At 32.3% G+C, this 253767-nt stretch overlaps 28 protein-coding genes and 4 long non-coding RNA genes across 56 annotated transcripts; 16 read left to right on the forward strand and 16 right to left on the reverse strand.

Annotated features, from left to right (window-relative positions):
* The first annotated feature begins 6582 nt into the window (after positions 1 to 6582).
* LOC122525341 (proto-oncogene tyrosine-protein kinase receptor Ret) lies at positions 6583 to 44697 on the forward strand. 3 transcript variants are annotated; one of them, XM_043648069.1, is made up of 21 exons: positions 6583 to 6993; positions 7829 to 8041; positions 29901 to 30122; positions 30240 to 30361; positions 30465 to 30600; positions 30738 to 30994; positions 31785 to 31962; positions 32335 to 32432; positions 35017 to 35291; positions 35721 to 35912; positions 36146 to 36324; positions 36582 to 36839; positions 36898 to 37000; positions 38774 to 38942; positions 41414 to 41718; positions 42605 to 42806; positions 43118 to 43247; positions 43409 to 43610; positions 43821 to 43999; positions 44078 to 44109; positions 44212 to 44697. In XM_043648069.1, exons 2-21 carry the CDS (start codon positions 7957 to 7959, stop codon positions 44476 to 44478), a joined length of 3591 nt encoding a protein of 1196 aa, XP_043504004.1. In that variant the 5' UTR covers positions 6583 to 6993; positions 7829 to 7956; the 3' UTR covers positions 44479 to 44697. The 3 variants fall into 3 exon arrangements, with proteins under 3 accessions (XP_043504004.1, XP_043504002.1, XP_043504003.1); XM_043648067.1 differs by having other exon boundaries at positions 44078 to 44697; XM_043648068.1 differs by having other exon boundaries at positions 7886 to 8041; positions 44078 to 44697.
* Positions 44698 to 45720: 1023 nt separating this feature from the next.
* Positions 45721 to 48549, reverse strand: LOC122525342. The gene is made up of 9 exons (XM_043648070.1): positions 48223 to 48549; positions 48042 to 48099; positions 47809 to 47961; positions 47504 to 47734; positions 47118 to 47423; positions 46937 to 47041; positions 46673 to 46827; positions 46198 to 46597; positions 45721 to 46095 (listed from the first exon to the last, which is right to left on the reverse strand). Exons 1-9 carry the CDS (start codon positions 48316 to 48318, stop codon positions 45914 to 45916), a joined length of 1686 nt encoding a protein of 561 aa, XP_043504005.1. The 5' UTR covers positions 48319 to 48549; the 3' UTR covers positions 45721 to 45913.
* A 164-nt stretch (positions 48550 to 48713) lies between these two features.
* LOC122525494 (homogentisate 1,2-dioxygenase) lies at positions 48714 to 62459 on the reverse strand. Of its 2 annotated transcripts, none has more exons than XM_043648327.1 (7): positions 62323 to 62459; positions 51852 to 51987; positions 51436 to 51762; positions 51193 to 51372; positions 50884 to 51107; positions 50634 to 50760; positions 48714 to 49515 (listed from the first exon to the last, which is right to left on the reverse strand). In XM_043648327.1, the coding sequence occupies exons 1-7, from the start codon at positions 62368 to 62370 to the stop codon at positions 49187 to 49189; spliced, it is 1371 nt and encodes a 456-aa protein (XP_043504262.1). In that variant the 5' UTR covers positions 62371 to 62459; the 3' UTR covers positions 48714 to 49186. The 2 variants fall into 2 exon arrangements, with proteins under 2 accessions (XP_043504262.1, XP_043504263.1); XM_043648328.1 differs by lacking the exon at positions 62323 to 62459 and adding an exon at positions 52082 to 52309.
* LOC122525493 (J domain-containing protein DDB_G0295729) lies at positions 56247 to 69349 on the forward strand. Of its 3 annotated transcripts, XM_043648324.1 has the most exons (14): positions 56402 to 56416; positions 56538 to 56569; positions 56735 to 57122; positions 61957 to 62082; positions 62265 to 62547; positions 63685 to 63889; positions 65326 to 65507; positions 65828 to 65900; positions 66335 to 66489; positions 67705 to 67951; positions 68033 to 68394; positions 68475 to 68650; positions 68740 to 68930; positions 69062 to 69349. In XM_043648324.1, exons 3-14 carry the CDS (start codon positions 57111 to 57113, stop codon positions 69306 to 69308), a joined length of 2259 nt encoding a protein of 752 aa, XP_043504259.1. In that variant the 5' UTR covers positions 56402 to 56416; positions 56538 to 56569; positions 56735 to 57110; the 3' UTR covers positions 69309 to 69349. The 3 variants fall into 3 exon arrangements, with proteins under 3 accessions (XP_043504261.1, XP_043504259.1, XP_043504260.1); XM_043648326.1 differs by lacking the exons at positions 56402 to 56416; positions 56538 to 56569 and adding an exon at positions 56247 to 56286; XM_043648325.1 differs by lacking the exons at positions 56402 to 56416; positions 56538 to 56569 and having other exon boundaries at positions 56700 to 57122.
* Positions 69350 to 70466: 1117 nt separating this feature from the next.
* Positions 70467 to 73092, forward strand: LOC122525534 (popeye domain-containing protein 3-like). The gene is made up of 7 exons (XM_043648388.1): positions 70467 to 70732; positions 70873 to 71007; positions 71111 to 71292; positions 71367 to 71606; positions 71684 to 71836; positions 71914 to 72058; positions 72143 to 73092. Exons 1-7 carry the CDS (start codon positions 70678 to 70680, stop codon positions 72316 to 72318), a joined length of 1086 nt encoding a protein of 361 aa, XP_043504323.1. The 5' UTR covers positions 70467 to 70677; the 3' UTR covers positions 72319 to 73092.
* On the reverse strand, positions 70627 to 71273 carry LOC122525535. Its single transcript, XR_006305818.1, has 2 exons — positions 71104 to 71273; positions 70627 to 71017 (listed from the first exon to the last, which is right to left on the reverse strand). It is a non-coding gene; the product is annotated as an uncharacterized LOC122525535 (long non-coding RNA).
* Positions 73093 to 73252: 160 nt separating the features above from the next.
* On the forward strand, positions 73253 to 76078 carry LOC122525536 (exosome component 10). The gene is made up of 2 exons (XM_043648390.1): positions 73253 to 75430; positions 75496 to 76078. The coding sequence occupies exons 1-2, from the start codon at positions 73553 to 73555 to the stop codon at positions 75982 to 75984; spliced, it is 2367 nt and encodes a 788-aa protein (XP_043504325.1). The 5' UTR covers positions 73253 to 73552; the 3' UTR covers positions 75985 to 76078.
* Positions 76079 to 76350: 272 nt separating this feature from the next.
* On the forward strand, positions 76351 to 78461 carry LOC122525537 (pancreatic triacylglycerol lipase-like). The gene is made up of 6 exons (XM_043648391.1): positions 76351 to 77160; positions 77237 to 77340; positions 77416 to 77708; positions 77790 to 77885; positions 77955 to 78200; positions 78271 to 78461. The coding sequence occupies exons 1-6, from the start codon at positions 76717 to 76719 to the stop codon at positions 78342 to 78344; spliced, it is 1257 nt and encodes a 418-aa protein (XP_043504326.1). The 5' UTR covers positions 76351 to 76716; the 3' UTR covers positions 78345 to 78461.
* Positions 78462 to 78729: 268 nt separating this feature from the next.
* Positions 78730 to 88664, reverse strand: LOC122525538. Of its 2 annotated transcripts, XM_043648392.1 has the most exons (10): positions 87931 to 88664; positions 86930 to 87425; positions 84459 to 86467; positions 81167 to 81255; positions 81024 to 81103; positions 80750 to 80874; positions 80055 to 80519; positions 79618 to 79947; positions 79399 to 79551; positions 78730 to 79308 (listed from the first exon to the last, which is right to left on the reverse strand). In XM_043648392.1, the coding sequence occupies exons 3-10, from the start codon at positions 86124 to 86126 to the stop codon at positions 78889 to 78891; spliced, it is 3330 nt and encodes a 1109-aa protein (XP_043504327.1). In that variant the 5' UTR covers positions 86127 to 86467; positions 86930 to 87425; positions 87931 to 88664; the 3' UTR covers positions 78730 to 78888. The 2 variants fall into 2 exon arrangements, with proteins under 2 accessions (XP_043504327.1, XP_043504328.1); XM_043648393.1 differs by having other exon boundaries at positions 84459 to 87460.
* A 10608-nt stretch (positions 88665 to 99272) lies between these two features.
* Positions 99273 to 101199, forward strand: LOC122525542 (prostaglandin E synthase 3). Its single transcript, XM_043648398.1, has 3 exons — positions 99273 to 99380; positions 100233 to 100614; positions 100726 to 101199. The coding sequence occupies exons 1-3, from the start codon at positions 99364 to 99366 to the stop codon at positions 100843 to 100845; spliced, it is 519 nt and encodes a 172-aa protein (XP_043504333.1). The 5' UTR covers positions 99273 to 99363; the 3' UTR covers positions 100846 to 101199.
* LOC122525544 (INO80 complex subunit C) lies at positions 101195 to 104561 on the reverse strand. Its single transcript, XM_043648400.1, has 4 exons — positions 104417 to 104561; positions 102487 to 102664; positions 102170 to 102237; positions 101195 to 101601 (listed from the first exon to the last, which is right to left on the reverse strand). Exons 2-4 carry the CDS (start codon positions 102662 to 102664, stop codon positions 101470 to 101472), a joined length of 378 nt encoding a protein of 125 aa, XP_043504335.1. The 5' UTR covers positions 104417 to 104561; the 3' UTR covers positions 101195 to 101469.
* LOC122525743 lies at positions 102680 to 104136 on the reverse strand. The gene is made up of 4 exons (XM_043648669.1): positions 103323 to 104136; positions 103023 to 103207; positions 102780 to 102944; positions 102680 to 102695 (listed from the first exon to the last, which is right to left on the reverse strand). The coding sequence occupies exons 1-4, from the start codon at positions 103974 to 103976 to the stop codon at positions 102680 to 102682; spliced, it is 1020 nt and encodes a 339-aa protein (XP_043504604.1). The 5' UTR covers positions 103977 to 104136.
* Positions 104562 to 104686: 125 nt separating the features above from the next.
* On the forward strand, positions 104687 to 106409 carry LOC122525541 (triosephosphate isomerase). Its single transcript, XM_043648397.1, has 3 exons — positions 104687 to 104976; positions 105433 to 105686; positions 105773 to 106409. The coding sequence occupies exons 1-3, from the start codon at positions 104868 to 104870 to the stop codon at positions 106151 to 106153; spliced, it is 744 nt and encodes a 247-aa protein (XP_043504332.1). The 5' UTR covers positions 104687 to 104867; the 3' UTR covers positions 106154 to 106409.
* LOC122525543 (39S ribosomal protein L20, mitochondrial) lies at positions 106087 to 107116 on the reverse strand. The gene is made up of 3 exons (XM_043648399.1): positions 106938 to 107116; positions 106752 to 106862; positions 106087 to 106676 (listed from the first exon to the last, which is right to left on the reverse strand). Exons 1-3 carry the CDS (start codon positions 107022 to 107024, stop codon positions 106428 to 106430), a joined length of 447 nt encoding a protein of 148 aa, XP_043504334.1. The 5' UTR covers positions 107025 to 107116; the 3' UTR covers positions 106087 to 106427.
* Positions 107117 to 107190: 74 nt separating this feature from the next.
* LOC122525540 (something about silencing protein 10) lies at positions 107191 to 109244 on the forward strand. Its single transcript, XM_043648395.1, has 4 exons — positions 107191 to 107318; positions 107568 to 108178; positions 108249 to 108928; positions 109001 to 109244. The coding sequence occupies exons 1-4, from the start codon at positions 107302 to 107304 to the stop codon at positions 109088 to 109090; spliced, it is 1398 nt and encodes a 465-aa protein (XP_043504330.1). The 5' UTR covers positions 107191 to 107301; the 3' UTR covers positions 109091 to 109244.
* Positions 109245 to 109365: 121 nt separating this feature from the next.
* LOC122525545 (10 kDa heat shock protein, mitochondrial) lies at positions 109366 to 110575 on the reverse strand. The gene is made up of 3 exons (XM_043648401.1): positions 110374 to 110575; positions 109655 to 109831; positions 109366 to 109579 (listed from the first exon to the last, which is right to left on the reverse strand). Exons 1-3 carry the CDS (start codon positions 110374 to 110376, stop codon positions 109436 to 109438), a joined length of 324 nt encoding a protein of 107 aa, XP_043504336.1. The 5' UTR covers positions 110377 to 110575; the 3' UTR covers positions 109366 to 109435.
* A 646-nt stretch (positions 110576 to 111221) lies between these two features.
* On the forward strand, positions 111222 to 114353 carry LOC122525539 (heat shock protein 60A-like). The gene is made up of 4 exons (XM_043648394.1): positions 111222 to 111389; positions 111912 to 112329; positions 112425 to 113315; positions 113391 to 114353. The coding sequence occupies exons 2-4, from the start codon at positions 111912 to 111914 to the stop codon at positions 113804 to 113806; spliced, it is 1725 nt and encodes a 574-aa protein (XP_043504329.1). The 5' UTR covers positions 111222 to 111389; the 3' UTR covers positions 113807 to 114353.
* A 488-nt stretch (positions 114354 to 114841) lies between these two features.
* LOC122525495 lies at positions 114842 to 115097 on the forward strand. Its single transcript, XR_006305807.1, has 2 exons — positions 114842 to 114882; positions 115017 to 115097. It is a non-coding gene; the product is annotated as an uncharacterized LOC122525495 (long non-coding RNA).
* Positions 115098 to 117579: 2482 nt separating this feature from the next.
* LOC122525504 (DEAD-box helicase Dbp80) lies at positions 117580 to 120584 on the reverse strand. 2 transcript variants are annotated; one of them, XM_043648337.1, is made up of 9 exons: positions 120345 to 120584; positions 120066 to 120146; positions 119599 to 119825; positions 119398 to 119490; positions 119082 to 119299; positions 118830 to 119007; positions 118484 to 118721; positions 118237 to 118399; positions 117580 to 118164 (listed from the first exon to the last, which is right to left on the reverse strand). In XM_043648337.1, exons 2-9 carry the CDS (start codon positions 120126 to 120128, stop codon positions 117911 to 117913), a joined length of 1434 nt encoding a protein of 477 aa, XP_043504272.1. In that variant the 5' UTR covers positions 120129 to 120146; positions 120345 to 120584; the 3' UTR covers positions 117580 to 117910. The 2 variants fall into 2 exon arrangements, with proteins under 2 accessions (XP_043504272.1, XP_043504271.1); XM_043648336.1 differs by having other exon boundaries at positions 120331 to 120584.
* Positions 120585 to 121077: 493 nt separating this feature from the next.
* On the reverse strand, positions 121078 to 130046 carry LOC122525505 (RNA-binding protein 33-like). Its single transcript, XM_043648338.1, has 11 exons — positions 129459 to 130046; positions 129061 to 129160; positions 125748 to 126313; positions 124767 to 125635; positions 124470 to 124669; positions 124215 to 124394; positions 123806 to 124138; positions 123551 to 123716; positions 123333 to 123466; positions 122058 to 122576; positions 121078 to 121512 (listed from the first exon to the last, which is right to left on the reverse strand). The coding sequence occupies exons 1-11, from the start codon at positions 129467 to 129469 to the stop codon at positions 121339 to 121341; spliced, it is 3252 nt and encodes a 1083-aa protein (XP_043504273.1). The 5' UTR covers positions 129470 to 130046; the 3' UTR covers positions 121078 to 121338.
* Positions 130047 to 130305: 259 nt separating this feature from the next.
* Positions 130306 to 133172, forward strand: LOC122525509 (probable tRNA N6-adenosine threonylcarbamoyltransferase, mitochondrial). Of its 5 annotated transcripts, none has more exons than XM_043648352.1 (7): positions 130306 to 131059; positions 131128 to 131326; positions 131403 to 131661; positions 131737 to 131865; positions 131934 to 132290; positions 132357 to 132667; positions 132936 to 133172. In XM_043648352.1, exons 2-7 carry the CDS (start codon positions 131136 to 131138, stop codon positions 132976 to 132978), a joined length of 1290 nt encoding a protein of 429 aa, XP_043504287.1. In that variant the 5' UTR covers positions 130306 to 131059; positions 131128 to 131135; the 3' UTR covers positions 132979 to 133172. The 5 variants fall into 5 exon arrangements, with proteins under 5 accessions (XP_043504287.1, XP_043504286.1, XP_043504289.1 ...); XM_043648351.1 differs by having other exon boundaries at positions 130306 to 130911; XM_043648354.1 differs by having other exon boundaries at positions 130306 to 130911; positions 131215 to 131326.
* Positions 131310 to 131837, reverse strand: LOC122525512. The gene is made up of 2 exons (XR_006305814.1): positions 131752 to 131837; positions 131310 to 131482 (listed from the first exon to the last, which is right to left on the reverse strand). It is a non-coding gene; the product is annotated as an uncharacterized LOC122525512 (long non-coding RNA).
* Positions 132631 to 134348, reverse strand: LOC122525510 (GTP-binding protein 10 homolog). Its single transcript, XM_043648355.1, has 4 exons — positions 134149 to 134348; positions 133764 to 134067; positions 133461 to 133679; positions 132631 to 133378 (listed from the first exon to the last, which is right to left on the reverse strand). Exons 1-4 carry the CDS (start codon positions 134185 to 134187, stop codon positions 132771 to 132773), a joined length of 1170 nt encoding a protein of 389 aa, XP_043504290.1. The 5' UTR covers positions 134188 to 134348; the 3' UTR covers positions 132631 to 132770.
* A 3-nt stretch (positions 134349 to 134351) lies between these two features.
* LOC122525511 lies at positions 134352 to 135490 on the forward strand. Its single transcript, XR_006305813.1, has 2 exons — positions 134352 to 134456; positions 135246 to 135490. It is a non-coding gene; the product is annotated as an uncharacterized LOC122525511 (long non-coding RNA).
* A 447-nt stretch (positions 135491 to 135937) lies between these two features.
* Positions 135938 to 155565, forward strand: LOC122525507 (solute carrier family 2, facilitated glucose transporter member 1). Of its 9 annotated transcripts, none has more exons than XM_043648343.1 (8): positions 138840 to 139131; positions 142926 to 142960; positions 143056 to 143115; positions 143235 to 143258; positions 150859 to 150957; positions 151134 to 151698; positions 151797 to 152197; positions 152290 to 155565. In XM_043648343.1, the coding sequence occupies exons 2-8, from the start codon at positions 142934 to 142936 to the stop codon at positions 152635 to 152637; spliced, it is 1524 nt and encodes a 507-aa protein (XP_043504278.1). In that variant the 5' UTR covers positions 138840 to 139131; positions 142926 to 142933; the 3' UTR covers positions 152638 to 155565. The 9 variants fall into 9 exon arrangements, with proteins under 9 accessions (XP_043504276.1, XP_043504275.1, XP_043504278.1 ...); XM_043648344.1 differs by lacking the exon at positions 138840 to 139131 and adding an exon at positions 140502 to 140912; XM_043648342.1 differs by lacking the exon at positions 138840 to 139131 and adding an exon at positions 140756 to 140774.
* A 717-nt stretch (positions 155566 to 156282) lies between these two features.
* Positions 156283 to 159720, forward strand: LOC122525506 (serine/threonine-protein kinase pakD-like). Its single transcript, XM_043648339.1, has 4 exons — positions 156283 to 157736; positions 158413 to 159161; positions 159235 to 159453; positions 159529 to 159720. The coding sequence occupies exons 1-4, from the start codon at positions 156441 to 156443 to the stop codon at positions 159617 to 159619; spliced, it is 2355 nt and encodes a 784-aa protein (XP_043504274.1). The 5' UTR covers positions 156283 to 156440; the 3' UTR covers positions 159620 to 159720.
* A 1754-nt stretch (positions 159721 to 161474) lies between these two features.
* LOC122525513 (histone acetyltransferase KAT2A) lies at positions 161475 to 165009 on the reverse strand. The gene is made up of 5 exons (XM_043648356.1): positions 164624 to 165009; positions 163442 to 164421; positions 162803 to 163363; positions 161956 to 162680; positions 161475 to 161876 (listed from the first exon to the last, which is right to left on the reverse strand). The coding sequence occupies exons 2-5, from the start codon at positions 164410 to 164412 to the stop codon at positions 161683 to 161685; spliced, it is 2451 nt and encodes an 816-aa protein (XP_043504291.1). The 5' UTR covers positions 164413 to 164421; positions 164624 to 165009; the 3' UTR covers positions 161475 to 161682.
* A 1220-nt stretch (positions 165010 to 166229) lies between these two features.
* Positions 166230 to 178591, reverse strand: LOC122525514 (protein PF14_0175-like). Of its 3 annotated transcripts, none has more exons than XM_043648359.1 (16): positions 178378 to 178591; positions 176948 to 177643; positions 176617 to 176783; positions 176459 to 176536; positions 174822 to 176378; positions 174481 to 174735; positions 174273 to 174374; positions 173966 to 174070; positions 173448 to 173592; positions 170910 to 173350; positions 170416 to 170826; positions 170082 to 170288; positions 169248 to 169816; positions 168907 to 169150; positions 168718 to 168820; positions 166230 to 168629 (listed from the first exon to the last, which is right to left on the reverse strand). In XM_043648359.1, the coding sequence occupies exons 3-16, from the start codon at positions 176719 to 176721 to the stop codon at positions 167887 to 167889; spliced, it is 7065 nt and encodes a 2354-aa protein (XP_043504294.1). In that variant the 5' UTR covers positions 176722 to 176783; positions 176948 to 177643; positions 178378 to 178591; the 3' UTR covers positions 166230 to 167886. The 3 variants fall into 3 exon arrangements, with proteins under 3 accessions (XP_043504294.1, XP_043504293.1, XP_043504295.1); XM_043648358.1 differs by having other exon boundaries at positions 176617 to 176799; XM_043648360.1 differs by lacking the exon at positions 173966 to 174070 and having other exon boundaries at positions 176617 to 176799.
* Positions 178592 to 179705: 1114 nt separating this feature from the next.
* Positions 179706 to 182599, reverse strand: LOC122525405 (PP2C-like domain-containing protein CG9801). Its single transcript, XM_043648177.1, has 7 exons — positions 182338 to 182599; positions 181682 to 181973; positions 181365 to 181591; positions 181092 to 181292; positions 180702 to 181005; positions 180036 to 180531; positions 179706 to 179941 (listed from the first exon to the last, which is right to left on the reverse strand). The coding sequence occupies exons 2-7, from the start codon at positions 181846 to 181848 to the stop codon at positions 179723 to 179725; spliced, it is 1614 nt and encodes a 537-aa protein (XP_043504112.1). The 5' UTR covers positions 181849 to 181973; positions 182338 to 182599; the 3' UTR covers positions 179706 to 179722.
* Positions 182600 to 182635: 36 nt separating this feature from the next.
* LOC122525404 (protein zyg-11 homolog B-like) lies at positions 182636 to 186918 on the forward strand. Of its 2 annotated transcripts, none has more exons than XM_043648175.1 (10): positions 182636 to 182873; positions 183320 to 183661; positions 183728 to 183953; positions 184048 to 184242; positions 184317 to 184708; positions 184783 to 184928; positions 185055 to 185443; positions 185532 to 185901; positions 185982 to 186321; positions 186407 to 186918. In XM_043648175.1, the coding sequence occupies exons 2-10, from the start codon at positions 183529 to 183531 to the stop codon at positions 186553 to 186555; spliced, it is 2340 nt and encodes a 779-aa protein (XP_043504110.1). In that variant the 5' UTR covers positions 182636 to 182873; positions 183320 to 183528; the 3' UTR covers positions 186556 to 186918. The 2 variants fall into 2 exon arrangements, with proteins under 2 accessions (XP_043504110.1, XP_043504111.1); XM_043648176.1 differs by having other exon boundaries at positions 183345 to 183661.
* Positions 186919 to 190862: 3944 nt separating this feature from the next.
* On the reverse strand, positions 190863 to 193217 carry LOC122525476 (polyadenylate-binding protein 2). 3 transcript variants are annotated; one of them, XM_043648291.1, is made up of 7 exons: positions 193100 to 193217; positions 191946 to 192082; positions 191760 to 191874; positions 191532 to 191599; positions 191204 to 191445; positions 191042 to 191134; positions 190863 to 190936 (listed from the first exon to the last, which is right to left on the reverse strand). In XM_043648291.1, the coding sequence occupies exons 2-7, from the start codon at positions 192078 to 192080 to the stop codon at positions 190903 to 190905; spliced, it is 687 nt and encodes a 228-aa protein (XP_043504226.1). In that variant the 5' UTR covers positions 192081 to 192082; positions 193100 to 193217; the 3' UTR covers positions 190863 to 190902. The 3 variants fall into 3 exon arrangements, with proteins under 3 accessions (XP_043504226.1, XP_043504227.1, XP_043504225.1); XM_043648292.1 differs by having other exon boundaries at positions 190863 to 190933; positions 193094 to 193217; XM_043648290.1 differs by having other exon boundaries at positions 193094 to 193217.
* Positions 193218 to 195927: 2710 nt separating this feature from the next.
* Positions 195928 to 201511, forward strand: LOC122525744 (defective pharyngeal development protein 4-like). Its single transcript, XM_043648670.1, has 2 exons — positions 195928 to 196146; positions 200285 to 201511. The coding sequence occupies exons 1-2, from the start codon at positions 195928 to 195930 to the stop codon at positions 201509 to 201511; spliced, it is 1446 nt and encodes a 481-aa protein (XP_043504605.1).
* The last annotated feature ends 52256 nt before the right edge of the window (positions 201512 to 253767 follow it).

Genomic DNA, 253767 nt, shown 5'->3' on the forward strand with positions numbered 1-253767 from the left:
TTATTTTACAGATAAGACGACGGACTTTCTACCTTATCAAAGATGTGGGATTAATTCTTCGATGGATCATCGATGGATCATCGATGGATCTTCGAGGGATCTTCGATGGATCTTCGATGGATCTTCGATGGATCTTCGATGGATCTTCGGTGGATCTCCTTCAATACCAAATCGAGGAACTCTTTGATCGCCAGACCACAATACTTGCTACGAAGTAGGAGTGTTTTGGAGCCATCGTAGAACTTCTTACGCAGTGAGTTAAAAAATTTAAAGTCCCTCCAGTGCTCAATCATGTCGAGGATGAAAGGTCCTAATCGGCACGAGTTACTGGTTGTAATTATTTAAAAAAATTATTGACGAGCACATGAGTAATTCTTCTTTTGGAGTTACTCATGAAAATTGTATGTTGTAATGTATATTGAATTGTATATTTTATATTAGTTCAGGATAGGTTTTCTTGTCTCACCGGTTAAATTCATTTAATTAACAATGCAATTAATTAATGCACTTTCTTTCTTATTACGTGTTTTGTTCGTGGTTAGTAGTGGTGAAACCGAGCATTAATTCACTCGTTTTCATCCAGAAAAGCATGTAATAAATGTCTTACATGCATTGCTTCGTACTTAGTTTATCTAATCGCGATTAATTTTGATGTATCGATATTTCGATATTATAAATAAATGAGCAAGAAGACAAACTCATTCGCGACGGATAGATTCTAGCAATTAAGTGGTGGCTCAAAGCCCAGTTCTTTTATTAGAACAGCCAACTTAATGAAAGGAGTCGTCCGAGGTTTTTAAATATTTTAAAAGATAATAAAAGATATTAAAAGATATTAAAAGTTAATATTTATCAAATAAATTGTAGAATCATTAGTCGTTTAGATGAATTTATAAAAATGTATTTATGTGTTCATATATATATGTATGTTAATCATGTTTTTTAGATCAGGATTTTCAGCTTCTAATATACTAATCTCCCGTTTCTCCCCCCTATACTTTCTGCGTTCTCATCTATGCGTGTGCCCAGGTGCTACTCGTATGGGTGAGAAATGGTTAGTATAGGTTTAGTTTTAAGTTTTTCCCCTATTAGCGGCTGTCATTGTGCTAGTGATTGCACGATGTACTTTACACCTGTGTGTGCGTATTAGGTAAAGTGTTTTGTACATCGTTTCGCGATATTTTTTAATTAATACATCATTTAATACTTAGAACACTACTTCTACATATCACGTGTGATATGACAAATACGAGAGTGTTTCTATATTTTTATATTTATATTAAATTTTTCTACTTTTTTTTTTGTAATAAAATCGTTTTGAATAGTAGAGTTACCGCATTTATTTGTGGAAACTATGATATACTCGTATATAACTAGTATGCAATATATACTAGTGTATACTTGTATTTTTGCATTAGTCATTTTTGCAATAATCACTAGCCTTGACAGACGATTACAGCATTGGTACGTACTCCCATAAGTTTAGAAAACACGCGTTTGAACTAGGGTGTCGGAGGTGCCCCGGGGCATGCTCTCTAGTTTAGGCTTTTGCACCCTGGTGGTATGTGAGAGAATCGTGGAGTGAGTGGGTGGGTATGCATGTATGTTTGATCTTTTTACATATTGCCATATATAGGCAGATAGCATACTTAGGTGTGAATGTTTATTTAATTTGTAAGTAGGTAGAGACCGGAGAAGTCGCGCGATTGTAATTTCCACTCGGGAGTGGACAATTTCTTCTCCGGATATTATACAAAGTTTCAGCAACCTTTAGATTCATTTATCATTTAAATATTTCTTGTATTTTTTCCATGTATTGCTGATACTCTGTACTGCGAGATATAAATCAGTATCGAACGGTTCAAAAGTCTTTGCATTTTCTTAAAAATTAATTTTTTTTTCGAAAAAGTGAAGATAGCTGAATACGTTGGATACTTACTTAATATTAAGTATATTAACGCTTTGCTCTTTAGTAATTTCTAGTGAGTACTTTATTTGTTATATATGTATAATAAATACAAAGTAGAGTAAAGATAAAAGATAAAAATGGTCGAGTAAAAAAGTAAGACCATAAGATGTATGACAAAGTTACTGCTTTTGTTTGGTATTATTTAATTTTTTAAATGCAAAGTGTTAATAATAGGTTCATCGATTAGATCAAATATCTGTCGAGGCATTCGAGTAAATGTAACTGTATGATTTGTATTGTAAAATGCGCTTAGAAAAAGCCTCACAGCAAAGTTTAGGGCATGAAGAAAGAAGAGGCTAAATGCCGAAGAGGCTTATGCCGAAGAGGCCCCCACTTAATTGTGGATGAAGAGGGCAACTACAGGCTATTTAGTTATTTTCAAAGGTTCAACAGCAAGTTCGAACTTTTTGAGAATAGCTCTCTAGTCATATTTTATATGTTATTATATTACTTTGTTGCTCGTCATTAATTTTTAGTTGTAATTGGAGATGATGGACCATTCCATCTCCTTGTTACGCCAAACTCATCATCAATCGTTCAAAAGATGCACAAGTTTTTTGTTAGTTATTAAAGTCAAAACTGTTAGATTTGCATTTTCTTAGATATGTAATTTAATTAACGTTCGTTAAACATCATAATAATTTCTCTTACCTTTTTTGTCTTTGAAATTTATAACTTTTTTTAAATTTTTTTTTTTGTAAATTACGCGGTATAAAAATAATAAATAATGATTAAAATAGATTTTATTATTTTTTAGTAACGTAATATTTGAAGCTTTTCTATTTCTTAATTATTAGATATTATAATATAAAATCACGCGTTTAAATTTCATTTTATGCAACGTGAAATAGAGATTTGATAAAATTAATTAAGGAATTAAATTTAAAAGTGCATCTGCTAATTTGGCGACTTGTATTTTAGGCTTGTGTTTATTGATTGTATGATTAATACAATTTTATTTCTGTTGCAGGTGATCATCGTTGGATTTAACTTTAACCCTCTTCAATTCTCTTGCATTAGAGTACCTTAAATGGCTACTATTGAAAATACATATATACATGCATTTCTGAAGGCACATACACAAACAAAAAATATAAAATATAATTTTTAAAAATTCTATCAAAATATCAATTAAATATATAATTTTTGAATTTTAGTTGTAGGGTCGGGCGTATAACAAATTAAAATAAAACGCGTATTAGAGTTAGTGTTGTTCGTCGTGTGATCAAATTTCGGTTTCGCGATAAGAAACTCATTTATAGTTTCTTATTTTCGTTAATAACGCGTTATTAGATTCACGCGAGATGCATCACCATGGTGCAATTGAGTTTCATCCAATTGGAATGCATTGTAAGTATTCCATTTTATTCACATTGTATTCGATTTTATTTTATACGATTTTGCATCTTATTGCAGGAATCTTCGATGGATCTTCAGACTGCAATACTACGAAATAGAAGTATTTTAAAGTCATCGCAGAACATCTAATGCTAATTGTTCGTATTTTATATGTTTTTCATTTTAATTTTAAAATGCCACATGTATGTGATATAATAGTTTGTAACGAGTGAGTCAAAAATGTAAACTCCCTCCGGTTACTGGTTGTACTTAAACATTATATTACATACATTACACATTACTAATTGCATTTCGGTACATAGGCACGTAAAGATCGCCGATAATATTATGTAACAAATTATATTTCTTAAAGAAACTCATTGGAAATCTTCAAATTCAAATAATTTCGAATAACACATTTTTTTATACTCTCATTAATAATACAGGCTTCTTGCCTTTTTAAGTTTAGGTCATAGACTCTATAAGACACTAGCATCACCCTGACGAATCGTTCATCCCGTTATTTTTCATATTGCGTGATTAGGGACCTTACAGAGAGTGTCTAGTGACAACAAATAAATTTACCAGCTCGTAACGAGTCTACATGTAACATGAAATTTCACGCAAGGGTCAGCCTTCAGTTTATCTCCATGATTCTTGATAAATAGAACTACACTTTTGGCGAAGTGTAAAATGTGAGGGTCATACGAAATTCATTCTTATTGTCTTTAGTAGTCTCGCGAGTTTTTATTGTTTAAATTTTTATCGAAAATAGTTAACAAACAATTTCTATTTACGCTTGTAAATTAATGTAGATTTGCTTTAATTTAGTTTAAACAATCTTATATTTAGAATTGAGATTTTTATATTTTATATATTTTTGTTTAATTTCATTTAATTACGAAAGTTATATTTATAGAATTTATAAAAATGTAGAGGAAAATCGAAGTTTGGCAAGAAATAATCGTTCAGCTAATCGATTGTCTATACCTAATCGCAACAACCAAGGGTTTCATTGTCCCGGCTCATTGTCGATACACATATATGCATTTATTCGATAGGTATATACACTACAATGTTACGTTCGGACTTCTTTTCTAAAAATATCGCGTTTCGTTATTCAGTGTAAGAAAGGAATTGTAATCCGATATGATCTTCTTGTTACAAACCTTTACAATGCGAAGGGACACTGAAAAGAAAAAATAAGAGTAGGGAAAAAGTAAAAATTAACTAGTCAATACGATTCTTTTAGACTTTATATTATTTCTGACGGAGAAATTTATGTTTATATTTTTATTAGATGCAAGAACCTGATATGTGACAAAAATAATATTTTTCCCAAAAATTTATCATCATACCGTGGCTGCAATTTTTAATCTTGTAAAAATTAAATTACACGTACGCGTTAGGAAATCTTCTAGATATTTTACAATTAAAAATGTTCATCTGTGCATCAGATTCGTGCGTACAAAATTTTATGTTGCATGTAGAGAGATTTCATTTTATTTTATTTTATTTTTTTATATTATATATTATTATATTTTCAATTCGATTAATGTCAGTAATTATAATTATATACGGGATTGAAATAATTCTCGTATAAGAAAAATATGAGAATAAATAGTAATAATACTTACGTTTCGTACACGTGGAAACAAGCATATGCTTTAAGAGGATTATAGAAATTGGTCTCCCTAATCTTTTGGCCGTTTCGTTCTAACGAGGGGGAATAAGCTAAACTATTTGCTCTAAAGAACCAATCAGCTATCCAGCTGGTTATTATCTTATTTTCTCGTGAATCGGATGCATCGTTTTAACATCTAACAGACCAAATTTACCTGTCTAATGATATTTATTAAAAAACGATTCACTTTTGTCTCATTAGGATTCATTTGTTCAATCGACATATTCATTATTTTATAATTTAACGTTACTTCGTTAGGTCGAATTCATAAGTACATTATATCGTGTATATCGGGGATTTTATTTCGTAGAAATGTAATTGTAAAAATGGCAAGAAATGGACAGATAGATAAATGAAATTGTCAGTAAATTAAACTTTAATGATTTTTGTTCAATTTATATTTTATTTTTAATGTATATTTAATACAATTTATTTCATCTAACAAGAAGACTAGAAAGTTTCTTCGAAAATCCAAAGAAAATATATTCCATTGCTAGTAGATGAGAAAAGCAGGTGGTGAAAACACTTCGTCAATGCGTTTTCGTCGATCGGTTGAAAGCTATTCTAAATCATAAATGACAGAGCACCCACGGTGTGCCACGTGAAAAGAATACAAAGCTGGAAAAGCGTATAGAACTACTAAGCCCTTAAATCAAACTATGTCACGTGAGAGTAAGCTTTCTAAAACCCCTCGCCATTAGTATGTTTCGAAAGAAAATAAGAAATAGGAAAGATATAAAGAGAGATAGGAGGAGAAACAAACATTTTCTTCATTTTCAAGATAGAAAGAGACAAGAGTAAAGTGAGATTCGTTTACAAATCGATGCGTTAATCGAATTAGAATAAAAGTATAGAGTGGTAGATAGGAGGTAGTGTTATCGACTTGAAATTGAATACCACCTGTCGGCTACAGGTCAAAGGTGAGAAAACCAGATCGATTCGAGCCTCTAAAGAACTTTGCCAAACCACGCGAATAAAACTTTCCTTTAATTTCCATTCATTCAATAAAAGCTACTTATAAACACGCTTTATCGAGTCGTAACAAACAAAAAAACAATTAAAAATATTGATAAATATGATAATCTCTAGACACTTCATTTTCATTAAATTATTCAATAAATATTGTCTATATATAAATTATAAATATCTGAATGAACAACACACTAGTATTTTTTTTATATACAAAATTCCAACATTACGTATTAGTCAATCCAATATTCAAAATATCGATAATCAAATTAGTTATTTTTCGTGTAATTATATATTAAATTTCTTCTATAACAAATTAATATATAATAAATAATATATAATATATTATATAATTAAATAATATATATATATATATATATTTGTGCAGAATCGTAGAAAAAGCTCTTTGGTTTCATTAGAGGGTATCCTCGACGGGCCAAAACTAAGTTGGCTCGCAATAATTAGAACGTGGCCCGCGTGGAAGGACGTGTAAAAGAGGGGTCGCACCTATTCCCAGAGCAGCAACCATAGGGAGAATATATCCCTTTAGGGCGCACGCGTGTTCACGCGCACGCGCCGAAAATTTCCTCTGATAACGGCGGGCGTCTCGACGTCGTTCAGTGTCGGCTCTGACGCCGTTAAAGCCGCGACGATTTTTAGTCTGAGTCCACGCAGTCCAACTACTATATTTATTCTTCTGTTATTCGTTTTATTTCGTTATTTGGAGAATATCATTTTTCATTGGTTTATCTTTTTCTCTCTCTTCTCTGTTCCCTTTCTTTTTTGTTCTTTGATCGTCAAACATTTCGTCGTCGCATAGAAGGGATAAAGAAAACATGCATCGATTAAGTAGTTGTTGTTGGCAGTATCTTCAAATACGAACGACGTTTTGTTCCTCAAATTCGCGGCGATCGATTTTTCATTAATTAATGTACAACGTGAATTAAAGAAAAAAAAAAACGAAAAAAAAAAGAAGGAGAAATTATATTCATTGATTGTTAATAAAAAGAACATAGTAAGATAACATTTCAAGGTAATATAACAATTCTTATGTTAGAAAGTGTCTCTATTTCCGTTATGTCGTAACAAATTTAATCAATCAACTACGCGCGTTTCTTTTTTTTCTTTTTTTTGTTATAATTGATACTCTCAAGTTAAACTCATTATATATATATATATATGATGTATTTATTTCTAAATTGTCTTGTGTGTCTAAGCACGCTATATATCATGCTATACTTAATCGAGCAAAAATTTAATAAATTTACGGTGTACGATTTTAAATGGCATTAATTATAAAAAATAATTATATCCTGTAAGTTTATTTCATATTAGTCTTATAAAACGATTAATCAATTTTCGAACATTTATTTTTACCTTCAACAAAAATTATCGAAAGGTAGTTCTTTATAATCTTTTTATTTACTCTCTTTCTCCGTCTCTTTCTCTTTATCTCTTTCTATTCAATATCACTTATCGCATCGTTCATCGGGTTCGATTTATGCCCTAATCTTTCTTTTTTTTTTTTTCTTTTATTTTCTATTTCCTCTTTTTCCTTTGCCAAGAAATATTTCTTTTTCTCACTGTATAGGAAAATAAAATAAAAACAAAAAAGAAACTTATTACATTAGAGAAAAGAGACTAGAGACACTTTCACGTTACGACACTTCACGCGATGATCTCTTTACACGCCATCGCACGTATGAATATACCTATGTAACAGCTGCCTTTTACGATCTTTTACATTTTACGATACCTTCGTAATATTTTTTTTTCCCTGTATATTAATTCGTATTAGAGAAATAAGACCTATACGATGAAAATATTCTTCTTCTTTTTTTTTTCATTCGACATTTCCATTTAATCAGATCAAAGAGAGAATGCAATGTGAGACTTTAGAAATGATAAAAGTACATTTTTTATAGTAATAACAGCAACAACAACAACAACATCAATAAAAAAGTGATTATCGTGATTTGAAAAGTGTACCATAGTCATGAAAGATCCAGTGACGCGATTTTTCCCGTTTCTTTTTATTATTTTGTGGATCCTATTGTTAAAGAGGATATCACCTTCTTCAGGTAAGGAAAAAGAAAAAAAAGTGAAATATGAAATGGATATAGGGGAATCTAATCTTCAGAATTATCATATACGATTAGGACTTACACGTAGGAGGGTTCTTTCTATATTTATTTTTTTCGTTTCTCAAAAATGTTTCGTGGAAGAGTCTTTGTAGAACTTGTCAAATGCAACTCAACGTTGAAATAAAACGAGGAACACCTGTGTGTATCCATATACATATATATATAGACGCACGATCGTAATATATATGTATATGTGTTTACTATCGAAGCATTCGTCATCTATTTATCGATATTAACGAGAATCGCGCTAGATGCATGATTAAACGTTTTTCACATCGTGTATTGTATGCAAAATCAGTATTTGTATTGCAAGCCCCTCCTATCCCTCCTCATTCCTCTAGCGAGCTAGACTCTTTTTTTATCTTTCATATATCCAAAGTCGTAAAACGTACTAACCTTGTCGGAGAATTGAATTTGCGTTTGATTAAGTTCTCAGTTTGTTTATTATAGAAAGCAATTTTATTATCACTCCTCGATATAACCAATACATCATTTCGTTTATCTATAACCTTTTCTTATACTTCTTTCTCTAGATGGATTTAGAAATATCATATGGATATATATGTATAAAGATAATGTCATCGATAAAACGCTGACTATAAATGCGCTTTATGGCGCATTTCCTAACATAACATTTCATTTATATTCAGTTCGCTCAATATAAGTTATTAAAGAAGGAGTAAGAGCTTTTATAAAATCGTAGAAACAATTGTTAAACAAAAAGAATATTCGTAAACGATCAAAATCTATGAGAAAAAAAAATATTGGAAAAGCATTTAAAAAGAAGAAAAAAGACTAATGCGTTTGTACATACAATCGTCACGTCGTGGTCCATAATTGGAGGCTGCAACGAGTGGAAATCGTCGGAAGGGGGATGATCTCTCCCTCTCTCTCCTTCTTTCTCTTTTACTTTCTTTCTCTTTTACTTTCTTTCTCTTGTAACGTGTCGATAGGCTTAACCTCTTAGCTTTTCAAGCCGATGAATTCGCACGACGACGACAACACCAGATGCATCATGTTTTCCGAGTATATTATTCCGTAGCCGACTAATCGGATTATCCGTGACAATTAGGATTCCTTTCGATTCCAATAACCGATCGATCGATCCTCTTGCAAAGTCCCTTTCCACAATGATTGCTCCTTTCATTTCCTTCTCTCTCCCTCGTTCTTCCTATTTCTCCTGAGATTAAGCACTTCAATACGTTATACGAAATCCATTCAAGTACAAGTGCGAAACATTTTCTTAAAAAAAAAAAAATTGTGTGTGTACTTATGTACGCACGTAAGAAGTTATACTTCTTTGCCGTACCAAAACGAATATATCATCAAAAACCTCAAAAATATCTTCAAAAAACTAAGTATAATCTTATTTATTTCTACATAAGGAAGAAGAAGGGTTTAATTATAATAAGAAATAAAAAAAATCACACCCCATTACATTTTCTCCAACGCGCAAAAAGAAGTATAACTTCAATATGAAATAAGAAGAAAAAAAATTCATCAAATAATAAACTTTGAGATGTATTTTCTTCGCCAGGTGCAATACGTAAATATTGTTCTTCATCCCACATTAATGTCTTTTGGTACGCAGTAAGACTCTCTTCTAAAGGAATGTGTTCGCTGAAATCATTTTGTTCAACTTTGTCGTGAATTTGATTATCGTGTATATTGTCGCCAGTGGAATGATGTCGTGAATTTGCTCGCCAGTGGAATGATTAATTACTAACTGGTCTGAAGAGATACAATAAGTAGAGGGTACATCTGATTGACGTAATTCCTGATCCATGTTTGTGTCTCGGTTTAAAGAATTGCGTTCTTCATCCGGTACAATGTCTTGATTAGGTAATACATGTATAATCGAAGCGTCAGCTAAATATTGATTTTTTCGTGCTCGAGATCGTGAACTTTAATCCATGTTTGTTAATGTAATGTTGTTTGATGTTATACGATGATAACACGGCATAGAAGAATTTTCCATATGCACATCCGCTTGCACAGTAATATAGTTGTAATAGTCATCTTTTGCAGTAAACAACGATGCATCTTGAAGAAGTAAGTATAAAAAAGAAAAGAAAAATACTTTCAATTGATCGATATATTATATATATAAGAAAGAATAAAAAAGGAATAAAAAAAAAAATAAAATAAAAATATAGATATCAGTCTACACTTAATATAAGAGAGATATATCGAATTACTTCACGCGTCAACAGCCATGGCTTGGTTAGAGCATTAGTTTTCAATCGATCATTTAAGTAAAGCAGCACTGAGTACGATTAGTATTTGGATGGGTGACCCGCTTGAGAAAAAAAGGGGAAGAAGAAGAGAAGACAACTACTTCATGCCGTAAACTTAAAATCGCTCTTTGCCGCGCGTCGTAAATACCGACAAACTTCATGGTGTCATTTTCCCAGACGCTCGGAACCAAATCACTCCCAATTACATTTTCCCCAACGCGCTAAAAGAAGTATAACTTCAAAAAAAAAATTGTTAATCGTGTATATTTTAACGTCTTGTTAGGTACGTGTAAGAAGTATGATGATTTGGTCGAACTGATAAAGGAATCGTTCAGAAGTTTTATCGATGCATATTTTGAATATCTTTTTGGGATATACAACAAGTATGATGAGAGTTAGCATATACTGTAATTGAAAATACTTTTATTTTTATTTATTATTATTTATTCGTAGTAGAAAAATTAGCAGAGATCAATTTTGTACGAATATATGTATTCGTATAATACATTTTACAATGTTTTACAATAGGTATTTGGATTCTTACTTAAAAGTATATACTTTCAGTTCTTAAAACAAATTTCAAGTAAAATCTACAAAATTGTATTTGACCAATCATCAGTGAGCTCAGCAAGTTTTAACGTCTTTACAAATACTCTGTCTTGATCGTCTATCTTAATCACGATTAACTTTCGGGAATAGATTGAAAAATCTTGTTCGTCGATCGATCCAATCGTAGACGACTTTCGTTTATCAACGCCTTCAGCGAAGTGCAGCTCTCGTTATTGATTTTGTAAGAGAGAAAAGAAAAAAAGTGTACAACGTTGGTCGGCAGAAGGGCCAGCCAGGAAAAGGGAGCGTTGATGGCGGTCGCGATAGCGGTCTACGCACATACATACATTCATGCATGCATGCATGCATGCATATATACAGCTAGTATTGCTAACGGTTCAAAACGATGCCACAGAAAGTAAAGTTCTCCGGCTGCACCACCTTCCATTAACCAAGCAACCCCATCCTACACAAACTACAACTTCCCCTCAACCCTCTCCTTCTCTCCTATTATCCATTCTGGAACTGGTCAGCAATAGCAACGGTAGCAACGACTTTAGACCTTCTCGAGGGCAATTTTGCAATAATGCCACGCGAAGGTTGAACCCGTGACATTCGCACTTGACCGTAATCAGAAAACGCGAACGTCGTCCTACACGTTCATGCTAAAGTCGCGTGCTAGAGAAATCCCTCACGTGATTCGGGACACAACCATGATCGATATATAATAGTATTCTTTTTATCGATTTATTTCATCTCTTTTCGTTTAAATTTTAGCGTAATCTACAATTAATCGCGATATTATTACGAAATTTATCGAATATAAAATTAATGGTATTAAAATGTCTTACGAATTATAATAATCTTATTTTTCTAGGAATACAATTTTGATATCGATACTTTCACGCGATTCGGGATTATATACGATCAATATTTTCTTTTCTCATTAGAGTTTGAATAAGATCGATCGATATCAACCGATTGCAGTATTTAATTCAATTTTCAAGCAATGCTTACAAACCGAGACATCATTTTTCTTGATAAAATCTGGAAAAGTAAAAAAATCATTGTTCTATTGCATAATGTTCGTAAGAGTCACGTATCAAGGATTAAAAGTTAATTCCTTATCCGGTTGTTTCGATCGTTGCTCGTACGTACATACGTCAAAGAATAGGAATGGCCAACGAAAAGGGTTGTTGTTTCTTCATAAGGGGTAGTGGTTTCTGCCCTTCCTTTTGCTCGAATACCCCCAATGTCTTATTGGCTCGCGTCACGGCATCAGGCTTATCCATTGAACCGCTCGATGGCCTAGCCAAGCTAGCCTAGCTAACCAGTCAGCTAACTCGGAAATTTCGGCATCGATTTCGCCGTCGTTAGCACTGCCGAGGTTGTTTATTTTGGCTAGCAGCAGCAGCAAGCGAGTGTCGGGTCAGAGCATCTGTTCTGCTAATATATATATATCTGTCCTTGTCAATCTATCACTATATTCAAGCCGTCCGTATTTTTTATTCTAGCACCATTCGTCATTTTTTATCGAATCTCACAATCGCTAAACTAGTCTAGTAGTTCTTTCTCTCTTCCTCTCTTTCTCTTCTATCTCACACAATTTCGATGTAAATTTTCTTACATACTTAATTGCATCATTTTATGTTGTTGAATTAATTAATTGGCACAAAAGTTATTTATATTTAGATAAATGATTAGAAACAAAAGAAGAAGTTTAACTAGCTAGAATTTAAAGGTGGATTCAAGTTTAATAAAGACGATTCCATTTTTCATCGAGTAGGCGGACACCTCTATTAAAGGACTCTCTCGTACTCGTACAAACTTGAACGGTCATACATCTATGTGTAAGAAGATGGAAGAAGAAAAGGAGGTCGATCGTAGTAATAGCCTTCGTTCGAATTATATTGACGGTTTATATTGCCTGATAGCGAGAGAAAATTTTCCGGGAGAATTCGTAGCATGAAAAATCGTATTAGATTTGCCGGATTTCTCTCTCTCTCTCTCTCTCTTTCTCTCTAAACATTTATTCACGAGCGCCGTGCATACATCGTTCTTATATAGGAGAGCTTTATCTTTTGTTTCCACAGAATTGGTGCTGCGTTTCGTGCACGAACGATGCTCGTTACGGTATTGTTCTTGCCCTGTATGTGTATGCTACGTTAACCGTTCCATGTTTTGTCTGTGGCAAATAGATGTATACTAAAAACTGTTCATCGTTATTTTAATTTTTTAACAAAGTATGTGTGTGTGTGTGTGTGTGTGTCTTTATTAAACTTTTTTTCAAAGCAAAGATAGAATCGAATCAAATCTGTAATTAAAAGTGAAAAAGCTTTAATGTAAAAGGATACAAGGTTGATGTAAAATAAATCAGAGCGAAATAAGCTATTCGCGAAAGTGAACAATCGATGAACTTTTATTTTTTCTCTCTTGAAAGACCGCTTGGTAAACTCGAATCGATTCTATTCGTCTAAATTCCCTTATCGTTCTCTGTAACGTAAGTCTATACATACGTATATGTATCTATATATAGATATATATGTATGCTATAAATGTTACTATATATTCTTTGAGGACATTATATTTTTAGGTCGAAGTAAGCCGAATCCATAGAGAGAGGATCGATCGAATCCATAAAATCTGCAACATACAATGGGTGTCTTTGTCGATTCGATAAGACTCCCTTCAAAGAGTCCTTTATTGTAACATCTCACCTGATAGATATACAATATACAGCCAGAATTTTTCGTACTAGGCGAAATACCGTAACAATATATACATATTCACGAAGCATGGTTACGTTCTATTTACACCCGATAGTTGGGAACAAAAAGTATGTAAAATTTCTACTCTCTTGAACAGGATCAAATATTCATAACAAATTCAAGAATTCACAAAAGAAAAGAAGAAAAAAAAAAAGGAAAAGATAACATTTTTGTATTTCCCGAATTAAAAAATGAGAAACATGGTTTACTTTAAAAACTAGAAAATAACGAAGAGAAACGTGTCAAACACAGGTGTGTATTCGCTAAAGTTTAACTCCGTTGATGTCTCTCTTTGAACCCGCATGTTCTCACATTACAAACATACGCCTATATACATATATACCTGTACGTATCCACATATAGAAATATTCTCGCATGCCAGTTACTTGGTCGTAAATAATTAATGCACACCATTTCGCAGTAGCATCGTTTCCGAGCGAGAACAAATATCGGTGATAAACTCGGTTAGCTTTTCGCGGTGATTACTTTTATTTATTTATTTATTTATTTATTTATCTTTTTTCTTTTTTCTCTCTCTCTCTCTCTTTTTATTTGGACAGGATTTCTTAATGCGCGTAATTACAACGACACGTTTAAAATGATTACCAGAGTAAAGAAAATATATAACATCATTTATTCGAGTTAGTTTTGCGGTTAAAATATTTTAGCGATACAACGTGACCAATTTATATTGGAAAGTTAATACTCGTGTTAAAGAGAGACACCGTATCGTGAATAATAATGAGAATTGCGAGAGCAGCGATGTTTCATCGTTGTTTAACGATAGCTATTGCTGCTGCTCCTTTGGTAAACTGGAACCGTTGCTTGTTTCCTTTTACGGAAAATTACTAACTTAACAGTCGTTATCTCGATCGTTGAATTTCACGATAGGTACTTACATTCAAGTTTAACTATTATTTTATATTTTGACTTGTCAACTTATCGTATCGGTTCATAATTATTACGTTGTCATTTGTGTTGGAATGTTCATGTTCATTAGCTTTAGAACATTGACAATATTTAATGATATATGATATAAAACAAGGAACGCATAATTAGGAACATTTATTATTTTTTTAATTTTTATTTTGAGATCATAAAAAATTAATAATAAACGTTGTAGTTTGTTTGAAAAATATAGAAATGATTAAATTTATTTATATACGTTAATGTAAATGCAAAGTACGCGAAAAGATAATTTAGGTTCCAAGGACTTGTATTTCATTGAAAATGAATGGGTTGTAAGTAAATATTAGGTGTTAAATCTGTTCATGTCGATCAAAATTAGTGAAAGAAAATGTACGATCATGTACAATCGTAGAATTAAAGATCGCGTGCGACCACCGAAATCGTTAATCAAGATGGGTCTTAAAAAGCACTCTCATTCCCTCGAGCTCTGCAACTGGCGATTCATAATCAAAAAAAGATCTGGTGCATTATTTAAGTACCTGTATATATATCACGTTGGTTTTATGTATACTATATATAATATAGGATGAATCAATAATTATACTTGTACGTAATTTTATTTACTTTTCCTACGTAAATTCATTTAATTTTTTTTTTTTTTTTTTTTTTTTTAATAGAATCTGTTCATGCTATTTTATTATTTATTATTTTGTAAGCTTCGTTATATAATACTTAACAGAAATACTTAAAAATACGAGAATAGGAAGCATTAGAATTGAACAAACCGAGAATCGATATTTTAGTAGACGTTATTCTGCGGATAGTGGAATCCTAATTAGGTCGAATTTCATGCTTCTCCGAGAAACGATCATAGAGAGAAATTCGAGAGATCCGTAATCTTATAATATAATTTATAAACATAGAGGATTGGTCGCGCAATATTATCTCGCGATATACTAGTTTCTAACAAGTCGCATATAAATTTTCTTTAGTATAAGAGATATTATTTTCTCTCTCGAATTATTACTTCGTTATTTAACATATGCATAATTTTCATATAAAATGTAATGTTCCAAAATTCAAAATATAAATAAAACTAATGAAATTTATTCGCGTAAAATAGAAGTAAGTAACAAAGATAAAATAATTTCAAACGTAAACACGAATAACTTATAAGTATTAGAGAAATGCAGCAAAGAGATCGGTAATTCTTTGATTAGATTATTCAAAAAAAAGAAAAAACAAAGGTCATCCCTTTTTATTTCCATTGTCCGTGAACTTCTTAATTCTCGACGACATCATTTCTTTAAGATCGTATATTTTTCTTTAACGTTAAATCGTTTAAAGGAAAGACTTTTTTCTAGAACGATTCGCATTTTATCGCAACGTTTTCATTTCTTTTTCTGTCCCTTTTATTTCCTTTATCTTTCTCTCTGCCTTATTTCTCTCAGTCCATTCCTTTTTTTGTTTCTTTTTTAATCTTTCTCTTTCTCTTTTCGAGCACATAAATCTCGGGCAAAAAGGGCTCACAGCTAAAAGGGTTTCGCAAAGATTATGCAGGCGCAACTCCGCGATGTATTTTGGTGGATTCCAAGCACCAACTTACCCTACCACTACACACCCACAAACTTCTCTCCTTCTTTTCTTCTTTTTGCGATATATCGATCAGTACTAATTTATTCCTTCCCTCTCTCCCCACCTTATCTCTACTTTGTATTTACCATTGTACAGGAGAAACGTGTATTACTGGCTCATTGCTTCGAAGCATGCGAATCTTCTCTTCTGCCCTTAACCTTCGAGCCAAGTGTTATTGCATCGCCCCCTCCTCGTCTATTTCTTTTTATTTTGAACTTTTGGCAGAGCTTCAGTCAGTGACCCCGAAAAACATCGGTTTATAGTCGTAGCTTCCAGTAAAACTAACAACTCTTCTTCTAGATCTCTTCTTCAAATATCGGAAATATTAATTATGTAGAAAAAGAGAGTAAGATGAAATTATTTTTCTTTTTTTTTTTTTCTTTTTCTTTTTTCAAGGAAAATTTTTATAGGATAACGATTTGCGGTTTTTATCAAGAGAAAGAACTTTATTATTCGCTCGAAAAAATAGCTTACCGTGTTTCCAGTTATTTTTCCTACAGGATACGAGGAAAAAAAATAATAGGAAAGAAAATCGTTCTCGCGGGGAAACAATTATTCGGTTGAAATTATTTTCAAGCCTCGACTATAAATTTATTCTCACAAGTAAAAAGTTCATACTTAATTATAAGCCTAATTACTTCATTTTAAGCTTTGTTTTATTTTTTTTTTTTTTTTCCCAAATAATGGAATTACACTAGTTTCTTCGTAAACGTTATCATATATTATAATCTATGGTATAATATTTAACGACAAAAGGTCAGTTATCTTTTCAATAACTCGAACGAACACGTTAGGTGACGTCTTAAAGGAAGCTCGTGAAATTGAATGCCACGATGAAATAGCTTTTACTCAACCGTAACCATTTCGTCGATAACTATTCTCTTTTAGAAATGTGCCTTGTAAAACGTGCGCCAACGAGAAACCCTCGTAACTCGTTGTGAGTGACGAAGCTTAGGGCTTTTAGATGACGGTACAGGACGAAGAAGGGACAGGAGAAAGAGAAAGAGAAGGAAGAATATTAATGAAAGATTCTCTTCTTCGTTAGTCACTCCTATCAACGGGTTCTCATTAATCTAATAGAATACTAGGGATAAACGACCTTAGAATAACGCCTTGCAATATTCTCTTCATTCGTAATAAACCAAACGATAACGATTGTGTTCTTCACCTCTTATCCCCCCTGCGTGCATTGTACATTTTCTGTTTTACATTGCACATATTTCATATTGCGAAATATCAAAATTCACGATTCACAAGGTGATATGATTAAAATGTTGTAAGATAAGAGCGAAACGCATGTCCTTGTTGTAACTCGTTACGTCAGATCGTAATTTAATCTGATATCATTCGCAAAATGGAAAAGTCAAAGACATACTAGAAAACTATATATATATATACATATAGGTGAAACGCAGACTTGCGACAGTCCCATAGGGCTTTCACAGCCACACCCCATAACCCAAATACTAAAGGTACGAACCTACTAAACGGAGTATAATACAATGTTGTTAACTTGAATACCTTCTAATATACCTTGTAATACATTTACAAAGTTAATTAAATATTTTTTCATCTAACGTTGTAATCGTTATTTGTCATATAATAGCATATATTTTTATGTTATACTTAAGAACACCGCTGGATTGTTACGTTCTTGTTTGCTGGCTCGTGAATTTATGTTGATCGTTAAGAGAATTTTAAGAGAGTTTTGCCTATTAACGTAAGTCTTAGAGAATATAACGATAAACGCATTGTAAAACGGTATAACGGGGTGTCGGGAAAATGAAATTGATTTTCCATGAACGAAAGTTAAGTATAGTGCATACCTCAAATATAAATTTATTTTCAGCTAGTAAGTAGCAGATGGTTAGAATAAAAAAAACAAATATATATATATATTGAATAAATTTTTAAATAAATATAACTTCAATTTGAAATAATATAAACTTTTAAATATATAGAAATATAAATACTTTATAAAATGTATACAGAGAGAAAAAACGTAGAACATCGAAGGTAGTATAAAGATGGTATACACTTGGGTCCATGAAACGGACGATCGAATAACTCATTTAAAAGTCTAAATTCGTCGGTCGGCAAGAAACGACAATGGCGCGTGGTGGTGTAACGTCCCTCTAACGAAAATGTATATTTACAGTTGTATTTTTCAAGCATAAAAGATAAATTGTTCATGCAAATAACCATGAACGTTCCAAGAGAGGCAAACAGTGTATACATCTTGATTATTATTTACTTTTATATTCAACCTAGTCCCTTTCTTAATTCATCTTCATTATCTTCTTTTTCAATTTTTTCTTTTTTTAAAAAAAAATAAAAAAAAAAGTTGTTTGCACGGACAATAATTCATTTACCTTTGTCATTGAATTCCTCATTAAATTCTATGTTAGATTTCCATACTATCCCTACTTACTATCATCCACGCGTACCTACATTACATGATTACGTTTACTCCTCCAAGTGGAAACAATCTCTTTCTGCGGATTCATGCGGGACACGTCGACTATAGTTACATAGATATCCTTTGACGTGACTAGCATTGAAAAATTCGCAGAAATACTCGCAAAAATACTCGCTTGTTGCATTTGCCCAATGAATGCTTTTATTTTTATTTTAAATTTGACCTACGTCACGTTCCAATGCTACTGCACTTTTTTTTTCTTTTTTTCATAGAAGATCGATCGTCTTACTAAGCATAACTAATTTAAGTACTCGATAGATTTTCTTTTACATTTGCATTACACATCGAACGGATTTTACAAATATTTAACATTTTTATAAAACAATTATATTTATTATTATTAAAATCTAATTCTGCTGCTAATCGGATTAAACGCATTTTATATTTTTATTTGAACGTTGACCAATGTAATGCAAATGAAAAGATAAATTGTTTAATTAAAAGATAAAATATCACAACTCGTTCTTCTTTTCTATTTGTGCGCGATTAAAGTTTTCATGAGTATGCTTGTAAAGTCGCTGTCAGAAATTGCGTAGAAAATAACATAGATAGGAAGGAACAAGTGATGGAAGAAACAACACCAGTAACGCGATTATTTATTTATTTTTAATATCCAGAACTCCGTTGGATATATATATATATATGGGAGAGAAAGAGAAAGAGATAGAGATGGAGGTTACTTGTTTTTAGTTCTACCAATGCTTGAGTTGTATCACTAGTTCACATAACTTCAGAGAAGAAATGGTAAAACAAGTATATGCAATATCTACCTAGGTACGTGCATTGCGTTAGATGAAATTTGTTTACACTTAATGAAAAAATTCCTAATGTAAACGTTTACCGCGAATATAGTTCGTTTCAAATTGTAAGAGAAAAAAAAAAAAGAAGAAGATAAATTGTTAAAAATACTTAATAATTAAATACTATAAATATGTACGCGTAGAGATGAATATAAAATGATGTTCCGGTACATCGACCTAGGAAAATAAAATGCGTTTAATAACCGCAAAATTAGTTTTTCATCGTAGACAGGATAATTTCCAGGTATATAGAGACGTGTACGCAACAAATATGGTATCCGCAACATTATCGCGTGGAACATATACTCTGTAAACATTAAACTAGCCATTTGCGTATGTCATCGAACCGCGACATGTGTTACCAAGCCCAGACTAACAGATAATCGATTTTATGCGATCTACTTGTAAGGATATTTAAAAAGAAAACATATTTTACTTCGTTGCAGCCAGCCAGCCAGCCAGCCAGCTAGCTTTTCTAATAATTATTATTATTATCGTCATCGTCGTCGTCATCATCATCATCATCGTCGAATGATGACGACGACGATGTAAGAGACACTTTTAGAAATCGTAGGTGTGTTAAGAACTACACGAACGCTTGCTATGACATGTAAGCATCCTACATAAACGCAATTATACACAAAGACTCGTTTGAAAAATGAGAAACGCGCGTTTACCTACCTAGTTCACTTCGCGTGAAACGTTTCCCTTTCAGCTTTTATTAACGACCCTCATTAAGCTCGTACTTTGTCGTTTCGCGAACGCCTACTTCGTTGTTGTTACCGGACACACGCAGTTGCCTTTTAATTAATAAAGGTGAATTATGTGATAGCTCGATCAGATGTTAAACGATGATAGATAGAAAAAGAAAGAAAAACACGTCGAGGGACATGGTTATATATATATATATATATTTTTATATTTATACATTTTTCGTAGAATTATTACCCGATGTCACAATGTTTCTGATAATCGTTATTAATTATTAGAAGTGCATTTCTCACTTCTATCGTTATTTAATTACTATCTTTAAAGTACAATCGTAGAGAATGATTAAAAGAATGTAACAGGAAAGAAAATTAAAAGGTAAATATGATTAAAAAAAAAAAAAAAAAGAGAGAGAGAAAGGAAAAGAAAAATAGAGAACCTACTTTTAAACGTATTGTATTAACATTTCCTGGATTTCGTATGGTAACTTTTTCTTGAAAAGCATTTACAAAAAAAAAAGAAAAATGAAAAAATGAAAAAAGAGGACTAAGCAATCCATCGTTGATGGAAACGAAAAATAAAATCCGTGTACGCTTCGAAAAGTGCATCGTTCGTTCAAGAGAGAGAGAGAGAGAGAGAGAAAGGATTCAAGTCTAACCAAGTAGAATCTGTGAACATTTATTTCTATTCACGCTTCCAACACGCTCCAAACAGTCTGCGAATGAAAAACGATTCACTATACCGGGGGCTTGTAAATATTTCGTCGATGAAAAGGAAGTACGTTTTAAAGCAGTAGTGTATGTTCGAGAGAGTGAAATGGAAAGCCGCATTACCAGCAGCTTGCTCGTGTAGCAAGTCTTCTCGTTTCTAACGTCGAATAAACTCGTTAACAGACATCTTTCATACTAGTACTCAACGTTCAAAAAAGAAGAGAAGATAGAAGTATCGTCAATGGCGTTTATCCATCAAAAAGTGTAAAACCCAGCGTAGAAATTTTTCTCGACAATGCTCTCCTCATCTCCAACAACTACTACTTTTTTTTTTCTTTTAATTTTATTTGTTTGCTTTTCTTTTTTCATCAAATTTTCCGCAGAAAAATTAAAAAGAACGTATAAATTAACTTCTTCTTCCTCTTTTTCTTTTTCTTTTCGTACTCGTAATATCGAAGAAAGAAATACAAGGACAAAATCAAGGATAAGAAACGAGCAAACGAAATTGGCGAAAGAGATGTGCTTAAAAACTAGGCTATGTTTACCCTGGCTTTGATTAAAGTATCGTCCACCTTACTGGCGATAAAACTACCACGAGACTTGCGCCTGATTTGCGAGCCTTTTGTAAACACTCGTTCGCGTTCCTATGCGAAGACTGAAACGTGACTCAATTAACCGTCCTGTTCCACTTAATTGAGAACACCGATTATTCCTATCCCTTTTTTTCCCCCCTTTTATCCCTTTTTTCTTTCTCGAAGAAAAACGAAAGAAAAGGAAAGGGACAATGATATCTATTCGGACAAGACTATCGTCTGGATTCCTTTCACTTCATTGATCGATTTAATTACTGAATTATTTTCTCTCTCTTTCGTTTTCTTCTTTTTTATCGAAGAAAAAAGTAAAGTCACTAGAACAGAATTATTAGACTTTCTTAAACACTTTGAACCAGCATTATGTAAGTACAAATGATTGTTACCTTATTCAATATGGAACACCTTGTATGTACTTATATTACCTACGTACGTATATTCAAAGTTTATGCTTTAGAATAGTTTATAACTCGGTTAGATCTCACAGAGAGGAAGAACAATAGGAACAAGCATAACGTACTCGTCGCAAAAGAAGGACCGCAAGCTTCCTCGGGTTGTGTCATGTATTCCAGCCTAGGAATAGAAAATTAAGCCACCAGATTCTCTGTCTAATCTAAATAGTTAAATCTAATGAACGGGGTAAGGCCATTTGCTTTGCTTTTAATGGATAACAGTAATATAGGGTCTGACAATGTAATCATCTTTATGGATGCAGTAAGATTTCAAGGAAATTTTGTGTACTTTCAAGTTTAAAGTCGGACGAGTTCTTGTTCCTGACAAATTGCTATGTTTCGTTGCCATCTGTGAACATTTTATTCGGGAGTAAAAATAATTTTGTTCTTTTATCATATTAATATATATTTTCTTTTGTACAATAAAACAAATCAAATAGCGTTTAGTCGTTGAAAAAAGTTCTGCAAAATCTTAACAACCGAAATTGTGTTTCTTTTCTTATTATATAATATACCAAGGATTAATTATTCAACAATGAGAAATATTAATGTATTTCTATGCAAACTTATCGTATATATTATCCTAATTCGTGTCATTTTCATGGCAACTGGGTCACCTTAATTTTAATATAGTTTTTTAATAACCACCTTTCCATAAATTGCTTCTTATCTATAAATAATAGATTCTAAAATTGGCAAAGCAGAAAATGTCGACCTAGATGAGAAGAAAATTTGGTCAAATATACGAATGTAAATTTAGTTAACGGCAGAATTATAAAATTGATCGATACATCGAATTATCAAAGATTTATTCATATTTCCTTAGTTTTCTACGTACATATACATATATATATATATACTTATATTATTTAAAGAATAATTACGTTAACTTGTTATAGGGCGACCTTAACGAGGCCATAAGTTCAACTTTTTCTTTTCTTCATTTTTTTCTTCTTTTTCTTTTTGAACATATATATGTCTTACAATACTTTCTCGCTGTGTCAAAGAGGAGTTAACCTAAATATAGTGAAACTATTTTGGAGTACGTCGTCAGTTTCTCTTTCTATCTTCTATGAAAGTCGACGATCGAAAAAAGGAAAACTTGAAAGAAATATACTCTGGTCTACGTAAAATGTTTATTCTTAACGCGTTAAAATATTTAATAAAAATAATTCAATAATCGTGTATTCTCGCGTTCGTCTAGTAACATTTCTAATACTTTCAATGAGATAAAAACAGCAATATGTAACACTTTTTCTATGGAACACCCTCTATATACATATACATATGTATATATATATATAATAGTGATGAAGTGGTATAATAGTGGGGGAAGTTCGAAGCATTTCGTTATTTACTGTCGCCACATGCAGGCAGGTGTCACGAACGTGATCTATGTCCTCGCACAAGTAAATGTTCTCTAGGAAAAAGAAAGGAAGAAAGAAAAAAAAAAAAGAGGTATGTTAGTGCGTGCACGTATGTTTCTCTGTGTGTGTATGTGTGTGCAAGTGTGTGCAAATGTTTACGTGTGGTACGACAATGGGTAGGCCGACTTTTCACTAGGAAATATTTACACACGTGCGCAGGACTAGTAGTATACCTGAAACGTTCGCGTTCTACACCCACCACCACCACCACCACCACCACCAGTTTTGTTTCGAAAGTCACGATCGATCGTAAATCCTTCCTACTGTCTTTTTATTTTCAATTCGAAATACTCGTTATCGGTAAATAATCGTTCTCCACCGAAAACAATTTTTTTATTCCCTTTTAACAGACACTTTTACTTTCTTTTCTTTCTATCTTTTTCTCTTTTTGTTTTCTTTTTCGATTCAGCATAACACATCTTGAACAAAGAATTAGATTAATTAATTGCTTGATTAATGATCTCTATTGTGGTCGAGAAAATGAGATATTGTTTGGATTATTAGATATATAAAAGAAGTGACGTGAATGAATGAATGAATGAATGAATTAATTTCGTTCAAGAGATACGCGTATGTTTAATATAAATATTAATGATTAGAAAAGGACATACACATATGTACAGAAAAATAATAGATATCTGACAATAATTTCTCATTCGAAGGATAGAACAATCTAATAGAATGTCTCATTCCGTCTTCCATCGACATGACGAATCAATTTACATCGAGTGGGGAGATCCACAGGGGGCGCATAAAGGGTCTAAAGGAAAGGAAAGGAAAGGAAAGGAATGAGACATGTTAGTATAGATAGAGACATTAGAGTAGCACAGTAGAAAGAGAAAGAGAATAATAGAGAAGGAAGAAGTAGACGAGGAGGAGTCTTTGAGAAGATCGGAAAAGGGGCTGCTGATGACGAGTCCGTTGTGGGGCTACGCATATCGTGTTCATAGTGGTCTCTGTTTTCGGGAATTGTAACTCGATGTGAGAGACGCGAATAGAGGGTTTCCAGGTATAGTAAAACAACGATCATGGAAGTCTTGAAAAGAGAGGAAAGATCGAACAGATTCTCGCACCCTTTCTCTTCTTACTCTTTTTCTTCTATCCCTGGTGTGTATTATTCGATACGAAAAGGCAACGCGAACAACGCGCCAAACAACTATTATACCTTCGAGAGTATACACACGTGCTTTTCATTCGGTTCTCTTGGTTTTAAGCAACCACCACCACCACCACCACCACCATTACCTGTGCCCGCTTAGTAATGAACTTCCTAATAGACGTTAGACGAACTTGCTAAAACTGCTTTAATTCGCTTCGTTGCTCCTCGTCGAGTCCGCGTTCGTCGACCAAGTTTAGAACTTTGCCAACGAGAATACGTCGAACCTTTTATTCCTCTTCTTTCCTTTCCTTTTCTTTTCTTCTTCTCTTTTCTTTTCTTTTCTTTTTACCTTGTTTCCTGTATACCTGTATTCCAAATGAGATAACCGGATAACGAGTTGCTGCTGTTACTGCTGCTGCAGCTGCACCTTAACGATCTTTAACTCTTTAAAAATCACTTTTTCGCAGCTTAAATTTCATTTCATTCCCAGATGATGGTATCGCGTATCCAAGTTCTTCACATTTCCATTGTATAATTTGCAAAATTTCTTTCTCAGAAGTTAAAGATTACCCGTTGCAATTTGAGCGATCTTTTCTCGGCGTAGAATTTTAATATCAACGGAACGTTTAATCGATATTAAATTATCAATTAAATTATATCCGATCTCGTATCAGATATAAATTGTTACTTCTCACTTTAAATCTAAAAAGACAAATACGTTAAGTTGCACGTGAATTTTATATAAGACAAAGAAAAATAAATCTGACGGTCGATTTATAATAAAATTATGATGTAGGTAGTTATACTTATTCGAGAATTAAATCGAAATTAAACAAAAAAAAAAGAAAAGGAAAACCTAGGAATTTTCTTAGCTAGATTTACGAGGCAATTCTGTGTCTAGTCTCCTTCTAACGCATCCGACGCTCGAAGATGGATGATTCACACTATTTCGTGAGGCCGAGGAACGGAGCTATAAATTCCACTGGAAGGCATAGGAACAGAGAGAGGAAGAGACGTCGCGTGCTTTTCTGAAAATCGATAAGCGTGACCACTTACGAATAGGAAGAGAAAGATAAAAAAGAAGAGAGACAGAGAGAGAGGAAGAGACTATCAAAATCGATCGTGAAACCATACAATAATATTTTTTCGATAGGCGATTAGAAGTCCTCGTAAAATTATGGAAAACATTAATGGGGGTTACTTTTAACCACCCTACTCTTATACTTGTCTCATGTAAATGCACCCTCGTCTCGCGTGCCACGGTGAATTTCCTAAGCCGACCAACGAAGTCGACAATTTCTCTCTCTCTTTCTCTCTCTCTCTTCTCTTTCTCTCTTCTCTTTCCACCTGGGGTCACGTAAGTGTCGAAAACCTCGAACAGTCATAACGATGTGTTCTCCTTGCTTTTTAAACGTCGACGCTGCTGGTAAAGGCCATTAGCTAAATAATCATGATCGAGAAAAAAACTCTCTCTCTCTCTCTCTCACCTTCTCTATTCATACTAAAATGTCTCGCGAGTTATAATGACTAAACGATATACAAAAATTGGCGATTATATCTTTGAAATGAAATTTCTTTTAAAGAACAAAGAAAATTGTATTAATACTATTATTAGTATTATTAATATTAAATATTACTTCTTTGAATATTTTTTTTTAACTTCATTTTTATTCAAGAGAATCATTACTAGTGAGAAATAATTTTTTATATACACGCGTTATATATAATAACAATTTTTATTCTAGTATCGTTCAGGGAACGATAAAAGTGTTTTAAATAAAGAGAAAAAGTAGAATTGGTTAATAAACTTTGGTTTACCATAACCACAAGCACACCTCAACGTGGAATACACAATTTATAGGAGTTCATAGGGTTTTGTGAGGATTAACGTTCAACGAGACGCCAATAAAGTGGGATCAGTGAAAGCTGTTGTCGAAGACGCGTGGACACAAATATCGTCACTCTTCTTCTTCTCTCTTTTTCTCTTCTGCTTCTTTCTTTCTTTATCACTCCATTAGAATCGCGTCTTTTATTTTCGTTCGTTGAAAAATTATGTTTCGTTTGTCCTATTTTTATCTAGTTCTTTGAAGATATCCTGAAAAATCTACGATTGAAACATTATTTTTATTTTATTCTCATTCCCCCTTATTCATTTTTTTCTTTTTTCTTTTTTTTTTAATTTCACTAGTATTATACATTCTTAACGGGATAGTTTAATTATAGAGTAACAGGGAAGGAAAGAAGAAAAAAAAACACAAGAGATACGAGGTGTTTCGAAGGAAAAGAAGGAGAGAGAGAGAGAGAGAGATAATAAGAGCGTGATCTTGAATATGCAAATGATTCGTACGTTAAACACGCGAAGAATTCAACGTACGATATATTCACTTCTACTATACTAAGCCGACTATAGAGTCGATTATGGTTACGGAGTCTTTCTGGACACTCGCCTACTACGTATTGTTCTTTCGTATTAACATAGCTTTACACGTATTACGTGCGTGCAGATCTTTATTTCTTATATCCGACTTATATATACAGGTGTATGTATATATGTGTGGGTGTACGCGATGCATATGTTTGTCCATAGAAAGAATAGATAGTTGAAAAGTGTGTACGTGTGGCGTGTCGATGGTCAACCAGTTGTACAGGGCTCACCCACAACCACCACCACCACCATCACCCTCCGTTCCTGAGTTTAACTCGAGTTTCGCGTGACCCACCCCTTTCCTGCCGCCTTTTTAAAGCCACCCTTATACTCACTCAGGAAGCATACTGAAACGATGTGCGGCTATATCGTACCTTCGCCAACTTTTATCGCACCATTTGCGAGTCTCATATTATTTATTATTCCCTCGAATAATTTTATTTTATAAACTCCTGTACTGCTGTAACGTCGTGGCATGCCATTTATTTTTTTTCTCTTCTTTTTTTTTTTTTTTTTTTTTAATTCGATTAAAATTATCAAACGATGAATAAATATTTGTTTCAATTTTGATTAGGTAACGACGTCGTTGATATAAACAAACGAAACGTGTGATTTAAAAATCCCTTCTTTTATATTTACTTAAATGAAAATAATGAAATAAAATTCAATACATAGTCAAATATATAATATTATATTATTATATTTTGTTTAACCTATGTAACCGTAAAAAAAATAGCCTGACGTTCGTTTCGTGTTCATGTCCACTTATCTTTGCTTTAATCTACTTTTACGTACTGACACACATAATTGTTTAAAAAAGAAAAAAAAAAGAAAAGAAAAAAGAAAGAAGCTTATAGATCGATGCAAACGTTGTACTTTTTTCCGCTAAGTTAGAACATTACGATATAAATATATCTGTGATAATATATTTTATCCAGGTAAAATCGCGTTAAGATGGCTACTATACGGCGAAGGGGTTAGAAATGTTCGAAGCGAAGGATCGTAAAAACGCTCGTAATCGTTCCGTCTACTGGCACGCACGCAATCCTGGGATTAAAATTAACTGCCCCGTGTATATTGATTAAACGTTCACCTTGACACAAGAAGACCCCGTGGTGATGGTGCTATTGGTGGTTCCTCGTACCAATGAAATACCAAGAGCCAGTGCGGTTATTAAAACACCGCACACAACCTGTTACAAATTTTCTTCCAAGAAAATGTATTATTTCTTTCGTCTAGGAACAACAACAGCATATTGGAAATAAAGGGATTTAAGGGATTGTATAAGAGAACTCCAAAATTCTAAAAATTTTTATTCGAAGAATGCAGTTACGAAGCATTTATTATTTTCTTGGTACAGTTGGATTTAATTGCGAGTAAAACTTTTGGATAAGAAATTGTTCAACAAAATAAAAATACAAAATTATTTATACGTTCAAACGAAAGGTATCGTTGGGTAATCAATGTGAAATTGATTTTTAATTAACATAGAATTCGAATGGGTTAATTGTCAATTACTTTTCTCTACTTTTATCAATAATTTTGTCTAGTTTCGATTGAAACGGTTTTTTTCAAAGGGTTCGGGTCTGAAGAATTTCTTTATACGTTTGTCAACCGAGTAGCTTCTTCTTTTCCCCATATCTTTTCGTGCTCACTACGATGAGAGAAGAGAGGGAACGAATCTTTCGGAATATTTCAAGACATATTTTATTCAACATTTCGATGCCATCGGAGAAACGTACAAAAGATGCATCCGTAAGAAAGAGAGAGAGAGAGAGAAAGTGAAGAAGAAAAAGAAGAGAAAAGAAAAGAAAAGGGGTGGAATATCGTACACTTTGAAAAGTATCGAATCAGATCTTTTTAGTTGCGATTGTGTAGAAAGAATGCATCAGAGCTTTTCTCATCCGACTGCTATTCTGCTTTCGTAACTCTCTCTTTCTCTCTCTCTCTCTCTACCTACCCCTCGAGAAAAAAGGGGGTTAGGAAAGAGAAGAAAATCCGACGATTACGCGAGCTTTTGGTAGAAAAAAAAATATTCTCTCGATTCGATTCCCCTCTTATATTTTGTATCTTTCTCTTTCTCTTAAATAGACAACACACGTAAGTACAAGAGCCATTCTCGTTTCAAGATTCCCTTTAAAAGATCCCACTTTTTTCGAACCGACGATATTCATCCTCCCCCCTCCCCCTACAGCATGTATATTCTATTTCTTGAAAGATTAAAGAAACTTTTCTACCCCTCTCTCCTCTCCCACCCCCCATTTCACTCGACTTATAAAATTTCACTTAAATCTTTTTTCTCTCTCCAACAATGTCATGGGAAAATTTGATTAGAAAAAGGATTTATACGAGACCATAGGAGATATATCTCTTCTCGTTAAATTCGAGTCTATTACTGTAAATTTTTAATTGCATTTGTTTATTACAAAATATATATATAATAGAATAATATTTTACTCGTGATATAACATAAAGTTCGTTAGCTTAATAAATGTTAAAAAAAAAAAGACAAAAGAGATTGGTCTATCAAATGAAACGTTAATTGGAGAAAAAAAATAAAATTTAGAAAAATGATTGAACGTCGAGGGGGAAAAAATTAGGCCTTGCCTGGGTAGTTAGTATAGGTATATTGATGTAATCATCAGTGAAATTTATCGAGCCAAAACGTTATCTAACCTTTCTAGTACTTTCCGGAAATTTGGTCGTATATACAACACCCACGCAGAGAAGCGACAACCAGTTATGTTCGTTTTATCAAGAATTCATGATTATCCTCCGAGTAGTATTGTTCAAGCATTGATGAAAACGCAGCGTTTATTCATTCTCAAAATTCTATTGAAATTTCGTGCCGATCTTTACGTTAGTGTGCCCATCATTCTTCCTCGATTGATATTACTTATCTCATCGTGCTGTCGAAATTGGTGCGAACATTTGCGAGAGATCTCATTTTTTTTTTTAGATCATTTCTTTATCTATTAATGTTATTTATCTTTTCTTTTGTGTTCCAGCACTTTATTTTCCACAGTCAAATTTAGTACTGAGATTGCCTTCCTTGGAAAATAATAGCGCAGACTTTACTTCGAACGTCAAAATACTGACACTCAGAACATTAAGAAACGATTCTACTATACCGAAAAAAGCGAGATATCAGATTTCTACGAGAAATAAAAAAATAGCAACTCTCGAAAAAAATACCAATACAATTTGGTTATCGACTCTACCAGACACGAGTAAGTTTACGAGTATTCCTTGTGTTTTTTTTTTTTGCAATGGGGAGGGTTCTTTTTATCGGCGAGATTGCAGACAAGTTTGTAACATTTTTCCTTTTTGTTTTTGTATTTGTCAAGACGTATCCGATACCATTATCGTTCGAGCGAAGGAAAATGATAGCAACGAAGCAGTTATGGAAATAAAAATACAACCGTTACCAACCAAAGAAAATAAATTAAATTGTGCCGATTATATACAGGTGTATTATTACTTTCAATTTCCGTTTTTAACTTTTCGATAAGAAAATATTATCGTAAAATTGTATTCATCAGATAGAATTGATCTATGTTCGAATTTTATAGGACATGTGTTTTTGGAATTCCTCTCGATACAAAATTTATGAAAATCAACCAAGGACTATGCTCGGTTCACTTGGACCAGAAATTTATAATAACATTTGTCCTTATTTCCGTATTACGGAATATCGATTGTTGAATGGTATATAATTTATTTTTAAAAATACGTAAAACAAATATATAATACGAATGTAAAAAGAAATCCACAAATTGTTGAGTCAATTTATATTCAATGATTAAACGTAATCGTTGTAATCAATTTTCCATTGTTATTTCTAGGCAAAGATTATTTTGAAATAATAAATAATACACTTTATACGAATGCTTCGTTGGATCGTGATACTCTTGAACCAGAAGGTGGTCCTGGACCACGAGCCGATATTTTAGTACAGTGCATCGTCTATGAGGAAACCACTGGGGATCAATTCGCTTTGCTAAATAACTTAACTATCGAAATACTGGATCAGGACGATAATCCTCCTGTAATACAGAAGAATATAACGTCCGTTAATATTACAGTACAAGAATTCACTGCTGTAAGTATATATTACATCCCCGATACAAATCGATAAAAGATTTATTATCATTTCTATGTATTATTTCTTCGAAATTCCTTGCAATTTTGTCAACGTCTTCTCTTCTATCGTGTCTTTAAAAAAAAAATAAAAAAATAAAAAAGGTTAGATTATCTTTTGCAAAAAAAAAGATAAATACATTCGTATGTCTGTAAAAAAAAAAGATTTAACGCGCGAGTCAAAGTTAAAACTTATGATTGAAAATGGAATCCCTACGTAAAACGGGACTTAATCATGGCTGTACATTGTCCGTATAATTATGGCATTGTTTTGGGAAGCACCGTAAAAACGGACGACGAGTATGGTGAGAATGACACAAAAGGAAGGAATGAAGAAAGAAAAAAAGAGAGCGAGCGAGCGAGCAAAGGTGTAAAAAAGAGTGAATAAGTAAGAGAAAAAGAAACCTTGAGGGCTGATCCTGATTAAACTCCTGCCTCTCTTTTTCACGCTCACTTTCCTCTCCCCCTTTTTTTTCCTTCCACATTTTTTCCCCCTCTCGTCCGTTTCTCTTATTTTACATTGGAGGATGAAAGGGATTCGTTTCAAGGCAAGAAGAACATCCATCCAAAAAAAGAAAAAAAAAGAAACGTCATATAGTTCGAATACAAAGAATCAAAAAAGTACATTCCCTTTTTTCCTTTTTTTTTTTTTCTTTTTTGGTACTTTACAAAACTAAAAGGAAAAGAGAAAAAATAAAAGAGTAAAGTAGGAAGGAAGAAAATGTTTGTCAATTTTTGTGCATATTCAACAGGGGGATAGACTGGATGATCATAATATATACATCAAAGATTCCGACGAGGTGGACAGTAATCAATTTACTCTTAGTATTCTCGAAGATATTCACAATGCTCTAAACTTCACATATACCATAGTGCCCATCGAACATCCGGCACATCCGGAACATCCTATGTACACTTTTATTTACACTAGTGAGTAATCCTTCATATCAAATCTATCAACAGGTTTCAAACTCCTTATATTTCTATATATAATTGCTTTAAATATAATAAAATACATTTATCGTTAGATAGTTAATAATTTCACTTTATAAATATAATCAATCGTATTAATCTCTCCATATTGGTAATTATAATTAAATACATTTAAGTATTAGGGTGAACCAAAAGTTCGTGCATTTACTGTGTTATAAATTGTGTAATAAACTGCATAATGGATTGTATTTTTTTTTTTCTTTTGTAAAATTTACTTTGAAAATATTAATTTAAAAACGCACGAACTTTTAATTCATCCTAATATTTGTAAGGGAAAAATTTGATTACTATTTTTTTTTTTCTTTCAAGGATTTCACGCGAAAACTACGCTATTACCGAAGTCACCTTATACAGTTATCCTTCGAGTTAAGGACGAATCTCTTTTGCCAGAATACGGAGAAAATGAGGTGAGTTGTGTTTACTTCGTGTTGACAAAGCTTGCTTTATAAGGATAGATAAGGGAAGGAGAAGAGAAAAAGGGTTGCTTGAGATGAAATGAGACGGAGGTTTAAATTTCGATACTCGTCGAAGCGAAAACGACATTGAACGATATCTCCACGTGGGGGTGCATCGGACAAGAAAAAGAAGAAGACGTTCGATAGTGCACAAAGAACGTCGTTTGGTATACCCGATTCCCAATTACTGGATAAAAGGGAGAGTAGTCCTATCGTCCCAGCCAATTACTGACTGCGAGTCCAAACTCCAAAGGGAATCCTTTTCAAATTGCGTTCGTTTGTAACATCTCGTTAAGGACTTGATTCCTTTTTGTAGATAATTAATCGCTCGTATTTCGATTTTTATTCATTCCCGATTAAAAATAATTCCTTTTATATATATATACTCTTTCACACTTTTACTTAATATATTTCACTTTTTATAGATTTAAACGGTAATAAAAATTCATTAGAAGTTCGTTTTAAACATTTTTACTTTAATATATTTGAGTAGATATGCATATATCGAAGACTTCGTTTACGTTGTCCAATCAACGACAAATAATAATAATAATAATAATAATAATAACAGCAACAACGGTAACCGGAAAGAAAGAATCATTTTGAAGGAAAAGTGGATGCAATTAGTGGCACTTTATGTATCGTACGAAGTAGCCGTAAATTCGCGATATAATCGCGATATAATCGGGACTCATTAAACGATCTGCCAGCAAAACTACGCCGATATATATTCGTTCGGGGTGCGCCATTGATTTTTCACAGACTCGTCTAATCGCGAATTAATAGCAAACTCCGGTGTCTGAGAATCGCGGTTTCCTAAACGCATTAACGTGACTTTTCGGTTCAATCGGCGCCAAACTTTCCCTTTCTAAAATAGTTTTTAATCATCTATAGAATCATTTCAAATTCATTCGCATTTTTTTCCCCATTTTTTCAGCCAGGTTATACGAAAGGAAAATATTTTTTAGTTCGGTATCATTTAATTTGCATTTTCATCGATTACATTCACAATTGATTTTCCTTTTTAATTAAAATTCTATAATATATGTATATATATACGGAAATATATGTATATGCTGTTTTTAGCAACCTACGAAAATGACGTCGATATTATTTATGTCAACGTTATTTCGATTTAAATTCAACTTTATCGTCTAGCATGATTTTAGTATTATTAATCATTGCCATACGGGATAATACATATATTATGTTGAAACTCGTAGGATAGAAATGATTAGTTCCTTAAAACTCATGAAGAGCAGAAATAACAATTAATATTAATACCTAGACGATAATAAATCAAGTGATATATATATATATATATATATATACATAGAGAAGTACATTCGCGTAATAAATTGATTAGGCTATATATATTTCATTGTTAATAATCAAAACGTTAATTGATACCCAATCAATATTTTAAGTAATTTTAAAATATATATTCATTATATATTTTAATATGTGTGTCACAAATTTGACAGGATGCACGTAATAAATGCATAGAGAAATAAAAATCGATAATAGCAAATCACGGTCTGATGTACAAAGACCAACCCTACTTTATTAGCTACATACAGCAATGTTTCAGAAACACCGAGCAAGCTTATCGATAATAAATTTATGTGTTTACGATATCGATCAATTCTCTTTATCTTGCCATTATTACTATTGATAGCACGATTAGATTCTCCGTTTAGTGCATTTCCAATGTGTAATACAAAATTAAATGAATTTATTTCATTAATCTGAACTAGCTATAAATATTTGTAGATAATTTTTTCGGAAACTTTGTCAGAGTTAAAATATTTTATTATTTCACTTCGCGTACATGCATTTATCTGAATTTACCTGAAGAAGATAATGTGAATTAAACTGCTACAAAATAATATGTTCTTTACGTCATCCGTGTATATAGTCAAAATGGTATAAAATTGAATTCGAACGAGAAAATAAATCTTCTACGATAGGAATCAGCTCGTTGCAATCACAACATGTCTCCTCTTTTTATCTCTCTCTTTTTTATTTGGTCTTTTTTTTACTATCTTTCATTCGTTCGTTCTTACTTTTTCTCCCTTTTCGTTTCCATAGTTACTGTCCAGTTCCCAGAAAAAGAAAGAGAGATATAGAAAGAAATAAAGAAAGTATCTCGCAAATTTATATCCTTCCGATAATTTGCAAATTTGTTTCATTAGTTTTATTTGACTTCTTTTTTCCCACCCTCCCTCCCTCCCTCCTTTAATGTAATTACAACGAATTGAGCAAAAAAGAAAAAGTATCGTTAGAAAAATTCGTTCAAATAATCCTACAAATTATAATAACACGGAATACACAATTATTAATCCTTTAACGTTATTAAAATAATGGCTAGTTTGTAATAGGAATTCCGTGAAAAATATACGTAAAATGCATTAATGTATTCTACATAAAATAAAAAAAAGAAGGAGGATTGAGGACAGAAAAATCAAGCGCGAGGATAACTACCGAAATAATTATTTAATTTGTTTGTGTAGAATTTAGAAAAATTTGTTTTCAGGTAAATGTTACGATATCGTTTTACGGGCCAGAGCATCGAAAAATGACTCCGACAGCAGCATCGATTTCTCTAAAACATCCGATCACTTATCCCGAAAACGTTACAATAGCTCGTGCCTCGTCTAGGTACTTTCGTGTTGCACAACCGACAAGTCAAGTCAATCCAAGAATATCTTTCAGTATCCATGGCTCGAAAGCTTTCAATGTTACCGAAAAAGGTGGCATTGTGCACGTGATCGACACGAATCTACTTAAAAATGCACCGTCCATTGTATCGTAAGTTTCATATCAAATTTTCTTTTTATTAACAACTACTATAGATATATATATGTGTGTGTGTATTTAAATAAAACTTTTCTCGGTTATTTAAATTTTTTGTTGTTTTGAAAAGAGATAAGTAGCTTTACCCATTTGCACATTTAACGAGATAAAATACTATGCCGTCCAAAGTTTAAAACCAAATGAATTTTATATACGCTTCGGTAGAGAAGAGACAGTTTCGCTAATGAAAATATTCGAAACATTAAAGAGAATTAATAAAAACATAGATGTAGATAATATATTATATTCTCTCGCATATTATAAAATATACGTTAAACATTTGTAACAATTAAAAAGGGATAAAAGCAAAAAAAGAAACTAAAATGCATCGATGTTATTAAATTTGTCTGTTTGTTTATCCATTTGTTTGTTTGTTGTGTTTAGTTTGAAATTAGAATTGCGAGTAGGTGATCAAGTTAAATCATCCATAACGATAAAGGTTAATTTGATGGACGTGGAACCCACGAAGAGGCAGATTTGCAATGAAATCGAAGGAGGAACCGTTCATTCCTGCGCTAATGCCGAATCTCGTCGAGATTGTGAATCAATCTGTGGCGTTGGCGGTGGTATTCTCAAGTATGTGTCTTTCATTTTCCATCCACGTTTTGACCTTTCAACCTATATCTCTTCCACGATCTTGATAGATGATAAAAATAAAATAATAAAGATGATTTTTCTCTCTCAACGGGATATCGAACAAATATAAAATACCGTTGCTGGAAAAATCTTGTCAAACTTTACACGCGAGACACCATGTATAATAAATGATATCTATATTCTTCAATTTATGTAACTCATGTTTTATGTAGCAACGACACGTATATGGGACATTGCATATGGCGTTTGAACAATAGCAATAGCTTGCCCAACCAAATGTCCGAACGTTATGCAACATGTTCGCCGAATTTAAACTTTTGCCCTGATTACACCTGTGACGAATTGGAACGACTTGATCCTCGTATTTGTCCACAGGACTGTACTATAGAATGTAAGTAATCCTTATTTATTACGTTATAAAAAACTTCTACGAAAAAAAAAAAAAGCAAGCAACAAAATTCGAGATTTATGGAAATAGAGTTCATTATTTTATTCGAACAATTGTACAATTATTTAATTCCATTTTCGTAAAAGATAATGAAAAGTTGCATTGACTGACGATGGGAAAACAAACACGAGCTCTCTCAAAGGGATGCTCGTTTTGATTTTGTATTTTTGATTTTGTATTTTTGATTTTGTATTTTTCAGCCGACGTCCACTTTGCGGAAATGAATAAGGGTGGTCGTGGAATAAGAAGTGGTTTAGGAATATGTTCGTGCAACGATATGTTACAGTGTACTTGTGGTCCCGAATCCATTCGAAAGGATAATGGTGGTGGTGGTGGTGGTGGTGGTGGTCGAGGTAGTCAATTTACGAAACCCAATAAAACTGGGAAAAACGAGGCAAACGGAAAATTACGAAGGGATCGTGACAAAAATGAGGAACCTGTGACCGATGCTAGAAAAGGTTCGATACTTTAAACAATATATTTATTTCTCTTTCTCTACCCTTTACTTGTACACAGCTTCAACAGAATCTTGCGGACCAATATGTATGATGAGCGTAACCGGAGCTGCTATCTTCGTTTTCGTTGTCATCATTGGTTTCTTTGCAACTTTGAGATACAGGTAAAATTGATTTTCCTTTAACTACGAGTATCGAACTTTGACGAGTTTTCAATAAATTATTCTCTCTCGTGTCTAAATACGATAATAAAAAAAAAAAAGAGAGATTAAAAAAATGTAATAGCAGTTAAAAAGTTGAAACTTCGAAAAGAATTTAGATATTTGAGAAAAGATTTTATTGGAAAACTTGAACGCGCGTGCTTCTTTTGTTATATGATCTCTCTCGTCGACAGTTTCATTTTATATCTTCGTTTCTATCCAATATAAAGAAAGAGTTCCCTGGAAAAGTATCGAAAATGCATAACGTAGAAAGTGCACTTGGAGAATATCGATTGGATAGGTAAATCTCGAAAGGGGGAGAGAGAAAAAGAGTGTGAGTGAGCGAGTGAGTGAGCTGATAGTTGTGTCGTATTAGGAACGTTTGCACGAGTCAAGTGGGAATGTGTATTCTCTGACAGATGGATACTTAAGTGCTAAACGAAAGATAAGTTACAATCCATGTTATATTATTATGTGAATAGGATAATCGTCATCCTTTTAGTTTCAACTAATTCTATTGTACAGGACAAAAATTAGCTTTAGAAAATTTCGAAAAAAAGAATAAATTATTAGCTTGTCCCACAAATAAATTAAAAAAAAAGGATGTAATTATTCATTCTTTTTTTTTTTAAGAGTTTTGTGTAATAGTCACGCATTATGAAATTAATAATCGTAGGAAAATAAGATTGTACGATAAATTCTTGTCATCGGATAATACTAAATACGGCGGGTATGGTGGTATAAAATCTAGTTAGGTAACACGCGTATGGTGTGCGCGTGCGATATGAAACTGTTATGATAAAAATACATCGATATTATGTCACGCGTAAAACTAATATCCTATTAAGTTGCATACGATAACGCCATAACATCCCGATTACAATATATATATTTATATCCAGTTACAAATTAACTATTATTTATTACATCGTCAATGCATAATGATACTCGTATTATTTTACCCGAAAGAAAAATTGTCTAACTAATGTAAGTGAGAGAGATAGAGAGAGAGAGAGATAGTCTTATCTCCATACACAATTTGTTATCGAGCATGTAAACGAATATTATTTTACCTTTCTCCTCATTTCTTGTTCTCCCTCTCCCTATCCTTCCTTCTTTTTGAAATCTACTCTAGGTAGGAATAAATGAAAAAAAATATGTCAACGTTTTATCCAACCGGACATCTAACATTTCTCATCTCTCTCTCTCTCTCTCCTTCTTTTTTAATTTTTCTACTCTTTCTTCCCCCTTTCAACTTTTACGACAAAAGAGGACGAGATAATAAAGAACAAAACGAACGGAAAAAGGAAGTAACAGAAAAAAAGAAAGAAGAGTGGTAACGAGAATTTCTTTTTTTTTTTATTTCATACTTTTATGGAATATCTCGTGTTCCGCGATAAAGACGAAAATGAAATAGAAGAAAGAAAAGTTTCGAGGACCTCTAAACCCCTCTCCCCTCCTCTCATCTTTTCTCTCCTTTTTATATCTGCACAACCGTGATTCCGAGATCATAAAAAGTACAATTACTTAAAGGATATGCTGGTGCGAATGAATGCTTCCGAGGGAAAAAGTCGAAATTGCAAAAGTTGTTTTCGGCTAGAAGAAGTTTGTTTAAATGAGAGATATTTTTGTAATTCTTTTTGGATTCTTCTTTTTTTTTTTTTGATCTTTTTGGTTCGTATTATTGCGTTATCATTTAAACAAACTACACGTTATAAAACGTTTCACATTTGACAGGAGAACTAAGAAGGGTACTCGTCGAGAATCCAAACGTAGGGTGAACGGTAGCTCCAATGGTATGGGAATTTTACCATCCGATTACATCGATCGTGGTGGTGATAGTCTTCCTATCAATATTGACACCTTTGCAACTGTCAATCGTCATCTACTTCCTAAAACTTGTCCGGTAAGTTATAATATATTCTGAATTTTATTAATATAATTGCATATATATATATACGTGTTTATCAATATAAATTGTATAAAATAATGTAATTATTGTTGCATCATAAATCGTATAAAATGATTTGACGAAAGGTGGTCGATCGCGAGCTGAATAAGAAACAATTTTAATATAAAACGAGTTAGCAATTGGTAGTTGTGTGTGTGTATGTTTATCATGGATAGAAATTAGAGTAAAATGAGAGAGAGAGAGAGAGAGAGAAAATGAAGTTCTTAGGGGGTTTCCAGTAGCAGCTCGAGTATTTTCTCTTACCCTTCAATTTCTAGATGGTAATAATATTTCAAAGCCAGATATAAAACCTCATCTCCTTAAAGGGGGCACGTGGCAAAGACGACGAGGACTGTCGAGGGCAGCACGTAAAAAAAGAAAAAGAAAAAGAAAAGGGTAAACCCGTTTCCCCCTAACTTCTGAATTTTATCGTTCGTCGCTTAGCTACGCGTTTTCGATCGAGCCATACAAATTGCAAAGTCAGTTGCAGATCATTTCTCTTAAGACTCTTTAAAGTATATGAGATTTTTATCCGCCGGTTGATTTGTAAAATTCGCAAGATAGGCAAAATTTGATTATATAACTTTTTTTTTCCCCCCCTTTTTCTTTTTTACCTCCTTTTCTTCTTCTTCTTAGTTTTTCTTCGAACAAAAAAAAACCAAAAAAAAAATAAAGTTCAATTTTCAGCGTGGAATTTCATTGGCCCAAAAACTTTCAACCGGAAAGTTTCATTCATTGCCTAAGCTTGGTTACTCCTACTCTGACTACCTAAGGAATAATTCAAGTAACATGTAGAAGTTTCCGGAAATTGTCCTGGTCTTATCTACCTTTCTCTCTCTCTCTCTCTCTCTTTCTATCTACGTAAAGTTCATGAGTGGGCGTGTATGGGAAGTAGAGATCCTTACCTGGAGTACTTGGTACGTCCGACCACGAGTTAAATCGATCGAATTTACTACGAGCCCTTAATTTTCTAACGATTAGGTTTTCCAATTGAAATTCTACGATGATTCCGCGTGTAATTACTGTACGAAGGGAAAAGGAAAAAACCTTCACCGATAATTACCTACATTTCAACAAGTATCTATTATATATATATATACTAGATTCCAATTGAATTGAAATAATTTCATTTGTCCGATATCATTTTTATTTTGTTTAATTCGAATAAATTAGTTCCGTCATAGAAGATAAAATCTCGTTGGTCTCGCTTCACGCTATTGGATTAAAATTGATAAGACACTTCCTAAGCCTGCTTAGAAATAGAAATAAATAATGATATTAATAATAATAATAATAATAGCTTCTTCCCTATAGCTTTCGGTTGGAATTAAATAGGACTTTAAATTCGTCTAGCACTATATAACTTACGCTCTAAATACCACGTGACATGGATTAAGTGTTACGGCAAATTAACGTCAGCTACGTGCAATTAAACTTAGTTGTAATTAGTTCTATTATTTGCACTCTATACGTGATGGGACTGTCGAAATACGTATATATATATAATAGATGTCAAACAATTGATATATATTCGGTAAACAAAAAAATTATTATCCAAATTTTGTTCAAGTTGAAATACAAGCGGAAAACGTTATCTGCAATTTTCACGAATCCATCGATTTCAACACATTGTATTTGCATTGGCCATTATTGTCAGAAAAAAAACTGAAACTCGTGTTTTCGTTTTGTTTTATTTTTTATTTTATTAGTCGTACTAACAAGCTATTTTTGCGTTAATCGCATTTTTAATCGTCTCGAAACAATCGTAGCGCGAGTCTAAAGAGAAAAGAAAAAAGAGATAAGGAAATAAATTTGTTGTCGAATAAAAATTTGTCGGCGTATAAATATTACACAGATTCTTGCTAGCAATGAGCTTAGATTAAGACGATATTAAAATGATCGATGCACGCTATATATAATAGTTGATAAAAAGATCACGTGTTCGAAAACCGTATCGCAAAACCGATTCGCGTGGGCGATTTACGTCAACGATGGCAACCGTTCGAGCTTATCGAATTAATCTCGACTGCAACACTTTTTTATTATGCAATTCTCCTTTACTAATTTTTATTAATATTAATTTGTGTCTATAATAAATATGCAATCAATTCGCACAGATAGTTTTGTTCATTAGAAAGTACGCGTTAGTATTTAATTAATATTCAGGCACGTGCAAATAAATTTCAATATGTTCGACGATTTTTTAATGAAATTCCAATAATCTATCTATTTGAAATATGATCACATTTACGTCATAATAATATGTTACGATCAAATTATACATATAATTAAAAGGAAAAAAAAAAAAAGTAGAAATTTCTAATCGATTTTACAATGTTATAATTTTGCGAATGAATTCTAAAAAAGTGATTAAATCGAATGGAACCATTCGAGGGTGAAAAAATGACGTAATTTTGCTTGTTCAGCCGGATCCGAAATGGGAATTTCCACGTACTCGATTAACGATCGAACAAGTCCTAGGAGAAGGCGAATTTGGACGAGTTTTACGAGCCAAAGCTATTGATATCGGTGGTTGGCCTGGACCAACCACTGTAGCTGTAAAAACACTAAAAGAAGATGCCTGTGCTTCCGAGCTGGCCGATCTTCTCTCGGAGTATCAACTTTTAAAAGAAGCTCAACATCCCAACGTTATTCGATTGCTCGGAGCTTGCACTTCGACAGGTGGTCCAGTTTATCTCATCATTGAGTTCGCTGAATTTGGTTCATTAAGGTTAGTCAATCTAAATTCATTCTTTTTACACATTTAATATTCCTTATATATTAAATAAATATTAGATTGGTGCGTATGAAATTTTCAAAAAATAACAAAATTCAACATCTTTGAGAAAATCTTTCATTTCATATACGCACCAATCAAATATTATTCAAATATTTATCCAATATAGTTGTTTGTTCAATTTCAAAACGAATATATTACTATCGTCTACTCTTGAGAAATTATTCCACGTATTCCAAGTACGTGAATTTGTTTTAACCCCCCTAGTGCACTATACATGTAAATTGTCTGATAATAACATAGTAGTCGAAGCGAAAAGATATAAGGAAAATTCCTTCTCTTTCAAGTACCATAGGTATTTTCTATCTAAACTCTCGAAATGTGAATGAGTCGTGAGAAAGAACGTATAAAATAAGTCTTTCTCTCTCTCTCTCTCTCTCTTATTTCTTCGCGAATTATACTCATACGTATGTATGTATGTATATATATATGTATGTACGATTCTATGCGGAAATAATGCAGCAAATTCCGTAAATTGCACTTTCCTTCCCGTTTCTTCTCCTCCTTGGAATTCCATTCTTGAAAATAAAAGCCCACCGTTACATACAATACATCCATGATAGAAGAGTGTCCATACTTGATAATTAAATTTTTCATCTAGTTTTCTATATATTTATTCTCTTTCGACATAGTAGATAGGAAGTAAGATAGGCACATTCTGCACGACTCGACAAAAATTTTTCTAGAACATAATTAAAAATAAATCTTCCTTAAGTTAATCCTCTTTCATATATACACACATTTTCTTTCGACGTAACTCACGTGAAATTATTTTTAATTAAATTTAATTCTTTCTCTTTATTTTTTTCAAATGGGGTAGAAATTATTTAAGACGCAGCCGGCATTTGGAATCCGAAGGAAGAGTTCTTTGCTTGACGTCGATTCTTTCAACATCGCCGAATAATATCAGAGAGGAATTGCAATCGGTCGATACTTTGTCGAATTATACGATAACACCTCGCGACATTCTTTCGTTCGCTTGGCAAATCAGCAAAGGGATGGCATATCTAGCAGATATTAAGGTAACTTTTTTTTTTTTTTAATAATTCCCTATTAAATTTTTTCTCACACGGTGATAGTGGTGGTGGTAGTGGTGGTGGTGGTGGTCGTCGCACACATTTCTTTCGCGAGAATGATTTATTGCCGACATTTTTTTTCCTAATTCAAGAGAGAAATCCCGTCTACGATACAAACGAAGATCTATGGCATTTATAAACGAAACACGTAAATAATATCACTATGACCATGTGAGAAAAAGAAAAGAAAAGGAAAAGGAAAAATTAATTAAATCATTTATTTAATCGATTGTATTTCTTCTGTTTTTATTATTCAGTTGGTACACAGAGATTTGGCTGCTAGAAACGTACTTCTAGCTACAGGAAAAGTTTGTAAAATTTCGGATTTCGGCTTAACTCGCGACGTTTACGAGGATGACGCTTATTTGAAACGAAGCAAAGGTCGAGGTATATGTATAATTCATTTCCTTTCACTGCAAAGTAAAATTTTCATTGATAATTATTCTCTTGGGATTAGTCAAACGCTAAAACCTTTTCTCTCTCTATCTCAATTAAGTTCATTTTCCACTCAATTAATTCCTGGTACTTAAAGATTGTCTTTCACGTAGTACCCGTTAAATGGATGGCACCGGAATCCTTGGCAGATCACGTTTACACCAGCAAATCCGACGTTTGGAGTTTCGGCGTACTTCTATGGGAATTGGTCACTTTAGGTGCATCTCCGTATCCAGGAGTTGACGTTCATAATCTCTACAATCTATTGAGAGCAGGCTATCGTATGGAGAAGCCAGCTAATTGTTCTCAACAATTGTAAGTAAATTTATTTCAAAAATTCCATATTCATCGGATCTAGAAATATAAATATTTCTATCGGAAAATTGGTCGTAAATCAGGTTTCAAAATTAATGGCTCGAAGTTTGATATAAAAGTTTTATTTAGAATTTGTTTCACCCACAACTCCCAACTCTACGAAACATGAAATTTATCAGAGTTACAAAGTTTCATGTTTTACGATTGCAGATATAAATTGATGGTTTCGTGCTGGCACGAGGAACCTGGTATGAGACCATCCTTCAAGGAACTCACCTGTCATTGGGAACGCATGTTAGAGGATGGAGTAGAGTACTTAGATCTGAATCCAAGAACCGTCCACAATCAAGCGTACTTTGCTTCTCTTCATGCTTTGGATAGTCCAACCAGTGAGTTGTAATGATTTTATTTCAAATTCGTTTTCGTATTTTTGCGTTAACTTGTTTAATATATTTGTATTAATTTAGGTTCGGGTGACCAAGGTATAGAAGAGGCTAAGGTAAATATTCTAAGAACAGATACGGTTAACTACCTCAGCAAACCATCTTCGGAACCCGTAACGAAATGCGATAAAGTAGACAAACTTCATGCATTTTGGCAGGAACCAATATGTTCTTTTCCAACTGAAGCAGTTAAATCACCCTACGTGAATGATCGTCCGCCGAGTTTGAACATCAATCATTACGAAAGTCCAATTAAATTAAGGAATACCAGTGTGACCAGTAACAGCGAAAATGATCTGAAAACGCCATCAAATGAACGGCCGCAATCTTACATAGATATGCAAGGAAAGAAGGCAAAAGAAACCGAGGATTTATTGGTCTTCGGTAGCTTAGAAAGCAAAGAAGACAACGATAGTACTAATTGAAGATTTATTTACACTTCAATCTGTCGAGAATTTTGAAAAATTTTATAAACAAGATTTTTTAAATTGATCAGAAAATGATCCGATCAATGATATTGACGAGATGATGGTAAAGAGGTCGATGAAATATGATACAAAACAATGATTTTTCTAGAAAAAATATTCACTCAATGTGACAGAAAAGAGAGTCATAAATCGTAGTTACGATTGTTATACCAAAAAGATAGAAGAAAATTGATCTAGATTTAAATATTTTTGTGTGTATAAAGTATTGTTTTTTTTTTTTCTTGTAATTAAGCGAGACGTCAACTCCTTTTCTTACTATTACTATTACTATTGCTATAATTATTACGATTAACTATTATTATTATTACTTACATACACGGTGAGAGAGATTCTCGATTATAAAGCTTATTTATATAATATAATATATATATATATATATATATATATATATATATACACATATATATATGTATATATATACATCTACATCTATAAATATGTCTACAATATACACGTATATACGATATACATAATATAGTGAACGATTGTATGTACAGGCAAACGTACAAAATTTCACCACGTGCACATTGCTAATCGCATTTGAGAGAAAAAAGTCATTTCTCCTATGAGGCTTGTCAGCAGTGTATTTGAGAGATTTAAATGGCTTCCTGGTTTAAGGATCATTATGTGAATCCTCGTTAATGATCGAAAATCTTATTGTAAGAAAGATGAAAAGATTTTTTTTTACAAATGCACGCACTAGTGACTTCATCGTTTAAAGCTTTTTCAGCGGTGTTGACACAAAAACTGGAAAATGGCAATGATTAAGAGAGACTTTAGTATACGAATATAAAACTTTTTATTGCGGAGAGTAGGTTTTTTATGGGGAAACACACGCTCACATAGAAAAAAAAAAAAACGCTGATACATACAACACATATACGAAGAAGACTGGATTTCCGTACCTTATTCACAAAGTCATTTCTTTTTGAATTTATGTAAAAAATAAAACATTCCATTAGCGTTTAGTTCTCTTTACCTCGTATCGTTGTAAGTGCTGCTTCGTTTATTTTCGTTTTTTAATTTTTTATTTTGTTACTTTTTTTGTTGAATAGTTATTACCAGTGCAATGAATTGCAGTGCCATTATTATTTTATTATAATTAACACGTATGGATATATAAAGAGAGAAAATGATTTGTTTATTAAAGATTGAAATAAAATCCGAAAGAGAGAAAACTGATCATCGTAAACATTTATTAAACATGGTCGTCGTTATAACACGGGGTATAAAAATGTGATAAATTAAAAAAGGTATCGTTGTTAAAACAGCCTTGAGTAATACGAAACAAAACATTCATTGCTTTGTTTATATGTTTTTCTTCTTTTTTCTTGTTTCTTTTTTATTTTCCAATACTAATTGCAAATTTATACTACTGCTCGTCTGAATCCAAGTGGACGGTAATATTTATTCCATCTTCAATTTCGCTATACTTTGTTTTCAACAAATTATGTTCATTCTTTAAAACATTCATAGACGTAGAATTGTTGTCCTCGTTATTTAAATCTTGATTTTTAATATTATTTGGTGATACTACGGATGGTAAAAGATCGTCTGAAAGATAATTAAAGTAATAGTTATTTTGTTAAATACATATTATTAATTGATATATACATTGTAGATATATTTTATATAAATATAGTAATAGAAACGTACCAGTTTCATCGGCACTTTTGTGATCGCTAGTAGTGCCATCGTCTAACATCTCCATTTGAGCTAATTTTATACTTTCCAATAGTTCCTCTTTATTCGATAAACCAAAAAATGTAACGTATTCAACTTGATGAACCGTTCTCACTAATTTTGCTAATTCTTCAGGCATACGAAAACGTTGAAAACGTTGCGCTTCGTCAGGCAAATCTGTTGGCTTACAATATGGCAATTGTAAAATGTAATATCTTTTGTTTCTTTGCCCATAATTTTCTCTAATCAATTGTAATATATAACTGTCTATATTCTCGTATTTAATTGGTATATGTTTATTAGATGGAGGTGATGTCACAATGAGAATAATGTCAGCAGAATTAAATGCGGTTCTACACCAAAGTTCAACGTCCTGAAAAAAGAAAAGTCGGATAGAGATGATCGTGAAAAGTAATGTAGTATTTTTTACGTTGACTTTCTTCATTACCTTTGATACGGTTTCCGAGATATCGAACATATCTATCATAGCATTAATATTACAGCATCTTAAATATTTTGTTAATTCTGTCATTACCGTGATATGTGATTCGCGCGTTGGCGAATAAACTATTAAACAATTTGGTTTCTTTCTGTCCTTCTTTGCTAGATTTTATTTTTAATTCAATGAAATAATATCATTTATTATATATTAATGATTATAAAGACAATAATGAAATTTGATACGATATTAGGGAGAGAAGCATAATCCTACCATTTTTTTTACATAACTTATATATGTGGTAAAGCGCATATAATATCACAGGTGGTATCCATATAATGCTAATTATCATAATGAGTAAACGATGCGATGCTTCTCCTGTAAATTAATATTTAAAGATAATCGTACAATTATTTATAATAAACATAAAAGCAAAAGAGAGAATATTACGTACTTATACTTATGAATGGTGAGGTGGCATTAATACATCCGTATATACTGCAATTAGGATGCATGGCTGCAACTTTGAAATAATAAATTCCATCAAATATGGAAAAATTATATTTTATATGTTCTCCATTTTCTGGCTGAGAAAGGTTTATCTCGTTTGTTATACCAGTACTATTATTTGTCAACCAAATTCTATATCTAGTTACATTAAATTTTGCAGGAACCGGTTGTATATATAACGTGAAGAGCAATGCATCAGAAACATCTATGTAAATGAATGGTAAGTATGTAGTAACGTCATTATTTTCGTCTGAAAATAAAACCTTATTATTCATTGCTATCACCGTATAAAATTTTATTGTATTTTATACTGATAATTCAATTATTTACCAATAGACTCGTGATGGGGAATTATAAAAACAAGCTTTTTACTGTACTCCAATGTTTTTCTACTCACAAAGTACTCCAAACGATAAGGACTACCTTCATAAGATTGATTTGTAAAAGGACACGATAAAAAGAATTTGTTAGGTACTGAATCAGTCGTGTTTCCATAAAACGCAATGTGCGTACACGTTGAAATATTTTCATCCATCAGACTTTGATAACGCGTGGTTAACCCTAGAATAAAAAAAAACATATATATATATTATATAATTAAGAATGATGAAACGAAGTCTATTATAGATATTTACTAAGAAAGTTTATGTCGGTAACTGATAAATTAAATGTAGTTGCTTTTCCCTGAAACGCTCCTGTACGGCTGACATAAGCGGACAATTGAAATAGAGCCGCATACTCCTCCGAAGGTACATGATTCCATCCATCGAATCTAAGTTTAATGCAATCTAAGGAAACAATAAAAAAATAGATAATACATAAATCATGATTATGCATATATCGGTTATTAAATAACTCAAACTCTTACCATCATTTTTGATCGGTTTGAGCAGACATCGAGAACCAGGCATTGGCTCCGTAGTAAACTATATATAAATATATGCATACATGTAATATATATATATATTATTACATAAAATAAAAATAAAAATAAAAATATACATAATTAAATCTGAATTTAATGATAATAAACATAATAAATCACTTACCACATTTTCGCAATAATTTGGATAACAGTACTGAGCATTTACATATTGTGTCACATAATATAATATAATTATGAGTAATTTAAACGCGTTGTACATTTTCAGGTTAAAATACAATGCACGATTTTAACGTAAAGCTTCTAAGAATAGAAGCCTTTGTAATTCTAACATATTTATTCTATTAATATATTTCTTTGTGGGAAGTTAAATCGTAGATTCTTTAGCTGACTCAGTCTATAGATCTTTCTTACATTATCTGAAAAAAATCAAAACAATAGACCAATAAATGACGCGACCCACAAACGCTTGCAATGCACTCGATGCACTCGATGCATTTTTTTTCCGACAGAAGAGCGCTCTGGCGGACGTCGAGGTAACCAAGAAGAGCGCCGATTAATGCAACGCGGGAAAAATTCAAATCTTTTTCAAAAATACCATAGTAAATAATTAATATTTTAATTAACAAAAAAAAAAGCAACAAACTGTCCGTAGCATTAAATTTTTAATCATTGTATTTATTAATGTTAATCTCTTCACAGTATTTCCCCAAGTTTCCAATTAATACAAAATACATTTGCAAATAATATTAAAATATGTACATACCTATGGTATACGTACATCTTAATCGCAATTCGAAGTGCACATAGTCATAAGCATGAATATAATCAAACAAACACGTTCGATAATGCAACCTTGAGTTAAATTAAATCCAACGTCATTGGTTTCAATAATCTAATCAATGTGTAAACATCTCGTTATGTTGAAAAAAAAAAAAAAATGTGTAATCTACTTATTATATCTAATTCTTTACGCCTTTTATACGCCCCATGTGATAAAAGAATCTAAGTAATTGAGTATATATTAATGACTATTTTAATTAGTAATTAAAACTGCATACAAAATTCTTTTTCGAGAATAATAATAATAATAATAATAATAATAAAAAAGGTAAAAAAATATATTTTGATTAGATCTGAGATGAAGATTGATCGTTAAAATTAAAACGTTTCTTCAATCCTTTCCAACACTTGTAATAATCTTCATCCAATTTATTACATAGTTTAGCAGACCATTTCGTGCAAGTCATACTATAAGAAGTTTCAAACATAAATGCCTGAGTACCATCAGCAATACGTTCGGGGATGAGTTTACTGTTCGTAGCACTTTCGAAACATCGAGTATCAGGACCGTGAGGTGTCATTATCGAGTGCAAGGACGCTCCACCAGCTTGGAAACTTTCCTCTTTTGCCTCGTAACTTCCTTTTATCAGTCCCATAAATTCGGCCATGCAATTACCTGTGTCAAACATACATCTCTTTTGTTTCTCTCTTCGTTTTTATTTTTATATACTATAATATATTATAGATCATATTTAATAGACAATGATTTTTCTTTTTATAACAGATGGCTAGCGATTGATATCTACGATAAAAATCTTGCATTTATCGTGCCTCGAAGTGTTCGTTTCATATTTAATGCCGAACGCACCTTGTTAGATTTTCTATGATTTTTATCAGTTAAAAGTTAAAATTAGAGAAAGTTCTTCTTACGAATTTTCAAACATACGCATGCACACACACACACACGCATGCATGCACGTATTGTTCGTACTTCGTTACCAAGCATCTCTAATTAATGAATGCATTAACGAAAGATTTGATCGATCTTCTTTATCTTCATATAAATACTCTTCGATTTTGCATAATAATAAAAAAAAAAAAATAAACATAGAAACGAAAATAAAATTAGAGAAAAAAGACTTTCACGAGGTTTCGTTTCTTTTTTTATAAAAGACAAGTAATATTTAAAAGTATGCAAAGGAAGAAAAAGAAAAAAGAAAATCATTGAAATGATTGACATTTTCGAACGTTGTCAAAGAAAAAGTCTGTGGTTTCTCTCGATATCTAGATTATACAATTTTCGTAAGCGTTCTTCTAGAACGACGATACCACTGTCACCACCACTGCCATCACTATACCGATGAACACAACGTCACTCGACCGAAAGACGTAATTATCGTTCGAAGGAAATGAAATAAAGAAAAAAATAAAAAAGAAAAAAAGAAAATGCATCGAGTATCTATCTCTCTTTCTATGTATATATTTGCGCGTGTATATGCACATAATTATATTCTTCTAGAATAATAGCTAGAAAATTTCTCGTATAGTATTATTAACCTAATCAAAATGAATACTTATATATTTTCTAGGATACAATCCTCCAGGCAATAGGACACAATCTAACGTGTTATATCATTGATTACTACTTCTAATCGAAAATATAAGTATATTACATTTATACAAATATATTTTTTCTCTCTCTCTCTCATTGACAAATTGTTTAATATAATATCGATAAACGTTAATAGAAAACGCAATTTGTTTAGGATCCGATCGAATAAACTTTCTACTTACGATGATAGTAAGGAGGTCGAAAGGTGTGTTCCTGAACCGACCACCTGGGTGGAAAAATGACAAAGTCGGCGGCAGCAGTGCCAGGTTTATTCGAAGGACAAGTAAGTACGGTGAAAATCGAGGGATCCTAGAGAAATTTATTAATCATAGCAATTTCATAGAGAATTCTAACTTTCTTTAAAAGACATTTTAGAAATCAAAGGAGAACTTAAGTATCGATTATCATTAAAAAAATCTATTCGATACTTACACAGTGATCGAAAGAAACCGAGTTGATGACCATAAATCTTTCAAGGTCGTACTTATATGGTACATAATTCCCATGCCAAGCAACGACATCGAATGGACTGTGATCTTGAACGCTGACAAATAATTTACCTTGAAACTTGGCAATTATTTTGTAATCAGTTTCACGATCTTCGAAGCAAGCAACCGGGGTTTGAAAATCTCTTGGGTTGGCTAAACCATTGGCACCTGGATCAAATCAATATTTTAATCATTTATTTGGAAACTTATTATTTTTATATATAAGAGATGAAAATATATTATTTAATTTAACCGATTGGTCCCAAATCTGGAAGTTGGAAGTGATTATCGAAGACCTCGAGAATGTAACCTCTGGATGGACCAAGAACCGTTACGGAGAAACGCATTCCTTGCTGAATAACACATATTTCATTGGGTTCGCATCGGATTTTGCCGAATTCAGTGGTTATCAACAGGACACCTAACTGCGGTACTGTAACGTACAAAATCTATTTGATCGTTTTGATATATTCTAAGTATATCAAATTATACGTACCAATTAAAAAATCACCATCGGCGTTATAAAAAGCTTTATCTTTCATCGATGCGTTGCAGAGATAAACGTGTATTGCGATTCCTTGACGAACGCGACAATCGCCACCTCCACAAATCGTATGAATACCTCGAACGAAATCAATTTGAGGATCTTGTCTCGCGGGTAGATCGAATGGTTTCCATCTCAATTGATTCGGATCAGGTTCCATAGCATTCCAATCGTAATCGAGATGACCAACATCCTTTTCTGTTAATCTTTTAAATGGTTCGTGAACGACGGACGGTCTGATTCGATAGAGCCAAGATCTTTTATTCTGCGAGCGTGGTGCTAATCAAGAAAAATTAAATATTTACAGATAACGCAATTCGATTAGTTTTCATTTTAATATGAAAAATTCGTGAAATAATTTGACTTACCCGTAAAAGCTGTACCAGAAAGTTGTTCGGCGTAGAGTCCGTATGGACATTTTTGTGGATTGTTTTGTCCACGGGGCAAAGATCCAGGACACCGTTCGTCCTCGCTTGAAAATTCACAGCCAAATCCTGACAAATACTACGTGGAAGAAATAAGAAATATTGATTATTATAAATTATATATTATTTTTAAATTATTTTATATATATATATATATGCAAATTTACAAATACCTTCAATTCGTGCTGCATGATCGCTCGGTTTCTTTAATAATAAAAACTGAACACTCCCACAGATATCTCTCATTTTATAGAGATTGCGATATGCAAAATATGTTTATCGGAATAACCGTATCACCCAATAGCGTGCGCGTATGCGAAGGCACGGCCGGGACAAACAGGTTTTCGTTCGATTTCATTGAAAAACAATTTCCAACGTCATTAGAATTGATTAAATAATTAGCCAAGCCTCGCACGGATAGATCGATGCTCAAGTTTTTTCATTTTCTCGAAAGCTTTGTATATTCGCAGTGTTTCATCAATCCTATACTTTTGAAACATTTCAAACTTGAAAAAAGGAAGGAAAAGTACAACGACAACGATAAAAAAAGAAGAAACGAAAAATAGGAAAACGTAAAAAAAAAAGAGACATACCTTTTTCTCGCTTATCTTATCTATCGTGTTTTACGAGAGATTATCGCACGTCACGCGAACTTCATCGAACGCACTAACGATATGAGATTTCTAACGAAATCGATATCTAACGCGTAACGCGGAGGTATGAGGTAAGAGTATTATATTAAACGAAAAAAAAAAGAAAAAAAATTAAGAAAATAAAGGATCATTAAGCACATGAGAAAGAAATTCTCTTTATTCGCAAGATCGCGTGTCATAATCATTATTATCTATTCGTAAGTGAAACTTCTTCTCGAGTTTTTCGTCATTCGCTTTTACTTCTATTCGGTACGTTTCAAACTTCTCGATAATTTTCTAATCATTTTCTTTCTTTATTTATTTCTTTTTTTTTATAAATATCTATCCCGCAATTAATAATTACAAATGATATGAAAAACGAAGATAGGTATAAAAACGTGTAGATAATGCAGTTTTAAACGTATATATTTACGAGAAAGAGAGATATCGATCATGAAAAGCAATCGTTAAAATTGTTCACATTCCTTCGATTAATTCTAGTTATTGTTAGTGAAAACGAAAACGATTTATCCATAGGAGTTCGCGTGTTCGTGTTCGTGCCATAAGATATTTCCTTTTGCGAACACATCTTACTGACCAATCTCTAATCGGTAAAACTCACTAACTCGAGATTTTCACTTCGTTGGAAGAACCATTAGTTACTGTTAGGTGAAACTCATTTGAGTCACGCGAATCGTGTCGTTGTAGGCTTCTGCTCTTATTTTTTCTCTTCTTCTTCTTCTTCTTTTTCTTTTTCTTTTTGTTTATTTATCATCATATTGTTTTTCTCACCACGAAATACTAGAGACGAGTGGAGTTGAAAGAAAAAAGAAATCGAGAGAAACCCCTCCCTGTAATATATATTATATTTATTGAGCCAGCCACGAGCGGTTCAAGGCCAAATGATATTTCATTATACAAGAACGTGCGCGCGATAAAATCGATAAGGAAAGAAGAAGAAGAAGAAGAAAAAAATCGCAAAATTACATGAATGCCGATCGAGAAAAGGCGTTTAAATGAAAATCATGACTCACGAGTATGGTAAATAAAGTTAGTTGCTCTAACGTGTTTATTAAAACACATGTCTCTTATCTTTGTGCAAATGTGATTTATTCATTGATTCCTTGAAATAAACTTCTCTCTTTCGTGATTTTATTTTTTTAGGAGTTTCATATATTTGTGTTCTTTTATCATTACGTTTGAAAATTTCGTTCGATTCGTTTCTTTCTTTCTCTTTTTTTCTTCTTCTTTTATTCTTACGTCATATGACACGATTCGTCGAACAATTAATAATCGTTAATCCCTGATTACGATTCTATAACGAAAGATTAAATGACCAACAGATGGAGAACGCGAGAATCGTAGATCTCAGAAACACAACAACCAACAAAAAGTGGACCTCTCATATTCAGTGATTTCGCAATAACGTAACGACTGGTTTTCCTTCAGAACGATCGAATCAACAACGTTAAAAGTTGTGCTTACAAGTCGGAACGAGAAGAAATTCCTAGATAATGTAAAGACAAAAAATCAGATTGAATTTTTTAAATGTCACGAAAGATTTTTGGTTAAATCCTTACGCCCGTTGCTGCTGTTATATTAATACACGTTCAAGATTTTCTAACCGAACAGGAATTGGGAACGAGATTAGAGAGTTCGATTATATACTTAAAATAAATAAAAAGAAGAACAAATAGAAGAACAAAAATATTCTAGTCAGATTAATGAGGATAAACACGTACGAAATGAAATATCAACTGGAACGTTCTCTAATTACTAAATGATACTATCATATTTACGATCGTTGGTAAATCAATTTACGTATCAATTTGCGTTCCATTTTTTGTCCTCTTTTAAAAAAGAAAAAACTATTATGCAATCCAATAAGGAAAAAGATACTCGAAGTAAAACTTAGGGAATAAACGAAAAAAAAGTGGGGGAGAGAGAGATAAAAATTTACCTACTTTTCACTTTCTTCGTTAACGATATTAATTCGTTTAAAGGTAACGACCATTTCGAGTTAGTATTGCTCGAATGCTTTCAGTTATCGCTATTCGACCAAACTGCCCAGTGAAAGGTAAAACGAATGATGATAGTATATATATACACACCTGTGTGTATGCGAGTGTGTGTGTGTGCTGTTACTCCAAAGAGTTTTACAGTAGGTTTATTAACGTCGCATATGCGTGCACGAAAGTTACGACGAAATAAAAGAATATTCGTGTTATTATGGCGACTTTAACGCCCGAACAAGCGCCAGTTATTGCTACGTTTTCTAGTACCCACCACTGTTACTACTACTACTACTACTACGTAAGTAACTACACACTTCTATATTATTTACGATGCGTTGACATAATCGTTTTATGTGAATTAAATTCTCTTTCGAGTAAAAAAAAAGGCAAACTCGTAAAGATGTCGAAAACTAATCATAACTTCATTCGCCTTTAGATAATTATTGTTAACTTTGTATCTATGGTGTTGTAAGCAATACCTACGGGGGAACAAATGTTTAGATACGTGAAATTGAACTAATCGTATGAGTCGTATCATTCATTTCAATACAAGCACGTACATATATATATATATAAATAAATTAATATACAGTTTACATACGTAAATAATATCCGTGTAAACGCATACACTCGCATCGTTGAAATGCTAAAATAAATGTCTTCGAACTACGGGGGAACGGAGGGGGAGGGGGGGATTATATTTTACAGTTAGAGACGTTCGGAGATTCTTCTCTCTATCTCTTTTAAGGAGTAGAGGAGCTTATAAACCAGAGAAGCATCTTTTCTTCTCTCTTCTTCTTTCCGTGCATCCTGCAACACGAGAGAACTAACGGGAAATGCAGATGCACTTCGCAAAACTCGATCGAGATGCACGTTTTCTAGGTCAAAGTACTTTCCGTTGATTTTTTTTTTCCCCTCTTCGTGTTTCTTTTTTTTTCTTCTTCTTCTTCTTTTTTGTTCGTTGTCGAAATTGAATCTCTCGATTGGAAACGATCGCGGTTACGTCATCGATTATCTATCATTTTCCCAACGATTAAATGCAAATTCTTTCGAATCCTATTTCGATCAATTTGAAATAATCTTGATATACGTTTTTATATATTTTTGTATATTTTTTTTTTCTCTAAAAATTCTCGAACACTGTGTAACTTATTCCAATGATCGATAGTTTTTATCGATTGCAAATTAAATGTTGATTATTCGTATCATCGATCATCTCGATAATTAGGTACTGTATAATAAATAATCGATGGAGATCAAAAAGATTAAGATCATCGATAATTAGAGATTAATCAATCACAATATGTATAAATAAGTAACAACCTTGCAAATTAGTCGAATTATCCTATCGCACATTATCGATATTAGAGATGATCGATGTATATCTTTACGTTCGATGGATTGTAAAATATGATTAGATGTACTAATGATTATCGATGATATTTTTTTCGAATAAATTGTGTTTATTTTTGTTAGTAGAATAAATCAAGGCGAATTAATTCGTGGTAGATGCGCGAAGGAAGAGAATTGTGTGAAACAACAGGGCCGTATCCGGCGAGTCTCTCCCGGACTTGAATAATATCGAGTGAAATAGGAAGAGGAGGAGAAGGAGGGGGAGGAGGGGGAGAAGAAGGTGGAGAAGGTAGAAGAGAAGGTAGAGGAGGAGAAGGTGGTGAGTCAGGTAGCGTGGTGGTAGCAGCCAGCCAGGAGTAGTAGTAATCCCTACCAAAGGTGCTTACAGAATACACCACAACCAGTTGGTCGACTGACGAGCAGGTGGACTCGCAGAGTCCTGGTCTACCGCTTCCTGCATTCGGTTGCCGGTTGCTCGAGTTCGTTGTCCGCGAGATCACCGTTGATCGTAGTAGTCATTGGTGTCGTTTCTTCTTTTTTTTTTCTTTTTTTTTGCCCCCTTTATTTATTTCTTTTCATTTTACCTATTTCACTTTATTTTATTTTATTTAATATTTTTTTTGTACAAGGGGGAATATTAAAAAGAAAGAAAAACAACAAGGTTAATATCCCCCCATACTTTGTAGTTTATTACATTCGTTTCTTTTGATCCTTCTTTTTCTTTCTTTCTTTCTTATTTTGTTCTTTTTATTTGTACATATTTTTTCTCGTCGGACAGTTTTAATATACACGATATGTGTTATAAGTTGAATGTTATTTTTGTTAGGACAGCCGATGATTTCCGAAGTCAAATGACACAGAGGTCCCTGCTCGTGGCAACTCGCGTGTGATTCCGCTACGGGTCACGTAGGTGTGCTTTGTTCTAGAGAAGCCTCGACCGAGCCAGTTCTCGTACGCAGGTTTTATGTGAGAATCTGGTGTACTACAAGAGAGAGAAAAAGAGAGAAAAAGAAAGAAGGAGGAGAGGACGAGTAGTTCGATCGACCTCGATTGGCTCGTTTCTCTCTGATCTGGGACGTTCTAATATCTCTTCCGAGATTAGTTCAAACGAATTAAACAAATCGGACAGTCCGAGGAATTGTTCTCTTTCTATAGAGAGGATTTTTTTTCATTCCATTCCCGATCGAGATATCGATATTTGCATGGGTGTGCACGTAAGTAAATTATATTTTAACGATATTTCACTTTTTTGTTTGTATTGTTAAAAACAAATGTGTTTGCCTTGTAAACACGTTTACGTATACACATTTTAATGATCTCAAATTACGACAGATCATCTCTAATCAGGAATTTTTCAAGCTATCCTATCGTTCTCGTAAACAATTCATATTTTTATCTTAAACGTTTTTGCATGAAATTTAATAATCAAAAAAAAAATAGAAGAAAAAAAGAATATTTTCCGTGACTCGGATACGCTTGATTTTCGAATATCATCATCGTATCGAATAGAAGAGAAGATCATTTCTGTTCCATTTATTTCGATGCCGTGGGAATGTAGCAAAAGCGATAGGAAGTTTTCTAATCGTCCTTGCGCTGGTCAGTAATACCTACGCGAAATTTATTAGATAAACGAGGCCAAACGTAATAAAATGAAAAATACAAAACACCTATCGATATATTTATTCGCCAAGATAAGACTAATCTTTTTCGAAACGACGATAAATCAACGGTAGGAACTTTTTAACGAGCTTGGAAAAGGTGTGTCAAGATCATTTATTCATTTACGTTATGATTAACGATATCAATGAACAATTATTATTATTACTCGAACATATATGTGGGTCAAAAATTATTAGACAATACTTCGAATTGGATTATTTATTTATTCAAAACTTTTGGTCCCCCCCTCCACCACCCACCCACACCGTACGAAATATCCTCGATGAAACGAATATTCTTTCATTTTTAGGTCGTTCAACCCATAGTGTTAAACTTGTTTTTTTTTTCTCCTTTATATATTTGTATTAAGGTTTTAATGAACGCGCGCGTGTGTGTGTGTGTGTACGTACGCCTGCATTAACTAGCCTGATTCACTCATCTAATCATCTAATTGCCTTTACTGTACTCCACAAACGACGAGTCGATGATCGTGATACTTGATCAGCGACTCGTGATTAGCAATGGTTTAGACAGTTTAATTTTCTCTCTCTTAAGGACTCAACTAACGGGTGTACCATTAGATTTCAACTAATCATTTTTCATTTGATTTGTTGCATTTAACTACGAACGAACGCATTAAAGCAACAAACGGACTACCACTTTCTCCTATCTTTTCTTTCTCTTCTCTTCTCTTTCTCCTCGTCTCTTTTTCTCATCTATTTCCAACGTATCAGATTTACTATGTAAGATAAATTCGAGATCGATGCGCTTCTATCTAGTTTAGAGAGTAACTGACGAGTATAACTTCGTATACTTCATATACATATGGCTCATAAATATAAACCACTTTCTAAGTTATCATTTTTTTTTTCTTTCTCTGCTTTTTTTGCTTTTTCTGCTTTTTCTTTTCTTTTTTTTGTTTTTTCTAAATCATATCGTTTACTTAAATTTGTTCAAACGAATACTACCCCCTACCAAACGGTGGGAGGAGGGTGGAGGTGTAATTATTTTTCTTTTGATTTTGATTACTTTTCTTTCCCGCTTTTTTCTTTTACTTTTAAATTCCCGTTGCAATGGAAAATGTAATCCCTCTGTTGGTTTACTTTCGTTTAAAGGCCTACGAGACAGTAAAGCATAGGCAATGTCCTGCATCGGTGCATACGAATTACACACGGACGACACACTCTCTTCATTTTTACTCTTCTTCTTCTTATTATTATTATTATTATTATTATTTTTCTTCTGCTTATTCTTCTCGTCATAAAACATATGAATTCGTCGATCCGTCCTTCACCTAGTTGAGCAAAAAGCATGTCGTTCGTATACATCATGCATACATGAATGTGCATACCTACATGATGCAACAGGATACGCAGGGTACGGAGAAAGGATTCGAATGGACAATATTTTCCGAAGTATCGTTCATACCATTTATACGTAAACGATTATTATACTTCTTTAAATCGTAACGTTTCATTTTTCGATTCTTCTTTTTACCTTCGACAAAAAGAAAGAAAGAAAGAAAGAGAAAGAAAGAGTTCTTACTAATTTTATACTCGTTTATCATTATCATATATAAATAAGTAAGAAGCGTAAGAATTTTTGCATTCAAAACTTTTACCTCAAATCAATTTTCGAAGAGAAATTTATTCTTCCGTTATGTTAAATCGGCCAAGACGAAATATAAAACACAATTAAAAGATACAGTTTTTTTTTTTCTTTTTTTTTTCTTCATCTTTTTCCGAGATATTTCGTTCCGGTAGAATAATTTTGTCATCTTTCATAGATTAACCGATTTGATCATCCAAGAGAAACTATCATCGAAAATTATTTATTAGCTTGTTCAATAAATGACAAGAATACAAATATATAAAGATTATTTATTAATCATGAACGAGAGGAGGAAAGTCAAGAAATTTCAAACGTTCGTGATGATTTCATAGTAATGTAACAATACGAGATTACAATTGGTAGAATAAAAAAAATAAAAAAATAAAAAAAAAGCTCATTCATCGTCGAAGAATACTTACATTTTCTTTTTAATTATTTACCATTCTTCATTATCATTACAATACACGCTACTCGTCATTGTGATTCTAACAAGGTAGAGATATAAGCTTCTTTAACTACGTTTTCTTGCTGATTTTATGTACAGAGTAAACTAAAAGTATACTTACGATAAATTTGAACCATCGATTATTCTATTTTCTAATTTCTCGTGTTAATATTTATTTAACATAATATAAAATGACGATGTGCAAACAACTTTCTCGTAGTTTGAAATAAAAATATTTCGATAATTAATAATAATAACGAGTCACGAGAGAAAAAAGAAAAGAAAAGAAAAAAAAAGAACAAATTGATTGTAATAATCGAGTATGAACTTTTGGCCCATCTTGTACTGTTAGGTGAAGAAAACCTAACTCACGTTGTCGTCGTTAGCCTAACGCAAATGTTTAGCGTGCCAGAGGTTTCTTCTAGTCGTTATATCCTTTAAACTGGCCACACGAGTTTTCATTAGTTTAAAGAACCGCAATTGTAAGAGAATGTATGAAACGATATTCGCGGTGTGTGTTACGCATCGCGTTTATTACCTTTTAAATGTTTAATAGTACTCGTATAGTTCGTCTCAAACGGGACGATAAATCCCAATGTAAATTTCTCTTCTGTCACTAAGATAAAAACTATTTATTAAAACGACCAGTCCAGTCTCTTCTTCCTCGTTCATGCGAGAAGAAGAATACCACTTTCGCGAACTGTGAAATATAATAATAATATCTATCCGTTAATTTTATACGATCAATTTTCTTCTCTCGATTCGTTATTTATTTCAAATTTCAATATTCTACATAAATATTCTATATAAAAATTCAATATTCTACTATTCGACATTTTTCATCTAATTGCAAAGTCTCGCGAGAAATATTTCGATTCTGTAATTTATTTTTATCGTAGATATGCAAAATTATCTGAATTGACCTCTTTCAAAATTTCTATATTAATGGGATTTATTCCGTAATAAATAAAATCGGTATGGTAAAAAACATGATCAAGTAAAAAGATTACACGAACGCGTTCTCGTAATGTATTCTCGAAATGAAATTACAAAAATTAGATATTACGAGATATACGATTTATATATTCATTTAACCAATATTCGCAATAAGACGGTCAGTATTCAAATTTGAATGGTTCTCCTCGTTAATAGAAAGTTCGTAGGAAGGAAACATTGCGAATAATTACTTAAACGCGCGAAAGCGTTCAATTCTCGACACGCGTGTGATATATTTAACGTTGCAAAAAACGATACGTTTCTTTTCGCGTATTAAACAAATTCGATCGAATCAAATTTATTTTTTTCTTGTATCTCGAAAGATTTTCAACACGAATACGTAAATATATAATTCAATATAATATATATATATATTTAATTTAGTTTGAAAATAAAATGTCATCTCGAAGATAACAAAAAAAAAAACCCAATCAAATTCAATCGGAACGGAAAAAATGTTCGTCCTATTTCAGTAAGATATTGTATTTACTTCTCGATAAACTGTAAAACAACGTTGTCGAAACAGTTACGAAGATGACAGTGTAATAACAGTATATGCAGTTTGCTACAGTTATTCGCTAAATCATCGTTTTCGACGTGAGAAACAAATAAGAAAAAAAAGAACAAAAAGAAAAGAAAGGAGAGAAAAGCCGAGGAAAAGAAAAAGGATGGTTTCTTGCGCAAGGATATGGAAGAAAAAAAGAATAATAATAATAATAATAATAGGCACGAATCGAGTAAAACGAGGAAAGAATTAACCGATGTTAGAAAGATGTTAACGATTCGATCGAATTAGATCAAAAAGAGTCAGGTGTCGTTTACGTAACTATGAAATTACGGAAGCAATTTCTTCTTTTCTTCTTTATCGTCATCATCATCATCATCATCATCATCATCATTATTATCATTGTCGTCTTCGTCGTGGTCGTGTTACTTCATCGACTGAGATTCTGTCCACGAAGCATTATTTCGATTACGTGACTTTCAGATCGAGAAGCAAAGTTAATCGTTTGATCTCGCATAAACTGTTTCATAATATATGTTCTATAATCGAAATAGTAATAGGTATATGTTACTGAAAAAAATATTAAACGAGTTGACGAAAATTTGATATTACTATCGTATATCGTTCTCTAATTGAAAATTAATAATCCTAATCGATTGATCGGTTAAATTGAATTCTCATTTTCTACATGTGAGAGATAAAATTGGATTATTTATTTCGACTTCATTTTTCTGTAACTTAATCTTTATATTATTTAAGCCGAATTCATTTTCTTTTAAATTTGATGTTAATGTTACGTTAATATCGTAAAATAAAATAAATGAAATTACAGGAGACCAACAACAAGGGTCGTACCAATGTCTCCAAGAAGATGTCGAGGGATCGATCAGGCTCGGATTATTCGGAAAATGCAAGCGATGTAACAACGTGTAGCTGCATGGCTAGCTCCGTCGAGAAAGTAATTATTCCCAGACAAAAATTGTTAATAACATTCGAAGAGAGAAAACGCGAGATCTTTGGCTGTATTAGCATAATATATCGATAAGATTAATTCATCAATTTTCGAGATATATGAGAAAATAAATAAATGTGAATTCGTTTTTTTTTTTTACTTTGAATATTCGATTGACTTTCACGTAGTGTTCCCTGCGCGGTTGCGGTGGCAACATGTTTCAAGAACCTTTTTTCCTCCACCCACCTGGATCGAGACCGAGAGATGGGATTTATATAAACCCGATGAGCGCATACATAAACGAGCCGCAGAAACCAAAGGACATGGAATCCTTTTATTTGCACAGTCCTCACGATCTCGTCTATACCAGGATTACGCATCTGTTCAACGACGTTGAGAAACCACGGAACGGTGTCTTGGTATCCACCGAACAACAACGTCACGTTGAGAGGAAAGACGAGACTTTAACTGGTAAAGTAGCACGTCCTAGATATCAAAATGTTAACTATGTCTCCAAACGCGTATAATACGTATAGAATATACATATATATACACACATATATATATATAAGCGATTAGATATTTAATTCCTCCAACCCGTAATAAGTATCTTTATACAATTTTTTAATTATTTTTCTAACTTTCCATTAACAGATAATAATCAATCGATATTATCTTTTGTCGATAGATTTAATAAATTCAATATTGATTGTATATATACCTATATATATATATGTATATATATATGGCTCAACAACAACAACGATTACGACATGAACAATTTCACAAAATTATCCACTCTTTGTTGGTAATGTGTTATTAAATCTTTTATAGACTAATATAATCTCTCTCTTTTCTTTCTTCTTTGTAATTGTCGGGCAAAGAGAGGAGAATGCTTGCGTAGGGTCCACATGAAAAAGAGAGATTACGTGGGCAACGACGTGAATATGTGCCGCGGGAAAAACGGTCTATAGAAATGCACGTGATTTGTCTCTCGGAACCCGTTCAACCGTTATAACACTGATGCTTTTGAAGAGACGTTCGCTTTTCTGAACAACCATGAATATATATACGTGTTTACTTGTACTGAGAATACCGGTTGTTAAGTATTTCGATCGTGTTCTTTCAAATTTATTAGCAAAAGATAAGCCTTGAAGTTCTTAAGTAAAATGTAAAACTCTTAGGTGGGCCTTTTTACGATCCCTTTTAGGATCCCTTTTAGATCGGTAATTTCTATCTCTCGAACGCATATTGATTTGATAAAAGGACTACGTTGTTTTTGACGATTAATATCTTATCTCTCTGAAAGATCGTTTAGGTTAACATCAAGATGAACGATGAGGTCAACATCTTCTCGTTCTTTTTCACTCGGAACGTTACACGGTGAAAGTTAAGAACGTTTGTGGTAGTATTTTATACAAGTTGGCTCACGAAACCGCAAAGATTCGCGTGATGCTCGGCTTGTGGAATCTATATAATATTATATATATATATGTAGATAGATAAATATATGTTTAACTATGTTCCTACGTGCACACACAATCATATATATATATATTTATATTATATTTTTATTACATATATCCGTTCCTTTTGGTTTGCTCGCAGTGAAAGTGGACGTGCACATAAACAACGGTGGTAACTTCGGTAAAACTCATCCAGGGAACGGTCATACAGGGGGGAGGCCAGAAATCACGCGAGAAACCCCATCGGAACACGCTTACGAACAAATTTGTTTAAGGCAAGAAGAAACGAGCAGCGTTGGTTCTTCCTCCGGCAATAAAAAAATCATCGATAATGCTTCGGATAGTAGGTGAGTAATACAAATAATCGTTTGAGTTAATTACAAACCTGTGACACGAATTACCTACCTTGTAATTCATTTATTGTTAACTTTACGAGCAATGAATTTTATCTTACGTCTTAATTTCTTTGTTTGAACGAACCAAAGCCTACGTCAACCGACAAAACCTATTATACCTACGCGTTACATGCTTTCGAGAAAGTGCTTGACGTTTTGTTACTCGAACGAAAGTGTAATTAACCTATCGGAATTGTCAGCAAGACGAATTTGCAAACAACTCGGCAGCAAGGAAAGTGTATCCAAGTATTTTTTATTTTCGTTACCATTGTACGTTCATTCTTTTTGCGCATTCGAACGAGTTAATCGGTTTATTTAATCCGATGACTGTGCAAGAGATCACCGAAAGAGAGGAGGAGGAGGAGGAGGAGGGGGTCTTTCAATTCCGTCAACTTTTCTTAACCGATCGAATGTTCTAACAAAAGATCTCGCGATTTCTTTTCATTTTTTATTATTTTTTTCTCCTCCTCCTTCTTCTTCTTCTTCTCCTACTTCTCCTCCTCCTCCTTTTGCAATTGATGCATAATGAATAGTTCCATTTCCTGCTCCATAAATATTATTAGAATGTTCTAAACTTTTCATTTATTTCATTACTTTCTATTTCAAAGGAAAAATCATTTCCACTAGTGGCACGCGTTAAATATTGAAACATTTTCTTATATCTATCTTGGATCGCATTCAGTCAGGAATAAATTGAAACACGTTCATTTCCAGGTTTACGATCATTTTATTCACGTATCTCTCGTCCGTTCGAGCTAATTGTAAACGTTTTGTCGTATAACTGAACGAGTATTTTATTTTTTTATTCGCTTGCCCTAATTCGATATTAATTCAAATAAAAATATCTTTTTTTTTTTTTTATTAAATATTGTTAATCAAAATTATATTAACGTGCAAGTGTTATAATATAATATCGAAGAATATCATAATAATATAACGCGATACATAATCGAGATAAGAGTTTTATAATAAAGAAAATAAAAACATATATAGTACAGGTGTAGTAGCTGTGGTCAGCGTAAACGGTAATCGTCTTTCTCTTTCTCTTTCTCTTTCTCTTTCTCTCTCTCCAAGTTGGCGAGAAGAGATAAGTCGTGATCGCGAAATATAAACGGTCGGAAGGTAGCTCGTCGAGTGAAATCGTCATCGGGGCGTCGTTTAAGCCGGTTGTGAGTTGGTAAAATGTTATCTAATAATATCAAGTGGTACGCTTTGAATTTCGTAAGAATCAAGGTAACGAGAAATATTCGTCGAAGATAGAAAGAGAAAGAAAAGGAAGAGAACAGAAGAGGAAGAGGAGGAGGAGGAAGAGGAAAGAGGGAGAGGATTGGTCGGTTTCGATTTAAGAATCCAAAGATAAAAATATTTCCGTTCATCGAACTTTACAGCCGATCCAGGAAAACCAATCGACGATACAGCAGATCGAGTAGTGCCAGTGAATCTTCGAATATGAGCAGCGAGATACATTGCTTTTCATCAACGACGTCAACACCGTCATTGTCTCGTAACAGTAGCAACGAACGAATCAACAAACCACCCACCAATAAGATCAACGCGGAAGTTTTGCACGGTAAATTATATTTTCGAATTAATTTCTTATTTTTTTTTTCTTATTTTTCTCCTCACCCCTTTTTTTAAATTGTCAACGCTGCATCTTTTTCTTTGTTTTTTTGTTTTCTTTCCTGTTGCTATTGAAAATAAACGAATTGAAATTATTCGCGTCTCTCGTTTTTACGTGTCCAATTTGTTTTATCTAATCTGTTTGGTCAATCCCCCTGCTCCCCCCCACCCCAACCGATCGAACGTAACGTCGTCGTCGACGTTGTCTTCTCTTCAGAGATAATTTTAGAAATAATAATAATATATTAATATTAATTGGAAATTTTGTAGAAAGGAAAGAATCCCCGACGACCCAAGTGGAAAGTGAAAAGGAGATAAGGCCAAGTAATACTAGTGGACCCGGGTAAGTAGGCTAAATCGATGAACATTGAGAGAAAAACGATCGATCGCGAAAGTAGACCGAATCGAGAATCACCTACTTGCACCAATATATTTCTTTCTAAATAATTTTTATTATTATTATTATTATTATTATTATTATATATCCGGTATATTATAATATTATAGGTGTCGATCGATACGACATCCACGAGCCAATGAAACCTATCATCCTGTTAACAAAATCAAATCAAATATAATCGAATCGAAACTAATCGAATAGAAAAACAAAAAGTCAGGGATATCGTGAAACACTTTCATAACAGGATGACAGTAATTGTAAAACTTGAAATTAAATCAACCTATATGCATATATAATAATATATATATATAAGTATACGTGCACAATTTTTCTGATTTTTTTTTAGTAGAAATGTTGTCTTCTTACTTTTTGTCCAGTTTCGCCAAGCCCCCGCCCCCGCCACCACCCCCACCGCCAGACAGAGAAGACGTCGTGGTATTAGTTGTGAATTCAAAGCAAAATGGTGAAAGCAATAACGAGAAGAAGGATGGTGGTAATAGTGACAATTGCGAGGAGAACAAAACTGGAAACGGTAACGTTTTTTTTTCTCTTTTTTTTTCACGTTAATTACGGTCATTATTTCGTCTACTATTTTATTTCACGAATAGGCTAAAAAAAAAGAAAAAAAAAGAAAAAAAGTAAAAAGAATATAATAATGAAATGTATTAAGGAAGTGCATCGATAATGATCGATATTTATCGCGATCCAGAAGATCTCTCACGAGGAAGTGGGATCGTTCGAGCGCAACTCCGTTCGAAAAGAATTTCCGAAGTTTTACATCGAAAGCGCGTCCTCGTGTAAAATATAGATAATTTGGTCGATTCGCTCGAAAGAATCTCTTCATATAAGTGCACGCGTGCGTGTGCATGTGCATGTGCATGTGCATGTGCATGTGCATGTGCATGTGCATACGCACGTGTAATATACTCGCGGACCCCTTTCTTTTCCGCATAGACTTACCAATAACTTTAAACGTCCTTGCAAAGTACGTATATATATTTTCATTTACCATCATATATTATCTGATAAAAAACATAAATGCTGTTTTATATATTACCGTTGTATAAACTCATTTTTGTACTCACTCTTTTAATAGAAGATTATATAGAGAAACTTGTTTGGCAAACATTAAATTTCTTATGTCTTCGGTATAATATCTATATAAACGTTATTTTCTTCAAATGACGAAAGATTAAATTTCTTTCGGTATGATTGCTCAAAGAGAATAAAGACGAGTTGTTTGAACGAGTAATAATAGTGTCGTAAAACCTAATACAGATATATACCGTTGTTACATTCCTTAAAGAAAAAAAAAAAAAAAGAAAAAAAGGACGTTAGCGTGAAAATAATCTGAAGATAGATACTAATTCGCCAATTAATAAAAAGATGATGTGAGTCGAGTAATAGAGACGTTAATTAAAGGCAACAGCAACAGCAACAGCAACAGCAGCAGCAGCAAAATACACCAGTTGGTAATCGGTTGGCACCCAATTTAGGGTGCTTCGTTGGCCTTTTAATTAAAACTGTTAGCGGATCACGAGCACGGACACTTACTAGACCATGTCGATCAACAGGCATATAATATACTTACCTAGATTTCACTTACTTGGTGTACCCAAGTCAATGTCCACATACACATACGCACACATCGATTCAAACATGTAGCGCGTATAGTTTGTAGAGTAAAGTCTCTTAAGCAGAGATATAATGAATCTCCCCTACCACTTTTCTCTCTGTCTCGGAACAGCGACCAACAAGAGCGACGTATCCTGCGGCGAGCATCAACAGCCGGAAGTTCCTCCTGCCAGTCCACCCGCGGACGTCGAAGAAATTAAGACGATTCAGTCGTCTCACTTGATAAACAGACATATGGTGCTACCGTTCATACCACCCAAGTTTGCCAACGCGGCCGATTCGGATACACTTTTGAAACCATCGGAATATCTTAAAAGTATTTGCAAAAACGTCTCGAAGAATACCCTTTCTAAAGCAAGGTCCGTACAATTTGATCATTTACCAATTGTTGTTTCAAACCTTACTGTTAGTATTCCATTACCGAATGATCATTTTTACAGATCTGTCGACAATTTGGATTGTCAGGGAAGGGATACCGAGGAAGAGGAAGAAAGACAACAACAGCAGCAACAACAACAACAACAACAAAAGAACGAAAAAGAAAAAGAATCTCCGCCAGGACCACCACCACCTCCGTTATCCCCGTTGCAAAAACCCCGTGGCATTCCAAACTGTAATAGTACCAACGCAACACCTAGTCCTTCCAACGAATCCGAGAATTCGAAATCACCTCAGCAACAACCATTAGCGACCATTAGTATCCAAGATCTCACGAGTATTCAATTGAGAAGAACGAATACAAAAATGAATGCAACTAAAACGTTTTCCGCTCCGCCACCTCGTAGCGCCTCGATGACAAATGGTACGTTTATAAGGAAAGCTAGTCATCTTGATCGTCTATTTATTATAAACCATTATCATTCGCCTTTTATGTTTTTGCAGTCTCGGAACCGTTCTTCGTCCAGAAAACAGACCTGATAGCTGAATTAAAGAGAACAAAGGATATACCGGGCATAAAAAAACTCAAAGTGGAACGAGCACAGGTTGAAAAGACTCAAGAACAAAATTTAATATCCGAAATTAGCAAGGCTTTTAACGTGTCCAACTTTGTTGACCAAGTAAGTAAAAAAGAAATAAATTATAAATTCATTATAGCCTTGTCGCACAATGTACAGTTACTTCAAATTTCTCTTTTTTCTTTTGCTAGATACCTGAAAAGGATAGTTCGGGGAACGTGATACCAATATGGAAGAGGCAGATGTTGGCGAGGAAGGCCGCGGAAAGAGCTAAAAAGGAATTAGAAGAGCAAATAGCTAGGGAAAACGAGGAAAGGAGACAGAAAGCGATACCACCGTGGAAGAGACAGTTGCTGGCGAAAAAAGACAACGAAGATAAAAAGTAGGAACGATTGATACAAAACGAGTTTTTGTTCCCTCGCATTTCAAATATTACTTTCATTTTACCTTGATATTTAAACAACACAGTGTGGCACATTTCATACGAACATAATTGATTTATTTAATATGCAGGAGTAACAACAATTACGTTCAATCAAACGCAACGAACGTTCCTGCCGTAAAAATAGAAATTGCACCGAAGAGGGACGTTTCCCCGGCCACCACCGGTGGTTGCAACAATCGAAAGGAGGAAAAGAACGAGAACAACACCGATGAAAAGGGAAACGAACCGAGGGATGACGATTCCGATGATGGACAGATAATACCGTGGCGAGCTCAATTGAGAAAAACGAACAGTAAATTGAATATTCTCGATTAGCCGATTTCTACGACGAAATATTAAACAGACGGGATTACGCAAACCTGATTCATTTTAATATTACGAATTGCTTTGCGATTTCCTATTTTTTTTTTTTTTTTCGTCTTTTTATGTTAAGGATTTGCGGTCGTTCGATAGCATAAGGATAATTTCCTTTACCGACGTCCTTTCTTTATCAGGGGTGCTCTCGAATCTTGCAAGATCGACGCAGAGTGATAATCTTTAATGATATTGTTACTATTATAAATTTGAATGATGAAAGTTCGTATGATTGAGAAGCATGATAATTAAATATTGAAGCAAAGTGAAAATACATGTTTCGTTGTTGAAACGTATTTTTAAAAGACACCGTATGAATGATCGAATGAGATTGCGTGTTTTATCAAATCGACTAGTTCAATAGGAAGGTATTTTGTATTTACATAGGGAACTTTTCTTCAACAAGGTGCGCGATACGTCTATGTATATAAAAATAAGTCAAACTTGTCTACCTTATATATATAATATATATATATATCTTAAAATATTTTTCGATCAAAAAAATACTATTATACTTTGTTCAAATTTAATTCAAGTGTGACCTATTTTTTCAGGGCTACTTTAAAGGAGGAGAATTTTTCTTTTCAGACGCGATGATTTCAATACCACATTATGTAAATTATTTTATCGAACATTATCGATTGAATTAAATCGAAGATCGAGTTTTAAAAATATAATTAAATTATTTTCGCCTCATTCGTCGTATACGAAATATGATACATTTTAAAAAAAGCAAACATAAATATTAGACTGAGTAGCATTATATAACGTATCTATCAGGTTTTATAAAAATGAAGGCTAGCCAAGTAAAAAAGATTTTGAGTGAGCCACTATAGTGGCTATGGACCTGGAAAAAATAATCGCAAAAGCCACTATAGTGGCAGGCCGGCTAAGCACCATATCGGTAATTGCAGTGCTCTACCTTTATCTTACTCGCCGTCGGTAACGGTAGTTATCCACTGTCGGTAATAGTAGATTTCTAATTTATTTTACTCTACGTCGATAATACTTTATATTAAGGTTACCGACGATCAATATTATTAAAGTAGTAAACTACGAGATACCGAGTCGGTAATAATATCGTGCTGTAAAAAACTGATGCGGGATATGTTTGAATCGATCCATCTGATCGGAGGAAGAATCGATCCGAAAGGGTTGATACATGCGCATGAAAGATAGACATGCGCTGTATAGCGATTTAGAAATAAGAACGGTGGTAAAACAAAGAATTTTTAACCAAAACAAACATGGACACGCAGTAGTGATAGAAACGTCTTCCTTACTTTCTTACCATATATATTATACCATATATTTTTAAGATCGCACAAAGATGAGCCCTGGACTGGGTCACGACCCTTTGCCTTCCTATAACGTCACGTCAATAGGTCAGTTAAAAAGTATAATTTAATTAGTATCTATTTTTTTTATCTGTATTACAATTGTCTTCATTCTGTCACTTTTCTCTTCGTCTATTATCTTGTCTATTCATCGAGCGAAAATCTCACGATTTCTTTTTCTTTATCAGGTAATACCGCACTGTGCCTATGGCAACAGCCACAACACATATTATTCCAGTTAGCGAATTTCTGCTTTGCACTCTCTTACTCAGCACCGTCCTCGAAGAAGGGTATATTGTTTATGCACTCAGTTTTAATCGTCGGTATGTCTGCCTATTTGCGATACATCTTTTTCTTGTCAATACCGATAAAGAAAGACATATTTAATAAAAATAATAAAAATCAACGTTTATTTTTACTTCATAGGTTTCATGTTGCTGTCCGGATGGGCATGGCACGTGATTTGTGCACCAGATATCTTCTCCTGGAACTTTACTTTCTTGTTGTTAAATATTGGACAGTTGGTTTATATCGTTTATCAAATGAGACCGGTCAGGTTTGATCCTGAATTGGAGGAGGTCTATCACACACTTTTTTATCCTTTTAAAGTAAGTCGCAGTAAGTCACCTTGTTATAGAAAAAAAAGAAAAATAGTTATCACTAGTTAATACGGTTCGTGCAGGTATCAAGAGCGCAATTTAAAAGACTAGTGTCCCCAGAGCTTGCAACGGTGATGTCTCTTCATGCTGGTGAAGCATATGCGATGCAAAACTTAACTAAAACAGACAGACTAGGTCTATTACTCAGTGGTAGAGTCAACGTTCTTAGCGACACCAACTTTTTACATCCAATTCTGCCCTGTGAATTTTTAGACTCGCCAGAATTTGAAAGTTCTAGAGCATCGAGAGATGATAAATTTAAGGTACGATCTATGTACTTTTTCATATGAAATATCGATTAGAATATTTCTTTTTATAGATGTATATTTTCATTTTACAGGTCTCAATAGTTGCTGCTAGTTCTTGTAGATACGTCTACTGGCAAAGATCAGCTTTGGAATATCTTCTTGTTAAAGAAGCCTATCTTGCAACAGTCTTAACAACTTTAGTTGCAAGAGACATTGCTACCAAATTATATGCAATGAACAATAAGGTAACAAGATATAATCATCGATCCTTATCAAGGATATATCCCTAACAGAATCGTATTATTTTTCGACGACTTGTTAGATAGTTACAGAAAAAGGCTCGCATTTGGATATTCGATTGCCTACTATTAACGCTGGAATAGGACTCAGTGGTGATCATAGGAGTCCTCGAACATCTAGGCAAACTTTGATACATAGAAAAGATACAAACCCTACGTCCAACAATGGTAAATCTCTCTGTATATTCTTTGGACAAATTATCGAGAAAAAGTTTCAAATAAAATAGAAACAAAATTGTATTTAACTTTTAGTGGCTGGTGCTAAACCAAAAGAAAGAACGACGAACAATCTAAGTAAAAAGGGTGCACCTAACATGGAACCTCTGCCAGAATTACCGTCCTGTGATGATCTTGCATCGAGTGGTGTAGAAAGTTGGCTAGATTCGTCTAGCAAATATCATAGCTGTGAAATTGTCGATGAGGAGTGACGGTACGCTTATCATGCAAGCTACCATTGTCCAATGGAGGACGAGCAAAAGTGCATCGAACCTAATTGTCTCCTTTACGAGATGATTACGCGAGAAGTTTAACGATTTTAGTCCAATTTGATGATAAGGAGAATTTAAGGAAGATAAATTATAAAATGTAAACATAAAAAATGAGAAAAAGAGAGAGATAGAAGTACGACAGAAGACTGCAAATTTTTTCAATTACCAGGTAGAAGTTAACTTTGTCATGTTGTGTATGAATGCACCAAACTAATTTATAACTTGAGAACGAATACTCAACCAATCGATGATGATTGGAAACGTGATATTATGTTTATAATGAAACTGGAAAATGTAAAAATAATAGGTAATTTAATCGACGGTCGTTGCAATTGTTGCTGTGTGTTTCTAGAGAAATAAAGAAAGAAAAAGTTCGTTATTATATATTATATATATATACATATATCTCCAGAGTTGGGGACAGGCACACAAAAGGAATGGTCAATTTTATGAAAGATACGAGAAAGATAAATTATATATATATATATATATATATATATATATATATATATATATATATATATATATATTACGTATCTATGTGATTAAATTGCACGACGAACAAACTCACCAGTAGCAATAAATAATTAAACAAATTCGTACGGTCTCTCGTGGTTAATATATACCGACCAATCAGTCGGTTCATTTTTTGGTCTACACGGTATAGGATCTAATAATATATCGTTTTGTTGTAATAAACGGTTTAAATAATAATTTCCCAATGAATTTCTCTTATCATTCCTTTTCTATTTGTAATTTTGTTTAATAAAAATATTATGCATTTGTTTTTATAATATAAACGCAAGAATATGACGTATTTAATATAAAAGTTTTTTTTCAAGTTTTAGCAGGTCTGCCACCTATGAAAAAAAAATATCCTATATAGTGTCTTGTGAAACACGTGTTCCTAAAGAGAGTTGTTTGAGTTTATTTCAAAGGAAATTATCGTATTTTTCAATAATATTTATATAAGTATATTTGAGTTCGCTATATACATTTATTGAATAATAAATAATTTATTTCTCCAAGTGATTTATAACAAAAATATAATAATAAAAATTATAATATAGCCACTGGCTAAGCTATATTTAGTATATCCTTTATGTGCAATCTCGAAACTATAACCTCAAAATAATGAACTGCAGTTGTTAATCCGTGTGAATATTTTAGTACAATGGAGCCTAAAGAAAATTGGGATGACAGTAATGAAATAATTGTCATTAAGAGTAAAAAGAAAAGCGAAGAAATTATTCCAGGATTCGCTTCGTTCGATGATTATCTTAAGGAAGCATTTAGTGTTATAAAAGATGGAATCAAAGCATCTAATAATTTTCCCATCGAAGAGAATTATAATTATTATGAATGTTTTCCAAGTTTCAATAAAGCAAAAAATGACGATTCGGAAAGACTATTAAAGATGATGCAAAAAGTAATTAATTTATCAGGAGTAGGTGGCAACTTAGGAAGACGCGACATCGAAGAACAATTTGATCTTTTATTGGAAACGAATGATGTGTATTTAGATAAAGCAGGATTATGCATGGATGAAGAAAGTGGTATTGTAAAAAATCCTGAAATAGAATTAGTTGTATCGCAAACTAGGAAGGATATTACAGCCGGTAGTTGGAATATATCATCAACGTTTAAGAAACCATCATCGGATGCATCTACCAAAGCGCAAGCTGTGCGTTTATTGACTGCACGAAATATACAAAGACCGCAATTAACTTTCAAAGACAAAATTGATAACAGTCTAAAACCTTGGGAACCTAAAATCAAATATAAACCAAATTCTTTAAAGCCTTTAGCTATTTATTTAGAAGAAACCGAAGATGGAGAGGTATTTTGTCATCCTTATGATTTTGAATTGAATAAATTTCAAGCTCCAGAAAATCAATTACAAAAGAGAGAACCTGTTAAGTATAAAGAATTACATGAAACCCCATTGATTATGGTAAACAAGCCGGAAGACATCAAAATGTTATTAGATGATTTAAAGAAATATAATGAGATTGCTGTTGATTTGGAACATCATTCTTACAGAAGTTTTCAAGGTATAACTTGTTTGATGCAAATATCAACTGTAGATACAGACTATATAATTGATACATTGGTATTAAGATCAGAATTACATGAACTCAATGAGATTTTTACCAAACCTACTATTCTAAAAGTGTTTCACGGAGCGGACTTTGATATTCAGTGGCTTCAAAGGGATTTGTCCATATATGTAGTAAACATGTTTGATACTCATCAAGCTGCTAAACAACTTAATTTGCCATATTTAAGTTTAGCTTATCTTTTAAAACAATTTTGTAATGTAGACCCAAACAAACACTTTCAACTTGCTGATTGGCGTATAAGACCTTTACCTGACGAACTTTTAAAATATGCAAGAGAAGATACACACTATTTATTGCATATAAAAGATGTTTTGAGAAATGCATTAATTGATTCTTCAAATGGGAAGACTAACATTTTAAAGGCTGTATATGATAGAAGTACAGAGTTATGTAAGACAACTTACATAAAACCAATATGGACAGAAGAAAGTTACATGGATATGTATAGAAAAAGTCAAAAAATATTTAACAATAAGCAAATTTATGCTTTAAAGGAATTACATAAGTGGAGAGACATGACAGCTAGAGAGGAAGATGATAGCACTGGTTACGTTTTACCAAATCATATGCTTTTAAACATAGCTGAGACATTACCACGTGAAATGCAAGGCATTTTGGCTTGTTGCAATCCAATTCCACCTTTGCTTCGGCAGAACCTATTAAAACTTCATAAAATTATACTCAAAGCACGAGATCAACCTCTGATAAAACCAGTGGAAGAAACAGATGTTAGATCACGATTTGTTCAAAGAAACCATGCTGTAAACTCAGATGCTTGGACATACTCTCCTCATGACATACCAAGCGATGCAGAAGCTAGAGCCGATTTACCTTGTCTCTTAGATCAATGCAAAATAACAGAAAAATTATATAGCAATAATAATGTAAAACATACCATTACAGTATTCGATAGTTCAGAATCATCTGAGGTAATTATTAATATATAAATCATATTTTATTTATAAATAAAAATATTATCTTTTTAATTTTCTAGGATGAACAATCGACTTCTGATAAAGCGAATCAAAATAGAAACAAAAAATTCATATTCATTAGTCCCTATGAAAGATACAAACGTGTAATACCTGTGGTAGCTGAACAAGAAGAAAAAGATAGACAAAAACAAGACAAAGAAGAGGAAGAAAGATTAAATGAAATGAGGAACAAAGATGAAGAACCTTCGACATCTGTTTCTGATGAAAAAACTTCATCAGATCAAAGTCCGAAACGTAACAAAAGGAAAATATGTATTCCTTTAAAAGAAATGCCTGATAGAAAAAGAAAGAAAAATCTGTCTATGAAAGATACATCCGAAGAATGGTCTAAAAGTAATATGTTTACGCCAATTCCTTCCTTGAATAAAAAGATAAAGCAGGATGTAAGGAGAGAATTTATATCGACCAAAGACACAAGGAATGAAAAAAATAAACAAATAATTGTACAAACCGTTCCTTCTGATGATATTGTCAAACCTTTGAGGTAAAAATTTAGACTCAATTAAATCCATTTAAGAAAAGCTAATTATAATTCTAATATATTTCTTTTATTTGTAGGGAACGTAAGAAAGGAGATAAAAAGATGAATGAAAAGGAATTAATACAGAAAGGAATGCTTCCTGTAGAAAAGTTTGATTATAAATCTGTTGATTTTAATAACGTTTTCCAAGGTGGTAGTACCACAAATGAAACACGTCGGACGAACTTTGTGCAGCCTAAAGTAAAAATAAATGTAAAGATAATTATATATATATATATATATATATATTATATCAATGCATAAAATGTATTAATAATTGACTTTTTTTCTCTTTACAGCAACGTAAGAAGAAAAATAAAAAAGGAAAGAAAAATAACAAAATTAAAATCTAACTACACAAATATACATATTTTTTTTTACTACTTATTGCTTAAAAGAAAATATATCATTACGTGACAAATTGACAAGCCATTCATTTGTATATAATATATATAAATATATATAATACCTAATAGCGTTATCAGTAAATAAATATTTCAATATACGAATCGATTAAACGATAAGTTTAGAATAGCCGAGAAAAAAAAAGTGTTTTTAGATTATATTATATTTACATTTATATGCCTTATCATTAGTTTATGATAGCTTGTGAAAATATTGGAAGCAAAAGGTTATCTGCTTCAATAAGTTTAATATCAATTGGTGTATGGTTTAGTGTATTCCTTAAGTGTTCAATATCATGATGTTATTATATATAGTATTAACGATTATGTTAAATAATGTTTTAATTGTGAATTGCAAATCTTTGCACAACAAAATTAATTCGTTAAATGAAAGATTATCCAATTTTACTTATACACGGGTAAACAAAACTCATGCTGATTTAGTAGATTTTGCGTCTCGTAACGAACAAGTAGATTGTCTTGGTTTAGGAATAACTCTTGCGACCACTTTATCATGGTTTTTTGCTGATAAAGCTAATGGAACAAATGCATTAGATGTTAAATTTCTTTTATCATCGAGAAATCAACCAAACAGAGTACAAGTGTATATTGGCAAACAGTTTGGTTTAGAATGGACAGATTTTAAAATTGAACGTAGAACTATTGTAATAGTACATGGATTTTTATCTCACAGTGATGAAGAATGGATTGCCGAAATGGAGAAAGCATTTCTCCAATGGGTATACAAAATTAATTGTTTCATTAATAACACATATTTCGTTTCATATATATTTATCTTGTTTTTATATTTAATAGAACGACGTTAATGTAGTAGTTGTTGATTGGAGCGCAGGAGGTAATACGTGGAATTATTATAAAGCTGCCGTCAATACTAAAATAGTTGGATATCAAATTTCAAAGTATGTTGTACATGAGTAGACTTACTTCTGATATATGTTATAATTCAATATATAATGCTATTCATGTCTGTAAAGATTTTTAGAACATATTACAAATACGACAACAGTTGCATCTAATTGGGGTACTATACATTTAATTGGTCATAGTCTTGGAGCACACATTTGTGGCTTTGCTGCAAAAGAATTTAAAAAGAGACAAAGTAATTGGATCATACATAGAATTACTGGTCTAGATCCAGCGCAGCCATGTTTCAGAAATACATATTCTTCTATTCATTTAGATAAAATGGATGCACCATTTGTCGACATAATACATACTAATGGAAAATTACTGTCCAATCTAGGTTTAGGTTTACCAGAGCCTATTGGTTTGTTCGTTAATATTATATTATATATCTGTTTGTTTTTTATTAGCAATATTGTAATGCATTAATGAATAATATATCCAGGTCATGTAGATTTCTATCCTAATGGTGGAAAAAGTCAGCCAGGTTGTATTGAATCAAACAAAACATATTTTGGCTATTTACCTATTCCTCATACATGTAAGATCACATAAGTTTTTTTAAATAATTTAGAGTAACCTGAATATTAAAGAATTGATTTATTTTTAGATATTCAGCAAGCAATATGCAATCATGGTCGCTCTTATTTATATCTTACCGAATCTCTGCTATTAACTTCTACGAACAATTGTAGTTTCTGGGCACATTATTGGGACTTGACATATAAAAATATAGAAAAAATAATATCCGAGCCATGTAACAACGATGTTTGCATTGAAATGGGTATTAAAGCAGAGAATTATCCTCATCGTGGGACTTTTTTTCTGTTTACTAATAAAAGTTCACCATATTGCGGTAGATACTATTCTAAATTACTGATCAAATAAACTTTAAACACACGATCATGTGAATGTGATTATTTCAGTAAATGAAACAGAATTACCAGAAGAAGTGAAGAAACAATTAAAGATCGATTACAATGATGAGCTTCACGATTAAGAGAAAGGGAAATACATTATTTTATTATATATACCAGCGCTGTTCAACAGGGTTAAACGGCGCTGATACATACAGATATTATTTACATAAATAAATGCATTCTTTTTATCTTAAAAATACTATTTATATATATAGAGCATTTATATTAATACGCATCGCATTTAAATTACATTTTGACTAATATTTACAATTGGCAACATTTATATACAATTTCTAATGACAAAATATTTAACCAGTTAGCTCATAGCGTTATAAAATCATTTAAGTTAAATGGTAATAAATGTAAAAAGAACAAATTACATATATAAGGACATCGATATTTGTTACTGCACAAGTACCTGTTATATTCCTATAACATGGTTGGTAACATTAATTAAATTGTAAGTTTAGAGCTAATTATGGTTTAATCACGTATTTTGTGCGTTTATATCGTCGTTTTAATTTGTAATCATTGGCACTTTGTTCCTTGGTATTTGATAAATAATAATTATATGTGTGTTTACAGAAAAATGATAAAAATACATTGTGTGATGAAGAACATCTTTTAATGTATTACTTGGACATATGTGGCAGGGAAGATTCCAGTTCGTCCTCTGCATTCACCTATCCACCAACCATCTGCCTGTTTTCGATGAACAGTTATTAAATCACCAGGATTCAGGCTCAATTCGTCATTGAGATTTGCAGCATAATGATATATTGCCCTGCATTGTTCTGTTCTATCTGATTTAGCTGTTTCATCCGTAACATCAACGTCTTGATTATTATTGTCTTCCGAATGACTACTGAATTCGTCAAAATCGCTGAAGTCTTCTTCATCTGGTGGATTTTCAGAATTACCATCACCAGCCGTTCTATCTGTCCAGTCTCGATTCTCAGTTTCATGTCCCTTTACTAAATGTACTTCTATTTCATCATCGATATCTTGTATCTCAAAAGATTCATTCCTTGCCCAAGAAGGAATCTTTAAAAATGATTAATGGTCGATTATTGCATCACATATTTATTCGCTAAATATTCCTATTATAACTGTAAAGATACTTATATTATTTACCTTGAGAACACTTTGCTGAAGTCCTTGTTTATCTCTAGAGACTAATATGTGTTCTGCTAATGGGTGCTTATTTCTTTTGCTACCTTCAACTTCTGCTAACGTTCCACCAACCTTATATCTTGCTGCTTCCAAATATAATAACATGGAACGCATCTATAAAACAATAATTCATTATAAAATATGATGTACCACCTACGTGGATTCCTTTTTTCTACCTACATGATGCAATTTGTCCGTAACATTTTGTGTACTTTCATCAGCTGCAAACGCAGGTGTCTTGATAAAAGCTCTATGCAAAGTTTCCAATCCTTCCCTTCCACGCCTTTCTCTTTCTAAATCTTGTCTTATTAAATGCAGAATTCTAACTAACGATTGTTTCCTTCGTTCTCTGTTCATCGCTAACGTTATATGTTCTGCATAAAAATCTGGAAGTAATTGTTCCGCGTTGACCGTATCATTACTTTCAGTTCTACGTATAAGATTCTTCAAAATTTCCACGTCTTGAGATACGTTACAATTTCTAACAGGCGTCGATACGCGATCGGCACTCTAAAAACAATAAATAATTAATTAATAATAAAATTCTTATTTCTCCAACAAACCAAGAGAGTTTCTAAAAGATAAAATAATGAATAAAAGATAAATAATTTGTTTACCTGTTGCAAACGAGGAGCAAGAGCCTGCAGGTGGGCCAAATAAACATTGGCAAGATCTTTCAAAGCGCTCAAACGTTCCTCTTCGAGGAGTTCCATTTGTTTAGATCCTTTTCTCACAGTATTTTCATATTCCAATCTAGCTCTTTCGGCTCTTACGCTCACCGTGTAAAATTCGGTATCAGCTCTACGAGAAGAGTCTTCGGCTTTCCTCCTCCTAGCTTCTAATTTATTCGCTTCTTTTTCCGTCATATGATGATTAGACGATTTATTGTTATTTTGTTGGCTTTGACTGATCGATTGGAGCCTCGCCAAATCCTGCAGCCTTTCGTTCTCTCTCGCACAAGCAAAACTTTGTTTCTTGGTCTTCGATGCAATGTTACGCCATTCCTGTAGAGACTTTAATGCCTTGTCAACGGAATTTTCAATGGATTTTCTCGAACGACCTTGTGCCTCTGCAACGCCCACCTAAATATTTATTAAAAATAAATATATCATTTTTTAAAAAAAGAGTAAGGAAAATAAATAAATTGTAGGCGAATTTCTGAAATGAAATGTCGTAATCGTCGTAAAACAAGATAGAGGATTTAATGTAGATGGTGATGTCATTCAACACCTACATTTATATCTCACAATCAACGATATTTCACCATAGAATAATTATATTATATCTACGTGTATATATATATATAACTTACTCTCAAAGGTTTAGCTAGTTGTTCACCTAACGCAATACCCCATACTCTATGGGCTTCAGCGGCAGCTTCCATTTCTTCTCCGACGCATCTCCATGCCTCGTTCACACCTCCATTACTGTTTCCACCTGTGCAAATAAAATTAATAGTAAATATAAACGCAAGTTAACGCATATACACGAGAGAAAGAAAAAAGTTATAACGATAATTATTCTCGAGTTCCTCTTAATACTTATATCTGAGAGAAAGATATAATAATAGAAATGTTGAGACTTACTTTGATCTTTGGAACAAGCCTTCGTTAATTTACCGCTCAATTTACTTAACCCTTTAGCATACGTTGCTTCCAGTTCAGCCCTAACGAAGACAAATATTTATGTTACATTTTAAACATATTTTTATTGTAAATAATTATTATACCTTTCGTGAAGAATCGAGGCCAACTCTTTGCAAAAATCTCCACCTTGTTTAACATATCTCCGAATATCTTCGAATCCACTTTGACCTCCCTTGACAAACAAACAAAAAAACAGTCGTAAAATATTAATCGTCTCATTAAAGAATCAAACAAAATGTCAAAGGGGACAATTATAAGAAAAAAAAAAGAAAAGATAGATAAATATAAACCAAGGAGATATTTTAAATTTGATTGATTAAATTGACTTTTGCAATACGATTAAACTGGACTTCTAAAAGAAATTAACAAAAAAAAAAAAAAAACGAAAAAATGATTAATAAGAATTTAGTTCTTAATCGTTAGATAAGTTTCCACGGTCGAGTTAGAATCTAAGAAGGTCAAAACCGGCTCAGTAATACGCTTCTAACACGCTTGCGTAAAGATGTGAGTATAGGTAAAAAAATTTAAAAAAAGTATGCGCGTATTCAGTGACGTGAAAAAGGGAAAAATTGAAGAAAAAAAAAAAGAAGTAAAACCACGCATAATCGAAATGGTGAACGGAAATTAATGAAATGTCAAGGAAACTGGATCAAAGGCACGCGTACGTTCGTTCGTTCGTTCGTTCTTTAATAACAAAAAATATAGAATACAATTTTATTTTATTATCTTTGTTTCCTCGTTTAAGTAAACGAATACTATTGAAATCTTTTTTGTCTCGTCGTTTTATATATTTTTAAAATACTATTATATTTTTCTTTTCTTAATAGTCCTGCTTTCGTTTTTAACATCCTCGTATCAATTTTATATTGCAATGAAATTACGTGTTGTTTTAAAATTCTATTTTTGGATTCTACGAATATATTAGAAAATCATGTCACCGTGTTTCTTCCCTTCTAACTTTTTTTTTTTTCGATTATTTTATTAAAGTGAGAATAAATAGAAATGGGGAGGGGGGAAGATGAAGGAGGAGGGAGAGTGGAAATCGCAGAAAGTACTTTCTTAAGCATTTAGTTTCACACAATTCCATACGAAATACATACATATCAATTTCTCTCGCACACATTTATCCACAAAGCGGTACACAAATATATGCATAAGCTGATATGTGTGTTAAAGTGAGTGAGAGAGAGAGAGAGAAATAGCAAAATCGTTTTTCTTTCTCTTCGGTTCACTAAGAAAAGTTACAATTCTACGTGATTTAATATTCTGCGAGATATCTTGGTACAGCCAATTCGAAAAACATATATTTGAATATATACGAATTTATCATAAATTTAAATAAACTTCATTTATATTAAAAGTAAAAGTAAAAGTGAATAAATTTTCTTACGATTTCAAGAGTTATACGATTTGATGTAATAAAAAAAAAATATATATATATATATATGTGTGTGTATGCATGTATCGAAAGAAATGCGGATTTATTATAAATCGTTTCGATCTTTGAAACTTAAGATTTATTCGCGTTAATTATCTGCGATTAAGTATTCGACATGACCCCCATGTGGAATAGAGCGAGCCTCATTAACGAACACGTTCCTGTTTCTGTGTTGTAATACGTGATCAAAGTTTTATAAATCGGAACAGTGGCCTTCTCGGACGCTGTCTCCTTTCGATAGCAATTTCTTTTTATTTTTTTATTTTTTGTTTCCATCATTTTATATTATACAATAAAGTAAAAATATTCATATCGAAGAATAGGGTAGTTTCTAATTTCTTCGTTCTTAAACAAAAGTATATAATTATTTTATTTGAATAGAAAAAGGAGAAGAACATACGTGAACAATGTAAAAGCACAGGGAAGAGAATTTTCTCTAATCAAATGATCGTAAATACGCACGGCTGGTTTTGTAAACGCGTGCGCACGATTAAAACAAAGTCGGTTATTTTCTCCAAGCACAACTTTCCCACACTTTCCATGTACATACACTGGCGCACTTGCCATCGTAAGTTTGCTGACTTTGCTTAGAGAGACCTCGGCACTTTTAGATTTATGTATGTTACTATCATTTCTCTTGGATCGAGCAGGAAAAGATGGTAGTGGCCTCTCTTCGAATAATCCTGTCAATAATCCTACGACGACAAACTTAGAAATCGACACTTGTGTTGGATTTCAAAAATAAAACAAAAAGAAATGATCTTAATCGTAATGTAGACCGTGTCGAGTCGAGAGACAACATAGAAAATCAGTAAGGATTCATTCAATTTTACTATCGTTATGATTTAGTATAATTATACAACACAAATCCGGCACGTTGTGAACTCATTGAAAAAAAAGTATATAATAATATAATAAAATGATCTCGGAAGTAGAGAATAATGGCACGTATAATGTCATTGGAACGAGATAAAAGCGATAAAATTTCGCTTATTAAATCTAAACAGAACAATAATATGTATTCTCACCGGAAAGGAAGGAAGGAAGGAAGGAAGGATCGAAAGGAAAGAATAAAAAAAAAGAGGGGAGGAAGCAGTTTTGTGAATAATACCATAAGATATCCATTTTGCAATACGATCACACGGACTTTCGTAAAAGTGAAAGGTTCGATAGCACTTCGCGGAAAAAGCGAAAGGCCATTTCGCTTATTTACACTTTGCCATAGATTTATCGATGGTTCATCGTTTTCTGGACAATATAACAAAATGATTGGACCATTTTTCTTCTCTCCTATCGATAATACCATTACTTATTATTTATTTCTTTTCATATTTCCAATGACATTGAATGCAGTTTAAGAATAAACTGTGATAATCGATTAAAATAAGAAATCGATAGAAAAAAATGTATGAGAAGTAGAAAGTAAATGGAAGTAAATTGAAGAAAATGATTTCTTTTATGGTGTTTACGTATGCACAACGCTGTGCATACATAGGATCGTCCATGCGACGTCGAGTTAAACGGTGTCTGATTGTAATTGGGGGAGGGAACAAGAGTATCCCGTCACTTATAACTCTATACGCGAGTTAGAGAGTTATCGTGGCTTCTAGCGGATATAGTGAATCATAGTATCTGCATACATTCGTACGATTAAAAGACAGGATAATGATCGAACGTGTATAGTGCAATAGCTAATAGTAAAAATTACGTAGGGGTATTGATTCAAGGATACCTGACGTATACCGTATTTTCTAACAGGTTGTTGTTCCAGATACAATGTGAATTACGAGCTAATTGTTCGTCTATGAAAATGTTTTCTTCTCTTACATTAGAGAAAAAAAATCTCTTCAATTATTATGATTATTATTATTATTATCATTATATATATATATGTATATATTTGTATATGTAGATTGAAAAAGAAGATACTATTGTACCTCTTCGTGAATATCGTTGGTCTGTAGGAGATGAGTTGAGGCCATTAACCCCCTGATTGACCCCAACATTCTCTTCTTAATCATGCCGCCTTTCCCAGCGCGATCCCTTGTCGTTTCGAGCTCGGTGCTACGAGCACTAGTCTCATCGTTTTCCGTATCAGAACATAGTTTGTCCATGCTGAAGGAGACCGGTAGAAGCGGACTCCTCTTTCCATTACCAACAATATCATCGGAGCTAGCAGTTTTAGAGAATACCTTTCTTCTGTCGGTCGTTGGCGAATCCTCTTCCGGATTCGCGTCATCGATAAAAACTCTCCCAGAATCCGGGGAGGCCGAATTCGAACGTATATTCGCGTTGGACGAATTTTCACGATCTTCTTCGTTGGTTTCCACTTTCGTTATCGAAGATAAACCAAATTCCTCGACCCTCGTGATAGAACCCAATTGTTGGGTTCGAGCTTTGGTTAAATCGTAAGAAGCGTGTCTCGTGCTTTTGCTCAACTTGCTGTCCTTGAAAGATAAATCGTGATCGTCGTTAGGGTCATTGATCATCGCACCGACGTTCTGCATTCGAGCGTGTCGCTGAATAACTTCGCTGAATTTACTCTTCTCGTCTTTCAACCAATTCCTCATTTTTCCCCAAGCTTTACCCAATTTACGTTTCTCCAATCTCAGGCGTCCACGCGATGCGTTAGACGCAGTATCGTTGGAACATTCGGGATCCGAGTAACAACCGGACGTCGATGAAGTTATTCCCATATTATTTTCCGAATTTTTACGACTCTTTCTCCATTTCAACGATCTAACGGAAGATCCGTGCAAGGTATTCGCAGTTCGTATGAATTTTCTTTCGGTGATAGCGATCTCCTTGTCGGTCGTCAAATCGTTATCTTCCTTTCGCGAAAGTTCGAATAATTTTTGACTCGACAATGTTTTAGGTTTGTCGTATAACTCGCCGGAGATGACGTCATCGGAATTTTCATCGATACGACGACGTTCCTTATCATTGTCATTGGAAGACTTTTTAGGAAAATCGTACAATCTATCCAGAACCGAATCTTCCGCAATATCATTTTTCTTATCATCCATCTTGATCTCATCTATTTGATGGTGGGGGGTATTACTTTCGAGTAATTCATCACCTTGAAGAAAGCTGAAACTAATCGTTGGCATACCGTGCTCGTCGGTTTTCACCATAGTAGTTGCCATTAATTCGACGCTATTACTGTGCTTCTTATTCTTATCTTCCAATGAAACTTGTTCCTCGTTCGTTTTAGAATCGTTCGAGATAATCTTCAATAATCTCGATTCATCTTGAATATCTTTCGTATTACTATTACTATTACTATTCTCCTGTCTTGCTATATCTAGATTATTCTCGTATAATGCTTCTTCAACGTGAATTTCATTTTTCGAAGACACAACGCGCACAGTTTTTTTATCATTATCTTCTTCTCGACACTTTTGATCTTCCATTTTGTTGTCATCAATCATTTCAACTTCGTTCTCGCGAAAATCACGACAGTGTATTATTATCGGTGCCGGTATGTCGTACCAAGTAGAAGTCGAGGCTCGATTGCTATTACCTTCGTTACTCATAGTAGAATTTAATGTCGAACTTCTCGATGACGATCGTAAGCTCGTCCAGACATGACGCACCTCGTTCATTTCAATTTCAAAGAAAATCCAATTATCCGAGCGGAAAACAAAGAGATCTTTCACAAAGTATCTTTTTATTCCATTTCAACTTATCACTTTTTAAAATGCGCGATATATTTGAAGTTCCATTATCGAATAACTTAAATCAAATCAAATCAAATCAATTATTTTCACTTATTTTTAATTATAAATATATAAATATATATATATATATATTTATCTTATTGATCATGAAAAATATTTCCGAACAGATTCGTGAAACTTTTCTCTCTGAGCAAACGTTTTCTCTTCGACATCGGAGAGAATCCTTTCATGGGAATGTTACGCTCTAGCGAAGTTCGTGTTTCGATCTAGAACACAATGTTTAGAGTTCTTCTCGACGCATCCTTTTTTTTTTCCTTTTTTTCATTTGGAATAAAATCCTCCTATCCGTTTCCGTTTTCTTTTATTTATTTTATTTTTTTTTTTTTTTTTTTATCTTTTTTCCGCGAGAGAACAACGCACACCGCGGTGTGTGCAATGCGTTTTATTTGCTATCGATACACACGACGAGACACATAGAAGAGAAATTTTCAAGGTTCCTCGGATAATAAACACACTAATAATTTTTACCTCGAGAGATGATTTTACTATCTAATCGTATTAATCAAATATATTCTTATTATTTAACGACTAGATAACACAATAAATATAAAATCTAGTTTTCCCTTTTGACGTGTGTCAAAGACTCGAAATCGTTTTAGTATCGATTATTATTATTAATTATTATTATTATTATTATTATTATTATTGATCGTCTAATGTTTAGTTACCTAGTTAACAGAATGTAAATAAAATTTACTGCGTAAACACAGTCTCGCGCACGATCGTTTGGTTCATTCGCAAAACGATAGACTCGATAGAAACACAGAACAAATAACAAGAAGGTAATAACTAATAAAGGCAATTTGAAATATTGCAAACTCGTAAAAAACTCGTCTTAAGAACAACAAGAGAGAGAGAGAGAGAGAGAGAGAAAGAAAGAGTATTCGATGTTAAACCGAAGATGATGACGTCCAATCGTTCGACCAAACGATTCGCGAACCACTTTTTCTTCTTCCTCCTCTTTCGTCATACTTTTTCTTCGTCTTTTTTCTTTTTTTTTTTTCCTTTTCTTTTTTACATCTAAACACGATGAAACATCGATTATCTATTCTACACTACCGTCACAGTCACCACAAGAAACAAGTTCTATACCACAGTTGTTTAATTATGTAAACCACAGAGAAGGAGGAGCAGACACACGACCAGTTTCAAACGCGCGTTCCACTTAACACAAATTTATTGTTCTTCCGACAATTTGCCTATGGAGGGAGAGAAAAAGAGAGAGAGAGAGAAAGAGAGACACAAACTTAACTTATCTTTGCGAATCGTATTTTACGTCTTTTCCTTATCTTTTTACGATCTCTTTGCATCAATCAAACTATATTAAAAATTAAGAACAAGAAACTAGATATCATTTTGTAATTTGTAAATTCAATTAATTGCAGATCAAAAATAACTTTTCGTCCATGCAATCCAACGATGAATCTCTAAACATTTTGACCGATTAACTAAAAAAAAAATAGAACGAGTACAAAAATGAATATTAATCGTTAATGTTATAAATATGAGACACTCGTTAGATATTTTAACGCGATAATGTATCTACTTAGTTTTTTAATTATAATTTCAAAAAAGAGATAAAAGAAGCGGACAAAAATTAGATAAAAACAAAGAAAAAGAAGAAGAAGAAGATGGGGAAAAATAAATATAATTTATCACGACGACTCACAACGAATGTGGCAAAATGTCGAGAAGAAGTAACACTTTTATGTTAGCATGGCATCGGAACGACGTTCCGGCAATGACTGGATCCACATTCGAAGCCGTATTATACAATCGTGTTGAACAATTATATCCGTATTACGTCGCGTGTACGCGCGTCGCGGTTGCACAACTTCCATGCGGACGCTGCACGCTGTATTTCTTCTATGTAGAAACGCATACTAATGTACTACGATACTTAACATATATTTTTAAACACTTTAGTTGCATTAGATTAAAACCTTTTCAAAGCTTTTCACCGCCATATTGGTACAACCCACAATCGATTAATTTTCCCCCATGTATTTAAGAAAAACGACAAGTGCACGGAAATTTTTTTTTTTTAAATGCGTACTCGTTACTTCATAGGAAAGTGTTAAAATAAACATAATTGCATAATCGAATTGAAACGTGCATCGAACGTGCACCTGGAATCTTGTATTTATCGAGAATACTAACGAGCAATTGTAAAGACATATAGGACAAGTATTATTTCGAATTTTTATTACTCAAGGTTTATCGTCAATTAGATGTTACATCCTTCGCTATGAATTAGCCATAATCCTTCGTAAAGTAGTATATATCCTACACACAATTTTCTTTGTCCATAGATCTTGTTAAAATGATATCACTTTATACTTCCAACCTTGATAAGTATTTTGACACTGTATATAGAAAAGTTGAATAATTCATTACAAATTTGTCTAATTAGATTTTAATTTGTTGTTCTCGATGTGTTATCTATAATAATAATAATAATAATATTATAAATCATTCTCGACCGTAATTTATTCGAGAGAAAAGAAATTCGCATCTTTGTCAAATACTTTCTCATCAAAAAAATAACCACAGATACGGTTACGCAAAAAGAAGCAAGCAAAATTGAAAAAAAAAAAAAAAAAGGAGAGAGAGAGAGAGAGAAGAGAAAAAAAAACGTTTCTCTTGCACGAAGCACGTCATCCGAGTAATCGAATAAAGCTGACCCTCTTCTTCTCGTTCGTGCCACGAACGGGCTTCGTTTTACGTTCGAAATTACCAACTGGTCTTCTTCGTGCGGTCTTTCATCCCGATGATAGCATCCATCGAACAAAAGAAAAGAAAATAATTCAATAAGTGTAATAACATCGAACGTAATATTTCACAATTTCAAATTTCCCCCTGTTCCACCCCACCTCGCCCCCCATCGATCGTTAACCCACACTTCTTAATCACTCAAACTGACTTGCGTTAAACGCAAAAGAAAAGAACAAAACACCACCACCACCACTACCACCACTTATAAAAACTTCGATAAAATCGGATTTAATGAAGATACGTTCGAAGAGATTTTGAATTTCCCGCCGATCGCGGTCGTTTTGTCACGTGACGAAGATATCGCCGATTCGATTCGATTCGATTGTATTGACGTGTGGCACGCGTTTGAATTCCAAAAAAGGAATCGATATCGAATGAACCGATTATTTCTTATTGTACAAAATGAAAAAGATAAAATAGAAAAGATAATTAGAAAAATAACTCATAGAGAGAAACGAAACAAAAATAATCACACTAAGTGAACGAACGTAGAGAGGATTAAGAGTTGCAACGAGCGAAGCGAGTAAACGAATGGTAAGAACGACGGATAGTTTAAAGGCAGCCAAAGCAAGCGACCGTCTAGGCGGGGGATCTCGCCTTTTCTGCTCTCCCAGTGTATATTTAGCTTTCTTCTCTCTCTTTTCTTCTCTCCTTTCGTCGTCTATGTACTTCGTTATCTTTCGCGTGTATAGTATTCATTTTTCTCTTATTGCCGACGAAAATGTTTGCACGTGCGTTTTCACAAAATTAAACTTCGCGACATTATTTCGATCTTCTCTAAAAGATAAATTGTAAGATTTCGTTGGGATCGTTTGGGCTTTAAAAAAAAAAGAAAATAATATGCGCGAAAATTATTTTACGATAGAAAATTAATCGTGATAGAATTTAATCGATCGACGATAGAAAAACAATCTTGAGTTATTAAACGAACCCCCTCCCCCCTTGCTCACCCAGGTGTTCGGTAGTTAGACCAGCTACCTCGAACAACTTTCGGATAAAACTTACGTCACTGTTAACTGAGAAAATCTTGAAGGATTGAATTTAAAAACGTATTGTAAAAAAATTTGTCAAGTTTCCGGCGATCGATTGCATACATAGAAACACATAAGAGTTCAACATACTCCAGCCAAAGCAACCAGTTTCTCTTCCTGCTCTTTCGTGGGAGACCGATAGCACATATAGTTCGAGGGGGGATTTGAAATGTCATTCGTCCAGAATATTTTTTTTCTCTTATCAAATTTAAATATTCACATTTATATGTGCATGTTATTAAAACAGACACAGCGTCGTGATATAACATCAAATCTAGACCCTGTTTCTAAATTACATATATATATATTATATATTCGATAAATCGATAGAAAGCAATCAACTAACTAATTAACTAACTGTCGTAAAATATTAATTACCAATATGGCGTCTCCAAATACATTCCAGGTGGTGTACCAACTTGTTTGAACGATAAATATCAAAAGTATAAATTATTTATTAACAGATTTGTAAATACCAAATAATCGAACAAACCGATTGATGCAAAATTAACAATATATAGAAAGAAAATACGCGTATAACAATTATTAATTATAAATAACGAAAAAGCCATAAGCCCTTAATTACAAGTCTGACCACCTTAACCCCGTCCAACTGCAAAGCCATTTTTTTTATCAAGTGTCCACGAACTTTAAACACATGGCAGGCATCCGGTTAGACCAACAACATCAATATTATATACAGGCATTGTAACGAAGATGAAACTTTTTGCGAAGACTTACGTAGATGTCGAGGGGGAGTTGTTTAGCTTGCATGCAAGATGCAAACCAATGACGTGTAACCGGAAACATTTCTTTCCACTTTTCTTCTTGCACATATACACATGCATATATCCATATACATACAAATATATATACGTAAACGAATTTAAGTGAAAAATTCGAGTGAAAATAAAAGGAATTATTTTTCGTACACCTTTTCACGTTGAAGATATTAATGTTATAAACACAGACGGTTTCGTTATTGCTTCTTCTTTCTTTCTTTCTTTTTTTTTCTTTTTTATCTCTATCAGGTCGAACGATAAGAAAATCCAAAAAATATGTGCAACGTAGTAAACAATGTAGTTGACGCGTTAACGTGGTTTTCTTCTTTCTTTTTTGACACGTTAAAAAACTTCAATGAAATATTCCTGACTAAAAAAACGTACGTTGACGATATTATATTTATAACGTCTCTAACACACACTGACGAAAAACAATCACGCTTATAGTAAGCACTTGTTCGAACGGAAAGTGAGTGTAGATAAAACGATAATTCGATGGTTAACGCATTTGCACGAGCTTATCGCAAGGTACTATCCGATGCGTTTGACGAATCTTCGTTGAAACAATCGGGACTTTTTCTTTCACACGTGTTTTATATCTGATGCATATGTATGTATGTATGTATGTATTATACGAAAATGATTTGTACATTTCTTTTTCTTTTTTTTATCATATTCTTTTATTCGATTTAAGAATTGTCCAAAATTCCAACGGAAATGTACGATAAGTTAAAAAAAAAAAAGTAACAAGTAAATTTAATTGTAAGGGGACAACTTTTAAACATTAGATAACGCGTACACTATTTTAATCATTATATTTATAATGTGCCCGACATCGTAATCTAACAGATGTTATCTTCGTAACGATTAAAAACCGCTGACCAATGAGCGTAAAAATATATTTTACGAATATTCCATCCATTTTTATTTGACGTAATAATTTTTGACAATACGTCACCCAGTTCTTATTTTTTTTTTTTATAAATCCCTTTTGTTACTTTAGGATCGTTCTTAAATAATGAAAAATCATGGTTCGGAACAAAACGACAGAAATAGAATTCTTTCTTTAATAAAGGAGACAACATTAAACTAATGTTTCTTTCACCTCTCTCACCTACTTTCTAAAAATTCAATTAAAATGATGACTCTTAGAACCCCAGTACTACTTTTAAACATAGCGCAATGACTTTTACGAGTGAAAGAACAGTTTATGTTGTTGTAGTAGTAGAGTTGTTTTATTGTTTCCTTTTACTCACCACTGATAATGGTATGGAAGACTATAATACTATCTAACGGTAATATTTTACTCTCTTTTAAATATGATATAGGTAAGAGAAAATAATAATATTTTGTCGAACGAAAACAAAAAGTTGCTAAGGAAAATTGTTCGATCTATTACGAATTATAAATACGCATGTATGTATACTCATAAAAATGTGCAAAATTCCTAGCATAAATCTCATCATAAATGTTTCGATGTGTGTGTGTGTGTACTTCTATTTTATTATTTTTATTATAATTGTACCTTACTCGACACACGATATAGCGGTACTGTATAAAACAACCGGAAGAACGCTCCGTCCACCGGAACTAACTCCTTTCACGATCCACTCGAGTCATGACAAAGAATAAAGTGGGGAGGGCAAAAAAGAGAAGAAGATTAAAAAAAAAACTACAAGAGATACGTAATATGCACGCGTTAACAGCATTTTTTAAAAAGACACGCAACTCGAAAGTTACGTAAATACGTTTCTGTAAGTATTTGATTTTGTATTTTAAATGTCATTTTTCAATTTGATTTAATTATTCGTCCGCGAAACAATTGCAACGTATACACCTATTGGTTCATATTTCAGCGTCAATTTTTTAGGAAGTATGTATAAGTTATATTTACAGTTAGTTACGGTGTGTTAGTAGTAGTTATACTAATTACTATACTAACGATGAGTTATGTTTTAAGTTGCACATTATGTAATTTGCTTATTTTCCTTTCTTCTTTTTTAGAACAACAAAAATAATCAAATTACACCAAGTGTGTTAGGATTATTATTACAGATACTTTACTTCTTTCATTTCCAAATTGAAAATTTAACATTGATTAATTAGAAAATGAATCTAATTGTCTATTGTAAATGAAAGCGTAAAAGAAGAAGAAAATTTATAATAAGACTATTAAAACTGTTAGCCAAGCGTATAAATATGTATAGACGAGGTATATACGGTTAAACACAATCGATTGACCTTTAACGAGTAAAACGTAGAGAATAAAGTTTTTCCAAGTCCATCGAACTCTCCTCCCGGTTGTATTTTTCTTTCTCTGATGGATCATTTTCTCACACTTGAACAGGAGTGTGACCGTGGTGGGTAAGTTGGTAGAACAAGAGGAATACGGACATTCCAGTCTTGTCACCGCGAATCGACCTAACCTGGGACTTCGTTAAAAGACCAAGAAGAAAAAGATGTGGTTTACGCGTGCAGATTTACCGTTCGTTTGGTCGCCCCTCAAAGGCGCCAAAGGAATGTTGCCACCGACATTACTTCTTGTCGTCTATCTGCCATTACTTGTCATTGCATCCACCACTATTCTTAAACTATCATTCCCATTTTCCCCGTTATAAATCTTACTGCAATTTACAAAATAATTCTTTCGTCAAAATCTGATTGAAATTTATAAATTTCCTCAGGTTTCTAATACATTTCAATAGCAATGATTTAAATTCTTATTGTTATATGTATTACTTGTCATTGCATCCCACCACTATTATTAATTTATCATTCCCATTTCGTTATAAATGTTATTGCAATTTAAAAAATAATTCTTTCGTGAAAATCAGATTGGAACTTATAAATTATTATTACTATACTATATACTATATTATTACTATTCTTAAACTATCATTTCCATTTCGTTATAAATCTTATTGCAATTTAAAAAATAATTCTTTCGTGAAAATCAGATTAAAACTTATAAATTTCTTTTGGTTTCTAATAACACATTCCAATAGCAATGATTAAAAGTTTTATTGTTATAATATGCTTTCGCTTTCCATTGAAATTCTTCGATATGCGATTGCGTATATATTGGAAACGTAAGAGCGTAGCTTTCAACCTCTCGCCTGGCTATCCTCTTTGCCACCTTGGAAAGAATGAAAACTGGGTCGAAAGAGACTTTCAGAACTCGGAGATCGAAAGAAGACAGGCGCTCGTCCTTGTTTGTGAGTTTTGCGTCAGGGTTGCAACGCGAAACAGGTTTCAGGGGCAAAAAAGAAATAAGATGAGTATATCTTCGTTATTATTGTCGGATAACCTTATCGGGTAAAGATCGTTCGTTTCGTTTGAAATCTTAACAGGTATTTTACTATCGCTGTGTGTACCACTATCCTCTTCGATAGAATCTCGTAATAAAGCAAGGACTTCTCTCCTCGACTTCTCTTCTACGTACTTTCCGTGGGAGCGAAACCAGTTTTGCGTTGAGTTGTGTTATAGAGTAATATAACCAAACAGTATTTCTTGCTACGTATATACGTACATACGTAATAAGATACATGTCTCTGACATAAGACTTTCACCCCTGAGGCTCCTCCCTTCCATCAATGGGGGTCCTTGTGAAAAAACCCAATTCATTTAAACACATATACGTGTAATAATTAATGGATTATGAAAATGATCTAACCATAAGTCAAAATTGTACAAAAAAATAATCAGTTAGTTCATCAGTTACTTCACATCACATTATTTTCAAGTAAATTCATTCAACGTAATTTTCTCACGATATATCGTCTAAAAATGAACCGTCAGATAGTGTTCGTTATTTCAATGTTATATAGAATTCATTTAGTATTCAAATGTAATCCTTTTTTTTTGAATATTTTGAAACAAGAGATACATAACTTTAGACAAGTTTCATAATTACGGGTACATGTATATTTCATACTTTATTTTTCCTACTTCATAATCTAGTGAATCTTGCGAACGATACCCAAACCAATATTCGGACGACGATCGAATCGGCTGACAATATCGATAATGATTCTGTTTATAACTTTTGATATCTTCGAAACTCTCTCCCTTTCACCTCCCTCTCGGATTTTATTATCCAATAATTATATAATCAAATAAAACGAGGTATAAGAATATATCGTCGTTGAACTTTACGTATACGATACGAGGAGTAAAAGTTCTTTGAACGAACTAACTTGATGCTTAGAATGTTGAGAGGGGAAGGGGGAGGAAGGGGAGTATTGCATTTAACCCGAAGGAGAAGATACCATTAAGAAAATCAAACGCATTTGGTTCTCTTCCACCGACGACTTACGTAAAATCTTTGCGTTGTTCTATTACATTGCGCGGCATAATCGCAACGCACGCGGAAAAACATTTTAGATTTGATTTATAATACGATCCCAATAAAACACCTTTCTCCAGAGAAATTTACAAAGATTTGCCTGCATTATAATGGCAGAGGTTTACAAGATCGATATTGTTCGTATAAAGTATTGTTGGCAGACTCGTTGTAATCAGCCGTTATGTTTGTACATCTGATAAAACAACTTCTCTTATTGCAAATTCTAACTCGTTGTTGTATGCAACGGTACATGTTATCTTTAGACTAGATCTTTCAATCAGTTTCAATTCTATAATATATATATATATATATATGTATTATGTGTGTAAAAGAAATACTACAAAGAATGATTGTTCGTTATTAGAAAATATTAATAAGTATATTACAATATATATATTTCTTTTTTGTATAAAAAGAGGAAGAAGAAAGAGAAAAAGTTTGAGTTCATATGTTGACTCATTTCCGTATCTTACGTCCTTATGTATAATGCGTATTGATGCGTATCAATACATACCTGTATATATATATATGATGGAAGTCACTCGCGATAAATTTAAAAAAAAAAAAAGGAAGATAAATAAAAGATAAAGTATAAAGATTAAGAAAAGAATTCGAAATCATTAAAAGGTATTACAAATGAAGTGGGTGTGTCCATATTCTTTTGTCCTCGAACATATATATTTTTTTTGTCTTTGCTTTTACAATTAGATTAGATATAATATATGATTACAATTTGTACGAAGTTATTCCCATTTTGATGAAAATTCAAATCAATGATGAAACAATAATAATATATATCAAATCCAAGATTTTATAAAACAATCGTGTAATATACAAAAGATTTAAAGAAAATATATATCGAAAAATATAAAGTTAGTTGAGTATTCGACAAAAGCGTATTCAAGTAAAGGCACACGCACCCACGCGTGATATCTACGCCGTTAACAAAATGCTAAAATAGTTAGGAATATTCGCAGAGAATAATAACCTTGCTAAAGATGCGTTTAAAAGATATAACAATCTCCTCTTTTTTTTTTCTTTTTATTTTTCTTTCGATTGTTCCTAAACCTCGTAACACATTTACTTTAAAAGTTATCATAGTTCGATTCGTCAAACTCCCCTCCCTCCCCACCCACCCACGTTCTTTGCAACGCGACACGAAAAGAATATTTCGTCATGTGTAGAAGTAGAAGAAAACAACAACGGGAATTATATTTACATCGAGTTTTAACCTAACGGGATCATTATTGTGTTATAATCGGTACGTTAATCAAGGTTCATTTTCATTCGCATTTAAAATACTGGTGATAATAGATGACACTACGATAGTAATATTACAGCATATATCCTTCTTTGTCCCGTGATATCGATTAAATATTTATTTGCAAGATGTATAAGGAATATTTTCAAAGGAATATCCAACAATATTTTACGAATACGTTTTAGAAATTCTATTAGAAACGATTTGAATTTATAATACCACATTTCCTTTTCGACGTTATATAATTTAAAGAAACGATAAGAATATTTTCTAATAATAACAACGATAACCCGAGTATACTCTGGGCTAAGAATATTTATCATTTTCTAATCAAATTTTTTTCCCTAAAAATATAACATCAACCATAGCAAGCAATAAAAACAAGAAGAAGAAGAATAAGAAAAAAGAGACGTAATTTAAAAAGTAATCGAGACAAAACAATTCATCGATATAAACAACTGGAATCGATATTTCAACGAAAATGCGTCATTCTTGATCGTGACTATCTTTTACATGCTTAAGATATGATGATCGTTTTATTTTTACACATTTAACGTTATATCCTAAGAATATCTATTTAACTCGATTATACATTTCCTTTGTTTTTTTTTTTATTTGCCATTAGAACAATATCATCGTAGAATAAGTTTACATAATAACCAATAAGTTTGATTACATACCTATACCTATTCATCTATATATCATCTATATATATATAATATAAGAATCTAACTCGTTTTATAGATAGAAGTTAACCTGGATCTTATAACAAGACACGTTTACCACCGATATTCAATACTTGGTTTGCTTGGATGAAGAGAGAAACGTAAGGCGAGTCAATCTCTCGGTTTCTCTTCGAACCAAGCAAGCCATCGTGATTTCTAATTTATTTCTTTATTTATTTTCCTTTTATTTTTATTCTTCTTTTTCCTCTAAATTTAAATGTATAAAATTAGCGAAAATTGACGAGCGGACGGATCTCTCATTCGAATTCGATGCGAGATCGAACATGCGAGATACACGACACGTACAAACATAACTTACAAACATACAAACAAAACTTTCAAATCTTTCCGCGTGCTCCCATGGTGCTTTCTCATTACAACGTAAATCAACCTATACCACCACGTTGATGAAGAAAAAAAAAAAAAGCTAACTTTCTAATCATACGATTCTCGTTTCCCGAACCCCCAACGTGGAAGAATATTTTATTAGACGCCTTAGACAATACTTTGACTAGATAAAACAATATTATATTCGTGTATATATCTAAACATAGTGTATAGAAAACGTTAGATTTCTTTTAGAAAGAAAAACAAATGAAAGAAAGATAGTAATAAGTAACAAAAGAGAAATTCACTCACCGGATATTTGTCCTTGTAAAAAAGCGAGCTCGTTGACATGTCGAAAAACTCGATTATGTAATATATACATATATCGATTATTTTAATTAAAACATAACATTATCCTTTTCACTGATTTATCTTCTTTTTTTCTGATAAACAAAAAATCGCGCGATTACTTCGGTTAAATCACGTTTTAGTTGCATGTGCGCAAACGATAAACTTACTTCTTTTCTTTCTTTTTCTTTTTTTTTCTTTTTTTTTGATCGATACGTAAAACAGATTAAATAATAAACAAGAAATAAATAATAAATAAAATAAAATAAATAAATAAAATAAAATAAAATGAAATATCACACTCTCCGATTACATCCCTCTTTTTGTTAAATTATATTTATTTCTTTAATTAATTATGTGAGATAGGGCGCAGTCAGACGCAGGTAGACGCAGGTAAGCGCAGGCGCAACACCAACAGAAGCACGTTTTATCACCTGAAACGAAGCTACGAAGGAAATAAACTGGCGGAGCGTCTCCGCGTTGTCCAGTTTGTTAGCGGACTACAACGAGCCAGAAGGAAAACCCCTCCATTACCGCCCAATGACCTACAATCTAAACCCACCTGCCCCCCTCTCCTTTCTCTTACACTCTATAAACATGATCCTCTCTTAACACATCCTCTCTTTTTCTCTCCTACTCCTTTTTACACCACTCTCTCTCCCTCTCTTTCTCTCGCTCTCGCTCTCTCTTCCTCTTTCTTTCTCTTTCTATTTATCTATATCTTTTTATTTATTTATTTCTTCATAAGATACACCTTTATTTCTATACTTTAAATCATATCTTTCTATCGTTATTTTATATATTTCAAAATTCGAAAGAGAATTCATTTATCGTATTGATTTTTTCGTGTCTTTTATTTCATATTCCAATAACTTTATCACAATACATAAATTTATAAGACTATTAAAAATTGCATACTGTAAAAGACTTATATTATCTATATATTATAAATTGTTTTCAATTTTTATATATTTTTGTCATCTATTTATTTCTAATATTAATCTAATGCATATATATATATATACGTTTTTCTTCTGGTTCAATTTTTAAAATCGATTAATTTGATAATCATCAATAGATTTTTGAATTTTTCCCGCTTAAACACCTTCATATGTTATCAAAAGAAAATCGGAGCTATTTAATATTCATTATTCATCTGCCATTTTGGTATAATTTCAAATGAATATTTATTTGACGTATTGTTTTATTCTTTTATTTATTATTAGAAAAAGGAATAACATTCGTTAGTGAGAAAAGATAAATATTTCTTTGTTTGAAAACAGGACGAATACTCAATAAATGTTGAGAATAAGGTTTGAAGTTAAAATACCGGAAGAGGCTTTTTAAAGTTCGATATCTCGAAATTCGAGATACACTGGCGAGAACCAATTAGAATGTCTGGTTGAATCGATAGATTATATCTCGAAATATACTCGAATCAGATCTGCGGATGCGAACGTTAGTTTGCTGCTTGTTTCTTTAGTGAACTTGTAAAGCCTTCGGAAAAAATGACTCAGGAAGGACAGTAAGTATAGCCAAATCCCTTCCATTTCTTAATACCAAATTTAGAAGTCTTCTTCGCGATCTTCTAAATTATCTTAAAAACATTGATATCGTGAAAAATTTAATGCAAGATAAGATATAATTGCCGCCCCGTGGCTTTCGAAAGGCCGCCATATTGTATTAGGATGATTTTATTGATTCTCGAAGATTCTAGAAAACAGACTTAATTCGTTACATTTAAGCGTCTATTTTATTTTCTAAATTAATATTTATTTAGTTGAAATAATAATCAGAATATTATATGCTATTTAATTAGCATACATTATCGATGTATCAATTTTGATAAAGACGCTGAACACGCGAGGCATTCCCCCGGTGACCAAGCGTAATATCTTCCCCCCTATATCATAAGCCTTTTCTTCAGATTATTTATGCTCTTTTCTAAATGATATAATACACGTTTCTTTATAGAATAAAAAAGGAACGATTATATATATATCCACATCTATCTTCTATCCTCGTGACTACTATTTTTGTCCCATCATTTCCTATACAATTATTTACTATGCCGTAATGACCAGCGATTTTTATCGATAAGAATTTTATTACTCTAACCTATAAGAATAATTTAAAAATTTAAATTTCGACATAGGATCAAAGTATAACTTTGTTATACAAACCGATTCGATTTAGAAATGATTTTAATTAAATCAATTTTTAAATAGGATTTATATTTGAATACTAATATTTTACTTTACTTGATATATTTTATTTGTAGAGACCGGAATTTAATAATTACGCGCAATTTATTCTAATGAATTTTTATTTTAGATACTTATTATTCAATGATGTCTGAATTTGTAACGTGTTTCAGATTACCTCCTCCCCCTGTTATGTGGGCCCAAAGGAGGGATATTCTCTTCCTTACTATATGCTTAGAGGATTGCAAAGATCCCGTTTTAAAGATCGAGCCAGAAATGTTACATTTCAAAGGTATGGGTGGGACAGAAAATAAGATGCACGAGGTTACAATAAATTTATTCAAAGAGATCAATCCTGACAAAACGCTAAAGAATTTAGGGGGCAGAACTATAGAATTAGTGCTTATTAAAAAAGAAGAAGGCCCATACTGGCCAAGATTAACCAAGGAAAAAACAAAGGCCCATTGGTTGAAAAGTGATTTCAACAAGTGGAAGGACGAAGATGATAGCGACGAGGAGGGAGACTTCGAGGGTGGAAACCATGACTTGGAAGAAGTAGATTTTTCTTTCGATTAAAATAATATACATTAATTCGTGAAATTATTTGTCCATTTTCATTGAGAGTCAGTGCATAGTAAATTGATATGATTTTTGTGTGATTCGTAGATGATGCGACACATGGGTGGCTTAGGAGGATCGGGCGATAGTAAGCCTAATTTCGATGATCTTGGAGACGAAATGGATGAAATTGATAGTGATGATGAAGAAATACCTGATTTGGAATGAAGAACTTTTTAATAATACAGCAAATTAATCCTCTCAAAAGAAATGACCTATGGATAGTGCACCGTCGAAAGATACTTCAGTAGGCCATGTGCTGTTTGTATTTTCGATTACAAATAATTTTCACAAATTTGTTGATGGCCGAATGTAGTAGCAAACAACCAAGTTGTGCGGTGTGCTAAACAAATTTCAATGGTAATTGCAGAAGTTGTCTCATATGAACAGTAAAACACAGTTTCAAAGGATTCTTAATCCCTTTTTAGTCTGTAGTTCATACAATAAGTTAATGGACAAGCTTTTTTAACGAATTGTGTAAAATATCGACAAGGTAAAATAATGATAACTACTTAAATTGTCTGGAGAATTGTTTATTTCCGTACAGCCCATTAATAAATCACAACGCTAAATAATTATTAAAAAGTAAATAAATAAATGATAAATAATCGAATAGAAAGCAGGTTTCCTTTTTCTTAAATTCATACAACTACATTTCTATATATGTATAAATCTGTAGAATTAGATGATGTTGAAATTATGTAAAATATTTTCTGTCTGATTAAAAAGGGAGATTGAAACATGCAATTAAGAAATGTACGATATATATTTCTTGCAATTTAATGAAAATACTTAACCAACGATACTAGAAGCACCACGTAACGCTAAATATCCGGCAGTTATATCCATTGGCAGGCTACGAACTGTTGCAAATTCTTCAGCAGTTGCATAATATAATTTAGTTTGTGGATCTGTATATCGTGCCTGTGCAAATAAATGTGATTAACATCTGTGTTCTCATCTTAATAATATAACTTAACACATATTATGAAACTGACTTCTCTCAAATATTCGTTTTTTAACACGTTGAATGCAGAAGCCGTTTTTATTATACTTTTTGATCAGGCAGTTTCATTGTCCGTTTAGGCTATAGTCATAATACAGATTATGCAAAAGTATATCATGTATAAATAAAAGATAAAATAAGATAGAAAAATACTAGAATGTCCACCACCAACAAAAAAAATCAGTTAGAATAAAGAAACGAAAGACTGAAGACCATTCTGGCAGACGAAATTATAATTCATTGCTTCTCTATGTAATATTCAAAGTTGTGTTTTACAAAGTAAAACATCCAAAAACCATATCTTTGTTTAGAATGTTATAATAAACTTCATTCAAATAATAAATTTATTTACTAATCTTATACTGTCAGTCCCCCAGGAACCAATGTAGCACTCAACGTGTTAAATAACGCATTAGCAGATGAAATATTTCATTAGACATAATATTTCGAAAAAAAAAAATACATTACTATTCGTATATTACTTACAGGCAGGCCAGATATATCAGAATACTTCTTTGCAGGTTTAAAACTTGGTGGTGCATTGATAGCACTATCTGGAATTTACAATTAAATGTAAAATTAATAACATTGATAATCTAGCCAGTGGTAAAAATTTATTCCATTTATAATAATATGGTTTATACGTTCCAATATAAATTTGCATTGTTTTTATAAAAAGTAATTTGCGCTCGCTAGAGAATATTAATAAAATCGTTTACTCTTGACATTGACTAATCTATTTTCACACACACTACTGTACTTTTATTTTAATTTTAAATATAAATTAAAATCAAAACTCATACAATGTACTACTTCAGCAGACCATGGTAAACTACGTTCCTGTGCCAGAACCTGCTTAAGAGATCTCCAAGTTCTTTTCTTCCCAGTATTACTTATTGGCCGAAATTGATCGTGAAAAGTTGGGCTTTTAAATACAGGTTGAGTCTTCTTATTACCTTCCACTACTTCTTCATTCACCATCTAAAAATCCAGATGTTAGAAATTAAAGCACCTTTTATAATTATGATTTCTATGATGCTCATCTTAGAATTTTACATTTGATAACAAATTATTTGTATCCTATAAATATATATACCTTTTCGATAAAGGATCTTTCGGGTAGGTTAAAATTAATATTTGATTTATTTCGCAACCAAGTATAGCACAGATCATATGAATCATAGTTATATTTTGATGCTTTACCAAAACTTTTGCCCAATGACTTATAATCAATAAAGCTTTATAGTACTCTATAGAATCACTAAGGACAGTTTATATAATTAAAACTTATGGGTAGCAAATTTTAATAGACTTACTACATATGTAGATATCAAAATACCTTGTAGATTCAAAATGATATCTACATCCTTGCGATAAATGTTTCTGTATAATACCAGACAAATTATTTGTACAAAGTACATAAGCTTTTTCGCTTGGTTCAATCAAACACAATATTGCCTGCTTGCATAGCAAAACTTTTTGTTGATATTTTCTATCTATCTTTTCAAAATTGGAGCAATCGATCTTCTACATGTACAATTATTATAATTAACAAACTAAATTATTCTATACATATGTTTTATGTTATCAAGTAAATATATATCATATATTTCTATAAATTCATACTACTATAGTTTACCTCTGTTGCTATATATAATGATATATGTATATATTTCCTGATAAATTCTTCATCTTTCGTATATAGTTCTAATAATTTAGTATTTAATTCACTTTCATATTCCATATACTGCATTATATTATTCGTTAAATTGCATGCGATATTATTATGTTTCTTTTTATTTTGTTGCGGACAGTTCACAAGAGAATTATTTTTTTTCAAAGTTGTATTTTTTAATGTGTGCTTATTATATTTACCATCCAAAATTCCTTGATACTTCTTAACGCGAGAATTTTTCTTATACGAATTTAATAATTTATGTTTACCTTCCATAACATTTCTTTGTACTTTTATTTTATTAATTGTTTGAATAATTGTAGTATTAATATTTTTCAAATGAGATGAGAGAACCGGAATGTTTTTTGAATAAACAGATTTATCAAGGATGTTTGTATGATTTTCTATGAAATGTTGTATGTCGTAAGGATTCGAAAAATCAAGATTACTTTGATAAACATCTTTCATTTTCTCGCAAATATTAAATTTTTTATTTGGTATCTTATATGTCTTGTCCATGTAGGTTAAAAAATGTTTTTTATCCGATCTCCCATAGCCCAAGCTTTGCATAAGCGAATGTGCTAATTTATCCAAGTTAAATGCCGGTGTGTAAAGCATACTTATTTCAAAATGATTATAGTTTACTGCATTTAAATGTATCACTCATTCGTACACAGCAAAAGAGCTTTAGGATATGCAACATAAATGTGATAGCATTTGTCTCTTTTATTCTTTTTTTTTAATTACATAAAAATATCGCATACAAAGTATATATATCTTAAATATTAGTTAAGTATTATTATAATATAATATAATTATGAAAATATGAGGCATTCCACACTTGCATTTCCTAGGAGAAAATTTTTCAAAATATTCACGTACGTAAATATCGTAAGTGTTATAAATTAATATGATTATTTATGAAAATATTATAATTAAAGAAAGCTGTCATTTATACAAATGTGTCAATATTAGAGGTTAGAAGTTAGAGACCTGATAAATATTCTTATTGCAAATGGTCGATATAACTCTTACAACAATATGCAATATATATTTACCTTTCTTAAAGATTAATCTTTTTTCTTGCGCCTTAAAGATTATTATTAATTAACCTTTAAATAGAATAATAGTCATACATAAAAATTGAATAGTTAAAAGCCTATGTCAAATCCATCTACGCGGTTTGAATGCACAAATCAAATGCATCTGTTGCGTTTGACGTCACAATGGCGGGTTTACCTACAACGAATCAGAAATTTTCTAATGGTTGAATGAATGCGTTCAATGGTAACGTCATATGACCTTGAGTCTTCCACGTATGCGCACTGCAATCCTACCGAGAGATACTGAAATTCGATAGCAGAACAAACCTAACGTGACAAGACTCACCTTCTTACTTTCTTGAAGGTCATAAGGACGAACAGTTGAAAAATTGTCTTTTAGAATCGGTCAGTATCGAAACGGATTTTATTGAATACTTTCATTAGCTGTGACTCTATCAAACCAAACATGGGACGAAAATTCTTTGTCGGTGGAAATTGGAAAATGAATGGAACCAAAAAAGAAATAGACGAAATTGTTGCATTTCTTAAAGCCGGTCCATTGGATCCCAATGTTGGTATGTATTTTTTAAAATATATGTATCGCATAGATGTACAGTACAAGTCAATTTATTTCTGCCACCCCTCTGCTTGTTTTAACATTATACAAACTTTATAATTAAAAGAATCTATACAAATTTGTCTATGTTTCACTTATAACTTCTTACTTGACATTACATGAAGGAAAAGAAGAAAGATTTCAAAGTTTATTAATTAAAAAAACATTAAAATCGATTTCCAATTCATTGCCTTATATGATTCAGCCTATATATGATAGTCGTTATCAATATCGTTTATCTCTATGTTAATATTCTTTTGATATTTTATATTTATTAATTGCATCGTTTGTTTATTTATTAAAGATAAGTTTTAATTATAATTGAGTAACAATTACTCTTTTGTAATAGTTTTATTATTTATTTTATATAGTACTTATGTAATAGTGCTGTAGTTATTTATATAAATTATTACAGATGTTGTTGTTGGCGTACCAGCTATTTATCTGACATATGCAAAAGGTATTTTGCCTAGCAATGTAGATATTAGCGCTCAAAATGCGTATAAAGTACCTAAGGGAGCTTTTACGGGAGAAATCAGTCCAGCTATGCTTCTTGATAATTCTATCCCATGGGTAATTCTTGGACATTCTGAACGTAGAAACGTTTTTGGAGAAACGGATGAATTGGTTGCGGAAAAAGTTGCCCATTCATTGGAAACTGGATTGAAAGTGAATAATGCTTTTATCAATAAATTTTTATAGTAAAATATCTATGACTCTGATCAAATTCCAACGATTTTATTATTATTTCATAGGTAATAGCTTGTATTGGAGAAAAATTAGAAGAACGCGAGGCTGGGAAAACGGAAGAAGTAGTTTTTCGCCAGACAAAAGCTATTGCAGATAAAATAAAATCGTGGGATAATGTTGTACTTGCATATGAACCTGTTTGGGCAATTGGAACAGGTAAAACTGCCACGCCTCAACAAGCACAAGAAGTCCATGAGAAATTAAGAGAGTGGTTTACTAAGAATGTGAATGCAAACGTTGCTGAAACAGTTCGAATTATTTATGGTGGATCGGTAACAGCGGGAAATGCTAAAGAATTGGCAAAAGAAAAAGACATTGATGGGTTTTTAGTAGGAGGTGCTTCCTTGAAACCTGATTTTGTACAAATTGTAAACGCCAAGCAGTGAACTTAATGCTTTGATGTTTCTTCTCTTTTCCCAATTATATGTTCTAAAGAAATATCATTAGAACATAAAATATATGTTACTTTGTTCAAATTCTAATTCCCAAATTGTAATTACTAAACATCATCTACAAAGCTCAAATTATAATAATAAATATTTTTTCAAACAGCCATAAAATAAGATCAGGTATATATTACATTGTTACTAGAATAATTGTTTAGTGCAGGTACAATAAAAATAACTAAGTATTGTATAAGTATTCTACCTCTCATCTATTTTATTCGATTAAACCATCTGATATAGTGGTAGTCGATTCTAATATCGTATTTCTACTTTTAAGTCCATCTTGTTGTGCTCTTGCACCTGCGATAGCTACTAGAGATTTAAATGTTCTTGGTTCCCAACAAGCTAAATCAGCTAAAGTTTTATAATTTAGTAAAATATTACATCTAGTTAAGCCTTCGGTAAATGTTCTTTGTTCCATATCATGTTCGGCCAAAGCTGCACTGCATCTTGTTAACCAAAGCTGTAATTTTAAATTCAATAATTTACATACTTGGAGCAATGAAACGACTGATATTGTATACTTTGTTAACATTACCTCGCGCATATCTTCCTTTTTTAATTTTCGTCCTTTGGTAGCAAACATTAAGGATCTATGAACACCTCTAATAGCGAGAGAATAACAATTTCTTCTTCTACCTAAAAAATGCTGTGTAAAATATAATTATTAGAAACCTAACTGTGTAAAGTAATCAGAGGAATAGTAGATATAACTATTACTTACAGCAGCAATTGCGAATATTTTACGTTTTCGCCAGAATTCATCTGGTCCTCGAGATCGAACCAATAAATTTAACGATAGAAATACCATGATTTTTCACAGAAATTAATAATTCTATTATAATAATTCTATTTTAATGCAAGGGACCATGTATTTTTTAAAGGTTATTTTTTGCTTTGATATCAATCAACACTGACTGCCATCTAACAGGGAATATCGATACTAAATTTATTTCGATATAACCTTAAAAAAGTCACGTGAAGTGCATTGATGTGCACAGTGCATACGTTCGTTTGATATTGATATTTATATTTATATTTTACCTTTTAAAAATAAATATACATATATATAAATACCTCCGCATAAAATGGCTGGAAAAAAGAAGTAAGTAAACTAATTGTACAAATCTTCAATAGATTATATTATAAATATATCAAGAATGTTAGAAATGCATCTCATTTTTTACAAACACTTTTCACACATAAATAAAAGTCATAATTATTAAGGAATAATAATGTAATAATATAATAATATTCTCTATTTGTATATATAAGATTGTTGCAAAAAATAATAGACTTAAGTCATTTTAATTTTATACATAATTGTATTTCATGATAAACTTTCTTTATTTAGAGGGCGAAATGCATTCAAAGTTGACGACGTAGGAGATGTAGATATGAATGAAATATCGGATTCTGATGACCAATATTCGGAAGAAGATCGTGAGTTACTTAGAAAAGTAAGAATAAAACGAGCACCAGAAAATTTTGATAGCGAAGACGAAGTCTATGGACTGCAAGATGATGAAGAAAACGAAGAGGATGAAATGGAAAACGAAGAGGATGAAATGGAAAATGAAGAAGCAGATTCTATGGAATCTGATATAGAAGAATTGCAAGATGATTTTGATATACCAAATGAGAAAGCATGGGGCAAAAAGAAAAGAACATATTATTCTACGGATTACGTAGATCCTGATTATGCTACTGTTAGTCATAAAAATCAAGTTATAGCAGAAATGGAAGAAAAGGAAGCAATAAGCATTCAAAAGAAATTAGCTGAACGATTGGATGATGCTGATTTTGGTTTAGATTTTATAGAAGTAAAAGATGAGGACACAAAAGTTCATCAAGATGAAGAGGAAACCATCAAAAGAGATTTTACCAAACTTAGTAAAAAACAGAAACGTGAATTAGTTCAGCAAGAAAGTCCAGAATTTCTGGCTCTTGTTGATGATTTTAAAGGTAAGTTTTATATATTATTATCCGTCCTATATTTGTTTCTACATCATCATAAATTATAATTTTTTTACAGAATGCATGAACGAAGCTAAAAATGTACTTTCACCTTTTTTGGAACTTGTTAAAAAAGGCATATGTCCTGATTGTCCTGCATTGGACTTTGTTAAAACTAGGTATCAAATAATATTAAATTATTGCGTTAATATTTCCTTTTATTTAATGCTAAAAGCCAAAAGATTACCTATCAACTCGCATCCTGTTATCAAACGTTTGGCTCAATATCGCCAACTTCTTAATGAAATGCGTTCCGGAGAAGGAAATTTATTAGAGAAAATTGAAGAAATATTAAAAGTTAAAAAAGATGGTGGACCTCTTTATAATATATCAGGTGAATCGGTGACTTACCTTAACGAGAAGAAAAAAGTTATTGCTGAAGTAAAAGACAAAAAAGGTCGAAAACGAAAAATAAGCGAGACAAACGAAGAAGACGAAGAGTCTGACAATATCACGGACGATGAATTAAACAAAGAAAATAATTTATCTGAAAATGATGAAGATAAATTGAACGTTGAAGCGGACAACCAAGAAAACAAGATATCGGAAGAAATGCAGGATACGGAAGAAAAAAGAGCAATTACATATCAAATAGCAAAGAACAAAGGTCTTACGCCGCATCGTAAGAAAGAGCAACGAAATCCAAGAGTCAAGCATAGGAATAAGTATCGCAAAGCAAAAATACGTAGGAAAGGAGCTGTGAGTATTAAAATATCTAATTTACTAAATTATAAATATACGCAATTCTACATGCATCTTTTCTTCTTTCAGGTGAGAGAAGTCAGGAAAGAATTAACTCGATATAGAGGAGAAATGTCAGGAATTAATGTTACCGCGAAGAAGAGTATAAAATTGAAATAGTAAATACATGCTTTTAACATTAATATAATTGAACTAATGGAAAATTACTTATTGTATATAATATTTAAATACAAATTTGGCATATATTCGTTATCGCGTATAATTAGAATAGCATTTATTTAACTATGAGAAACAAATAAACAATTTTATTTAATTTTTGTATATGTGCGAAAAAAATAACACTAATCTTAACAATCGTTTTGCAAAGAAGATGTAAATGTTAACAATCTTTCCTCTTATACGTCGTTCGTATTTATTTTACATGTACTCTTAAAGATTTGTCAAATAATTTTTATTGAGAACTTACAAAAAAATTAATTATCTTATTCTGTATTTGGTGAACATTTAAACTTCTAGTTTTGCTAAAATGTCAGATTCACGAAATAGGTGATATTCCTTGTTATCTTCGAGTTCAACTTTAGTTCCTCCATATTCGGGCAGCAATACTGTATCACCGACTTTAATACTCAAGGGAACATGTTCCCCTTTCTGAAAAAAATATAAATTTCATGAATTTCTTTTTTAACATAAATAATAACAAGTATTGAACATTACAATTCATACATTGTTTCGAGAGCCAGGTCCTATAGCCACGACAGTTCCTTGTAAAACTTTAGCCTGTGCTTTTTCAGGAAGAACAATTCCTCCTTTCGTTTTTGTTATAGCTTCTGCTCTTTTTATTAAAACTCTATCGAACAAGGGAATAAGCCTTTTAACGGAACTAACAGCAGCATTGGCGGCCTGTAAATAAAAACTTATTCCTTTAGAATGAATTATAATTATTGTACTAATTATCATTACATTAATTTTTCAAATAATCAATACTTTTAATTGTTGCATTGTTAAGAATTTAAACGAGTCTTTACTATTCACAAATTTGCAATTGATAATTTTTCAACAAGAATAACCACTTCAAATGCAATTGCAATTTATGCACCACTTTTTAATGTAAGACATACAATATACATTTCATATGATACAAAACTTTTCAGTTATATATTATAAACAAATGCCATCGAATCGACCGTTCGCAAACGTTGTCAGGGGAAAAAAAGGAACGAAAAAATAATGTATAACAAAGGAACAATTGTATTTTATACGTAGGAAAATCATTAATAAGTAAGTTTAAAGGTTATCTGAAATAAAATAAGTCACGCCCGATCAATGATAATGTTAAAAAGTGATTCTTAGTGTTAATTAAAAAGAAAGAACAACGTATATACGAAATAGTATCGATCATTTTCAATTGACGATTAAAATGAAACATTTATTTAAATTTTTACCATGTTTAATCGACGAATTATTTCTTTTAGTTCTGGTGTATCTGATTATCTTGTACCGGCAAGCACAGTTGCGCACGTTGTGTAACCTCCTCGTGCAAAGAAACGAAGCTTACCCTCTCCTATATTTTCTCGAAAGTTCGTATATTTCATCAGAATTCTAACCCTAGCGCCACGTTCATCGATTTACTCGAAGCTTCTGACTGAGATAACATTCGCGTTACGTAATCATCGTATGCGTTTGTACTCCATCTTGGAAATAAATGTAGATAATATTTCTTTAATTTATAAGTTGTTATCAGCCTCGTAAGCTTTTTAGGACTATGTAATTATAAGATAACAACATTATGTCGCGTTCTATTTTTCTTTTTTTTTTTCTTTTAAAGTTTTCATACATTTCAATGCAAAATTTATCATTAAATTTCAGAATCTATCTTTCATATAAGATTCTTAATAAATATTTCGATATATTAGATTTTATATGTACATTTTAATTTATATTCATTTTAATACGAGAAAACTCGAATTGATATCGAAGAAAATTTAAATCATTTATCGATATACATATACGTACATACATACATCTAGTTTATTCCTGATATATGCAGAAAAAAATGATTGGTCGAGGCAGACATGTTGTTGCATCATCGAAATCTGGGTACATTCTAGAAACATGAAGCTTAATATCGATCGATAAATAAATGTTTTAATGAAATTCGATATCATTTTATTATATATAATCTTAATGTAAAATTTGTCTATTTATATATAAAAGATTTCAGTAACGGAGTCTAAGAATTTTCTAGATTTTTTGAATGAAATGTAAAAGGTTAGGTTAAGGATAGAGTAGGAAAGGGTGGGGGTAGAAGAGACGTGCATGTGATTGCGCCAAGTTCTCTCATATCTTCTCGTTCCATTCGTAAGACAAAGTGCGGTCACGCCGTGCCGATTTTCAATTACTTTTCACAAAGCTTTATCGACGTTTCTACTTAAAAGTCTTTTCCCTTGCGAAATAAAAGGTAAAGAAGTTAACTTAATAATTTCTATTTCATTTATTATATATTATATGTATATATATATGTATAGGAAATTTAATCAATCGATTTAAACCGGCCGGAATTTGGGTAGTATCTATCTTCTTTCTATGAATAAGATTTTGTCTAGAATAGGTTAAATTATTTCATTTAGTCTTAAATAAGTTATATTTTCTCTTGTTAAATGCATAAAAGTTTTTTAATGGCTTAGATAATATTTTTAAATATCTTTAGGAAAGATTACTTATCAGTACACGCGGCATTTACATAACCACAATTCTGCATGAATAAGAATGAATTTATAATTTATTAGAATTCATAGTATGTACATTTATCAAGATTAATTTTATTTTTTCGCGATGCTCTGTCACTTTGGAGCTGAAACATTTCTCAATTCTGTTTTTTTTTATCTCTTTTTTTTTTCCTACTCCGACATTTAAATCTTTCACAATATATATTTATATTGTATTTTATTTAATCTCCTTTGCATTTTGTTTTTATGTTTAGATGTACAGATTACCAAGCATGATGCGCTCCGTAGCTCTGCGCCAAATGCAGTTGCAGGCGAGAACTTATGCCAAGGATGTTAGATTTGGTGCAGAAGTACGAGCACTTATGTTACAAGGTGTAGATATTTTGGCAGACGCAGTAGCTGTAACAATGGGTCCTAAGGGACGTAATGTTATCTTGGAACAAAGTTGGGGCAGTCCCAAAATTACCAAAGATGGTGTTACGGTAGCTAAAGGAATAGAATTAAAAGATAAGTTTCAAAATATTGGAGCTAAATTAGTACAGGATGTTGCCAATAATACCAACGAAGAAGCTGGAGATGGAACTACAACGGCTACTGTTTTAGCAAGAGCAATAGCTAAAGAAGGTTTTGAAAAAATTAGCAAAGGCGCCAATCCTGTTGAAATCAGAAGGGGTAAGAATATCATTGCAATCTTAATATTCATTTTATTATTCATTTTGCGTAATTATAAAATATCTAATTGTATAATATTCTCGATTATATTTTAGGAGTAATGTTAGCTGTAGACAAAATTAAAGAAGAATTAAAGCATTTAAGCAAACCCGTAACAACGCCAGAAGAAATTGCTCAAGTAGCAACTATTTCTGCTAATGGAGATAGCGCTGTTGGAAATTTAATTTCCGACGCCATGAAAAAAGTTGGAAAGGATGGTGTTATTACTGTTAAAGATGGGAAAACCCTTCATGACGAACTTGAAGTAATAGAAGGAATGAAATTTGATAGAGGATATATTTCCCCATATTTTATAAATTCTAGTAAAGGTGCCAAAGTAGAATTTCAAGAAGCATTGTTACTCTTTAGCGAGAAGAAAATATCATCTATACAAAGTGTCATACCTGCACTGGAATTAGCAAACTCTCAGCGTAAGCCGCTTGTTCTAATCGCAGAAGATATAGATGGTGAAGCATTATCAACTTTAGTTGTCAATAGATTGAAAATAGGGCTCCAAGTAGCTGCAGTGAAAGCACCTGGTTTTGGTGATAACAGGAAAGCGACTCTACAAGATATGGCTATTGCCACAGGTGGTATAGTTTTTGGAGATGATGCAAATCTCGTTAAATTGGAAGATGTACAATTAAGTGACTTGGGGCAAGTTGGAGAAGTTGTCATTACGAAGGATGATACGCTCTTTTTGAGAGGTAAAGGAAAGAAGAGTGACATAGACAGAAGAGTAGAACAAATTAGAGATCAAATTGAAAACACCACGTCCGATTATGAGAAGGAAAAATTGCAAGAACGACTTGCGAAGTTAGCATCGGGCGTAGCAGTTTTAAAAGTTGGCGGAAGCAGTGAAGTAGAAGTCAACGAAAAGAAGGATCGTGTTCATGACGCGCTTAATGCTACTAGAGCTGCTGTGGAGGAAGGTATTGTTCCTGGAGGTAAGTTTATTCTATTATTTAATTATATAATTAATTTATATTATTTCAATATTAATTTTATCCATTATTGTTTAGGTGGAACTGCTTTATTAAGATGTGCTCCAGCATTACAACAATTAAAAGCATCCAATAGCGATCAAGCTACAGGTATTAAAATCGTAGCAAACGCCTTGAGAATGCCATGTTTGCAAATCGCACAAAATGCAGGTGTTGATGCAAGTCTCGTAGTTGCAAAAGTCAGCGAAGGAAAATTTGGTTATGACGCATTAAATGACGAGTACGTTGATATGATAGAAAAGGGTATTATCGATCCTACCAAAGTAGTACGCACGGCCCTTACGGATGCAGCAGGAGTTGCATCATTATTAACGACTGCAGAGGCAGTTGTAACTGAATTGCCTAAAGAAGAAACTCAGGGTGGGCCTATGGGTGGTATGGGTGGCATGGGTGGTATGGGTGGAATGGGAGGTATGGGTGGAATGGGTATGTAATTAAAAGACTGAATATCCTACACAATTGCAATTGAAATCCGTAGAATCAGTTCAAATATTAAGTTATCGTTTGAACGATTAAAATAAAGGAGAGGTAAAGATCAATCTCTATGATGACCACGGAGTCATAATAGTACGTTCCATTGTTTTTTTACGCATTTGTAAACGTTACGTCAAATACATACACATATTTCTGAAAAATTACGAAGTTCTCTTTTTGTCAAATAATTTAAATATAATGCAAATAGCATACGTTGTGGATAATATAATTTGTGTATAAAAATATATTACATTGTATGTACCCAATGTCAATGCTCAAAAGATTTGAGTAAAAAATATTTCAAGTATTTTGTGTCTATACTACTTTTGTATTCTATTTGATTATTTTGGTTATATAAATCAAGCGAAGAGAATAAGTTTTTAAGATCTGTTTTAAATAAAAATTGTACAGTATAACATTGAAACACACACTTAACCTCGAGATCAATCATCATCTTGTGCATAAAATTTGTATTTTCATAAATAAGAACAAAAGTGTATGTAATAATTAATGCCTTTAAATAGTTCATAATCTCTGTTTTTTTTGTTAATTCTATTTCTATTTTTTATCTTTTTCAATATCATAGTTTATTTTCACTTTTGTAGTTTCAATAAATACAAAATTATTTTACATGTTTCCTCAATAAATCTTGTTGTTTATATACTATAAAAAAGTTGTCTTACATGTAATACTTAGAGAGTAAGTTAATTTTATTCATTGTACATGCCATGATTTGTAATGCTGTCTAGTCCACTGAAATAGGGCCAGACACCCTAAATTGGGGGCAGGGAAGAGGAAATTGATCTAAGGGTAAGTCGACGACGCTGAATCGAATGGTGTTAATATTTTTGCAATAGGATCCTTCGTTTTTGAGAAAAAGAGTAAAAAAGGGTAAAAAATGGCATTATCTTAGAATCTAGGCATGTAATCGAAAAAAGTTTCAAACAAAAGTTGCAAAGAATTAAAAAATACATACAAAATGTTGTATGGTTTATCTTCGTATTTGCAAAAATAAGAGAGAAATATTGGAAAAAAGGTAATTGGAGAGTGTCTTATTAATATTTTATTAATATTTTTCTTTTTCTTAAATGAAGTTTTTTTTTTCTTTATCTCCCTTTGTAGCATTTATTTCTTCTTGTTTGCTAATCTTTCTATATTTTTCTCTCTTAGGTAAAAAGCTAATAAAACTGACAAAGATTATTCCTGGCATAAGAAGAAGAAGAAAACTGAGAATAAGAAGATAAGGAAACAGAGAAATTTAGTATCGTAATATGGGACCCATTTCTATCTTCTTTCTAAGGCTTCCTGATACTAGAAGGATAATCATAAGACATTCAATGGATCAATAACGTCAGTTTAAGAACAACGTACAACGTTTTTTTAATTAATTATTATAAATTATATCTTATTTATCTTAAAAATCAGATCTACATTAAAGAAATGTAAAAGAAACTTTCTGTACAAGATTGAAATTTATAAAATATACTTAAATTATATCAAATAATTTGTTGAATTATTTATATTACGAAAACACCAATTCCTAATTCCTTTTTTTAAGAAATGAAGATATTTAAAGAACTGAAAAGTATGATTTCAAAAACATAAAGAAAGGATGGCGCGTGCCACTTCCTCGTACATCATGTGATCCTGTTACAAAATTAAATTTTCGACAAAATTTCAGTTTTCTCGAAAATTGAAATTGTTAACAGGATCACATAATGTGCGAGGAGGTATCTCGATTTCGGACTTTTCCAAGAAATGACGTCATCAGAAATTCCAAGAAATGACGTCATTTCCAAGAATTTCGGACTTTTCCAAGAAATGACGTCATTTCCAAGAATTTCAGATGACGTCATTTCTTGGAAAAGTCCGAAATCGAGATACCTCCTTGCACATCATGTGATCCTGTTAACAATCTCAATTTTCGAGAAAACTTTAAAATTTTGTCGAGAAGACTTTGAAATTTTGTCGAAAATTTAATTTTGTAACAGGATCACATGATGTGCGAGGAGGTATCTCGATTTCGGACTTTTCCAAGAAATGACGTCATCAGAAATTCCAAGAAATGACGTCATTTCCAAGAATTTCGGACTTTTCCAAGAAATGACGTCATTTCCAAGAATTTCAGAAATTCCAAGAAATGACGTCATTTCCAAGAATTTCGGATTTTTCCAAGAAATGACGTCATTTCCAAGAATTTCAAATGACGTCATTTCTTGGAAAAGTCCGAAATCGAGATACCTCCTTGCACATCATGTGATCCTGTTAACAATCTCAATTTTCGAGAAAACTTTAAAATTTTGTCGAGAAGACTTTGAAATTTTGTCGAAAATTTAATTTTGTAACAGGATCACATGATGTGCGAGGAGGTATCTCGATTTCGGACTTTTCCAAGAAATGACGTCATCAGAAATTCCAAGAAATGACGTCATTTCCAAGAATTTCGGACTTTTCCAAGAAATGACGTCATTTCCAAGAATTTCGGATTTTTCCAAGAAATGACGTCATTTCCAAGAATTTCGGATTTTTCCAAGAAATGACGTCATTTCCAAGAATTTCAGATGACGTCATTTCTTGGAAAAGTCCGAAATCGAGATACCTCCTTGCACATCATGTGATCCTGTTAACAATCTCAATTTTCGAGAAGACTTTAAAATTTTGTCGAGAAGACTTTGAAATTTTGTCGAAAATTTAATTTTGTAACAGGATCACATGATGTGCGAGGAGGTATCTCGATTTCGGACTTTTCCAAGAAATGACGTCATCAGAAATTCCAAGAAATGACGTCATTTCCAAGAATTTCGGACTTTTCCAAGAAATGACGTCATTTCCAAGAATTTCAGAAATTCCAAGAAATGACGTCATTTCCAAGAATTTCGGATTTTTCCAAGAAATGACGTCATTTCCAAGAATTTCAGATGACGTCATTTCTTGGAAAAGTCCGAAATCGAGATACCTCCTCGCACATCATGTGATCCTGTTAACAATCTCAATTTTCGAGAAAACTTTGAAATTTTGTCGAAAATTTAATTTGAAACAAAGATATTTAAAGAACTGAAAAGTATGATTTAAAAAACATAAAGAAAGGATGGGGCGTGCCACTTCCTCGCACATCATGTGATCCTGTTAACAATTTCAATTTTCGAGAAGACTTTAAAATTTTGTCGAGAAGACTTTGAAATTTTGTCGAAAATTTAATTTTGTAACAGGATCACATGATGTGCGAGGAGGTATCTCGATTTCGGACTTTTCTAAGAAATGACGTCATCTGAAATTCTTGGAAATGACGTCATTTCTTGGAAAAATCCGAAATTCTTGGAAATGACGTCATTTCTTGGAAAAGTCCGAAATTCTTGGAAATGACGTCATTTCTTGGAATTATCTGAAATTCTTGGAAATGACGTCATTTCTTGGAAAAGTCCGAAATTCTTGGAAATGAGATACCGATTCTTAATTTGTTAGTTTTGGAACTCGTATTTATGTTTAAAGTTTAGTAACTAAAAAATAACTTACCTTAACATTGCATTATTCTATATCTTCTTTTTCTGTTCACCTGTTTGGATTTTTTGTTTGGGAATTGTTTTTTCGTAGTATAAATAATTCAACAAATTATTTAATTTAATTTAAGTATATTTTAAAAATTTCAATCTTGTACAGAAAGTTTCTTTTTTACATGGGCATGGAAAAGTAAAAAGTTTGTATTTTAAATATATACAAAGTCGAGGAAAACAAATGAAATTATAACAATCTATTATTACCGGATAAGAATATTTTGTTACAACATATAAAAATATCTTGTGCCTTTCTATAGGAAGTACACCATTGTCATTACATTACATGTTGTAATTTTATTTCTTTATATTTCTTATCCAATTGCCATATCATTAATTAATACATGCTAATAAAAGATGCAGTAAGAACAGTGAAAAAAAAGGCGTCTAAAAGAAGTATGGGCCATTGGAAAAGAAATATATGACATTATTAAAATTTCTTCAATACTTCATATGGACTTAGAAATATCTGGTGGAGAATCGTACATCTAGGCACTCGGTATATCAAATGATTTAAGCACCAATCTTTTCTATTTCATCCGCATCCTCTGCATCGAGGTAATGTATCTTCTTTCCAAAATGTTTTTCTATGTCCTTGCATAATTGCATTGCGTGTGGTGAATCTATTAAATTAATAGCGATTCCAGATTTTCCGAAACGCCCCGTTCTACCAATTCTATGTAAATATGTTTCACAATCAGCTTGACGATCTTGATCCATTGGTAGATCAAAATTCACTACTATAGTTACTTGTTCCACGTCGATACCTAGAAATTTTATGAAATATAAATGGGTGTAAAAATTTATTTCTCGCATCTTTTAATTAAGATTTCACATACCTCTTGCTAATACGTTCGTTGTAATAAGAACTTTTTCCAGGCCAGCTCTAAATCTATCCAATACAGAAATTCTTTGTTCTACGGTTAATTCTCCTGTTAAGAAAGCAACTGCGTGACCATCTTTTGTCATTTTTTCTGCTAACCAACTAGCTGTTTTTTTGGTCTAAAGAAGAAACCATCATTTAATATATATGACCAACTATTATTATAGTTGTATAATCAATAAATATCAAAAATGGAATCATACATGACAAAAAATAATAGCTTGACCAATAGTTATAACACCGTAAATATTCGTAATAGCTGCATATTTGCCATCTTTGTCTTTGCATTTAACGTAATATTGTTTAATATTATCTAAACTTTCTTCTTCTTTCATCAATCTTATTATAAGAGGATTGCTAACTATGATTTCAGCAAACGACATTACTGCACTTTCATATGTTGCTGAGAAAAACATCATCTGGCATGTGCGTGGAAGTAATCTATAAATAAATATAAAACAAGAATTAAATATCTCTCTCTCTCTCTCTCTCTCTCATTTTCTACTTTACAAATGTGCATTATGATATGTAATATATCAAATATGTTACTTGTGAATACGAATACATTGGTCTTGATGGCCTTGTGTTGCTATCATTACATCAGCTTCATCCAGAACAAAAACTGAGATTTTGCTTAAATTAAAGGCTTTAAATTTCACTGCCCAATCTAAAACTTTTCCTGGTGTACCAATAATGATGTGATCTGTGATTTTTGTGCCACGAGGAACTAAAATTACGAAACTCTAATGAGTAAAATTTATATGTTTTAAATGAAAGTTACGTTTAAATGAAGGATATTACTTTCTTCTCCTCTAACGGCATATTTCAACTTAATTTCAGGACAAAAACGAGACATTTTAGCAGCAACTTCTCCAGTTTGTATTGCTAATTCATATGTTGGCGATAAAGCAAGTACTTGCGGATAATCCTTAGTTGTATCTACTCTACTTAACATAGCTAGTACAAATGCCGCAGTTTTGCCAGTTCCAGATTGGGATTGTGCAATCATATTATGGGGCCTAAAAATTTGTAATAATTATTATTTCTTATAGTTGTTGATATACTTTGTATTAGATTTGATTTAACGTTCGTTAATTTATCATATTTTACTACTTACGGATCGGCAAGCAAAGTTGGTAGCGCTGTTTCTTGAATCTTTGATGGTGCATTAAAACCCATCGCATAAACTCCTTTTAATAATGCAGGTTTACTAAAAATAAAATGCTATATATAAGTAATAATATTTTATAAACATTTTACATAGAACTATAATTATGACTTTAGAAGTACATATAAGACGTATTATGAGACAACTCACAGACTAAGCGCTTCAAAAGATTTAACGCTATATAATGGAGATGACGGATCCTTCCTCTGCACCTCTATACCTTTAGTCGTTTCCACCAATCCTTTTCGTATAATTTTTTGTAATAAAGACTTCTCTGCCGGTGAAATCTGTTCGTCTGCACCATCATCGCTCTTAGAATCCTCGTTCGAACTCGTTGGTGTTTCTTTTGACTTTTGATCTAGATTAATATCTGTAACCTGTAAAAAAATATGAATTCTTATAAATAAAAATTTAAAACAACCATATTTAACATTATGCATGCAGATGTATTTTATAAATGCATTTTTAGGAATGCATGTGTAGTAATGTATTAGGTTATTCTAAGCTTTAATATTAACTATAGTTGCAGAAAAATGTTTCATTGTTATACTTAATAAATGGAATAAACAAAAAGAGTATGGTTATACCGGTATTTTATTACATGAGGATGACATTACCTTAGAAGCTAATTCATCTTGTTCTTCAGCAAATTTCCCCCAATCAACTTTGGCAGAAGCCATTTTTGTATGGACACTTTGCTAATATCGAACAATAAAATGAAAACTTTAGAAAAATAAATAATAGACGATTATTATTGTACAGTAATGTTGTGAGCGGCATAAGCTATCAGAAGTCAAGTTTAATCGAATCATTCAAGGAATATTTCAGTCGATACATATGAACTTTCTACTATTACCAACTACTGTTACCAACCGTTCTTACATGTCTGTTCTTACCGAATACCGAATATACTCCAATATATATGTAAATCTATTGTTTAAATTTTCTTATGGAAAGTCACTTGAAAGGTGCTTTTTCATTAATCGATACGATTTGATAAATAACAGAAATGCGCTTTTATTTAATCGCGATCGCGTTCTTATAAATCGGCTATAAAACTATAAAAATATGTCGGCCATTTTTTTCCCTAAAACTTTTGTTCGATCCACGTGCAACGGTGCATCATAGTTATATATGCTAATCATTTATAGGTTAGATACAAAATGAATAAAAATATATGAACATTTATATTTTTTATGCATAAGTATTTAACATTATAATTAATAGAGATTTTATGTATGTAATATAGTCAAATAATTAAAAAAAACAAAAATAACAAAAAATAGAAACTTATATAAAATAAAAATGTACAATAAAATATTCTCTCTCGGAGATTGTACAGACGACATCAAAATTATTTGTTATTATAAATGAAATCAATCAATAATAATCATGTAGAAGTTAAAAAAGTAACTTAAATAATAAATTAAATATATAAAGATATTTTAAATATAAGTTAATCTAATTTTATATATTATATGTGAAATATACATTCTCTTTATATACAAATTCATTAATCACCGCTGAATTATGTGGTGTATCAGTGATTATACAATATAATACATAATTATGTTACAGACTTTGACTTTAAATAATTCAGTCCACAGTGATCTCATTTTTTTTTTAGCCTTTTCTACAATTTCTTATACTCGATATACAATATTTTTTTTCTTATGCGTTTAAAATACTCTTTGACTTATCCTCACACATAATTTGAGTATATATATCAAATGTTTATACATATCTTTGCCTTAAAATGGCAATGCGAGTAATAAATATTGACAATAGATTTATTAAGGTATAATTGTATTATATAGTTAATGTGATTTTATTTATTATACTATAAGCTAAAAAGTGCACTCCATTGAGAGTACTTCTTTGCCATCTTCTTTAAGATTTTTTGCCAATTGTAGTTGTTGCTTTATTTATATTTGTTTGTGGCATAAGACGAACGGTTATCAGCGATAGATCGAGCATTTTACGCTGATATTTTTTGTGAAATACCATGGCAGCGGATTGCGTTTTAAATACGACAGTTGCATTACCCTCGCCCATGTGTATACTCTACAACATGAATAATAAAAAGACCATTATTATTTAACATTAGTGTAATTATTTATTTAAACAAAAAAAAAACAAATGAATTTATAATAAATGAAAGTCATGAAATCATAAAGTTTTCGATTTTTTTACATGTTTTCTAAACAAAAATAAAATACTTATGCCTTTTATAAAAGTTTTGTTTTACAATTGATTACAAGAAAAAAAAAACAAAGAAAAAAGAAATGTATGATCGCAGTATACATAAAGTAATATATCAAATTCATTATATAAATTATTATCTTGCGTTCAAATATAAGGTCGTCTTTTTCCTTATTACAATAAAATCATAAATAAAAAATAAAAGATACAATTATATTGTACTTTAAATTATTATATTATACTTTGTAAATTATAGAATTTAAATCTTTCAACAATATTTTAAACATATCATTAACGAAAATTAATAATTGTAAATGAATGAATGAAATAAACTAAATGTGCAATCTAGAGCACATTACACTACGAGATGATATATTTGCCTTGGAATTACATGCAAAAATAGTCACCTCTATGGTTCCGATTCCTTGACACATACGTCTAATTTGTGCCACTGAAGTACTAGCTGCTAAATTTTCTAATTTAACAGTATTTGTTTTAATTTCCGGCATTTTTTTGGGCGATACCATGACTTTTTGAAGCACAATTCTTTGATTATTTTGAGCGTTTACAACAACTTTTGGAGCGATGCTTCTCTCAATATTACCCATTTTTTGTCCAATTGGTGATTTCCTTGAAATACCAGACTGGGTTTGTACAAGTTTTTGAAGTATATTCGCTCCAGAACCTTGTCCCTTTTGTAAATTTGAGACAGTTTTTTGTATAGTCGTTGCAATTTTTTGCGAGTTAGATGGTTGAATGGATTTTGGTATTACAACTCTTCTAGTGCCACATTGTGGATTAATTTGTCTAATCGTTGAAACTTTATCACTGCTTTGATTATTACTCGTAAGTCCATCCGAAGAATCGTTTGGTTGTATAGTTTGAATAGTTCTAACAATTCGCATGCCAGGTGCTCTTTCAGTTCCCTAAAACAGAAATACATACAATTATGATATTCGTAATAATTATATATCAAAATCAGCTTAAAGTTCATATATTATATTAGTTATTAAATATATATTATATTTCTATTATTTAATATTAATCACAATATTAAATGACATTAGTTATATGATACAAAATATGAAGAAAACTGCCTTATTAAAATTAATATAACTTGTAAAATAATGTAACAAAGCATATGAACATTTGGAGGAAAAGAAAGAAAACAAAATGTATTCTAAAATATATTTATTTAAAAGTGAAAGTAAAAAATACAATAAAAGTTTAAAATTTGTATGTATATATTTCTTTATATATAAGTTTATATATAATTTAAGTATATGAATATTATATATAAACATATATATATGTAATATATGTATAATATTAAAAATATAATCATATCAAATGTCGTATCAAACATCTATCACAGGCATGCTGCGGCATAATATAAATTACGCGTATACTCGCGTTTTTTTCTTGGATATATTATAATAACGCATATATTATAATGCGTGTGAATATATATATATATATATATATATAAAAAGTGATTGATATGATTGATAATAAAAACATGATTCATTCAATTTTTTATTTAAATATTTCTATAGCAAATATAGCAAGTTATTTATATATAATTGATAAGAAATAAAATGTATAAAATTAATTATTCTTCAACTTTTCACTTTTCACATATTTCAAATATATATAAAATATAATGATATTTAGTGCTATACCTCTGTAGCTTGTGTATTGATAACACGCCCGCGTCCCCTACCTACACCAGGTCGACCTTTGTTTGGTGCAGCATCTTTCACAACCCCCATCAGAACTGATACTGGCTTTGTCTCTTGTTGCTTACATTCTGTACCTATTAAATATGGAACAATAATACACTTCTTCTTATATCTCGTATACTTTTATTATATAGAAAAGAACAAAAAATGATATCTACCAACGAAATTCGCCTCTATTTTATTAATTTGCTCATTTTGTTTCTCCATAGCGGCCATTTTTCTTCTATTTTCTTTTTCTCTTAATATTTGTTCTCTCAGACGTTTTTGCTCTTCCATTTTTTTTCTATACTCTCGCATTTCTGGATCTTCTTCCTTATCCTCTTCCTTAAAAGATAATAATAATAGTATTATACATACATTTTATATATTATAACATATAGTGTATTTCATATTTTATTATATAATAATATTACTTTTTTCTCTTCAGCTGCATCACCTAACGTGTCTACGGTTCTTACTTCTTGGAGATTTCTATTATTAGATTTCATCTTTTTTTGGCTTATATCTCCTGAAGCTTCTCTATCGGAAATTTGACATACTCTTTTCTGCTGCAGTTTATTAATCGTTCGTGCAGTATTTATAGGTGGTCTACTATTAGTAGGTTTTTGCATATGATTTTGTTCATAATTTTCATTACGGTATGTAGACGAAGGAAGTGGCCGCTGCGGTTTGTGGATATGATCATTTCTCGTTCGAGATGATAAATCTTGTTCTCGATAATTTAAATGAGATCCTCTGTATTCCGACTAAGATAGAAAATAATTGTTTCAAAGTATATTCATAAATTATTCTCATTCAAATAAAAGCATATAATAAACTTACTTGTTGATAATTATCTCTTTGTTCCCATTGATCATCTGATTTATATTTACTGTTGTCGTTATAATTACTTTCACGCGAATAATTGCTTTCTAATGGATACTGTTGTTTACTTGGACTAATATTTAATGTCTTTTGTGACTTATTCTCTTGCCATACATCAGAAAAATATGCATAAGGATCCTACAAATAAAATATGCTATATATTATTGGATCTGCTAATCATATGATTTATTAGAAGCAGAATACGGTACTTACATCGCTCTTATTCTGTTGATAATTCTGTTGATATTGCAACTGATTTGACTGAGACTGAGATTGAGATTGAGACTGAGACTGAGACTGAGACTGATTATATGGATTTTGATTAGGATATGGCATATTAGTCTGATTAAATTGGACTCCAGTACCTTGGGTTTGAAGTGGCGTTGAATGTTGTGAGTCCCATGCAAGTCTTGCTATTTGTATAATAAGATAACGTAAATTAATAACGTATAGAGATAAAGACGTTATATAGAAAATATTCAGATTTGTATATATATATAATAAACTCACCATCATTGGTTGGTTGTACAGCGCCTCGGAAATGTGGATTGATTAATATTTTATGGCCCGGAGTTAATGTTACATTAGGTAAATTCGAATTAGACTGTTGCGAAACTGGAGGAATTATATTGTTATTAAATTGATTATTCTGTATTTGATCTGGATATGGATGTCTTGAATCATACGTAGATCGATTTTCAAAATGTTGTTCTTGAAAAGGTGCTCTATTCTCAAAAGAAGAACCACTAGACATTTGTGTGCTTGGGGGATTTTGTATAGGTGGTCCCTGATTAGATACCGGTGGACGCGGGTATCCTTGCATCGGTAATATTTGATTTCCTTGGAGTGGTAACGATTGATTGCCATGTAATATTTGTGACGAATTACTAGACAGTATTGCATTTGGATTGCCAAGTAGAGATCCACCAGAATTTCCATGTAATAAAGAAGTTTGGGTATTTGGCAAGTGACGATTTGGATTATCTTGCATAATTGCTCCAGAGTTTTGGAAACCTTGTGGTATTTGTACAAAAGATGTTGGATTTGTTGAGCAATTATAAGGTGGAGCTTGTAACGGTGTTGCAATAGTTCCTCTAGGACCAAACTCCAATCGTGGAGCAATTGCACGTGGACCCATAGAACTTGAAAACTGATTAGGATTAAATGGTGGTCTACTTTCAATAAAATGTGTAGGTCCTTGCAGTGGATTATTTAGAGAAAACTGTTGGAAATTTGGTATCGAAGAATTATTTGGTTGATACATGATCTGTTGATTCTGTATATTATTAGGTACACCAAGAAGAAATGGTGGTCTAGCTTCCAATAGTGGTGGTCTACACATTGGTTGCTGATTATCGAAACCACGTGCATTACCAAACCTGTAAAAAAACAAATCATATGAGACATCGTACAATAAAAAGTGCAGTAAAAAGTGTATAGAATGAGATAGATCATAATAATAATAATAATAATTAAAAAAATGCAACATACCTTGGACTATAATTACCACTAACCGATGGTATAAATCTTCCTACTTTGTTTCCTCTTGTGCATCTTCCTCTTCCTCTACCTCTGAATGATGGTTTGGTTGGTTCGGGCGTTACTACATTTTCTAAAGTATCAGGAATATCGTTATTCATTTTTGGAGAAATCATTGTTCTTTCATTCTGGAATCTATTACGTCTTTCCTTTGCTTCTTCACAATCATCATCTTCAAGTCCTTGTCCATTTCCAATATAAATTTTTTGCATATTTTTCTGCAGCTTCTCTCGTAAATCACCTTTTCCAATAGTTGCAGACATATTAGCACTACTACATCCAGAGTTTGCTTCGTACTGACTGATTTGATCTGTATTATACTCGGTGGTTTTGTCTTGCTTGTAAAATCCTGTATCATTGTCTTGCTGATCTCCATCTTCATAAAAATGATTTTCAATATCAGTCTTTGATCTATTAAATTCTACATTTTCATCTTCCCCTTCTAAGTCATCCAAAGCATCCGTGACTCCTAAGTCCAGTACATCATCTGTTTCCTCTTCTCCCTTATAGCTATTCTGCTGCTCAGGGAATTAAATTGCCAAATATTTGTAATTTAAATACAATGCACTATCGCAAAAATTACATTCTATAAATACTTAAATGTTATAACCATAGTAATGTAATAACTACATAATTATAGTTGGAATGTTATACCTTTTACAATGCAAACCTCAAACCTTCATTACATCTGGTGTTGCATATAAAATCTTAAAAGTTCAATATTTTTTCATTTTCACATCCAACTATTATAGATTATTAAGTGTAAATAATGTATAATACTGTTTTATTATACATATATGTATATGTATATATACACACACACACGCACGTTATCTATTATAATTCATGTATCAATATCTTTTCTTGTTATAAATGTGTAATAATTATGTCATATAAAAAATAAATTTATATGCAACGAATAAAACAAACAAATCAATATTACTTATAAGATTCATTTCTTTTCCATTAATTTCATATTACAATGTGATCCTTGATTTGCACTAGTAAACACATTGCATTTAAATAGACTAACACAGTTGAGATTGTACGATAAATATATAATATAATATATTCATCGTGCATACGCTTAAAGCATAACAGCATACTATATATTTCAATTAGAACAACTTTATATATGAAAACTAATTTTTATCAGATAAATTTAACTAAACGATAGTCACAACCTTTTTTAAAAATATTTCTAAATAGTAATAATAATTTCAGATTATTGAGAAATAATTTAATATAAAAATTTGAAATACAACTAAATACAGAAATATAAATTATGCTTAATATAGAAAACTACAATTTACAATTGTATATTATTACAATGTTGTCTAAATTATTGTTTACTGTTACTTTTTATGCGCATGAATTATAATCTTTGGTTTTGCAATGATGATCATTTAACATCTTAATGCTATTGGTTGACGTTCAACACATTTTTTTCTTACAACATGCACTTTTATCTTTTTTACGATTATAATGTACTCCCTCCATCCCAAATTAGTTGATACACTTGCCTAAACATTTACATATCAAATGCAACAATTAATTTGGACTAGAGGGAGTAATTAACGACCCAAAATGAAAATTTCATTTTTTAAGAATGGCTAGATGTAAATTTCTTTAAAATATTAAAGATGTAGGAAAGCAATAATAAGATATACTAAGATGAATAGAAAGAACTCTTTTTAAATAAAAAATATATATTAGTATGCATTACTAATGTAAGTTATTATTAATAATAACTAATATAAGTCAAAATAAAGTATAATTAATAATTCAATAACACGTAATAGTAAAATCAATTGCAGTTAACAATTATATTCTTACATTAAGCCATTCAGAATCGTTTTTCAATATAATAAATAAATCTGATTGATTTTTGATAAACAAATGAAACGGATGAAATCTTTATAGATTAATTACACTTTAGTTATATATTATAAAATGTATAAATTTTTCAAGTTGTATAAAAAAGCAATGGTTAATTATGTTGCTTTCATTAATAAGTTTGCAATATCTGACATTGTTTAGAACTATTGTATGTTCTTCATTCATTCATAAATTTCAAAACAGCAAAAATATATTGTCCATTGATGTCATTTTTCTTGAAAAAGTAGATATATTTATTCTATGTTATGTCGAAAACATTTGGATCTAAATTCTTCATGTTTCATGATTAAATATATCAAATTTTGACGAATATAGTAAGCAAGCAAAGATAAACACATGTACGTATGTGTGCACATGTTTTTATGCATGTGTATGTGAATTAAGCAAGAAGAAATACATGTATGATTCATTTTACAGATGTTATTAAGAGTACCTATTATTATATCATAATAGTAAAAAACAAGCAAGAATTTTTTCATAATAAAAGTGACATTTTGCTGATAGTGGTGGTATCATTTAGAACTCGGGTTTTTTTTTCTCTTTTTTACATATATCGTATGTTTCCAGAAATGTAAAAAATATATTTCAAATGGATGGTCTAACTTACATTCAAATTTATCCAACTTATCTTCTTTTATATTTAGAATCTTGTTATACGTGCAAAAAAATGAAGTATACTTTAAAAAGAATTGCTATATTTTTTAAATGATAATGACTAACTTTGATAATTTTGTAACTCATTACAATAGACTTTTTACATTTCTTACTTAGCGATAATTAGGCTTATATTACATTATGTTACATATTTATATTCTTTGAAATACTGTTAGAGTGAAAAAGATCGTAGAATTTTCATACTCGATACAATATAAATTTATTTCATTCAAATATGTAATCGTTGAAAACATTCAATTATTAAATATAATCTCTATTTGTTTTTTTTTTCTTTCTATAAAAAGCAAAGGATTAAAAAGATTCTTTTAACATATTAAGGTCTTGCTCTTGTAACTGATTTTTCAAAAATTGTAAAATATTAATCAAATCATTTCATTGCAGAACAGTTACATTACAACTAGAACGATAAAATTACTTTGCGGTAAATATTCATACACATACTTATGATAATAAGAGTGCTTTTGGATTAAAAAATTTATAAAAATACTCAAATCAAATGAAATTATTTCATACGAAATAGTAAGATTATTTTTAAATGTATAGACAAAAGAAAAATCTTGAATCAACAACAAATTAATGATTATTTAAATGTTGACAGAACTCATATATTATCTTCTATTATTTTATATCAGCTGAGAAGAAAAAAAGAATTTTATTTAACAAGGATATAATGGGTAAACATTATGCTTACCCTGTCTAATTCATAGTCATCAGCTAGGAGGGCTTCTTCCTCATCATTGCCCAAATCATATTCTTCATCTCCAAGATCTTCGTCAAGTAATGTATCGTCACTGAAAATGTTATTTCTGTAATAACTATTAGAAATGAACATACATAAATATATTTAAATAATTGATTAATGATTACACTTGATATATATATAATTGTTTGAATCATTGTTACACTTGTATTCGAAAACCCTAACCTCCGTATATTAAAGAAAAAAAAAAACATAAAAATTCACAACATTATAAAGAAATGATGAAATATAAGAATCGTAAATAATAAAATAGATTTATTATTATCGAAATTTAGATTTGAAAAAAGTATTAAAATAAAATACAAATCAATGGAAGAAAAATAACTTACTGTTCCGACATAGTACGTCCTATCTTCTTCGCATCAAAAGAATACCTGTGATGGCTTCGTTCTGTTACATCGATCGATGCCGTCAATATCGTCTCTATATCGTTCGATATATCGAAGTCTACTGTATCGATATTAGCTCTTTATTTCAACCAATGAAATTTAAGCTACATTTACTTTCGACTTCACGCGGCCAGTTAAATATGTTTACGTACTTTCCCTAGATCATCATTTTTTAAATTCTTATTTATAATATTTCTTTTATTTATATATAATGGCAGCATTAATTAAAAATTAAATTAAATTTATTTTAGTTGTAGACACTCATGAGGCCAATTAGGGCCAAATTGAACCTAATCACTCCATTGTTGAACGACCAATGCTACAACGGGCTAATACTCTTTGTTATTAATTACAATCCTGGTATTGTTAACTATTTATTACGCGAAATAAACAGAAAAAAAGAGTCACGTACACCATAAATATGTTTAACTAATCGTAAGATTCCACATACAGTCAGAATGGCCATAAGAACGTGTTCTTTCATGTAAATAAAAACCAGAGACTCGATACTAAAGAGAAATGAAACTTTGTTTAAATAAAGTATGCTAACCTTCTCTAAAACGATGTCGCGACGTTCTATTTCTTAGTCTAGATAAAAACCTAGAACCAAAGAATAAAAAAGTACATATAGAAGTTCGCAAGTACCCTTTTTTATCTACCTAGTTGCATTTTAGTTACTACCACGACGACCAGTGGGCGAAAGTAGTTACTTAATACGATAACAGTACAATACTATCAAAAAATTTTCCTGCAATATAAGTAGAGTGCATTAGTGCATTGAAATAATTATTAATTAATCGATGCAAGTGTCTATTATTGTCTAAAAGCTCGGAGAATATGATCTATGTACTGTCCTGTTCGAAATGTACCGTTGAACTGAGTCATTGTTCTCTGTAAAAGTTCTTTTATTAAATGTTGTTTATAAGACTTTCCGAACGTTACGCATGTGTATAACACAATTAATACTCGAAATAAATAGAATTTCCTTTTATGGAAAGTCATATAAACAACATTCAACAAAAGAACTTGTAACGAGGACATTGACCTAATTCAACGATGGATTTCGAGGAGGAGGGATAACAGAACATATACTCCAAACTTTTAGACAACAATAGACACTTGCATCGATTAATTAACAATTATTTCAATGCACTAATGCACTCTGCTTATAGAATACAGTATTTTTTGATAGTATTGTACTATCCTCGCGTTAAGTAACTACTTTCGCCCACTGGTCGTCGTGGTAGTAACTAAAATGCAACTAGGTAGATAAAAAAGGGGACTTGTGAACTTCTATGTACTTTTTTATTCTTTGCTAGAACCTTGTAATTTCATTATTACCTGAGAAGTGGTACTACTGTTGTGTTACCAACTATTAAGTCCTTAATGTACGGTGTGTTTCTAATGCACTCCTGTTTGTATGAAGTATATATGCTGCTGTTTAAATATATGTACATGAGAAAACGATGCTAACCTTTTTGAAATAAAAAAATATCAAATTTTATTTATTTACAATATTGTATATATTTAAGTATTTTTAGGTAAATTTGTAATTATATTAATTTGTTTTCAACTTTGTTCGTTATTCTTATTCTTATTTTTGATTTAGAAAAGAATATGATATCCCGATTGAAATTTCTATATCCTCGACTCAGTAAGTTTAAAAGTTTAAATAAATTTTTTAATCGAAAACCAGCTATAATCCTAGGAATTGAAAGTAGCTGCGATGATACTGGTTGCGGAATTGTGGATAGCTATGGAAATATTTTGGGTGAAGCAATTAACTCGCAATATTTATTACACTTGAAGTAATTTAAACATGTTAACAATATAATGATTGTTAGTTTAAAAACAGTTGCATTCATTTAGACAATGTACTTGTAGGTATGGAGGTATAATACCTCCAATTGCTCGGGAAATGCATAGGCAACATATCACAGAGGTATGCGAGAATGCATTGAGATCTGCAAATTTAAAATTAAGAGACATAGACGCTATTGCAACTACTGTAAAGCCAGGTCTTCCAATGTCACTTCAAATTGGCCAAAGGTTTGGAAAATATCTAGCACTTGTTGGTAATAAACCGTTTATACCCATACATCATATGCAAGCCCATGCATTAACAGTTCGATTAACAGAGAAGGTTTCAAATAAAGAATTTTTTCTATTCTTCATATAAAATTAGACATAAAGAATAATATTTGATATTACTTTCTAGGTAGATTTTCCTTACCTTGTTCTTTTAATATCAGGTGGTCACTGTATGCTTGTAGTTGTTCAAAATGCAGAGGAATTTATTCTACTTGGCTCGACTGTAAGCAATGCACCAGGAGAAATTATAGATAAGGTACGTTATTATGATAATATCGTACTACCAATGTAGCTGCAAAAATAAAATATACAGGTATATTATAGGTTGCTCGCAGACTTAAACTAAATTATATAAAAGAATTTAGTAATATGAGTGGAGGTCAGGCAATAGAAGCAGCGGCAAGTAGGGCATCTAACATAGATCAATTTATTTTTGGTGAATCTATGAGGTTTCATAAGGACTGTCAATTTAGTTTCTCTGGAATAGTATCAAAATGTATGAAGCATATTACTGATCAAGAGAAAAAATATGATATCACAGCTGATATGCTTATTCCTGATATTTATAATTTATGCGCTAGTTTTCAATTTGCAATTACAAAACATCTCTGCAAGAAAACGCAAATAGGAATAGAATTTCTTGATAAAATAAACTTAATTCCTGAAGATAAAAGAACATTAGTGAGTATAACTGTATCTGATTTAAAATTCAATCATTTTTGAATTATACAATTGATATGATTATAGGTTGTGTCAGGAGGCGTTGCAAGTAATCACTTTATAGCAAAAGCTTTGAATATTGTATGTTCAGAATTAAATTACAAGTTTGTCAGGACACCACCAAGATTGTGTACCGATAATGGTGTTATGATAGCTTGGAATGGTGTAGAAAAGTGGAATTCGGGTATTGATATACTTAGAAGTGAAAGTGAAATTGAAAGTGTAAATGTAGAAGGAAAAGCAGCCATAGGAAAAGACTGGACAAAAAGAGTACAACTTCAACAATTTAAACTCAAACGAATAGGCTTAAAAAAACAATTGTTTATGGAATCAAATACGTAAGTTATATGCATTGTATGTACATTTAATATACATAAATTATTTTAATCGCATCTCAAACTATTTTTTTGTCTATTAATCTAAAAGATTTTATAGACAAATTTAAACTAGCGTAGGTCCACTTTGCTTTATTTTTTCCTTTATTTTCTCATGTAATTCAGAATCAGATATAATTTCTCTTTCTGATATTAATTTTTTTTCCTCATTAATATATAGTATATTTCGTATTTTTTCTTTAATCATTTCTATTTCATTTTCCTTTTTTAGAGCTAATGATGCCGTCACAATATCATCAAATTCTATAACGTGATCGGGTCTTATTTCTTCTGGATATTCTGAGACAACGTTTGGTAGATCTTCCAATTTATCTTTCATATTGGCATAAATTTGATCAGAATTATTTGTATCCATCTTATTTATTATAAGCATGGAAGGTGTATGTAATAAATCTGGTTTGTAAAGTTCTATTTCTTTGTTTAGTAAAATAATTGTTTCTAAACAGGATCTATGAGAATCATGAACGGATAATTGGAAACCTTGAATATCCACAATAAATAGAAGTAACTTTGTTCTTTCTAAGTGCTTTAAAAATTTGTGACCCATTCCGATATTGGCATGTGCTCCTTCGATCAAACCTGGTAAATCAGCAACTGTTATTTGTCTAAGGTCTTTGTATATCATAGTGCCTAGTTGTGGTTTTAAAGTAGTAACTGAAAAGAACATCAGAATTTGAAGAATTTAATGAATATATTTATATGCTATATTAAATTTGTAGCTTTTAAATGAACTTACATGGATATTTTGCAATTTTTGGCCGTGCTCTAGACACAGCCCGTAGAAATGTACTTTTTCCAGCATTGGGAAATCCAACTAAACCCACTTCAGCGATTAGCTTAAGATCGAGTATTATCGTTCTACTTTGTCCTTTCTGACCACAAAATCCTGTTTCTTTACAACCGCCTAGACCACCCTTTGCCACTAATAACTTTGAATTTGCTTTGTTCAAATCTCCTATATTTAATATAAAACAACTTTACAAATCTACATACTTATATGTAATATATGGAATATTACTTAAATCTAAGTTAAGTTTACCTAATTTGAAACCGTTGTCATCTAAGACAGTTACACCGCAAGGAATATTTATAGTTATATCAATACCAGGTTTTCCTAGAATTCCTTTCATAGTACTGTTGCCTCCTGGTTTAGCATGTATTTTTATTTTTTTCCATTTTCTTTTAACATCCCTTAACGTTAATTCCTCTTTTGATAAGACATAAATATCTCCACCCGAACCACCTTTACCACCATACCGAGGTAAACCAGATCCTCCGGCACCTGCTCTCACAGTAAGACGCAAAGAATCTATGAATCCTTCTTGTAAACGTTTTCTAGGTACCTTAAATAGAAATAAATAAAACGTCATATTAAAGAAAAGAATTTACTCACTTCTTGTTTAAATATGATATATAATACATACTTTAAAAACATAACCTAAAATATTTGTAAGAAATACCATTTTTGCCTCTGTATTATTACCGAATATTACTATTTTTTATTGTAGATATTTTATCAAAACAATATATATTAAAACATTACACCTCTTTGTTATAATTATGCTATAAAATATCAATCACTCAGTAATGTAAACATTCGACTAGCCACCATATAAATACATGTACGTGAAATGCAACGAAGTTATGTAGAATCGATTGTAAGCGATTGTTAGCTAATACTTATCGAGAATCGACTATGTATTTATTTCTTCTCATTGTCAGCATTACGTAGGTAATTTAAATCGATAAACAATAGATAAACAAAAATATAAATTGCCAACTACTCTAATAAAAATGATTCAATTTTCTACCTATTTCAGTATATATATATATAATTGCATATACAGGTGTCTATGCGTTTTACATAAAGTGACAAACTTTTAGACAAAACGAATTATTGCCTGGAAATTGAATCATACAGGAGCTTAATAGTGCACATTTTCTTTTCTAGTTCTATGTTGCACGAGATGCAATAGATAATGATATCATCATCATCGCAGTTACATAACTCTTATACGCAACTATCTTCGCTAATTATATTTAATAATCATTAATTATTAATTTCGAATTTATTATAATTCAAATATCGTGTAATTTAATAAATAATTTATATTAGTTCGTAAATAGAAAAAATACAAGTACGAATATGGCATTCATTTAAGTATTATACAAAATGGCGCCAAAGTTCGAATTCAAAAAAGTCATCAAAATCTGGCCCTTTTCCGTAATTAATATTGATAATTAAAGTATATAAATCATATAATTATCAATGGATTTTGATAATAGCCAATACGAACGTTTAAATAAAGTTTTAAATAAATCGAAAAATCTCTTTATTACATTTATATAGATTTGATTAGATTTATAGATTAGATAGAGAATTAAAAGAATTAATCTAATTATTCAAAATCGATCTGTCCATGAAATATTAGCGCGTGAATTGATCGAGGTATCGCGTTAAGCCTTGTCCTTCTTTTTATTTTTCATTTTTAATAGGTGTTTGGTCCTTGCAATTCTTCAGGGTCTCCGCGTCAAGGAGTTGGGCGGATTGCATTCAAGGGTTAAGTGAAATCAATTGTGCGGCCTTTGCAAAGAATCAATTGATGTGCGTATTATAAGAAACAAGACGAAGTCAAGAAAGAAAGAATCAACGAGAGAGGGAAGCAATAAGAGTAAGGAAGGTTTGTTGCATCTAGCCTTCCTTAGTTATAGCAAAACGGAGGCTCGTCCGGCAACGTATGTGTTAAAATTAAATTTAGCCAAAAAGAGAGAGAGAGAGAGAAAGATAGAGAAAGAAGAAAGGCCAACGGCTACGTTTCTTGCAGACGACGACGAAAACGAAGACGAAGACGAAGACGAAGACGACGACGACGACGACACGAGACGAGACGAGACGAGACGAGACACACGTCCTTTAGTTCAGTCTCAAGAGCATATCCCGGTTGTACGGGTGCTCTAATTAGACATATCTTTTTGCTTTTCTTTCTATCTTTTCCTAAAAGAGTATATCCTTCTTCCTATTTCTTTCTCTTTTTTTTTTCTTTTTTTCTTCTAATCCTTTCAAGTTCTTTCCAACTTTCTTTTCTTTTCTTTTCTTTTTTAAATACAAAATTCCCGCGAAAACTTATGTACGTCAAATAGAAACATCGAGTGAAATAATTAACTCATTAAGAATTACCTTGTGCGGTATCTATATCGTCAACAAAAAAAAGGTGTTACGACTTCGTTGTTGTAAAGCGTCATCGTCGTCGTTCTTTAAAGAAGACATATAATACCTCCCAATAAGTGATAGGACTCTCGACCAATAGATATCAGGTAACTTCTTGTTTATACATACCTACACATATGTAAATGATCATTTATTTCAAACAACGTTCAAACATTCAAACGTAAAACTACATACGATATTATAAGATTTCATTTGAATGTAGTTACATGATCACAGTTATCGTAAATTGAGAAGATTTTATTGTAATATACTCATTATTTTCTTTTTTTACTATATTCTTTTAACCTTTTTTTATTTACAACATTAAATTGCAATATGATACTAGATCGATTAATCTTGATAATATATAACATAGTTTCTTTATTAATTCGTGTTCACAAATCTCTTACGATCTGATTATAAAAATGATTGATCATTCGTATTGCGACAGGTTCTGCAAATATAATTGATTCGATATTTCATTAATGATATCACATATATCAAATTTGCATTATCATTCTTATCATTCGTACGAATTCTATGATATTGATCATAGTTGGTAAAAAAGTATGGATAATATCAAAATCATTATAATAGTATTATTTATTATTATTATTATTATTAAATGATCAGTGAGGACTCAGAGAGTGCATAGAAATCGAGAATGCCATCGGATTACTAGCCTTGATCACTAGCCAAATAGTTAGCAAGGAAAGCGTACTGTTGTCACGCTAGCGTGCTAATTTTATGTTCGCCATCTACGACGCAGTAAAATGAAAGTTATCAAATATACATTGACTAATTTTTTTATCTTTCGATTGTTGTATCGATAGCATGATTTATATGTTAACTTACATGTACATTATATACGCCAAATATTCGTAGGATAATATTAAAAAGAATCAATTTGTTTCTACGGTGCAAAATTTAATGCATTTACAATTCGTACGTTACTATATATGTCTATTTTCTTTGGTAGATTGATACGAATTACGTTTATTTTGTTTGTTTTGTTTAAGATGGATCGAGACGACGAAGATTTTGGTGAGGGATACATCGCGGAATCGCATCCACTTAGACCAACTCATCTTTCGGTACCTTTAGGTGGAAGGGGTGATTCCAGAGCACCCAGTATCAGTAGCAGTGTCAGTGATTTGGATGCTCCTATTTATACCAGAGAAACTACCGTACCAATTTCTGCTAAAGGGGCAAGTTATTACATACTTATATTTTATTTCTATATTTAAATATCTAATTCGTTGAAACTCTTCAGTTTTTTTCCAAATTGTATATGTATATATGATCTACAATTATTTAAATTATATATATATATATATAATAATTCGTATATTTGATTGTGTAGAATGATTAACAAAACAAATCATTAAGGGAGAGAATCGCGTGTTCGCGCGATAACGAATTAGAAATTTATTGACACTTTTCAGATCAGAAAACGTTACAGAACACGTTAGCAAGAAAATACTCTATTTATAGCGAAGTTTCGAAATGGCGCGGTTATTCAAAGCCGGGCGAATAGCACACAAGCGACATATTCTTAACTAGTATATATATATATAACGCGTTGAAAGATTACATTTGTTATATATGTTTATTATAATGTATGAGGGTTTTTGAAGTCACGTGGGTTGCAAAATGGCTCACCTGTCTTTTTATATACGTCACACCCGATAGATGGGTGGTGTTATATTTGACATAGAATTGCAGAAGAATTATATACGAATTCGTTCATTTTTTTTTTCTTTTTTTATTCATCATATTATTTCGTCGTTAAATCGTTTCTTCGAAAACGAAATATTTGACCGATCGAATTCTTCTCGATCACCTTGCAACCGTAATGCAATGCGCCCTTGACTATCGATATTTTTCCAAAGCGAGACGTCTTCGCATCGTTCGTTCCTTCGTTGTCGCAATGATTGTTTTTTATTCGATAGGAGATAATCGGTAGAGTTCCTTTTGCGTGATGCAACATGTGCGTAACTGCATTACATGCATATATATATATATATGTGTGTACATATATATTTATATGATGCGCATACATACATCGAGGGAAATTGATTGTGAAAGATAAATTGTGACGTAAAGCAAATAGACTGGTTTCTCTGAATTTTCATTGGTCGATATTTATAATTATTTTTATACAATATCCAATTAGAATCTCATGGATCTTTTAAGTTATCATATTTTATTTATATATATACCATCTATGAAAATAAATTAACGAATTTAAATAAATTGACTAAAGAGTATCGACCAATTTTACACAGAGTATTGTCTGTGTGTGATTCACGATATTTATATGAATGAAAAATTGTAATATATATTTTGACGTAGAAGTAGTTCGTTATCCTTTTATCAAAATCCTCTTGAGATATTTCGTATCTTTACAAATACATTTACTTCGATTAGATATAGATATCAAATGTTCATTTATAACATGCACGACATGTATATATATATATACTTGATTCGGATTAATCAGAACTCTAACTATTCGATTAATATAATTGTATCGTTTATCAAATTGTTAAGCGATAATACGACCATTGTAGATAATAGAGATATACTCATCTATCATATTTATTGTATTTAATTTATAGGATTATACCGTACGTGAACATATTCAAATAATTCCAATATAATTTAAGAATGATAAAGTATGCAAAGGGGACAAAAGTTTTTCAAATTAGTTATACCTATTATCAACAGGTAGGTGTAAGTTTTATTTATATATATATATACAAATCTTATATTAGGTTCGTAATAGACTATAATATTTAAATCGATATCGCATATAAAAAGAGACTACGCGTGGGAGACAAAGTAGATCCATACAAGATGGTCTCTGATTGGTCGATACGGTGGGTGTGCGCAGAGGCACGTCTACCTGCCGGCAGTTTATACATTCTATGCTTTACAACAACGTTATCTTTTTCTACGAGTCATAATAATTACAACATTAGAAATGTCACAATGCGTTTTTCCAACTATCATATCGAGATATAATGAATCATTATAGCGAAATGTAATTGGTCGATTCAGTGAGTGTGCATTTAATAAGGTTCAGTCACCTCATGACTGAAAGTATTTCTTTTAATCATGTTTCCTTGCATCATGTGTGCGTGTACGATGTGCAATTTTGATATATAATTCGAGGGGTGATTTTATTAAATTTAAAGTAAGCCATTAAATACATACATTTGATAAAAATAAATCACGCAGTATTCATGTATAATACAAATGAATATGTACACGATGATAATGAATTAATGCGTTATTGTGATTGGTCAAGATTGTGTATAGTTTGTATGACCCGATCGCATGGTAGATGTAGGATATTGACGTCATTAGGTTGCAAGAAAGGAATCACTCACACACACATACACACACAAACTAAAAAACCAATGACTACGACGTTTATATGGCTAACGTATATGTGTAGATAAATTGATGTTTGGATCGTGTGAGAATCGGCCACGTGCTTTTTAAAATCCAAATTTATTCTCACGCGCAGGAAGACATTTGAGGGAATTTAAATTCCCTCGCATCTGAATGACTTCGAAACTTTTCTAAACTGAATGAGAGGAGTATTCTTCGCTATTTTGGTAACGATCCAAGTTGATTTCTTAAAGGTTATTTACACGTTTTCAAAAGGAAGACGCAATCTTTTCTTTTTCTTTTTTCCAACAATTAATGCCCCCCCCCCACACATATTTCATTTTTATTTTTACAAATATATATTATATTTCATAAATGTAATTTTTCTTGTTTATCCTATTTTTTTATTTCTCGATATCTTAATGGCCAAGGAATATTCATAAATATATATATATATATATTCGTTCAATATTTATCAGATGATTTTTAAAAATGTCATGTTTAACATTTTAAAGTAACCTTCCTCGTCAATAAATATGCATTATTATACCTCTCTTATTGTTCAAGCTACTCGACAAAACGCTACTCGACTATGTTACGTTAGTTTGTATTTTATTTGCCTATACTTTGTATTTCTAAATGCGAGTTAGTGTGACGTTAGCGAAGGAAACGAGCCAGGATATTTTTACGTGCGAGTTCTCACGTGGCTTCACGTAGTAGCGTGATCGCGATCACGTTTCACGTTTCCCCATAGAACGATATTACATTTTTAAACAAATTATTATATCAAAATATGACGAATATATATCAAGTTCAAGTATTTCTTTGAATAATCATTATTTTCGTATTTATAAAATCACATTTAATATCGATCGATATTCGTTCATTTTGATATATCGAAAATTTGTCATAAATGATTACACGTTCCTGACATTACAAATATATACTTTGAGGTATCTATCAGTTTGAGCCTTGTCTAATATCGATCTAACAGTAGGCAGTAGTTGTTCCAAATAAAAGGCGCAGACTCGATGAATAAAATGAAAATAATGAAAATCAAACGTACGCTTTGAAAACATATATTTGATACATTTATATAAAAATATTTTAGTATAATATATTCGAGATTAGTCACGAATGAAAATGAAAGAAGAAAAATAAAGAAATCATTAAATAAACGAATAAGAAATGAGAAATTTAATTGAGAATTGTGAATGACGCGAACGATGAAGAATTTTCTCGGAGGTAATGAAAGGCACACAGTGAACAAATATGTCGTCATCATAGGAATGACTCCGATGCGTTTCTCGATTTCGTAAGCCTCGCGAACGAACTATTGGTAGAATCCGACAAAAAATGTAAGGTTGAAAATACCTAAAGAGTACATAAGCAAAGGTTAAATTTTCGCGCTTGCGCCGAACTCGAATCCTACACCTATTATGTGTAAGTCGTTGAATATCTGGTCTATTCGCGTTGTCCAGCTAAGTTATAAGCGTCCCGAGAATCGTACGAGAGTGTGTTCTCAATAATACACTCCAAATATTGACTATTTTATTATTTATATATGTTAGTGAGTTGTGGGTGAGTAAATAGACAAAATAGATAGAACCTATCTAACTAAGTCACGACGAAAACGTGTATCTAGATTCTAGCCTTTGCATGTGTGTGTGTGTATGTGTGTGCGCGTGTTAGATTTATCACAATCGTTTGTGGGATATTATACTTCGATCTAATCGCGAAAGTAATTGATTTTTATTTATTTATCCAAGAGTGAACGATCAAACGTACGCGACAAGTGAACAAAAAAGTAATCGGTCTATTTGAAATAGTTAAATACGCAAAAAAAAAAAAATAGATAACTCTGTCATATTCAAAGTTATCGTTATTAACATAAATATATACGTATTTTACAAAAGATATTTAAATGAATAGAAATGGAAATTTTGCTATTGTGTCAAAGATATAACAAAAGATGATGATGCGTGTTAAAAAGTATATATACATATTATATTGATAGATTTTGACTGTGGTATTCTTTCAATGTCGCCAATTAGCCTTGCCAATTATCGCAAGGCCGACTGACTCGGGGTTGTGTCGACGAGGGTAACGTTCGAAAAGTCTCTGGTATTTGTTCGTTAAACAGTAGGAACTGATAGGAACGTTTGTAATTTCATGCGTGAGCAAACGAAACGAGCAGTTAGAAATAATACCTTCTCTGATCTTTTACGATAACAAAGTACGTTCTAGTATCATTTTTTGTCTTTAGTTAAGGCGCGTTTTGTTTGACAATATAAACACGTTTCCTGTACTTATATGAACGTATGAGAAATTCATAATCGATGGGGAGGAACAACACACAATTTTGTTTTAATACGAGTACCGATGATGCAATGGGGATGTTTGAAACGATTAGTTTTCTATGTCATTTATTTTTCTCGTTCTCTCTCTCTCTCTCTCTCTCTAGTTTTATGGTTAATCCTTACAATTCCGAAGATCTTTTACGTCACGGGGTGTGGCAAAATATTCTGATCGATTCTAGAGCGATCGAGGTTATGCGTATAATCGGTTGCATAGCAAACAATTAATTTCTACAATTGGTTCTATTGATCTTACTTCTTTTATCATGGAAAGTTAATTGATCGAAAAAGTAAAGAACATTGTTCCTTAATGGTAAATTGCTTGGCAAATGTTTACCCTCAATATCGAAGAAAATAATTATAGGTCGAGCGTAATTATGCAAAAAATCATCGAAGGGCTACTATACATACATACATGCATACATATACATATCTTTCTTCCTAGGGTTACATAATCTTTCTCTCGTTGAATATAAGTTCGCTAAAGACTCGCCAACGTATGTTGGCGCAATTTAATATTTCTGGATTATGATCGAATTTGGATTCGAAATCTTTTGAACAATTGCACGTGCTTCGATGAAATTTCGAATAAAATACTCATCGATAAGATTCTATTATATTTGAAACTTGTACGATGGGATTTCGTGGACATTGAAAAATTACCGCCAATTTTTCCTTGGCCGAGGTTCATCGAAGATTACCACCACCCACCACCCACCACCACCACCCACCACCACCACCACCACCACCACCACACACATGTCGTTCGATTCGTCTTGACAAATGTTATTTACAACGATTGACTAAATAAAGATATTCAAACTTCTAATATAATTGAACAAAAAATATAAAATATAGATAACCTTTTTTTATCTTGATAACCTTTCGTATTGTCGGGGATTTTAAGAAATGACCAAGTGATTTTTCAAGTCATTCAGTTTAATCGTTCTCGAGAAGATTCGCTAATAAGACATTATATTCTTTGCGTTCAATGAAATCCGGGTACCGATTAATTTTCTATGAGTAGATATATTCAAATGTGATGTTAGGATTACAATAATATACGTGACAAGATCTAACACATAACTTTGAAAGATAATTGCATGAGTATTATTAATAATCGATATCTATCTTTGTATTAGATAATATCTACACAAAAAAAATATATTCATTTACGTAGATATAAAACAATTTTTCAAATCTAATCTCTTGCTTTTTTATATTCCTTTCGAAATAGTCTTCATAATGGACGTGAAAAATGAAAATGAAAAGGTAAGTATAATTTTTATCATTATATCATTTTGTATACACTAACGTTAGAAGATATAATTTTTGATATTATTTTTTAACTAACAATTTGGCTACAGTCAAATGACATACAACTAGAACAAACTACGACTCCTACTGCATTGACTCCCACGCCAAAGGTAACTATAATAAATCATGTTTTATATACATATATATATATATATTTGTAGTGTATTAACGTGTTATCGCTAATCATCTAATAGTTTTACGCTACATTTTCTCTTCTTTTTTCACGCAGTCCTCTACTACGGATAAAGATTTGGTGAGTACTATAAACGTATTGTTCGCAATGTTTTATATAATAAAATTCAAATAAAATGAATGATTAATTTATGATAATTAATCGAATTAGTAATTCCTATATATACGATTGGAATTAGTTTTATCATATTTACTCGGAGTTAGCTATTGTTTAAAAATTGATCGGTTAAAACTTTTTAATAAACCATTAACTAAATAAGATGACTCGAATATTTTCATTATCAATTATTATTCGCGTTAAAAAAAAATAATGTACGTAAAAGAAATATAATGATTAATTTTTTTTGCGTAGATTTAAGTATGTATGAATTTATCCTATTTTTTTTTTTTGTCGAAAATAAAAATATTTACGAAAATAAAAGATAAGACGCATACATTAAGAATTTTGATAATTCGATATAAGTATTATGAAACAACAACGTGCAACGATAAAAATATAAAAGTTATTCTCTATTTAAATATTGCACGGTTATCGCATATCTTCTTCACCTTTGTGGAACGAACAAACGAAAAAAAGTTGACTGAAAAAAGATTGACTCTACTGTTGCGTCATGGTACGAAAAAAAAATCTTCCACCGGTCAAAATTTATTTAGTCTCTCTCTCTCTCTCTCTCTCTCTTTTTATTTTTATTATTATTATTATTTTTCTTTTTGTTATTTTCGACCGTACGCTGTACGCGACCTTCGTTCGCACACGAATTTTATTTTAGCGCCCATCGTTTAAACTCTCTCGTCTGCAAAATCTTTTTAAATTCAAGTTTCGATATATATTATGCTTCTTCTTCGCGTATATATATAATCGTGAAAAATTTATATACTTATACCGATCGAATTATAATAATATTTCGTTTCTCATTTTCATTTATTTTATTCGTATAATTTATAAAAAAAAGAAAAAAACAACGAAAGCACACCATCGAATATCAAAATTTCTTCATTTACCTGCGCAAAATACGCGCAGTTTGTTTCGTTTCGTTTCGTTGGTAAATGAAAAACGCATCTCGTTTAACTTCGTGTCCAACGAATTGCCTCCATTCTCGATAATTATCGTTAATTAGTGGTGGTACCGGTACTTCTTTACGATGCATGCCATAATCGATTTTAATTGCATTGTTGATCGCGTTGCGTATACTATTAAAAAAGAAAAAAAAAACATAGAAAATAAAACTAGATTGTAACGAAATGTTGTGTACAAGTACCTTTTTAAATTAGTATCATTTTATCAAGAAGACTTAGACTTTCTTTTTTTCAATTTGTCCACGTATCAATCGTATAATTTTGATTAACAAATATATATTTAGATACGACAGAAAAGATTTTTAATGTGATCTAGGATTAAATGGAATATCTTTGCTATGATAAAAATAAATCACTTGTAATATTTAAATCTCTCTCCCCGAGAGAGAGTTTTAACTTTTGTAATAATTCAGATAACGAAATCACACGAGACTCATTAATAACGTGACAATTTATTGTCGATATTCTAATCTGCTATTTATGTATGTATGTGTGTGTGTTTTTATGTGAATATTTTTATGAAATATTATTTATCTCGCGAGATAATTACTCATTAAAACCATGACAATTATCGTCGATATCCTAATCTGCTACTTGAGATATGTATGTGTGTGTGTCTGTATGTGAATATTTTTATGAAATATTATTTATCTGACAAGATAGCTACTATTTTATTTTTTTTTTATTTTTTAATTAATTACGTAAGTTAATTCGACAAATATTATTCGTGCTCGCGAAATTGAAGTTAAACAAATAAAAAATTAAGAACAACAATCAAGAACGCGAATGACAATATTAATGATACAAAAAATATATTTGTAAAATTAGACCGATCGCATAAACTTACGTTAGAAGAACTTTTTTACAAATGAACAGAAACGTTGTTGGAAAGATTTGTTCTGTTAGTATGATGTTGCATTCTTAAAAACGACGAGCAAACGACGGCATATAATCGACACTCAGGTTCAATATACGTAATTGTAAAATTGCTCTATGTAACGTGACAAGCTCTTCTGTTTAACTTTCGTATCCCGTTCACGATCGTTCCACTTACAAGGGCGTTCGTTGATGTAACAACGGTGCTAGTGTGGACTAGGTAGTCATTCGCATGTACAAAAAAGGAAAGGGAAGGAAAGGGAAGGAACACAGAACTTGGGGGGAACCTGAGAGGAAGGGTTCGATTCAACGAACTCTTCTTCTTCTTCTTCTCCTTCTTCTTCTCCTACCTTTTCTTTCTTAGCCCTTCCACCTTTCCTTTCTCCTATTTCCAAAATATTCCACAAGTGATGATGCAATCGTTTTTACCATAAGTTTTTTTTAATTTGCCGCCGTAGAAATATTCAAATACTATTTTAACAAATCGAATTCATTTCTTTTTTCTTACGATGAACAAAGTGTTTCCTGTTTTTTGTCGTCTCAACCGAACAATACGAAATTTTCGTTCCATTCATGTTTCATCATTATTTTCTTTATGGGGGATATGACGCAATCACATTAGTTCATTAAATTTGAAAAGAAATATATTTTAAGTGATTGAACATTAACATCTCGTAAACGTTAATGTCTTATTGATTCATTCGTCTCTAATGCAATAGAAGAAAATCTAATATCAACGAGTATTGACAAATCTCTAATTTCATGGAATCGGAAACACGATCTTTGATATCGATTCTATCATTTCTTTTTTCCTACGAATACTGCTTTTTTATCGTAATATATATTTCAAACAAGATAACTTGCTTCAATCTATCTTGAGGTTTTATATCTACATTATACAATTCTCGAGAAAGATAAACAAGATCGCTAAGTATTCGTTGATTTTCTTTCTTAAATCATTATTTTAAAAAATAAATTTCATTAACGTGAAATAGTGAAAATCATTTCCCTTGGCCCATCATCATCATCATTCGAGAAAATCTCCTTGGTAAAAAATACAAAAATATATACATATAGAAGAAAGAAAAAATAAAAAAGGGACAAAGAAAAAACAAAAATGAAATCGACATTAAACGGCGTCCGAAGGAAGGGAAACGTAAAGGGAGAGATTGAATTTCTTTCGGTAAGATTTCAAATTTCAAAAGGTTGTTTTACGCATATTTTTTTTTGTATGCGTGTGTGTGTGTGTGCGTGTGTGTATGCATGTAAAAGGTTACGACCGGTGTGACCGACTGTCCAATCGGATATTCCGGTTCTGGAACTTGAAAAAAGAAATAGGGAGAGAGAAAGAGAGAGAATGAGCTTGTAGTAGGTGGAGGGGAAGAACTGAAGGGTGCTGTAGGAGGGGAGAATACCACACACGTTTTGAAAATCGCCTTTATTCGTGAACGCGCGCACGCAACTCCGGCAGTTGTACAATGTTATACGATGAGAGTGCTGACCGTGACACCAAGTGCTTGAGGTCGTTGTCTCTTTCTTTCCCGTTTACTTTCTCTCTTTTTCTATCATTTTTCCCTTTATATCTCTATTTTCAACTATTTCTCTTTTGATCTTATTTCGATTGATTCTATTCGTACAAATTTTCCTTCAATTTTTGTTCCCATTTTAATTAACCTCTTTTGGTTTCATCCCAAAAATATTCTCTCGCGAAAGAGACCTTCTTTTGTTCTTCGAGATAAAATTTTTGTTTTTTTTCATCTCTCTCTCTCTCTTTCTTTCTTTTTTTTTTATTTATTTAATAACCAAGAGAAAAAGTGAACGCGTGCTTTATCCCATTTTAATCAACCTCTTTTGGTTTCATCCCAAAAATATTCTCTCGCGAAAGAGACCTTCTTTCTATTCTTCGAGATAAAAATTTTCGTTTTTTTCATCTCTCTCTCTCTCTTTCTTTCTTTCTTTCTTTCTTTCTTTTTTTATTTAATAACCAAGAGAAAAAGTGAACGCGTGCTTTACTCCATCTCTCTCACTCTCTCTTCGAAATGGGCATTAAATGGATGAAGGTAAGATTGAATAATTAAAATATAATTATGAACGATTTTATGTTCGATTTTGAAAAAATCTATTTCGTTCTTTCGCGTTCATTCATCGAAACGAAAATAGTATCGATCTGTTCTATTCCTTTAAATTTTCTCATAGTATTCGGTATGATCAATATGCGAGTATGAACAAGTGTGTGTATTCGTGTCTCGCTGATAATAATTACATATTTAATTAACTATTAATAAACGTAGTCTTGGCGAAAAAAAAAATATATATATATATATATATAGTAAAAAGGTGAATGATCAAATCTGCTAAAAAAAGAAGAAAAAAAATAAACGTTTACACAATTGATTTTAAAAAGGAATTTTAATGGAACGTGTTTCGTATATAGCACGCTGTGTAATATTCTTCGCGTTGTGTCGTACAAACAAAGATATATTTTCTCCAAGATAAAACCTACACGTATGTAGCTGTGAAAGCAGATGAAAGTTTAATCTTCTACACAGGATACACAAATTTTATAATTTTAAATGATATATATATATATATATTTTGCAAAAAAATATGGGCTTTGAATTCTCTTATATATTATTTTTAGCATCGAATTTAATTACCATACGATTATTAATTTAAATTTTATATTTTAAGATACAATATTCGAGCAACGATTAATTGTATCAAATAAAACCACTATCATTTGAGTCATTGACATGTAAAATACACGAATGTTTTAAAAGTCTTCACTTCGTACCACAGTTTGATTATTCGAAAGTTCATTTCACGGAAAATCAAATAAAAATAAATGTCTATCTACGTAAGAATTTGATATCAGTACTTTTCCGGTATAATTTTTGGGACTGATATAAAAAATATTATTTCATTCTCTACTTTTGTTCCAAAATAATTCTATCCAAATTTATATAATAATAATAATAATTTATCATAGATTTGTGTTTCTCTCGAATCCGTGCATTCCAAATTTTCATTTTATTTATTCGATATTAATATTATTCATGCGTGAAATATTCCCATATCGAAATTTCATCGCATTTTATCTGTAAAATCTGTGAAAGCATGAATTATCATTCATTTTTAATACATACTAACACATTAACAATATATAAACTTGATGTAACCAATACATAATACTGTCTTTTATATTATCGTGAACTTTCAACGTTGATAATCGACAATTTGTGATTAATGGACATTGTCCAGGCTTTGTATGATTGATAAAAAAAAAATATCGAGTGTAAAAAAACACAAGAAAGACAAACATACGTCATATAAACATATATTTAACGATGGATAATATTAAATAATATTTATCCCTCGCGCACATACAAAAGCCAGACGACAATATATTCGATAAAATATATTTATTATTTACTATTAAAAAGTAATTATCATCACGTTAATGATGTTACAAATGTACGAGATGTCGTTATTTCCTTAGGAAGAATTCTATTTTATTCCATCAGAATATCCACAATTAATCTTTCTGATTCATTCTAAACGTTTTTCGTAATACACAGACAGACAGACAGACAGACAGACAGAGACGGTGGGGGGGGAGGTTGGGAAGAATTACAATTAATATGATTTTATAAAGTATAATACTCGAATGAGACTATACTTAGCAGAAAAAGGAACGCGTAAAGAGTTTTCTGCTTGTGTCTGTGTGTGTGTGTATGTAGTCGTAGACTAAAAACTACTACGCAAGCGCATGAAATGACTGTTATTTTTAACTTATCCGCGAGACAGCCATTCCAACTGGAGGCTCGTCAATCTTACAACCAATAGAAATTCTTCCTGAATTGGCACACCTATCTTGATACATCATTCGCATACAACTTTGAAACATATATTCGATTTATTCGAAATATATGCGTTACAAGGTCGCGGTGAAGGAACATCGAAGGTATACCCATAGACGTAGTGTTGCATATACCATAATTATTCTATAAATTCTATTAAATATTCCTATTTTTCTTCTCGTCGTCTATATTTCCACCTGTCTTCGTAAAAATGTTATCGGAAATTATGATACGATGACGTTATATTTAGAAGAGAAAGCAAGAGAAGTAAATTCTAAAGTGAAAGTTTGTAAAAAGAAAAAGAAATATGAGCTTAGAAAGTTTTCAAAAAGAATTAATCGAATTGAAAATTAGCGTAGGAACCGTTGATCATACGTATGTGTGTGTATGTAATTAAATGAATATTAATAAATTATAATGTCAAATATAATATAAAATGTTTATAGCAATTATTACGATCTTTGTTTATTTGAATTTTATGACATATTACATACGTGAAATATGGGAAATCGATAATACATAGGTTCATTGTTTATGGAAAATGCTCGATAGAAAAATTCTTTCAACGTACGTATGTTTCTTTATCTCTAGATAAACTTAAAGCAAACGTTACAAGTAGTAGGTCAATTTTAGAACTTTGATCAAAGGCTATTAATTAAATCGTTTTATTATTGTCGGAATTTTCTTTCGATAGTTATATTATATTTCCCATTTTTCCGTTTGTTTTAAAAAGAAAACAAAAAATCTATAAATAAATTATCGATAAATAATATTAGAACTGTCGAATATTTCTTATGAAATAAATTTGATGCTTTCTTTTTAAATGAAACTATAAATGTAAATGAAGATGTGTATCATCAAGTGATTAATACCATTGGAGTAATATATTCGTATAAAATTCGTATATAATGATACCTATAGGTATATGAGAGAAAAATAATGCGTATATCATGTTCGTAACGTACACGCGAATTTCATTCTCATTGATTATCTAATCTTTAAGTTAATACGATGAAATGAAATTAGTATCGTTTAGAGAGAAAGAACGTCTAAAGGAAAATTAATAAATACGGTGCTAGCTACGCTGTTGCTCATTTTATTAGCGTACGGGTTCGATCTACAGTATTTGTAATGAACGTTTACCTGTGTAATCCATCACGTGTATATATATCTATATATATATGTATACGCGCGAAAACACGTATAAACCATGAAGACGCAAGTTAATATTATTCAAGGATCACATAAGGCCTTTTACATACACACGTGCGCGTGTGAGAGTAAATAGAAGTATAAAGTTCTTTTAAACGCGCGTGTTAGTGCTAATTTCTACATATCTTCTTTCTTATTTGTATTAGTATGTTGAGTGTAACAGCTGGTATAAAAATGCAGACGGGGGTACCGACCCATCAGTCTTTGACACATATTGCAATCTACCAGAGAGAATGTTTCTCGTGCGCTCGAACGAGTGACATTGTAACGCGTTTACGAAGAAAAAAAAAAAAAGAACACTATTAAAAAAAGCTGCGCGTCTAAACATTTAAATAATATACCCTTCGCGCATTATTATTACACGGAAAAACTTATAGGGTTGCATAGAAATAATAATATTTCGTTAACCGTAAATGAAGTGTTTAAATTTGATGATTAGAACATAAATTCATTCGCATCGGATTATCTCTACATGCTATTAAATAAAATGCGACATTTTACGTGCACGGTAAGAGTTCGACCATCGAACTGTAATTTATGGAATAAGAAAAAAGAGGACGATTTAAATACATAAGACGATTATATCGTTTCTGTTATCAACATATTATTATAACGTGTTATGTATTATCGTTGCAGGGTCTCAATGGCCGATTAATTTTTGCGATCGCTGCAGCTGTGTTGGGATCATCGTTTCAACATGGATACAATACTGGTGTGGTTAATGCTCCTCAAGAGGTATGACAAATTTTCAGGAACGAATTTATCATATATCTGTGACACATTTACTTCAAGGAATTTTCTTATCATATTACTGAGCTATTATTACCCTTTGAGTTATGACTAAATATTATTTATATGTATATAGAAATAGAATGAAATGTGTTAATACGATCGTACGATGTATGTTTCAGCTTATTGAAAATTGGATTAGCGACATAAAAATGAATCGGACTGGAGTACCGACGAGTCAATCTGAAGTAACCGTGATCTGGTCGATAGCGGTATCGATATTTTGCGTTGGTGGTATGATAGGTGGTTCATTGGTAGGTTTCATCGCTGATCGCTTTGGTAGAAAAGGAGGTTTATTATTGAACAACGTACTCGTCCTATTGACCGTCCTACTCGAAGGATTCGCTAAAATGGCAAGAAGTTACGAGATGATAATCATCGGACGATTGTTGATTGGTATAAATTCTGGATTGAACGCAGGCTTGTCACCTATGTACCTCTCCGAAATATCACCTATTAATTTGAGAGGAGCTGTCGGAACGGTTTATCAACTCGTCATCACAATTTCAATCCTGATATCGCAGATTCTTGGATTGGAAAAATTATTGGGAACGGAAAATCACTGGCCTCTGTTGCTTTGTTTGACCATAGTACCAGCATTGTTCCAAGTTATTACCCTACCACTCTGTCCGGAAACGCCAAAATATTTGTTGATTAACAAGGGAAAAGATATGGATGCGCAAAGAGGTAAGCCCTTTGGGGTTCTTCTTCTTCTTACTAACAACACCCTTAACTCGTAATCCGAAGTGATGAAAGTAACTATAAAATTGTGATATATTGTATAGCTTTGACTTGGTTACGCGGTACCATCGAAGTTCACGACGAGATGGAAGAGATGCGAGCGGAAAACGAATCGATGAAACTCGTACCGAAAGTCACGCTTAAGGAACTCTTCGTTAATTCCGCTCTTAGAATACCCTTAATGATAGCTGTCATGGTCATGCTTGCACAACAATTTTCTGGCATCAATGCCGTTATGTTTTTCTCCACGAAAATCTTCATGACGGCACAACTCGACAAGACTTCTGCTCAGAACGCTACGATGGGTGTCGGTGCTATGAATGTTCTCATGACTCTTATTTCATTGATCCTGGTTGAAAAAGCGGGTAGAAAAACTTTACTTCTCGTTGGCTTCTCCGGCATGTTCTTGGACACGGCTCTGTTAACCGTTTGTCTTGCATTTTCTGTAAGTATTTAACATTTATCATGGTTGCGTTAAATCTTCGATATTTTTTTTTTTGTTATATCTTGTTACTTATCTTTTATTTATTTTTTTAGGAGGCATCACGCGTTGCTGCTTATTTCTCTGTACTACTGGTCATATTGTTCGTGGTATTGTTCGCAACAGGTCCCGGAAGCATTCCTTGGTTTTTGGTATCTGAATTGTTTAATCAATCTGCACGACCCGCGGCCACCTCTATAGCCATTGCTGTTAATTGGACAGCCAACTTTGTTGTCAGTATTGGATTCCTTCCTCTTCAAGAAGCACTAGGTGCTTACGTGTTTATCGTTTTTGCCGTGTTACAAGGATTATTTGCCTTCTTCATTTATAAGAAAGTACCAGAAACGAAGAATAAAACAATAGAGGAGATTACTAGTATGTTTAGGCAAATATCCTATCAGTGAGAATAGATTAGAAATTAGATAGAGATTCATTCAAGTGAACAAAAATTTGATTTGCCGAACTAACGCAGAAGTGTGCATCTTACATGAGAAGACATGCGTCTGACACAGATTAGTTATGTTGCGTTAATTGTTTCAATCATTTTCATGCTTTCATTCGATTTCTCCATTTCGTATTATTTCATCCACGAGTTTATACAAACGTTTGAACGAAGACGTGAGGAAACAAACTAAAAAAAAGAAAATAAGGTTCGATCAAAATTGTACATACCCACTTTATACACGATAGTCAACGAAATGATTAATCGCATATCGTTCCATAGAAAATAATTTGTTTTAGGTGTACAATTTAACTGACAATATTATCCGTTTTATACGTGTCATATATGAAAAAAAAAAAAACAAATAAAAAGCGCATCAATTAACATATCGTCAGATCGCGCACATTTTTACAAGTTACTACTATTCTTTTGCTTTTAAGATTATACAGTTTTTAATGAAACTTCAACTTAGTTCCTATTATCCCTGGGACTGTATAAGCGATAGGAAGATCTTCTAATATTGCGTAGCAGACTCGATTAACCCTCTATGGGCCGAATTTTTGTTTTAAATCCAAAAAAATTGGTGGAACAAAAAATCAGCAATTATAAACCTATATATGCAAATGAGAACAAAAAATTTCGGTTCAAACAATTTTATTGCAGTAATTACACTATGTGACTTTCAAGTCACAGCGGCCTATAATGTTTGAAACCGTGTCTATGACATAAAAAAGCAGCAGCCGAAGAATTGTTCAATTTCATTGACTGAAACAGCAATGGGTTTTGCTGGATCACATTGTAATGCATATATGTTGGTATAATCAACTATATTGCTTATAATGTCCATGTCAAATAGTTGTCGAAAATAAGTCATAGGAGAATGGGGTGCTTCAGGGACGTTAGGGCAATCTCCTTTCCAAGGGCGATAAAAACTATTATTATTCGTGTGGGATAGTGGCTGCCAAACAATTTTTGTGGTCCTGCATCTTCCGTATCTGACGAAGATTGATCACTAAATTCTTCATCACTATCGATAATATTTATGCGTCGTCGGGGAAATACTATTATATCCTCATCGGACTCGGAATCTAATAACGAGTCATCGGACCTATTACCGCTAATTCGTCTAATTCTAATTCCTCTGTTTCTTTCATGTGACTTTCTATTCATGTTTTGGGTATATAATGTATATATCTGAAAACGGAAGAAAGCATAACCTTATTATAAATGTACCGAAATCTGCCATGATGGCCCACTGTTACTTCAAAGTTACAAAACTTTATAAAAAAAATGACAAACTGAAAATTGAAATGCAAACAAATAGGTTGTTACTGATATACGTACCCAGAGCTATTATGTGCACTTTTTTTTCTTTCGTAATCACTATTAGAATTTCAAATAATATCAATTCAATCAAAATGTTTCGCTTGTACGTACTCCGGACAGTTTGCACAGCATTTACTTTGTTATTTCAGACTGAAGAAGCTAGCAACGGTCATAAATATTGATACTGGTTGTCATGACAACGTTAAAGAATTAAGATTTATGCGAAATCTTACAACAAAAAGCATAATATTTGGTAAAATATCAATAAATTGAAATGTGACCTGAAAGTTACACGGGCCCATAGAGGGTTAATATCAAATTTGAACAGAGTCTTTGAAAATAGTTATCTATGTTTTTACAAAAAAATTCCCAGACCAGCAAATGAATTTTTGTGCCTGCAAAGAATAATAATTCTAGTCATGAGAAGACGCTGGTTTAATATTAAATGCAAATAACTGAAGGGATCTTCCTTGGGGGAAAATAAAAATCAAATAGAAAAAGTTAAACGAAAGAGTAAGCAAATTTCTTATTGCAAAACGCTTTTTTTTTGTGTATTTTTTATGAGATCATGAGTTTTCAAGATTGAGATTATCGTTCTAAGAAAATCGTAGATTACATTTAATCGCTACTAGCCATTAAGAAAGTTGATCGAGATGGAAAGATTTTTTGCTTTTAAAGTAGATTCTTGCAGTAATAAATGATAATATATTTGTATTGTCTGAAATATAATAAAAAAAAAAAGTCTACATATTTTATCATAATGATCTTTAATGTTGTATCAAACAAAAAGAAAGATTGTGTAAGAATTGTAAATATGGATGTAGATGTATAGCAAGATTTATAAGTATAAATGGTGTAGAATAGAAAATAATTATATTTATGTATGCATGTAGTTTACTAATGATTAAGAAAATTTCTCCACAAGCATAATTATATTTGTAATCTCTGTACAGAGTCATTATTTTAATGACAACATCTGTACAATATCGATACGTTAAATATACATATACCAAGCAGATTTCATAGAAGGCCAATTATTATTTTGGCAACTAACAATAAGTGTAGAAATAGCATATGAAAATATGTTTTTTTAGATGTATTATTAAACTCAAATAATACTCAGATCTGAAATCATTTTTAGTATCTATACAACGAGAAATGTTAAGAATTAATAAGTGTATGTACATGATCGCAGCATGCATCAAAGCAAAGAAAATATGCGAGCTACGATATATCTGATTTTAATTTATGAACTCTGCACAAAGGTTATTATGATAGCTCTCACTGACATATATTTTTTGAAAAATACATTAGAGAGAAAAACTTCTTCATGCATATCTGCATTTAATGGAACTCTTATTATAGATATAATATTATGTTTATAATTTGTACAATAGTTGGCATATTCTGTGGACTACTATATTAAATAAAATAAATGTCAAAGCATATTTTAATCATAATACAAATCAGTGAAGAATTTAATTAATATGTATATAGTAACCTTTAAAGTTTATGATCGTGATATATCACTTATAGAAATAAATTTCTTAATATAACGCATAAATTATTTACTGTACGTTTTTGTTTTCCCTCCTCTTTTCTTCTTAATCTCACATCAAAATATCACATCATATTTTCAAATGCATTCAAAATGATGCTAAGGTTTGCATCAAAATAAATCTTTTAGAAACGTTTAAAAATACTTTTTCTAATTTTTTACCTTGTTAGAAGATAGCTGATGAACAAATTAAAACAGTACATAACTATTAATTCAATTTTTCCGTAAATAACAAATCGTTTTACTTTATCAAACAAAACGTTTACTTATTTTCGAAAAGAAATGAACAAACCATTGTTGCAAATCGTTGAATTGGACCAATCGCGTCAAAGAGCTAATGCGCACGCATCCAATTTTCCTCACGTTGACATGCTGTAAAACAACAGTGGCGGGAAATAAATTTGAAAATAATGTATCGAATGATCGTCAGATGGCAGAAAGGTTGGCAGGAAAGCGACCGCGAAAATGCGGTATGCGGCTTCTCTTAGTCCGTCAGAGTAAACACAAAGAGAAACGAAACGGAGCGGCGCACCTCGTGCGCCGCTACACTCGCAACTCCGCGAGCTCGACATTTCTTTCCTCCTTTCTCTTTCTTTTTTCTCTTCGATTCTCGATAACTCGATAGATCGAAAGATAAGTTTCTTCGTCCTGATATACTGTACGGTGTTTACGCGCGTGTCGAAGGAAAGAAAGAGAGAGAGAGAGAGAGAAATAGAGGGAAAAAGAGAGAGAGAGAAAGGAAAGAAGTGGAGGCAGAGGCGTTTAACGTGGCACGCATTCGATGGTGTCAGTGATCGACGAAATAGCTTAATGTGTACGGGGTGGACGCGTGGTACGCTCGAAGCGTCCACAAATGATTACTGGAGCCGAGCTGAAGGAAGATGTCAAACGCATCGCCGTCGCGAGGATTCGTGAACGGTGAGAAGAACGAGCTCGGTGCTGCCGCTGCCACTGCTGCTCCCAGTGTCTTTCCTGGTCGTAGTGGTGGTGGTGATGCCGCTGATACTGTTTTCAATGGTGGTGGTGGTGGCGGTGGCAGTGGGGGTGGCGGGGACGATGGCGGGGACGATAGTGGAACGGGCAGGGGGGAGGGAACAGGAGGAGGCAATGGAGGATACGTCGTTACCGTTTCTACCGAAGAGGGCGTCGTCGGCGTCGTGGATTTGCACGACGCGAGTTTGGATCCGCGAACGACGCCGGTAAATTTTACTGAAATACGTTCATCGAGGGACGCTTTAACACCGGTTGACGATCCCTATTCCGATGGCAACGCTAACAGCGCTCTCGAGTACCGCGAAGTGTGCTCCTTAACGAACGTCTCGTCGTTATTGGGACTTGATGGTGGTATCACGACGAATCCTGTTTCTACTGCTGCTGCTATTACTACTACTACTACCACTACTACTATTACTATTACTACCACTACTACTGCTGCTACTACTACTACTACTACCACTACTGCTGCTCCTACTACTATTGCTACTGCTATTACTCCTGCTATTACTAGCATCGTCGCTACCGCTACTATTATCGATACGAGTACAATAGCAAAAACGACGACGACGACAACGACAACAACAACGACGACGACGAAGACAAAGACGAAGACGACGACGGCAACGACGGCAACGACGACGACGACGACGACGACGGCGCTGAGGGTCGCGACGTACGATAACGACAACATGGTCGCGGCGATGAACGAACACTTATCCACCTCGTTGGCGACGAGCGGTGCACGCACGAGTGCTTCCACGACATCAACGACGGCTAGTAACGTCGCCCCGAGTAACAATAACAACAACAATAATAATAATAACAATAATAATAACAATAACAACAACAACAACAACAACAACAGTAGCTGTCCGCGGAACGAATTCCAGAGTAACGTAGACGAGGATAGCAAATCTATTGGCGGGATACTCAGTTTTCCTTCCGATTTTGATCACATGTACGCCAGCATGACCGACGGCGGGACGCCGGCTGCAGCTACGGCGACCTCCGCTCTCGGTGTTAGCCCCTTAAGGGGTAACGAGCCACGTCAGAACGATCTCACCGAGGTCAAGCACCTTAAAGAACTCTTATTACTTCATTTGGATCTCATTCAACAACAGTCCGAGCAAATCGTCACTAAGGACAAGCTTCTTGCTACCCTTCGACAGGAGAATGAGACGGTACATGGAAAGACATAATGCATTCTCTTTTATCTCTTTCCGTCGGTCTTCCTTTCTTTTTCCCGCCTTTCTTCTATCTCCTCACCCTTCCCCTCCGCCATTCTTGTTTGGTCGCATCTTTCTCTCTCTCTCTCTTTCTTTCCCCCTCCCTCCCTCTTTTTCTCTGTTTCCCGCTTCGATATCGAGTATTATCTCGCCGTTCAACTACTCCATTTTGTAAAACGCGCTATATGGCGCGCACATGCTTGAATGTCAGTTTTTTTCTTTCATTTTTATCCCTCCTTCTTCTTTTGTTCTTCATTATCAAACTGCTCGTGAAGGTCACAGTGGAGTTTAAACCACGTGGTGGCGCTACTTTATCATGTCTTCTTACCGCGTGCACGCGATACGACGATACATGTTGATTTGGATTTAAATTATTGTCTTTCATTTCTATTCAGTTTTGTCTAATAAAAATGTCAAATAATTCGATGATGAAAGTGGGCTTATTCATATATATACCGAATAACAAAAAGTACATGGCACATTTTTTTAAAAAATATATTTATTATTATGTTATCATTTAGCTTTAAAAAATAATTCATTGTTGAACCTTTGAAAATTTCTTATTAAGATTGTTTAATTAAATGTTATTTTAAATATTTTGTCAATTAATATCTTTGTATTTCTATTGCAGCTCAAGTCGCGTTTGGAACGTATAGATAGACGAGTCAATTTACAAAAGCTAAGATCCGAAAGTAGTGAAAATTCGATTTTATCAGAACATATAGGTGCATGTTCTCCTCCTAATTTAAACTCAGTAACTGTACCATCGACTAGTGATATTCACAAAAGTATTCAATCCGAGTCCAGTAATACACAGTATAATGAAAGTTTTAAAATACGCTTGAATACCAGTGGTGGAATTACTACGGTCAAACAAGAATGTAACGATAATCAAGTTAAGCACGAGAAACAGGAAATTAGCAACGAATCTAGATTAGAATGGGAAGAAAAGAAAAAACGAAGATCTGATCCGACGCCTTTATCTGTTGGCATTAAAAGGAAAAGAGGAGTTTCTTGTTCGTCTACCATTAGTAATGATACAACTTCAATGGTACAAGATAAACAATTAAGTCACGAGAGTAGTAGAAAAGGAGATAGTAGAAAAGGAAAATCTCTTATTAGAAAGGAATCCTTTCTAACGACAGAAGAACATTATTACACAGCAGTCGGTGATCCGAATTATACATTAAGTTTAAAAGAGTCATCTCCGCCAGATATTAATACTACGTTAGAAGTTCCAAATTGGAGAGTTAAGGTATATACTAGCTGTTATACGATGGAAGGAACAGAAAATCTTGACGATGAAATTTTCAATAAAAGGCACTTAAAGCTGGAGAACGACGAAAGGAGAAGGAAGAGATGGGATGTACAGAGGATAAGGTATTTATTTTTTCTCTGTACTTAATTATTTCTAATGTAGAAATTGAATTTCATATGCAATATTGTTTGTTAGAGAACAAAGGCATATAGAAAAATTGAAACAAAGACAAGAGCGGCAAAATCATCAAGCTACTTGTTATAATACAAATCATACTGGTCCATGTCCATCGACGATGGAAGAGGAAACTGTTACTTCTTTGTGGCCTGATGTAGAACAGATACAAAGCCTTCAAGTGGATCATCAGTTGCCAGTTACCGCATTTGGTGCTCCTATACCTAGTTTTACTTCAAGGTAATCCAAATAATCCATTGAAAATAATGATAATATTTCGTAATGATTAATGAGTGCTATAAATGTTTATTTTAGTGAATTTTCTTTACCTTGGACTCATGTGGTTCGAACTAAAAGTCGATGTCCTAAAAGATCTACGGGAAGAAGAAAAACATCTAGGAGATAAACTTTATTTTGGCAAAACTTTTTTTTATGAATCATTTTTAATTTCAATTATATTGACTCTCCATCACATTTTTTTACATAGTATATTTTGCTATATAGAATGGAGGCACCAAAGACGTTTTTATTATATTTTTTCTTTTTTTTTTTTTCTTTTTTTGTCTTTTTTTAAATAAATGATACAGTGAGTACTGGATTTTAAATCAAAGAACTTTTTATATTCTTGGCAATTCGATATTAACCATGAATAATTTCTATATATTGATTGTTAAATTTTGTTATAATTGGTGCCGGTTGTTTTATTTGTATTAATGTACTGTTAAGTTTGACAAAACGTTAATAGTCAGTGATGTTTATTTCGCATACCTGAAACTTGTCTAAAATTGTACAAAGTGATTAATGAACTATTTAAAAGTTACACTTATTTTTTGCCAGTGATTGTATAAAGATTAGTATAAAAAATGTACTAAGAAGATTTAATGTTAAGTAGTATGTTATAAAATGATATTATGTAGAACCATATTACATAATTGTGAATTTTATGTAGCTCCAATTAATCATAATTTTCAATTTTTTATCTTCAATTTTTCTTTTTTTCATTATTTCATTTAATGTAAATTTTCTATAACAACTAAACGATATCAACCTGTCTTCTCTTATAATTATGATAAGGATGAGTCATTTGGTTAAGTGATTCATCCGTTACCCTTTATACATTATTCTCAAATAAAATACGCGCATTTGTGTATTTCGCTATCACTGTTATAAAGAGAAAATATGAGAGGTCAAAATAAATATGTGTACCAATTTTGTACAAATTATCTCTATCTATTAATATGAATTTAAAAATAATGTCACAGAAATGCCAATTTTATTCTAACAATAACGTGTAAAATATATAAGTCTCTGTCTTATCAATAGTAATTATATTCGCACTAACTCGTATACGTCAAATTATTCCAATAAGACGAGGAGAGAAGTATTTTATTTATTAATTATTATTTCATTCGATTTAACGATATAGAAGACAGGATAAATGATTTACCGTCCATAAGAACTGTTAGTTTTCTAAACGAGTGAGCATTACAAAGAACTTAATATGTATGGTACTAAAAATTTGTAAATATATTCATTCATCTAATTGAAAATTAGTTTATGTTACTGTAGTATATAAATGTATATGACTGAAAGTATATAAATTATTATTTTTAATATGTGTATATTAAAGCATTCTCCTCCATACCAGTGAATGCATATTGTATTGCGTAATGTAATAGATATTTTTAAGGGAGATATTTCCATTTTAAGTTCAGATCTGCCTTAAGTATTTTCAACTGTACATAATATTAATAATGAGTATAATTTTAAAATAAACATAAGTTTATTTATTTCGTACGAGTAATGCCTGATGCATAACTACATTTTATCTCATTGTAAAAAAAAACGAATTAAAAATGTATTATCAATAAAAATATGATTTACAGAATGTTGGTTTTCACATTGAAGATCTCGTCTTCGTATCTTTTATCATTTTAAAACCATTTTAAAATCATTATTTCATGGAATAATTTGTTATTCGGTTAACAATATTAATTAGATTGTAAAGTGAAATATTGAAAACAGTTTATAAATTCATCATTTGTTTTCTCTTAACACTTTTTTTATTCTAATAAAACTAAAATGTATTTTTACAATTCTTTAATTGTACACAGAAATGTTTATTTAAAAATGTACAATTTCTATATTTCTACTTTAATATGACAAATATAATAAAAATATTTTTAAATAGATAAAACAAGTTTATCTTTCACCTCAGATTTTTCTAAAATTGTAGAATTGACGACGAAATTGCCATTCAATTTCTTTTCAACGATTTTAATTGAAAACTTCAAATACATCGAGAGTTATGTTCAAAAATAAATTATATCGACTTTACGATCGGCAAGATCATCGTCTAAAACGATTAATGTACATTAGCCAGTTAGTTGATGTTTTACAATTTGAATTTGTATAAAGAGTTCATTTACTCAAATAATACTTTTATTTTTTGTAGATGCAAGAAAGATTTTATTTGTCCCACAGCCCGATTTCTTTCATTCTAGTTTGAAAATATTTTTCGAGAGCGTTAGCGCACCTATAATACTCGGTGTCAGGGCTATTGTATAAGCGACAGTTTGTAAAAATTCGTGTCATGTCGGCTATAAATAACCTCCTAGTTACATAGTATCTAGCTTTTAAACGATCTGTCATGCTCTTAAGATCTGAAATGATACATAATCGATCAAATATTTGTTTATCGCTAAATTAGAAAATATAGAAACAATTATATATGGTACACACCCATTGGATATTTTATGTGATCGTAATAATCAGGTACATCATTTTTATCTACCGGCTTTAAGAATGGCCATGCTGCGCTATGATTTTTCACACTATTTAGGACATTTTTTAGCGCAGTGTACAAAGAATCCGTAATATCTAAGCACGCTTCCATCGGTTCTGGTCCTTGAGTTCCTTTGGCTACACCTCTCGTTCTAGTTTGAGCACAACTTTTCCATCCAGTTTCACGTATACCAGGAATAGATTCTACCGGTATACCTCTGACACCTTCTTTAAAGCACGTTAAACCTGGATGGACTTTTTGAATTTCTTCTTGCTTTTGCTGAATCAATTGCTTAATTATCTCTCTCTGTTTTCTTATAACCGCTGTGAATTCTGTATATACAATTTTAGCATTTAATTCGCAGTGCATCAATGTAGCACCTTCATAGTCTTTAATATATCCTTGATGCATCGCACGTGGTAACTTTATGTCTTTGCTAAAGCCTTGCTTTTTAAAATACCCAATAGCAAATTCATCCGCGAATGTTAGGAAATGTAATATATTATTTTTTATATGATAATCCTTAAGCATATTCATTAGATGTGTACCATATCCTTTTACTTGTTCTTGACTCGTAACTGCACAAAATACTATTTCTGTAAAACCTTGAGTTGGAAACATGCGGAAACATATACCACCAATAGGACGTCCATCTTTTATTAATGCTAAAGTTTTATGTTTCCTAGACACATAAAGATATTAGATTTAAAATTCTTTTCTTTTTTAATTTAACTATAATTATCTATATACATATATATATATTTTTTGCCGAAAAATTCATTATTACTTGATTCCGATACTTACGGATCAAAAACTAATTGAGATATGTATTCTTTTGGCATTCTAGGTAGCTGATGGCTAAAAACATTATGTAAACCGATTAACCAAAGCATCGTTTGTTTTGAAACTGGTTGCGTTAGACTATTTCCTACAACATGAAATTCAATAATCTTTCTACTCTCTTCTATCTTAGCAGTCTCGTCTCGTGCTGTATTTGGCGGAAATACAGCATCGGGTCCGCTCATGTAATTAGGATCATTGATAGTAGCAACTATTTCCGCAACAGTTTCGTCGGCAAGATCTTCAAAAGATTCTTCGTTTTTTCTTCTTTTTGCATCTAATCGACTCTCAGAATGTGATCTTTTATCATGAAGTCTTTTTATCCCTGGACTTATGTTTATCGTTGTAAAATTGTCTTTGTCATTTGGAACAACTGTAACTTTTTCAAATTCCCCCGTCCTCCTTCCTTGACTTCCTTTTTGGTCTAAATTAACTTGTAAATGTGAAGGAGGTACTTGTTTAAATTCAGGATCCCAAATAGGAGAATTGTCTGAATAAATTTCTACTTCCAACATCGAAAGAAATCTAATAAATGAAATAACAAGTATATAACACAATATGAGTTATACAAATATAATAATTGAACAAAAATATTATACATACTTTGGGAAATGCGTCAAGACGAGAACTCTCTTTTCAGGTGTTATTTTATCTCTTTCATTGTGACATTTATCCATTAATTGTCTACAGACCGGTTTAAAAACAGCTTGTAACAAAGTTCTACCAAATACCAATGGTGTATCGTAATGAGGTAAAGAATCGCAAAATGCAGGTACATGACAAAAAACAAGCCATCGCGTATAGTTTATTTTGTAAGCCGGTGCTTCGTCGCTATTGACTGTTGCTTTTCTAGTACTAGGTGCTTCAAAGTTCCAATGATTCAAACAATGTAAAAACATTTTGGCCATGTCGCACATAGCTTGCCATTCTCTTTGAGATAAATGACCAAATTTATATAAAACAAAGTTCATCACTGCTTTTGCTATACTAGGTCTTTCAAAAGGCGGTTGACCTAAAGGACCTTCTATCGTTGGCTTTGTCATAGAAAGTATGCATTTTCTTAGAAGCTTATATAAATAAAAATATACTTTTTTTGTATCCGGGTCTTCTTCTCTATGTATCCCCATGAATATATTATCCGCATCAATCACCATACCCAATAGCTTGTTAATTTCTTCCTCCGACTGAGCAGGTAAATGAGTGATATGACTTTTTAAAATGTGAGTACAAGATTTGCACGGGTCACAGACATTGGTAACAGATTGTTGTACTTCATTTTTAGGTGATTTCATTATAGGTTGCGCATTTTTCCAACCGGTACATTTACAATCTACAACCTGACAGGCACTATAAGTTGCTAATTTCAATATCTTTTTCGTTTGTGGCCAACTAAACATTTGCTGCTTTCTTTGTTGAATTCTTTGTAAATTATTGGGACGACTTGTTTGTTCATTTGGCCTAATAACGTTCTGCTCTTTATTTGATTCTGCATGTTGGGATGTACTAGTAACAGATTGCTTCGTGTCTTCTGAAGAGGTTATAGCAGTGTTACAATTTATTTCTTCCGCCGCCATATATATTATCTGAAAAATTATCTTAACAATTATCCCAACCCCCATGGTGATTTTTTATTTTTTTAAATAATTTTTTATAAAATTATTTCATTCACATTATTAAAACTATCTAATCTATATAATTTATCGTGTCAATTGTAAACAATACGTATACGTGCTTTTATTCGTTATTCAATTTGAAATGATATTATAAATGATGACGCCAACTAACCTGATTTTTTATTCTTATTGAGTTTACTCCACAGTTTTATTTACACAACAACAACGACGACGGAGGTTAAGTATAAGCGAAGAAGAAATTCATTTCACAAACACATACACACGCGCGCACACACACATATACGCCGCATGACACGCCACCAAGGCGATACGTATCGATAAATGTAACGTAATTTCAATATTTTGAAAAAAATGAATAATATTTATTTATTCTTGATACTTAAACTTGTATTTTTCATCTATGTAATTTTTATTGGATCTCTTTCATTATTAATACCCTAAACACCCTACTAACATATATGCGCATGCATTAAATGAATCATATGATCGAAGTGTACTATCGATATAAGTGACGTCAAAGAAAATTTGTTCATTTTTTTTTTAAATAAATATATTTCTATACAAAAATTAATTAATTTATATTATTGATTCGTATTAATAGTAAATAGTAATAAATAATAATACTATTTATATATGTAATTAAGGAAAGCAATGAAGAGAATGCGATTATGGATGCAATGGAAAAATCAACACTCATTGGTTGCCGTAACATTATTGTAATAAGAAAAGAAGGGGAGAAAATTTAAAAATCATGCAATGAATAATTTCGCGCGAAATTTGAAATAGCATGCTACTACTACATTAAAAATAGTCAAACTTCTATAACGTATTTACTCAAAAGAGTTTCTAATTTACACTTTTCCTAAACACATTAAATGTAGAGATATAAAATATACATTTATTTTCTCTATTCTCCTTAATTTCAATTGTTTTTTCAGCATCCATGGTTTTAGAGTTACAGAAGTTCGCCTTTATACAGTGATATTATATACATTACGTATATGTATGTGCATAAATACCCACGTACGTACAATAAATGTTATATCAGTGCTTTTAAAAGTATCTATAATCCTTATATATATTCTTATGTAAATATGTACGTATACGTAAGTATGTATGTATTTACATATACAAAAAACTGCAGTATTTTTTATGTAAGTATGTACAACTTGGAAGGAGTGATATTTTGTACACAAAATAATGGATATCGCTTTTCTTTTGCTTTTAATAAGGCAAAATTTAATATCTTTCGCCTATGGTGAAATTTTTCTATCGACCCTACCAATTATTTTAACTTATGCAAATTATTTTATTATTTTAATGTTATTTTCTTCAAGAAAATACTCTCTTCCTGGTGTGATATAGATATATGTGTATATATATATATATATATATATATATACACATATTAATACATATCCATATATAGTGTACACACGCATGCATACTTACACCGTAAATTTACCTGTGGCGAATGAATATTTTGATGTTGAAATCTTTTAAATTCTTTTCCGTTATATGAAATATAATTTTAGATATACAATAAGTGATGTCGCTATGTGTTTTCAATCATTTTTTTTGTTCTCTTCATACATATAAAATTTTGTGCATATTATAATCTGTATACTTTACTCTGCTACATAATAATAATATCGTAGTATATCAGATGATCATAATAAATTAAAAGAAAAATAATAATTAAAAATGAAGAGAGTTTTATATTTTATAATAAGGAGAAAAAGGTTCAAATATGTGTATTCGTGAAATATCGGCAATTTATTAGGATCAAAAGAACTGTAGCATATCCAAATTTTAAAATCTGTGAAGAATTAAGTCGCGATTGCCGTTGAGAGTGGAAATGATTATTATGTACAAATGATTATTATTTCTTATTGTAATACATTATATAGTTTTGCTTGTTTCTCTGTATATATGTCAGTCTTGGATTGTATTTGCCAAAAACATCTCATTATTTCTTTGTATATAAAGAGTGGTCATGCCTATGTGGAAAAAGGATATGTCTATAATGTGTAGATATTCTACATAGAAGTATTATCCAATAATAAAAACAACATTTTTTAAAAATAGAAAACTGCACCTCTTATTAGCTATAATTTATTAAACAAATATTATATGCTGGTTTAGCATGTCATTTTATGAAATTTCTGTGATGTTTACTGTCACTAATAAAACTTTTACAACACTGTCGTTAAGAAAATAAGAACTATATATAAAGGCTTGTGTATGCTATATTATATTTCTTTACTATATGTATTTAGATCACCCTTAGATAGATATATATATATACGCATATCCTTTTACCACATATATATTCTCTTTATACACACATTCTCATCCATTTCTTCGTATCCACTGTGATTCTATGTGTGATGCCAGAAAAGTTGTAAAATACTTCAATCATTTAAAAAATGTTTTTCTTCATTTGATTTTGCATCTTATAAGATTGAAATTGTATATATGATAAATAGTAATAAGTTTAAGTAAAAGAAACAATGTAAACATTTTATGTACTTTTCTCACTCTACACATCATTTTCATTTACTTCCATGCTAGATACCATTATTCGTTTCAGTCTCGTAATACACTACCTTCTCTTTAGTTCAATACTCTCGCCATCAACCAAGACGATAGTATCGTTCACAATTATTAGTATAATAATGATAATAATAATATTAATAATAATAGTACTTCGGACAAAATATCTCGCAATAACAATAATACAAATAATAGTAATAATAATATTAATAATAATACACGTTAAAAACGTATGTACATTTCACCAACCCATATTTAAGTATCTATAAGATTTTCCTACAAGTACTACAGACAAAGTGGAATAGTTGCTTTAAATAATTACTTTTTACAAAATTACATTACAAAGTGGCAGATTGAAAAATCTGAGCAAGTAATCTATCTATTTATATATATATGTATATATATCTATCCACATGTACAGCTGCTATAATTAGATTAACACGATTACTTTATTACACCTACATTACTACTGTAAAGTATACATATCTTTTTGTTATGAGTAGTTATTGCCTTTGTAAAACAGAAGCTTGAATGAAAAAACTTTTAAAAAATCATATCGAATCACGTATTTGCTCAATCCAATTTGTCTGTTACAATTCGCTCATATTATATATGTATAAAAACAAAATTTGAAATCACATTACTTTCTTAAATACGCTTTTAATAAATGAGATTTCAAAACGCGAATGTCTTGAAGGTGATCCTACAGAATCGACAGCAAAGAAAGTCCTTCTTTTTATTACAGAAACTCACAGAAGAAAAAGTTCCTCTAAAATTCCTCTAAAATTTGGAAGGTTAATAATCAGCTTGATGTTCACTATTAACTTCACTTTTTTAACATACTTTGTTAAAGGAGGGTCACGAGCCTAGTATGCTACGGACTGCTTGGTCAAGCACTGTGTCCTTTGATTCACTGGATTGCGACGCACTACTACCACTACTGCCAGATAAAGTGTTTGTAGGACGTTTTTTAAGATTTAAAATGCTATCGATAGCAGATTGTACCTGTGCAGTAATGTCGTCATGTTCATTACCGTTTCCACTTTCGCTACTTACATGAAGAGAACCTGGACATTGGGCTTGAGAATGTAATGCTAAACCATCCAAACTTTCAGTGTCTTCTAATAAATCTCTTTCGAGGTCCGTAGCACTACTCCAACGTCTTTCAAAAACTGCAGAATTATCTTGATCACTACAATTGTCCTTTACAATGGTATTTGAACTTCCGGAAATACTTGTGTTCGCAACATTAACACGACATTCACCGTTCGCCCTTGTTCTTTCATTTTTAGATGACTTTGAAATACCCACAGTACATGCACCATTACTGCCACTATTATTAGTGCTCTTACATTTAAAGGAGTCCGTGGCAGACGGATATACACCGAGTTCTTTTTGAATTTCAAGCCACTCGTCATAATCACCACTTGTACAACTGGATTGTTTTATCAATGGCTTAGATTCTATTTCTTCCGTTGAAAATTCATCTTCTAATTCGCGCTTCACCGAGACATTTTCTAAAGGCGATGATAACTTGTCATCTTCCACAAGACCAGGCTCAACTTTTGGTACCAGTGGTTTTTCCTCCCTCTTAAATTCTTCTGCAAATTCAAATCAATATTGATTTTTAATTTTTTTACTAGAATATACATTTCAAAAAAATCATTGTACATATGAAATATTTCTTACCATTAACTTTGGCCTCTTGCTCGCGCAACCTATTTAGCATATTTTGTTCCTCAGCCACAAAGGTTCTATCAATCATCATTAATTCCGACGTTCTTACTTCTCTCTATAAATTGTTATAATTATATTGTTTTTGTAGTAATATAATTTTTCTATAAAGAGAATTAAAATGATTTGAATCATAACACGTACCATGCTTTCCATTAAGAGAAGATATGTGTATTTATTCATCATAGAATTAAATTTGGACAATAAATGTTTAGCCGTTTCTTCAAAAATTTCGTCCGCCTTAGCTAAATCTTTAGTACTTAAAACTTGTTCATTTAAACAATGATATCTGACGAGCCGTTTACAAGCATCATGTTTGTTTAAAAATGGAGTATTTACATCTGGATTACTTGCATCATTTTGATCGATTTTTAATTGTTGTTCCAATCTAGAAATACAGATTTAATAACGTATAACGTAATATGTCAATGCATCTCAGTTAATCAAATAAATGTAATAGATCGTAAAGATATAAAAATACTCACAAATCACTACGATTGAGTTGCCTACAAATCGGACTCGATGCCGGCCTTTTCACACCTTGTCTAGGACTTATCAAAGGGCTCGAGCTACTTCCAGGACTGACAAGTTGTTGTTGTTGTTGTTGTTGTTGTTGTTTGCTTGAATTTCCAGGATTATTTACAGGGCTCTGAATCCTTTGAGTTCCTTTGCCAATCATTCTAGGTGAGGCTACCTGACCTGCAGGAGAGCCACTTTGGACTTGAATTTGAATTGGCGAGGAAAGTTCTTGCTTAACAGGACTCGATGTCGGTATGTTTGACTTGACATCCAATGGGTCTGTTTGACATTGAGTGGATTGTTGCATGCCTGCTTGTTGTGTTTGAACTAGGGGTAATTGCTGTTGTGCGTTATTTTGCATAGGAGCTGTGGAGGTACTTGGTGGTGAGAACAATTGCAAATTGGTACAGGACGGATTGATCATCTGATTTCCATGATTTTGATAAAACTTGTGCTGTTTGGTGTGCGCCTGATGCACATTTTGGGTAGAATTGTTTGATACTACACATTGTTGAACCTGAACATTTTGTGTAACCTACGAAAATTATTATTCATTCATTCTACTTTTTCCACAACATTATAATAATTAATATATTGCCAACATTAAATCCGTTCAATTAATCATATACTTACAGGCTCGTGTTTATTCGTAAACAACAACAAAAATATAAAATAAAAATTCTTTAGTCTTTTTTCATTCCTCTTTTATCTCTCATTAAAAGTTAAGAAAAATCGCAACGTATTAAGGTATTTCAAATTGAACAGATCTAATAATAAAATTTGATAAGATTATATCTTACCGGAATATTGTTCATATAATTATTATTTGAATTATTTTGTAAAGAAGTAGATGTAGCTGTATTTAGATTTGACGTTACTGGTAAAGTAGCAGTAGATGTTTGAGTTTGTGGTTGAGTAGATGATGTTTGATTTTTATATGTATTTTGTGACTGTGTATTAGTTGCTATCGTTGTCACAACATTGATGCTAAAGTTTGGCTCTGGTCCCTATAATTAAAAAATATGATATAATTTGACAACATATCTATCTAAATATTTGTAATTGAATTATGTAATATGATAAGAAAACTCAAATGATTGATTTCGACTTCTTGACCAAAACTTATTGACTTACATTGTTAACAGGATGAGTTGTAGTACTAACTATCTTCCCACTTGATAAGATTTTTTGTTGTTCTTGATACAATTTTGATAAAGCAGATGGTTCCGACTGCTGACTAGGCTTTCGCGCTAAAATAGTTTGTATTTGCGATTGTATATTCTTTAATAATTGTTGTTTATGCGGAGGTAGTTGTATAGTCTGCACTCTCTGCACCATTTGTCCATTTGAAGGAATAGACACATGACTACCGGATGACGAGGATATCAAAGGACCATTTGCGATGATCTGCGTAGGCTCGCTTTTACTGGTATTTGTATTCTGACATATAACGTTTCCTACTTTATTAACGCTGTCGACCTTTTGCAAATTAGACGTGCTTGTTGTTACACTTGTTGGTCGAGAGATAGTTATTGTTCTTGTCGTCTAATAATAAGAAAGATTATAACAAATGATTATTATTCATTGTAACATTTATTATACAAGAGAAATATATATTTTATATTTACCTGTGTATTTCCAACATTTTGCGTGGTAACAGCAACTTTAGCTCTTTTTACAATTTTTCCTTTCTTTGGTTGATTATTGCCCAAATTCCTTATTTGCTGTTGATTTAGATTGTCGATGAATTGATTTGGAAAACTAGAATTTTGAATCTGTATGTGATGTGGCATTTGCGATGGCGCAGCTTGGACAACTATATTTTGTATATTATTTTGAATTGTGGGAGCTCCGCCAGAACTATTGACTATTATTTGACTGGTAGGGGTATTAATTTGAACACCTTGTAAATTTTGGTTATTCGCATCTGGTTCTCCGATGACTATTTTCTGCGTTTGATTTTGATTTTGTGTCTGATTTGTAGTATTCAATTGTCCAGCTAATAAATGTTGCAAGAATTGTTGGCTTATTACTTGCATTTGTCCATTCGCATTAGCAATTAATAATTGATCATTCGGATTTAAATTGCTCAATGCATTCAAAATTTCTGGGGTAATTTTGGGTGCATTGTTTAAAATATTATTAGTCGCCGAATTTAACACATTACTAGCTTGCGGTTCTATTTTTTGCGATTCACTTTGATGAGTGGTAGTAGCTACAGGCGTACTGGTAATAAGAATATTTTGATGTTGATTATTTTGTTGTGTGTTAATACCCTGTTGCATGACATTAGTCGAATTTTGAGACTCGTACTGATGCGCGTTCACAGAAGAAAATGTGTTTGCAGAAACGATCTTTTGCTGTTGTACATTCACATTTTGCTGCACATTCGTATTGTGTAATAAAGATGTATTTTGTTGTTGTAAGCTAGTTATTACATTCTGTTGGCCTAAAGGCATATCACTTGCACCAGACTGTACATTCTGCTCTATACTTTGCACATTACCAGATGTATTCTGTTGCATCACATTGATTGTATTTTGTTGAATACTAGAATGTTGCTGTAAAACGTTCATACTATCATGCTGTATGGTATTACATGAACTTTGTTGTAACATATTTACAGAATTATGTTGTATATTTGAACCGGTTGTTTGTAAATTTTGCTCGAATACGTGTTGCACATTTTGAGTTTGTACAGTTTGTGCAGTTATTTGCTGATGCTGATTATGCTGATATAATTGCGATTCTTGCAAATTTAATGATTCTTGTTGATTCGATTGTTGATTCTGATTACTTTTGACAATATGTTCACTCGATACTCCTGCTGCATTGCTAGATATAGATTTTTGAACGTGAGTACTGTGTTGCGATGATTTATTCAAATTCTGACGTATATTAGTATTAATACAAGTATTCGTAAGGCGCACTTGACTAGATTTTTGTGTTGGAATATTAGACAAATGTTGATTTATATTTGTCTGATTTGTATTTGACAATCGAGAACTTTGTATGCTGAAAGTTGTACACAAAGGTTTAGATGTTACAGCATCTGAAGATGTTGAAATGCTATTACTAGATGATATATTAGCATTTGATGATTGAATATTTTTCGGTGTTTGTATAAGATGTTGTATGTTAATGTTTTTAGAAATTTGCATATCCACAGTGTGCAACGATCCTTGACTATTTTGCACGCAAGTATTTGACGTAGAATTGGCATCATGAGAAATATTTACAATTTTTTGCGGATTATTTACTTTCGAGCACGTTTGCATATGTTGTGGACTTGTTGTACAAATAACATTTTGTGAACATACTGAACTCGTAGTATTGGTAGATGTTGGATTGCTCGATGACTGCACATATTTTTGTCTTTGCACCACATTACTTGGAGAACTTTGCGATATGGTCTGTGTTTGACCCAGCAAATGAGACATAATTTGTGCATTCTGACTGCTTCCTTGTGTAAGAGATCTTATTATTGCTTGAGCAGCGGCTTGATCTATTTCAGATTGATTTGAATCAGGATTATGATGTAAGATAACCCTTCCATCTTCTCCAACCGCCAGACGTATTCCTGCATTTTGTATAGGCATTTGAAGTTGAGCAACAAGCTGACTGCTAAAACCTTGAGAAGTAATAGTGGCTTGCGTATTCGTTGTATTTGCTACAGGTACTTGTGCTGGATTTTGAGCTATTGAACTGGCTACTGTCACTTGCGGTGTAACTTGACTTAAAGTTTGTCCTGAATTAGATTCTACTTGAACTGGACACGACACGTCTGTTTCATCAGTTTCATAAATATCATCTTCATCTCCAATTCCTGATATTTTTATAATGCTAGCCAAATCTAATCTTGGAGTAGTATCTTCGTCTTTTCTTTTAGCTTTTTTCTTTTTCTTTGCTTTTTTCTTTGGCGGAGGTAGTAAATTGTGTTCAACGATATTTTGAGTACACGAAGTATTACCAGATGTATTACCTGTACCAACTTGCGTTATTTGTTGTGGTTGGGGACTTTGTACCATGGCATTTTGAATTACGATAGAACTGCTAGCACCTGTATTAGCTGTAAAAACAAGTAAAAATAATATAATAATATAACAAATGATTATTTGTTTAATTCAAGTATAAGCGTTAATCGAGTTTTATTTCGATTTAATTACCTGGAGCAGGGCTGGAGGGTGTATGTCTAATCACTGGTGATGCGGTCGGTGGAAAACCATTCGGTACGGCAAAAAATGTAGGCGTAATTCCTTGCAGTTGCATGCCTTGTGCTGTGACAACTCTTACCAGTTGTTGTTGCGTTAGCTGTAAAATATAATTGTATCTTGCTACATCTAATCTTCTAGAAAAAATGTAACTCTATCTTGTCATTTCAACGAGTATTTCACCGAAATACTAATTTAAATTTTAGTAACAAAAAGTCTTTCTATATATTGATATCCATCATTCTTGTCATTTAAAAATGATCAACTTATAATATCTCAAACGTGTGGCTTATTTAAATTCCGCTCATTCAATTTTAATTTTAACATTTTAATTTTATAATTTTAAATTTAAATATTTTATTTATATATAAAATAAAAAATGAAGTAACTTCTTATGTTATTTGAAAATTAAACAAGCAATGAATATGAATTTGGAATATGAAAATGCATGATAGTATGAATGACACCATCACCTGTGCAGTATGGGTTTGTTGCTGGGCGTTTGCTGGTGTCCTTAGTATAAGTTGAACACCACCTGGTTGTTGTTGAACAATAACTGGTCCAGTTGATGGTAGAACCTATATACCAAATGTGATAAATGTGAAGCACGAAGCAATCTTTAGTGATAAGATATATGCACGCAAGCTATTATGATAGATATAAAGAGAGCATACTGAAATATTACAAGTATTTATACATTGCCGTGATATTTGCATTATTGAATGGTAAAGTAATGAATGTGCAAAATGATAGTATTATATAAAGAACAATTATACTAACCTGATTTAATAAAAGACCTTGAGCAGTTGGTATCATCGTAGCTGTTGTAGGATTTGGTTGTGGACCAGCAAGAACAATTTGTGGCTGCGTTTGCTGCGTGACCTAAGCAAGCAAAATAAAGAAATAAAATTTACAATACACATGGGTTGTTGAAAAAACACATAGAATACGATAATCCATAATTAATCTAGGATCAAATTTTTTTTACCTGATTCGTAATAGTTGTCGTTACACGTTGAGGCTTTTGTTGGGAAGTAGTATTTTGTTGATTTGGTGGTTTAGGCAAAATTTGTGGTGGTTGTTTGGCCGGTTTGGTAGCCGCTATTTGAATTTGCTGATGATTTCCAAACAGATGCGTCCTTGTTACTAATTGCGTAGGGGTTTGCTGATATCCTTGCGGTGTACCATGAATTATCTGCAATACTTGCATACCCTGTTGTAAGATGGGTGTATTTGGTCTGACCTTAAATTACAATATATATATATATATAAATTTAATGGCTAATTAAAGACAAAGGTGTCTACTTTCATTCGTTTTACAAGTCTTACCAAGGGTGGACCAGGACTACCCCCTGGAGCTGGACTTCTGTTATTCAGCGAGTTGTTGCCACTTAACATGTGAGGACTTTTAGCAGGAGGATACGGGCTAAGTACTGGACTTTGAATTTGGCTAACGCTCATTGGACTTTGCATAGGACTTTGCATCTGCACATTAAAATTATTATTTGCAGTCGATGCTCCAACCGGGCTTGGACTGTTTCTATTAGACTGTATAGAATTTGATGCAGGACTCCTAAGTAACAGTCTATTTGGACTAGGGCTTGGCGTTGGTGGTGCAATATTAGATGCAGGACTTTTTAATGGCATTGAAAATGGACTGCCTGGAGAATTAATATTTTGATTTTGAATATTTTGCATTGATTTAACAGTATTCATTGTACTGGCAATATTAGTTGACTGTGTAGTTCCTGTCAAGGTAACAGACGAATTTAAACCAGGATTTATTCCTTGAGAATACTGCCTCTGCGTTTGAAATCCAGCTGATTGGGAGGAATTTAAAGGTGAGACATGACTCAGCGACATGTTGGACTCATTCGGAGTAGATATGTGCTGTATGTTGGATGATATATTTGACAAGTTAGAGTGCATTGTACCAAGATGTGCAACGTTTGTCGTAATATTTACATTCGACGCATGATTGACATTCGCTGCAGTTGAACGGATTGATTCACTCGGAGTACTTGTAAATATAGTAGAGCTTGACAATGTTCCAGTATTAGAAATTTGTGAAATTGATACGTTATTGGAGTGTTGTGATATAGCAGGACTTGGTACGTGTGCTATATTTGATCCAACAATATGCGGAGCAATAGTCTGAATAGTTTGTATGGTTTGGAATGGAAATTGTGCACTGCTAGTATTTAGACTAGTCGATGTCAAGCCAGATCCCAAGGCGTTCGCTGGTCGATTGAGTCCTTGATTTATATTAGAATTTATACTAGTAGTTGCCAGATTTGTGTTTACATTCTGATTAATCGTACTCAAGCTGGAAACTCCAGAACTCGTAGCATTAAAGTTCGAATTTAATGGCGTCAGATTTTGATTAATGTTCGAATTTAAGTTCGTTAAATTCTGATTCACATTGGTTAAACCTGTATTTACACTAGTCAGTGCAGAATTGATACTTGTAGTATTTAGCGTACTTATTCGATTTAGCCCAGTATTTAAATTATTTATATCTTGTCCTATGCCAGGCAAACCACTATTAATACTGTTTGAGCCAATATTGGTGTTTAGATTTGAATTTATAGCATTTAACTGATTTAAGTTAGGATTTATCGGCGTTAGTCCAGTGTTTATACTTGGTAGGCCCAAATTAAGTAAAGGATTGGATGTAGTAATCACATTAGATGTGAGCGATGTAAGACTGGTATTTAAGAGTGATAGTGGCAATCCCATATTAAGGCCCACCCCAAAAGTGGGGGTGGCCGGGGGTAGGCCCATACCAGTCCCTGAGGGATTTATGGTACCCTGATTTAATTGGTTTAGTTGATTCACATAGACTATGTGATTTCCAGTTGTAGACCCATTTCCTTGATCTTGTGACTGCAATAGGAATAAATTATACTTACAATCGACAATATCGTTCTTCTTCCTGATGCAGTAAAATAAAATGTAATATTTACAGTATTTGATGGTTGCTGTACAGCAAAAGTTAACGATTGTCCTCGTGTATTCTGAGTCTGCAGTTGCAAATGCTGTAACTAAAAAAAAGCATCATAGAATCGCTTATTCAATATTGTTTCATATATCTAAAAGTGTAGTTTTCATATTAAAAATATACCTGTTGTTGCGTCAAGAGAGTAACTGGATTATTTCGACGTACAGTCGGGGAAGTTGTAGAGGATACTGAGTCCCCAAGAAGAGGGCGTGACTGAGGCTGCTGCATGCCCACGCAGCCCCACTTTACATTGGGCAGCTTGTAGCCACCTTTTTAGATACTTTTCTGCTCTATAAAACGTTTTATCTAAACAAAATGCATTTATAAAATTGTATATACATTTATATAAGTATATATACATATATATGTGTGCAGAATGAATGCGTAGAATATATATGCTATGCGAATATAGATTAAATAACAAACGATTTGATATACATTATTATGCATTCACCTTTTCTATTTTCTATTTAAAGAAACACACTTGTCAGATTTGCGCTCCTGCGCCACTCAACACGTCTTCGACCTATGTCTCCTGTTCCTGTCATGCATATAGTTTCGTCTATCTTCTTTTACTTATGCAGTATTGGCTAACTTTTCCACGATAGTTATATTCAAACGCGCTTGAAAGAGCTTGCTTAATAGTTGAATTATTTCACTGATCACATTAGGATGTTATCATTTTCAACAGTTTGTATATTGTAAGTAGTTCTTTTGAGAACTACATTATCCGTTAAAGAATAAATGTTCATTTGCATTTTGTATCAATTTAGATGTATTTTGAAAGTACATTTGTTGCCAGATTTCATCCATTTATGAATGTGATGCAACTATATTTTTCCCCAGCATTGTGTATACATTTATTCCCAAAAATGATGTGAATTTTATAGTAAATAAATATACACACAGAATAAATACTATCCCAAATACAAACAATAACTAGATGACATTATTGTACTTCTTTGAAAATTAAGTTAAATTCATTGTTTATGTTCAATAATAAATATAGAAGAGAGAAAATACTGGGTAAAGGTAAGAAGAGGAAGAAAAACTACAAGATTAGAACAAGCTTTTTCTCTCAGTTTTATAGAAGCTGATGTTAACTCAAATTGCACTTGTGTTCATCTTAAGTTTGCTCGTCTCTTCTACCCTGTAACAAAGTATACAACAAACTTGTTATATGAAAGATCAACATGTACTACAAATAGGAACAATGTCAACTAAAGTATTTTACATTGAATGAATGAGATATTTACTTGAATAAATCACTGACCACTAGTAAATAATATACATTTATGAAAAGAAGAGAGAAAAGGAGACAAAAAGAAAAGAAAAGAGTTACAGGATAGAAAGAAAGAGTGAGAGAGATAGGGGAGAGGGGGAGAGATAGAGGGGGGAAGAGAAATATGAGCAAGGATATAATATATAAAAAAGAAAGGATACAATTAAATGACGAAACGTTAATCGTAAGTTAATGATAATATAAGAAGCATTAATTTATACTGATCATTCGACGATATGCAAGCATGAATAATAAGACATTTAGAGTAGGGTAAAATAATTCGACAGCTGGAAACATATTTTGAGGTTATGACCCGCGCGCGCGTGTGTGCAAGCATACGTGCCACACAAGCCACTAATACGAACACACATGAATCTCACACATACATATCATTCTCCCTCGTACATAGGCAAGAGCGGCGCGCGGTTGCACACAACAAAAGCCCAACTGACAAGGCGTAAACAAAAGAAAAAACGGACATTCCTAAAGATTTGTAGGATTGAAAATGATAAAAAAGTAAATGGATTGACGCGCGGTCTATTAAAGTTCTATCGACGCTTAAAAATATGCATAGCGTCGTGATGAAAAATTGTCAATATTACCTCCGCGAACGCGGTTTTGCCACCCGTGTTTTCTTCTGAAGCTTTTTCTTATTTCCGCATCTTCTTCGGCTTGATATGAGTTCTTAACACAGTCTATCACAATTTTTCTATGGAAAAAGACACATGTTTAGAACATACGAAGAAATATTATCGCGAAAACAATAAACTTTTCTAGCACAAGTAGATCCAAGTACGCGTTACACTATTCGGTGGCAACGGCCATCATGTATTTGTCAAGGCTGCCATTACAACGAGTTCATAAAATCCCAATGTTCGCATATTAGTGACCTCTTGTTTATGCCATTGGAACTTTTTGCACGATGCACTATAATGACTATGAGCACTGATTGGCTGTCATTCAAATTTCGACCAATCAAAGCGTCAAATTCATTCTAAATTAGTTACAAGAGTACTTTAAAGAGTACGCCGATATATTTTTACCGATAAATTTGATAGACTAAAGAATATCTATGTTTCTAAATATTCATCTTTTTTCGCGCTATCGACTGATTCACTGTGTTCTTTGCTAGAGTCTAGTAAAGACGCTATTTAAGCTTTATGACGACTGATGGTCGAATTAACATTTCAAAATAACTATCCAAACATAATATACAATTACTTTAATTAACCAAAAAAATCATGTATTGTCATTCTTAACAATAAAATTTCCTTATTTTCTACAATAATTTCGACTCTATTTATTAATTAATATATGCAGTCATATTTTGTATAATATCAATATCAAGTATCGTATTTTATGATTATGCGCACACATGTTAAACGTCATTCTAATGAAATAATAAAATATATAAAATTAATGTTTAATTTATTATACAACGAAAGGCGTTTAACGAGTAAAGATTATTTTTATACTTTGTTTAATTTTTTTATTTCTATACTCGAGATTAATTATAAAGATTCGTTACTTTTCTTACAACATAGATTTACATTTTGGTTGCAAGAACTTCGTCATGTAATATCTGAAATAATACTTTCCCCTCCCTCTCTTTCTCTCTCTTACACACTCTCTCTTACTGTATATATTACGAGAAAAACTGGAACGTATCTTAATTTAATAAATTTGTAATAACAAAAAAAATAACAAAAATTATATAAATGCACTTCTTGTAATTTTGTAAACAAAATATTAGATATCCCTATTGATTAATTTTTATTATAATAAATGTTAAGAGTTTCTCTTTTTATGAATACTAAAATATTGAACAAAATTCTTTCTTTTCAATTTGACGTCTTGTCAAATTGCATAATAGAGAAATATTAACATTTTGTAAACATTTGTTTTCTCTTTTATGAAATAAACAATAATGTCTAATATTCCAAATGATTATAGATTGCATTCTGATGGATTATATGATCCAACTACATATGCCACGACCGTTGCGTGATCTAATTTTCCTGGTATCATAGATATCTTATCTAGAGTCTTTTTTCGTCTACTTCGTTGTTCTTGCTTTGACAATTGCATTAATTGGCCATCTTTATGTTGCGCATAATACAAATCCGTATCTTCTAATATTCTTCGTTTGGCAGCTGTAATGCGTACCTTATAACATAAAAAATATTAAAATTGTTTATATTATATATACATAGAATTGCATAGGAATGCACAGCACTGTGCAGTATTCAAGTACACTTACTGCAAAATCTAAGAGAAGTTCGCAAAGATGTTTGGCGCTATTACATGGTGGTCCTTCACCGGAAACTCCTCTTCTTAATAAATCTTCCATTCTCAAGAGCGTAAGTTCGTGTCTTTGATATGCTTCCACCACAGGTAAACTATTACTATTTCCATTACTATTACCAGACTCTGTGTGCCGTAAATTTTCTGCCGATTTTCTTCTTGTTTTTGTTCTTACATCATTATTACTTTTCACTGATATTGTTATATCGGAAGCAGCATTGTGATTTGGTAAAATTGCAAATTTTCCAACTACTGGATCAAAATTATCCGATATACCATCACTGGTTAAAAATACGACATCGCCAAGTTCAACTTCCGTTATAGCGAGCGTTAAATTATTTAATTCTGGATTAGATCCATCGACGGGTCCCAGAGCTCCTAATGCATCACGCATATCGCGCATACAATGAATATCGTGAGATCCTCGGGTTATTTCTCTAACACCAGTTTTCCTACAACAATTTGTTAAGCGAATTTGTGTATGCGTAAAAATATTTATGTTATTAACCATTTATACTAAATCTACGAATCTAAATCTTTCTTGTCAGCCTAGTTATAATCACCTAAATATTACATTACGTTTAATAAATTCTAAGGATTTTAGTCTGCTATTATATTTTACCTTGAATATACATATGCTAAACTATCGCCAACATTGCACGTACAAGCCACAAATTTGTTATGGCGAATACCAGAAGTAGTGGTTGTGCTCTCTAAGGGTAGAACCGCACATACGGTCAATGTTGTGAGCATGCCTTGTTCCTGAAGTATTAACGAATGTGCTGCATGGAATGAACGTAGGAGGGCTACAAAAACATCTTTTGTCGTAGTTATAGCGCTATTTATCGAAGGTGAGAAAAGAGCTTTATTCAAGTATTCCATGCTTCCATGCACCGCAGATCTTGCTGCAATGCTTGCCTTTGAACCTAAACATGCGTTACAAGGAAACAAATTGCTCTAGTCTATTGCATTCTGTATAAATTACTTTTTTCTTATATCTAATTTATTATACCCCAATTAACGCCATCGGCCAAAGCTAAAATCGCAGAATTTTGTCTTGCAGAAATGCCAAAGCAGTCGGCTATTGGTTCCCCATTGTTAACATTATTTATAGGGTTTTTTTCATACAATGTTGTAGCAATACCATAAGCCATTTCATGAGGAAGAAACCAATTAGGGGCTCCAGCAATCACAACAGAAGATGAATTAGATCCTAAAGAAAATGATACGTTAAATCAAAATGACAATTATATAATAAAATATCATATCACTTTATTTCTCCAACCTGTTCTATATTGATCGCTTTGATCCAGCATGTCAATATAATCGATATCAATATCGTTCATACTTAGATGTTTCTCTTGAAGATTAACTGCAGTTAGTCCACTATCAGGGCCTGTCAGAGCAGCAAATACTTCTTTATCATCCTGGTAATTTCCGAGTTGCTTAACAGGCAATTCCTCTGGATTTCTTCCATGCAAAATAGGTGGACCCTCTTGCTTTGTTTCTAATCTGTAAATCATTATGGAAGATATTGTATCTTTTGCATTTTAAGTAATAGAAATTTACTTTAAACAATATGAAATAAAGATTAATTTATACCCATTGAGATAGCGTGTAATGAAACATTCGCTTGGAAAATCTTGTGTTACTGATCTTGGACTACGAAGAGGTTGTTCTCCTAATCCCATATTTTCAACAGCACCAGCCAAATTACTTATGGATAATTGACGCATAAAGCCAGCTACCTTCTTGCGTAAACTTGGCATTTTTCTTGTTATTTGCTACCGCTTATCAATTTAATCTATCAAATTTGCATTCTTTGCATAATAATTGAAAAATTCTTCCTTAAATTCAAGTCATAATTTCAAGTTTGAGGAATGTTTTTCTCAACCTGAAACATAATCAACAAAGAATATATATTGTGCTTTTATTGTTGTAATTGATTGCTATTGTATATATAATTGAGTATTTATTTTTTAAGAAGAAATTGTTCCTTTTTATATATATATATATATATACATATATAAAGATAAACAATATCTTAAAAACATTTTAAATATATCAAATGGATAAGAATAAAAAGTATTATTTTCAAATCACATTGTCTTAATTCATTGTCAGCCAAAATACAACAACAAAGACGAATAGATTATTTGATATATAAATAACGAGATACATAAAGATATATATTTATATGTACATATATATATAGAAAAAATATCCTATAGATCTATAAACAAAAATGCACATCTTACCTAGAATTGAATGAAAATCAGATGACAATATATACCATAAAAGCACGTCTTCCACACTTAAGCGCCATATTGGTAATGTGTGTAAATAACTGATAAATTGCAAATAAATCTCGCGGGATTTACGAAAATATTATTTAATTGTTAATTCAATAATATTGCCAGTTATTTCCCAGTGTAATATGTTCCTTATATTTTATAATAATGTCAAATATGAGAGTTAATTCGAATAAAGGATAGGATGAAGAGGGGTATGATGGGGAGAGAGGATGACCAAATTATTTAGAAACTTGCGCAGTATTCGCGTAAATTTCCAACCGAGTTTATCGAATGTGATGATGTTTCTCGATTAAAAGCGTACAAACGTTAAACGAGCTACGTTATTGTATTTTTTTTTTCATCGACGTTATTTACACAAGAAAAAAATATATATAATTACATTAATAAAAGGACATTATTTATTTTCCTTTTTTTCTGCTGATAAATGCTTTTCACATAGTTTTGACATTTGGTCAGTCAATATGGCGGTCTCTATGCAGGTGAGAGACCATCGTTTTTCTCCCTTATTTTAATAACACTGTCGTACTTGGAGCCTCGTCGTAATAAGAAAATAGTGCGAATAATATCTCATTTGAATAATATTATTTAAGGAGTTTTGTATATGTTCGTTTTTCCGAGCCATTAAATTCTTTACAATCTGGCAAGTTTTTGCAATAATTTTCAATTTTACTGGGATATGCGTTTTTAGTTGGAATTTATTTAACACGTGGGGTACTCTTATTATGTAACATAATTGTTTAAAATCATTCTCTATTTATTAGTTGTCAAGAAAAATATAACGTCGACCTTATTACATAGTTATTTTTACGGAGTAAAAGAATCCTTCGAACGTTCCTCTCTTCATCTAATTTTTGTCTATACTTATACATTTTTCTTTAGCACAACAGTAATCTTTTTTTCTTATGTTAAATGTTTTCTTGGCTAGTCTATAATGCAAAACACTTGCACAGATGTACGTTTGTACTTAGTAAAAAGTCGGCAATGTACAAGAGGAAATCTGTTATCGAATAAATATTAAAGCCAACTTTAGTTTGTGCTATTGATTCAATAAGCCAAAGAGAATAAAGAGATAAAGGTATATTGAAAAGTGAAAAACTGATAAAATACACACTTGAATGATATTGAAATTATAAAATGTTCGAGTCACCGAGAAGTTTGCAAGAAGTCTGCATAGATTTTATCTGCGATAATGTTTTGGCTTTGTGCGAAGTACATCCTGGTGATACGAATGAACATTCCTCTGGATCATTTTCTCCTACCACGTATGGTAAGTAATAGATGTTTGTACATACACCTAGATAATATATATTATTAAAAAAAGAATCTATTACAGATCAAGTTAGATGTACATTGAGCAAAAGCAGCTCAGAAACATCAATGACAGTACGTACATTGTCCAACGATGTATCACCCAGTTTGGCTACCAGACTTAGTTTTAAACATCCCGATGTCTTTTTACCAACTGCAATTTCAGAGCTATTATTGTCTAGCCTTTGCGAGAAGAAAACATTATCCGATTTGACCATTACACTTTTTGATTCTAAATCAACTAGATTAAGGTATAAAAATTAGCTAAGCTATAGAAGTAATATAATAAAATATATAAAACCACACAGACACGCATATAAGATTATCATTGATTTATCATTTTAGGCATGTCAAATTAAAAGATGCATCTACTCTATCTGCAAAAGGTTTAAAAGTTCTTAAACAACATAAGATTGTAGATTTGGTAGTAAATGGTTTAAAGGTCACTGTTAATGATTTGATCAGCTGTTTGAGTGATTGGAGTTTACAAAATCTTAGGTCGCTGAGTGTAGCTAAAGGCAGTTTTATGGATTGTTCGAGGTCTGTATTTAACGTGGATTATTTTTTATTTAAACATTTATACTAGCAAATAAAAGTTAATTAATTTTTTTTAGATACTGTGTGGTAGTAACATTGAGCAAATTACGTGCGTTGCATACATTAAATGTCTCAGGAACGGAATTTAATAAGCATGGATTAGAAATAGTGGTCGAAGATCTTCCGCTTTTAGAAAATTTAGATATATCATGCACTAGAGTCGATGATATAACGCCATTAAGAAAATGTAAAGATCGTTTAAAAACTCTAACTATGTATAATATAAAAATAAGCGGATGCGGAAATCTGATACCTGTTTTATTGGAATTAAATGAATTAAGAAACTTGGATATTTCCGATGAAAAAGATACATATGCTTTTGAAATGTTTGCGCCTAAGAAACAAAAGATAGGAGATTTTCTCAAAGCTGTACATTGTATGCCACATTTAACTAGTTTGGATTTATCTGGTAAGTTATTCTTATTTGAATATATTTGTTTTTATTATGTTTGACTATATATTTTTGTTTTTGTTGTTTTTTAGGTAAAGATGAAATAAATCCAAAAGATTTAAAAGAATTTATTAAGGAACACCCGCATTTAAAATTTCTTGGTCTTGTGCACTCTGATACTTGTTACGAGGATAGTTTAATCAATCCTGCAAATGAAGATTATAGACCTGATCTTGTCGTAAGTTAATTTGCAAATAACTAAAACGCGAATAAAACTAGAAGCATTAATAGGATTATTATAAATATTTTAATTTGGGACTTCATAGGGAATAAATCATATATTAATAATCTTTTTTTAATACAGGTCAGTGGTACAGCAACCGAATCTCAAATTTTAGAAGCTTTAAAAAAATATACTTGTCGATCGGTTTATATTCAAAAGTGTTTGTTTAATCTATTTCGTTTGACACCAAATTTTTTCGAACCACGCGTAGATGTAATCAAATTAGTGCTGCCTGGAATGCGAGAACATCCACAAGAATTTCGTGTGCAAATGGCAGCAACCGCGTGCCTTTACAATCTTACAAAAGGTGAATCAGCAGTCATGATCCATCCATCAATTCTTAAACAAATAGTCGACTTAACATTGACTGCCATGGAGTCGTACCCATCTCATTATCAGTTACAAAAAAATACATTATTAACGCTGTGTAGCGACAGAATTCTACAAGATGTTACATTTGACAAATATAGGCAAGTTACATTTATAATATATACGATGAATTATAACAAATAGACGACATTCTAATAATTTAATCCATACAATTTGAAACTTTAATAGGTGTGCAAGATTAGTAATGAATTGTTTATCGACATTTGACGACGCGTCAATGAATCGAATGTCAGTAGCAATTTGCTCCATATTAGCAGCAAAAATATCAACCGCGGAAACGTCTATGCTCGGTGCACAGCCGCAATATATGTCGAAGTTGTTAACAATGGTCAAATCAAAAGTTCAATCTAAATCGGTTGATATTACAATGAAATTCACATTAAGTGCCCTATGGAATTTAACGGACGAAAGTGCCACTACGTGCGAAGTATTTTTGGACGAGGGAGGAATGGAATTGTTTCTTCAAGTACTTGAAAGTTTCCAGGGTGAATCTAGTGTAGAGACTAAAGTACTTGGTCTATTAAATAACATAGCTGAGGTTGGTATTCGGACAACAAACTAAATGATTTTTTTCTTATTTATGAATCTGTCATAATTTGTGATATATATTTTTGATAGGTTGTACATCTGCGGCCACGACTCATGCAAACTCGTTTCATATCGATGCTTTCCTCCCTATTAGATTCTGTTAACATCGATGTGTCTTACTTTGCGGCTGGTATCACAGCACATTTGCTAAGCGATGGTCCTAGAGCTTGGAGTTTGGTATTTTCACATCCTACTAGAGAACAATTATTAGAACAATTAGCTCATGCCGTTACTCAGTGGCGAACTCCGCAAGGAGAGATGGTCGCTTATAGAAGTTTTCAACCATTTTTCCCTCTTTTACGTTGTTCAGATGCATATCCTGTTCAGCTTTGGGCAGTATGGGCGATACATCATGTGTGCACAAAAAATCGTGAGTTTTAATTTTTAAACTATCGTTATTCAACACATCTATTTTATTATTATTATTTATTTAAAATATATTATCATATTTCCAGCTAAACGTTATTGTGGCATGTTAACGAGGGAGGGTGGAGTAGAAACATTAAAATATCTGGAAGAAACGCATACGGAAAATACAAGTCATCCAAATTTGCGGTCTCTGTGTCGATCAATTCTTGAAACTCTGGAATTAAATTCTTGTTAACATCAACCATTGCCTTCCAAATTGAGAATCAAGTACTATGCAGATGGTATACTAGTCAATGATTATCTTATTAAAATCTTATATTTTGTTTGTTAGACCAAATAATGAAAACTTCTGTATGGAAATGATATTCATCGAGCAAGCATTGCAATCAAAACAGTACAATTCAGTTCATTTACTATTAACCACATTGATTAACATTGAGGGCCTGAGATGAAAATATAATGACTTTAGTTTTTTTAGAAAAATTTTTAATTTAACTTAAGAAATGATCCACTTCACTAAGACAATTATACTGTTTAAAAAAAGAAAAAAAAAATCTATTTAGCTTCATAACAAATAGTACTTATAATAAAACTGAAAGAATTGAATTAATCTTATTTGTAATCTGTGATTTAACAAAATAATTATTTTGCTAACATTTTGTATTTCTTGTAAATGTAATGGTATAATCGTTTTAACGAGGTGCTATGTAGCATTGAATATATTTGTTTTCTTACATTATATTATGTTCGATATTATTATATTCTTTATATTAGATTTTAATTATTCTTATCGTAAATATGAATGAATGAAATACAATAGATTATAAAAGCTCAAATATATATTGTTACATATAAAAAAGGATGAAATTAAAAAGGATGAAATTAAAAAGGATTTCAATGTTGCTACAAAAAATATTAACTACTTTACTGTTTTAGTAACTTGCAATGCATTAAATGACATCTAATTTCTATTTTTTAAAAGTCTACTTTTGATAGCAATATCTAAGAATACATATAATAATAGATATATGAAGGGAAAGAGGGGTGGAAGGGAAAGGGAGAGTATCATTTACGTACTAAAATAAGTAGAAACTTTACATAATATTATAATATAATTTAGTTCAGGTCCTCAACGCGTTTTGTTGATAGCTGTATCTTGTAAATGTTGAAATGCTAATAACCACATTAGGTCATTTTTAATAATTAACTGTACATTTTTATGCCTTCAGAGATTATATGGAAGTAAAGAATTTTTAATGAGAGAAATAATGTTTAAATTATGTCTGTTACAAAAATCTTTTATGAATTAATATAAGCGAAATTTATTCTTCTGATATATATCATAAAATGTTGATCCGAGATGTAAGAAACCTCGAGTTCAATGTTATTGAGTTTTAATAAACAAACTGCGTCGGCTTCTAACATATTCTTTTTATTCTATACCAATAATGCGTTTATTATCTTTATTAAATTTTATTAAATTTTATTAAATTTTATTAAATTATATTAAACTCGCCCAAGGTAAGCCGAGAAAATCTTTATTTACCACCCATTCATTTTACATTAATTTTTTACACTTATGCCTTAATTATTCTTTTTTTTTTCTTGTTTATTTTTTTTCTTTTTAATGGAACGTAAAAAATGTTCATGAAATCTGTATTTGTATCGTTATCACTCAATTGATGCCGATGCTGCACTGCACCTGCAAAATACTTAGCGACGTGGAAGCGAAATCTGGCTTGATCATTAAAATGTTGAAAATCAGCTCTCCTCCTAATATAGCATAGTGGGTTAATGACTCAAAAATTCATTTTACATCATCTTACAAATTAGTAGCAACATATTTAAGATAAAATTGAAAGTGTATAGTTAGTTGTAAATAAATGAAAGTTGTATACATGATTTTTTGTAAATATATATGCTATAAGATCAAACCGATGACTTTATGTTTTTCCAACCAACTTTCATTTATCATGCATACAAAATTGACTATAAATTATAGTAGTATGGTATTATCCTAAACATTCACATTGTAGTTCAATTCTTTTTTTTTCTTTTCTATTACTTAAATATCAAACATATTCTTTTTTACGTTCACGAATAAAATTCAATAATTATATTTCATTAATTGTATCTGCATTTATTGAGATGAAAAATAAAGAGAAAAAATTGTTTATTGTTATTATTATTATTACATATATATACTTTTCTGTATCAGTCTTAATATAACAGTATTTATAAAGTTTTCTTATTTTTTATAGTTATACATTATACTCTTCTTTTATATCAAGCATCATCTTGGAAGTTAAAAATGCGATCGTTTCTTTTTTTTTTTTTTTTAAGTGCAATTTTACAAGAGACATGAATATATAAGATATATAACAAGAAATAATATATCCTTTCCAATTCTTTTTTTTTTTTTTTTTCATTTTACAAGTATATTAAAAATTTTTTAATTTTCCCTCGTGTTAATTTACCAAAACTTAGGTAAATTCAATTTTGTATCTATTATACGAAAAAATTTAATATATTGGAATAATGGATATTCAATTCTAAAGTAGAATAAATTATTTATAGACTTTTTAGAATTTTAATATATACGTATATATATAAAAAAAAAAGAAATTTTATAATTCTTTTTTCTTTTTATATAGTAAATACAATATTTATATATATATATATATGTATGTATATATATATATTTGAATAAAGGGGCAAGTATTAAATTTAAATAAAAATTTAAATTAAATCATATCTTTAAAATTGAGTTGTATTTATGTTTAAAAAAAAAGAAATTTTTTAGTATTTCTATATAAACTAAAATATGTCAAATTTCTATAAACATATATATTGATGTGTTGCACCTTCTTGATACATTTTTTTTTTTTTTTACATGTTTCATATTACGTATTTGTAATTAATTTATATTGAAACCTATATATTACAAGCTTTAGCATAATTCCATTCTTTTTGAATTTTCATTTTAAATGAGAAGAAGATAAGTATTAAGTAAAGAAATATATTAATAAATATAATTTTTTGTAAAATTATGAATAAAATTAGCGTATGTGGAGGAGAAATGTAAATGATTATACATAATAAGGTAATTTTTTTTATACAAACACGATACTTTTTCAGGGAATGTTATAGCTTTTAATTCTTTTTTTCTTCTTTTCAATATGTACCTCTTTTTGACTTGAAATTTTATTGGCAATATTACGAGATAAGTTTTTTGTTTTATCTTTTCTTTTTTTTTTTTTAAGTTTTTCTTTTAAAATAATCAAGACTGATACTATTACTTATTTCTACCATTACTATATAATATGAATGGTAGAAGCAATTAATTGAACTACAATTGTGAATGATCGCAGATCTACAGTTTTTAATTTTATGTCGTGATATACTAAAATCAAATATAATTTAATTGTGCCCGTCTTTGTCCAATATTTTTTTTTCTTTTGACATGTGGTTTTTCTTTCTCTTTTTTTCCTTCGTATGAGTTTTTTTTTTCTGTGGACATATCATAAGAATTTACTTAAACACCTTAACGTATGGTTATACAGATGTGGAAGTTTTTTTTTTTTTTTTTTTTTTTTTTATATCACTTACAAATAAATTTTGCACAAAAGTTTATAACTTGTGTGTTACCATTGTTTAACGTACCATATCTGTATCCTTAAAAGTTAAATTGCGACACTGTCTCACAATGTGTGATAATTTATTTTATTTTTTAACAAGTATCGAACTATTTTTCTTTTCATTCTCATCAAAATTAAATTAAAATTAAGCGAGTTCTTTTATGAAACAGCGTCACTCTCTACTTAACTTTCTTAATTTAAAAATATACACGCAACTCATTATAATTTTTAAATAATAAAATTCAATTAGATAAAATATATTTCCAACAAAGTGTGAATGTTGTTGATGATTAAAATTTCATAAATGGATGATACATTGTATGACAATATGTACAGTATTTATATAAATTAATCAAGTTAATATTTGAAATATTGTTAAGAATTATTCATATACACAATATAAGATGTATTCTCTTTGTATTAGAAATATTTGTTCTCTTTAGGATTTGAAATATTATGCTTTGCAATAGAAAACAAAAAAAAAACCGTGTACGAATACACGTGTAATATTAAAAATAGTTGTATCTCCTAATAAGAAAATAAAGCGAGTGGATTATTTTTAAAAATGACTCTTATATGTGATTTTAATCTTAATTGTATGATTTTAAAAATGATAAATAATTGTTTCTAAAATTTTGCAAAAAAAAACAAAAAAAAACAAAAATACTAGAAGAATTTATAAAATTATGTTATAAAAAGATTCGAAGCTTTACGCGTTTAAAGCTGCAATTGTTATATTCATTTAAACACACATACGAGAGATAAAAAAATGATCATATATCGTAAAGGAGGAACGCTCTTTCAATATTTATATAAGAAAAAAAAAAATCTTGGGCAAGTTCTTCCTTAAGAAAATATCTACAAAAAATTAAATTACAAAGTGTTAACGAAATAAAGAACTTACCTTGAAATTGCCGAAACCATAGCACTATAGTTTAAAATGATTAGTAGGGCATGTAGTAGCCTCGCCTGTAACTTCTGGAATAAATATGTAAAAGAAAAACAAAAAAACCAATTTGATATATATATTTAGAATATGTCTAGGAATATTATTTAATAGAAAATATCTAAAACGTTAAATACCTTAGTCTCCTAGTAGGTCTGTATCCGAAGTATGCACTGCCACGAATTATCCCTCGAGCCATACCACGATAGCCGCGTACACCCCTTGGCCCCCTACAATGAATATTCATTTTTATTCGTATTACTTATACCTTAGATAAGATCTATTATCAATCTTCATACCTATTTGTCATAGAAAGTCCTGGTCTATTTGTTCGTTTTGGCATAACTTTTATCTGACGTCCTCTAAACATAGATTCGTCCATAGCCATGGCCGTTTGTACGGAATCACGTTCAGCAAATTCAATGTATGCAAAACCTTTTGGATGACCATCGTATTTGTTACATAGTATTGTTACTCTGTTGACACTACCACAGCCATGAAAATGTTGCTCTAATTCTTCAGCTGTGGCACCATAATCTACCTGTTGTATGCAAGAAGAAAATGTTTTCCATGTATAAGAAAAAGAATAATATTGTTGGATACCGCATTTTACTATTTTTAACTTACATTTCCAACGTATATAGATCGATTATCAACTTCCATTTTATCCTCGAGCGACATGTTCAATGGACTTGCTGAAATAAATGATTTCTAAATGAATTCTGATGAAAGTAGAGGTGGTGTATAATATATATATAAGTAAGGGAAAATAAATGTGATTATTATTAGGATAATGATGTTTACAGAGATCTAAAAAAGGGGATTTAAAAGGAAGATACAAAAAGTATATCTTACTGATTCCGGGTGGACTACCCATGTTCATCTGTTTATCCACCTCCGACTGAAGTTGTTTTAATTTCTCAGCTTCTTCTTCCATCTCTCTGACTCGCGCCTTTATAGCTTCCAGTTCCTATAATATGATCAAATAGAGCATATATTTTAATAAAACATACAAAATAATGTTATTTAATTATCACATACTGGATCATCTATATTTGCTTCATTCAATTCGCGTTTAACTGCGTCACACTGCATAATAGCATCACCATCTTGACCATTTTCAAGTCCATCAAGGCCATCAATATGGTCATTAGCTAACAAATCTGATTCAGACATTTCTATAACAAAATATCATTTATATGACAGTTATTAGTATGATAATTTTCTCTTACTAATTTATAAATAATTTACATACGTTAACGCATCATTAAAACATGTGTTTTCATATTCAACTAAATAAATAGATTTCTCTTTCAAATATGAAATTTACATTTATTAAGAGAATCAACGAATTCTATTCTTAGCATTGTATTTAATACATATCAATGTATTAATTTAATGCACATTACATATTTAAACTTTGTGAAATGTCCAAGTAAGAATTTAAATTTTTCATTTTTATGCTACTTCTTAATCGTTCATGTCCAAGCTTTTAGATATGTTTGTATGTAATGGTAATAATAAATCCAAGTCAATGAGATCGGCTTTTATAAATATGTTATAAACAATACAAATTATCATAATGATCTTTGACATGCATTAATAGAAAATTAATTAAGTTGGTATTAGAAATAAGGATAGAAAAGAAAGATGCATAACTTTTATCTTTTTTTTAATGGAGAAATATATCAAATTAGTGAAAAATGGAAAAATTTATAAAATTAGTAAAAAATGTTAAATATTTGATAAAAGAAATATCGTTAATAAGATAAAAAGAAGATAAACTTAATAGAGAAACTAAATCCAAAGTACATAGATAAGTTTTAGTAGAAGTAACAAGTGATCTGGTATCGACTGACTGGGATTCTTAAGAGAGCATTGCCAATCCAAGGGTTAATCAATATTCAAATATCAGTTAAATTATACTCAATCCGCGAGTAATCCATGTACAAACAAATATATCAAGCAAATATTTCAACCGCGGATAGAAGATATTTACAGTAAAAACAAATCTAATTAGATATGTCATATATAGGATATCATCAAAATTCATTACAAATCGAAACTTGAAGAAAATAGAATGTTAGATCAAAATGGTTATGGTACTGTAACGAATTAATGTTTTTTTAATGACCTAAATTATACAATTAAGTACTACTAATATAAATAATGAAAGATGTATTACATACGCGTACTTTTGGACGTTTTTTTTACAGTTTAAAGATATTTAAATAAAATCAATTCTTGAAACGTTTCGATATTCCACCTACGCACCGTGCTTAAGCACGCACCACGAACCAAACAAGATTGACGCGATGAATACATCACATGATATAGGCGAATTTTTAACACTTCTTTATATTTTATCCTATAATCCCATTGGATATACATATATCCCATTGGACCAATAATCAACAACGAATTCAGAATATTTAGACGATCGACCAATGGGAGAATCCTGAACATTGAAATGTACAAGTTGATTGGTTTAACTACCTGTCCAATTAAATGTTCTTCAATTCCGATAGAACACTTGCGACCAATTACGATTAAGAGAATTCAGACTGCTTATCTACGAGTTCTATCGCGACAACACATTGCAAGAACCTATCCTATGTTATAGAAGAAAAGATAAAATGAATAAAACATGTCTTTCAATAACTAAAATAAGAAATACAGAAATAAGATTTAAATTGTAGAACAAAAACAGTCGTTCGATCGAGACTAGATTTAACGATTTCTTGATTACAAGTTTAAGCCGCTACGAAATTACGAAATAATATCTATGGAATCACTGTTTTCGTTCTTTTGGAAATGGCTGAATTCTGGGTCTTATTGCTTGCACAGTGTACGATCCTAATAGAACTCTGCAATTGCGTTAGAATTTAAAAATATTGGGATTGGCAACATTGTATTGAGCCACTCTAAGTCAACGAGTTTGAAGTAAAAGAAATCTACATTACCTACCGATGGAAAACATGAGATGATCAATCGATGGTAAGACAGGAATTTACTTAACCATCAAACATCAATGAAAGAATCTTCTTTACCGACGACAAAACAGAAATATTCTATTGCCGACTTACATCTTAATACTGTACGTATTTGTATTTTAATATCGAGGGTAATATCAATTTATTACTAGTTAAAGCTTATGTTTTACACGTGTCCAAATTATATAATAAATTACAGTTGATTTTAAAGTACTTACAAAATTTGTATAATTTTCTACTGTTCAAGCTAATAAATTTAAATTCGCGAGGAAGAAAAAAAGAATATTTCAAGTTTATTCATATAATTGTTTAAACGATCGATGATCTATATATATATGTAAGAGTAGCTTGGCAATGAATAAGAATAAATAAATATAAATATTATAAGTTTTTTAAATCAATTCGAATCACTTGAAATGCATTAGGATTATACTTTAATCATCTAATTCCAAGAATGAATCGTCGAATCGGAGACATCAATGCGACAGAATGATTAGGAAAGTACAAATCGATAAACTGAGGGAATAATTGTATATATCGCGTTAACGTCAAATGCGTAACCACGGATATGTTGGGGTTGTTGTTAGAAAAAGGGGAGCATTTACCCTTCCACTTGGCGATTTTGTTAGAAGGTGCGCGCGCAAGTTGTGCGGAAAAGGAAAGAGAAAAGACAATGTTCCAATCTCGAAGGTACGTTTCTGCAAGGTAGGCGTGCACTCGTGCATTAAACATCGAGCATACGGCTGAATCGATTGGTTGGTGGCTGCAACGCAGGGAACATTGTCCTCTCGCACCATCCTTTGGCATCGTCCTCTGGCACCGTCCTCTGGCACCTTCCTCTGGCACCGTCCTTTGGCACCGTCCTCCATCCTTGGAAGGCCTCTTCGTCCGGCCTCTTCGATGCGCATGGAGATCGGATTGTTGCACGGGGATGAGAAGACGAAATAAAAGAACAAGAGAATCCTCGTTCCTTGGGACGGTTCTCGCTTGATTCGACTCCACCTTCCGTTTTGCGAACAAGAGTATGCGTTTGCTGATGAAAAGAAGGATGGAGAAGGAGGAAGAAAGAGAGAGCAAGAGAGAGGAAAAGAGAGAAAATATACCCTCCTCGTATCTAGCTAAACGCCCATCGTCAACGATCCTACCAGGGTAGGGGTTTAACGTGAAAGAAAGTCGAGCGATGATTGGAGGCAAGCCATAATATCAGGTGGGACCTAGGACTCGAGGAGGCTCCTCGTCAACCAATCCCAGGCGCTACCGTGCCAACGTTTGAGTAGGGGAACTTGTTGCGGGGGTGTGGGTATGGTTAGTAGCCAGTATCCGTGGAGACACGATCGTGGGAGCTTAGATTTCCAAGCTTTTTCATACAGTATACCCTAAGCCTCTCTTCTAGTATCTACGCTTTCTTTCGGTTCTAAATAAATCTCTTAGTAATTTGTGTCCTTTTTTTCTAGATTTCCGTCTCTTTTTCTTTCTCTCTCTCTCTATCTCTCCTCCTATCTCGTTAGATACAAACACGATTTATGTATAATAACGAAGTGACGTTTGTACACATCATGAGTGAATTAACAGTGTCGGACTAACAGGATAATTCTGGTGAATAGAATAAATGAGAAAAAGACGAAATTTGATCGTGATCGGTGTTATTCGGTGAGGAAGAAGAGGATCCTTTTTCCTCTTTCTTATTTCCTCGTGCCGAATATATGAGGATAAGGATAGAATTAGTGGGAAATGTTCCACGCATTGGGATTAATCTCGGATGAGAAGCTATCATCGGTGGTTTTTATCGGTGCTAAGCTCGTCAAAGTTTAAACTCGACAAGCTAAGTACTAGAAGAAAAAGTAGAAGGAGAAAAAGAAGAAGAAGAAGAAGAAGAAGAGAGAAGAATGATAGTTCTTTGGCTGGTGGTCAAAGTTAATCGTCGATTAATGGTTCGAATCATAGGAAGAAATAGGTGTTGAAGTCTCCTGAGAAGCCCGGGCTAAGCCGCTCGCTAAGCTTCCATTCGTCAGGCTGTTGGCTTTCCAAGAATGCCGCGGCCGTCGCGCGATACTTACGGAGATCAAAAGCCACCCTTCTCTTATATATCGCTCACGGCAATGGCGATATGGTCATCGCGAGATAAAATGTTACCTCTCGCTGAAATATACAAATTTATCGCCGACCGATTTCCTTATTATCGAAAGGACACACGCCGATGGCAGAACTCCCTCAGGCACAACTTATCCTTCAACGATTGCTTCATCAAGGTTCGTTTATTCATTTGGATTTTTTTTATCAAGGATTACAGTAAACCCATAAAAGGCTTTGCAATATTATATTTTATACCGTATATTCAAAGTTATTCCGCGTTCACGCGGACACACATTTCGATCTTCTTCTTCTTCTTCTTCTTCTTCTTCTTCTTCGGTTTTCACTTTCATTTAATTATTTTCTCTTTATCGTTATGCAACATCATTCGAATTTCATTTCTATATATGCCCCTCAAAAATAATTTATTTACTTTCATTCGTCGTTAATATTCAATTTATTATCCCCACGTGTGATCGATAGTAAAAACACAGTATAAACGTTTGTGCTCGATATATAATACAATGCGTGCAGTATTTTTTAGGGTCAAATGATCAAGATAACGTTTCTATATAAATTGCCTATAGATAATTTAGAAATTTGCAGAAATTGTCCTAATGAGATTAGAAAAGGGTGAGAAGGAAAGGAGAACGGAAAGGACGAGTGGGTTAAAATTTGATAACCTTTTTCAAACGTTGGTTCTATCAAAGTATGATATAAAATGTCTCTCATTCTTATTTTCTTATTTTTATAAGAAAGGCTCGCACCTCTCTATAGATTCTATATTATTATTGTACGTTCTGTGACCATCTGCGTTTCGCACCTGCCAACCTGATCATCGACTTAACGCGTCTTCGCTCTCCAAACGAATAAAAGGCTTGTGTATTATTATTACTTGTCGACACATATCCATTTCATCGACAGGAATCACGACCAACTTTCTTTTTCTATTTCGATCTATCGAAAATGAAATCAAAGATAACGCCTTTACCTTCCTTCCTTCCTTCCTTCCTTCGTACAAGTTGATTCTATATATTGTTGTTGTTGTTTGATAAATTAGTTTGTAATTTAAAAAAATAACTAATTCATTTCCACGAGTGAACAAACTGGCAAGAAAGATAATCACGAGTTTGATTTTTCTTGAATTTAATTTTGATCTTTATTCGAACGAATTATGCGCAACTATTTTGTCTAATTTTTCATCTAACACGATCTCGTATCAATCGAATATAAAAATACGCGTGACGCTCGTGAAAATGTAAAAGTTACAGATCGAAATCGGGAGAACTGTAAATTGAGGATATATAATTCATTCTTATTTTAAAAAGGAGCCTTTTTTTCGTTGTCATTCATTGTGAAAATAATGCAATAACATTTAAAGAAAATTTATTGATGTCAAACGTAATTAGTATAATGTAATTTCCCGTAGAAGTTAATTTTCCCCGTAATTTTTAGTCAAACGTCAAATATTTTCAATGTGTCGCATGTTATTGTAAAAAATATACATCATACATTTTATCATTTATAAAAAATAATATCAAACATTTGTTATCGCGTTAGATCAATTAATTTGCTTGTTAGATGCATACTTATACCTATTTGCTATACATTTTTATTTGCCGTCGGACAAAAATCTTGTTTTTTTAACTTTTCAACAAGTAAAGCAAATTTCTACTCAAGTTTTCTACAAAAAAATCTCGAACGTTTGAATAATACATTGAAATATATTAAATCTATTATCCGTGGGGGGAAAAATAATAATTTTCATCGGAAAAGATTAGACACTTTTGAAAGGATATTTAAATCTACCTATATTTCCCATAGTTCATTCCCATAATTATCTTGAAAATTGCACTCGTTCGCGTATCGAAACTAAAATATTATTATCTTGTATTTCGATCGTTAGTTATCTAGCCGAGCAATTTTAGATATTTTTTTTCTTACACAATTACATCATCTACAAACATTTTACAAATAGAAAAAAGAAAGAAGATATTTTACTTTGTGCTTGAGTCTTCAGGATGTCCTGTTTGTTGGATCATTCCATGTGACATGTGCCATATGTCACCGGTGATGTGCTTTTAGAATATAAAAACGAAAAAATAATAATAAAATATCTATCTCCTTCTTCCCCCTATACCAGGGTAGAAGTTCAAATATACCGCAAACATTAACACATGTGGCGGTTACACAGCCAATAAGATATTGTGCCTAGTATGCAACATTATTGCGATCTTCAATATACCTATATATATATATATACACACCTATGTGCGTGTAAACGTCGTGTTACTAGACACGCAAGCATTATTGCGAAAACTTTTCACAACCCCTTTTTATTCAGGGAAACAACACATCGTCGAATGATATTTCCAACTAACTTTTGGACGAACTAACTTTTTCTTTACAACGAAAAGATATCAAAACTTGTACGATATTCTCTCTGACAATAAACGATCGAATTTAAATCTAATTGAATTCAACAAACGCAAAATACGATAAGAAATTTCCCTTTTTTTTTTTTTTGTCTATTTTACGATATCAAATATAATCCTGATTAATTTCTTCCCTCAAGAGTAAATATATTTCTCGGATTATAAATTAACAGAAAAGTGAATAGAGAGGAGCCAATAATCGCGAAACGATCAAATTATAAATATTAAATTCTGGACATGACATTTGTATAAAGTTGTTTTCACATTAATTTGCAAAAGTCAACATATTTATTTACTTTCATTCTTGTAGATATTATTTTTCAATAATTTTAGACTTTTTCAAAGATATATAATTACCTATCAAACTCGTTTAGATACCCATCAATTAAAGAATGTTGCATTAGCTGACTAGACACAAATTGTTATCTAATATATCTGTATTATAAATATATATATCTACATGTGTTTGCGAAACGTAACAAAACGATCGAGTACGAGCAAATAAAAACTAGTTAGAATGCAAAACACCATTGAAAATGTTAATGACAAAAGTCAATGATGCATATCGTTATTATTATTCTTGCGTACGTATAGTAAATAGAATGTTCCTAAAGTAGATCAAAACGCGTGTGATTGAAAAATGATAATTACAGGGATTTTTATTAAATTAATAGAAACCTTTCAAGCAAAGTAAGTTTATGGGACAGATAAATAATAATAACGTCAATATATGCAAGCTCGTTTAATATCATTTTTCTTTCTGTTCTTTTTTTTCTAATACGCGTTTTAAAATTTGTTTTATTTGAAGATGTTAAACGATAGACGATGACACGATATACTTAATCCTTTGATACAAAGCGCATAATTTATTTTCCATCGTATATTTGTATGCGAGTGTTGTTATTAGGATTGACTAGTAGTCACATGTTCTACAGATAAAAAGGAAAAAAAACAAAAAATAAAAATATATATTGTAAGGTGAGAGGTGTAAGGAGGGAGCTAAGTTCATTACACCGAGAATGAACAGGTTTTACATTTAATAAGGCGAAATGATTATCTGTCGATCGGGTAAGTTGATTCGATTGGAAAAGAAGCTCGTCCGCTCCCGGTAGATTATAATAAGCGGACTATGAGTAGTAAGAGGGGAAGGAAAATATATTATGGTCGACGTTATTAGTGCCTCCGACAGCGCGTTCGATGAGACCGATTACTATTTGCGCCGACAAACCGCATCCTTGGTTAAATGTAACAACTCGTGTGCTCTTCTCTACTGTCTTCTGAAGGATAGCCTAAGGTTCAACTTCCGAGATATAGTACTATCGATGAGATGTATAGGCTGATACTGGAACTGGGCTGGTCTATAGCTCTCTTTTCTAACAAGTAACCGAAGATAGATAGAACCAAGACAAAAAAATCTCCGAGGAAACTATTCAATGGTATCATTTCAACAAGTTCTTGCCTTATTTTCTTTATGATCCTACTACTACAAATAATTTCCTATCCAATTCCTCCCCCCTGCCTCCCCCCTCCCAACTCCAACCTTTCTTATCGAGTTAAATAATAATTATCTTCGCTAATAATATAACGGGATCGAAAAATAATACTTATATTTCATTAAGGGAAATTCAAATCGATACTTTTGCATTGCAATTTACGATTGTTATCGAATGCGATTTAATGCGATTATAACGTCCAATTGAATCAACAAAAAATATATATATATCTACTTAAGAATATGAATATACTAGAGCAAAGAGAACGAAACGAAAATACATAAGAATAGTGAAATTGTAAGACGCGATAAACATCAGGGACCCCCTCGATTACACGTCGAATATGGCAAAAATTCGAAGCGACTGATAAAATATTCTCCACGTTGCAGGTACCACGTGGACCGCACAGACCAGGCAAAGGTGCCTATTGGGCCCTTCACCCAGGTGCTCTGTCCATGTTCGAAAATGGCTCGCTTCTTCGTCGTCGGAAACGTTTTAAACTTCACAAACCCGACAAGGAATTGTTAAAATCGGAACTCCAAGCGTTGGCTTCGGCGATGCCACCACCTTGTTCGGATCAGTCGCCAGTGAATAATGTCAGTAACAGCCCGACGAGCAGTACGACGGGGACAGGGCTAAACGTGGCGAGTTTGCATCGATTGAGGGACGATTTGTTGCGTTGGGAAATGGAGGAAAGACGAATGATGATAAGTTCGGCTGGTTCTGGAAGTAACGCCGCTTTCCCGAACGGCTCGAGTCCAAGTCCGAGCGGATTCGATGCCAACAACGAAGCTGTTGCCGGATATTATCTGTTGTCGCCGGAAGTTAGACAAAGATTGACCAGTACCGAGAGTAGCAACGAAATTTTAAGGACGTACGAAGCTGCCCTGCTTCAATCGGGCACATGGAACTTTTCGGCGTTCCCCGTTTCACCGTACGTATCTCAATTATCTTATCTTCAACAAACAACGGGACAGCTTCAACCATCCAACACCGAGTCCCCGGATACGCGTCGGCTTTGCAGCACTCGTACATCTTTACCCGGACTCGACGTCAGAGAGAACAACGAACGTTTCATGGCCGATAATAACAATCCTTACGAACTGGGTTACCGCGATAACGTTAACGAGGACGAATCCTTGTCGTCTTCATCGAGGATCAGTGCGATCTATGGTAGCATCGTCACGGCACCGCCATCGCCAACTTCCTCTATCTCACCTGGCTCGCCTATTTCTAAAAGCTATCGAACCAACAATCGATCCTCGCCTCTACTTAGCATAACTACCGACCAAATCACCAACTTAACAACGGATCATGTCACGTCTCAGGCATCCTCGCCGAATAATCGAGATCCTATCGTTAATCTAACTTCGACCATCAACAATACGAGCCTATCGTCCTCCCTAGCCATTGGCAAAAAAACGAAGAAACCTTTCACCATCGAGAACATCATCGCACCCGACGAAAACGAATTAGTCGAACCGAAAAGTGTGTCGCTTGATTCGACTACGAAAAAGTCACCGCTATTAGCGCCAAGACCACTTTATGCTGCTGGTTATCCTTTACCTGTTGCTACTTCGGCTATTCAAAGACATTCCTATGGAGCTGCGACTTAAATTAAATTCATTGTCAGAAACACAACGATTTCGGGATATATATATATATATATATATTTAACTTTAAACGAACGAGATTAACATACAAAATTTAATAACCGAAACTTTATTGGAAGAGAAGAATCTTCTATATTCTCTAAACTAATCGATTTATATTCGAATGATCGTTCGAGTGATCGTTCGAATGATCGTTCTATACTCCTTACAGTATTGCGAATAAAGACAGTGATCGTTTCAGTGTTTTTTCTTATAGGCCATTTTGGTGAACATCGAACACGTTCTCCAGAATAAAGCGAACTGACATTTGAACACTTCTGTTAACGATAAGAAAAGTGTCTTCTTTCGGGATACGAAAAGTCAAGGATTGAAAGGACAATCGATAAGAGACGAAAGAAATATTTCATTCCTTTTCTAGTGTAACTCAAAGGTGTTGTTGTTCAAAGACTTTTTTCTCTTTCTCTCTTTCTCTCTCTCTCACTTTCTTTCCTTTCTTCTTTTTCTCTCTCTTTCTCGTTCTTTTTCTTTCTTTCTTTCTTTCTTTCTTTCTATCTTTCTCATTTCGGGAATCGTTTATTACCAGATTAAACAAAAAAACACAAGTCCTATTAATTTCTTTAATTATACGCTGTAATGTGATAATTGTGAACGACGAAAATTTTATTTATTCAAAACATAAAAAATAATATACGTACGTATATATATATATATATATAATGTACGTAATTTAAGAGAACGAAGAATCTTCGTAAAAAGGATTAGAATGAATTTACCTTCTCGTCTAACGAAGGTATCAATACAAAATATCTCAACGTTATCTATTAATTTATTTCTTTTGATATTTTACAAAGTAATTTAAAAAATTGATTCTTATTGAATCTTTTTTTTGCTTGCGAGAGTATAAAAGCTTTACGAGTATATGATTATATACCCACACTACACGATTCTTTTTCGCGAAGAAAAAGTATGATCCGTTTTGTGCATAGAATGAAAAGTTAGGATCGATGAGAGTAATAAAAAAAGGAAAGAGTAAAAGAAGAAGAAGAAAAAAAAAAGAAAAGAAAAGAAAAGAAAAAAATAAAAAACAAAAGTATGGAAACCATGGTTGGATATACAAATGGTAGTAGACTTTCGTTTTACAGCGGAAAGTTGAAAAGTTTTCTATCGAGATTAGAGAGAAAAAGAACTCGGAGACTTGCTATAGTAAACCACGTTTACTATGGTATAAAGGTAATTGTATTAGTTAAAGTGTATAGACACTTTCTCTCTTTATTTATTTCTCATGATCGTTCTCGTATAAGAGAAGAAAGGAAAAAGGGTTAGTCAAGAGGGAGAAATACAAAATACAAAAATGAAAAAAAAGGAAAAAAAAGAAACGACAAAAAAAAAAAAAGAAACGAAATAAAAAAATAAAAAGAACGTAAAACTATTCCGATTCTTCTTCGTAAAAAAAAAAAATGCAATTACTCTGATTATTCTATTAATATTCTCCGGAAGAATGTATTTGTAAATGTAGAGGATGATGATTATGATGATTATGATTATGATGATGATTATGACGATACATGCGCGGTGAAATAAATTATTGTATATACATGTAATCAATAAAAAAAAACAAAACGCGATGTTATATTATTCAACTGTCAATACATTTATTTTATTCACAATTTTATATAAATCGAACACACATTCCCACTAAAAAAAAAGTAATTAGTAAATATAATTAGTTAAATGTTTTTTTTTTTTTAAAGTATATAAAAGAAGAATTTATTATTCGTCCATAATTGACAGATTACAAAATAACTGCACGAAGGTAAGATTTTTCTTTACAATTTATTATTATTTATCTAAGCATTTATTTGAAATCGATTTGTATCGAAAGAAAATCAACAAATAAATCGATAGTCTCGTATAAAGAGAGACACGTTCGTTATATTTAACAAAACTATTAATATTGTTTACACGCAAATTTTAAATACGACTCTAATATATAAAATAGAAAAAGAAAAATCGATTTGTATCGAAAGAAAATCAAATAAATCGATCATCCGGTAGATACACGTTCGTTGTATTTAACAAAATCATTAATATTGTTTACACGCAAATTTTAAATACGACTCTAATATACAAAATAGAAAAAGAAAATCAAAGTATTATAATCCGATATTAATGAGCAAACGCGTAACGTTATTATAACAACAAAAACAACAAATTAATTAGATTACTTTTTGGGATGAATTTCGGATAGAAAAAGAGAGAGAGAGAGAATGAGATTATTATTCAACGTAATATGATTACGGATGATGAGATATCCGCGAGATGAATGAGGTGAACAGGGAAGAAAGACGAGGTGGGAGGAGGGTGGGAGGGGGTGGTGGTGGATGGTATCACATCTACGTTGTCGAAATATGTGTGTGTATGTCAATTAAGTGGAAAAACGTGTTGATTTCACGCATGGCTCGGAATTACCGAGCACAATGGAGATTGTTTAAAAGCGCTTTGTTGCCGGGAATGGGAAATACGGACCACCGCCGGACCCGGCTTCATTTCTTTCTCTGATGCCCGGAACCCTCCTCTGCGAGAGACAGAGACAGAAAGAGAGAGTGAGAGAGAGAGAGAAGAGTCGCTTTATGTACGTGCGTGTAATAAAAAGGATTACACCCCTGCCTTCTATTTCTATCGACGCCGTGGTGGATTTAATAGGATGAACTGCAGTTTCGTGTACGCGTTGGTGGCCTCGTCGTTTCTCTCTTTCTCTCTTTTTCTGTCTCTGTCTCCTTTTTTTTCGTTTTTTAATTCGTTTTTTTTTTTTTTCATTTTTTTCCTATAGGATCTTACAATGCGAGCGAATCAACAGCCTATCGATTCCTTAGCGTCGATTACAAAACTGGTTGTACCTATGGATATCAGAGGATCGATCATTTTTTTTGGTTTTTTTTTTTTATTCTTTACAGCAGCTTGGTCTCATTATCAACTTATGAGAAAATTTGATTCATTGATAATAACGAATAATTTGTCTTTGATGTAGTATTAATTGTATATTTATTATAATTCGATGTGTGTCAAAACTATATTTTCTTTGGATCATTTGTACATTGTATTCAATATTTCAAGAAATTTGTTGTTGTGCTTATCAACGCGTTGTCCGATCATTTACATTTAGGTGTGAAAGAATCGTTCAAAGTATCTCTCAGTCGTTTCTTACCGTAGTTTATTCTGAAAATAATTAATAGTACTTTTGTCTGAAATAATAATTAACAAGATTTGAATTCAATTTAATATTCTCGGATCGATAAAATGTATCAAGAAAAAAAAACTGTCACGAGCGTATCTCGTTGCTTCGAATTTATCCGGTTCTGTTCTATCTTTTTTGTTATTTTTTTTTTTTTTCCTAAATCGTAGAGTGACATTTTGCGAAATCTAAAGTTACGACAAAGGTTTTTTTTTCCTTTTTTTTTTAAAGATCGGATCAACGTTTGAAGCGATAGAAGTATGCTTGCGGTATGATTAGAAAGATCCGTGGCACACTCTCAAACTGTCCGCAAATATCTTTTTCGAGCATGAAATCGACGAAACGGATACTCATTTACGGTCGTGGATAAAATGGAATCCCAAAAGAAAAATAGATATCTATCTTGTGTATATGTATATGTGTTTGTGTGTGTGTATGCATGTGAGAGAGAGAGAGAGAGACAGAAAGAGAATCCTTTAACTCTAACTGCCGGATGTTGTGGTTTCGATTACGTATTGAACTCTTTCTCTCTCTCTTTCTCTCATTTAATGCTCCCACTATATTTTTTTTAGAATAAAACTTTCATGATAGCCGTACAGAGAGAAAGAGAGAGAGAGAGAGAGATCGGCAATCCGGGAAAACATCGAATCGAAGATTTTACGGTTGGCGATTATGGTAAAGACTCTGGTGTATTCTGCAAAGATCATTTTCTTCTGATGCCCTCCGTTATTTCGCGGTGACAATCTATTTTGCGGCTTTTTGTTTCTTCTCCGCTCGATCTAAAACTTTTCATTTTCTCTAACATTGGTTATAATATCGTAACGGGGATATAATAAATATATATATAACCCAAATAAACCACACACACACACACACACACACACAAGTATATTATATTTACATTAGTTATTGAAATTAAATGAATATTTTTAAATATATATATTTAAATACATTTTCTGTGTTTATAATAATAATTTATTACACATTTTAAAAGTAATATTTATGAATTGTGTGGTATTTTAACTCTCAAGTAGTCTACTTATTGTCAATCAAAATATCGAAGACGTGCGTGCACGTTGTAAAATTAATTCCAACCAAAGAAGGAAGATCACGCAAAGAGGAAAAAGAAAAGAAGAAGAAGAAGAAGAAGAAGAAAAAGAAGAAAAAAGAAAAAAGAAAAAGAAAACAGAAAACAAGACGCGATATGATCTTTCTCTCTGGACGAGGCACGAAGAAAACTAAAAGATTTTCGTGCTTGAAAGGGAGGAGCATAAGAATGGAATTGCCGAAGAGAAGAGAAGAGAAGATAAGAGCATAAGGATAAAATAAAAGAACAACCTGAGTGTATGCGTGCGTGTGTGTGTGTGAAAAAAAGAAAGAGAGAGAGAGAGAGAGAGTGCAGGTAAGGAAGAAGGAAAGAGTAAGGGTATCTCGACTTGTAAGTCCTTGCATCGTTATTGATGCTATTACAACGCGAGTCTCTCTTTCTTTAACGCGGCTTCGAACGCGAGAACTTAACAAGGCTCGAAGCAAATCCGCGCCGACATAAAAGGACAAAGATGGTTGGAGGAGAGTGTACGTAGGTGCCGGCTGTGGTAGCACAGGATAAAGAGTACCTTACGCTTCAACCTTCGTTTATACCCTCTGCTAACTTCTTCTTCTCTCTTTCTCTTCTACGAATCTCCCTCTTTCCTCACCCCTTTCCTCCCCCTTTCCTTTCTCTCTTCTTCTTTCACTTATTTTTCATCCCCTTCCACTCCACCTTTCTCTCTCTTCCTCGTTTTCTTTCGCATATTACACGTGTATGTTGCTAACACACATATTAAAAGCATACTTCCATACATACATACATACATATATACATTTGTCTCTATACACGAGAATAATGTACGAACTTAGTATACATAGATAAGAACATATATATGTATATATTATACTTATATGTATGGGATATATAGAAATGTATTTCTCTTCTACCATTTCGCTTCCACGCTCCACCTCTTTCTCTTTCATTCGCCGACAAGGCGCGTTCTAGTGTACAATAGGCTACCTCCCGCAGCCAAAGCAACTTTTATTGAAAGGAACGGCACGCAATCTTCTTCGTGGCTCCTTAATTGCATTTTTTTTACACTCTTTCGACTCCACATCCGCGTCCACCAACGGAAATGCGATTCTCCAGAGGAAGGAAAGTCGATCGTGTAAATCCCGTTGAAAACCCCCTTGAAACCCCGTTGAACTAAACCCCGTTCAAGTTAAACCCCCGTCGGAGGATTGTCTTCGTTCATAACCATCGAAACTGTTTCGTGTGCGACGGAAAACATTTCTTTTACTTTCTTTCTTTCTTTCTTTCTTTCATTCTATTTTCTTTATTTTCGTCATCTCTTTTTGTTTAAGATTACGATTAATTATTATTAACGAATTGAATCCTGTTTAATCTTAATCACGAGCGTATGAATTTTACTCAACGAGAAAAAGAACGAAACGATAAATTGTTGAAAAGAAATAATCGTGCGATCAAATAAATCCTTTGCAATAGAAAGAGATAGAAGAAAAAAAAGAAAATTATATAATTAATTATTTGTACAGATAGATTGGGTCGTTATCATCGATCGGAGAAAAAAAAATAAATTTATCCGTAGTCGTTGAGAAATTAATTGAAATTTTTTTTCGGCGGCACCAAAATCAGTTTCATAGTAATGAAAATACGCGAGAAATCAGTTCTTCTCGGACAAACCTTAAGCATACTTCGTGTATATATGACTGACACATGTAAAACACGATCTTCAGATAAGCTCTCTACAGAAACACGAAGCTGTCAAGTTTCACGATAGGTGGTCGCGCAACTTTGCAGGCTTATCGTTTAAATTATACGTTACAGTAATGTTATAATTGTTGACGTGAACGTTGAAACGTTACTAGTATTACATACTAACGTCAACGTTTCTAAAATACACAACGGAAAATTCCATTGAAACGTTCAACATGTTGATATTGAAGAGCTTTATTTAACTTTTTCTTATACTTGGTTTTTTCTTTTTTCTTTTTATATTAATTTTTATACATAAAAAGTATTTACTTCATTATTCGTTTATAATTTCTACCTTTACAAATGATCGTCTTACAATATGAAAACACAACGATAAAGAAAAAGAAAAAAAGGAAAATGTGTGCAACTTACACGCGACTGAAGTGTTGTCCAACACATTTACGTTGTCCATTGCATACAAATATATTTTCTTCTGCATATTTAAATTGCACTCTGAAAATAAAATTATTAGAGGTATCTATACAGGTACATACACACATATAACATATTGTAAGTATTTATCTTATATATATATATAAATTTCATTTCTTAACAAATTATTTGATAAACTTAAATATTTCATTTGATTATTTAAAGAAGAAAACAATTTGTCGGAAGGACCAAAATAAAGTGAACGATAATTAAACAAGTAAATAAATTAAGATTGAATTTAGTACAGCCATTCGCCCGGTAGTGCTCACGTTACATATTTTACAAATAAATTTAAATAAATCGTGAGCAATACCGACCCAGGTCTCACCGCGAGGAGGTTGCTGTTTTCGGAGACCCCCGGGCTACGATTCTACTTTTATATTTAATTATTGAACTAATTCATTTCATTAATCAATTATTATAAAAAGAAATGTTCAACAAATACAGCCCGGAAAACGCGTCAACAATTTTTTCTCCAACTTATTATTCACGTTGGATGAAAAATCATGAACATCGTTTTATTAAATCGACCTACCGACCCGATTAACGCATAAGGAATAGAACCCATTTACGGTACTCCATTCCTAAATTAACGCAAACATGCAAACACGCAAACATGCAAACCCTTTGTGATGTAGATTCGGTTCAAACTTATAATATAAAATGCAAACTAACGCAAGAATGTAAACGTTCTGATTTACAATCGACTCAAATTTAAAATCTAAAAAACAAATTGTTACAATAGAAACGCACGCATTGTGATATGCACTAACGTGCAACATTGTAATGCGAGTAGAGTGCATTAGAGTATTAAAATAATTGTTAATTAATCAATAGAAGTGTTTATTGTTGCTTAAAAGCTCAGAGTATACGATTTATTTACCGTTCTATTCGAAATTCACCGTTGGACTGAATTATTGTCTTTTATACAATTTCTTTTATTATCTTTATCGTATTTTTCGAATTTTTAGACAACAACAGACACTTCTATCGATTAATAAACAATTATTTTAATGCACTAATGCACTTTTCTTATATTGCAGCTAAATTTTGCCCTCGAAGTCATCACTGCGCAGGAATATTAAAATAATTATATAAAATAGATAAAAATACTAAAATCAGAACGTTATTATCTTGAATTTTATTTATTAGGTATAAAAAAAAATATCAACCACCAGTGGACGATAATAAATACTTAACACGATGACGATACAATACTATTACAGAATGCAGTATTCTTTGATACACACACACATACATATATACATACATTTATACATTTAGATACAAAAAACAACACCACAGTACTAACAGAACACAGACAAGAAACAATGGAATCGATTTTGCAAATATTCTTTGTCTTCTGCCTTCTTATTTGTTTATTCCACTTCTGTAACAAAAAACTAGATAAAAAGGGCATGTGTGGAAAGATGATATTCGATGTATAATCCACGACCAAAATTTTTCAGTTGGATTATTTAATAAATAATGAAATTTAAAGAAAAAGGAATTTTAAATGATCGAAAAGTGAACATTACAAAATTCCGAATTCTCGATGCATTAGAAAATGTGTTCTACATTTAAATAATACAAATATATAAATTAAAAAATGTTTCAATTCTATACCAAATTATTAATCGATTAATACAATTACAAATACACATAAGAAATTATTCAAGACACGTTACGAAAAACTTAAATAATTGCGAATATTTCGCAATAATTAAAAATTAATTGACACCGCTTTCAAAGGAAAAAAGAAATAAACAATATTGCACCTTGTGTCGTATTACAAAATGCATACGCAATTATGCATATCGCCATAACCATAACCATAACGAGATCAAATCTATATTTGATCGATAGACCGCATAAATCTTTTATTTAATTACATTTATATTAACGCGAAGTATGCAGTTACATCGAGTGTCTGATGTATATATTACATCACTTAAATATATACAAGACACTTTTTTATTTCTACTAAACTATTAAAAAATAAAAAATAGTAATACAATTTCACAATTTTCGAAGCACATATTTTAAATAAATATGAATTAAAGTACATGAATGTAATATGAAATCTTAAAAGAAGAAAATATTGAAATTTAATATACAAAATATTAATTGAACATTGAAACAATATTGATAATCAATTAATTGCTAGTGCTTGCTTTAACAGATTCTAATCTAATCAAGTCTCATAGATTGTTAACCGGAATAATGTGAGTAATTTTTAATATTAATAAGTGCTGCAATCTTACATCGCAGCTCTGCCCCAAATGTGACAGGTAAGCATACGTTCTTTATGATTGTAAAAAAATAGAAAAATAAAATAGTAACAATATAAAAAAAAAAAGAAAAAAAAAGAATATTATTCCAAGTTAAAATCTACAAGCTTAATAATCACCCAGGTGCATTTACAATCCCGTATACAAGCCTGGGGTCCCTGTTCTCAACTTATTCGCATAATCCACACTCTCGAGAGTGTGGGACAGCCTTTTGTGATTAGATTTATTTATATATCAAGAATTATGCATTTTTATTCCAATCAAATAATTTCTTCTATTATAAAATCTGTGTAAAAATAGTTAAATGACTTTTTATATTATTTCTCTTCTGGTTTTATTTCTCTTAGAAAACTTTTAATTATGTATATATTTAATAGAAATACTTTGTTTAAATATTTCTCATGTAAAGTTGATATATTTATTTGTTAATAATTTTAGAATCAAAATGCACATCCTTGACATATTTATATGCACTCGCATGTGCTGGCTGTACTTTTGTATATTCGCATTCGCTTCAGCAAGACTTATACGTTTCTAATCAGAATGATTCAAAATACCTTCTCATTAATTTGCACTATGTAAATAGAAATCAATTATTATATGTATAATATGTGAGATGAAATTTTCTAATTATTATTAGATAAATTTCTTTGGTTAAAAAAAAAATTACGAAGATTGAAATATTTTAAATATTCATTTATTTAATACTTTTATTAGTGCATTCATTCATTCATTTTTGATCATTCTGAATGAGAAATGTATATTCTTACTGTATGTTCATCTGCATTTAGCAGGTACGTTCGACTGCATTTAGCAGTTATATTCATCTGCATTTAGCAGGTATGTTTGTACTTACTGCGATTTTGAGATGCACTTTCAAGTGCAGGCAAGCCTTTTTAATTGTTTCATTTATGTACCAAAACTATACATTTCTATTCCAAAAAAAATAATCTTTCTACTTTTATATATAATAAATTAAAAAATGTATTAAAAAAAATCATCTTCTCATATTACTCATTACTTCTCCTCTATTTATCTCTTGTAAAATCTTTCTTTAAATATTTGTGTATAGTAAAAATACTTTCTCCCACTCTCTCTTATGAACTTATTAACTCTTTCACTTGATATTTATTTATAATTAATTTTGGAATGAAAATGTATATTCCGGACATATTAATATGCACTTATGAGTGCTGGCAGCCAGCATAATTATATTCATCTGCATTTAGCAGGTATGTTCGATTGCATTTAGCAATTATATTTATCTGCATTTAGCAGGTGTGTTTGTACTTACTGCGATTTTTGGTATGTTCGATTGCATTTAGCAATTATATTTATCTGCATTTAGCAGGTGTGTTTGTATTTACTGCGATTTTCGTATGCACTTTTAAAGTGCAGGCAAGCCTTTTAAATTGTTTCATTTATGTACCAAAATAATACATTTTTATTCCAAAAAAATAATTACTCTACTTTTATATATAATAAATAAAAAAATATATTAAAATTGTGTTTTCATACTACTCATTACTTCTCCTCTATTTATCTCTTGTAAAATCTTTCTTCAAATATTTGTGTATAGTAAAAATATTTTCTCCCACTCTCTCTTATGTACTTATTAACTCTTTCATTTGATATTTATTTATAAATAATTTTGGAATGAAAATGTATATTCCGGACATATTAATATCCACTTATGAGTGCTGACTGCCATTTGTTTTATTTCATTTATTTAGCAAGACATATACGTTTCTAATCAGAATGATTCAAAATACCTTCTCATTAATTTGCACTATGTAAATATAAATCAATTATTATATGTATAATGTGTGAGATGAAATTTTCTAATTATTATTAGATAAATTTTCGTGGTTAAAAAAAAAATTACGAAGATTAAAATATTTTAAATATTCATTTATTTAATACTTTTATTAGTGCATTCATTCCTTCATTTTTGATCATTCTGAATGTGAAAAGTATATTCTTACTATATGTTCATCTGCATTTAGCAGGTATGTTCATCTGCATTTAGCAGGTATGTTTGTACTTACTGCGATTTTCATATGCACTTTTCAGTGCAGGCATGTACTTACTGCGATTTTCATATGCACTTTTCAGTGCTGTCATGTACTTACTGCGTTTTTCATATGCACTTTTCAGTGCTGTCATGTACTTACTGCGATTTTCATATGCACTCTTCAGTGCATTTAATAAGAATGATTCAAATTGTTTTTTCTTTAATTTGTTACTATTTAAAATAAGAATCGACTATCATATATTCAAGAAAAAAAATGTGCAATTAGGGTAAGAGACTATGTGAAGCAAAGTGGAAACAGGAATATTGTAACTATTTGAATGCAATAAAAAATATAGTACATTATATATATTTAATATATTTAATAAATTATTATATTTTATATTAGAAAAAAATTTAAAAATAAATTTAAATGATATTAAAATATTTAAAATATTTATTCATTATATACTTTGATTAATGTGATTATTAATTCAATTTGAATCATTCAGAATGATGAAACCTTTATTTTGTGTCCTTATCTGCATTCATGAATGCAGGAATGTCCTCTTCTTCCATCGTTGTATCCAAATGCACTATTTGTGCATGCTGCAGCAATCCATGGACGTCCACACAATTTAAACGAACGTGACTCTAATTTTATGAAAAATATCTAAGACAAGACTCTAATTTATATACTTCAAAAATGCAATGACTCGACTATTAATTTATTTTAATAAGAAAAATGCAATGAGACTCTAGTTTTAATCTAATGTAATAAAAAAATTCCAATGACTCGACTTTTAATCTAATTTAATAAGAAAATTGCAATGACTCGACTTTTAATTTAATTTAATAAGAAAATTGCAATGACTCGACTTTTAATATAATCTAAGAAGAAAACTGCAATGACTCGACTTTTAATTAAATAGAAAAAAATGCAATGACTCTATTAATTAAATAAAAATAGCAAAATCTTGACTCTAGTATTTAAAAGACTTTTAATTTTTCACGAACGCGAGTGTGTGGAACAGCGTTGGGAGATGGAATGGTCCATCATCTCCATTCAGGAACAACTTATAACTAATACTACTACGAGCATAAGTGACAACGTGATAAAGGGGTAGACAAAGGGAGTTTGATATGACCACGAATCATTGATCAAAAGGTTATCAAAGATATCCTTTGAAAAATAACTCGTAGTCGAATAGTTGCCCACTTGATACCACAATTTGTGGGGGCCTCTTCGGCATTTTGCCTCTTCTTTGCTTCGTGCCCTGACCACTGCAATGGAGCATTCCCTACGTGCGACGCAAGAAAAGAATTACGTGTCAAAAAACGCCCTACCGTTTGAAACAATACATCATAAAAATTGGCACATTTCAGTGGATTATATCAAAAGAATGAAATCGTCCCTGAGCTAAACCGACCTAATCCCGACCTGTTCTCACCATACGCGACAAGACTCAAACCCTCGTGTTTAATAAAACGCATTTTATTATACGAGACGCATTTGATCTAAGCTGAAAGAAAATTGGGAAGGAACCAACACAGTTATTAGTAATTTTATTTCCGCAGGTTTTTACGCTGGTATTTTTTTTATTTTCGTTTTTGTTTTTGTTTTTATTTTCACTTAAACCTAACGAGAGGTAAGAGCTTGCAACGTACAGTATCGATTTATTCTAAATAATATAACCACTGAAATATGACAAAGTTCATAAATGCATCATCCCAAACGCCACTGACGAATCCCAACACGCAAACTCAACTGCGTTCCTACCTGGTGCGTCTCGATTTTTTCTAACACAAGTTTTACTGATTTATTTATTTGTAAAAAAAAGAATAAAAAAAAAATAAATGTGTAGAAGAGTGAAAAAATATTGAATTAATTCCGTAAAGTAATTATACTAGCCTGTGGACGATCAATGGACTCGAAAGAATTCACCGATCGTGCGCAACTACACAAGCACATTTAATCGAATGCTCCAGCAGATATATTTTTTCTGAATGATGAACCTATTACAAACTATGATTAACACGTTGCACATTAAAGGTGACAATGTTTCGATAAAAAGAAAAAATTACAACAATTGTAATAATCTCATTTTATTCGAATGGGTATATGTTATTTCTAACATTAAGAAGTATATTACTAAAAAATCACGAAGTGCAAGTGTTAATATACTTAAAAAACTAAGTATCAAATCTAATTCAAAATCCTTTGCTAAGTTCAAAAGATATTGGGTGATCTATCTAATGTTCTCATTGGTTGCAAAGTATTTTTGAATTGCTTGATACAATTATCTTAACTTAATGCATAGTATCAGCAAAAAAATGGAGAGAAAAGGTATAATGAAAAGTGTGAAAATTTGCTGACACTTAGCCGAAACCCCGGAGGCAGGAATGTCCACCCTTAATGGAAGCAAACCTATTGCCGTACCCGGTCCTTACCTACTTAAAATTAAAGTTTTCACATACACTCAGAAAAGTATGCTACCTGCCTGCCTATCAACCTATATTTAAAAGTGCAAACAGACACACCAACACAATCATTCCACGCTGGATCTGTACTCACATACCACCAGGGTGCAAAAAGCCTACACTAGAGAGCATGCCCCGGGGCACCTCCGACACCCTAGTTCAACCACGTTCTAAACTTATATTCTATAAGGTTACGTACCACATGCTGTAATCGTCTGCCAAGGCTAGTGATTATTGCAATAATAACTAAAGCAAAAATACTGGTACATACTAGTATATATCTGCATACTAGTATAATACAAGTATTGTCAAATTTCCACAAATAAATGTGAAAACTCTACTATTCAAAACGATTAGGAAAAAAAAATGAGAAAAATTTAATGTAAGTAAAAAAAATACAAGTACATATCACACGTGACTGTACAAGTATTTATTGAATATTGAATAATGCATTAATAAAAAACTTTCGCGAAACGATGTACAGTACACACTACCTGATACGCACACACCGGTGTAAAGTACATCGTGCAATCACTAACACAATGACAGCCGCCAAAGGAGGAAAACTTAAAAACTAAAACCCATGCAAACTTTTTCTCACCCATACGTGTAACACCTGGGCAACACGCATCGATGAGAACGAAGAGAGCATAGGGGGGAAAAGGGGAATTAGTATATTAGGCTGAAAATCCTGATCTAATAAAACATAATTAACATACATGAAAAAACATTTTTATAAAAATTCATCTAAACGGATTAAGGACTCTACAAGTCATTTGGTGAATAATGACTTAAGCAAGTGAATGAAAAAAAAAAAATACCCCATAAGAAACGTTTTATATTATTATATAATACTGTTTCGAGGTAGTGCAGTGTAGAGTGATTCTAACGGTGACAAAAGATGGATATTTCTTAAAAACCTCGGACGACTCTTTCATTAAATGGCTGTTCTAATTAAAGAACTGGGTTTTAAACCACCACTTAATTGCCAGAATCTATCCGTTCGCGAATTTTGTTTGTCTTCTTGCTCATTTATTGATAATAATATCGAAGTATCGATATATCGAGATAAATCACGATTGAAATACTAATCAAAATTGAAATACTAATCACGATTGAAAAACTAATCAAGATTGAAAAACTATGTGCGAAGCAATGCATATAAAACAATTTTTACATGCTTTATTGGCACGAAATCGAGTAAATTAATGCTCGATTTCACCATTACTAACACGATTAAATATGTAAAGAGAAAAAAATAAGTAGAATAATTAATTGCAATGTTAATTAAGTGAATTGAAGTGAATTGAAACCGATGAAACAAGAAGACCCTGGCCTAATCTAAATAAATCACATATATAAAAATTACATATATAAAAATCACATATATATTGGGAATCACTCGTGAGCAAAACCAAAGGTTTTACTCACGGTCGCTTATGCTCGTTTCGGACAAAACACATCTACGAATACAACCAGGAACCCGTGCCGATATTGGAACTTTCATCCTCGGCATGATTGGGTCACTGGAGGAACTTTAAATTTGTTCACTCACTCGTTACCAATTGTTACCATAAAAATAAAATAAAAAATGAAACTGAACAATTGGCAGTAGAAGTTCTGCGATGGCTCCAAAACACTCGTCCCCCTCGCTGTTGGTTGAACGATGTCGTGAAGTTGATTTAAATTGGATGAATTGTTGAATTGTTGAATCGATGAATCGTTGAATCGATGAATTGTTGAATTGATGAATTGTTGAATCGATGAATTGTTGAATCGATGAATTGTTGAATCGATGAATTGTTGAATCGTTGAATTGATGAGTAAGCTGTAATTAAAAATACAAAATAAAATTAATTATGTTTCATATCATTCAAAAGATTTTTCATGAATGAAAAACATGAATAAAAACAATCACGATTTAAAAAATGAATGTGTGAGAAGTAATAATTAAGATTAGAAAATAATACTAACCGTTGATTTATCCAGACGAAGCCCCAGATTCGTCGATAAAGATGATCCAGAAGAAATAAAGATGTGAAATTGATTTAAATTGGATGAATCGATGTATTGTAGAATCGATGTATTGTTGAATCGTTGAATCGATGAATTGATGAGTAATCTGTAATTAAAAATAAAAAATAAAATTAATTATGTTTCATATCATTCAAAAGATTTTTCATGGATGAAAAACATGAACAAAAACAATCACGATTTAAAAAATGAATGTGTGAGAAGTAAAAATTAAGATTAGAAAATAATACTAACCGTTGATTTATCCAGACGAAGCCCCAGATTCGTCGATAAAGATGATCCAGAAGAAATAAAGATGTTAATTCACACTTTCGACCATGACAATATTTTAATCGAATCGCAAATCCTCTTCTACCGAATTGGTCGAAAGTGTGTTAATGATTCTAATCGCGTACCGAGCAAGTTGTTTTTTTAACAAGAATATTTGAACAAATTCTTGCATTGATTTTAAATTACGATTTAATTACTTTGAAAGCAATCTATGCGATTGCATAACAAGAAATGCAACATTTTTCAAAACGAACACAGACTCTAAGATTGCATTGCACGCAATCGCAACTGAAGCACTGAAAATCAAAGTTTAGTTAAAGCAAGTCATAGCGTACTTCTGTTTATTTATTATGTTACTAATAAAAAATATATTAATCTTTTTATAATTCAATTACTTAAACTACATGTTCCAAAAATTCTGGAATCGTGCTACTATTTTTTGTATGCTTTAATTATTAATAAAAAAATATGCAAGGGATGTAACCACAAACTTGTAAACTATATGGAAAAAAAAATATAAAGTACAAACGAACAAATATCAAGTTGCATTCTATCAATCAAGAAATAAATTTCATCGCGATAGGGTTATTTTTACAGAAGTATACTAATTGCGTTAATACCTATAGGAAAGAATAGATATAGCATTAGTGTAAAATTAAACAAGGTACAATATTTATAAATAATCATTTGAACAATTAATTAGAATCGATTAAATGTATCTTGAATTTTTTTATGTGAATTTAATACCACAATAAATAAAATTAATTTAAATTAATCAAATTTAATCAACAATTATGCAACGCGTAATCAATGAATTAATTCAATCAAATCATTTCATTAACATTAGAATTAATTAACAAAACGAGAAGTTAAAATTTTCTAATGCAACGAACGTCAGCCATTGGCCCGACAGTGCTTACGTTGCACCATACAAATTCTATGGACACCGTAAGCAATATCGGTTACCGGATCTCACCACGGGGAGGTTGCTGCGTCGGAGATCCATTTGGAAATGAACGAATAAATTCCTATAATTAAAGAAAAGTAAGACAAAAATATTAACGCTTATATACATAATTATATATATTCTATCATTGATTAGTATGACTTCAATGGGATGATGGTGAACGTCTTTCTAAAGCCATGAAAATAATGGGATGATGGCAAACGTCTTTCTGAAACCATAAGAAAGAATGACATTATGATAAAAATCTTTTTAAAACCATACAAAAATATAAGATTCTTTAATTCTAATTAAAAAGATTCTAACCTAATTTCAGGACATTCACACCATCGATAACGACTACGTAAACCTGTAAAAATCAAAGTAGATTTAATTAGATATAAAATCGTACGTGTGTGTGTATTAAAACATTATTTAATTACGTAGTAATTAATAATAAATTCTTACACGTAGAGCGGATACGTTACGACTTGTCCGTACGACGTCTTCAATGAGACTAAGATGTGTATATCGATTTATCTCTCCCCTCTCGTGCTACGTCATTCCCAAATGTTTTTCTATGTGTACTTGATAAAGGACTTCTAGGAATTCGCCGAGAGACATAAACGTAACCGTCGATGCTTACCTCGTTTGACTTTGACCTTCCCTATTGCCTACCTCTCTGTCTCTCTCTCTCTCTCTTTCTTTCTTTCATTCTGTCTTTCTCTCTCTATACATTCAATCGTATGAATTATTACTACGCGTAGAAAAATAAAAAGTAAACACGCGTGTTATAATATAATCTCCTAGAATCTAAAACGTATGTATTGAAAGTTACTTTTTTTAACTGATGTATGTTTTCTATCTCTAAAGATAAACTGTTTTTTATTTCTTAATATTCAAACGACCAATAAGTATACATGCACGCGTGTGTGTTTCAATTGAAATAATTATAGAAATAATTATTATATGTGATTTGGAATTTTTGATAAGCCTAATTAAAATGCAAAACTAAATTTAAAGCAAAAACTATAATTTTAGTAATTAAATTGTATTCCCTTTTTTAATTTATTGTATTCTTTTTTACCGTTAAGTTACCCCAGCTTAATAAAAAAAAATTTTCATTAAATTCTCTTTGTAGTACCTACAAAGAATACTGGTGCACTCTTAGAAATTGCGCGTCATTGCCGTAGGGATAAGAATACCTAATAAGAATGATTAATAGGAATACTTCATTCGCTTTATACCAAGGTAATTTATTGATCAAAAATATGTTCTCCAAGGGCAATAACTCTGAGGGTAGCTGTGCGACGATAGGTTCATAACCTTGGATAAAAATAAAATATTCCATTTGTAGTATTGCAACAGTATTAACGATAAATATAACAATTTTTCAATATATATTTTTCTTTCTAAATAAATTTCTTGAAAAAAAAAAGAAATAATTATAAAAGACAATGTTAAATTTTTCTAGAATAATGGGTAATATTTAAAAAAAATTGCATCGTGTAATTGATTGGGAAGAAAATAAGATAGGCGAATGAAAATAATAATAATCTAATTGTAAGAACTCAAATAAGATCGCAATGCGATGGTTTCTTTTGTCACGAGTTCATCGAAAGGGAAACAAACATAGGAGTGAAGAGGCATCGTCGGCACGCGACGGCACCCCAAGAAAGAAAAATCCTCGATCTGACACATCGAGTAACCTTGACCAGAACTCGTCCCATCGAGCAGCGAACCAGTTTCTCTCTCGCCAAATCGAAATCTTCTTTCGCCGTTCCGATGGGAAACGAAAGCACGTCGAAAGCGGATCTCTCTTTCTCTCTTTATCTTTCTTCTATGGAATCAGAGGAGTAACAAGTAGAACTTTGAGAACGACTGAACGAGGAAGGACGAACAAACCGAACGATGCTCTCCTCCTTCCAAGAGAATGAGAAAGAAGAAGAAGAAGAAGAAGAAGACGAAGACAACTATACGTTCCTCGCTTGGTAAAACGAAAGACAGAGATGAGAAGATGAAAGGCATCCCGCCTTTAGCCACTGCGGTCGCCGTGGTGTCTGGTCATCAACACCTGAGTCCTGAGACCGTTTTCTCTCTCCTTCTTCGTTTCTCTCCCTTTTCTAACTTACCGAGAGAAAGAGAGAAAAGTATACACGATCGGTCGAATGTTTCTTCCTTCTTCAACGCCGAGAGCTCGCCTAGCCTTCAGGCATACTTTGACGCCCGTTCTTCACCTTCGAGAAGAGAAAGAGAGAGAGAGAGGGAGAGAGGGAGAGAGGGAACGAGAATGAGAGAGGAAGAGAGAGGGAGATGGAGAAGCTCGTTTCACCCTCTCTACTCGAGAACACCTTTGAACACCCTCCGAGTATGGTCCAAAGTAGACGCGCGCAGGTATGGATGAGAATGTGTTGAGTGACGTATACATTGATACCTGCCTCGTACCACCAGCATAATCTAGTCTCGGCACTCTGATGGATGGAATTCCTCACTGTGGTGCCGCGGCAAAACCGAAGCAGAAAAAATTGCTCGCAGACCGAATGCTTTAATGCGAGTCTTTTGTTGTCCGTTCGCAAGCTACCCAACACGAAACCATTCGCGACCACCATCGCCGTGCCTTCGTTGAGAGAATGAATAAACTATTATATTGCTATTAATCCTTTTCATTCGGTATTATTTTCGAAATCTTTCCTTCTAAAGAGAGACTTATTTTTTATTAACTTTTCATCGATCTTACACGCTCTATCTTTATCTTAAATTCAATGGACACTATCTTTACTTTCTTTGCATTATATGTTCTCAATCTCGAAACAATATCCATTATATTAATTTCTTATAGCAATTTTTAATATTTTACACACAACTTATCTTTGTTTTCAATCTAATCTCCAATTTCATCGATAATGCTATATAAATATATCTTGGATAAAAGTCTATTCTAATTTATAAAAGAATGGAATATTTTCCTAGAAAAATTTTAACAAAAAAATATAATCAAAAATGCTTGAAAAATTTATGAGATAAAAATCAAGTAATGCTGAGTTACTAACAAATTAATGACTTTCGAATAGAAAAAAGATAGATAAATAGATAGATAAGAAGAGAGAGAGAGAGAGATAGAGAGAGGGGGGAGGGGGTGGAGTGGGCGATGCGTGGGTGCGGTTCCTGCGTGGGACGGTGAGCGAATGCCCAAAGGCACACCTGTGGTCACGTAGAGCCACGCTGTCTGGAAAGTCTCGTCGTTCATCCTGATTTCGGCATGGTACCTTCTTCTTCTTCTTCTTCTTCTCCTTCTTCTTCATCTTCTTCTTCTTCTTCTTCTTCTTCTTCTTCTACTGCTTTGTCTTCCTCTTAGGTCGCCTCTCTGTCTCGCGCCGACGGTATACGAGTATCTGTTTTCGGGCGGGTCCGACGGCCGAAACAACGCGGCACAAAGGCAATCCCTATAAATCACTTCTTCCGTGCCCTACAACCTTGCACTTCGCATTTACGACCTATCGCCGTTGGCACGATCTTGCACGCTATCTCTCTCTCTCTCTCTCTCTTTCTTTCTCTCTTCCACTTATGTCTTTTTAGCTTAGAATCCTTAACAAACTCATGCGATCAATCTTACACAATGCGAATTCTTTTTCTTGTCTCAGAGTCGATAAGAAGATGACTAATCACACAGTTTACAATAATACTTTACGTCAGTATACATAACAAAGTTTTAGAAAACAATGTTTTCGCAAACCTAGTATCGACTTATAATTATAATATATCTAACAGTAGTATTACATACACCATGACGATAAGGAAGTGTAAAATTGTATGTCTTTTACTGATGCCTTATTAGGTAATACTGAACTAAAATGCATAGTGTGTATAACTTGTTATATTTTTTTTTATAGCGGACGAAGCTAATTTGGTTGACACGTATCTCAATGCCATTTGGAAATACGTTGCGGAAAACATTTTTTAATAAAGACAAATATTGTTCTTATCCTTGATAGATCTCACGTTTAATGGATTCACGAGAGCTACAAATAGATAAATGAAATGAGTGAGTTTTGTTTGGAAGAACGATTAAAGGCAATATTTTAAACGTAATGTTAGGAATGTTTATTTCATCAAATTATTAAGATATTTATTTTAATGCCTATATTGTAAAATGTATTTTAAACAATGTTCTTGATCTCGAGGTATCGACATTAAAACAAAAAAATAATTAATTAATGATAATGTTTAATAGACTTTAAGAAACGAACAAAAAATGACGAGTAAGTGCTTCTTACAAGTTTTATATAATTAAATCAAAAATAAATCAACGTAAACATTGATCCGAGCAAGCTAACGAACACGATAAGCGTGAAGTAACGACTCAAGTAAATTGACTTACCCGACGTCGCGTACTCATTAAAGCGCTATCAACGAAACGCTATCAAAAATCCCTTATGAGTTCCTCGCGCGATTTTCGTGCTAATAGTCAATTAACTCTTGTAAGTCACTCGATCAAACTCACGTAGCTGCTAACCGCGATAGGAATCGGAACCCCAACGAATTGAATTTCTCGTCAAGCAACGTAAGAGGAGAAGAAGCAGAAGCAGAAGAAGGAGAGGAAAATGTTATTGCACTTTGAGATGAAGCCCTGACAGTAAAAAAATAAGATAATAAATAATAACGATCACATATAATATTATTGATATATTGACTATGTGTTTTAACTTACTTCATCTTTATTCTTCTTCCTATATTCTTAGAATTATATATAACAATAGTTATCCTTCATATATGTATGTATAGTAGTCTCATATAACTGAAATAAGAACATTTCTGTCAATTAGATCGTTAGAAAGTAGTTGAACAAGTGAGTAATTTAAATATAATAATCAAGAAATCATACCTATATATATATATAAACAGTATATAGACTTAAGGTATCGTTTTTGTTTCTTTTTTTAATACCTAAGAGTGCATCGGTTGCAGAAGAACTTCCGAGGACAACCGACGAGCATATATGTATATACTTTTTCCAGTTCAGTTTGAAGTAAACCTAAGCAGGCGAACGCTCATTACACCGGTTGTTTGATAACAACGATAATCGAGTCACGAACTGAATCAGCACGTAAGGAGAGGATGCTCTTCTACTCACTATAATTTCACGATTTCTTCTTGCCGGTTATTTTTCATCGAGGTAACGCTTCGTGAGTTCGTGACGAATCGAACGTATCATCTTTTTCTCTTCTTCTCCTTTTTCTTTTTCTTTTTTCTTCGCCCCTCCTTATTTCCTGACTTTGCGCTTCCTCTTTCCGCGCAAGACATATTAAATGATCTTTCTTCTATCTTTATCTCATCTCTGACAATAGATTTACCTTGGTAAAGTACATAACTCGTTCGCAAGACGACGAAAGACAATCATTCATGAATAAATTGATCTAATGTTACAGTCCTCTTCATTATTTAATTCATATTTTTTCTATAGATATAAAGTTATAAGAATTCATTAAAAGAAACATAACCTTAAAAGATCTATCATTACTTTATCGTGTAATAATGATATAAAATTAATTTGAAAAAAAGGTTGAAATAAATCTTACTTTATCCTTGTCTTTTTGATAGTTGTACATCGTTTTTGTCACTTTCACATTGAATTACAATCGACGAAATAAAAAATAATTACAAGCCGGCTTAAAACGATCCTTATCGATTCAAACTAATAGCATGATATTGTTTCGTATCAATGCATCTACATTATCGACTTCGATTTTGTTTTATAAATCCAAAGAATATTTCGAGATGGCACACAACGTTCTTTTTTTAGAAATAACCATTGAAAATGCTAGTTCAATTAGGTTTTTTACGTGATCTAAGATAAATGCATTGAAAGTTTTTAATGAACATGTATATATATGTGTAACATCCATATGAAAGCAAACAAAAAATTACCTTTGCATCGAAGGCAGGAGTATTTTCTGAAGAATTATATAGGTTCGTAACGTAAAAATATATAGATTGAAGCTTTCTTTTTTCTCACTAAATTGCAGGCCATTTTTACGCGTATACGTCGTTTAAACTTCTTCCCGAAACTGTTCAAATATTTTCCGTTATTTTCACCTACTACTGAATCCGTATTTAATATCCTCTATACAAATGATTTATAAGAAAAACAATTTGGATAAATATAATTTAAATAAAAAAAGAGAAAGATACATTAATAGCAAAATAGAATAGATTTTTCATTTCTTTAATAAATTAATTATTATATCAAGTTTGACTAACGTTGTCAAGAAGAAGGGTAAGTATCGTACGTGTCACGACAGTATGTATGCGCGAAATACATTTCTAATTGGTCACTTGGAATTTCTAATTGTCGCTTGGAATTTCTAATTGGTTCCTTATGTCCGAAATAATTATCAGCCAATCAGCGCTCTTTGCTGATTTCCTTCTTTCCTTTTCCTGGCGTCGTTTCTGGAGATCGCACGGATATTTCGTCGTCCCGTTAATCTGAGGTAATTAAAAGATATTTTCTAACGTACACCTTTCTATTATATATCAAACGATAGCTAAAAGCAAGATTTTTATGCGTGAGTGTTTTCAAAGCGAAATATTAAAGAGTTCGAAAGATATCCGTGAAAATGTAATCATCGATGAATCTCGGCTTCGCGTCCATTTCACCAATGTTACTTACCAATATTATTTTCTAATTTTGAACTTTTTTTTCACGGTATCGATACTTACTACCACCTCTAATGATGCTTTAATTAATTATTTTTCATAATTATGTCTTCAGAGATTGTATTTCGTATTAAATTCGATTCCTGTCACATACACGCACACACACACATACAGGCATACATACATAATAGTATAAGTAGCTCGTACACAACTCTCATATATTTGATTTTTTTTTATACTGTACTAATGTAATCTTATTTTTTTTACTTTTTTTTTTAGATTTCCAAGCATTGGAAGAGTCCAGCAGGAATACGTATATCTAACCTTATATTGCGTACACTTTTTTATCTTCAAATTCATCGAGGTAAGCGTTAGTCTTTTTTTTACTCTATCTGATATAAAAATGCTTCAGAAAAAGTGAGAAAGAGAGTAGGAAAGAGAGAGAGAATAAAAAACAAAACATTCGAGCTACAGACAATAATGAATGAATATGTTTACTTTAAGGAATGTCTCGAGTTGAAAACAGAAGAATAACCGCCGAAAGCAAAACGAAAACATACGAACGTTCGACAATCTCAAGGATAAACAGTAACGTATCTCATTCCCCTTCCGTCCTTCGACACATTCAGATCGATAAAAGTAACGACATATTAAACTATCTAATAATTTTATTTCTAACGTATCTTGTTAATTAAAATACTTTAATAAGTTTTGTGCATTAGATAGAATTGTATAAAAAATAGTTTACTTTTTAGATTACTCTTTATTGAGTTTGCCAATACAATTATTATTTTATATAGACAATTTAAAAGATTTTCGATTCATATTTTTACTAACATTATATACTTTGTATGAAATTGCATTCACAAGAAATATTCTAATATAATCTTTAGTATGTTTCAGCTTTCTAGATTTTTTTATTTAATTTTATTTTAATCATCGTCATCTTAAGGGTAGGATACCCATCCTGCAGTCATCAATGAAGACTAAAAGTAAGTATATTTTTCTATCAAACATTTCTATGATAATTTCAATGGTTTTTTATTATATGATATTAATTGTTGTTTTTCTTTTTCTGTTTCAGAACATCATTGCAATCGAGCGCGTAGGCAATGAGGTACTCGTGTGTTGTATCGTGAAAATAAAATATAAAAAAGTCGAAAAGTAAAGTCAGTGTTGTTCGCCGTTTGTAAAAGTTTCGTTTTTTTCGGGTAAAGAAACTCCGTAAGTTTCTTTTATTCGGTTTAAACGTGTGCTCATCGTCATCCTAAGGGTAGGAGACCCATCGGGCATTCATCACTGAAGGAAAAAGGTAAATTAATTTTTATATTAAACATTTTCTCAATAATTATAATAATGTTTTTATAACAATGATGTATATAATCTTGTTTTTATTTCTGTTTCAGATCATCGTTGGAATAGTGCAATTCGTTAAAGTGTATTCACATTTTATTAATTAAATTCATTTGGAAATTCGTTTAACACTGAATTTACGAATGTTTTGTTCACTATTTTTTAAAAGCTTATAAATATTTTGTGAATGAAGAAATAGATAAAGAAGAAGAATTAATATTTACGTATATTTCATTATAGCATTAAAAATCAACATATATTTTAAAAAAATAATATTTAAGTTTTATATATATATAGTAAAAAAATTTGAAATGAGTTAAATTGGTTCAATCCGTAAATCCAGTATTAATTGAATTAACTGCATTACATGCAGTTGTAGAATCAGTGTTAGTGCATTGTCATCGTCATCTTAAGGGTAGGAGACCCATCGTGCATTCATCAATGAAGATTCGAAGTGAGTATATTTTTTTATTCAATAATTCCAAAAATATTCTAATAGTTTTCAATAATAGTAATGATATTAATAGTATTGTTTTTTATTTCTGTTTCAGATTGCAATCGTGCGCGAAGCAATATACGGGAGTGTTGTATCGATTGAATATAATTAAAATCACGGATTAGAAGCACGTTCGTTCGCTCATTTCAATTCGTTCGTGTTACGCGATTGTATTAGAAATTTTTCATATTAAATTAACTGCGACCAAAGCAGTAATTGCATTAGAGTTTGTTCGAGTAAAGTTATATTTTTATCTTTAAACAGTCGCACAGACTGTTCGCGTATTAGAGTCAGTGCATCAATGAAGATTTTTTTACTTGCATTGACTGCGTGCAAAGCAGTCTTTGGAAACAGTTGTAGAATCAGTGATCGGGCGCATAATAAATTAAAATCATACGCGAATTAGAATCAGTGTTGTTCGTCGTATAATAAAATTTCGGTTTCGCGATAAGAAACTCATCTATAGTTTCTTATTTTCGTTATACCGCGTTTTTAGATTCACGCGAGGTGCATCGCCATGATGCAATTGAGTTTCATCCGATTGGAATGCATTGTAAGTATTCATTTTAATTTACATTTTATTCGATTTCTTTTTTATACGATTTTTGATTGTATTTCAGATAACTTATCGTTTATTTCTATTTTATTTTACAGATATGACCATGGATTGTCTTCCCTCTCCAAAGATGTGGAATGAATTCTTCGATGGATCTACGGTGGATCTACGATGGATCGATAGCAAATGGAGGAACTCTTCGATCGTCAGACTATAATGCTTGCTACGAAGTAGGAGTGTTTTGGAGCCATCGTAGAACTTCTTACGCAGTGAGTGAAAAAATTTAAAGTCCCTCCAGTGCTCAATCATGTCGAGGATGAAAGATCCTAATCGGCACGAGTTACTGGTTGTAATAATTTAAATAAATTATTAACGAACACACGAATAATTCCTTCTTTGGAATAACTTATGAAAATTATATATTCTGTCGTATATTTTATTAGTTTAGGATAGGTCTTCTTGTTTCATAGATTAAATTCATTTAATTAATAGTTGCGTTTCTCTGGTAAATGTTCTCTTCGTAATAATATACTTTAACATTGCGATATTTTAGCAAATAACAAAATTTAGATTTTCGATTAGGGATCTTCAACCCTTCGGTTTTTTTTTATTCGATATATTAATTAAGGACTATCTTATCAAAAATATTTGACATAAATATCAAGATAATTAAATGTCCAGTACGTTTGCATGTTTAATTAATACGATTGATCGATCAAATCGATGCGATGGGTTAGATTAGTGAGTGTTGAAAGATTTCAAAATTCTCGTGATATTGGATAAACCAGAAAGGTGGCTCGTTTAATAGGGTAAAGCCATTTGTCATCGAACACGTTTAACTTGGAGTTCAGCTGGTGGTTTAAAGGAACACGTCGAGTTCCTTTTATTTCTTTTCGAGGCTTTCCTTCGGTCGCGTGACAACCACGTTTGAGACTCTCCTAACAGTTTGCCCTCTCTTTTCCTTTTTCTTCTTCTTCTTTTTCTTTTTTCTCTTTTTCCTCCCTTTCCTTTTCCTTGCACATTCAATTAATGACGCTTCTGCATAATATACCTCTTCGCATGCCGCCTTTATTTTATTTATTTTCTCACGATAGCCATCTGAATGACCCACCAAGTGACTCCACTTTTAAGTACTTTCTCGTATCGATGCGATCATTATGATCCTCGTTAAACGTACCAACTACTTTTCTAAAAAGATATTTCAAATTTCTTTTTCCTACTCGAACTAAAATGGAACTCTTATCTCTTGTACTTTCAAATGAATATTCGATGTTTTATTCGGTACTTTTTCTTGAATCCTTATAGTTGAATATTAAGATGGTGGACGTAGACGATTTAATATTGAATAATTCAATTCATGAATTACAGACAACAACAGTCGATAATTTATACTTTTCGGTTTTTTAATTAACATTGTCATTTACTTTTATTTATATCTTATATATTATTCTAAAGAGTAACTTTCATTAAAATCTTCACGCGAAAGAAAATAAAATGAGATACACATCCACTAAAATAAATTAATGATCAAAAAATAAATTCTATCTTAGACTCCATCTAACTAACACACTTGCATCGAAGTAAACAGAAATCTTTCTAATACAAAGAGTAAAATCATTGGAGCATATCCGATTTTTCTCCTCGACCGCGTTCATTTCTTAGCGAGAAATTCAATTTAAAAAAGAAACGAAAGAAAAAAAAAGAAATCACTCGTACGGCATAATATTTGATATGTTCGATGGTTTGTGCTCGTAAGTAGATATATATCTTATGTTAGACCGTGACAAAGTTATTGATACTCGTGTATACTTTGCGAAGCGTAATAACGGCAGTGATTTGTTTAAATTGCGAAAGGGGCAGATATATAGCGATAGAAAGAAAGAGAGAGAGAGAAAGAGGGAAGAGGAGGAAAGAGAGAGAAAGAGAGAGAATGAAAAGGGGTAGGAACAAGCAGAGGTCTCGTCAAGGGGGCGGGATCAACGAGGCTTCCCATAGCATGATTGGTCGAGCCAGATTACGGAAGAGAAGCGACAGCATCTGCGCGCGCGCGCGCACGCTTCAAGCGTGCCTACTTGCTTTGCCTGTTATCTATCTGACAGTAAAGGGATTTCAAGAAATTTACGCGAATGTGTGTTATTTTCTATTTTTCTTATTTTTTCTTATTTTTTCTTTTTTAAATACAGTGAGTGTCACTTAAAATCTTACACAGTTACGCTTATTAGATTTTTTCTTGAAAATTATTGGTATAGCGTGTTTAGAATGAAAACAATCTAAAAATAAATACATTAGTATATTATCTTTATTATATATTTAACGGGTTTAACTTGAATGCATTATTTATAACAAGTGAATCAAACAAATACGGAAATAATTTATCAAAAACGTCGGTTACTAAAATTCGTTAGAATTTCGCTATATTATAAATATTTCATGAAATATGTTAGACATTAAAGAGGACTGTCAAATAGATAACAAGGAATATTTCGTCTAGATGCTATTTTGAAGATTTATCGATTATAATCGTCTGTAGTTTTTTTACAATGGTTATGACGTTACAACGAGATAAGATATTCGAGTGGAACAAAAAATAAAATAAGCGTGCTTGCTACCATAGGATCGTTAAATAATAGAATACCTATATTCGTGCGTGTATTTGACCATCCCTTGAGTCTATTTACGGATACTCTTAACCTATTACGTTTGAATATCGGAGCATTTGAGTATCCGTGTACTGACAAAGTCTCGATTCGAATAATTGATATTCAACGTAAGGTTGGTAGATGGTACTCCTGTCCATAAGTTCCTGGTATAGATATACCCCGTGGAAGAACAAAAGCGGATCGATTCGAGCAACCCCTCCCTTAATGTTATGTTGCAAGAAACTTTGATCGGGCTGTTAAACTCTAACCATTCGTTACCGACTACCTCGGCATTGTCTTCGACGATCATTAACGTCTGACAAGTACTTGACGCTTAGTTAAAGGTTTGACAATGATTTCAGAAACTCGCCATCCTTACCATCGAACGCTATGATATTGTACTTTAAAAGTTTACGCGAACTCACATGTTAGAATTACGTCGAGCATTTATCTTAACTGTATTATTCGAGCAAAATAATTTCAACTGGTACGCGCACTATCTATAATGTTTCATCTCATTTTTTCTTTTTTATAAATATTTTTATCATTATATTACTACTTTTCTTTTTCTTTTATTTTTCTTTTTTAGCCAAACAAAATGTTACACACATTTTATTGAATTTATTTTATTTTAAATAAGTCCCACGCAAGAACATGCATTTCAAATGTAAAGCAGAAAAGAGAGAAACCGTTGGCGTGTAGGTACCAGCTTAAATTGTTAAATCGTGTTTAAATTCGCCATTGTAGTAAAAGAGTTTGGAAAGTTTCGTGTCCACGTTTTACGCGACATCGAGCTTGTATATCATGGATAAACGTGATGCCTTTTTAGCCAAAATTCCAGCTCCCTAAATAATAATAATAATAATACTAATAATAATAATAATAATAATAAAGAACAATAATGATCATATATAGTCGACTCGGATCAGTTAGAAGTTCGTAGGGGCCACGAAACGATTATGCCCTACACATGTTTGGGGTTAATGGTACGCGAATATTACATTCGCATTCGAAACACTCAAAAAGAGGGTGGATAGGGCGCGCACACATTTACCCTCCTTCTATCTCTATCTCTTTCTCTCTTCTACGCTATGGTATGGCAATATTATGTGGGAAATCTCGACGAGGTATAGAGAATACGTGGTCGATTCATCGTCTTGTGATCTATTACATCTTTCAAATTTAACAAACCGGTACATTACAGTCTATACAACACCATGGGGGTGGCATCTAAATCATTAAAATACATTTTGACATCGTCAATACGATAACATTTTTCGTGATGCATGAATATTCGTGTGCATTCGTTTTGTTTAGGTATATATATATATATATATTTATTAGGTACACATGATATACATACATCATTATGATCTCGTTGCTATCGTTAGTCGTGAGTTTTTTTTTCTTCGCTGTTTTACATACCTAATAATAAAAGAAAGGATTTAAAGGAGTTAAGAGCTGAAAATAAAAAGTCTTAAAGTAGTTAGGAATAGTAATATCTTGGGAAATTGTATACTTCAGGATCGTTGCACTCACTCGACGTATATGTGTATATACATATATATATACATACGCTTGACTTTCCGTTAGGAAGATTCTTTCTTTTTCGCTGGCATGGGAAACAACATCGCGTCTGACTTCTCTATTTCTCATTGCTTACTGTTGCAACTTTGTGGTGCAGAAAAGTAAGGAAGCTTTAGTAAAATCAGAATACTAATAAAAAACATATTTACGGTATTTCTTAAAAATTGCCTATAAACTTAAAAACCGTGGTACTTTCGATTATGCGACTACGCTCGTTTAATAAATTGCACTTTTGTTTTCTTTTTGCAGTTAAATTCATCTCTTTTAACATAAAGATATTTATTTATGAATCGCCGTGTACATATATATAAAATCTTCGAATGTTGTTAATCGGGTGTATGCGTCCAGTTCATAGACTTCAGTACTATGTTTTCCTCTGCTTAGCATTCATCTCGCTTTAATTATACATCTACGACGGACATTTCCTTTCTTTGCTGCACAACGAATGAGCAAACGAATGTATGTGCGCCTATTCCTAATAACGAGACTAAAGCTTCTACCATTGCATTCAATTACCCACTAATACTATGCTTGGGCATTAGCTTCTCAATGCTATAAACTAATATCTATTCGAGGATGTATTAACCAAGCAGCCTGGCATATTTTTTCACTAATACCTATTCACGCTGCATGCTTCTTCGAGTCTTTCCCGATTATTATAAAAACGAATTACTGTGTGCGAAGTGAGAGCGGAATTCGCCGAGACGTTATGATGTTTTTCGAACGCCGCGAAAATTACTAGAAAGTCACTAAAATAGCTTGAAAACGATTTGCTTGCTTTTACGATGAACTTTATGTTACTTCATAACCGTGGATTAAAATTAAATGTTATTGTACTAAAAAAAGTATTCTATATTTTCGTATTACTTTTTAATTATTCGCCGACGATTTTTCATACCAATGAAAATAATCGTTTATTTTTAAACGTATAATAGTCTCATTATTTACCTATATATTCTTCAACTATTCTCGAACGAGAAACTTCAACCCTATTTCTATGTAGCCGCCATCAGCACCGATCGAAAAGTTACTTAATTTATCCGTCCGATGACTTCGCACAGGCCGTTCGGCACGTAATCGAGGGATAATTAAAACTTGGCGTTATTCCGAAAGATGAAATCAAAATGGTTTTGATCCCAGCCACCTTTCTCCTCCTCCTCCTCTTCTTCCTCCTCTTCCTCCTCCCCTTGCTCTCGTGCACACATTCTCTCGCTAGTAGCAACCCCTCTTACACTTGCCTCCGTGGCAATTTTCGCGAAGGGCATTATTCATCGGGCTCGTAGCGGTCTCCCCATTTACCCTCCTCCTCTTCCTCCTGCTCCTCCTCCACCTCCTCCTCCTCCTTCTGGTGCTGCTCTTGCTCCTCTACCACGGCTACCACTACCACCCTGGCAGTTTGATCGGCCGAAACTCATCCCCCCTCGACGTGCACGCGATCCAAGCTCACCCCCAACCCTCATCCCTCCCATTCCAAGCATCCTCGCGGTAACACTCTTCAACCCCACCTTTGCTTTTCTAGTCTACTGGCGGAAATCACAATTGAAAAATTGCGCTCACCGGCGTGGGCGAAGCTGCTGCCTGCATGCCCGGTGCCTTCGCGTCCGGAATGGCAATGATTCAATGAATTCTGCAAACACAGCGCTTTCTCGGCAGGATCAGAAGGAGAGCACGGAGGGTGGTTCGCGGGACTCTTCGCCGTGACAAGCTTACGCTCTTAGCGCTCCGACACCGAGGAGAATGAATAACAATGCCCGAAGAAATAATAAAAGCTTGTCCGAGCGAACCCCTTGTTCTTTTCCTTTTCTCTCTTTCTCTTTATATATATAATACTCGATCCCCCCTTTTCTTTTTCCTCGCAAAAGAAGGAAGGTCTACCTACCGCGAGATTCATCTTCGATGACTCGACTTTTTCTTTTCGATCCTCATTAGTACTGGTTTTAAAAAACTCCCGTAACGACCCAACTTGTACGTTTTCAATCAATTTGACCCTTTCTTAACACGGATATCCGTTTAAACTTGAGAAGGAAGCTTTTCTCTCTCTCTCTCTCTCTCTCTCTCTCCTTCTCTTTCTCTTTCTCTTTCTCTTCAGTTCTCGAGTAATAATGAAGGAGCTTTCTTTCTTTTTTCCCCCTTAACAATCGTAACTCATTCGATGATTAATACCACGCTTTGATCCTGACTTTGTCCTCCTCTCTTGCAATCTCTCTTTTATTCAGCAAAGATGAACGCGCTGTTCTTACTGCTACAAGCTTGTCGACGTATAGTACGAATCTTCTACCTTGCATTATTATTACTGACTTTTAATTATTACGTGTAGAAAAGTAATGTCACGATCTCGTTGACGAAATGTTGTGTTCTCTTATTGTGTGCAAATAAATAGGTACATGTGTACATTTACGAAACAATGAAAATGAAGAGAAGATTACTTAAGTAGAAGATTAATTGTCTTTTCCGCGAAATGGCCCCACAGTGTATCAGTACAGGTGAATACGCGCCGTCACGGACATTGCGTTCACAAAATGGCTGACATCGTTTACCCCACGTAATGGTCGACCTTCTACCTTCTACCTCCTATTCTCGTGTAAATAAGTCGACTCGTAACGTTCGAGGCAATACGAAGTGCACCTCGCGTTGTATTCTCCCTTCGCCTGTGCTCTTATACAAACGCGCGCGTGCGTGTGCGTGCGTGCGTGTGCGTGTGCGTGTGCGTGTACGTAGGTACGAACCAACTGAAATGGGCTCTCTCTTTCTCTCTCAGCTATTTTATTTTATGGCCAGGGCTAATGCGCTCTTTGTGTACGCTGTAGCTTTCCGTCGCGGTTTGCAGGACTCCTACATACACATACGTATTTTTCGTTAATACCGTGCTGTCCCATCGTCGTAGAGAGAAAGCTGCTGTGCGCGAGCGCACGCGGCCTCTCGTCAAAGAACAGCAATACGATATTCAATCAACGAACGCGGTGTAACTTTTCGCCGTAAAACTACGAGACGAAGGTACGAGCGCAATTTTTCTTCAAGGGTAGAAACTATTATATCGTTGGTCTTTAAAATAACACACACACGCGCATACACACACGCATACACGCGCACGAGAATGATCTATCGAGAGAAAATTAGAAAGGAATATCGTATCGCGTTGAACGTTAAACACATTTTTAACTCGTCTACCTTCTTCGTATTATTTCTATCTCTCGTTTATGTACTTTTTATTATGATACACTTTTAATGCAACTTTGAAAAAAAACAAAAATCGTTATAATATATATTTATTATTTATAGTAATATAATAACAAATAATATAAACAATAGAGAAAAAAAAAAAATATGCTGCCGCGTACCTTGCATATCTCTGCAGCATTAGGAGGGAAGCGATAGATGGGATTAAAAAAAAAGAATAGAGAAAAAACGATGGACGATTCATCCACACGGTGATCTTTGACGATGCGTAAAAGTCGCGTTTCGCTCGACCGATGACGAATAGGGATCGCGCGGGCAATTTATTTTAAATGTAACCGCTCGATTCGCTAGCCGATTTGTTCTGGCCCCATCCCGTAAAAGGCAACCGCAATATGCACCGCAGGATTTTGCTTTGCTTAGAATGGAAGCATTGACGACAAGCACGATGACGACGACAAGGGGTCGCAAACCCCTCGACGTAACACCATTGGGGGTTGTCGTAGTGGGGGGAATGGGACCAAAACACGGCCTCAATCTATACAATGTTACCCTAAACAAGTCTGTAATTCGAATATAATGGACTATGGACACCCTTCCACGTATACCTATATATTCTTCGCCACGCTTTGCTCGCACGACACATAGACACAAATAAATTCTATGTTACGTTAAGATGATCTTCTATCTTTCTGCCATGAAACATGTGTATATACGAATTTATATAAACAGGGTGGTCCATGTAAATCATTACGAGCTATGCTTATTCCAACAATTAACTTCATTCGATGTTTATTTATTAATATCATTTTTTATACCGATACTTTTTATCGAATTATAAAATTAATAACGAGGAAAGTAAAATCTATAACAATATTCGTAAAATATCAATCTTCAATAGGAAATTCGATAAGTAACGTTACGTGTCTAACGTGTGGGAGAAAATCAGCGTTGAATATCATTTATCTAAACAAGAAATGATTTTATTTCTTTATTATTAGCTTTTGCTTGCCATTGAAAAAGGAACGTGATAAAAGAAATGAAATAAAAAGTAAGAGAAGCGAGAAGGGGGAAGGAACGGAGGGGGTTTAACGTCTACAAGAGAAGAAAAAACAAGTATGAAAGAGGAATAAAAAGAAGAAGAATCTAGAATTATAACGAGGCTTATTATTTACGCTGATCATTATTTTGACGGCGCTGATCGGCCACCGTCCATCACATTCGTTCCTCCTTTCCTTCCTTATTCTCTCCTTACCGAGGACTTTACCGATCCTTCGCTGTCTATCTCTTTCTTTCTTCGGCCCTACCGAAGGGCCGCCCTTTTATTATCCTTACCTAAAACTCTTGGTAAGTACAACAGGCCCAACTCCGATATCATAAATCCGCTGTCTTGAAAAGAATGACCGTAAAATGAGTTGGTTGTTATAAAAAAGAAGCGTCGGGTATGAGAAAAAAGAAGATAAAGAGAAAGAGAGAGAGAGAGAAAGAAAGAAAGAAATAAAGAAAGAAAGGGGGAGGTTTCGAAGATATTAAGCTGCAATTCGATGGAAGAATAAGTAATTAATCAGATCAGTTGTACACGGTCAAAGAGTCTATTTCGAAGTAGAGTCTATTCTATGATAATTACTTTGGTTGTAGCTTCCGTAACGTAGAATAACGCGATTCACATTTTGTTCGAAAGGAACGAGTATTCAAATAATCGAGAAAATTAAAGGATTTCCTTATTTTCTTTTACGTGTCTGCGAATAATACGAGATGATCGTTCGACACAATATATTCTACCTATTCGAGTAGCAAGAGATCGCGTGCGGCTATTGCTTGATATGTTAATTGACCTCTGTCAAAGAATCACTAAGTACGGAAATGCGTTGTGTTAATTAATATCGAAACTACCGGATAGGGTGAATTTATTTTTTTTTTTTTTTTCAAAGAATTCAATTCGCGCTTCTCGAAAATTGACTAACGTGACGTAAAGTTTTAATGAAATTATTTAATATTCTTCTTGGGCGTATTATAAATAGAAAAAAGTCATTATGTATGTTTAAAAAGTAATAAAAATATATAGAAAAAAAAAACACTGAATGTCGAGAGATAAAGAAATATTAGGATTATAAATAAGCGATAGGTATTTTCAATAGAAGCATAAAATTTTATCGATACTAGGACCGTTGTAAATTATGGAAGAAAAATGACATCCCTGCGTCACTATTTGCGAGTGCAAAAGTAATCTTTTCAAAGTAGTTACATTATTGTAGCAAACATGAGCATAAAAATACGTACGCGTATGTATAACTATTTGCGATAGGCGTTTACGACAAAACTATGCACATAATCTTACGTAAACGGAAACTTACGTAAAAAAAAACTCTACTTCAATAGACTATTTTTAATATTAGCAGTGCGCATCAGAGAGACATCCGTCGAAATGACGAATCTTAATCTTTTTATAGATCGAGTAATACGACGATAATAGGAAATAATAGAATGATAAAAAAAGGAAAAGGAAAGAAAAAGAATAAAAAAGAAAACAACAGACTTGTAAAAAGTTGTCAATGAGGATTTAGGTCGAAGAAATTTCTCGCCAGTTTTTTGTCATTATCCTAATGATATGCGCGAAACGCGTAAAAGTGCGGGTACCGGAGAAATAAAACAAAACGAAAAGCTCTTGCGTGTGATGGAAGTCATAGCAGGAGTGTTTTCGATTAGGAGCGGCCATTAACGCGTTATTCACGAGTCCATTTCAGGAGTCCGCTTGTCTCCGTTTGACCGTCGTCGTGTCCTGTCCTTCCTTATTCTTTCCTTCCTTCCTTCCTTCCTTCCTTCCTTCCTTCCTTGCTATTCGTCAGGATCCGCCCATTGCTCACGCAGAAAGTCAGTTTCAGTTAGCGAACAAAAAATGATGATGGTACGTGCCGTCGTTCCTACCGTTTCTTTTCCTAACGAAAGAGACTTCGCTTGGGCGGAGTATAGAATCTCAACATAGTCTCTCTCTTCTTCGTACCGAGAACTTTTTAACGACCGAATGATCGATCAAAAAGAAGTCCGACGAAATTTTTTTTCGGATTCAGCCGGTCGACGTTCTTTCTCTTTCTCTCTCTTCCTTATTTTCTTTTTTCTCTTTTATCTTTTGCTAATTTATTTTATTTCCTTTTGTTTTTTTCGGACGAATAAACCTGACCACCGGTAGAAAACTTTCACCTTCTTTTCTTATCATTTTCCTTCCAATCTTATACTTTCTTCATCGTTTTTCGTAGATATCGATTACGTGATTATGAAAGGTAAATTAGGCAAAGGTTTGTCGAGAAAACAAAACGTTGATTTTTGTCGACGAAAGAGATACAAAGTTTTCGTCACTTCTTTTTCATTCTCTTATGATACAGCTCTGACGTAAGGCAATATTGTTGCTTTTTATCTGATATATTTTACAATTAATTCGATTACTCGAAATGTTCAGATTTAAAGGATCGTTACAGGAAGCTCGTTAGTCAGTTATATTTCGTACATTCTTTAAACAGTTTAAATATCTGTATAAGTGGTAAGAAAATCTAACTATTCTTGGACGAATTGTAAGTCTTAGGAATTGGTCGAAGGGTTCTCCGAAAATCTTAAAGAATCTATCATCGCAAGGTCCATCAGAGGCTCCTTTACGTTGTACGCCCCTTTACCACGATTATTCTCTGCGATATACATCCGATCGTTGCGGAACACGCTACTTGAGTATACCACATCCCTCTCTCTCTCTCTCTCTTTCTCACTTGAACCGATGCAAGGAGCAGCAAAGTCGAGAAATCGAAGGGTGCACGTTTACGACGTAGAGCAACAACGATGCTGTTGGCTCTGAACGTTAAAGAAGAAGAAGAAGAAGAAGAAGAAGAAGACGTGTAAGAGAAAGAGGATGAGAATGAGAAGGATGGAGAAAAGGGAAAAAATAGAAGAAGAAGAAGAAGAAGAAGAAAAGCGTACGCCGGTATCGGAGCCCGAATGAATCCTAAGCAATTTCTCGCTGGTCGGGACTCCTTTGATGCTTTGAACTCTCACCGCTGACCGATCCTTGTGGTAATCATGCTGGGCTTCGCCACGCCCCGAAAAACACCTTTGGCCCGTTCTCTCTCACTCGGGGCCCTCTCCCATCCTTCTCTCGACTCCCTTCCATCTTTCTTCTCTCTCGTATACGCATCATGGCATTTTGTTATCTCTCTCTCTCTCTCTCTCGTACCCTACACCTACATGCACTTATGTATCTTCTCTTTCTTCCTCGTAGTTTGACTCTCGCTACCTCTATCTTTTTCTCGTCCTTTTGCTCCTTCTTCCACCTTCTCTTCCTCCTCCTCGTCCACCACCGCAGTCGAAGAGACTCTCCGGCGAGCTCTCCGTAATCTCAAGCGAAGAATCTAATTCTAAGGCTTCGATCAGTCGCGCGCGAGGCAAGGCACCTCCTCTCCTCGCAAGATCATATCTCCGAGCTAGGAACGGACACAAGCTCTCGTCGAATTTCCATCGGATCCCAACTTTGCGATTTTCGATCCGATCTTAGTGGATATCGGAGTCGGTCGAGCAACCGACCACTACTGCCACCGGTAGACGTTCGAATATTAGTGCGATGAAAGGAACGACGATTCATTTAAAGCCAGGTTTATCAGTCAGTGACAGATTCGAGATAATATTATGTGTATAAAAGTGTCCAAAGTTTTCATTATCTTTACTTAAGATAATTGTCATATTTTTATTTGATTTTTATTCGATAATATACACACAGAGAGACGGAATGAATGTGAGAGTATGAATGTTTGGAAGTAATATATGTAAATGTGTATTATCTCTCATTGATAATGAGATGAGTGATTGTACGAGATTTTAATTATCTAGGAATAATGTATTTAGAAATCGCGATAAGAGGTAATCTACGAAAGTGTAGATGTCTAATGGTATTAGTTTTTTTTTTTTCTTTTTTTTTACTCTTTTTATAGTATATATTATCATTTTATTTTATATTACACGAAATATATCTTAGATCTTGACAATTTTTATAATTTATATCTTCGAGTCGCACTAGAAGATATATATCTAGCATATTTAAAAGGGTTCTCATTTATTTAAGGAATCGTGGCACCTAGGCAAGATAATTTTACAATGTAAAAAAAAAAGAAAAAAACATCCTTCGAAGTTCCCTTCGTTAGGAAGACTTTCAGTAGTAGATTAGTAATTTCTCTTGCATTAATGAAGCAAGCAAGAGATACTAATCGATGATTGGTGTGGGCTACTACTTGGAAAGCGCGCAATATAAACAGAAAAGAAAGCTTTGTTTAATTAATTTCAGTATACATACATAAACAAGAAGAAACGAAGCGTCGGATATGTACATCATAATTAAAAGTATCATTAAATGTGTATACGAAGCATAACGCACTTAGTTGCTTATGTTCTTTAATGAGGAAAGACAGACAAGTGAACTTTGCGATCTTTAAATTATCAAGATCGTGTCATTTAAACGAAGTCAAGATCAAGAAAGAACATTGAAGGGGATTAAATTATATTTTCTTACAATTAGTTACCTCCTCACCTATGTGTATGTATATTACAAAATTATTATCTTCATTTTTTCATAATGTTCCTATACGAATAGATCGCAATAATGATAGGTATAATAAAAATATAATAAAACAAATAAGAATGAGATCTACGCGGATAGAACACAATTAGATTGCTTTATTCGATTAAAAATATTACATATTTATGATAGAGTTGGTCGAGAAGTTTTAAAACGATTTTTTAAATACAACTAATTCTTTGGAATAATTTCGTATTAACGAATTGTCGATTAGGCGAGAACAATGTTTCTTCCACACAATTCTGAAATAATACAATAATTAAAGATGAGAAAAGTCGTTAGGCAGAAGTTGTATGTATAATATACGTCGAGATAAGACGTATATAAATTATTGAAAAACAATATGTATGTAGAGGTATCGCCAGGGGCAATCACTTAACTACACGCTGTCATGATTTACAAAGAGTTGCCGAGGCTTAATAAAACATTCGAGGATGAAACGGTGCGGTGCGGTGCGGAGTTAAGCGAATGTATCCGTCGTAAAGATGGCAGGAGGAAGGTAATGACGTTAATGCGAATTAATATCAACGGCTTAAAGGAGAAGAAGAAGAAGAAGAAGAAGAAGAAGAGAGAAAGAAAAAATGAGAGAAAATATTTAAGCTTAATGTTACTTTTTTTTTTTTCACCAAAGATAACAACAAAGATATAAAACATTAATTTACTATTTTCTTTTTATCGTATTTTAATATGATAAATATTCTACAAATATATTTCTCAAAATGTCTATCATCAATCATAGTTTGAAAACAAGAAGTCAAAGTATAGAATTTGATATTAAGATGAAAATTGGACAAATTGTCTTAATAATTATAACTGCTTCTTCTTCTTCTTCTTTTTCTACTTGTTTTTTTGTTCTCAATAGCATCGTTTTAATTTTGACGGTGCCTCCAATGAATGGATGGCAATATCGAGACCGCAATATCACTCGTGCGATTCTCAAATCAGATAGGAAGACACCTGGGCAAGTGTACACGCCAGGCGTGATAATTACAGAGCGCTTTTTCACCGGCAAATCAAACAACCTAAACATCAGGCTACGAGGTTCGGTATGGGTTGGTCAATCCGTGGATGAACGATCATCTCGCTGTTCGATTAGGAAGGGTCATCTTTTGGAAAAAGAATAAAAATCCTTTATTTCGATTGGTCGAATAAAACGTTAAATAAATAATAAAAACGGTGTTAGGAAAAAGTAATAATTATCTATGATAAAAACAATACATGATACAATGTTTAGAGTAAATAATATTGCACATTGGAATTAAATTATATTTATTTTACATCGTAGACAAGTAGTAAGGGGAAAAAAAAGAAAAGGTTACGCAATAAACGCGGTTTAATCGTTTAAACGTCGATGAAATCGCGCCGGTCGTATTAAAGAACTCGAATAGAGGAATCGAATAGCTAGCTAGCTAGCTGCTTCGGGCACGTATATATTTCTTTCCTTCTGTTTTTTATCAAATTAAAAGGATCGAAGCACGTTCGTCGAACGATCGGGTTCGGAAAAAAAAAAACCATTAAAAACAGTTAAACGGCAGATGGGAGGTGGTGGTGGTGGCGGTGGCAAGGCTCGGAGTCAGGTAAACGAGAATTCGTTTGGAGGGATTAGAAAGAGTACTCGCCTAGTTTTAACCGATCTATCATCTCGTTCTTTTACCCATCGAACTGTTTTATTCGAGCAACTTCGTCCCGGATCGATCCCTCGATCGGTGGTGGTTGGTGGCTGTGCTCGGGGTAATCGATTCGAAATTCGGCGCGTGACGCCGCTTTCTTTCGCGTATCTCGTGCTCGTTCAATTTACTTGCTTCGTTCTCGACCACCACCGACGATCGGAGAAACGTTACACGTAGATCGACTTCTTGTATTGTTCGTAACGAATTACGACGAGCCCGCCAACAGTTCTTTTCCCAGCTACATCGAAAACGAATCGTCCTCGTCACGCTTCTGACAGCGCCCTTCCAAACGGGAGTCCATCCTTTGTCCATCGCAAAATCGAGAATCTCTGTAAACCGTTTCTCTTTCTCTCTCTCTCTCGTTTCTTTTTTAGAATCTTCATAGTTCGTTTCACGGAACGGTGTTCAATAGATCTACGAATAGTCCTCGTCGATCGGTAGTTTCATTCACGTAACGATCTTTGAATCTCCTTCGAAATGTTACAATTCTTCTTTATTGGTTTTAGGTTTTGTATATTGCTATTCTCTAAAGGAAAACGGTAATATTATTATATTCAATTCAGGGATATAACTTGTTTGCTTTCGTATTTAAAAACAACAAATTATATATTCCATCAATTAATTTGCTTTCAAATTATTTGCGATCTCTTCGAAATCATTGCTGTATCATTTGCGATGAAAAACAAATATATCGACGGGAGTAGTAAATTGTAGCTAATTGAAAATGAACGAACAGTGGGAATGAAATGCATGCAAAATCTGGATATTCCGGGTAGTATCAATGTAGAGAATAAACGAAGCATATAGAATACGAATAGTTTGTTTATACAAGCTGAAGAATCGCGGAGCAATGTGTATAGGAGTATATATAACCCCTGGGATCGTCTACTTAGAAGTCTTCCCGAGGGCCGTCATTAGTCACGCGATCTCGGACTCCGTTTGAAGGACAGGAGGGCTGCAATGGAGCATGTTTGGCCACGGTGAAAAGAAAGGTGCGAAAAAGAATCAAAAGAAAAAAGTAGAATAAAAGGAAACAAGAAGAAGTAGAAGAAGAAGAGTCAGGTTCGAAGGGTGAAACTAAAAGTACGAAGAGAAAAGTTTTTCTTTCGTAGGGATAAACATCAAACAAACATATATATATCCTTGTTTGACTTACGATAATCAGTAAATCTATTTTTTGATCATTGATGTTAATTGATAATGATATATCTAATAATACATTTACCTACATAGATTTATAATCAATCTAATTAATTAATCCTTTATGAATTTTGTCAACGATTTGCTTATCAAAGAAATCACAAAAAAAAACCACAGAGAGGAATAAAAGATGCTACCGAGATTGTTTCGAGTCCGTGATAGTATCTCTTTCTCGAGAACGATAAGAAAAAAACAACAAAAAAACAATAAAAAAAAGGGGAAAAAAGTTGCAAAGAAAAGAAAAGAAAAATCGAATAAGTCGGGATCGCGAAGATATCTACCACCTTCCACCCTCGATCCTCCCCCTGCAGCCTCCACCATCCACCCTCCACCTTCCACCCTCCATTCTCCCCCTTCATTCGATATTCGATCTTACTAGAGTGGAAGAAGATACCCACGAGAAAGAAGGGAAAGAGGAAGAAGGAAGAAGAAGAAGAAGAAGAAGAAAAGGTGGTAGAAGGAGGAAAAGATGGACCCAACTCGTAGTTCGGGGCGGGGCACGCCCCTCGCCCGTGCACAAAGCGGTCTGCGGTATAAATTGGTTTGTTTGCCGCGGAGATGAAAGGGGCCGCTAAATGCTATCTTTAAGGTGTCGGATCAACGCAAATGTGGCTGAGTTACTCGTAATTATAGGATAGTCCGACTCGGACTACGGTCGAAGCTCGTCTACCTGGCTGCTTTCTCTCTCTTTCTTTCTCTTTCTTTCTCTCTCTCTCTGTTTCTCTTTCTTTTTTTCTCTCCCTTTCTTCCTCTCTCTTCGAGCAGCCTCGTTGCTGTGATCCACGCAATGGCGTCTTTCTCGGTGGATCTCTACCCAATCTTATCGATCGCAATCGAACTTATTGCGTTCGATATACATCGATTCGAAGATTGTTAAATAACAGAATTTCCTTTAGCGAGTAATTCAATTATACTTACATCGAAGTATACACGTTTGAAATTCAAGCTTCGATAAAATATGATGATGATTGTCGATGATATAAATCGATATTTAATTTATGTCGATTAGAGTAGTTGAACGTTAATATACGCGATGAAAATATCGATCATTGCTAATATTCTTATTTCGATTGTACGAGAAACAATGAAATATATAAAACGATTCGATATCGTTGAACAATTGTATTAAACGTTATTATCGTAAATGATGAAAAAAAATAAAAAATAATGAGAGAATGTATAATACGACGACTGAAATTATTCGATTTCGATTTAGATCTCGAAAAACGATAGAGAAATAGATGTAGATTATATTATTCGAAGGTAAGAAAAATAAGAAGGATGGTATATTACGCCAATGTCGGTGCTCTTTATCTCACAGTTTCCGACGAGATGCTGGATCTGCTGCTCTCCGTAGAGAGAAGCTCCTCGAAGAGACGAGCATACCGTAGGGCTGTGAAGCGGCCGACATTATAGCACAAAATAATAATTCATAAATTATACGCGCCACGTCTGTTTAGTGCGGTGGCTCTCATCCTCCTCCTCCTCCTCCTCCTTGGACTCCCCCTTGGACTCCCCCTTGGCCACCCCCTCTCCACTCTTCTTTACCTTCCTCTTCGCTTTCCTTTCTTCTTCACCCTTCCCCTCCCCCTTTGTCCACAACTTTTATATTGTTAGATATATACTTATTGTTATGAGAGACATATAGAAACTCTACGGTCGAATAACAACTTCCAAAAGGTATACATCGATCATAAGTGTATATGCATATATAAGGTAGATATAATATAATACTTTCGTACATTTGGATCATCGGAAAGAAAGAAAGAAAGAAAGAAAAAATAAAACACTCGTATCTTTCTTTATTTATCATCGATTATGGTCTTTTCCAGGGGAACTTTTTTATTTTATTTTCTTTTTTACCTTTTTTCGTTGTTTTTTCTTTCCTCCTTCTTATAAGAAATTACAGCATGCAAATATTTGATTATAATAAAAGACAAATATTAATAAAGACAATTCGTCTTCGAGATCACGTTTAATGATAAGAAAATATTCTTACGCGAATCGTAAACGTTTTAATTAAAATATTATCGTATTTATATAAGTACAAAGAGTCGTAATAACGACAAGTATTTAATTACTTGTAAATATATGAAGAAACAAGAGAGACACGCGTTGTTCGCAATGCGTCATAAAGTTATTCTAAACGCGTTGCGCGTGTAAGAAGATCTTCCATCGTTTTGCGAGAGAGAGAGAGAGAGATAGGGAAAGAGAAAAGCAAAGCCCTCGAAATATTTACGGTTACAACGAGATACCTACGATGGAGACTTACACACGATGGATGCTTCCGACGCCGAACTCATCTGCATAACCAGTAGCGTGCTTATCCGCAATTTACATTAATTATTTCTAAACCTTACAGCACACCGTTCGCGCTACCTTTACCAATACATAATTCTGTATACTTGTTCGTGTAAAGGTATACGTCCTTTTTCTCTATCTCTCTTTCTCTCTGTCTACCTGAACAATGGGGAAAAAATAATAAATTTGTACGATAGTTTGTTCTTTTCTGTTATCCCTTTTTGTTCTAAGGATCTTTCCGATTGTCCTAAGTTCTCTTATTTTATTTATTTTTATTTTATTAATTTCTAAAAAAAAATGTTTTCCATTTAAATGAAAAATTATTCAAAGCTTCCTTTTTTTATTTTTGTTTGTTATATTTCTTCTTATACGATTGCAATTAATACGTGGACGTATTGTAATATAAAAATTAATATTATGTATATTATATACGCGATAAAAAATAAGAGTACTCTCGTATAATAATAATAATAATAAATCTAGAGACAAACGCGTATAACAAATAATAAATTTGAATTAAAATTTCATCGGTAGTATTCTCAATGGTAATTCGTCAAAGTCGAATGCAACGATCAAAAAAAAGAAGAAGAAAAAAAAAAGGGAAAAAAGAAATCATCGAGTTCTCTCGAGGAAGGATTCATTTTTTATTAATGTCGTTATCATCTTTGTTAACGGCATTCTACGAGTCTTCTGACGCTTACCAAGGGCGGTACATTTATCAAGCGAGAGTACCTGTTGCTCTCTCTCTTGGCTTCTTTTTACTTTATTCCTTTTCTTCTTTTCTTCTTTCCTTCTTTCCTTTTTTCATCTTCTTTTTCTTGCAATCCCAATTGGGACCCGGGGAACCAGCAACTCATCACGCTTGTTTTCCGCCTGCCCGCGATTAGTGGAGAGTCAGTCGAGCACCTGGGGGGCCCTTCACTTTTCACACCTCTCGAAATTGTTCCTTCGCACCTCGACCACGGGTGGGTACACATTCTCCAGTCATTCTACCCTCGGAAAATCCATAAACGATCTAATGATAGACTCCTTTTATTAGAAGACTAATTTTTATTTCTATTATCGTTTACCACTAAACTTTCATCGCCTATTTAGTTTATAACATTTATTCGTGTTGTTTAATATATCTAAAAGTACTCGTTTTAAACGAGAACGAATCATTGAATTCGTTCATTGATATTATATTACCAATTCTATATCTCTTTTTAAGAAATAAGTATATTTCGTATATGTATTAATATAATACGTGTATGTGTGTCAGTATCCTTGAAAAAGTTAAATCGTCAAACTGTGTCTTGACCAATCAGGTTTTGGTATGATTAAAAAAAAGAAAAAGTCAAGAAGCAAGCGTGTTATTTAAGATTATGTGTATTATAATCCCTATAGAAGGTATTATTGAAAATTTGAAAGAAAGAGAGGAAGAGGAATAAACAGAGAGAGAGAGAGAATTATACCTTTCTAATGATATAAGCTATTCATGCCAAAAACACAGCTTCAAACCGCAAGCAGGCTCGGTCGAAGGCTCAAAGCCGGTCGTAAACGAGCGGAACGCTAATTTATAGCTGACCGCTGCAATACTGGTAATCTAATTAGTTTAATGACCGATAAAACATTCCACGACTTTTTATCCGCGTAGCAGATAACCCTTATTCTTTTTATTTATTTATATATATATATATATGTATATGTGTCCTTCTTCCACCCACATCCGCCCCCTTTTTTTATTCCTTACGAAATTAAGAGAGAACAACAATGACCCTTCCGATAATTGTCTTTGGACAATCTGTGCCAGAGTCGAATGCATCTTCACGTTTCATTTTTATCCCTGCGAAGAAACAAAAATAATTTAATTTTCTTTTTTAAATCAGTCACTTTTAATCATTTTATTCTTATTTATATTTATTTTAGTTTTTGTTTCATGTTAGATAGTTATAAGTAAAAAATAAATATTTCATGGGGGGGTAATATCGTAGAAACGTAAGATAAAACATAGAAATAGAAGAGAGAAGGATAAAGAATATCTCTCCATAATTGAATATTATATGAGGCATAACTAACAACGTAAAACTGTATTATTTCTCTGACATTGCTTTCATTTGATATTTCTTACATTATTTTATACATGCCAGAGATATATATATATATATACATACATTGTACGATTACGAAATTATCGAAATTATTTAAATTAAAAATTAAAATTATTTATTTACATTACGAAATTATTTAATTATTATATATTAAATAATTATTGAAAAAAGAATAGAAGTAAAAAAAAAAAGGAATGAACTTATGAATCAACCTAATATGAGAGATCCAATTATGTAAAACTGTATTATTTCCGTGACACTGCTTTCATTTGATATTTCTTACATTATTTTATACATGCCAGAGATATATATATATATATTGTACGATTACGAAATTATCGAAATTATTTAAATTAAAAATTAAAATTATTTATTTAAATAACGAAATTATTTAATTATATATTAAATAATTATTGAAAAAAGAATAGAAGTAAAAAAAAAGGAATGAACTTATGAATCAACCTAATATGAGAGATCCAATTATGTAAAACTGTATTATTTCCGTGACACTGCTTTCATTTGATATTTCTTACATTATTTTATACATGCCAGAGATATATATATATATATTGTACGATTACGAAATTATCGAAATTATTTAAATTAAAAATTAAAATTATTTATTTACATTACGAAATTATTTAATTATTATATATTAAATAATTATTGAAAAAAGAATAGAAGTAAAAAAAAAAAGGAATGAACTTATGAATCAACCTAATATGAGAGATCCAATTATGTATTCTCGAAGCATAGTCATCAAATATGACGACTTTTACCTCATTCGAGTACAAACACTTTTGGGAAATAAGTGAGAAGAACCTTTTACTGGTAGTATCAAAAGATAATACCTACGGTAGTTACGTCTTTGTAAGAATTTTATTTTATTATATACCAACATGTATCGAGAATAAAAATAAGAAGAATAAGAATAAGAATAAGAATAAGACAAGAAACAAGAATAATACTTAGATATGCTTTTTGAGAACTCGTTGATCATAACTCAAGAAAAGGGAAGCTGACGTGTGCAAAGAAGGAGGATGAGAAGGAGGAAGGTGAGGAGGAGGGTAAGAAGGGTAAAGAAGGGTTGGGCATTCTCGAATAAGAAACGTATACTACTCGCTACGCGCTATACTTTATTTACACAAAGAACATCGCGAGGTTCTTTGTAAAAGAGGAAATAATAATTGGGCGTTTGCATGTCAATGGTCATCAATTCTATATGAACATCGACAAAAGAGATGATTCTTCCCCTGTGTGTGCGTTCCGTTATTGTTGTTGTTGTTGTTGTTTTTGTTGTTCTTGTTACTGTAGAAGTATCGTGAATCGTGTTTTACTTTGTGAGCGAGTTGAAGAAAAAGGGGGTGGACGGGTGGGGAGGGGGGGGGAAACTTGAAATATAATTTACAGGCCGCGGCGGAGTGTTTCTGTGGATTCAGGAAGTGGCCGCGAATAATAATCCCCATTGTCGTTACCAACATCGCAAACTTACAAAAGAGAGATCCACAATCCGCACGAATATCCAATGTGAATGAAAAATATTGTAAATATAATATAATGGAACTACACACACCACCACCATACCATCACGCACACGCACTCTCTCTCTGTCTCGTTTTGTTTGTAGATATTTCAATATATAATATATGTAAACGATATTATCGTAATTAACTTATTACATTTATTATATTTTCATAAGAATTTTAAATCTAAAAACAACCGATCATTTTTTTTCAATTATCTTTTTTATTCAACGATTCAGGATAGACGTATATAGAGGGAATCTTTTAGGATTATAGGATTCGTGTACAATGCATCATAATTAAACAGTCAAAGGAAGCGGAAAGCCAAGAACGATAAAAAAAAAAGAAAAAGAAAAATCGAGTATAATATTGCAATTGCCGTATTTCCGTTCCAGATTTTCTTACCGTAGTAATCTTTACTTCTTACTCTTTTCAGTATTTATACAAATTCTCTTATATCAATCGTTAATTCAAATATCATTTCAACTCGTAATCTTTTATAAAGAAAAAGAAAAAAAAAACAAAATATAATTAATATAAATACACACAATATCAAGATTATCAATAAAATAATGTAAAAGTATATATAAAAAAAAGAGTAAAATCAAGTTAAAACAATTCTCGTATCTCGTGAAATAATGACTTTGTTAGAAAATTCATAGCATCTTTGTATAGATTTGTTATTTTTTTTTTTCTAACTCTTGGTAAATCGTAGAGAGAAGAAGAGTGCACGGAGAGGGAGGATGCAGGGGTGGAATGAGGGGTGGGGTGAGGGGAGAGGGGGAGGGGGGAGTAGGGCGTTCGCTTCTAGAAACAGCAGCTCACTTATTACTTGGCAGAAAACACGGAAGCTTAATTGCTGTACCAGATCGCGCATTAGCCATGCTCGGCCCTCCCTCTAACTCAGAATTATACCTAATACAGTTTCTACGTATTCAAGAGAAGCTTACGCGAGGATTTCTATGAGAAAGTCAGTCTGACTGACTGACTTGAATGTGTTGCACCTTCCCTCGTTATTATTACCTTCGGGCAGATGTACCTACTATACTGTATATTATGTATGTACGTGTAACTAATGCGTTTCGGACACACTATCTTTCTCCTCCCCCCCCCTCTCTCTCTCACTCTCTCTCTCTCTGTCTTTTTTTCTCATCTACGTTCTCTTTTATCCCGTCCGATAACTCATCCGACTTTACCCTTTTCGAATCAGACTTCATCTTCGAACGAAGTACACAACGCGCCGCGTATTGTTTATTCTTTTCGTTTCCACGTCAATTTGAGATTTATTTCATTCATTTATTATTACGCTCTCGCGTCTTTCATTATTTATATCGCATTTATTTTATTCTTTCGTCTTTCTCCCTCCTTTTCTCTTTCTCTCTCTTATTTTTTCCCTCTCGTTTATAATATCCTTGCTCTTTTATTCTTATATTTCGCGTGTCTCCCTAATAAATATGTGAATAATAATTAATTAATTAATTTTTTTCCTTTTTTTTTTTTACAAAATTTCTTATATCAATAAAATCGTATGATAATAGATTCGATTTACATGATATCAGATATACTACTCGTAGTTGAAGAAGATTACCGAGATTGCTCGAAATAATTTCTTATTAATTACATGAAATTACTTGTTAAATTGCTATTAAATGACTTTTTTTTCTCTTTTTCTTTCTTTCTTTCTTTTTCTTTTTATTTACGGTACGTTTAACTTCTCAATAATTGAAATTCTTCTCTGATCATGGAGCGTAAAGAAAGAAAGAAGAAAAAGGAGGGGGTGGAAGGGGCTAGTGACTTGGGGGTTAGGGGGAGGGGGCGGGGAGGAGGAAAAAAGGAAAAAATAATAAAAAAAAAAAAAAAAAAGGCAATATAATGAAAAAAAGGAAGGTATGCGCAGAAAGGAGAACACGCATTCGGATCGCCGTGGAGACGCGCAGTATCAACATTACAACGTTGATTACTGGTATTATGACAACTTCCTCGCGAACGTACTACTCTCTAGGACTACCAACCTACCTGGCTTGCCTCTTGCCTTACCTTACCTCCTCCTCTTCCTCCTCCTCCTCCTCCTCCTCCTCCTCTTTCCCCACCTCCTGCCTCCTCTTCTTCTTCTTCTTCTTCTTCTTCTTCTTCTTCCTTTCTCTGAGTAACGAGACTACTCCTTGTGCATGACGTGCCGAGTGCACGCCTAACCATCGCATTCGTACCGTCATCGTCTCTTCTCCGATGCATTTACACGCGCACACCCGGTAGATATAAAGAAAGAGAGAGAGAAAAGTGCACCTGCAGACCGGTGATCCCCCGATGATGTATATACCACACACACACACACGATTCTCTCAACGCGGAACACAAAAAATTCTCTTGACAACCTCTAACCGCATGTTATACGTTTAGTTCTCATATTTCTTCAACCTTCCACCTCGTCGAAACCAACGTTTCCTCCTCTTTTGCCCTAGTTCTTCTTCTTCTTCTTATTCTTCTTATTCTTATTCTTATTTTTCTTTTTCATCCCCTTCCAAATTACTTACCTTCTTTATAAAGTTTTACGAGAATATATAAACTATCTTCTTATTATATCTTTATACTTAAATTGACTATCTAAGAGTAATAAAATTTAATTGCATATCTGTTCATTACGATTAGGTAGATTTATCTTTTTTTTTTTTTATTCTTGTTCGTTATTAATAAAAGTAAATATAAATATTTTTTTTGTCGGGGAAATCTATTCGAAATATATTATATTAGAGTCTTATTGGAGATACGTACAAACGCCATCTATATATTTTGATTGTAATCGAGTAGCTCTTAAGCTTGATTTTGCTATGGTAAAAACCACCATACCATAGACGTAGAGATTAACAAAGTGTAAATTGCAGTAATTAATCATACATCAGAGCAGGGTACGCGTTCATTAATAATAGATGATGAAAAATGATCATTTTAGAATGCGAATCTCGGCCAATAAAAATGAGAAAAGTACTGGGGCATAGATAATTGTCCATATCAAATATAATATCTATTATAGTCTACTATCTTTCTCTCGATCTTCTCGCGATTAGTATTGCTTTTTTGAACGATTGAAAACATTTACGTTGGTTATAGAATACATATACATATATATATATATAATAAAAAGAAAAGTTAACGTCTCGGTGAACGTCTCGGTGAAAAGGTGGACGATCGTAGACGATCGTGGATGATCATGGACGAACGTAATGGACGTTGGGACTTATCCGTGAAGAGTCAGTAAGAATATTAGCAAAGAAAAGCGATGGCTGGCCACCCCCGGAGGCTTCAGAATGCGTAGCGAATTGCTAAATGAAGAACGGTCATCAGTGACTGGCTTGCTTCCTCTTCGCCGCCGGCCTGCTTCTAGTTTATTTGGTTCCGTTTATACAGCTCGTGTCAACCCGAGACGACCGAGTAATTTAGTGTTAAAATATATGCTCCGTCTCCTCTCAGAGTAGACTCGGCTACTTCAACAACAACTACAAAAAGTCAAGGGCTAAGGAAGAAGAGAAAGAGGTAAAAAACATCCGAATGGAACATTAATTCCAAGAGAATGCGGAAAGCGATTCATCACGTTGCATATGACAGTACGATAAACGATTTGAAACGGTAAAGAAATGTAATCTACTGCTTCAAAGTACGCCCAACAAATTTTACTTTAGTTTTATATACGTAAAGGGTAATAACTAAATCGTAGAAAATAAATAGGAATATGTGTGCAGCGCGCGCTTTTTCTTTTTTTTCTTTTTTTTTCTTTTTTTTTTGTTTATATCTATCAAACTTCCCGCAAAATATAAATATATTTAAAATGGCGATTTTTCGCGCGATATTGAAAAGTCACTAGCGGCGCCATCTGTCAGCCGTTAATCTAACTACGAAGAACTCGGAAGAGTTATCGACAGGTAATCCTTATTTAATTTGAAATTTATTTTTGCAAAATTCGATAATCGTTTGCAATAAATTAGATATTCGATTTTAAATCAAATATCTGTTTGCAATAATATTTATAACAACTAATTGTAATGATCATACGTCCTACGTAGGAAAAAAGAAAAATTAGAAAGGAATGAATACATAGCTACAAAACAATGTTGCTAATACATGTTTATAGATTTTATTGGAAGTTTTAATATTCTTATATTAATTTACGTATTACAAAGCATCAATGTCTAAAAACGTTAGAACAATTTTCTCCCGTCATATTTCTTAATGTAATAATAATACTGATAAGATACAATCTTTGTTTAATGCACAATCGAGGTAGCAGTCCATTGAGCGGTAACAATGAATGTGAAAAAGCTCTTACATAGCATTATCTAAATATCGACATTTATAGATTGAAATTAAAACAATATAAACGCAAGTAAAGATAATAATAAAAAAAAAAAAAATATATATATATATATATATACATATGTAATATTTATATATGTATATATATATATATAAAACTATATAAACAAACAGTTTACACAATATACAATACAAATAAGTACATCGTTTAAAATTCTATAAATATCGAAGCGTAGCTGTTATTTTTTTTTGTTTTTCATTTATCGTCATATCTAACGCGTTAATTAAAAATGCAGCAATAATGTTTGCACTTATACCGATATAATACGATTACTATGCACGTATTAAAAATATATTCGTTAGAAATATAAAATAGAACAATTCGATAAATAAAAATGACGTCGCCGTTGTAACTCGACGAATAGGGCAAGTTTGACTGTGTGTGTATATATATATATATATATATATACGTATTATCATAAGAAGAATAAACGAGAAGAGAAGAAAACTACGATAATTTCGTTGGAAGATCAACTGGTCGTATCCAGTTTGATTTATAGCAATCATTGCGTGAGTGCGCTCGAAGGTGCACTTCGTTAGAAA

This window comes from Polistes fuscatus, unplaced genomic scaffold (genome assembly GCF_010416935.1).
Source record: "Polistes fuscatus isolate 324 unplaced genomic scaffold, CU_Pfus_HIC Scaffold9, whole genome shotgun sequence".
Taxonomy (NCBI): Eukaryota; Metazoa; Arthropoda; class Insecta; order Hymenoptera; family Vespidae; genus Polistes; species Polistes fuscatus.

Coding starts and splice junctions, on each gene's coding strand:
- LOC122525507 (XM_043648340.1), top strand. Junction 150,958..151,133: donor TGGTTAATGCTCCTCAAGAG/GTATGACAAATT, acceptor TGTATGTTTCAG/CTTATTGAAAATTGGATTAG. Junction 151,699..151,796: donor AGATATGGATGCGCAAAGAG/GTAAGCCCTTTG, acceptor TATATTGTATAG/CTTTGACTTGGTTACGCGGT.
- LOC122525405 (XM_043648177.1), bottom strand. CDS start 181,848: ATGCCAAGTTTACGCAAGAAGGTAGCTGGCTTTATGCGTCAATTATCC. Junction 181,293..181,364: donor AAGCGATCAATATAGAACAG/GTTGGAGAAATA, acceptor CATTTTCTTTAG/GATCTAATTCATCTTCTGTT. Junction 179,942..180,035: donor AACTTCTCTTAGATTTTGCA/GTAAGTGTACTT, acceptor TTATGTTATAAG/GTACGCATTACAGCTGCCAA.
- LOC122525543 (XM_043648399.1), bottom strand. CDS start 107,024: ATGGTATTTCTATCGTTAAATTTATTGGTTCGATCTCGAGGACCAGAT. Junction 106,863..106,937: donor AAATATTCGCAATTGCTGCT/GTAAGTAATAGT, acceptor TATTTTACACAG/CATTTTTTAGGTAGAAGAAG. Junction 106,677..106,751: donor AAAAGGAAGATATGCGCGAG/GTAATGTTAACA, acceptor TTAAAATTACAG/CTTTGGTTAACAAGATGCAG.
- LOC122525476 (XM_043648291.1), bottom strand. CDS start 192,080: ATGTCTGAATCAGATTTGTTAGCTAATGACCATATTGATGGCCTTGAT. Junction 191,446..191,531: donor GATCTATATACGTTGGAAAT/GTAAGTTAAAAA, acceptor TGCATACAACAG/GTAGATTATGGTGCCACAGC. Junction 191,135..191,203: donor GGACTTTCTATGACAAATAG/GTATGAAGATTG, acceptor TATTCATTGTAG/GGGGCCAAGGGGTGTACGCG.
- LOC122525506 (XM_043648339.1), top strand. CDS start 156,441: ATGTCAAACGCATCGCCGTCGCGAGGATTCGTGAACGGTGAGAAGAAC. Junction 157,737..158,412: donor TTCGACAGGAGAATGAGACG/GTACATGGAAAG, acceptor TTTCTATTGCAG/CTCAAGTCGCGTTTGGAACG. Junction 159,454..159,528: donor ATACCTAGTTTTACTTCAAG/GTAATCCAAATA, acceptor TGTTTATTTTAG/TGAATTTTCTTTACCTTGGA.
- LOC122525539 (XM_043648394.1), top strand. CDS start 111,912: ATGTACAGATTACCAAGCATGATGCGCTCCGTAGCTCTGCGCCAAATG. Junction 112,330..112,424: donor TCCTGTTGAAATCAGAAGGG/GTAAGAATATCA, acceptor ATTATATTTTAG/GAGTAATGTTAGCTGTAGAC. Junction 113,316..113,390: donor GGAAGGTATTGTTCCTGGAG/GTAAGTTTATTC, acceptor ATTATTGTTTAG/GTGGAACTGCTTTATTAAGA.
- LOC122525494 (XM_043648327.1), bottom strand. CDS start 62,370: ATGCGCTCATCGGGTTTATATAAATCCCATCTCTCGGTCTCGATCCAG. Junction 51,988..62,322: donor ATCTCTCGGTCTCGATCCAG/GTGGGTGGAGGA, acceptor TCTTCCACGTAG/TATTTGTCAGGATTTGGCTG. Junction 50,761..50,883: donor CGGTTTCTTTCGATCACTGT/GTAAGTATCGAA, acceptor AAATTTCTCTAG/GATCCCTCGATTTTCACCGT.
- LOC122525514 (XM_043648359.1), bottom strand. CDS start 176,721: ATGCAGCAGCCTCAGTCACGCCCTCTTCTTGGGGACTCAGTATCCTCT. Junction 174,071..174,272: donor AAGGTCTTTTATTAAATCAG/GTTAGTATAATT, acceptor TTTGGTATATAG/GTTCTACCATCAACTGGACC. Junction 170,827..170,909: donor AAAATGTTGGAAATACACAG/GTAAATATAAAA, acceptor TCTTATTATTAG/ACGACAAGAACAATAACTAT.
- LOC122525342 (XM_043648070.1), bottom strand. CDS start 48,318: ATGTACAACGCGTTTAAATTACTCATAATTATATTATATTATGTGACA. Junction 47,735..47,808: donor TACCGACATAAACTTTCTTA/GTAAATATCTAT, acceptor TTTTTATTCTAG/GGTTAACCACGCGTTATCAA. Junction 46,096..46,197: donor CAAAAGTGCCGATGAAACTG/GTACGTTTCTAT, acceptor ATTATCTTTCAG/ACGATCTTTTACCATCCGTA.
- LOC122525505 (XM_043648338.1), bottom strand. Junction 126,314..129,060: donor ATGACTATGAATTAGACAGG/GTAAGCATAATG, acceptor TTCCCTGAGCAG/CAGAATAGCTATAAGGGAGA. Junction 124,139..124,214: donor AAAGAGATAATTATCAACAA/GTAAGTTTATTA, acceptor TTTCTATCTTAG/TCGGAATACAGAGGATCTCA.
- LOC122525510 (XM_043648355.1), bottom strand. CDS start 134,187: ATGGTATTTCTTACAAATATTTTAGGTTATGTTTTTAAA. Junction 134,068..134,148: donor TTTTAGGTTATGTTTTTAAA/GTATGTATTATA, acceptor TTTCTATTTAAG/GTACCTAGAAAACGTTTACA. Junction 133,680..133,763: donor TGACAACGGTTTCAAATTAG/GTAAACTTAACT, acceptor TATTAAATATAG/GAGATTTGAACAAAGCAAAT.
- LOC122525509 (XM_043648350.1), top strand. Junction 131,327..131,402: donor CAATATTTATTACACTTGAA/GTAATTTAAACA, acceptor ATGTACTTGTAG/GTATGGAGGTATAATACCTC. Junction 131,662..131,736: donor CAGTTCGATTAACAGAGAAG/GTTTCAAATAAA, acceptor ATTACTTTCTAG/GTAGATTTTCCTTACCTTGT.
- LOC122525493 (XM_043648326.1), top strand. Junction 62,548..63,684: donor GAAAGACGAGACTTTAACTG/GTAAAGTAGCAC, acceptor GTTTGCTCGCAG/TGAAAGTGGACGTGCACATA. Junction 65,901..66,334: donor AGTAATACTAGTGGACCCGG/GTAAGTAGGCTA, acceptor CTTTTTGTCCAG/TTTCGCCAAGCCCCCGCCCC.
- LOC122525504 (XM_043648337.1), bottom strand. CDS start 120,128: ATGGCTTCTGCCAAAGTTGATTGGGGGAAATTTGCTGAAGAACAAGAT. Junction 119,491..119,598: donor TCTTTTGAAGCGCTTAGTCT/GTGAGTTGTCTC, acceptor TTTTATTTTTAG/TAAACCTGCATTATTAAAAG. Junction 119,008..119,081: donor TGCCGTTAGAGGAGAAGAAA/GTAATATCCTTC, acceptor TCGTAATTTTAG/TTCCTCGTGGCACAAAAATC.
- LOC122525545 (XM_043648401.1), bottom strand. Junction 109,580..109,654: donor GACCTGGCTCTCGAAACAAT/GTATGAATTGTA, acceptor TATTTTTTTCAG/AAAGGGGAACATGTTCCCTT.
- LOC122525542 (XM_043648398.1), top strand. Junction 100,615..100,725: donor GAAACCATGACTTGGAAGAA/GTAGATTTTTCT, acceptor TGTGATTCGTAG/ATGATGCGACACATGGGTGG.
- LOC122525534 (XM_043648388.1), top strand. CDS start 70,678: ATGAGCCCTGGACTGGGTCACGACCCTTTGCCTTCCTATAACGTCACG. Junction 71,837..71,913: donor TATATGCAATGAACAATAAG/GTAACAAGATAT, acceptor ACGACTTGTTAG/ATAGTTACAGAAAAAGGCTC. Junction 72,059..72,142: donor AAACCCTACGTCCAACAATG/GTAAATCTCTCT, acceptor TTTAACTTTTAG/TGGCTGGTGCTAAACCAAAA.
- LOC122525404 (XM_043648175.1), top strand. CDS start 183,529: ATGTTCGAGTCACCGAGAAGTTTGCAAGAAGTCTGCATAGATTTTATC. Junction 185,444..185,531: donor GTTACATTTGACAAATATAG/GCAAGTTACATT, acceptor AAACTTTAATAG/GTGTGCAAGATTAGTAATGA. Junction 185,902..185,981: donor TATTAAATAACATAGCTGAG/GTTGGTATTCGG, acceptor TATTTTTGATAG/GTTGTACATCTGCGGCCACG.
- LOC122525537 (XM_043648391.1), top strand. CDS start 76,717: ATGATGTTATTATATATAGTATTAACGATTATGTTAAATAATGTTTTA. Junction 77,341..77,415: donor GTTGGATATCAAATTTCAAA/GTATGTTGTACA, acceptor ATGTCTGTAAAG/ATTTTTAGAACATATTACAA. Junction 78,201..78,270: donor TAAAAGTTCACCATATTGCG/GTAGATACTATT, acceptor TGATTATTTCAG/TAAATGAAACAGAATTACCA.
- LOC122525341 (XM_043648067.1), top strand. CDS start 7,957: ATGAAAGATCCAGTGACGCGATTTTTCCCGTTTCTTTTTATTATTTTG. Junction 35,913..36,145: donor GTTGGCGGTGGTATTCTCAA/GTATGTGTCTTT, acceptor TGTTTTATGTAG/CAACGACACGTATATGGGAC. Junction 36,325..36,581: donor ACAGGACTGTACTATAGAAT/GTAAGTAATCCT, acceptor TGTATTTTTCAG/CCGACGTCCACTTTGCGGAA.
- LOC122525743 (XM_043648669.1), bottom strand. CDS start 103,976: ATGCTTTACACACCGGCATTTAACTTGGATAAATTAGCACATTCGCTT. Junction 103,208..103,322: donor CATTATATATAGCAACAGAG/GTAAACTATAGT, acceptor TACATGTAGAAG/ATCGATTGCTCCAATTTTGA. Junction 102,945..103,022: donor TATCATTTTGAATCTACAAG/GTATTTTGATAT, acceptor AACTGTCCTTAG/TGATTCTATAGAGTACTATA.
- LOC122525540 (XM_043648395.1), top strand. Junction 108,179..108,248: donor TCTTGTTGATGATTTTAAAG/GTAAGTTTTATA, acceptor ATTTTTTTACAG/AATGCATGAACGAAGCTAAA. Junction 108,929..109,000: donor AAATACGTAGGAAAGGAGCT/GTGAGTATTAAA, acceptor TTCTTCTTTCAG/GTGAGAGAAGTCAGGAAAGA.
- LOC122525744 (XM_043648670.1), top strand. CDS start 195,928: ATGCCGCGGCCGTCGCGCGATACTTACGGAGATCAAAAGCCACCCTTC. Junction 196,147..200,284: donor TCAACGATTGCTTCATCAAG/GTTCGTTTATTC, acceptor TCCACGTTGCAG/GTACCACGTGGACCGCACAG.
- LOC122525536 (XM_043648390.1), top strand. CDS start 73,553: ATGGAGCCTAAAGAAAATTGGGATGACAGTAATGAAATAATTGTCATT. Junction 75,431..75,495: donor ATAGTTCAGAATCATCTGAG/GTAATTATTAAT, acceptor TTAATTTTCTAG/GATGAACAATCGACTTCTGA.
- LOC122525538 (XM_043648392.1), bottom strand. CDS start 86,126: ATGAACGAGGTGCGTCATGTCTGGACGAGCTTACGATCGTCATCGAGA. Junction 81,104..81,166: donor GCCTCGATTCTTCACGAAAG/GTATAATAATTA, acceptor TGTCTTCGTTAG/GGCTGAACTGGAAGCAACGT. Junction 79,948..80,054: donor TTGCTCCTCGTTTGCAACAG/GTAAACAAATTA, acceptor TATTGTTTTTAG/AGTGCCGATCGCGTATCGAC.
- LOC122525544 (XM_043648400.1), bottom strand. CDS start 102,664: ATGGTGAATGAAGAAGTAGTGGAAGGTAATAAGAAGACTCAACCTGTA. Junction 102,238..102,486: donor GTCTGCTGAAGTAGTACATT/GTATGAGTTTTG, acceptor TGTAAATTCCAG/ATAGTGCTATCAATGCACCA. Junction 101,602..102,169: donor CTGATATATCTGGCCTGCCT/GTAAGTAATATA, acceptor TTATTTGCACAG/GCACGATATACAGATCCACA.
- LOC122525541 (XM_043648397.1), top strand. CDS start 104,868: ATGGGACGAAAATTCTTTGTCGGTGGAAATTGGAAAATGAATGGAACC. Junction 104,977..105,432: donor TCCATTGGATCCCAATGTTG/GTATGTATTTTT, acceptor AAATTATTACAG/ATGTTGTTGTTGGCGTACCA. Junction 105,687..105,772: donor CATTGGAAACTGGATTGAAA/GTGAATAATGCT, acceptor ATTATTTCATAG/GTAATAGCTTGTATTGGAGA.
- LOC122525513 (XM_043648356.1), bottom strand. CDS start 164,412: ATGGCGGCGGAAGAAATAAATTGTAACACTGCTATAACCTCTTCAGAA. Junction 163,364..163,441: donor GTCTTGACGCATTTCCCAAA/GTATGTATAATA, acceptor TTCATTTATTAG/ATTTCTTTCGATGTTGGAAG. Junction 161,877..161,955: donor TCACATAAAATATCCAATGG/GTGTGTACCATA, acceptor GTATCATTTCAG/ATCTTAAGAGCATGACAGAT.